Genomic DNA, 286,643 nt, shown 5'->3' with positions numbered 1-286,643 from the left:
ACCACTGACTAAAATAATGACGAATCGCACTTGAGATTACTTGATTTTCTCCGGCGCAACGTTGAACGACGGCGGCACTTCTCTCAACGAGACTTCGGCATATTTTCGAGAAGGAAGAAACCTAGAGAAATAAATTTAAATAAGAGAGAGATTACCACAAAGAAAACATCGATATCGTGATAGGTTTAGGAGTATTTTAGGCACACGTAACAATTACACGCTGTAGTTATCTCGGAAATGCATGTATGCATGTAGAGTATTATTTTTAATTTATTTAAAAAAAAACAGCATTAATATTTCATGAGACGTTATATTATATAATGAACGACGGGTACTTTTGGAGCTTTCTCTTTAACTGTGATCATTACTTGGAAAAATGCTTGGATAAAAGCCTAAACTCTAATCAACATTTTGTATCATCACTCGAGGTTTATGTACTGAGTCTTTAATAATTGTTAAAAACCCAGCGGCCAATAAGTCAGAATTTTATGACTCATTGAATTAATGCACCTTACTGTACATGCATGCACACATTGGATTGTAATCGAGTTGGAACCGATCGTACCTTCTCAACATCGGCGAAATATGATCAGGATCTACGCTCTCGAGATCCACGCCAAAGACATAACTCGCGATAGTGCCGACGACGACAACGATCACCGCTCCTATCATATTATAATATATGAAGGATATTTGAAAGAGTATCATAGGTTCCTCGTTCGGGTCCACCCAAGTAGGCGTTGTCGCGGTCAGAAGGGTTTGGTTCAACGGATACGAACAACCAACTGTCGATGTAGGTAACGAATTGTATTTAATTCTGTCATGTATGGTGTGCCATTGAGCGCCTCCCACCAGCCAAAGCATGCTGATTAGACCGACGTAACCGCCGAACAACGCGCCTTTCGCGTTCGCCCAAGGTACCAGCATTCCTAGCATAAAGAGGCCCAGCGAGGGTCCATCGGTCACGCCACGCATACTTACGGCTATTTGAAAGACCGATCCTAGCCGCTCGACCAGGAACACCAAACCAACCGAAATCGCGCCGGCTATCACGACGATGCCCTGAGGGGAAGGTCGATTATATTGTAATTGATAAATTAATCAATCTTAAATCGATTATATTATAATTGATAAATTAATCAACCTTAAATCGAATCTCTCGAAAAAAAGGAGTTTCTTAAAAAAGATTTGCCTCTTAAAAGAGCATGAAAAATTATATATTAACCGATACGTATCTCACGTAGCTCACCTTCATAATGTTGGCGGCCATAGCTTCTTTCTCAGGGCTATCCGGGATCCGCAAATTTATGAAATCCTCGTAAATGGTACCGGACACGGTGTTGAAGCTGGCGCTCATAGTCGCGAGCGCGGCACTCACTAGGCCCGCTAGGAATAATCCCGGAAGTCCCGGTAGATGCCCAGCAACGTCCATCACGTAAAAGGGTAGAGTCTGATCGGTGCGACTTATCGACTGCTCGAATGAGAAGATTTATAATTTTCTGCGATTGAAATATCATAAGTAATTGCGTGTAACGAAAAAATAGAAAGTCGACAAACGCGCTTCCCCCTCCACCCTCCCGTCTTTTCAACGTTTAAATATTTTCTTATACGGACAATTTGTAAATAATGTAAATCATACATTGTACCTTGGTCAGAAAAGGATCACAGTCATGATATTTGGCAAACATGATTAATCCGGTGAACACGCAGATCAGTTTGACGAGTATCAGTCCTACTGCAGTAATCACAATGCTGCTGTGTATGCGATAAAGAGGAAGAGAGCGATTAAATATGTTATTCTTAAATTTTCAGAGTCCTACTATAAAGCGCGCTTTAAAACTTGGAGCTTAGGACACCGGAGCAGCAGGGCAGCTGATAAAATCAGCGAATAAGCGAAGCTTGTGTTGTAACGAGTATGGATTGCAAATTGTAAGTCGCGTCCAGAGTGAGATTGAAAAAGGCTTACCGTTTGGCGTCGATCTCTCTAGGCACCGACAGGAATCGCTGCACCGTACCCGGATGAATACCGATGTTTCCGAGCCATATTACCGTCATACCTATAGCCATACCCCAAAAAGTGTTCCTCGCGAACGGACTTGGATCCATACTAATAAAAGGAGTAAAGGGAGCGTTCAATTAAATGGTAGTATAGAAAAATGTAGTATACTAATAATATATAAAATAATATATAAAAAGAAAATCGCGTGAGATCCTTGTTTTTATCTTACTCAAAGAAAACGAGACGACCGCCTGTGCCGGAAATGCTCCACACTTGCTCAATGCCACCAACGGACAGTGTACCGAGCACGAGAACCGCAAAGAGTCCGCCGACGGTCACGGAAAATTGTATAGTGTCCGACCATACTACCGCCTTTAGGCCACCCTACGAATGTGAATTCATCGGAAGTAAAGCAGAGTGAAAAGCAATTGAAAGAAGAGAAAATCTAAAAAACTTGAAAACTCAAAACTTGTCACTGTACGAAGAGCTTCAAATTCTACATAAATCTCAAAGTTTTCGTAGATACTTGGGATACGGTGATAAATAACTCGAGTTGTAAAATTTTATTTTATAACTCCATCCTGAAAATCCATCTTTCGCGGTCACGGCATTTACGGCTCGCATCGTTACTTGGTTTATCCATGTTTAAATACGGCAAAACCGATAACGACTCTTGACTTGATGTAATTCAGGAACGTTAAACTAGAGTTAAACGTTAAGACTTAAGGCCGGATCTGCGTCCTTCACTTACAATGCTGGTGTAAATGATGCATACGATGCAGAGCACTGGCGTTATCGCGTGAACGCTTAGGTTGCTGACTTGCGCGAAGGCGAGGGCAGGTACGTAGATGACAATGGGCAAGTACGTGAAGAGCGAGATGGTGAATAGCACCGAAGAGAGGATCCTGACCGGTCTGGTAAACCTGAGCTCTAGATATTCAAAGGTGCTGGGTAGCTGCAGCTTGTAGAGCACAGGCAGGAAGAGGTAAGAGGTGATGACGGCAGTCAGGATCGACGTGATCACGCACGCGGCATATTGGCTCCCATATTGGAAAACCTCCGTGGGTATGCCCAGCAAGCTGATACCCGAGATGTGGCTGAAGGGTATGCAAGTTCACGTTATTAGTTATTCGCGAGGATAAAGGAAAAAAATCTGGAAAAATGTTGCAGATTAAAAGAAAGCGAGTTGGGTCGAGTTGGTCATGCGGGCAGAGGATGTCAATCAATGTTCCGTCAATCTCTTTCAATCGTTTATCAAAATGGAGCCAAGAGTCACTGACCTAGCGACGATGCTCATCGCGACGGGAAAGCATCCCATTCGTTTACCGCCCAGGAGATACTCCGTTGTGCTGTCTTGCTTGCTGAAGAAACCAAAGTACACGCCGATGAGAAGGCTGACGAGCAGCAGCAGGCTGAAGAGCGCGTAGTCTAGCCATCCGAACACGAAGCGATCCAAATTCTCCGTTTGGTCAAACGGGATGCCAGTAGTGGTGGCGAGGAGATTCTCCATCGCTCTATCTCCTCGTCTTGTCAATTATCGAGAGTGAATCAACGGTCGATCCTTTTCCTACGTAGAGTAGGGAGTATCGTCCGGATAGCGCGACGCGCGATACATATAATGCGCCAAGCTCCTCTTCTCGCTCTACTTCTCGTGCCCGTCACCCCTGGCCCATTTCATCTGGCGTAAGAAACGAGGGACAAAACGCAATTCTGACGTTGCTGACTTGCAAATATGTCGACGCGTGTTATAATTCCACCGTAAGAGATTAATTTATAACCAGCACGTATCTGATAACGTACGTATCTGCACGGGATCCGAATGACGAAACATGGTATCTTGATTAATGGTTCTGGAGTAATCGACTGGAGTGTGAGACAGAGATGTTATGAACTCTACTCTCTTGCCAGTCATATAACGTCGGATTTATTATGCTAAACCCGACGCGGAATCGAAAGGAAGGAAGAGACAATCGGTGCGAAGGATCGATAGGATTTGGCTCGAATCTGTTATAAGACTACTTATTGTCAACGTAGCGGCTTGATTAAATTTATTAAATTTATTAAATTACAATTAATCGCAGATATGTATCTCAATTTTAATACAGAGTAGCGAAAGAGTAGGGTAAGCTTATACGATATGTCATCGTAATCATCGCGTAATAATGGCCATCTTCATCCACGAATTATTATTACGCGCTCTTTTAAAGTCGATCGATGATACTTTTGCATAACGAAACGGGTAATTAATTTAATTGCGCCACTCTCTACCGGAATTACTGCCGTGATCTTTCGATTTTCAATTCTATTTACACATATACAAACTTACGCGCGCGATCCTACGGAATTTTCCAAGAGAAGACGAAAGGGGAGAATGTCTTGGAATGTTTAAACTCCATATATATTTCATCAAATCTCTTTCTCAAATTCCGAATTCAAACGCTCCTCGACGAAGATAACGACTCGGACGTCTAATATCACCGTACAAGATAATACACGGAGCATTGCAAGATTCGCGATAAGAGGAGCCAAGCGGAGATTCCAAAGATTCGGCTCGACGACGCTGAGGAGAGCAGTCCGAATCGAAGACCGACGCTTCTTCGGAGATGCGCTCGTAGAACAGAATTGCGAGGTGGAATCTGCGCGCATTGCCGCAGAGGAGCCTCCCAGGCATTGTCATCTCGCGAGCCCAACAGCAGGATGTACTGACCGTTCCAGTTGACGTCCAGCTTAGCCCGCAGTCCCAACGTCGAGGGCGCCTCGATGGCGCGAGGAATGCACGTTCTCGGCCAGGTGGTGAGCGGCACGCCGAGCCGCCGATCGGCACTACAACGAGCGGATACCGTGGCGTCTCCGGGAATCAAAATGCTCTCGGCAATGTGCAGATCTAGCTCCGTGGTACCGGAAAGGGTGCTCCAGGTGGGAAAAGGCTTTCTGGTAGCGGTCTCATATATCCGATCATCTCGCAGCATTGCCGCGAATCTCGATCGAACTATGGGATTCTCGTCGCGCAAGAGCCGATGAACGCCATCAGTCAACGATCTTTCCTGTCTTTGTACCTTTTTATCTATTGTAACAGACCATTTCTCATCTTTTGGCCCGTTCGCAACGTACAAGTTGTTACGTCGATGGAGATCTATGCTTCGTAGAGGATGAATAGTTGACGGATTGGTGACACTCCTTTTGAACAAGGGTCTCGTGGAGACATTGAGCAAGCGGCCGAGGAAAGTTTCTTGATCGACTTCTTCGTGACGTCTCTGTCTTCCAGCTCGCTGAATGTAACTTCCGGCTGCTGTAATCGCGTACAGAAACGTTGAACATTGCGGATCGTCGTAGTAGTCCCATCGACCGGTCCACAATCTGTCTCCCGAATGTATTTGAAGTTGACGTTTGGACCAGATACCGCCCTCGGAGCTCTCGCACCTCTCACTATGCCAATAACCTCCGATCAATGCGGGTAGAGCCGCCGTTTGGTGGAGAAGAGGTGGGCTGAACTCGGTGCTCCGAGATACGCCACTGCATATCGGGCAATCGCTCGCCTGTAACGGTGTCGGCATTAATAACGCTCTCGATCCATTCTCTTGGTTTGTTATCCTTGTACATAGCAATCATGCGTATCGTTTATCGCGAGAATAATCTGTGCTTTTCTCATCGTAAAAATAGGATTACTCTTTAGATATACATATAGATATAGATATTTCGCAGCAAAAGAACATTATTTGAGATGCGTGATAATTTGGAGCATTATATCTACGTAGGACGATACGAATGACAAGATTTAAAAGGGTCTGGGCAAGCGTACCGTGTCAGCGCGGACCATGGCTGTAGGCTGCAAGGAGGTAGGTTTGTAATTCCAACGAGAGTGAATGTTGGGTGTGGAACTGGCCAAAAAAAGTTGGAATTGTGGAAGCTTATGGTATCGATTGTTGCTGGACAAGCTTCCGAACGGCTTCTTTTGCACTCTCAGCAGCCTCAATTCAGTGAATTCGATCCCGAAAGGCTCTAAACAGTTTATACCGAGCCGCCTCTTCGTAAATGAGTGAGCTTGCAGAGAATTGTAGATCGGACCTTGCCACAGCGGCGTCGCCGAGCGCTGCCGCGGCTGCTCGTAAACCACTTCAGCAACGTAAGGTCGCCATTTCGGCTGGGGACCGCAAGTCAGATTCAATCTGTGTCCAAACTTGTGAGCCACCTGTAAAATCAATTTTCAGTAGACAATCACACAAATATTGATTTTGCTTCTCGCACATTTTAACATTTCTATCACTTGGACATCATCTTTCCAACTAATTGATTTGGAGAAATACCTGTCGATTCAAAGGTACAATATTAATGGCATCTATGTGAAATCTCGTTTTGGTAGCGCCAGAAACAACGGTCGAAGATCCCAGCAACTTGATGGAACCCCGAATTGTGACAGTATGCGTCGCTATGCTGCACGACTCCTCGGCATAATAATAACGTAGCAGGAGAAACGTGCCGTTCTTGAAAAATGTGTATTTTCTGATTATATACTCCGGGCCGGCTCGCACTTCGCATCTGCAACGAAAAAAAATCTCATTATACAATTTCTATTTGTAAATTCAAATTATCTATAACGATACATTCTGCGCGGGGGAAAAAACCACAATTAGTCAATTACTCTTGAGACAGCCATGTGGAATACAATCTGGAGGTTCTGTCGTCCACGATTGTCGCACGATCCTCCTGTTCGATCGCTTTGATGGCCCTATCGCAGTGCGCCAACGAATTTACGGATTCTGGATCTCTGGCCAAAGCGTGACTCGTTCTCACTATAAGACAGATGTAACACAATTCAGCCGTACGACGAGGATGAAAGATGAAGAGATATATCTCTTCGTGGGAATATCTCATTATAATAGAGAGAGGGATGAACGGCCGAAGAATGCTTCGGTCAGAACTGGCTGTACGAGAGGAGACGAGTCGTCAGATAAAAAGAAGACCACCCGCCGAGAGTGATGCTCAATATTTAGAAGCCAAACAGGCATTGGAGGAAGGACGAATGTGTTTTCACCTATATGTTGCATTATATTCAGGTAATGTGTTTATCGATAAAAAAGGATCTTCTCCCTGATCTTCTACGATCGAGCATCGGATACAAAGCTTTTCGCCAATCACGACGACGAGGGAGCCAATCTTTGCGATCTTTGCCTCCGCGGAATCTTTAATAGGTATATGACAATTTTATAACTAACGCGAAAAATTCGGATAGACGTCTTAGATATCCGGATCTCCAAGCACCTTATATATATTAAAAAAAAGAAAACGCTGCATCCGTTTAGAGGTCTCACGCTACAAAAAGAGAATATGCAAACGCGAAATTTAAATATACATTTTATTGTTAGATGTAAATTTTGGATTTTTACAATTTTATAATAGCGAATTTGTCAAAAAGAAGATTTCCTCTTCGCCATGCAATTTGATGCCTATACACGATTCTTGGACTAGTAAAAAGGAAGAACAAATAGATTGATTAATTTATTATTGGTACGCTGATAAAATTTCAACTTGTTGGAACGTGCGAGGCGTGTCAAGGGTTGATTCGTACGCGCAATCGGCAGGCGTAATACAGTCAAGTGCCATCGCGTGCCGAGCGAAGTCGACACGTAGTTTGCAACAGGGGAGTGTTAATTGTAAGAAGAAATGATGCACGAAAGAATATGCTCGGTACGCTCTCAGGACTATTTAACATTCGATCGACGTACAGCGTTTCTCGCGCCATCGTCATTCTCCTCTTCGCCATCGTTTCTCTGCGATTGTTGGCAATTGATATTCTATCTCTGTGCGTTGGAACTTGGACAGCGATTGATAATGATGCAACGATGGATCGGTTGGTGACAACGACGACGGCGACGCGAATTTGCGACATTAGATTTGCTCTTGTCAAAAAATTTCAAGAGTAAAAAAATTAAGCAACGCGTATATACGAGGGTCGGTGCGAAAGTAGTGCCTTCTAATTTGTTTTCTTTTAAATCTGGTGCCATAGAAAATTTTCACTGCGTTTCACTGAGATGTTACCTAAAGTCTCTAGTTGCATTTTGTTGAGTCGCGTAAACTCGGTGAAACGTAAAATCTTTTATGGCGCCAGACTCGAAAAAAAAATTAGGAGGCATTACTTACTTTCGTGTAGTTTCGCGCGCGCGTGCCATTAGTCTTGTCTCGTTTCTCTATTAAATTAATTTTCGCTTTAAATGAAATTACAAATTGAATATATTTTGTCACGTAATTTGGAAGCAACTTTATTAGCTGCTATCAAACATCCTTTTCAATATGAAATAATTTTACTCTCCACATCTGCTGCGTTATATCGTGCACATTCTTTAGTGGCGCACACGTGTGTCTCGTGTGCTCCTGTGTCTCAAGCACATGTGCCACTTGTCTTTTTCAAATACTCCAATGTGTCCCACGTTTCCCTTTCCTCTGTAACAATTAAACTTTCTGTATATAATAATTACCGCAATATTATATTATATTCTTTACAAGGCTGCTTTATTCATTCGTCGAGTAGCGAATATAGGGAGAACGATAGTTACGATTATATTTAAAGTTAATTATATTTCAAATACAAGACATCGCAGAAATGCTCTTATAGCGTATTCATGATGAGTGCTCGCTCGAGTATTTTTGTTTTCTCTCTCTCTCTCTCTCTCTCTCTCTTTCCGCTCCTCTCCTTTTCGCACATTTCACATGCAAGTCACATCTCATGTACAGGTACTTACTCATTGACAGAATAGCGATGACAATAGATAACACCATTGTAAAATCCATTTTTCTCTCGTCTTGGCGATCGTCGATCAACGATGAGCGAAAATACGCGTATTTACGCGAGCATTATCTTCCCTCGGGGGTTTTTTGGTAAAACCGAATGACTGTTATCCACGACGCAATTTGCCGCCCTCGCGTTGCATTCAACCGCACGCGCGTCTTTCTCGGAGGATTCGCTTCCTCGGCGACCAACCCCAAGGTTATATAGCTTCATCCCCACTCTAGCGATTCTCGTGGCTCAATCCGGCCAAGTCTCAATCGTATCCAGCGGGGGACCGATGTGCGAGGGAGAAACTAAACACATTATTCTCATCTTTCTCCCTGCCTCCTGAGAATCGGGCCGAATCCCGAACCCTGCTGCGAGGGTTTCATGCTTCGTAGATTTATACATCGCTCTGACTCGGTCTACAGTCTACAGTCTACATTCTACATCGTACATCGGTCTCGGTGGTATTGGTGGTAGTACACCCCATTGAGCTCTGCCCTGCCCTGCCTGAATCTAGCGCCAGACGCCAATGCACCACCATCAGGCACCAGGATGAATCAAACTCTTGGGAACATCTGCAGTATACATATAAACTACGCTGGTTTGCGTCACGAATCTCTCGACGGCAGAGCAGGTTGTCCCGGCTGAAAAAGTGGCGAGGGTTGAGAAATAGCCACGCGAACCGCAACCGCCCAATTTAAAAGTTGAGCAAAATTTGACATTAAAGTGATGTGATGCAAGCTAGAGTTTATAAAGATTCATCTTTACTTAAAGTTTCTTAAATTTTGCTAGGAGAATCGAGAGAAATAAAAACGATTAGGGAAATGGAAACATTTAACTATTCCCCTGAGCTTTCATCACAGCTGATGCTAAAGATCATGTGCGAAAGAACGAAAGACGAATAATAGATGCCGCTGCCTATTATCTCACCTCTGTCAATATCCTGCAGACAGATAAGAACGTGGCCAAATAACTTGATCGTTTCAAAGATTAACTCGGTAATCGCTGCAGTAATCAGTTTTTGATAGATGCCGATAATGTACATTCATTGGTTCGTAATCGGAAGAGAAATGTGCAGCGGCCATGACCTTTTTCGGCTTCTTTTCTTGATAGATGGCCCGAACCTAGTTCGATGTGGCCAATTGTAAGGGCGATCAGCGAATGAATACATACGCATAAAAAATGAGGATGATCGTGCAGAAATCGTCCAGCAATCGGCTAAAATTGAAACGCGAATCAGAGGTCAGAAGAGTCGTACGTGTTATTATAGTGTTTATTATACACATACATAATATAACGTTATCATATACGACGCCTATCAGTCTCGTTTGGTCTTGCTTTCCAGTGGGCCCGTCTTTTATAAGAGACGAGAACTCGCTTGTATATATTATACAGTATATATAAAAGAGACCTCGCAACTCGCGATTCTTGCATTTCGGCAGAGCGAAGCGAGCCGCGGTTCCATAATAATATAAATATAGCACAAGGCACAATGTGCCCTTCGCCCTTACCTTCGCCCGGTTCGTCACTTTATCGACTTTATTTTCGCCGAAATGATCGGAGGATGTCGAGGATAAAGGAGCCCCGTTCCTTTACACTCTTTACATTGTCCGCTGGCTCTGGCTTTCCCGATTTTGATTTCTTCATCGATCGTTGTGTGCGGCACGCAGTCACGTATAGGGATCATCGTCGTCGCGCGCGTCTCAAATCGGTGCGGTGCCGGGTAACACAATACAACACAATACGCGGTGGGTGGTCGCCCGGTCGCTGGTCGCTGGTCCCGTGGACAATGGACATCTGCAAAACTCGAATCGCATCATTTGCCATCTCAGCCATCTGCCACCCCCGAATCTTGAATGCGACAATCGACTGAATCGACACCAATTATTATTAACGCTCGAGGCTTGAGGCTCGCGTTTGTTGATATAGAGTAGTGACTTTATCGGTCTATCTTCGTTTTCCATTTCGACCATTTCTCTTCGCGTCCTTCCGCCTTTTATTTTCAAAATGCTAATTGATATCATCTACTTTATTTTCAATTTTTATTTGCGCGAAAGACATACATTGTACAACTTGATTGTTGCAGCTAAAAATTAAAGAGAACAATTTTCATTTCATCTTTCTTCCTTTCAACAAAGCCATGAAATGAGATATCTGCGTGTACCAATCCCAAAAGAAATTACGACACGATGCGTATGTTCATTAATTCATTCCTTATCATACGATACTGACGAGTAGACACGTAGACGCGTACTCCCGCCTCCCGCGACAATGGGCGCGTTCAGCAGACCAAGCCGCTGAGTAGCAGTCAAACGTGATTGGCTCTTACTTTTAGAACCAACCAATCAACGCAGAGCGTTGATAAGACGAACTCAACAGTTGTGTCTGCTGAACGCGGCCAATAATCTCGCGAAACTTAATTACGAGTTATCGACTGACGATATTTAACATCCACATCACATCCGCGGCGTGGTATGTATGTACACACGTACAGTTGAGAATGTAGAAAACGGAATTACGAACGAATGATGCGTATACTTATCGACGAAATTCCTTTTTATTTTCATCTTCATCTGCAGTTTCCCTATACATAACAGTCATACAAGTAGTACATATGTTATAGATGCTTCATATCTAAAGTTGGTCGCTTTTTGTGTCGAATGACTCATATCATTCATATGCCTCGTGTGCATTGTAACCCGAAAATTCCCAACTTCAGACACGCATGCATATATGACGTCGCGGCGTCGTGACGCCAAGTGTAATGCAAGTTTAGTTTATTAACCTTAAATCGAGGGGCGAGTTTGACGTTTGACGTTGCAGTGTTGACGTTCGACATTGAACAGCGTCGAACGCATGACATCATAGTCGTATGACCAAGTCGGATATATATTCTTTTATATTTTCTTATACGCACAAGTGAAGAGAGAGAGAGAGAGAGAGAGTGTGTATGTTGGTGAATGATATCATTCCGAAAACTTACTCCAACTTTTTGCGTAAGTGTATTTTATATCCAATCGATCGTCAATTTAACTCCATTTAGTCCGAATGCAACGCCTCTTTATATATACAGTTACTACGTGTTGTTGATAAGCATTGCAACTTTGCAACATATAAATTTTTCATATATCCGAAGAACGATCTTTTTACGTATTAAATTTATTATATCTATGTTCTATGTAACGTTGAAATTTTTTATCCAGCACGTTTAAGATGATTGCATCGGAAGTTGGTTCCACAAACACAGAACCTGTCCACATCAGGATCACAAGTGAGAAAGCTCCTTTGATCAACGGCAGGAGTGTGCTTCAACGACTAAGTAATATTTTTAAGATTGGAAGGACGGCACACTCGGAGGGAGATGGCTATGTCGAGTTTGGTACTCTTGGTGTGGACAACACCCGTACATTGGGAACTTTTGCCGGTGTATTTAGCCCAGTTACACTGTCTATGTTCAGTGCCTTAGTTTTTATACGAATGGGTAAGTCATACGTCATAAAAGTTTTATATTTATCTAGAGTACGAGTATCTGTTAATTATATCAACTATATTCGTTTTTACAGGATACATTGTGGGCAATGCAGGGTTATTTGTGACTTTAGTTCAGTTCATTATAGCATATGGTATTTTATTATTCACAGTCGCGTCTGTCTGCGCTATATCGACCAACGGCGCTGTAGAGGGTGGTGGCGCTTACTGTATCCTTTTGTTCCTGTTTTGAGCTATACGCTAATTCTATTTATTCTCTATCTTTATCTTTATTTATCTGACAGAGATAGATCAACTATGCCAACTCATCCATTTCAAGATAGCTTATCAGCAGCGTGGCTTACTTCATCGCGCTTATATTTGATAATGATTATAATAGGCTGCTTTGATTGTTAAAACTACGTTCTCGGTTTATTATAAAATATTGCTACGTTTAACACGCAGAACATTAAGTTTAAAAGATATGAAAAATATTTTCCTATTAATCCTATATGCAGTTATGATCAGTCGTACATTAGGACCTGAATTTGGTGGCTCTATTGGCACTCTGTTTTTTATGGCCAATGTAGTATCCAGTGCGCTTTGTATCTCTGGATGTGCTGAGGGTTTGGTTGAAAATTTTGGCCCTTCCGGTTATTTGAGCGGTAAAACTGGACTTATACCAGATGGCCGATGGTGGCGATTTTTATATTGTTCCATACTAAATACTGCCAATCTTGTGGTTTGTCTTATCGGAGCCGCAATGTTCGCGAAAACCAGTGTTGCGATCTTGGCGGTTGTCTGTATCTGTCTATGTAGCGTTTTTATTAGTTTTTTGACTCAGGGTGCAATAGAGGTAAATAATTTTCTGATTTGAATGTAAGAAAATATTACTGTATATTCAATATTAACTTGGCTGACTGACTTTTGATAAATAATTATTTATCATACCTTTAGATACCAATACCAGATGCAAATACATTGGTACAAAATATAACAGAGCACGTAAATGGAAGTTACACGGGTCTTTTGTCTTCTACGCTTTCCAGCAATCTCTATTCGAATTACAGTGCCGATTACTCAAGCGGAGGAACTATGACGGATTTTGCGAGCGTCTTTGGTGTACTGTTCAGTGGTGTAACTGGGATAATGGCCGGTGCAAATATGAGCGGTAAATAAAACTATTTATTTATATTTGATATAATGTACATTGTACATACTGACCATATGACACGTATAATAGGCGAGCTGAAAAATCCCGGCCGAAATATTCCTCGTGGGACATTATCAGCGGTATCATTTACGTTCATATGCTACATTTTGTTGTCTGTCTTAACGGCTGCCACTACTAGCCGTTTTTTACTGCAAAACAACTTTATGTACATGATGCCGATTAATATTTGGCCGCCATTTGTCGCCGTTGGCATTCTCACTGCTACATTTAGCGCTGGTTTAAGCAATTTGATAGGTTCTAGCAGAGTATTAGAAGCGTTGGCCAAAGACAACGTATTTGGTAAGTAATTACAATGACAATAAGAATTTAATTCAATTTAATTGTGTAATTAAATATCTTTGCTTTATTCCTTGTCTAGGTTCGGGATTAAATTTCATCATACAAGGCACATGGCGCGGCAATCCAATAGCAGCGGTATTAACTTCGTGGATTTTGGTTCAGACAATCTTGCTTATCGGCTCGTTGAATACCATTGCTCAAATTAATTCGGTATTGTTTCTTCTAAGTTATCTCGCTACCAATCTCGCGTGTCTTGGATTGGAACTTGCTAGTGCACCAAACTTTAGGTATACTGTTTTCAGTACATGCACTAAATTACGTTATAGTTACGATTAATATATAACTTGTCCTTCACACAAGTATCTAAATCTTTCCTCTTTTCAGGCCAACATTCACGTACTTCACGTGGCACACCGCGACTATAGGTCTTCTTGGAACATTGATAATGATGTTTATAATCAACAGCATTTATGCTTCCAGTAGCATAATTTTATGCTTAATATTGATCATTGTGCTACATTTATTCTCGCCGAGTAAAAACGCACCGTGGGGCAGTATATCTCAAGCACTGATATTCCATCAAGTCAGAAAATACTTGTTGATGTTGGATTCGCGCAAGGATCACGTTAAATTTTGGCGTCCACAAATGTTACTGATGGTCGCGTCTCCGCGCTCCGCCTGTCCTCTTATCGATTTCGTGAATGACTTGAAGAAAGGAGGACTGTATGTTATCGGACACGTGAAGGTTGGTGAATTTACTGGTCAGAGTAGCGATCCTACGATAGAGGAATATCCGCACTGGTTGAGTTTAGTTGACCATATGAGAGTTAAAGCCTTCATCGAATTGACCGTGACGAAAACGGTGCGCGAAGGCATGCAACATTTAATAAGACTGTCTGGCATGGGTGCGATGAAACCGAATACGATCGTTCTTGGTTTTTATGATGAAGAAACGCCAAGGGACTTTTTCTTGGATTCTCAATACGCGACGACGATGTTTGAAAATAGTACAACACTTCCGAATAACACTGTGTTCCCTCTAAGACAAGCAACAGGCGAAAAGAATCTAGATCCGGTTCAATATGTCGGAATGTGCTCGGATGTTCTGAGGATGAAGAAGAACTTGTGTCTATGCAGAAACTTTCATCTGTTAAATAAAGCGCAATTAACGAAGTAAGTAGAAATTCATCATCGCGAAAATATTTGAAATAACATTTCTATTATTACACGGTAATGTGTATTTGAAACTTTTAGAAACTCAAATTTGAAATATATCGATGTATGGCCGGTCAACTTTTTCCAACCAACCGATCAAGATCCATTCGATACAACGTCGTTATTCATGCTTCAACTCGCGTGTATTATCAACATGGTACCCAGTTGGAAAAACCTACATCTCAGAGTGTTCCATTGCGAAACTGCGGATGGCAGTGAAAGCCTAAGTATCTCAGATTCTCCTAATTCGATGAGTGAATACCCGAGAATCTCGAACGAGCACAGAATTCGGAAATCATTAAATCTACTAAGAATCTCTGCATCGATTAAAAAAATTCCGGAATGGGGAGAGCAAATCCGAGGGTTAAAGGGTAGGCCTCTGCTTGAGCCAAAAAATCAATATGAATCAAGTACAGAGTCCAATAATGTTTTGAGTAACGTGTCCCGGGCTTATATATTGGGGTAAGCATTTAACTGATTCTTTGACTACAACTTTTTACAAACAAAAAGATGTTTTTTTAATTAATTAATTTTACTTCTCAGCGTTAATCAACTGATAAGGCAATATTCTTCTCAAACTGCGACAACATTTATATATTTGCCCGGACCGCCAGCCTCGAACACTTGGGATGAGGATGATATGTATCGACAGTATCTACAATCTTTGACAGAATTAACTGTCGACTTACCACCGACAGTTTTAGTACATGGTGTTAGTGCTGTTACGTCGACCACCTTATAACAAAGTGTATAAATAGATATGGAAATGTTTAATACATTCTCCATTGGTAAGAAGAGAAGATAAATTCAGAGAAGATAAACTTAAATATTATATGATTATATTTAAACTATGATTTCTTATAATACTACTATTAATAATTTAAAAAACAAATTATATTACATGCATAAAGCTCGGATAAAACTATAATTTATTTTATCTCTTGTTAATTATTAACATGGTAATTATTTTACAAAATATAATGATAGTATAGTATCGCAAAGCAATAAGCATTCCTTTAAGATTGGTTTAAGATAACAGAAAATTTTTTGTCACGTCCAAAAGAAAGTTTAATATTGTAAGTACTAAAATTTATTACTGTGATAACAAAAGTATTGTATAAGAAATTCTTGGGACAGAAATATTTAAAAAAAATGACTACTAGACAGACTTAAACTGTAAATATATTAACAGATCATAACTATATAATGATATATCGTAATATACTTCGTATAATAAAATACTATTACGGCATCACTTTTATATCGCATTTCATATTATCATGAATATTATTTAGTAATAATTATGAATATGAATATCTAAATAAATAAAAATTTATTCCCAATAAAAGGATCAATCATGTATTTTTTGCCTTGTTTTATAATTTAGAATAATATGTTATTATATAAAATGTGCGTACCAAAACTCATGAAATAAGATATATTTTTATCTTTCTGCTATCGAGTATCGAGGGGACAATCGCCAATCGCTTCAATTCGAGATATAACCATAACCTATACGGCAAATTTTTCTCCAAAATTGTCTCATCGAATGTCAACGAACGTCATCGTGGCTCGATATAGGTTTACTATGTTTGCAAGCAAATTATCTTTGTCAATCTCACAATCAGTTAAAAGTAATTTGACAAATATTCGGCAAATGAGTGCTGCAATTAATACCGACTGCGTAAAATCTCTATTCTACAAAGAATACGGCGAACCTGTTGAGGTTCTTCAAGTAACGACGCAAACGATAGAACAACCAGCGGGCGATCAAGTAATTGTTATTGCAATTATAAAGTTCATCTGCTTTCACCCATCAATTTTTAGTATTCTACAATAGTATACTTAATAGTTAAATCAATCTTTATGATGCAGGTATCTGTAAAATGGTTACTATCCCCGGTGAATCCAGCCGATATAAATACGATACAAGGAAAATATCCTAGCAGGCCTCCTCTACCAGCGGTACCGGGAAATGAAGGAGTTGGAGAAATAGTTGCGGTTGGCTCTAATGTTCAAGATTTGCATGTTGGAGACAGGGTGGTGCCAAATGGTCCTAATTTTGGAATATGGAGAACGCAAGCCAATTACAATTTCAAGGATGTTATGAAAGTACATCTATGTATATTATTATTATTACATCATCTTGGAATAATGCATTTGTTGCGCTTGTTATCCCTTGGTCTCGTTTTATAGATACCAAACGATGTTGATCTAGTCATAGCCAGTATGATGAACGTGAATCCATGTACAGCTTATAGAATGTTGAAGGATTTTGTTTCATTAAAGCCTGGAGACACTGTGATACAAAATGGTGGCAATTCCGCGGTTGGTCAGCTGGTCATTCAGTTATGCAAAATATGGAGTTATAAGTCTGTCAGTGTTATTAGAGATAGGCCAAACATACAGGAATTAAAGGTATAATATTAATTGATAGCTATCTATGTAAAGTCTCTATAATTTAAAAACATTAAAATTTGCCTGTATCAAATTTTAATAATATTAATTGTTTTATTATTTTTATTATATTATAAATATTATAATATGTACATGTAATATTATGAATTATTTAGAATCAATTGGCAACCTTAGGAGCGGATCAAGTATTAACCGAAGAGGAGGTCCGAAATACACAATTGTTCAAAAATAAGAAATTACTTGCACCGAAGTTAGCTCTTAACTGCATCGGAGGGCAGAATGCGCACGAAGTAATGAGACATCTTGCTCATGGTGGTACAATGGTGACTTACGGCGGGATGTCCAGAGAACCACTAACTGTACCAATATCCGCACTTATCTTTAAGGTAATTCCGAATTATATTTATTATTGAAAATTGCAAAAAATATTTGTCAAATCTAATTTGTGCAATATATTCCCAGGATATATCGTTAAAAGGATTTTGGATGACAGCTTGGACGAAAACAAATATGGAATCTCAGGAGAGAGTGGATATGTTTAAAAATTTAGCAGGTTTCTTTAGGGATAAGAAATTGCAACCGCCGCCATATAAACTGGTGCCTTTCGGCGAATATCAAGAAGCTATTGCTAAGGCGCTCAGTTTCAACGGCCGGACGGGCGTCAAGTATATTTTAGATTTAACGAAATCTTAAAAAAGTTTTTATATATTTTTGCGTGCAGAGAATCTATTTTCTACTTTTCCGTAATTACAGTCAGTGCATTTGTGTAATAGCCTGTAAAGTTACCATCTTAGGATTTTGCAATATATACGTACTGTTTTTCTTATGCTTTGGATAAGATCGAAGCAAACTGAAATATGTTTTGTAAAATAGGAGAATAATGTTTTTCACATGGGAACGTATTTATTTCTAATAGAAATAATAGAAATATTGGTGTATAAATAGGCAAGGAAATATAAGAAAAATAATTGCATCGCGTTATGTTTTATCGGTTAAAATCCTAAATTATTCGATCTCGTCGAGAAGATCGAGCAAATCCATGCTGCGTTTCAAACCTTCGTGCTCGTCCTCGAAAAAATCCGCATATACAGTATCAAGTTTGGCTTTATAGTCCTCGTTCAATTTCGGCTTTTCGTTTCCCGCGTTGCTTCGTTTAGCGTTATTTCCCTCAGTATCAATTTCCCTATTCGCATTATTCACATTCTCCTCGTCCATGTTTGATAGTAAATTAAGCGTGAACGGTCTCTCGTAATTGGTTTCCTCAGTCCCCAGTTGAACAGCCAGCATACCTAATTCTGCTTTTGCACCGCAATCTCTTAATAACTGTTGGCTGTCTCTCCTTGCACTTTCCGTTATGCCATATGTTGGCAAATATCTATATAACAAAATAAGTAATTATTACTGTGTATTTATACTGTGATCTCGGCATTGCGTATTTTTTGTCTTACATATTTTTGCCCAATAATGTTTTTCTGTCACCAAAGGTATCGAGGGATCCTCCACAGCACGTTTCAGGGCTCACGTCTTTAATCCTCATGGTGGCTAGAGTATTTCTATGCTCTCCGTATTTCTCATCGTATTTCTGAGGTGTTACATTGAAGCTGGCGTCATCGTTTTGCAGACCGCGTCGCAGAAGAATCGAGACTCGCACATTGTACGGCTCTAATTCCTTCAGACAACTCTGCCGTGCATTCCAGACCTCGTCAAAGGTCAGGCAGCCATAAAACTGCGTTTTGGAAAGTGGACAAAAATCCTTGGTTGAATTAAATATTGCTAAATTGATTATACTGACAATGAGTTGTACTCACGTTAACGATCATCTGATGCACCATGCTGACACACTTTTGCGCACTTACATCGCTGACCATGTCGCGCATTGCGTCTATGTGATTCAGAATGATAAGAATAACTTCTCGTGGCCCAGTAGCTGCCTTCAATTGATATTTCACCATCATGATCATCAGATCGAACAGTTTGTCCATACTGCTCTTGTCCAGCTTCATGATGGATGAAAGAGCGACGCTCTCTAAAGTAGCGCGTAATTGTGATACCCCGATCATCGGCGATTCTTCGAAAATCGGCGACAGTATCTTAGGATTGAGCAAAGCTGTTGTTACGTCGTCCAATACTGTAATTAAACTATTGTATTAACTAGTCTTGCCACATGTGCGTAACATTATTAACGCGCTTTTAAATATCTAAAAAAAAATTCTTTTATTTTTTAGTGCTGCTATACATCTTACTTTGAGAGTATAACAAAATTAATCAATTTTTATCAATTTTTATCTTAATATTATATATATATATGAGGTCTTTCCAGCAAATAATGATATACAATATTTTATCGTAATATAATAATTGACAATCGGATTGAATGATAGAACTTGTGTTTGAGATATTTAAAAATTGTCAGAATATAATACTATAATTGTGTAAAAGATTGCTATAAAATCGTTATAAAAGATCATCAGTGGAATTATAAATCATATTATATTTGTAGAAAAATATTAGCAAAATATTTATAAAATATTTTCGAGGTACTCGAAATTTCGAGTGTACATACTCTCACCTTGTATTGTCTTGTCGACGTCGATTTTTTGCGCCTTCAGCCTCTGTCGCAAAACATACAACATTTCGCCGCCCATATTCAAATATAGGATGGGTGTCGAATGTAAAGTCATATTTGCAGACGCAATCTTTTGTTCGACGATTATTGTCAGCGATACATGTATCGAACAAGTATACACGTATGTACTGCAGCGAGGGAGTCGATACGTCGTCTTGACGACGTAAGTGTATACATAACGCTTCTGATTATTGCGATCGGTACCGACGGTACCGAGACTGCGCAAAGAAATTTATGTGCAGATACGCGGAGAATACGTTCCTTTTTGTGTGTTAGTAGAGATATTAAAAATATTAGGATTTCTGAAACTTGAGGAATCTTTACTTATTGATGCCATGCAATGAAACAAAAAAATCACTGTTTAATCTAATAGAAATTTTATCTTGCTATTATTTTGCTATTACAACACTTCGCAATTATTTCATAACAAATTAATACAATTTATATTATATTATATACATCTGTTATGTTAATTATACATTACCTTTTAATTAAATCAAATTTTCCGCGTTATATATATATAGGCATTTAAATGTCACCAAATTATCGTTACTATCGTTAGTTACTTAAAATAATTACTATGTTATTGTTTGTTACCAAAAAAAGCTTGAGAGATGCCATCCCGGTCTTTTTCATGGCGAGATATATGCCGCGTAAATGAATGTCACGCACGTGGCACACCACGTGCCACGTGCCGCGCCGACGCGCGGCGGGCGGCGAGAGCGGCCGAACGTGATTCGGCCGGATTTGGTGGTGGCTCCCGGCATGTATACATAGCACGGACATGAACCAAATTCATCGACAGTATCGAAAAGTGGATGTGACTCGTAGTTCCAATTCCTGAAAGTGGATGTGTGGCGCTACTGTACGGCCTAGCAAAAGCGTCCCAAGAAAATCGCCGTCATTGCGCCTCTCATTCTTCTCTTTGGTTAGACAGTTTCGACAGTCTCGTGAAAAAGGCCGGGAATGCCGGGATCAAGGATGGCCTCTCTCAGGCTTCTCTTCGTTTGTTATTAAATTTTGGCTGGCGTCCAAGAATGTGTCCAAGAACTCCAAGAATATCCCAGAAGGCCTGAATATCCTAGGATCCTAGCCGAATCCAGATCTACATGGCAGCAGTTCGGTATACGGAGCATACAGAGAAAGAAGTGGTTTTTTTGTTCTATCGGCAATTCAGCCGGGTAAGTTTCCCTATTGTCTTCTCGATAAACGTGGATAAACTCGTGGATCAGACTACGATCGTAAAATAAAGATCGTTGTAGGAACGAAATTGTTTTCGGAGTCACATTTCACATTCAACAAGTTGAATCATTTATCGTTGGTTTAGCGTCTAGCTATTCTGTTGATCATAGACTATACTTTTGTTTATGAATATACCGATGAACTGTAATAAAACAAAGAAAATGTTGCAAATTTCGAGATAGTGTGTGTATATACTATAATACACACACACACACACATGTAATATAATAGTTAATATTGGATACCTTATAGAAGTACGTTTAATAAAAAATGTAAATGTCTATGATGCAAATATCGCATTCGATATCAAATTATCTTTGATCCAAATATTTTGGAAACAGTAATAATAAAATTGAATATATACTTAATATACTGTTTTACAATGTTGATTATCAGATTGTCAGAAAATGGATGGTTTCTTTTTCTAGATTCTGTCCTACGTGCAGGCATACATAAAAATATTAGAATAATATAGTGTCAGTGAAATATTTCCAAGAAAACGAAATGGATAAGATACAGGATACATTAAATACCAGATTGATTGTAGCAGGCAAGCATCATGAGCTGACAGATCGATATAAGAAACTAAAGACTGATCAGGAACGTGTAGTATTTACTCTGAATGTAATGCAAGAATATGATATAGTTCCTACTACAACTGGTATGCCAAAAAATGCCAAAGAATCGGAAAAATTGCGGGAACAAGGCAATCAAGTTTTTGTCAAAGGTATCTTCAATAATACGACGTGCATCGATGCGCTGAAATTATATACAAAGAGTATAGCCTTTGCGCCTTATCCGTCTGAGCAACTTGCTCTTGGTTATGCCAATAGATCAGCAGTGTTGTTTCACGTAGGCTTGTATTTGGAATGCATTCAGGACATCGACAGAGCCCTAGCCCTAAGTTATCCTGATAATTTAAAAGCTAAGCTTTATTTGCGTAAGACAGAATGCTTAATAATTTTGAGAAATTATTCTGTAGAAGATATACTTAAAGAGGCGCAGTATTGGCTAGATAAGATGTCTTCTAATGATACAAGTCGAGAAAAATTAAAAGCAAAGCTTGACAATTTACGCGATAAGACTGTACAGACGGAGCTACGTACTATGAATACAGATGCAAAGATATCGGAACCTCCTCCTCTCCCTGCTACTCAGTCTCACAATAATGAAGTTCCTTGTGCGTCAGATGCAGTAGCCATAAAATATAATAATCGCTACGGCAGACACATTGTTGCTACTCGTGATATTGATCCAGGGGAAGTGATTGCTGTAGAAAAACCTTACTCGTTAATATTAATGCAAGAAAATATGCAGACGCATTGCTCAAATTGTTTAAGAGTATGTTGGGCGAACGTACCATGTAACTATTGCACTTACGCGATGTATTGTTCGGAAGAATGCAGAATTATCGAATGGAAGAAATGTCATGATATAGAATGCGCTGTCTTCCCTCCTTTGATCGAATATGCCTTCTATAATCTTGATTTATTTAGTATAAGGCTTGCCGTGCTCGCTCTAAGAGAAGCGGGTGGTATTACGGAATTGAGGACAATGCTAAAAGAAGTTGACGAACATGATGGTATTTAATATTTATAGTTTTTTTTTGTTTTAAATAATAGAGTACGTCACAATATACAATATACCATTGTTTTTCAGATCCACGGACGAAAGGTTTTTCTCGAGATGGGAAATTACATAGCGACAGATACATTAGCGTGTATAGTCTTGTAACGAATACTGAAAAAAGATCCGTCTCTGATCTCTTCAAGAGGTCTTTGGATACTTGCTTTATTTTATACTTTTTAGCGACGCGCACTGTGATATTTGGTGCTAAATTACCAGAGGATTTAAGCGCATTGGCGAAAAACAACGACGTTACATTTTTTGGCGGCCTTATTTTAAGACATCAGCAAATAATCCCCAGCAATATGCACACTGTATGATATCGGCTGTGTATGCTAGTATATTTTATCGATATTTTTTTATATTTGCAATTTATTTATTTTCACATATTTTTCAGATGTGTCAATGATCTTTTATTATTCGTTTCTTTTACAATTTTATTTTATCAATTTGTCAATTAAATTTTATATTTGCAGTTTGGTGAAACGCAAGGTTTAGACTGTGTAGAACGCGGCATAGCCGCTATGCCATTTTTTAGCTTATTTAATCATAGCTGCGATCCAAATATATTAAGGCACTCGAGACCTAAGCACATAGTGATATATGTCATGTATCCTATTCGAAAGGGCGAGCAGGTATTAAACTATTAATTTTTATTGTATGTAAACTATATTGTATATAAAAATCAAGTTATTATTCACAATATATATTATCTTATTACAGTTATTAGACAATTATGGCAAACACTATGCTATTACGCCAAGAGCAACGAGACAACAGAAGCTACTAAAACAGTATTATTTCACCTGTGATTGCATACCTTGCCAGGAAGATTGGCCTTTATATCACGAATTACAGTCGTGCAATGTATAGTAAAAAATAAATTCAATTAATAACGATCAACGTGTACGTTTTAATGATAATATAATATTTGATTTGTTTTGTTTTGGGTACAGACTTTAGTGAAGAAACCAGAGGATAAGGTTAAAATAAAAAAGGCATTAAGGAAATTTAATATATATGTTGATTTAGCAACAAAGGGCAAGGTGCATGATAAGTCTTACATAATTGAAGACTTACTGAAAATGGTACGAGTACTGCACAATTGCGCGCCGATGCCTTGCCATGAAATGAGTAACGTTATCGAGACTTTAAAACGGGTATATGACTTGTACGGGAATATATACGAAATACCACAAGTACGGACACATAGGAAGTAAAGGGGCTATATTTTTTGACTGATGAAACAACGTTATTATTACCATCCTTATTCGTGTACGATTAATAGCATTAAGAAGCCCATATTACAAAAACTTCTTGAGAGAAAAAATCAATACTTTTTACATATGACGTACATAAGAATTTTTTTCACAAAAAATATTTTTTTAAAAAGATATATTAAAAAGGTTTACATACATAATGTTATATTTATTAAGTGTAACTTTTTGATATGTTTAATATTTTTAAAAGATTAAAATTATGGTGAACAATACTGTGTGTTAAATTCGTATCAGCCATTTTTCCTGTTGTCCTATATATCTTTTTTTTATACGTTTTCACTCACTGTTACACGCGCACTAATGAAGAAGGATATAAAAACTGTGTAAATTGTAGATAATATTGAGGTAGTGTAAAATGGTAAAATATACAGCTGTCAAAGAATTCAATATGCATAATTCGCTTATTATTTAGAATCATTTAAGTATTTTAAGTCTTTAAGTAGATAGTGTTCTCATTATGTCAATGACAACCAAGTAATGATTGATAGCAGAATTGTCATTCCAACGGATTGATGCGTTGTCCCAAGATTACTAAAATTTTCATTGTTTCCGCTATCTTTGTACAAGATTCGCCATTCTACGCCTGGGTGCACCGGACTATGTTTTTTAAAATACTGTTCTAATACCTCTGATGTAGTGACACCTGTTAAAATTTAACGATTATATTGAAAAAATATTCAATGAATGATGAAAGAAAGTGAAAGCTTAAAGATACCGTGTGTAATGGATGCTGTAATAATAATGTAAACATACTGAGGGGAGTTGTTTTAAGACCTTCCAGCATGTGAAAACCATCTCCGCCTTTTGCGAGGAAATTATTCACGAGGACATTGTAGGTAACATTCTTCTGGAGTTGACTGTATGCCGGTACTCGGCAAGCTGCGCATTGAACTTGAACCGAAACTACCCTTGAGTTCGGTGGTTGACTCACGTCATAGACCACCTGTAAATTATGCAAATTTTTCTCTAAGGAAATAATGCGCAAACCATCGTGAAAACCATCAATCAATGTTTAAAAGACTGGACTTAATTTTCTTTTGGGCTAGATAGATTTAGGTTTAAACAAATTGCCTGCAATCCCGAATATTGTAGATAAGCGCCGAATAAATTCCCGGTAGAAGTTAAGTTGTCGATATTATGAACGCTCCACTCCAGCATCGAGAGAAGCTGTTGGCCTGTCATGGAAGCTTTGACGATGACGTTTCCGAAGGGCAAAACACTTAGAATGTCTCCTCGAGTGACCTGTAAACAATTTTACTAATATTATATAAGGTTTGCCAGTGCAAATTAACAAGAATTAAAATTGTAGAGCGCATATTAATTAAACCTGGTCGTCTCTGGCTCTGGTGATGGACGACCTGATGCTGCCGCTATTCTGCACCGCGATGGCAGCGTCCGTCCATCCATCCTTGTTTAGATATTCCCCGGCGTACTACGAGCAAAAGGAAAGCACATCAATCATCTTTCTCAAGATTATTTCGCAACATATTTCGATAACGAGAAAGTGTTTATTACATCGATTGAAGATGTCTTACATAATCGAGTAAAGCATCGCAGATCAAGTTGCCCATGTTGCATTCTCGTCGTCTACAGTTTTTGCTGTCTCCGTCCAGGAGCACTCGCGTTTTTCCGATAACTTGTTGTTGTAATTGGTCGATGGGTCCTCTTTTCTCGTTTATCATTTTTAGAACATCTTCCGCCTGCGGTAAGAAACGATAATGAATATCATACTTAATAAATAAATATATTGAGCTTTCATATTTTTGGGAAAATATGTATTAAGTGTTTTCGGCTATTTCTATATATATATAATTGTACATACGTATGTATGTACATAAATGTCATGCAGTTTTTGTTCTCTTCTAAGTGATATGTATAACGTGGATTATATATTTTTGTCATTCGCAAGTAACTCTTTGGCGCTTTTTCGCAAATTTACCTCCTCCACGTTGGTGTCCACAAGAATCGGGTTTCCTTCTATATGCGTTACCTCTCCTTTAATATCGAAACTCACGGAGAAATTACCCAGGTATTTAGTATATGCGTATGCCTGTACGACATAAACTTTTCTGCCGCTCTTCTGCACTACTTCCGTAGGATAAAATCCCTCTGGTACCTCAACGTCCGGCGGTAGACCGCGATATAGAAAGGTATTCGTATGACCCCCGATCACCAGATCGATGTCCTCGACCTCCCGTGCTATCTTCTTATCGACCTCGAAGCCCGAGTGACCCAGAGCGATGAGAATGTCGACACCCTTCTCCTTTAACTTCTTAACTTCTTCCCTGATAGACTCCACCTCATCTTTGAAAATTACTTTTTCGGTAGTCGACAAGATTTTCGTTTCCGGCGTCAGATAACCGATTACGCCGATCTTTTTGCCGCTCACTTCGAGAATTGTGCTATTCTTTAGATTCGTGGCGGCCAGGTCCGGCTGCTCGCTAAGATCCAGATTTGTCGTCAAGATGGGATATGAGGCATTTTGTATAAAAGGTATCAAACCTTCGACACCGTCATCGAACTCGTGGTTGCCCAAACTCTGTCAGAATTCATTTAATGCAATGACGAACGGAGCTCTAGCTCTTATTTTATTTAAATATATTGCTGTGATTTGACAAATTATTTATATTTATTTATTATTATTTCATAAAATAAATTGCAATATTTAAAGCAAATATTTAATGCAGAAACTCTATTTAAAATTTAATAACTTATAATTAGCAAAAAATTTTTAGTTATTTAAATATTTTTCTAGTTTCGGGGTCTTGCTTAGAAATATGATAGAAGATAATATTTACTATAGCGTCTGGCGCCAAAAGGTTCATGAACCAAGTAACCGCCTTCCACTTGTACACGTTGTACCATGCAGTTCCTTGATAAGTATCGCCAGCATTTAGGAAGATCGTCGAAGGCGACTCCGATTTCGCTTGACGGACTAAAGTGGCGATTCTGGCAAAACCTCCGTAACATTTCCCAGCTTTGGAGTCCGCTGGCGTACACGTTGTCGATAATTGCGACGTCTCTTCGAATCTAAAAATTATATTACATAACGAAACTCTCAAGGTGATATCCCAGAACTAGATGACTTAATCACATAAATTATAACGTCAGAGAAACAAGGAAATTGTCTCGACAAATAGCACCACGCGTGCAATGCAATGTCTAATTGACACATGGGTGTGGAAGGTAATTAACTGTCTTAACATTTTTGATTAGCTCGATGGCGATAATTATCGTTAGCGTGAATATATTGAATTAAACTGTAATATACGAACTGTACAAAGAGCAAACATAATTTAAATAATGCAATTATATATATTTAAAAAGAACAATTAACTTCCTTGTTTTGTAGAAAAAAACCCAATCAAATTTGTACAATTGTTCTGTTTTACAATGAAAATAAGAAATATTTTTAATATCTTTTTATTTCAAAAATGAAAAATAAGATCACCTCGCGTGCATGTCATTCGTGTGAACGATTCGAACAGTGAATTCTTCATCCTTTCGTAAAGTGGGATTTGCGAAGCTCTCGTTTGCGATTATCAGTAACACGGTAATGCAGCAATTTACAAGCCAAATGATTGACATCTTGTATTGTTATTGATTCCACACGTTACGATTCGGTTAGGCTTTTCAGTTAGGCAATTTCTTCTTTGTCGTTCTTATCTCTTTTTTGTATTTAACATGTCGATAGCACGTTCTCGTTTCAGCCACTCGCACTATTGCATTGTTTCGATTTTTTTCACGATTGAATTATTACGTTGTGTTTCCCAATCTGCATGGCATCTGGAGAAACACAAAATGTTTTAAAGCGTATTTTCCATATATATATATATATATATATCTTTCATGTTATAATTCGATTTACTTTATGGCATAAAATTTATTTTACATAATGGCACTCTTTTGCTTTTATTCTTTTAATAATTACGTTTGTGAACAGGGTAGTTATACTAAAAATACAAAGTTTTATTTTCACTTTTTGCGTGTTGCATTTATAAAATACGAGAATCTAAGTTCATTGACTATATTACGATCTATTGCAAAACACATTGGGACTTGCCAAGAATTGCAACGGCTCGTAAAAGTCTAATTGTAAGAACGTTGGGACAATAATGAATTCGATTTAATAGTTGGCGTCGTGCCTGACTAATTTACGGAAAGAGATGACGAAATTGGACGAAATGGAATTTTTTTCTTTGACTTTTACGATATATTTTTTTATGAGATATAAAAAAGTATTAATATGAATTATCTGCGAAATCACAAACCTTCCATTTTTAAGGGAAGAAAAAGTATATAACAGACATAATTTATCTGCATTAACTAATATATTAATATAATAATTATGAGATATTATTGTATATATTGTATATATTACGTTGTATATATGACAATATTTTTTTGTCTAGGATGCTTATAAAATAAGAAGCTGTAAAAGTTTATCTACTTATTTCACAGATTAAAGAATATATTGTGTATCGTTCGAAAGTGCTTCAGTACCGAAAATAAAGGTTCGAACTGAGATCTTAAGCAGTAAATATAATTCTAATTTATTTGAACATCGATGGTTAATTTTAACATTACGACATGTCATTATTCTAAAATGGCACAGATGTTTTATATACAAATAATAAATGTTTTGTATATGTATAAATGATAAATAGGAATAACAGAGCATAGTGGCTTTGTTCGGGCAAAAGATGTTCAGGAAAATATCTACAGAAAACCATTTCGATTATTTTTTTTAAATGCAAAATTACGAACGGTACTCGTAATAATCTGATCGTATCCAAACGTATTTAAAATATAAGATCGAACTACGAATACTTGAAAGATTGTAACTCGGTACTGAAGCATTTGCGAACATATGTTTATATAATATCATTTGCTAAGGAAGGTTAAACGGCCAAAATACGAGCAAAGAAATTTTAGATGTTAGTTTAAAATTAAAATTTAATAAACATATGTATATATAACATTTACGTTTCGACCTATTTGGTCTTCTTCAGAACGTTCTACTAATCGATAAAATTACATTAATATATTACGCAAAATAGATATAAAAGATGTAATAGAGTACGCTCCCGAAATATATGATCATTTATTTTAGAAACATTTTAGAATACCTTAATACGAGATTTATTATAAATGATGATCGGCGAGAGAGGTTGAACAACACCGTATGTTGATCGTGAACGCTGACATGCAGTGCACTACTGTGCACTAAGTAATATTCTGTACACGTGTACCACGTGCAACGTAGCGCAACTTTAGAGAAAGCGGTGTAACGTAAAATCGAGTTTTCCGAAACGATTGCATCAGTATCGATCTATCAAAATAATTGATTAGAATCTCTTTAAATTTTGTAGAACAATATTCGACACAAAGAATGAAGAAGGAACAACGTAGTCGAGTTGTCACGATAGTGCCACAACTGCCACAACTTTAATGATATGAAAGGCGCTGTTAAATACCGTTGTATAACGGAAGAGCTGAGAATCTATACGGGTATTTATCACTTTTTCACATTATCGCGGCGGTCTCTTCTGAGCGATGAGAGACACGAGCCGATTTTCTCGAGTGACCAGCGTCGACTGAATATCCACGATCCACGTCGTCGTGCGGGCCGCGGGCCCCTTCCCGATCTCTGCTGGAATTCCTGTTTAAACTTTAGCATTTATTGTGGATTTACTTAGCTTTTTTAAAAGGTAAGATTGAAAGCTTATGCTTTTGCAGATATCATTAGAGAATCATTATTTAAAAAATTTAAATTTATTGCTTTTGTATGTTATTAAGATTTTTATTTTATTAATGTTGCACATAAAGTAATCTCTATGTAAAAGTAATATAAACTGAGATAATTTTTCAGAAAAATATTTGAGCAAAAAAAAAACAATCTTACAATTAGTACGATAAAAGCGTTATTTTCAATAACGGTAGTCGATGCTTTTATCTATTTAGTATTGCAAGTTCATTAATAGTGTCAAAGATTTATCGATGTTTCATCGCGCGTAAATTATTTACGACCGTTTAATCGCGCAAGAGCAACGATTTCTTTGTTGTTTATTTGACCTAAAACGGTAACTACTAATAGATTTCTGAAAAAGCAAGCCAAGTGCAGAAAAAAAAAACATTTAGGAATATTCGAAAATTATATAATTTATTTGTGCGAAATGTTAATTTTGATTGATATCTTATCGTAATTGTGTTTTTTAAACTTTAATTTAAACGACTTGTATCCTCAATATTAATAGTGACGTCAGTACACTTATGAATGAGCTAATTGTCTTAAGATTGAAATCTAGAAATACGTTTATCATTTGTTTGTGACAGAAATTTTTATGAAATGTTGCAGATTAATGCAGATACCGACAAGAAACCAACGTAATAAGTATATTTTGTGAAAAATATCTTGCATATCTTAAAACATTTTCCCTCTATTATCATCTACTTATCTTATTAAACTTTTTATCATCTTTTTATTACTTGATTGTTGATTTAATTTAAGATTTTCGCTTTGATTAACGATAAGAAGTGCGAATTAATTTGTAAACTTGAGTGGTTGATAAATATTACGGAATTAAATAATGCTTTTTAATGAGATAGTAAATTCCCAAATGTGAGTTTTATTTTTATTTGCGATTATTAACTGCTCGAACTTCCTTTAAGTACCCATTTTAATCTTTATAAATTTCCGGGCAACTTATGTAACACGAATGAGCAACAGTTAATTTTATTTTAAATAGTATGTGTGTTTATGTAAATATGATATTTAAATTAATGCATATTCGATTGGGTTATTAAATTATTTTTAGGCTTAACCTTTTTAGATTTAAATTGTCTATCAGAGTTACAAAGTTAATATTACATTATTGATAATGAGTATAATGGGTTTGAGAATCTCTTTCTGAATAAAATAGACCTTTCGCTTAGGTTCACAAAAGTTTACTATTGTATCCTCGACAATCTTAGAATGGTGAAATCTACATGTACGCTTATTTGGATCGCACGATTGGTATCAATTATATGCCGTTTATTAAAACGCTATCGCGGCCAAAATATGTAGAACGGAACTATCTTTCTGCCAGAGAACCAGAATGCTGGCTAAATTATTCAACAGTCTCCTTGGCTTGGCATCGTGTCCTTTCTCATCTGTTACGCTCGCCATTCGTTCTCCCATTCGTCTATATTACCGGTTACGTGTTTTGTTTGTCAGACAGAAATAAATAATCGCGCGCATCATAAATTGACATGACGCGAAGCAAATTATTTACTGACAGACCTCAAACTGTTTTCGTCACGCGTTATGATCACGTTTGCGTAATACGAGTGATTCTAATTTTGTTTAAGTCAGAACGTATCACGTGAGAATGCGGAGAGATAGATATGATATCTTCGTCATGCACGATTTGCTACCATATAATGTTATCAATATCGTTATCAATATCGATACAGGATAACAAAGCCGCGTACTAATTCGAGCTAATTAATGCTTTGTAGTTTTTCTTTTTTTTTAAATGAAATTTAACCTTGCGGAAACTTTTATCATTGTCAGTGCATTTTCCAATTGAGCATAAATTTGTATACATAAGTAGATTAATGACAAGACGTATTGGTTTTCTATACCAGTTTACCGCATAGAATTGTTAGATATTCTGTTTTAATTATTCATACCAGTTCGAATGCGTGTTAGATATTTTTTTAATTATATGCATCTCTTTATGCAAAATAATGATAATAGAAATTTTTTTTAATTAGTAATTCTTTCAATTTATATTCTATATCTTCTGAATTCTTTTTAGTCATTAGAAATCATAATCAACGTTATATAAAACTCCATCTTAAGTATTTACAAAAAAATTAAATTATTTATAGATATTAAAGAATTTTATTAGAGGTTCCAAGAAAGTTATCCGGAGTGGATGTTCTTGAAACATATGTATGCTTATATTTAAATAATTAATTTCTTTCCTCTATTTAATTCAGACTTTATTTTCTTAATAATTACATTATTTTTGTTGAAAGTCAATGTATTAAAGTTACAGTTTAATATACTAAAATTACAGTTTCAGTAACGCGTGCTGAACAAAAGATAGAATATATCTAAAAATCAACATCATGCATATAGTAGGTACTTGAAAGAATTGACGATAACGATAAGCATTTTACGCAACACTTATTTCTGTAAGATGTTGCAATGTGTCAACTAGTTAAAAATATGCATATATAAATAACATCTTACTTGAATCAATAAAAAAATGTTAAAAAACGAGTGCAGTATATTTTTGCAATTTTGCAATTTACATATTTATTTTGAAACAAAAGATGTAAATAAAAAAATATATTTAAACATATTATGAAGATTAATCTATATATATTTTTATGATTGCGTAAAACGTATAGATTATATAATTTTATATGTTATTTTTAAGAAAATTTTAAATTCAAATCTAAGATATCGCATGTAATTAGCACGAAATGATTTCGTTATATAAAAGTATACTCACAAAGGAAATCAATATCTTATTATCTGGATATATCGAGATTCGAAAATGTGTTTTAGATATCACAACACGAGCTGCCGAGATTCCCTGATATATATATTTTATAATCACTCGTGAGGTAGGGGATTTGTGATAATCAACAGTCTTTCACGGAAGAAGCGAAGACATTGTGGTGAACACGAGCAACACAGTTCTTTACGAATATTCGACACGCGAGTTACTGGTTTACTAGGAGACAATAAGGTATTTTACACTCATTAGTAAACAAAGTGCGTTATAATTCGGCCACGTGTACTTACGTATCGTTATCCGTCGTTTCGTAACTTTTAGTTATCTGCTGTAAATTGTATGCTCATTTACCTAAAGATAACTCCACCTTTATAAAAAAATATTATTTGGTGAGCGATTAAAGCGATTATGTATGTATATCGCGATTGTTAATTATGTCAGACTATTTGCGTTTTATTAATTGACGTTTTATTCTCAATGTTTGCATTATAGTTGACTTTGCATTATTCACGTTGTACAATTATTTCATCTTTGTCGACTTACGAACCCGTAATACCTGTTTTATATACCTGTTCGCGTTATAATTAGTGGGAATGGAAAAGCAAGAAATTGAGTGCGTTTTTATATCGCATATTAATGGTCGCTCAAACTGTACTTAAAAGCATTTTGATATCTGATAAGACTTGCTTCGCGAACTTCTTCTTCTCGCGAAATCGTTTCATGATGAGGCACCATAAGAAGAAACTTGAGTAAATTGGAATAGATATAATATATCAAATAGGAATCACACACACACACACGTATGCATATAAAATTACAGCGGAATTTAATAACAAAGTTAGTTGAATAGACATTAATATTATTATATGTATAGAAATGTGTTGGAGATAAAAATTAAAAGACTAACTTTAAAGCTATCGAATATACATGTAAAAATAATTACATATAGCTTGCTGTAATTTAACGAATAAATTGTATAATTTGATATATTTCTTAACTTACTGAATTTAAAATAAAAATGACACATTTAAAGATAAAAATATCGAAATAATATTTGAAAGAATAATATTTGAAAGGTAATTATTTGCTAATTTAAGGATTATTATGTCGCTCATCAATATATATCAATGTATCGATGGCGATCGCTTAAATTCAAGGCTATTCCGTCTTCGACTTTTGCAAGTTGCATAATTCCCCGCATTATCTATCTTCGCAATCATCTTTCAAACAGTAGAACGGCACGTCGTAAAAAAGTGTAATTATCATTTCCGTGTTGACAAAGAATTCAACGTACATTCGTAACGTGCCGTTAAGAAAGACATTTTAAGCTGTGTTCCGATATTCACTGCAAGTACTGAAAATCTATAGTTTACATAACGTACATTACAGATTTTGAGTACTGACAGTGAATATCGGAACGCGCGCAGCCTTAGTAAGTATAAGTATAGTGTTTTTTTTTCGTTGCGTCTATCTCATCATTTTGAAAGTAGGCCTGTTCATTTTAGCTGGAACTCGCACGGTTCATCTTTTCTCTTTTTCTCGCCAAAAGAAAAAAGAAAAAGAAAAAGAGTAAAGATTTATGAATTGTGCAAGAAGTTCAGCTGAAACGAACAAGCTTATAGTGTGACGTTCTCAATTATCAGATTTAAATATTTTTTATAAGCAGATATAAAAGATTACGATATACACAGTTCTGTACTTTGTTTCAATCTCATTGCATTTAATTACATATGAATCAGAAAAAATAGGCAATTATTTACAAATTACTTAATAATATCTTTCTCGACAGGTGCGACATGTACGCGCTACTGTTGGTTTCATTGTTATTCCAAGTTTGTTTGGGATTCACCGGGCGAGGACTCTTTTATCCTGGTAGATCAGACCTGTTCGAGTTATCGATAATTCATTTAAATGACTTTCATGCCAGGTGAGCAACTGTATTTAATTCTATCTAATTGTCGCATTCAATTCGTATAGCTTGGAATATCTTTTTATTAAGGACTAAATAAAGACTTTTATATAAATTTATTGTCAAAGGTTTGTAAAAAAATTACTAATCGGTGTTAAGAAACATTAATTCTTAGTAACCGTTAAAAGATCTTAACATCGTGCGCTTAATCAATGTCGAAATTGATTGTAATTCTGGACCCAGAGAGAATTTGCGAGGTCAAGGATAAAGTTATTATAATATTTCCGATGTGGCCTTAGCCTCTTTTTCTTGCCCTTCGTTTAACTTTTGCATGCCTTTTTTGATCGCATTGTTCGTTGGAGCGTCAAAGCGTGACTTTTGGAAAATAGAAATTACGTTGGAACAGATTCGAACAGACGAGCTCCTCTTCTGGGTCCTGCCAAGAAGGTCACGAAAAGGACTGCGTGGGAGGTATTGCTAGAGTCTACACTGCAGTCAATCAGCTTGTGAAGGAACGACCGAATGCGATTTTCCTGAATGCTGGTGATCATTTTCAGGGGACACTTTGGTATAATATCCATCGTTGGAACGTCACTGCCTTATTCTTGAATATGTTGCCGCACGATGCTATGGTAATTATACGTATATGTGCAATGGATTACGCGTGATATTTTTGTTAGATATACATATAAAATAATAATAATTAACGAAAATATAAATAAAATCTAAATATCAAAAATGTATTTAGGAATGAATTGAAGTAATATTAGGAATTTTTATTTGCGCACCACGCGTACCGCGCCAGAGTCGTATTTGCCGTAATTACTCTTTAAATTTAATGATGAGTAACTTGCTTTTCTTTACAAATTTTAGTTTTTCATATTTATGATATAATATCTTATAATATTTTTATAGACGATCGGCAACCATGAGTTCGACAATAAAATTGAAGGCGTTGTTCCCTTTCTTAAAAATGTCAATGCACCAGTTGTAGTAACAAATATCGATGACAGCGAGGAGCCAACTATACAGGTTCATAATATTTATTGATTTATTTACTTATTTATAAGAGTTTAAATTAATATTAAATATTCATATTCTATAGGGTTTATATAAGAATAGTACAATTATCGAAAGAAATGGTACCAAAATCGGTGTCATTGGCGTCATTTTATCGACTACGAACGTGAGTAATCCGTTACATTCGTCTCATAAACAGTTAGAAACATATTTTATTTAACTTTATAAATTATGATTTTTTTATCGATCTAATTCATACATTCACAAAACACAATTATTTTCTCTCACAAGATATTGCAAACACGACTTTATAAAAGTATTTGATTTTTCCAGTTACTCTCGAATACGGAGAAATTAAAATTTTTGGATGAGGTAGAGACAGTCAATGACGAAGCTAAGCGACTGAAGGAAAAGGGAGTAGACATTATTATAGTTCTAAGCCATTGTGGATTAAATGTGGACAAGATCATGGCTGCGAATTGTCCCTTGATCGATGTAATCGTCGGTGGTCATTCACATACATTTCTTTATAGTGGTCTGAAAGCAAAATCTTTTGTATTGATTTAAATATGATCGAATTAAATTTATATGAAATTTTTTTATTAAGGATAAATGCATAAGCTATTAAATTTATTATTGGATAATATATACCTCTATTAATGTAACATAATTAAATATAGCGTTGATTCTTTTTATTATATATATGTATATATTGCAGGACCTCCGCCTTCTATCGATGCACCAGCGGATGAATATCCCGTGGTCGTGACACAAAATGAAACAGATAGAACGGTCCTTATTGTTCAGGCAGCTGCTTTTACAAAGTACGCTATTCAGCTGGCATGATGATATAGTAAGAGAATCGTTAAGAAAGGTCAATTGCTATCTGATGTCACGAGGTCGGGTCTGATTAATTTGTTTTTATCGCAATGATTTAACAGATAAATTTACTTCAAATTTCTCGAAAGAATTTATGTTTAGAGTCCGTATTATATATCCGTATTATCATATACACGTGTACGTGCGATAAAACTTTATTTAGTTTTTTTTATTCGTTTTTTAAAAGGTATTTAGGTAATCTAACAGTATGGTTCGACGACCAAGGCGAGGTCGTCGATTGGGACGGAAATCCACTTCTTCTGGACCAATCCGTCGAAGAAGGTAAAATTTTTGACATTTTAAGAATTAAATTTGTATTATTATTTATGAGTTTTATGATCATTATCATTTATGAGAAACATAAATGCAATACAATACTAAAAATAGCTTTAAAACAATACGTAAAATAACTTTATATATAATATATATTTAGACCCGGAAATCTTGGAAGCTTTGAAGCCATGGAAAGAGGAAGTGGATGGAACGGCGTTAAAAAAAATTGGCAAGACGAGAGTTTTACTTGACCGCAATTGTCGTTATAAAGAATGCAATATGGGAAATCTTATAACTGACGCCATGGTGGATGCGGTGCGAAAGACACTCTTTGCTTTGTTAATATTCTAATATTCGAAATATGGAAATACGTAAGTTACAAATTGTCTTAATTTTAGGTTGTTGATGATGCTAAAAATAAAACTCACTGGACGTATGCCGCAGTGGCCTGCTCGAATTCAGGAGGAATTCGTACTTCCATTGAGGAATCTGAGATTACCTACGGTGATCTGATAATGGTTCACCCTTTTGAAAACACTTGGGACACTGTTGAACTAACTGGAGAATCCATTAAAAAAGTTAGTTAAATTTCTTGCTATAATTTTCCGATGCTTTATAAGAGAAATGAAAGTTTTACAGCTTTAATGATACATACTAGATTTTAAATTCTTTGTCCTAACTTAAAATAAATTGTATGACACAATCATGCATCATGAAATGGCATTATGCAAAACGTAAATATGTCAAGTGGCTTTTCTTCAAGAATACAGAAATAATGAATGGAACAATGAAATCAATTTTACTTTTCTTTGTAGATTCTAGAAATGAAAGAAATTCTAGTCTGGTCCGGGCTAAAAGTTACTTACAAAAAAGTTAATGAAACGCGAACTGTGGTCGATGTTAAAATTAGGTAAGATCTTTTATTATCAGAATTTAAATTTGTTTTGTTCGTAAAGTTGGAAGTACGAAATACATTCAATATCATTATTCTATGCCATGCCACGTCTAAAATTAATACGTGGAAAATTAATTTTGATTTCTCTTAACGTATCTACAGATGCCAGGCTTGCGAGTATCCGGTATTCGAAGATTTGGTGCACGATCAATGGTATAGAATAGTGGTACCAAGTTTCTTAATAAACGGCGGAGATGGCTATCACATTTTTAAAGATAAGAGTCGTAATCACAAAATTGGGACGCTCGATATAGACCACTTTATGAAATACGTAACAAAGATGAGTCCTATATTTATTGGAACCGAAAGACGAATCACTTTTGTAAAGTAGAATCTTTTTCTAATGTAGATTAATTTTTATAATAATAAACGTATATATGAAAAACTTACATGAAAACGTGCATTTAAAGTAAAGTTATTTATTCTTAATTATATATAATTATAGAAATAATTTTAAACTTGAAATATTATATATACGTATAAGCATTAAAAATAATTATATATCTACTAAAATGCATAAATATATCTGACAAAACAATAATTAATAAAAATCAAATATAGATACAGATACATGATGTAACATGGTTTGATTTACATGGATATACATATGTATATCACTTTGTTGTATCACTTTGTGATTTAGAAGTATGATTCATGTTCGTACGCGATGTTTTTAAATAACATGTGTTTCGTTGCGTTTTATTGTATTATTTTCTTGCACTTTTCCTGAATATTATCCTCGATCTCCTCGATTTCCTCGATCTCTTTGATATCTTGAATATTTTTATATAATACGTGAAAACGTCAATAAATCAAAAATCGTGAGATGGATTTACAGACTTAAAAAAGATTTGTGAAGATCTCGCGTGAGAGCCGTAAGAAAGCAGGAAACGCCGGTCGCTTATCTTGCGGTATCTCGAGATTGAGGCAGATGAAGCATTTAAATAATGTATCGAACAGGTGAAATAGCAGCTGTTCGTCCGTGTTCCTGCCCTTAACCAGAATGCGCAAACCGCTTTGTGAACACCGGCAAGGAACGCTCGTTTTTAGCAACGAAAGATAGAAAAGATGCTCTGCAATTTTTAAGTAAACACCATACTGTTCCATTATTGTATCTATATCTATATTATTTGGTATATTTATATTTCTCTAAAACTCATAATTTTTACGACATACGTTATGTATGTATTCCTCTCTTTTTATAAAATATCATAACCATTATGTTATACGTATATGATGCACTTTATATTACAATTTTTAATATTTATTAATAATAAAGTACGTGTTAATTCATTAAAATTTTTACACGAGATAGAACGTTGACGCTTATTTCGACAAAGATATATCAGGATTGGGCGACACTTTTTAGACAGGTGCAAATTCAAATTCGAGGCGTCGTATCAGCGCACTAAGCATTAAATGACGAGGATCAAGCGCAAACGCTTTCGAGCACGTAACATTCATTACGTCGCGTGGAGCAATGTAATAATAATGCTCGTGACGATCTGCATATCTCTGACGATTTACATTTACATAACACGAGACGCGAAACGTGCCATACGCGTAAATATGCGTTATCGGATTTTATAATGCCGTCGTAGAACGGTAGAAGAGACGACAAGGATGTTCGGTGCGTTGTCGTATTAAGGCATTGACAACTCTAACAATGCCTTAATAAAATTTATGATCCAAAATAAAATTAATAATTATTATCTTATATCATGTTACCTTTATATGTATGCACAATATTCTTTATTGTAAGAGAATTTAAATTGAGAATATAAATATCTAGCTGTATGAATAAAGCAAGTTAACGAAATAATTTTCTTTCCGAGCGATTTAGAAAAGTGAAGAAGCTAGGTAATCAGATTAAAAAAATATGATTAAAATTAAAGATGGTTGAAACATTAAGTCTGGTCGTTAATAGTTTTACATTTTTGTCCTTTTTCTCCGTTTATATGTAAAATCTGCATCTGAAAAAACATGAAGTAAAGAAACGAAATTGAGAGAAAGCATAAAACAAACAATCCTGTTTCTCGCTGGTTCATGAGTAGGATTTTCATTAGTAAAAACAAATCTCTCCCTCTCAGAGATAAATTGCGAGAATCTCGATGAATTGTGAAGACGCGTTTTTGTCGTACGATTGCATGCAGCATGCGTAAGTAGGTACGACTTGCTGGATGTTTCGCGCGCGTCGCGACGACAATAATGAGGATGCTGCGAGAAAGCGATGGCGCGACGCAACGTCCAGCAAGGAAGTTTGCGTGGAGAACGACCAGGAACCGGGAGCCGGGAACCGAGAGGCAGCTCAGACCCTCAGACTCAATAATTTTTTTATCAATAAATAAAGACTCGTCCAAGAAAATCCAAGTTGCACAGGGCAGCGAAGTATCTTTGCAACTTTTCGACACGCGAGAACCAGCACTACCAGCAGATCGTCGTTTCGATCCCGGCGACGATGGAGTCCTGTACCTGTTGATTCCCCGTCGGAGAGAAAGAAAGAGAGAGAGAGAGAGAGAGAGAGAGAGAGAGAGAGAGAGAGAGAGAGAGAGAGAGATCCTCTTTACCGCCCCATGTATGGCCCGGGGCGTGCGAGACGGAGGAGGCTGTGAAGTTGGCCCCACAGCCCGCTACTGAAAATCCGTTTGGTGGTGTTTGATACTCCATTTCCGATGATTAGTAGTCAAAACTGTAATTGACAATACGAGAAAAAAAGACATACGCGCGTCAAGTTAGCCCCCTGATCTCTTATAAAATTCGGCTACATAAAGAAATCGTATATACACTATATACATATTCGCGGAACGCGCCGTATTTCTTTTTTCTATTTGCCGTTGCGTTCGTCGCCAGGGGGGGGAGGAAGCTTTTCTCGGAATTCAAACGCTCGTCGCTCGAGCCTCACCTCATTATTTTGACCAATCGCGTGTTTTCGTTATTTCGGCAAGTACGCCGCGCGAAGGAATGTAAAAGGGGTGGAGGGTGGTGGTGGTGGAGGACAGTTCCCATCAGGACATCGCGCGATATAGCCGCGACGCGACGCGGGGTGGATCCTTCGGATCAGCTTCGATCGTAAATCGTAATCGTAATCGTATTCGGCCGCGAGCAAGCGTGATGTGTGTAATGTGGTGTGATGTGTGATGTGCGAGCCGGTGTTGGCGAGTATCGGTACGTTGGACGATCTCTCGCAATCAGAATAACCGACATGACCGTTTATCGCGAAAAATGCGAGTTAATCGTGTCGTTCAGCGCCCGAGCGTGGTGTACGCGATGCTTGCGGAGCTGCGTCTTCTCGTCGCCAAATCTCGCGCATATTGAACTGACGGTTGACAGACAGACGGTGGAATCGACCCACGATCGAGGCCGACGCGGCGTTCCAGACAATTCTACATCCAAGTGCACATCGGAGCAGGCACATCGGAGTACCGTGCCTCGCCTCGCCTCGCCTCTCCTGTAACCTGTAAGTACGCAACGCTTCATATTTGTTTCACGCGAGTACGCACTACGCGCGCTCGTCATTGTCGTTCCCGCGTCCCGTCGAGAAGATCGCGCGGTTTCGCCATATCCGCCATGTTTCTCGTCGCCGGCGCCGTCGTCGGTACCGTTTAGCGTTTTCCTGGAAGACGCAAGACGCTCGTCGCGGGCTCGTTTTTTTTTCGGACGACGTAGTACGGATGAGTCTGATATGGACGACGTACGCGCGGTCGCGCGTATTATCATCGCTTTTTTGAATGGAGCGTATCGGGGAGTTTCGCGTGAGATATGCGAGCTACGATCGGCGTTTGAGCAAACGTAGACAACGTCTCATATAACGTTTTCGCTGTACGTTAACTACGTTACGACCGTTACGTGCGCCGAGTTAGATAACATAGACGCACGTTATTTGTATCGCGTAATTAACACGATAACACATTTACCGGATTTTTATATCATTTTTACACGTATGTACATCAATCCCTGCCTGCGAAACGTACTATCTTTGTTGTCTGCATGTTTTCACCACCCCCCTCCTCCCTCGTCTTTTATTATTGCGTCTATTGCTCCGATACGATTCGGATAAATGTAATTTCCTGTTCACGAATCTTAGATCCGCTTTGGATTCTAAGCTCCTCTCTCGCTTGGCATCTACTTACTTATTTATCTCTCGACTCCAATCTTCTCGCGCCGCGAGTCATCTCGCCGCGAGTTTTCTCGCTTAAAATTCTATCGGAACGACTCTGGGGCGACGTAGAATTTCAAATTGAATCCTATTGCGCGAAGGATGCGCCCTTTTCTGCAGTTAACTGCATTCTCGATGTCCGTACTTCTTCGAAACTTGGAGAGAAAGAAAACGTCTTCTTCGAGAAGCGCGATCTTGCATGAAATGTAGTAGTCACTCTCGGTCTGCTTCGCGTCTCGTTTCTTCGCAGTTTCAACTTTGTATATACTGCACCAGCGAAAGAAATCTCGACGTCGTTCCAATAATCCTCCGGAACTTGGATTATCTTTGAACGTTTGTCATCTTTTTATCTTTCTTCTCGCAGCATTTCTCGTTGAATCTCGTTCACGTTAACGTTTTTTTTAATCAATCTTCTTGAAAATGAGAATAACAAACTGAACTAGATTTGTTTTCACAAAGACCAGACATATATATATATATATATATATATTTTATTTAATAGGATTAATAAGATTGCTACCCTAAACTTTTTCATCTGAAACATTAGAACGTAGAAAGTATACAAGCAATAAGTTATCAGTTGTATATAATCAAACACGCTTTCTCAGCTTTATAAAAATATGTTTTTACACGTGGCATTATGTATATCTATGGTATACGTGATCTTGTCAATGGTACATCCTTGCATTTTAACTATTATATACCTATCTATTATAATACTCAAGAATTAACTCAACTCGCGTATGGATCCGATTTACGTTCTTTACAAAATAAGCGCGTTGTTTTGATTCTCGGTTAAATCTCGAGATATTTTCCTATAGAAAAATCTCTCATTTTCTTAAGACTACCCATTTTCACTAGCAGCGTTTTTTGCATTCGGAATATTATTTATCTGTTATCATACATATTATCTATGACATTTCATGCCTTTATATCCGTCTGCCTGGCAACTAATAAAGAGACGACTGCATCGAAGTAGTCAAACGTGTCCTTTTGCTGTGTGCTATACTTACTCGCCTTCATAAATTCTGTCTGCGTTCTATTTATATCTGCAAGTTTCTTGATAAAGACGAGACTGAAAATACGTCTTGTCACTTTTTGTAAGAAACGCTTTGCGTTTCAACAGAATCGAAAGAATTCCGAGAGCGTGGTTTTTCTTTAAAACTGCGCTTTGTGATTTTCACCACGCGTCTCCAATTATTATGGTTAATCTATCTTTGGTCAGGATCGCGAAAAAAGACTTAATGAAATTTAATTATGTCCTTTTTTTCCAAACATTTAATTTTTACGTTGTTATCGCATCTCGATGTCCTTGAAGGATATTTTAGTAACCTGATGTGCGGCTTGTTACGGATTTTTGCAGACGATAGTCACACATTCTTGATCACTTAGGGCCAGTTTCACAAGTGTCGGTTAACTTTTAATCTTAGATTAACTCACTCTTCGTCTTTTTCTAAGGGGGACGTTAGAAAGAGACGAAGAGTGAGTTAATCTAAGATTAAAAGTTAACCGACATTTGTGAAACTGGGCCTTAGGGCCGATATCACAGTCTCCGATTAACGTGATCCTCCGCGTAAACTCACTCTTCGTCTCTTTCTAGGAAGACAGTTAGAAAGAGATGCAGAATGAGTTTACGCGGAGGATCACGTTAATCGGAGACTGTGATATCGGCCCTTATATCTGCACCAACATGTAATTTTATTTACCAACTTTTATTTCTACCGCGTGTCGCGTACTATTTTGTGATGTGATATAATTAAACGAGTTGGCAGCTGTGCGAAACAAAGCTGGTTCGATGAATCTTTTGTAAAAGAAAAATACGTATAAGTAGCTATTTACTTCGAGCGTTGCATACTATTTTCAAAGAACAATTTAAACGAGACAAAAATCGTTTCAACATGGGAGGACGAGAAAATCAATTTACATTTATTAATTTATCTAATCGAATCGAATCGCATTTCCATTTATTGTTCTGCCTGAATAAAAAATGCCTCGATACTTGATACGGTATCATTCGATTTGTGATTTGCATTGGGCCGCATAGATAGGATCCGTTTTTAATATTTTGTGACAGATATTAAAAATATAAAAATAAATTCTCTTCTTGTTTTACACATATCTTTATACATATCTTTATTAAAAGTTTATTTAAAAGTAAAAAAAAATTAGATATAAAGCAAATAAATATTGTAAGATTTTAGTGGTAAAAACTGAAAAATGACGCAAAAAATATTAAGATATGCGAGGACCGATTTCGTTTTACCTTGCGCGTGCTAATTATCGCCATTATGGAAAATAGCCTTAATGAGTTGTGATCATAGCCAGAATCGATACATTCGCAGTCTCTCGCCACTACGTGCCTTGGTATGGAAATGTATTGAATTAAAACGGGCATGATACGTTCGATCGCGCGACTGATCTTCACAGCTTCACACACAATATTCGTTTTCGCTAAATTAGGAGCGAGCCCGATTGCGATTGCGATGTAGACCGATAAATGCAAACGAGAGATTATTGTAAATTTCCGTCGTTGAGAATATATACGCTTCTTACGGATCGTCGATCGGAAGATCGACGGAACTAAATTTCATAAAGGAAGGTTAAAATGTAGCAAACGCGAAAACTGATAGTATATCTTGTCGTTGATATTTTTTTCTGTTTAAACTACTGACGTAAAAAATGCAATAAACGCATGCAAATTCGTGTTCGACTCTTCGCATTCGTATCATTCTCTGCATAATCGAGGCGACTGAAACGCCAAGTACGCCCTAATCGATACACGAAGGAGCGAAAATAGATTTCGGGACCGGCTTCTCTGATGCAGTTCTGAGTTTTCGCCTCGGAAAGGTGAATGGACCGCTTCGAGTACAAGGTACAGTTGTGATGCAAGTTGTCGGCTACCTCGATATACCGAGTCGAATCATTCAGCCACAATATATATGCAAACCTTGCTCTTACAATTTGAAATAAAATTTATATTTTTGGCTGGATTAGTTGTGGATGATAACGTCATCACAGCGAGAAACGAGGATGTGCTTAAATACGATTGATATACACGCAAGCGAGAGCGCGCAACGGTCTTTCGTGGCGATTATTATAGATAAAGATCGTAATCTCGTTATAAATTTATCATTATGTCGGCAGAAGTTATTTATGATCCATATTTTTACTAGCAATCACCGTTTATATTCCTTTCTTTTTTATTTCGATGCAATTTTTGTTCTATAAATTCTCGTCATGACCGACGGCATGATCATTTCAACTCATTCACGAACTTTCTCCGCGTTCTCGCTTTCACCGATCCAAGAGAATTCGTTTTGGCGACATCGCGTGGCAAGTTTGTTTTTTACCACTCACCAGAAGAATCTTTTTAACTATTTCCTTTTTTTCTTCGAACCATTTTATATAATTTTAATATCTTATAAATTTTATTTCAAACTAATGTCTCTAAAATCTTGGTGGATAGCAGAGACGTTTCTACTTTCCCACATTTTCAACCAAAAAGTACAATAGAACTAGTTGCAATACAATTAGTTGTCTCTCTGCGTTCTTCTTTTGTCTTTTATTTATTGCCAGTTATTGTGTTACTTGTGAAATATGGTTTGCCTGTCTGCCGGAACTGACTAATAGCTCTTCGTGCTGCAGCCTGCAGGAGACAAATTTTTAAAATTTTACAAACAAAATTACTCGCAAATCTGACTATTTCTTTTTGGCCATTCGGTAGCAAAATCTTTAAGAAAAGATTGAATATTGTTATTATAATCGGACGACAAAATTTTTATTATGTGTACATATGTATACATGTCATACAAAACAGAGGTAAAAGTATATATTTTCTACTATTAATCCATTTACAATTATTCTCAGTTTGTACTGACGCGTTTTTTGGCTTTAATGGCCAGAACCATTTGTTTAAACTATCAGGACTAGAACTATTGAAAAGGAAGTCAGAACTCTCAATTGTTTGTGAGTTTCCGCAGCAAAATAAGACGCTGGCTTCACATACACCTCAAATAAAGATATTAAATCTTTAGTATTTGTTCTAATGTCTTTGCTCAAATTGTCAAAAACAATACTTATCATGGTGATCGATAATACGCAATGTTGAAGTTTCAAATAAATATAATCCATTTTATTAAATTAATTCTTTTACAGTTTGTTCCTAGAGTTTAAAACATTATTTATCTCTGGATCATTCAATTACACAATCGTCTTAATACGTTATAATACTTCAGAATTAGCGATAATTGTTTTACGTTTAATCATAATTATTAGCTTCAGCCTCTTGCATATTATTTTGTCCTTATATATGTACATATAGCGAGTGTTGCTCGCGCTGACAAGATTGAGCATAGCCAATGTCGCATGAATTCATGTGGTAGATTACAGCGATTACAGATACGCCTTCCGTCGTCTATCGCGTTGATAGCAACGTCGTAATCGTCACCGTTGTCATAATTGCCTTATTAAACGATCTATCCTATTCTTTCACGATTTAGTATGCACACGTTGACTAGTAATACACAGTTTGGCATCGTTAATCGTATTTCAATCTATGATTGCATTAATCAGTGGCGTAGAAACGCGGCGCACTCGTTTGCGTTAACTCATTATTCGCTATTATTATTATGACGTATACATAACCATTCATAAATGTCGATAAAATCTTTTTTTTTAAAGAGTAAACGATTGCTACATTTTTATCTAGCACATAAGAAATTTTCCAAGCTCGTCAATGTTAATAATTAACTAGTACGTTTGTCAAAATTTTATCTCGAAAGCATTTAATGTGTCTGCCTCGCGGTGCGTGTACATTCGCTGTTATTACATAATTTTATTTTATTTTTACTCGAAAATGTCGCATATATCGGAATAATGTTTGATTTGTTAATACAATTTGCACTTGAGCGTTAATGACATGTGCGTATACCTTATATCTTATATTCGACTTTAAGAATCGCTTGTTTGGAATTTTCCAAAGGCACGTATATAACGATACTTGCTTTATGTATGTATAAACTTATAAAAGCATTCGTCTCTCGGAACTATTAAACTCCCCTCATGTGGATCTAAAAATAGTGCGCTCGACATCGAACTACATATAATACACAGCCACGTTAACCGCGTCAAAACTGCGCTCTTACATCCTATTCTCGACGTCGTCGCATAGCAATCTCATTGTCAGTACATAAAAAAAATACCCACTAGTACTTGAATATACGTATTATAACTTCATAATAACATCTACCTACAGATGACAAGTGACGCAAGTGTCAATTTACTATTTACTATTTACTATTTAACTAATAAATATTAATTTTTTAGCGATAACTAATTAGATCAATAATCACTGTTTTCTAATGTGTTTGTAGCAATAATTAATTCTTTATAAAAATTTATCAAGTAATAATATATTCCATATTATTTTATCTTAGAAAGAAGTAATATAAATATAATTTTTATTTTCATGGAAAATTTCGCCTACTTGTACGTAGGTTCATATTCAAACGGTACTACTATGTTGCGACTCGCGAATTCTACGCCACTACGCGAAAGCGATTTGATACTGGCTGGGACTTTGGTATAGGAATGGGCGAGAGGTTTCCACTCGCGTCCGATCGATTCGCCGATCAATGAGTAACGTAGACTAGATCGCTACCGCGAAAGATCGTCTCGATCACGGACTTTCGGTTGAATTCACCACCCCGGGACTCCATCGCGGCCACTAGTCGCTGATATCGGTTCCAGGCGGTCACCGACGCCACTTCCTTTTCCGGCCGGTCCTTAATCTTCTCGTCGCCGCCGCTGGTGACCGCAGCCTCGGAAGTCTGACACACAGCCTCTGCATCCGGTATCATCTACGAAGTTGCGATCGAATGATTCGATATTGTCATTGGAATTCTCCATGATCGACGGCGCAGGAAATTATCGCGCGCATTGTTTTATCAAGAGACACGGTAGATTTTGACACCCGAGATTTTGAGAGCTCAATAACGAGTGATTATAATTACGGAAAATTCCCAAAGGTGCTTGCAGGATTTTTATTATATTTTTTTATGATTTTTTATCTATATCTCATGTGTAAAATGCAACGTAAATTTCTAAGACATCAAATAAGAAATGATATGCTATTACCGACAAATTAAAATCGGATAGTTTCAAATAGAATTATCAAGGAATGCTGCAGTTTTATCTTCTCTTGACTTTGTATTTATTTCAACGGCATCCGTTCCGTTTTGATTGTATCAGATTGGCCGGCAATCGAGCGGAAGGAAGTCCTAGAAGGTTTATACGAAACGAGCATGACCAATGTTTGCTGAATGCATCGTAGACGCGTGTAACGCTACCCTAAACCCCGAGTCTGAAATCAATACTCGAACGGCATATTACACTGTTACTAAGGATGCCCATCCCCATCCCCATCCCCATCCTCATCCCCATTGCCAGATTTTGCGTCACCCCTGCGCCACTTTAACCAACTTGGAGTTCAACGACCAACGCGAGCCCGTGCCAATTGCCGTGATATCACGGTACCGCAATCATTATTTTTTTATTATTATTCACTTAACTTTTAATTATCGATATCGACAGATCATTTGGCTTTATAACGGTCAATTACAACCATTTACAACAATTAATTTCATAAATAATTAGGCAACGGTAATACACGCGATTGTTACTATTAATAAACAAATATGATTAATATGAATTATAACAAGATAATAATTACAAAAACTACTCCCTTGGTTTATTCACGTGTAAAATTCATGCGAATAGCAAAATCACTTTATACGTTTCATGTAAACCTATAATATCTCGATGATCAATCGACAATGCAGAAGAGATCCATTATCCATTATTACTAAACCCGTTATCTAATTATTGTCCCGTTAGTTAATTAACAGAGAATCAAATATTCGCTTTGCGTGCCTTCGACTTCGCGTTCGGACCTCTAATCATTTCTCGCTGCTCACCTTCGCGTGGTTTGGTTTCCGCCGGTTCTCGCGCGACCTCGCGATTCAAGGGTCAAGGTTGCCCTACTCCTCCGCAGCCTGAATTTCCGTTCTTCTGGAACAATTTATATCGGAACCGGATTTATCTAGCGAGACGCGTAGACCAGACCTGCGTGCGGTCCAACAGTAACTGAGGAAGCTCGACCAATGCGTCGACCATCAGCTGGATCTCCGCGATGACTTTTCCCCCCTCTGATGGTGCCCAGAACCTACATGTGGCTACCATATGGGAGGGGAACGACGGAGGGGGTGCCGTTGAGAAACAATGCCGGATACGTGGAGGGATCACCTCGTTCTCTCACCCCTCTAGTCTCACCCTAGACGAGACGAGGCTGGCTGGGGTTCGTTTCCGGTTTTTCGCTTGCCACTCGCGTGTCGCGGATTTTTTTCAGCGACGCCTCAAATCCGACAAGAGATGAGATTGCTTCCAATCGATACGCACGCGAGTTTATGTTTTACGAGCCGTTTTATGCGCGTTTACTGGTTACCTGATTAACTGGTGTTATAATCACGAAGCTCTTCGCGTTTCAGTGAAGAGGTATCATTGTACTCGATTGTGTAACTATTCATTCTACATTGATCCTCACGACAGTTTCCCGTAATTGTAAATGAACAAATTAATTAATAACTATCTACTTTTAACAAATTGTCTTTATTCTTCTTACATAAAATTTTTAAATTAATTAGTTTTAACTTGTTTTAATTTCTTAATTAATAAACAAACGACAAAAAAGTATTATCATTCTTTTTATGTGACATATTAATTTGTGTGTGTATATATACAATATATATATATATATATATATATATATATATATATATATGCATAAGAATTTTTATATTTAGTGACGAATCTTCATCAAGATCCACGAGCCAGGATCCACAAGCCCTCGATTTAGAGACGAAAGGTGTTCAGCACGAGCCACGATCGTTTCTTCCGGGCAGCTGCCGCTATTTTTCGAAAATAAAGGTGGGCCCCGCCGTCTGTCCGCGGACCCGCCACGTGTAAAGATCTTTATCTCATTCCGTCGGTTTTTTTCCAATTTTAATTAACCGTCTTGATTATTCGTCTCGACGTAAGGAACGCGGTTTATTTGCCGTGTCAACGTTACACGTCTTCACGATTACACAAAATTACAAAGCGACGCGAGTGCAATATAGCGACTTAGCCGAGGACTCGGCCCAATCTCCTCCACACGGTTAGTAGATTCTGCGTTAGCAGATGTATACTTCCGGCAGCTGTAAAAGTGGTGTTGTACTTCTTTTATAGGTGCACGCGCCCTCGACACGCACGCGGCGAGACAATGAACACAGATTGGCCATTAGATCCGCATCTGGCGGATTTCGTGAAAGATCAATTTTCTATACCGAGGTACCACGTCAACGCTCGATTCGATCAGATCAAATAAATTGAACGTTTATGTAATTTTTCCGCAATGTCTTTTTGCAGACCCATTAAGGAGTTGATTAAGTTTGTCATCTGTAGAATTCAACGCACAGTCTATTGAATACTCGTAGGTATCTTTTTCATCAGCAGATGGATGCACAAAATAACGACCGTTCATTATATGAATTTTTTAAATATCTTCCATCTTCTTGATGCACAGCATGCTGCTACCATCTGCGCAGTGGTATGCACGAGCTTCTTTCCGCTACTTTAGTTTCTAAAACAATTTTTTGCACAGCCCGACCAAACTCTTCGAGTTGTCTCTCTCACAAATAAATTTTATCATACACATTCCATTAAATTCCATTGCGACGTTAGCTTTATTATGCGAGACGCATTATCAATAATTTTATTTCTTCTTTGTTTAAAATTCTTCGTCTTTGGTTATCAACCGTATACAAAAATATAAATGTAAATCGAAACTTATTAATACTCTTACGTATAGATATCATATCATATCGAAACATCATGATATAATTTTCTTCTTCTTTTCTCCATTAAGAAATTCTAAAATTGGAGAGGTAAAACTTAGATAAGTTTTATAATTTTGCGTTTTACAAATACCGTTTGAATAATCCGTTTGAGAGTTTTCGGGTAAAGATGGCCTGCGGGCTTTATATTACGCAATACGGGATCTATCGCATATCTGCATCTGCGTACGCTGGGTCGCTCTGTACCGGTTCACGGACGGGCCAATTCAGCCAATTTACTTGATTTCCCCGTTGCTGTCACAATGGACATGGCCCCTATGGCCTACGGTATGGCCGTGCTCGCCACGGTGGCCTGGCGTCTTTCGTCTTCGACATGGGACCGCTGCGCCGCGCCGCGGAATGCAGACGTCTCGAATTAAATACGCGTCACTTAAGGCAAGCCTGTCTGCCCACCCGCGCCTATTATTGTCACAATTCGTTTTTGGCGTTGATATTCCCACAGCACCTCCATGTAGCAAGGAGATTAAGGCGACATTTGTTTTTCTAAAGTCGCCCGTATTCTCGAGTCGAGCGACAAGAAAGATTAATTTTTTTTTATAAAGAAAGAGCTGAGATGTCACACACATTCAACTGTAATTTTTATTTATTTATTTTTTAATAACGATGATTATTTTTTATTCTATTTTTCTATTCATATCTTTTAATTATTGCAGCCTTTGTAATAAAATTAAGCATTTCTCGTAGTCATATGTTAATTTTATATTGCAATCTGAAATAGAACATAGGATTATACATCTATACAGTTTGGTTTTCACGCTCAAACTTGTGATATGTATGTCGCTTATTTCTACAATTAAAAGGTTGACTTCTAAAATATTTAGGTCGTTATGTTGGGGGATTATAACAGTAAAATCGACACGTCGATTTTTTTCCAATATAATCAATATGATCCGCGGAATGCAACGTCAACGGCCGTCGCCCGAGCGCAATGTCCTCTCAACCCTTTTTTCGTATTCTCACCCCCGCAGCTGACGACGAGCTGACGGGATACCACCTGACGGTTACCACCCGGGACAGCTGTTCTCTCCCCTTCGCGAGGCTCGCGTACATCATCTCCTTCCTCCGTCGTCTCTCGCGCTGGCCCAATGCGTTCAAAAAACCGAAACGATTTCATATGGCAAAAAAGTCAAAAAAACCGCATGCTTTATCTCGGATAGCAGGATGTTCCGCGGTAGGAACGAAAGGGGAGAAATTATCGACAGTATATACAGTGGGATCACATAGTGTAGCAACATATGTATATTCAATATTTATTACGATTGTAATGAAACTAAAGTTTGAATATTTTAATTGAAAGATAAATTATAGCATGTTTATACAGCAAAAGATAGAATGAAATTACAATGTCTCTTGACAACATATCCGTCGGTATATCTATTATCCCCTATCGTCAGGTCTCTTCTTCGGGTACCAAGTCCTTCTGTCTCCCTCGAACAAACCCAGCAGCGATCATAGAATCGCGAAATGGCCAGGAGGTCGGCGAACGCGTTTCGAGGATTGCGAGACGGTAAGAAAGAAAGCACATAGATTCTCCTGGTAACAGTAGTCGGCGAACTGCTGCCCTGGCTTATTTTCGCTGGACGCGAACGTCGAAGACAACAAAAGTACCTCGACGGAGCAGATGCATGGCATGTGCTACGAACCGACACCAGATGCCCCATTGGCGTAGAGAGATCCCTCCTCGACGGACGACCCCGATAAAGGTGGACGGCGCGCGATTCCTTTCAAGCTAGTCGCGTGCCAGATCCACAACCGTTTCTTCGTTCGCGTATGTTCCCTTCCACAAGTCCCATTACATATCACATCGCATCGCGGGCCGTTGTTACGTTATTATACATTGGAAACGTCCAATGGGCCCTCAAACAGCTAACTTTGCTAGTCGAGTCTAGTTTTCTTTACTACAAATACTGATTAACATTTATAAACATATTTCAAAACATGTATGTCATGTACATACACATATATATATCGTATTGCATTTATGACAAATTAAAATTAAAAACAAAATTTTCCTGACAAATCAACAACTGAGAAAAAAGTCAAATATATTGATTTAGCTCAGTAAATACGTTGTTAAAAACTTTCCATTTTATTATAAAAGTGTTACATTTATATCACCACGTAAACGCGACGTACACATAACGTTTGGTATAAGAATATTTCAGAGATAAAATTACGATTTTACGAGTTGTGCCCCTGATTTGATTTATTAGAATCCGATTGTGATTAAATGTAATTAAAATCAAATTTCTAAGAATTATCTAAAAATACAGTTTTTGCAGCGGATTGAATGGTTAGATTGAACACTTCGGCCAAGTTTAAGTTTAAGGACTGGGAAGACGAGAACGAGACGACGGGCTTAATTAATTTATCGGTCGTTTATTTACTGGTCAATGTTATCTACAGAGCTTTATTGTAAAAGTAACAATAGTTGTGTATAAGTTAAAACGATATTATACATATGTACAGCTTGCTATTCGGTCGCGTGGGAAGAACGTCGCGCGTCGACTACTTCCCATAAAAAAATTGTGGGGAAAAAAAAACTTAAAAATTTCTCCGCAATTCACTCACAGTCGTAATTTTTCGATCCTTTGCACGCAATCAATCGCGATATAAAGTCTCTTTGATTTTTTGACAAGTGACGCACGATCGAAGTCGATCGTCGATCCTGAGTCACTGACGATCAAGTTTCATTTATCTCGTTTGCTTTTACTCTTTTTATTAACGCATCAGGATCGATTCAACGCTGCAATTGACGTACGATCCTGATCAATTTCCCGTACATGAGGAATGATGATCGTACGATCTAAATAACGATTAAGATGTGGAAATGTCTGAGGTTTCACGATGAGCTTTTTGTAGATGGTTGAGACGTGTTAAGGCGGCCGACGTGCACCCTTTCGCACGCATCGTTGTTTAAGCAACATTACTCTAAACAAAACCACCCTTTTATTATACTACTAGTGTCATTAAGAAGACACACATTTCAGGCCATCCGAATTGGACTCCTCGTGAGATCTCGTTATTGCCATATGTTGTAATTTCTTTTACAAATAAAGATTCGCTGATCTATGACCGAATAAGTTCCTATCTAAGTCTCGGAGCTCTCGTCGTCTCTCGCCTAATCCAAATTATATACAATATTTTCGGGGGCTAAACGTTTCTCATTTCTATTGTCGACACTGCTGTATAGCCAATTTCTTCGTATACGATCTGACTGAAAAATGTTTCGTGCATATAATCGCCGACAAAATGGCACAATTCAAAAAAGATATCTTTAAATTCTTTAAATTATTTGAGAGAAAAATGTCATTTGCAGATATAATTTATAAATAATTATTTTTATTTTTATATTATTTGTATAAACGTAATTTCTTGATTTGTAAAAAATTACTTCTTATTATAACAATCGAAAACATTCTGCAATATTCTGTCGGCGATCACCGATGCTTATCTCACTTCTTTCTCGTATCAAGTACGTAACGTTCTTTTTTTTTCTTTTCTCTGTCATCCCGTTTATTGTATTTTAATTCTTTCGACCTTTTTATTTATGACAGACTAAACTAGGAATTTGTTTTAAGAATAATTTTAATTGTGATTCGCCGGTCGTTTCTCTACAGTTTGATGATTCTAACTGCTAGAAATATTTTCTTTTATGATACCCGAAGCCATCTTCTCGGGAAATATTATCAGGAATTAACTATCACCACTTTTTGAAAACGAAAATGGAAAAAAAGATCTTAATCCTTGATTGAGACGTTCAAGAAACTTGAAGGTTTTCAATAACTCGTTACGAAAAAGAAACGGCGTTCATATCGATCCAGCGTATGAACGCTTATAATTCGAAATTATAATCGTCGAAAGCTAAAATTATTCGAATATTCGAATCGAATTATTTATTATATTAAATAAATCGTTATGGCTCAAGAAAATTGAAATTTTTCTTCAAAAGAGGACGAAATATGTAAGAAAGCAAAGAGTCTTGTGCAAACGATTTCACAACACGCCACGTCCTTATGCTCGTTTTATTTAAATAACAAGATTAATTTTTTTATCTTAGATTTCTCTCTCGAAAATTCTTTAATGAGACACGTCGCAAGAAATAAATTTAATCGCTCGCTACCTTAATGCTGAAGCCTCATCAATCCAGAAGCAGACTCATGTCCTGCGACTTGGTGTCCGTATACCCGGTGTGTTGAGTGAACGCTCTCTCCCTCTGCAGATCTAGGTAATTTTTCATGGCGATAACCGTAGGATGATGAAGCGGTAGGCCCTCGTCTTCGACGAGATACCGGAGAGCCTCGGTGGCGCAAGCATCCCATCCTGCTGTCCAGGAATCGGGATTCTGCTCCTGCTGGCTGCTGAAGGACTTTTCAGTCTGCTGGATCGTGACTGCTGGATTGTCCGTCCACAGGCGATGATCTAAGTTCGAAGAATCAAAGGCTCGACCGTGTTCCTGACGGAGGTTCCCGAAATTTGTAAACTTTGTGAAGTTCGCGTTTTGTTCATTGAGATCGTTGAAATAATCAAGATCGTTGTGATCGAAACCGTTTTGACAAACAGATGTTTTTGAATGGTCCACTTGATTTTGAAGGCAACCGCGACCGAGATAACTCGTATCCTGCAGCATCTCCACATTACGTATCACACTTTGATCTTGATACGTCACTCTGCTGCTCGAAGATTGTTTTTGAGAGTATTTGAGTTCCTGGGCTAGGGATGCAGCGAGTTGATGCAGCAATTTGGCATTATCCGTTTCCTCGTCGTCTTCCTCGAGCTCATCGATGTCTACCTCAACACCCTCATCCTCCGACGATGACAGAAGGTCTTCGTCGTCTTCGCCCATTCCTAACAAGGTCAGTAACCGTTCGGCGGCATCTACGCAGGTTGCAAATGGCCTAAATTATCTGTTAATGCGAGAAGATTGACTCGAAAAAATAAAACCCGAAGAAGTGAAAAATTCTTTTAACAAACAAAGACTGATCACATGAAGATATCTGTAGATAAAATAATGGCAAAATCAATTATTCTAGAATCAAAATTTGCATGGCATGTGAAATAAAATAGAAAGTTAAGATTAATACTATAACAGACTGTTATATGTATATCAATAATGTAACAATAAGATAGATAAGAATACAACAATAAAACAAAAGTTGATTCTGAGAATGGTATAATCCACTGTGTAAAGCAATATTTTACGACATCATATTATAATACTTGCAAGAGAAGTTCTCATGCTCTAGAAAAGAAGCGATCTTTATTTGCACTTTGTTGTAAAACGTCACCGGTATTTCCTATAATAACGTTGGATCCGTGCTGTTTTTTTAAATGTTGGATTGGCCTATTTCTTAAATACTAGAGTTAGCGTGCAAATATTCCGCGAATAAGATTATTGTAATAAACTTGTAATAAAAGGGCTTGTAAACGTTTTTTATTTTAATTTTGTTGAACATTAAATTAACTGTTGTAGCAATATATAAATAATAAAATATTAATAGCAATTTTTCAAAATAAAGTATAAATTTATTTCCACTTTCTTTTAAGCTTTAACATTTTATATTTTTTATTTTTATATTTAAAAAAGCTTGTTTCCATATTTGTATAACAGCCATCTAATTAGTTTGCTAAATTGAAAGATTTTCAAGGCGATAAAATATGATTCGCCAGAAAGCGCAATGGGAGCGCAATATCCAAGTCGCCTCGATTAAAACTTTTAATAAGGTGCAAATGACGTAGATACCTTCTATAGTAGCGTAACAGTGCGAAACTTTGTACCCATATTTATTCGTAAAGCGGTAACGCACGAGTAAGCCATTAAAATTTATTAGGTCGACGTCATTAATCACAGAATATAAGTCGGATACTGCTCGCTAGGAGAATAGCTTTGCGTTGCCGCTTATACTGTAGTTCGGCCGATTTTCTCCTGAAATATGAGTTCTCTATGCTAATGTCGGCTTTCTGTGTACGTACAGCTACAAAAATTTCTATTCGCCGACAAGAATTATGGTCCTCCTTCGTCGGAGCAATTTCAAGCGATGTCACTAAACGATATAGATTATAATACGACTTTAAAATGCGCGTAAACAAATTTACGGTCACGATGACGCCGATATTGATTGACCGTGATAAAAGTCGATCTGAGTATAACTTAAGTCACAATATGTTACATCATTATTGATGATCGAGTATAATTTTATGACTGTGTTATCGTAAATCGCACTTGCTTAATTGCGTCAAGAATACACAAATAATTCTGTTATTCAGAGGTAATTTCATACGTCAAAAATAATTAATATTTTATATAGTTAACACACGATACATTTTATAAATATTTTATAAATTATAAATTGAGTACGATAGGTACATAAGTTTCTCTTGCACATGCGACAAATTATTACAATAATCGGTGCACTTTCTTGGCATATAACGTCATGGTAGTACTATAATTTTCTATCTTTATTTCCTACAGTCCGCACACATATTTTTTGAGTAGAAACAAACAGTTCGTTCGTTAAGTACCTTTCAGTCCTTTTAAATCGTCACTTAACCTAACCCAACCCAATCCAAACTTTGCTACGTCTCGTAGACTATAGGAACGGGACACGGGACATTTAAATGCGGGTATCCCTGTGGGAACGTTCGGCACGGAGAGTCGCATTGATGCCTCCTGAAGAGGGAGAGAGAAAGAGATGTCTGATGAAAAAAAGAAGAATCAACGAACTTGCTCTCGCGACTGGTCCAGACTTTTCTATTATCGTTAAGAAAAAAAAGAACAAGTACAACGCGGGTAATATACGTTCGGGCCTGTTTGAAAAACGTTGATCGACTACCTTTGTGACGTCGAGAAAAGATGGTAATAATGAGGAGATAGATAATTTGTCTCTAAACACGTATACTCTTTTCCAATTTTTTTCGATTGTCGTTTACGTTAATTTGAATTACTATATTAATTTATGTATATTGGAATTAGACTATTATTTTTTTTTTACATAAAATTTTTGCATGCTCGCATTTCAAGTATGTCTTTTTATTATTTTAATTTTTAATTTGGCATTGATGTATATCTGAACTTAATCATATTATTTAAATATATTTAAAAATTGGACTGATCTTTTCTAAATATATTTCTTCATTTGTGTTGATTCGTTTATTAGATGATTTCTATAATTGTAACGTTAATCACACACACAACTCATTAAATTCTTCTATCCGAATCCCGCGACCAAACGCATTTAATCGCCGCAATCGCCACTTTTCGATCGAAATCGTTCCCGTTCCCAGGAACAGGTATCTTAAAGTTACCCTCGCCGAATAAACGACCTTACCGCTCTCGCGATGGTGTGTGAACGGGCGAGTAGCACACATGTACGGTACCGATGCATCGAATCACATTATGACACACCACACAAGGACGAGGGAGATGAGAAAGAGGAGAGGACTCGTGCGAAATGCGGCGATTCGCAGAGCGGATGCGACAGGGTGTGGGTTTCGAGCGACAGGTAGTTCCCGTGGGACGTTTATGGGGCAGGATTCCCACAGGACCGCAAAACCGGGCCGTCGCGTCGGCCTCATTGCGGCGGACTTACTCATCGAATCGCGGTCCGGTTGTTACAATAATGCATTCTCCCGGTTATTGTCGTCGATTCAACGCGAGAGTCCACCGCGCCTTTATTCGCAGATGCAATGCTTTACTTCACATTTGTGTCTTAAAAAGAGGTTAAATTTATCGTGTTCACTGGTCAATTCAAACTTTCAAATTTTCAAAATTGTTTTATATCTCAGAAAACAATAAAATGTTACAAAAATAGGAAACAAAGTCATAAAAATAACGGAAACGGAAAAATAACGAAAGTATTGAATAATAATGTAATTAGAAACAATCACATTGAACAATTGACACAATACACAAACATAATTATTATCACGTTCTCACTTCAAGCTCGCATTTTATAAGTATTTTATAAGATCTACTGTATTTCGTATATTATACGGATTACTGATGTCATTCACATATAAATCCAACGCCAACAAAGAAATAAAAATATCTACTCTTTCAAATCCTGAATTTTAAAAATAATATAGATTTTTAATGGTTTATTTATAATTGTGCAATTATCTAGGCATGGATATTTGTAACGCACAAATAATATTTAGATGTAAAAGTATACATATAAATAAATACAATAGAAGTATACAATAAATAAATTACCTCGTATTGTACGTGAATTATCCGTGATGTCAGTGGCTAAGTCAACAAAGTCCTCCAAACCTCCACTATCTTCTCCGCTATCTCCTCCGCAATCCATCATTGTGTCCTGCACAAAATAATATAAAGAAAAAGAAAAATCCATTCTTTGAAATATATTACAAATGTCAAGCTCAAGACTAAATAAAATAAAAATTAAATTAATAAAATCTTGATAATTGTTACTTATTTGATTACGTCAATTGAGAGGTAATTAATCACGAAATCAATTTAATTGTGCAGTTATATTACTAAAGCAAAATTGACAATGTAGTAAAAAGCTATGCGTAGATTGTCCAATACCACTGATCGCTAAAACATGTCTATTTAACGCAGTATATCGCAATTAAATCATGGGCGCATGGAATTTAATTAAAGTCCGTGTGAACTACGCTCATATTAAGTAGCATGATAAAATGTTACACAACTGTGAAATAAACAATCAAAATAAATACATGACAGGATGTAATAATTAATCGTAGCAAATTTATCAAAATTTTATTTAAAAACTTTCAAAAGGTGTATGTGAAGCTAGCGTCTTATTTTGCGGAAACTCACAAACAATTGAGCTGAGACGCTATAGGTTCACGCAGCGTCTCACTTTGGTCCTACACGAGTTCCGCCACTATACATATCTTAGCAGATTTCGCGAAATCTATAGTTTTATAACAGTTCTATAAAGAGTTCTGCCATATAAAAGCAAAAAAAATTAATTATAAGGTACTAAAAACAAAATTACAATGTAATGAGTATACCGAGTTAAGACGTCAGTTGAAATCTTGGAGTTCCGGTTTATGTAAATATTTTTCGAGTAGTTCTGAGCATATTGAAAAATTTTTTTTAAAGAGTTCCGAGCGTTAGGATCTTTGTGTTATATTTAAAAAAATTAATATTATCCGAAAAGTAATCATTATGACAGAACAAGGTGAGACGCTGGTCTAAATATCGGAGTTCTGGCTTTTATAAAATAGTTCTAGTATAGTTCTGAACATATTTGTGCATTTTCTAAAGAGTTCCCGGCACTAGCAATGTTGTATGATTTTTTAATAAATTAATATCGCTCGTGCACCGAGTACTTAGAGAGAATAGTGTGAGAGGCTTTATTAAAAAATTATACAACACTGCTAGTGCCGGGAACTCTTTAGAAAATGCATAAATACGTTGAGAATTATGCGAGAACTATTTTAAAAAAGCCAGTACTCTGATATTTAAGCTAGCGTCTTACCTTGTTCCGTCATAATGATTACTTTTTGGATAATATTTTTTAAATATAACACAAAGGTCTTAACGCTAACGGGAACTCTTTAGAAAGCGCTTCAGTATACTTAGAACTACTCGAAAAATATTTTACATGAACCGGAACTCCGAGATTTCAACTGGCGTCTCAACTCGGTATATATACTCATTATACATTGTAAGTTTGATTTTAGTATCTTATTATAATTAATTTTTTTGCTTTTATATGGCAGAACTCTTTATAGAACTGTTATAGAACTATAGATCTCGCAAAATCTGATAAGATATAGTGGCGGAACTCGTGTAGGACAAAGTGAAACGCTGCATGAACATGAACCTACACGACAAATTGACAATATTTCCTATACCTGACGAAGGTATCGAGAAGTATTATTATTCATGGCATCTTTGCAATCTATCGTCATGTATCGTCTTCGTGATTAAGTATCAAATGTAAAAACTCTAGTAAAATTTTTTCCAATTATGATTTATTAAAAAATTACAGTCGGTTTTTAATATTCTTTCAGCGAGAAGGATTCGATATCAAATTAAGTAATCGTGAGAATCCGTGAGAATAATGAAAGAAACATCCGGTTTGGTTAGTACTTGGTGGCACTGCCAATCGCCTTATTCTTCGGACCGATTTAAGTACGCCGCAATATCACTTAGTTCCGGAGATTTAACGCGACGACACGAGACACGAGACACGAGTTTGTTCTCGCAGAGCGGAAACGCACGGCACATTAATCTAAATTTCTAAAAGTTTGCGCGAAAGCGAGAACGCACGGCGTGACGCGGTGCGGCGGATCGATTTATGTATAATTATATGTATTATGTATACATACATGTATCGGTTGTTAGTGTTGTTACGTACCTCTGACAGGGCGTCCTCCATCATATCGCTCGTGTCTCTCATGACTCCCGATGGAAACTAGAAACTAGCACCGACAACAATCACTCAACGCCCACGTTCTCCACCGCTCTTCCACGTCTCTCCTCTTCGCTCTATGCTCTATCTATCTATTTTCTTACTTTCCTGCCTCACTTCTGCCTGACGTTTCTCTCGCTCCGTTTCTCTTACACCGTCGTTATACCGATATGCGCGCGCTCCTTCTCTCTCGTTCTCCTGCTCCCCCGAGGCTTCTCCTTTTCTCTCGCAAGTATCCGCGAGTATCAGCTACGCGAGAACAAGAAGGCACGATGACAAGTGCTCGCGGCCGTTTACTCCAGCAGCAGCAGCAGCACCGAGGAGGAATTCCGTGACGTCACGAGCAGCACATTTCCTCCATCGCCAGCGGGCGGGCGGTCTCTCGCGCGTTCGCCGCCGCTTGGGTTGCGTTGCGTGCCGCTACTGCACGGCTTTTGACGGATCGATCGTATCGCGATGTGTCGCTCTCCTTGCGCCTCTTCGCCTCCTTTCGCACCGTCTGCGTCGTCTTCGTCGTCGTCGTCGCGCGAGTCTCCGAAATGTAACTGACCGCGAATTCACGCCTCACGCCAATTTACGCGACGCTCGCCGCGATTCTACCGACACAGCGCGATATACGCGCACGCTGCACTTGGCGGCTGGCGCGTCCCCGCCGCCGTGCAGCGAATCGCTCTCGTTCGCGACGCGTGCTGTGCTCCGTAATCCGTTTTTTGTGGTACCGAACTTCTGAGTTCTGATATCACTCACCACGCGCTACTGCTCGTATAAGCTCCACGATCCATCGGAGTCCGCGACTTCGAAGACACTGATGACTGACACTGGCCGCCTTAGCGCCTCACTTCAGCCGCCTGCCAACGTGCTCGCGCGCTGGGCCGCTGGCAGGTAATGCCGACTGCCGAGAAGAGAATGCCGAGTGCAGCAGGCAGCAGGTCGAGTCGCGTCGCGTCGGTCGAAACCCTCCTGCCACTCCTGCCACTCCTGCCAGAAGGCAGATCTGCCTCCATGACAGTCCCCGTCGTCCCCGACAGCCTCGGCGCACGCTCGTTCTCTTTACTCTCCAGTCTCCAGTCTTCTCTCTGTCTTTCGACCGCCGCGCCGCCTCTGATGACCCTTTTTCTTACTCACTTTGTTTGCTTTTTCTATCTCGCTAGTGTTGAAGATATACCTACGTTGATTCATCCGATTCTTTCTCACTCGCCCCTGCACGTTATTCAGCCTCTTTTGGATAATTTTTGCAATTTTAATTTTCTCATCTCTCGTTACTCAGTCGCCAAAAGCTCAGAAATCTATATCGAGCTGATCTATATCCAAAAATATACAACTTATAAAAGTGAATAATCTTATATTATAAATCTCTATACTTTTTAATTAAATATTTTATATCTTTTATTTATTATTACGTATCTACTATCTTATCTTATCTTATACATATTTTTTTCATTTTCTTATTTTTGACAGCGGGTTTTCTTGACAGGAAGCGTTCTAATTATTTTAATTATAAAATCACACGTATTAGGTGCACATCGCATCTTTCATTCATTTTTAGCTTTCTAGAATCTGAGCCATCAAGGAACTTATCTATAATTTTTTTTGTTTTCTAATTGTCCTAATATAAATTTTAAAGGAAGAAAATGATAAAATCAATAGTTTGGAAATAGAAACATTATGTTGTAGCTCTCTCTTTTTTCTCTCGGCACGTAAGTGTAATACTTGATAAGATATCTTTTTATATATTGTTTTTTCTGTCGATGACAGTGTCGAAACAGTGACGTGTATGTGAAGCTAGCGTCTTATTTTGCGGAAACTCACAAACAATTGAGAGTTCTGGCTTCCTTTTCAATAGTTCTAGAGTTCCTGATAGTTTAAACAAATGGTTCTGGCCATTAAAGCCAAAAAACGCGTCAGTACAAACTGAGACGCTATAGGATCACGCAGCGTCTCACCTTGTTCTGTCATAATGATTACTTTTCGGATAATATTAATTTTTTTAAGTATAACACAAAGATCCTAACGCTCGGAACTCTTTAAAAAAATTTTTCAATATGCTCAGAATTACTCGAAAAATATTTTACATAAACCGGAACTCCGAGATTTCAACTGACGTCTTAACTCGGTATACTCATTACATTGTAATTTTGTTTTTAGTACCTTATACATATATAATTAATTTTTTTGCTTTTATATGGCAGAACTTTTTATAGAACTATTTGTTTAAACTACTAGGAACTCTAGAACTATTGAATGAAAAGGAAACCAGAACTCTTAATTGTTTGTAAGTTTCCGCAAAATGAGACGCTAGCTTCACATACACTTATTTGAGCTTATTTTAAGGATTACATAAGTATTTTAATGGAAAAATAATGGAAATTTGAGACCAAGTTTTTACTTTGTACTAAAGTAACTTTAGTTTTACCACGAAGCGATATGTAAAGACAATCACTGATATTTTCCTTACAAACCCAGAGGTAAAATATATTTATGATTAATTTATACAATCCGCTCGTCATTTCTCCATGTCAATTAAATGAATAGATTAATTGTGGAACCACGCGTAATTGTATACATGTACATAATCGCTATATTAAATATTGTGATACAAATATACAAAATATTTACAAGTAACGTTTACAAAATCAACTCCCCGTCCTAGATAAATTATCGCTACGTATCGTAAAATATTTTACAGTATTTTTACAAAAATAGGCACGATGCTGCGTGAACGTCTACAATAATTGCATGTACGTTCATCCGATGCTTATTGATCGCAACTTACGATTAATAACAAGTTCGGAGATGCGACATAATTAAAAAAATGCTTATATAAAAAATATAGATTTCGCATTATTTAAACAACAGGACAACATGAGAAATCGTTTCTCATGCCTTGAGAATATGCGCAATGTGCGATAGCTGATGTAAATATTTATGTCAATAATCATTTTTATTCTATTAATGAATTAAGATTGTCATAAATCTAAATGCTCTAATTTATGTACTTTTTTTGAATTTTACTATCAACATGATCTTTTAAAAACGAAAGAATTTTCACACATTCTGTCCCAAGAAGAATGTTCTCCGTCTGTATCAAATTTATCTATGCCACTGCTACATTGCAAGGATGAATACAGTCTTTCCACGTTTATGAACAGTTTGTATAATAGTGTCGTGGATTTTATATGAACTCGGTGACAAAGATCTTCTTAAAGTCCGGTGCCGAGCCGCCGATGTCGTGTTTGCATACGTCGCCATTGTCGAGATAACTCACGTCAGAGTTCTTCAGGATGCTTTTCAAATTCTCCATCGAGAGATTCGGCAACTTTTTACTGATAATCAGCTTATCTAGGTCATTCATCGAATAACCGGGCGCGATCCTTTTAGTTTTCAAATGATAGGACTGTATGCTAGGCTTCGTATCGGATAGCTTCGTATTGCTACCGCACATCTTGTCCTCCCGATCCTCGGGAGTACCGTTCTCTATGATACGCGGCGTGAAAGATCGCATGCTGACCTTTACCTCGCCGGTTCGCTTCGAGGGCAGCAACTCCACCTGTAAAACAGGACGTTCTCACGATGCGAGATTACGTAAGTGTGCGCGCGCCTTTATCGCCGCGAAAAGGCCGATGAAACGTTCCGTCAGCAGCAAGCATTTTTTTTCTACTCGAACGATGCATTTTCTCGCATCGTGAAAGTGCCTCTGGCACGTATTGCATTCTCTTGCGTTTAACATTAAAATCTAGAAACTAGTCATTAACTGCTATCGGTGAATGGATTTATTTATTTATTTATAAAAAGCAAATAAAAAGCAAATAAATCATATTTAAACGAATAAAAATGAGAAAAAATTATTTGACGTGATAAATAATAACGTTCATTAATTTAGCGCGATTTGCTTTAGGATAACGTGCAAAGTGCCAAAAAAATTATTAAAAATTTACAGAAATGGCGAGATTTAATTATATGAAATTACCTTGGTTTCCTTACGTTGGAAATATTCGAAATCATCATTGGCAACCGTAGTGACGGAACAGCAGCTTCTGCTTCTGCTCCTGCAGGAGCTCATCGTGTCGAAGTCACCGTTTTCTAGATCGCAACTCTCATCATCGGAGCTATCATATCCATCGCAGTGACTATCCCGTCTATGGAGATTTAAATGAAGATTTTGTTGAAGATTCTCTTTTACAAGATCATCTTTCTTCAAATTGTAGGTCCTCGTGTCGAGCATAGGTCGATATCTACGTGTGAGAGAGAAAAGCGTTATGATTTAACAATAATTTACGAAAATTATATGATATATTTATATTTTTAACAGAGATATGTTATACCGAAATATTAAATAATGTGTTATAAATAATATTAATATACGTATGAATTTACAAATATATTTTTTAACGCACTTTATATTAAAATTCGTGAGATAGAAAGATCAGTTGATGAATGTAGGTCATCATATACGTATGATGTACGTAGAAACATGCATTTTGAATAATTTATAGGAAACTTTGCGTCTCACTTTCCAGTTGCCGTATATCGTGACGGCGGCTTAATGGCACAGGTAAAAGTGAAGGTACGCTAAAAGATACGCGAGAGCGTACCGGGCGAACCGACAAGTAAGTAGCACCTGGCATGGTCGAAGCTTTGATTTCTGCGCAAAACGTTTCTAGAATAGTGCTGCTGTTGGAGGTTGTTTTCCAGCCCTAGAATTAGCTTCTCCAGACCGAGAACGCTCCTAGCGTGTCGCCTCGATGGTTCTTCGCGAATCTCGTCCAGATTCTTGATTTGGAATTTTCGATTGCTCGCAGGATCCTCCAGTTGCACCAAGTTTTCCATGTTCTGCCCGAAGACATCGGTGCTGCCGATCTTTCTGCGATTACTAACTAACTCGTGCAAGCTCTCGTTTAGTCTCAGTCCTCTGCTGTACCCCGACTGTTGTTGTTCCACTGAGTTTTTCTTTGGCGGTTCGGGGATTCTATCCTGACGTGGTTCGAAGGTCGAACTCGTGAAGGACGATAGTTCCGCTGGTAAAGACGCATAGTTGCCGTCCTCGTTCATGGATTGCGTCTTGGGATAGTGTTGCTGAATTCCCATAGTAATCGTGCCGGTTTTCGCTGCAATGTGTGAACATAAGAAGAGTTATTGAGTAAATAAAAATGATTATTCAATTAAAATGCTTATATTATAAACATCTAAAATTACATCAATTTTAGAATTACCAGAATCCTTGGGGTGACGATTTGTCACGACGTTTCCACGATTATAATCATTGCCAGTATAGTCGAGATTAAAGTCTCAATTAGGTTAAAAATGATTATATTGGAAAAATCAACAATTGTCATTTGTGGTTTAAAATATCATCGGATTGAACTGATAGTAAAAAGGAGACCGGATTCGTGAAAGCATCACTATCGAAAATATCGAAATATTCAGCTTTTCACGTTACAGTAACCTGTATATAATGTCTGATACATCTGGAATAGTAGTTGTGGTGGTATGGTGGAACACGCGGAGGCGAGAGATGAGAGGTTTCGTCTCTCGGACTTTCTAACGTGATCGCGTCAAGGTGTTCGATGGGTGCATTAACAAAGCTGCACGAAACGTCGCAATTAACAATATATAGGCCGGGAGAGAGAACCATCAGGTGATCGAAATATTTTCGCATCGTTAAATCTCGCTCACTCACCTCTGTTCTGATGGCTGTGCAACCGTCCGTAGAGGCTTCCGTTAGTCAGAGGAAACTTTAACCCGTGATTTAAGTTCAACTGCAGCTTGTATTCGGTATCTTGTTCGAAGTGTCGAAATTTACCGTCTATACCGCCTGAAAGAGAAATTTTCCAGAGAAATTTTATTACATCGACAAATTTCGCTTTAAGTCCTATGTCATAAAAATGTTTTCTTTAATTGCAATAAATGTAATAATGATATCAATTATTTAAATCGGTATTCCTCCTTTGGAAAAATAAAAAGTTAACTCTTCTAAACTTTAATTTAGAAACAGAGTAATACTTAGAGTCGTTCAACGATATATTTTTATATATGTATATACATTTAAATTTTATTTTCAAAATCTTATTAATTTACATTGAACAAAAATGTGTAGAATGCAAAAAATGAATAATTTAATAAAAAAAATCCTTCAACGGCTGCCAATCGTGGGAATACACGTGAAACTGTACATACAAATAGTTACGTATGTTGCAAAATGAAAATATGGTCGAGCAAATCATTCAAATGTCGTTAACGAAAAAAATTGCCGGTTGTCGCGCGGAATATCGCTGTGCGGGCAGGTATCACGATTATTACACGGTAGGCGTCTTACTTTCCCACGCACGGCGAACAGGTCAGTGTGTTTTTGCTTAACGAAAGAATGGAAATCACGTAGTGTCTCCGTTTGTGTTATGAAATGCGACAAAATTTCCGTGAAACCTATTTTTGCGATAGAAAAAAAAGACGCACCGTGCGATAGTCTCCTTGCGTGATCCTGCTTTGTATACACCTTGGCCACGTATCGACAGAACATCTTGTCGAAGAGAGCCAGGAAAACTGGAAGCAGCGTATCCTTCACCAGTGGCAGCCACGTCGCCAAATTTTGGGGTGTGCAAAAGTTCTTTAGAAGGCTCGGTCTAATGGAGATGATCTATAGGAAATTGTGTTTAATTAATTTAAAAAGATTTATCATGCTTCAAAATAATATTATTTAACTTGTATAGTATAAAGATATCCATAAATTTTGCAACAGAACATATAGCACAACACTGTAATATATATAACGTAATAATAGGGAGATATACAGTTATTGCTATTATACTATATATAATATTTTTATGAGGGCGCGCGGAGTATGTTCAATATTTTTAATAACACTTATAAATGCGATAATCATTAATCGAATGTGATCATTACGGTTGAATGTATATAGAAAACGGTATCCCTGCAATCTGTTGCGCCTAATGCAACGTAAGTAATGTAATCTAGGCATTCTAGATCATGGCGGGCTTTTCTTCGCGCTAATAAATTTCACCAGAAATCGTGTCAAGAAGATTCTATATTCAGAAATTGGGTCCAGCTTTCGCTGCGAGGAATCCACCATGTACGTCGGACATTTGGATCGCGTCAATTACACGTGGCTAATTATTCGACGGATGTCTGTGTGTCATACCTAATCATGCGATATCTAGCATCTTCGACTCTACGAAAGGGTCGATCTCGTAGATAGAAAGACACATTGAAAATATTCGAACAGGCCTCTTACGGAGGGATTACGACAAAAAAACTTTCGTTTATAACCGTGGATTCGCGCAAGAATTTGCGGTGAAAACTCCGCGGTCGCGCTTTCAAAAGTACGCGCAAAAGTGTACGATGCAATGCGATGTGATGCGATGTGCGAGCAGGTACGCAATTTTACGTACGTTGTGAACACACATGTATACGATACGTGAATCGTTTTGTCGATTATTACAATGTTGTTCAAAAATATAATAGCGATGGTGGATAATCCTGTAGAATTTTTTTTTTGTAAATGACACGATAGATAAATGAAATCTCTTTGTCATAAAATTGAAATCCTTGGTTTTACATTAATATAGCCATGGAATTTATTTTGACAAAAAGTTCAATATATTGGTTAATATGTTAAACCATTGGTTTGTTCGCGTTGCTTGCAATTCCCAAACATTTTTGCACTTGAAATGAGATAAATATATATTCGGCCGTTGGAGAGAGAGAAAGCAAAGATGCTGAGTGCAAGCAACGCGAACAGACCCCATATATTTGCTTAAATAGAAAGTTGATTTAAATTACGAATTAATTCAATTTTGTTTATTCCTAACAAGTTAAAAAATATTTTGTTTGTTGTGTAAACCTTAAATTTACGTAATTGTAAAATTATACATTTATACATTTTCGGAATATATATAATATAATTCTACGTGAAGGTTATGTAGAATGCATATTTTTACAAATTTAAAAGAAGTGTGTTTCTTTTTCAAGATAATTTGTTCGTGTAAATAATTTTACACGCTTTCACACTTACTGCTGCTTTATGTAAATTTTTAATCGCGACAAGATAATCAAATTATCGTTAATTTACGAGTAACAAGGCCTTCCTTTCAGTCGGTGTACTTTTGTACTCGCACTGTATGTTCTATCACGATCACGAACGGTATATCGTGCGGTAGTACCGCTGCTGGTTACGTGAGTAACGGCTGGTCTAGTCCGAGGTATGAAATCGAAACTAGTTGTACCTTAATTAGAGAATAGAGCGGCACTATGTACGCGTGTGTGTATAAAGTGCACGCGCAATTCTCGACCCCGTCTCTCTCTCTTTTTCTCGAACACGTATCGCTCCGGTTGGCGCGATGGTTGCCACAATCATAAATTTTCTGTTATATTGCATCTCTTATTAACTCTTTTGGAATGTTACGACATGTGCGTAAAATTATTTTTTGCAAAATTATATTTCATACTTATACATTACACAATAGTATTTTAATAGATTTTGAAATACGTGGAAGTGATATATATAGCGAAAAAATTAAATTTCCTTCTCTTTTCTTGTATTATTTTACATTGTGAAGTTGATACACGATTATGTCGGTATCTTTATAATTTTTTATTAAATATTTTATTTTAATATTTTGTATTTTAATCTTTTTAATATTAATTTAAACTAATATTCCGCTTATAATCTCTAATTTTTTTATTATCTCGAATACATCGCTCCGATTGCTACAATAAATGGAGAACCGCGTCATGCTTCTCTTCCTTTTCCCATATGTATTTTCTCAGCTGTTTTACAATTTATTCTCCATCTGATTGTTTCTCCAGCGTTGGTTTTAGCCTCATCAACCTGTACTGATCCCGCGCGGATTGATGTTTTACTTTAATTGCCGCTGGTAAATGCGAGCGTAACGCCTGCCGCGGACACGCTCTTCGCGTTTGTTAAAAATGCGTTCAGAACGATCGAAGCTCCGATAATAATTGCCTAATATGCGAGAAACCATCGCATTGGTTCAAAGTTTTTCAAGAATTACGAATTTCGAGGTAAATGTAACGTAGATTATTTGCGTTAAAAATAATCAGTATATATAGATGCCGAAAAAGAATATAGAAGCTTGTTGATCTTACCAATGCGTATTTTAATGCGGTTGTCGATATATTTTTGTTCGAGCTTGTAATTAAAATTTATACCGGTGATTTAGTTTAATCGTTAGACAAAAAACACGAGTGTAACGGCCGTCACGCTGTTTGCGCGTGTGTAAGCGGAGAACGGTGTTTACTTCGACGAACGGTGCTCCGACTATTATTTTTCAACGAACTAATACGTGCGAATCTCGAGCATGGATTTACGTGTATCGAGCGGCGAATCGTTTCATTTCGTAACTGCTTAGATACCGCGTCAATTATAAAAACGATGATTCATAAAATATCATTCGTTAAGAGAGGTAGTTAGTAGCGACGAGTGAATAACGTACCATGAGTTTCACTTCCACTTCGCATTTTGCGATCGCGCGCGTATTATGACGATTGAAATAATATATAAGAACAATCTTTTAACATTCGTTCCGCGACTTTTTACGCGAGATACGCCTACCTGGCGATAACCTAATTGGTCGCGCGTTGTCCCTATACGATGTAAATAATATGCGTCACGCATGTAATAGCCGCGATCATTAATATTAATGAGGAAGGTCATGGGAGTTTCTCCACGAGACGACTTTTGCGGAACGTCGAACCGGTGCCGTCGCGCGAATTCTTAATTTAGTTCGCCGATTAAGGTCGTCGTTCGAATTAAGATCGCGCTTTCGAATTTCGCTTTATGTCGAGCCGACCCTTTTTCCATCTCGAGTCCCCTTTGTTTCTCTTGTCCACTTTCTCGGAGGAGTGGCGTTTACGTGCAAAGGGTCTGTCTCGCTTCCGGATGACAGTGATGGCAGTGATGGTATATATATGCTCGAAACCAAGTTCGCGTCCGGCTCGCGCTCGGTCGTATGAAAATCCTCTCGACTGATGTAATTGTACTGATGTAATTGCTGTGACGGCGATCGGACAATTCAACCGACCACCGTATCGGATTTGTTGTGAGATACGATGAAATTTTCAGGGGCGTGACTAATTGTAACAATTCGACTCATGGCAAATAAAAAAATTGTAAAATCTCAACCTTTTTTAGATATGTGATATTTGGAATATGTATAATAGAATTTTTTGCAATTACGTTATTTCTCTACGTCACCATTCTTCTTCTTATCAAAAAAGTATCTGGCATTTTGTTTTAAGGGAGACGAAATGATTTAAAGTTTCCTGAACCTTGAGTATTATGCGTGATTAATGAGAAATTCTATGTTGCTCGAAAAACACATGTTAATGACAGACTGCAGTTCAGTTTAAAAAACTTGCAGAATATCCTCTATTATTCGCTATTGAAAAGCATAATCAAGGACGTACCATAAATTAGGCCGGCCACTTTTAACTACGTAACGTTGCTACGGTCGACTTGGCACGCGCAATTTCGAGGATATTGCAAAATATTTCTTATATCGAGATGCTCGCGTATAAAAAATGATTCCACTACCGAGCAAAGAAACGTTTAGATTAGCCGCGATCGAGGAACGATTTAATAAATCACGTGTCCTTTAATAAATCTCAACTGCGAGTCGACAATTAGCGTTACCAGTTCGTTGGAGTTCCAATTCGAAAGTAATAATAATTAAACCAATCGTGTGGAAAAACGCGCCGATCTCGATAGCATTGGATTACATTTTATACTTTTACATAAATTAGAAACGGATTTTGCAATTCAGATCTTTAACGTAACGAGATTATGCTAACGATCAAAATGATTTTCCGCAAACGAGTTTCCTGTTTCGTCGAATTAACTTTCGACTCGTAGGAAAAGTAAGCAGCTATTCGCATATAGGCTCTTTTTATAATTGGTAAATTTATAATGAAATTTTTTCTTTAGGAAACTATCTCGGCGTTTATAAGTATTAAATTGTAAATTATGAGCATTATTAAAGAAAGAATTTGCTAAAGGAAATAATATGGAAAGAATTTCGCGACATTCTGTATAATAGTTGACTCTGTTATTTTTTGAAGACAATCAGTTAATGACATGCTAAGTTTACGAGCATTTTAGATTATTTTACTGTGTTTAATTTATCGTCAATTTAATAGCGTAAAAATCAGTCTTATGCGCTATGATACATAGCAATTATGTTTATCAAATCTATTATAGATTATCTCACGAAATATAAAGGTATAATAATAATAAAGTTGCAATGATATTTAATTTAAGTAATTGAATAAAACAATAAAGAAGATAAATGTAAAATGTAAGAATAAATCGTAAATTAATAAAATATATAATTACCAAGATAGGTAAATGCTCGAAGACGTAGCAGACAAAAAGTATGCTGTAAACGGTAGATCTGCCGCTGGCCTCGTCCACCTGTACCCTCTTCTTCCTCAAACACGCCCTGCTGTTAGTTGAACCGCTGGTGCACGATCCGCTTGAGGGATCCCAATGTTGTGGGTGACAATCGAATGCTCCTGAAGAGTTCTTCGAGCTCGCCTCGGACAGATCTGAGACCGACTTGAGCAGCTCAGAAGTCGGTGGACGGCAGAGGTTTTTAAAGAGTGCGACCATCACGCCGAAAAGAGACGTGAGAGCCAATAGACCCCTTAGAGAGTTGACGAAGACTCCGTATTTATGGGAGATCTCGTGGGCCAGAAAAACGCAGGTCTCCGGCTCGAAGTTGAGAACGCCAGTGACACCGATGCAGGCGCTGATGACGCTCAAGCTCACCAAATGGTACTTGAGGTGATTCTTCGTGAGATTGATAACATCATCGCGACTGCTGATCGCCGCGAACACTGCGATCGACGTCAAGGTTAGTTCCTGAAGGATACTCGACGAGTTCAGCACCCAGACCAAAGTTGAGCATAACTCTGTGACAAAGAAAAGTTGTTTAACTTTCTCAATCTGAAGAATTGTACGGCTTGATTGGCGTAATATTTTTCGAGCGCCAGGCTAATCTGTTCCGCCGAATTAATTTACATATGATATAATCGTTGGAAATTGGTTGGCACTTCCATGAATTCCAAAGAGGAGAATGATCTCGCAGTCACGTTATACAGGGAGATTGTGACTAAATTAAAGTACCAAATTTTATATGATTAATAATAGGATATGTTATTGCATTTTTAGTTTTAACAGAAATAAAATGCAATACTCGCAGAGTATTTATATATTGTACTAAAAGATCAGCAAAGCAATATAATTACAGTTACCTCCAAAATGGTTCGCTGGACGGATCAAAGTGAGAATGGCGTATAGCAGCAATCCTAATTGATGCGTGAGACTTTGAGAGAGAATTGCGACTGTCAGCACATCAATTTTTCTTTTCGCGGATGAAGATTGATTCTGGTAGATCAATAGGGACCATGACAGCAGCAGGATGCATATTGGCGAACCTACGCACGTGGCCAGCCATTCGCCCACTTCGCTTCGCATCTCTGCGGAGGAAGAATAAAGGCCGTCAACGTTTATTCATTTAATGATTAATTATACTGCGTAATTCATGAATAATTGTATCCTACCACTATACCGACGATTTTGTGGTATAGTGTCACAATCTGTCATTGTGTTAACTTGAATTTTTATTGCATTAAATTTCTTTTTGAACAGTAATATATCTAGCATATTAGTCAGGTATATCAGCATCTCCACAGCAAATAATGTTATATGTGCGACCAATGGAGACAAGATGGTTTGTTTGGAATTTCTCTCGCGTTCGTCCTCCACCGCGCCTGCGGAATGAAGCATGCAGGACTGTTCCCGGTGAGAGTAGCGATATCCTAATCTCGATGAAAGCCTGCGTTGTGGCAATTAACGCGCCGTGTCGAATTATATTTGCGCGCGAGGAAGAGCGGCGAATTATTCCTAATCAACGGCAGTGGCGGTTACAGTTAAGTTATTAACGCGATGGAAGTGGCAACGGGGTGTATAAATGTCACGGAGAATGGCGCGGAGGGGATGCGACATTTTCACATGACACGTATCTCCTTTCCCTATCCTCATTTCTTTGTGACTCTCTTTTTCTCCAGCTACTAGAATCTGTTTTATAGAGTATAAAGAGATAATATCTTTTTAAAAATATATAAAGATACTAATGTGTGACATATAGAAAGTCATTTTTAGAAAGTAAAAGCAATTATTTGATTAAAAGTTTTTATCACGATTGTGTCCTTGAATACGTTAAAAGACTGTTATTATTTACTTGTTTGCATATTTTAAGATTTTTAGGAAAATATTTGTAAATGTTTGCTGTGTGCTTAAAGGATTATCTTTTTAGCGTAAAGTAATATAAGAAGATTTGTTTTCATTCTTTTCCTTATTAATTCCTTCTTTTTTTGTACAAAGTCAGGACACGTTTTCCATCTCTCTTTACTCAACGCTTCTCACACTATACCGTCGCGTCGAGGCAACTTTCTATTCCGCAGCGTACCAGCGTCGCGGTCTAATTTGTCGTTCAAGTCGACTCTTGCCCATGTTGAGCAGCGAATTTCCCCTCCGTCTGAATCGCGAGGAATGGTCCCCTCGTGCGTCGATGTCGGGCCCTTTCCTGTTACCGGAGTTACGTGCAAGATGCGGATACACATAGGAAGAGGAAGATACATTTCCGATCGCGTAACGGCACATTCATTTCTCGAGGTGCCTTTCGAATGTTGCATCCAAGTTCTTTTCACCTCGCAAATGATTATGAATATCATGACAAAAATTTATTATATTGAAAATGATATTATAAATATTGTAATAAAAATTGATCACGCAGCGTATTATCGTACATTATAAATGTAAAAATTTTTTACTTTTTATTTTTTTCTGCCATTTACATTTATATGAGGAAATACCGTTTGTTTCCTATAAAACATTGGCAAATATGGCGAGCGAGTAATTGTACTTTCACGCGGATGCTTATCGAAAACGCATCGAATTTTCTGCTCAAGGAATAGTAAATATGATATGTATCTTTTATCTCATAATGTGTACATACTTCCGAATGCCTGAGAGTCTTTTTCTTTTTTACAATATGATGCGCGCACTTTCACGTGCAAACATAAATAAATATTCTTATTCCGCTTCGCCGATAAAAACGATTATGTGTTTTTCTCTGGCAAATTGGATAATCAATTGCTGCAGCCTTAAAAATGCCATGTAAAAATAATCTAGTATAACAATGGAAAAATATATTTCAGTACTTGAATTTTAAAGCACAGCGAGTACGGAGTAGTTTTCAGATTTTTAACAATTAACATATAAGCGGTAGTTAGTAACAGGCGGTAATAGAATTAAAAAACGAATAGAAGTGGATGTGTTTAGTTTAAGATTGCATAATCGATTGTTATATTATGAAAAGTTATCAAACCATATTACTCGATAACATACATTAAAATTATGAAAGACAGCGATAATAAAAAATACAATGTTTAGGAGATTCTTTACTTTTATTTGTATACGTTTTAATTATTTGAGGCAATCACCAGCAATATTGATTAAATAGAAAATTATCTCTCGCTTGTCTATACGCTTCAACTATTTAACCAATCAGTGTCTAAACTTGTCGGACTTTCCTCGGTTTCATTCCCTATTTACTGTCACTGACATGACGCTCGGATAAATATACAGACAAAAAGTGGTTAAACTACTGGTAACCGCGCGATCTATTCGTAATACACTGTCCCACATCCACGCAATGCATCCAACAGTAAATGCTGCTATGCTATCTTTTCATTCGAAAGTTAAAGAATTTTCAAATATTTTATTGATAATACATTTTAAAATGATATGAATTGTAATATATTATTTAATATTCTAGTAAAAAACTCAATTTTGCAAATTATGACAATTTATATGATATAATAATAAAGTCCGCTCTTAAGCTAAATTGGATACCGAATTTTACTATTATCTAAGTTCTACAACTGCGCTGAGAGTTAAATATACGAAGAAAATGCGGGTCAATTTCTGTCCTAGTCATTTTAAACCGCACTTGTAACAGTGAATCTTGGACTCCTCAGGATTTTACACATCTTTCCAGGGATCATTCTTTTCTGTGGCGATATTATCGGTGAAACTGGTCCGATACCTGGCTCCACCAAAACAAGGTCGGGCGCCGGTCCACAGGATCGGCAGCATCCCTTCTGACGATTCAGGTTCATCTCCACGAGTTGTTTTTCTGACCTTGGTCGCTTCTACACCTCTCGACATTCCAATCTAATCGAGAGAGATACGCCTCCCGCTGACAAGTCAGACCTTGCAAACCTATACCTATATACCCATGTCGAAATGCATTCCGATGGACGCACCTTGATGCATATACCCACCTTTAACCCCACACTGCGTAGAACACTTGACGCAAAACCATGGAAAGCATACATTTTGTAAACTGTTTATGAGTACAAATTGTTTAAAAAAATAAAAAATGATATTAGCTTATTGCATATGAAGCTTAATTAATTATGTATAAAAAGTATATTTAATTACATATTATAAGTTATATGTATGAAATATTAAGTTCTACTGGAGGGAATTGCATTACATATAAAAAATAAATGACATTTCAAAAATACATTATTGTTATTTTAGTTACATAATTGTATTTTATTATATATAAATAATATTTCTTTTTATAATTAATTCTAATACAATTTCACAATAAATTCTGTGTAATTTTATTTCTTATGTAAATAGCGCAAGTTCAAAGGAAGCTCTCTAAGAGTCCGTTTTATATAGTATGAAATTAAATCGCCATTCGTCTTCGTTTAAGCTACAATACAAAAGAGACACTTTAAAAGCGGTACGGATTGCGGAAGTAGAATCGACTTCCTACTAATGCACCGAACATGTCGCCTCGCTCACGAAGGAATTTCAACCCGGTTGAATAACGGTAACACCAGTCAAATCGTGTAAACCATTCTCGACTCACATTTCTAATTTTAACGTATGTTTAAAGAACGAATAATTGGGTCGACTTTTATAGTGGCTCGTAAAATTCAATGTCGAGAGATTCTTCGCGTAACTCTTCTTGTCTTCTTTCGCAAAGTTTATCGTAGGCAAAACTTAAATGCAAATTTTCTCCTCAAAATAGCCCACTCCTTCACGTAAAAGTGTAATAACGAACAAGGACGAGTCAATTATATGAGCTGAATATAATAGCGACGCGAGATTACTATCGGTCCAGTTTCCTCGGGGCGACATTGTTATCACTCGCGGGAAAATTAACCCGGTTTCTTCCGCTTGCGCAACCAGTTTAGCATAGCATAATAACGATAGCCATGATTCTGTTCCAATACTAACAAGTGCACGAAATTGAAAAAGTACAATATCTGAATATTGGATTATTTAACCAAAAAATCGAATCAATTTTTGTTAAATAAAAATCCAGAAACTTTATAGTTATTTCAATTGAAACAATTGAAAATAAGTGTTTATGAATCAAGTATCTAAAATTTAATTGCGCGATTAAGTAACGATTTCTTTATTGTTTATTTAAATCGAATTTGCTTTTCTAGAATTTTAATTTTAAAATTGAAAAATCTATGCTTCAAATATCTCCCTCTTTTTTTTCTCTTTGAATATATCTTATATATGTATATAATTATAATACATATAACTCAATTTTTGTAAAGTTTAAGCCAGATACATTCATATCAAGCTTAAACGAGACTGAAATGATTACGAAACGGTGCGAATGATTATTACTGGTCTGTCGTATAATTCATATATTTTTAAGTATTTGAAAATAAAGTTATCTTGTTGTTTTAGCAAAGTTTAGTTGGAATTTTTCAAAGAATCTATCTTTAAAATATCAACAGATATTCAGAGATTACGTGAAATGCTTGACGGGATATCTGAGCGTGTTGATGCGGAAGAGCAGGGCGGTCAAATGCCGGTAAGTGCCGTGACTTGAATGCGCGCAATAGCACGAGTGCGCACGAATGGCGATGATCGTCGCGTGTACATTACGCGAAATATTACGGACGAACGATGGAATTACGTTTATGATTATGACCTTCGTATCCAATTAATACGTGCTGGGACGTGCAACGTACATCCAACGTGGCGCCCACGTGAAAATGATCCCTCGTATCATAGTCATTGTCGCAGAGTAGACTCGGGCTCTAACTCGGTCATGTGAAACTTTTACGATAAACCACCTACTACTCGTGTTTCCTCCTTTCTCTAGTTTGCTTCTCGCTTGATTTCTTTCTCTCTCTCGCACACACATACACACACATTCTTAAGAACTGATTCCAAAAGAATGCCTAACGACCTCCGCCTTGGGATTATGTTTCACGGTTGTCCAAACCAAGTGTCGGGACCACCTTTCGAGCAGGTAACAAAAACAGGCAAACCAGAAAGTAAACTCTTCTGTAAAGTACTTCATCACCAGATTAGAAATTCTATTTGCTGCAACGAAACGAGTTTTCGTCGATCTCTTTGTATTTGCTTTGCTTTTCTAGATAAGTGCTCGAGCGATTCGAAAAGGTTTTGCCGAGACTTTCTTCAAGAGTAATTATATTTTTATATTTTAAGGAATAAGGAAAATGCTGTTTATATTCTTTAATTATTATTTAAACAATTTAAAAATTTTAATACCAGAGTTTGGTTTCCTATATAAAAAAATGTTTTTCTATTTATTTCAAAAGACATGGCATATTTTCATATTAATTCCTAAATTAAAAATTAGAAAATTTATTTTGCAAATTTTATCAATTTCTAAGTAATTTGTAGAATAATTGTAGAATACGCTAGGGCAATGCGAAAGAGATACAGAATCCTATAGCTAAAGCGAATTAGATCTTTCTAATTCGAGTCTTGGCACGAACATCGGTCTGCTGTTTGCACCCGGTTAGTGCATCGCCGTTTAAAGTAGGTTACGAATACGATCGTGCTTTGAGAAAGTAACCAATACCGTTGATCTCGTCGTTTCGCTCCCCATGATTAGCTACGTACATTCACTAGAATAAGATCAAAATTCTGTTTCAAATATAGACATGACTATGTGTAAAATATATTTTCTGCGGTCAAAAAATAAAATTGCATGCGGAGGATAATTTTAAAAAACTGCATTATCGGTACTATCAAAAACGCTTTCTTTAAAGATAAAACATTTTGAAAATCCGTTAAAAAAAAAATAGAAAAAAGTGTTAAAAGTCTATTGGAATTAATGTTTTTATATTATTTACAAGTTTTACTAATGAAGATAGAGAGACGTGTTCTCTCTATCTTCTTTTTCTTTTTCAAACGTTTCAGTAAAATAAATGTTTCTAACTATAATATATGTATGTACACTCGGCACGTGCCAAATTCCTAAACTCAACCCGGTCAAGTGATCTGCGCGGTTTTGAGGCCAGAGAGGAACGGGTTTTACGCGAATTGTGAAGGGTTCCGTTGCCGATGCTCGATATAGCGTTACGAGAGTCGATTTACAATACGAGGAACAGGCCCGAGAAGAATGCAAACGTACGTACTCTATTATTATTCATTCGCATACAGTTATTCTTCGTTCTGTTTGCGCGAGACGATTACGCGCGCATTCGCTATTGACATCGTAATGACGCGACTGATTAAAGATTCAATGTTTAACGAACTCTTGCTAACTCGTGAGACGCAAATTATGCGAAACCGCGTGCGCGTACGCGCGCGTTGTGCAAGAGAACGAGTTCACGTTACGCAGATTGGATTCCGATGCAAATGCGGATTACGTGCTTACAAAATTGCACATCTGCCGTGATCGTGTAGAAACGCACGCGCTATACATATTCAAAATCCGTGCCGTGTACCGTGGAACAATCGCAGATATGATATTTTGCGAAGGTGGAGCGGATATTACCGTGAAATTGCGGTACTTGAGCGGAGTAGCGATCTTGGGCGGTCTATCTGATTGAGGACTGCATTTACATTGTTACGCTCATTGAGCGAATTAATGCACCGTCCATAAGCCGACGCAAGGACGCGAGGAAGACACGTCCTTGACGTTCCGCCATGCCCGAGTCAAAGAGTTGGAAATTTAAATTAGGCAAAACAAGACTAATTCGACTATCCGAGCGATCTGCTTTTCATTTTGAGGCATTGCGATAATGCAATGTGATTTGACGAAAAATATAAAAAATTACATTAGTAGAACAACGGTGTGTTACGGTGTAATGTCTACATAGTTTGTATTTGCATAACTGGAATGCATGCACCGGAATTGAGAGACAATTTTAGTGGGTCAAAGCATAATCTCATACTTTCTCTACTATATTTACTTATTTTTGATTTGCTTACTGCCAATTGTCAATGATTACGCGGGACCAGCGTGGAATGTCGCATTGCTAGGACGAGCCTGCGGGATGCGTGCGTTTTGGACAGATGTTTGGTCCCCTGGTAATGTCCTGCGATTTCTTCGCTTGGGCATCAGCTCTCTTTACATTATGCACGAAATGCCACTCCTTCTTCTTGCTCCACTATCCACGATGTATATTTCCAGATCAACTCGCGTCTATCCGTGCCTTTAACTTTGACGAGTGGCAGCTGTAATCGCAAACCGGGAGTGCCTTCACTTATAGAAGAGTAGGGGCACCGTTTTAACACGCACGATACACCAGTCACGAGAAATTTGTTTTCGTTGATTTTTGGACCAAGCATCGATCAATCGGCAGAAACGCACTGCGACCGAAATGGATCATCAACATCCAGTGCGCAAACTTGAAAAACTAACGTTTAAATTTAATTTGTCGATTAAAATTAAATTAATAGTAATTAACACTAGTGGTTTTTTTTTTTTTTTTTTTTAAGAAACAATCACTTTGTTGAGAGATAGAAGAAGAATCACTGTGTGGTCACGATAGAAGAAGAATTAGGACGAAACGATGTTTGCAAAAGAATTTTGATACTCGTGCGTTTCGATCGCTAGGTATTAAAAAAATTGACAATTAATGCAATGGATTCGAATGTAACCGAGAATGCGACCGAGCGACCAATATTGCCGCGAACGCGAAGAAGCCCGGAGCGGGACTGACTGGCGACTCGGCGACTGGCGGCATGCAGTGGCGGCCAGTAGGATTCATTTGGGTCAGCAGCACAACGTAGTATACCAAAGATTGCCTCTCGACTATACTATCTGTTACAACTACGGAGTGAAGGTGCTATGCTATGTGCGTTATAACGGAGCTATCTTCGCCGTGTGGTTCGATTTTTCTTCCGGGTATCCCGCGCGTTTGAGATTTTTTTCAGATCATTCACATGCTAAAAATGTCTGAAAACGTAAATTTTTTAAGTGCGTTTTTCAGTTCATCGAAATTTCAAAATATAATAAAAATTTGTAGCATGCTTTTTTGTATTTTAAGCAAAGAGAAAGATACATTCTTGTCTTTCTTCTTATAACAATTCCTTTTTTTTGTACGTTGTTTTTTATTTATAATCTCATTATTACAATTACGATAACATGTATGATCATATTACGATGGATATGCGATCTTAATAAGTACCTACAATCGATATTAAAGTGGAGAATTATTGTCCAATATGCGTATTACGAAATGCTCGTTATTTTATAAGAAATTTATTTAAATTTGAAAGATGTGTTTTTTTAATAGTTATACAAATATAAATAGTGCTTGATGTTGGCACACATGTCTTATGTCATATAGCAGGTAAATGAACACATATGTGATTAAATATAGTACTTATATGTATATTCGAAACTATTCGCGTCGTCAAAAATCGAGCATATCGATATAAGTGCGTAATAATATTAAATATCGGAAAATTATCACAAGTATGTATATCATTGTGAAATGAGGCTTTATCTTATTTTTCGTTCATTCTTATTAGTCAACTTAACAACTGCTTTTCTTATTATGAAATTTAGCAAGTATAATATTACGAATATGCACACTGCATCTTGTTAATTGTGGCAATATAAATTATGTTTTAAGAGATTCCTATGCTAAAACAAAGATTGATTTTTTTTAATTAAACAAAAAATAAATCTAAATTTTATAATATCGGGAATATTGTGTGCCTCTTAAAATATTTTAATGCCCCTTCACAATTTGCACATATAAGGCTAATCTTGATAAACTTTTACAAGTTTGGAATATTAATATTTAATATTCAACTTGAAGAATAACCTGCGTTTTATATTATAAAAATATATGTATATATATATTTTTCATATAGATAATACTTCTGTTTTAAGAAAAATAGGCTTTTATAGTCTCTCACGAGGTATGCCATATTCTCTTGAGGAAATTTTTACTTATTTTTGGAAACGTAGAACTCTAGAATTTTAGAACTGATAATGCAATGGCATAGAAGTCTTTGGTTTAAATTCTACGTAATGCGAATAATCCAGCTGCAACACAACGTAGTTATTGTTAACGAACGCTCTTCTGAACGGATACGCGTTTCCTTTGAATAAAAGTGGACATAGAGGCTGTTTGTCCACCGCTTTCGCCGTTCCATTATCAGTCATGTCCCATAAATCGATCATTTGACATCCTTGCGGGCTGAAGAAATAAAAGAATTCGATGTTACGCAATTGTTGTCGTACTTATGCTTTTCTCATACTTACATGTTTGCAAATCCAAGGCACCATGGTTCCTCTAATACAACATAACTAACTTTCATGTTTCTTAAAGAGGTATACACAGAGGCAGCATCTTTCCGACTGAAAATCTCATAAACTTTCATAGTTCTATCCCTACAATATCATAAAAATAAAATATATAAATTATATATATATAGATATAACTCTACAAGTAGTATCATAGTAATGTTAATTCCTGATCTAAATTATACCTCATTTCTTTGCTCTCGTAGTAAGGATTATTGACGATCGGTCTCCTAGTGGACAGCATTAAGTTTGCCATCAATGACATTTTTCCCGCAAATACGGCGTGTTTCGGTGTATTACTTTTTATCCATTCAAATAACTCTTCTTGTTCAATATTACTATATTCACCTGTATAAAAATAACATGCAATTAAAAGCTGCAGAAAGTCAATTAATTTGATAATATAATCACCTATGAATCCGCGTTCCTCTTGGAATCTGTCGATGCCATGATACGACATGCCACCTAGTAAAAGAATAACAATGGCGAGCCGCATAAATTCACTTTTTAAACCGATTTTTTCGAGATATCGTTTACTACACACGGCACCAGCTATTATGCAGAGATGTGGTGTCATAAATAGCTTTAATCTCATAATAAAAATGGCCATGATGATGAAGGCGCCGGTCTGTAGGCCGTTATATGCCATATCAGCCTCTATGCAAAATGGATAATTGCTCGTCTTAAAGTTCCTGTACCAGTAATAAAGCGCGAGCATTCCAACGAGTATTGCTGTTGGTAATAATAAGGTCTTAATAATCGCTTCGTAAGTTTTGTACTGTAGAAAGTTGAATTCTGCGGAACACGTGTAAAGCATAGTATGGAAATCTCTATAGTTCGTTAACTTGGATTTCAATATATTAAACACGTGGGCGTCGTCTTGAGAATATAGAACGTAGGATTTTATCCACTTTGTAAAAGTTATCGTTATGGCAATTTCAAGAATAATTTCTCGTTTGATGTTTTGAAATCGAGACAGTTTCATTATAAAACTGGCCACATTACTACTGATTATGATGCACGTGTAAAGTGAACAGATTATAAGAGTGCCGTTTGTTATTTTAGTTGCTGCTGCGATTGCTAAAGCGTGTGCCATACAAAAATTTTTATAGAACTCGTACGGAACGATCCTCAGCCATTTCAATATAAGAATGGCTACAATTTGCGTAGTAAAAACGAAATGTGAGAATTGCCAAGTGCACAAGCTACAAATTGTTGAGCCAAATATATCCTGGAAAAAAAATACCGTTATTTGTAATAAAAGCAATTTTATACATTATATACTTAATAAATAATTATACTTGTTTTATATCTCACCATGAATAGTCCTTGCCTAGTTCTGTTCCTCAACGAAGCTGGCTCTTTTGCCGTATCATGTTTTGTATATTTTCTGATAGCCATAGTAACGCTGTACATTTGAAAAAGCAACATAGGATACGCAAAGGTTTCTCGTAACGGCGGTGTCCATTGAACGCGAGTACATTCGTTATGATTAAAAAAGAAGAACAGAATTGTTATAAATCCACCGTAAATGGAATTACTCAAGTACGTTGCATAGTAAAAGAGTACTGCTGCTGTGATAACTGTGGTGAACCAAACTATTTCTAAATAGAAGTATACAGGTACACCCAGGCCTTCACAGCTGGTTACAGGTGGCAAACCATCTCCTCTTTCTATCTGAAAGTAATCAACTTGTGAGTATTTCGTAAAATTTGTACGTTTCACAAAGAAATTCTTCAAGTCTTACCTGCCAGCATTGTTCCTGAGATATAACACCAAGATTCCTTGCAATATGATAAAGGAAACCTGCTAGAATCTATGTAATAAATAATAGTATAAAATCTATCATTATATTCAGATTCGGATAATTGAGAAGAAATTTTGTCGAGAAGAATTACCTCAGGTAAAAGACTATATTTTCTGCTGGCATCAATGACATTGCTGTACTCTGACAGATTGTCGTGACTGAGCCTGTCCATTCCGTCGAAAAAATCCCTGGATTCAGCAATGGTTTTATAATAGGAATAATACATCCCCTAAAAAAGAAAACAGCTGTATTTAACATACAATTTAGATATTTTACTTATCACCTCCTCGATCACGAGTAATTAAATTTCTCATTTAAACATTCTTAGATAAAAATTGTAATTGTCAGATAACTGTATTGTTTTAAGAGCTAACAATAAGTTAAATTAGGCATTTCCCATATATAGCCAACATCGAACATTTCCTCAAGCTTTCAACACTTAGTATTCACTAAAATACAATATTAATAAATGGATATTCTAACAATAGTTTTGAATTATTATTGGCGCATAAACAATGCATGAAAATATCTTTGAAGATAAAACACTTTTGAATAGGAATCAACGAATGTCGAACGAGCATGCTTTCGAACACTGAAGAAAATGATAGTCTTATTCTTTTGTTAGTTATATTACCACTATTCTGGTGAAATCGTTGTAAATTAATGTAAAATAGCACACCAGTTTGTTTGCCAGCAATATAACAAAAAATTGTGAGTATGAATCTTTTTCTAATGGGTCCGACCCCCATCATTATTCTATACATCATTTTCACAAAGAAATTTTTGGTCACTTCAGGTATCTGGACTTAACGAGTCGTCTCCCTTACAATCCCGACCTAGCACTATTTTTTCTTCTCCAAGACAGGATAAAACGTGTGAATGATTCAGCACTGTAGAAGCAGCGATTGACATTTTCCAATAAATTGACGTCAGAATAGTGACCCCAACGCTATGACGATTATTTATTAAAGGGATAAGAGTACAACTTTCAATATTTTATCAAACATTTCGAGGAATAATAAATCCACAATAATTTGTTGTTTTATTTATGCGTTTGTGGAGATCTTCGGTGTTGCCTACATACTTATAGCTCTGTATGATTGCATTTGACAACGTTTGATTTGAAGATGGACAAAAGCGTTTCGACTTTCGATTTGGTCGATATAAATTTCTACACGATCGATTTACGCAAATGTCATGTATGATTATAAAATATCATCACTTATTATCCATACCATCTCAGTCCTGAAGGACATTTCTCGTTCGATTTCCGAGAGATAAGAGAAGTGTCGGTCATTTTCGAACAGCGTGGATACATGCCAGCGATGCAAACAACCAAAACCGAGACCTGCCGTTGGAACAAAGAATATTTCACTTTTAAACAATCTCTCGATCGCAGATCACGCCGGAAGCTCAACTTTTTATGCGGGAAAGCGAATATTATTACCCAAAAGATTTATAGCCCAATGATAAAAAGCGGTGCTCTCGTGTGCCGGTTTCTCGGCTACTCTACGTTTCCTGTCACTCCTCGTTGCCATCTTCGACATTGTGGGTCACATGACTACTATCTGTCCACAAAGAACGGCGCCAAGTTTTAAATTCTTCAAAATCTTACTGTCTTTTTTTTTTTACAAAAAAACAGAAATTTAGGCTACGTTCGGGGGCCACGCTATTAGCGCTATTGCATTATTCTATCTTTATCGCTAATCAGGTATAAATCAAGGATAGAATAAGCAAATAGCGCTAATAGCGCGCTCTCCGAACGCAGCCTTAGTCGAAAAAACTTACCTGCACAATTTACGTTAATATTACTTTAATGTACAATTTTTTATTTATAAATGCTTAACTTTATAAATAAAATCTACTTTGAAGCTTACTAATTGTAAGATTAAAAATATAATAATTGTCATTCCATATTTTGAATTTTTGTTCCGCTTTTATTTTAATTAAAATTTCTTTTCTTTCCGTTTGATTATTTCTAATCTAATATGTCAGCATTTTCAAGGGTGATAGTTTTTACGTTCCTGGAAGTGCGCATGTATAGCGAAGCGTGGTCAACGTGGTGTGTGCATCGGCATCGGCACGGCACTCCCTCCTGTTATCGATCAGTCGCGTGGTAGCGGTTAGCAGTTGTAGCCCGTCGTGTCATGGAGGATCTCCTGCTGCAGATCATAAGGGAGTCGAACAATGCGAGGTTACAACATTTACGGAAATCGGCGCAAGAAGCGCACGGTGAGCGCAGGATTTTTATTTTGATTCGATTTTTTATTAAAGATTTATTCCACGAAAGCCGCTCTTATTCGAGGGTTCTTCATTCGGATTCAGACATGCAGATGTCAAGCAGACTTGACACTCGCATCTCTCCCGTGATGAATATATAATGGCATACATATACATTATTATAAATATTTCTAATTTAACTTGATTATATTTAAGTATCTTTGCGTTCATTACAAATGCAAAATTATTTTTTAAGTTTATGTCAATTTGAATACGTGTCATAATGGCGCAGTATGATTGATAATATTATATAGTCATCGAAAACAAATGTTTCTCAAACATATTAGGACTTTCGGACTTACTTTTCTTGTGTTGAGGATGATCTTTTTCCTTGCAGATTTTCTGGAGAAGCAGCAAGGCTTACTACGAGATCCACCGCACGAACTGCGTGCAAAATGCTTACATACGTTTCAGCTAGCACTGGAAAGTAATAGAAGCAAATTTATTGCTTTCGGACTTGCGGGATTGCACGTAAATAACATAATAAAAATAATTTTTTGTGCGAAAAAATAAATTTTCTATGCATAAAAATGCAAATGTGATTTTAAAATGTTCGTACCAAAGAATGCTTTTGTGTTTTATCTTTGGACTATTTTTCTTTCCGCGTATGTTGGCCAGCATTGATGTAACCGCTTGTGGAAATGTATGTTCCGGAACTGTACGCGATAAAACGATAGATACCGACGAACAGCTGCGACAGTTTAAGTAAAGTCACGTCGCTGCGGCAGATGACATTTAATTAGCTTTGATCGGAGTAGTTTTTTTTTAGGCTTTTTTAGGAATTTTATAATAAAGATTAAATAATTTGGATAGATTAATTCGAGAATTAATTATTGCAATTAATTAAATATAATTTATTTAGGTGGATTTGATTTATAATTGCAATTTTTATTAAACATTATTGATTAAAGTATAAATACAATGGTCAAATTAATGTCACAAAATTAAACTAAAAATTAAAATAACATTTGTAGAAAATGTTAAGAGACGACAGATTCCAATCACCTTACGAGCCAGAAGATGATTCGTTATGGTTGCCTGCACAAATGTTGCACGCCATGAGCTCCATCGTCTCGCAATCTGATGACACACAAACGGATATGCTCAAAGTGAGTTTTACTGTAATTGTAAAAATATTTCTATATCGAGTATTGAAAATAATACAAGAAAATTAAACAGAATCTAAAAAAAAAATTAACATGTTTCTTGTTTTTAATACTTGCTTTAAAATCATAAATTTAATCGCAGGTAATGTCTCATCGTTTTTTTTCTAGGTTTTGCTACAAGTTGCTTGCTCTCCTTATTGGACTATGAACGGCCGTTTGATTATCGCTATATTGACTACTTGTTGCGAGGCGTTCGAGAATGGCAATCAAGCTGTGCGTACAGCTGCACAGGCTGCAACTAGTCAAACGTTGCGATCGTTTTGTCTTTTTTTAGGTAACATGGAAATTTGAGCGAAAAAAATACAAAATTAACGCAACATTGCTGATGATGCATTTTGCCTTAAAAAGTGATAATAGCTTCCAGACATAGCACTTTCGAACACAGTTGTTTGGTCGATAAATTACAAGATCGCGTGCCGATGGCATGCGGGTTGAAGAATGCTTGACGATACCGTACTGTTAATACTTGCAAATGCATCGCCAGCGTGGCATTTCGATATTCATTATTATGCGTTATTGTATTTATTTGCAGACGAGGAGTGTCAGGAGATGGACGAGAATGCTAAACGGAATAAAAATGTACGCGAGCGAGGTGTTTCATGTTTTAACGAGGCTTTGCCGATTTTGCAGTACATGTGCAGCAAACTGGACGAGGCTCAGAAGTAAAAATGCATTTTAGAAAATTAATGGTGTAAAAGTCATTATGTTTAATACTATAATAATATTTAGGAAATCCTGTTCCAGCAATGGCAGAAACGGCAGCACTGTAGTCTTCCTATTGGAATGCTTGCATACGCTCATATCGTCACTACCGCAAAAGATTCATACTAACACACACTTTACGACTTTCCTATGGCAGAAGTTCTGTCCAGCCTTGATAGCCTTTTTAGGTACTCCTCGAGTAGATAAAACCTTTACCTCTCGAGAGGGAAAGGAGAACGAGGTTGGTAGAGGTTCCGGATACTTGGCTACATCGTTGAGTTTCGACAGTCATCAGGCTAAAACTGTTTACAGGTAAAAATATAGAACGTTTAGAATATATCATTGTCATGTCATAAACATTACTTGACGATAATTTTTTGTGTAAAACATGTGTAATATTTTGTAAGTGATATAATATTGTACAAAACATGTAAATATATATTTTTCAGCATTGGCACGGAATTAGTAAGATTAGTAGGATGTGTTGGCCCGTTGCGACCAGTTTTGGAATCTGTGTTCCACAGAATGTTGCTATATCCACCACCACAGCAGCGTCTAGAACCCTTAAAAGCATTGAAGGAATTATTGCGTAGTCCCAGTCGCATGGTTGATTTTGCTGGACCATTGCTGGTTGAAGAAGATCGATCGAGCCATATACAAAGTGACATGGCATTGATGAGATTGTAAGTATTTCTTGCAACACAATCTTTGATGTGTATATATATATAATATATAATAAATAAAAAAGCTTAAATAAAATTTTGTTTAATTAAGATGGTTGAATTTTTTTTCAAATTTTTATACATTGTGTTCTAGAGCCATGGATTCGATAGAGGAATCAACAACGGGTGGACTGGCTATATTGCACGCGAGTGTCTCCTGCGTTGTCGCCATGCTGTCAGCGCTTCAAGAATTATGCGAGGGCAAGGCCATTAATCATAATTATACTTGCACGATTAATAGTTTGTACGAAGATTTAGAATCCTGTGATTATCGCGGACCTCTGACTTACCAAAGCATGGCACGATTGCCAAAAACATATAGGTAAATGCAACGATAATGAGTCATTTAATAATTTTGCTAAATTATTTAAAAAATTCAATTAATAAAAAATATATGTTATTAATATTGATTTATAAAAATACAATATAAATTTTTTTAACGATTTTGTTGTATCTCATATTTCTCATATTATATGTATATATATTATATATGTAGACATATAGTTTATGATAATATTTATTTCTCAGGGAACAATTGGAATTAATGAAGAAAGGTATAGGCTCAGATTCCGACTCATCTGGGCATGGACCATCAGAAGATGGCGATTCAACGGACACTGAAGGTCCGCAAAATGAATCGGATGAGGTTCAGGAAGAAAATAGTCTTGACGATAATGATTGCGCAACGGAGAATGAATACGAGAGACTGAGATTGAAAAAATTACCCAAATGTCTTCATGTTGGTCGACAAGTGGCCGACGAATGCAATGTGGACGTAGAGAGACACAATGCCAGGCGATTCGTAAGAATACTTAGATCTGATCTCATACCCATGGTCCTCACTTTGCGAAGTAATATAGAGGTGGACGAGGCGTTGCAGAACTTTGCTTCTGAGTATTGTCAAGGTATATAACCGCCATTGAGATAAAGCTTATAAAATAATGCGCAGAATTTACATTATTGTAATATTGAGATAATAATGATATTTTTTGTTGATAACAAATTTATATATTTGATATATTTTAGGGGTGTTTGTAGCTCAACAAAAGATACAGGAACAAACTGACATTAGTACAGATTCATGTGCGTTAATCACGATCATGAACGCTGATGGAATTTACCTAGCGACGTATGCGGCATTGCTTCTCAATCTGAAATTAATCCAAATAAATTATTATCACGAGGAAGCTCGGCAAATACCAATTAGCGAGGTATGTCTAATTGCAAATAATTCTTTTCTTAATTTTTCTCAAATTTGTTGTGTTCATTTTCCTTAATTTTATTTTTAAGGAACGATTTGTGGAAGAGGTGCACGGATCGGGTGTATTAGTTTATCTTTCAGCCACATGGCTCTCGGAATTGTATCAACAAGTTCTCGCATGTAATTTACTCGAGAAGTGTGGTTACAATCCTAGTTCCACGGAAAATAATGCATTGGTCAATGTTCTCACGGGTACGAAGTATTAAGTTTTAGTAAAATAAATATGTTAATAAAAAATTATATTTTGTAATATCTAACTAAATCGCAATTTTTTAATAAATGTAACTATTAAAATTTATTATGCAATTTATAGACGTGGATGGAATACCCGGCAGTCACAGAGGCGGACAATTGCTTTCTGATTACATAAGATTAGAACGAGCCCAACTTTCTCGAAGTGAACCAACCCCGGAAGCGGAGGCTGGCGCAAAACTCTCCCGAAGAGTGTTGACTTGTTGCTGGGGCAGTATGATGACGGTTCTCACAACGGGACTGAATCCTCCCAAGGAAGAAACTAATAAAGGCATCCTAAACAGAGACGGTGGTAGACGAGGAGTTAGAGACACGGTTGTCTTGGCGCTTGAAGGCCTTCACAAGGCTGCTACATTAAGCAACGTGCTTGGTATATATATATTTTTTCTTTTAAATAGGATTTTTATATATTTATCTTCTTATCATATCTTATACTCCTCTATTACAGGTTTACAGAATCGCTGCGGCTCCATTTTTGCCCTTCTCGCAAAAGCTGCTTGCACGGAACAATCCATTTCGAAGATTACTCGCAAGAAGGACGTTCTTCGACTTAAATTGCAGAATAAAGCGACTAATCTTCATACATCTCACGCGCTCAGTATGGATGTGCTTCTGGGAAGAGGTCTGGAACTAGGCAGTCATGGTAGCGATTGCTGGCCGCATGTTTTCACGTAAGTGACGCTCCAAAACACAGCAACGTGTTTTTTCTTACATATAATATATTAAAGAGATTATGCATTTGGAAAAAGGTGTTGCCTCTACGTGAGTAAACTGGAACATGACTTCTTCGGACGGAATCAAAATCCGTCACTGCCTAAAGTCTCTCAGAAGAAGGAAAAAAAAGATGCTGTAAATGGCGACGCTAAGAATGGTCAAGACAGACTTCGATTAAATTTCAACATTGTCGATGATGAGGAATCTTGGTACAATTCTATATTACAACATTCTAATTATTTGATATTATTTCTTTTAAAAATTCTCTCAGGTTCTTATTCTCTAATTAATTAGTATGCCGATTGATGATTAATAAGTATTTTACAAGATTTTATTTTACAAGATAAATATTTTACATAATTCTAACATCTTGTATTTAATTTTATTTTTAATTTTTTGATTATTTCTTTTATATAGCGTGGACGTTTATAGCTTCCTTTCGAGTCCTTACACGCAAAATCCCAGTTCAGACACGATTCCGGAGATTATCCAAGAATCGAATGCTGACAGCCAATTTAATGGCATTTTGCCAGCGGATTATGCTGCCAAGATTATTTGCGTGCTGTCGCAGCAAGTCGATAGACTTTTCGAGGATGCGGCACTTAAACTGAATCTCAGGGCTCTCTGCTCATTTCTCATGGCTCTCTGTAAGGCCAGCAAGGCGCAATTATTCAAGACCACCGATGGCTGTAAAGACAATAAGAAATTTTGGTGGAGACGAAGTAAGCCGAGGGAAAACGAGATGAATGTGTTGCTTCTAGCTCGTTTAGGTGAAGTTATGCTGAAGTGTGTAAAGAGTGGCAGACCTTTAATACATATAATGGGGGTAAGAGAGCAGTATATAAATGTATGCAACTTAATAATTTACAATCGTAATTTGTACGATTTAAAAATTAAATAATTTTTCAGGTATGGACTATTTTGGGACCACACTTCATGGAGGCGGCTTGCCACGAGGACCGTAGCATTTCGAAGAAAGCCGTTCAATGCATTCACGATTCCATGGCGGCCTTGTTAAACGAACAGATAGAACTTCCGCATTTTCACTTTAACGAGGCGCTCTTCAAACCTTTTGAAAACCTTTTGTGTCTTGAGCTTTGCGATAGCGATGTACAGGATCAAGTAAGGATTAGCCATTCACAATTATGTGTAAAGCACAAACTTAAAAAATTGGGATTGCAAACTATAAATTTTTCAGATTGTTAGTTGCATCTGTGAGTTCGTTGAAACAAATCGTACTGAGATACGTTCAGGTTGGCGTCCACTTTTCGGCGCTCTCCGAGTGGCGTCGGTTAACAATTCAGATTCGGTGGAATCGGCGCCTTTGTTAGAAGTTTTCAGAGTCTTCCTCTCAACAGACAACACGTTGGTTTTTGCTAACGCCGCTTTGGACTGTATCTTATGCCTGCTAAAACACGTGAGAGGTATCGGTGATAACGAAGCTCAAGCTGAGGAGACTGAGAATATCGATAGCGCAGAATCGAGAAGAATGAGACTCTGTGTTGAAAGTTTGAAGTATCTGCTGAGTTGCAGCGATATTCTGTCGTCGATGTATCGGATGCCGGCCTGCCCGATCTTTCATTCAGCCCAGAGAATTCAAGTCTCTACGATTCCGCAATACGTGGATCCGATTATTCCGAATCTCGAGCTGACTAGGTTCGACAAGCATATCGAGTCGATGCAGGAAGTTATTCCGGAAAAATCATACGACGCGCTGACTCCATTAATTGACAAGGACGCTCATCCTATCGCCACGTTGCAGAGTATGGACAAGCCTAGTGGTATCCTCAGGGTCTGGTACATCCTTATCGAAGGCTTGGCAAGCGCAACTATGATCTGTCCAAAGCGTTATCAACCGCATACTCTAGAGACTCTATTCCATCTCTTGCGCGATATTTTGAATGTACCCGGGCCAGCGTTTGGACTCTACTGCGTTAATCATCTATTATTGCCCATGGTGCAAAATTGGCTAAGGAAAACGTCGAAGATCTTTCGTGGATGGGACAACTTTGCGCCCAATTTCAAACAGTGTTGCGGTCTCACAACAGATCTCGTGGTTGATTATTTGACACATTTACAAGGTAATATGAAAAACACTAATCTAGATAATAAAAATAAGAAGAAATTATGCGAAAGACTGCGATTGCTACTCTGTTCGTTTGTGTTTATCTTTAATTACTGTTTAGGTCCAGAGATTGTTAGAAACGATGCCTATTTACCTGCCACGACGCTAATGTTGAAACAGCTTTTGTTAGTGATGGCGGAATGCGTTGTACAGCCTACGGAGAGTATAGCTCGTCTTGGCTGCGCTTGCATCAGGTAAGTCAAAAGCGCGGAGGACATTTCCAGCTCGCGACATAAAAGCCAGCCGAAGCGAGCCGAAGTAATTTGCTTGTCCGCTCGTTCGCTCTTTTTATTGCGATTCGCGCGAGCTTCGTTAATATTTACGTGGTTTAACGCGCGATGGTTGTCTGTGCATAGAAAATCGATGCTTGATGGCATTAACAACAATACGATATTGCAGTAAAAATGAGAGAAAACCGGAATATAATGGCGATGGTACTAAAGGTGGTTCTTTAATGGCTGATTGAAACGACGTGTTGTCGTTGGTTATTTCGTAAATTCAATTAGGAAAGCTGGATCATAAAATTAATACTGGAGAATAAAGCGTAGTACTGTTTCTTACATAATTTTGTATTGTGTGTGATTACAGTAACGCTGTATTTATTTATATATTAGCGTATCGATTTTTTATCGCGTCGATTTTCAGTTTTTCGGGGTGAATCGGTGTATCGACTAAGTTTGATGGAATGTATCTCGTGGTGGACAGATAAGATAGGTATATCGTTGTTACGGCGGCGCGGAGCGTGCGTGTAAGACGATAATGAAGCTTGACAAGCTGTCCGGTGGGATAAAGTAGCCACCGACACTCGACACCCTCGGAGCGTCATGCTAACGACTGCACACGTTGCATGTTGCATCCACCTGGAGAGTCATCGGCGCATTTTCTCTATATTAACGTGCACGGTAGACATATACATCCAACCGGACCGAGACATGAGCGATCCGTAACATGATCCCGCGAATCGGTGCCGATCCCGAGGTATCGATGTACACGTGTTGTATGTACGCCGGAATTTAAAAACGGAGCAGGTTCGTGTACGCGAATGACGAACCGAACGGTATCCTGATCTGAAATCTTAGCGTCACTTAGTGTAGGTAGGTAGACAACCCATTTCCACAACATTCAGCGGATCGGATGATTCTCGCTTGATCGCCATAGCTATGAAAGAGCGCGTGCTTGAGAGACCGCGCGGAAGGGGTTGGCCAACTTTATCGTTGACACGGTAGCACGAGAAATCCGATTACCGTTCACCGATCATTGCTCGTGTCCTTGTGAGATTTATTACGGAACAACGCGATAGCAATGTAGACTGTAGACTGTAGAGACGTTGAAAGGCTCTTTCGTGTTTTAATTATTATAAAAAATTAAAGAAATCCGTAGAAAAAAATTTAAATCTTTCTACTTGATATTATCGTTGCTATTATTTATCATTCTATTTAGAAATCATAAGTGATATTAAGCGGTTTAACAAATTATAAAAATAATTTAATATATTTTTGTCAGGCACATTTTGGTGAGCAGCGGACCACTCCTTACTCCGGAACAATGGGAAGTCTGCGGTGTCGCGTGTTACCGCGCCTGTTCGAATTCGTTGCAGGAGTTGCACCAGCTGACCATGGCTTTCTCACCCAGATCGGAATCTTTTTACGGGGACGTCGCCCAAGTGAAGGTCGCAGCGCGCCGAGACGCGACACCGGAAGAAACGGAAAGGCTGCGACAACTTGCTGCTCAAGTAAGTAATCCGAGATTTATTTTCGAGAGGTGTCATACGCGAGGGAGAGTACCGATATTCTCCGTCGTTTCTAATTGTTGTACGTTCAATGTGCTTTATCGATGTGCTCCTCGCAGCCACGAGACGAAACATTCGGAATATATAGATTCTGCTCTAACTCGAGGACAGAAGTTCATTTTTACATTTATCATACACATGTGACGATGTTAAAATTGTTCTTGGCTTATATCTCGTGCTAAGTACGATTAATTCTCAGTCAAAATAATAACATTACATAAAACAGATAAAAATCGAAATTGATTGTGACAATTAGTGCCAAATATCATATCGAAAATATTATATGTTTAAAATTCACAGTTATCACGAAAACTTTTACGATCGGCCGCTACCATCTATTTGATAATAGATGATGAGTTTTCTTCTGTATAGACATCTTGTCACCCAATAAACTTCTAGTATCGCGTTATTCATGTGTGTTGTGTTGCGACGAAGTAACGAGTGCGAGAATGTCAGGTGTGTGTGTGTGAGGGAGAGAAAGGTAGAAAAAGAAAGATAAAGATACAGGGACACAGGTGGTTCCCTCCTGACCTGACTTGCTCCCAGGTGAGCCAGCTGCGTGAGGTATTGACTGCCGTCAAGAGGCAGAGCGCGGCGTCACTGCCGACGACGCCTTTCCAGGATTTGACGACCATTGAGACGACACTGATCGATCAGCACACTACTTCCTACCCCATCGGTTGTAGGCAGCACACGACACCCCCCGATTACACTAACACTACGACGAACACAGGCCCCCAATGGCTCTAGCCGACCACGGTAACTCACGTCATGGATTTTAAGAACAATCAAACCCAGAGAAAAAAAATTATGTTATTGTATCGTATCGAGATTCACCATACTGACCGGCAGAATAACGTGGATAAATGTTTGACATCCACGCCGAGTGATTCACAGAGTCGTGGAGGCGTTCCATCACGTTGTCGTCGACAGGCCGAGTTTTAGCATTCACGTCTTACAATTTGAATCAAGAGCAATTCCAGAAGCTACTTTCAGCTAACAAATAATTTCGTATACCGAGTAATATACTTCACCTATGTATACATTGAACACGAGTATTTTATATGTACGTTGAGTATAATGGCGCAAGCATAATCGACTGATCGCTTTCGATGTATTCCAAGCTTGTTCGATGTGGCTGATATTGACGACGTGACAGAGTCAAAATGTTTCCTATGTATTTTTGTACCGCTGAATGACTGTGTTCAACAAATATAAAGCTTTCTATTATAAGCTGATTGACTGTTCACTCACCCTTTACCTTGAACAAAAGATCATTTATTTGGAATACGCCTGTCGACGAGAAAACGTCATTCGATCTGGATCACCATGTTTTTTTTTTAACATTTGCACATGCTGGTAGAAGGCACGGGTTGGGCTGCAGAGGCGCTTCAACGAGATCCTTTTCAAGTAATGAAGATATAGATATCGTCAAATAAATTGCACATAAGTCCTTGAAAAGAAAAAAGTTTAATGATGTAATGTTGTTTTTTTATAAACCAAATTTTTATTTTAAACAGAAATTTTTTGTTTTGTTGATATCTATTAAAACAAATTGCTAAAAAATGCTTTTTGTAATTTCTTTTCTTTTCATCTCGTAAAATTTATGAAAAAGGATCTCGTCGTGTTGATTGAAACATCATTTCAATTTTATTTGGCACGATCTTGCGAATCACTATTAAAATCCATGGCTTGGGTCCATGGCTAGAATTTCACTGTCACAGCAACATGTAGGTAACGGTACACGACACCGTATTATAGAAGCTGCAGCTTTCGTAGTTTGCGCACATTATCTTGATCGGAAACAATTGTGGAGTCGTGTTAGGCTGAGCATACCGTTACTATTACTGTAATTAAGATTATTTTCTCACAATCAATTAAAAATTATTAGAAACGATTTATTGCACATATTGTATGATAATGTATTCTTAATTGAAAAACTTTTTTGCATAAAATTTTTAAATGCATTATTATGAGAACTGATAATGATATACATAATCTTACTTGCAACCAAACTTAACGGTTGCTTTATTGTAGCAAAGTGTAGCAAATTTTCACAAAATTTCACCAGATCTTCAAGAACTGCGTCATAGTCATATCATACATTCAGAATTCTGCTTGAAACTAGTTTAGACTTAATAATTCACGTACTTGTGTCTTTAGGTGTTCCTCCTGGAGGAACAAACACGAGTCGAAGATGCTTCGCGATCATCCGATGAAAGGTCGTACGTGTTCCTTTTGTATCCTCCTGCCGTAGGCGCTACTCTCAATCCCGACCTTTACATCGTTAGAGTCCAGTTGCGTGCGTTGGTAGTCGGACTTTTGGTACATCAGATGCTGCTTCATTGCATCGCGAGTGTTCTTCTTCAAGGTGCCGGCTCTTCGATTTCAAGGTTAGTCTATGATTATTTCTTGCATTTATTAATCCATAATAATGTAGCAAATATATTTTATTAACACATATTTGATATATCATTATAATATATCGATTACTTATTACGCGGAATTTGGTTATCGGCAGTTTAATTTACGTTAATAACTTTGATTAAAACTTGGTAAAAATCAATGTAGAATTATAATTGCGTGATAACTTGATGTTCGACTTTTCCATAGTTTATCTCACGTCATCCCGCATTCAACGCCATGCAGTTCACCTAATCCTAACGTCAAACGGAGTTACTTGTCTCATCTGAGTCCGCATCACGTGGAGATTTTCCTTTCTGCTCTGGACTTCTCATACGTCGCCGCACTAAAGTTTGATTGCCGACCTGGCCTGAAATTCTTGGTGCAAAAGGTGGCAAATCTCGAGCAACCAGCTAATCTATATCGTCAAGCGGCCGCTGCTTGGACCATTAAAATCATCACGCTGTTCGAGCTATGTTTACGCGAGATAGAGGAGCTTCACGCGACTCTGGAACTGGTAAAGACCATTCTGGGCACAGGGCTGGGCGACAGAGAATGTGTTTACGACATCAAGCACCGAAAACTTAATAAATATCTGCGGCAACTCCGTACAATTTTTGATGAGCTTTGCGAGACTTACGTCGAAGTAGTTCTTGACGAGGATGGCAAGTATACCAAGGTCGACAGTTTTGCAGAGAGGAAGATATTCTTGTTGGTGGCGCAACCCGATGATTATCCCGAGATTACTAGAAAGGAGCCTATTGACGATCGGCTTGTTTCTAGTACGCCAGCCCTCGTTGAGTCGTCGGAGAAAGAAGATCCTGGTATTTGTCAAAATCAACCGGATGGTGACGAAGAGGACGATCAAGATTATCCAGATGACGTATACAATCCGAACTTGGATGACGAGAGTGGCCTGGAAGAGCTTGGAGCTGAGAGCGAAAACGACCCGAGACCTTTCAGGTTGTCGGATCTGGCCGCAGAATATTCAACTGATTCCGGCCCACAGTCCGAACCGGAAACCGACGACTCTAGACCGATGTCCAGATTAGGATCGGTCACAGAGAAGATTGTTTACCTCGATCGTTCCGGCGGAACTTCCAGTGAAGGTTACATCGATGCCAAGTATAATGCTGTGACTCCGGCACCTCCCAAGATGATGTACAGTCGTGACGATATCTCTTATAATTTGGATTCGCGTTGGAAAATGGAGTCAATCTCTATGAGAACGTCCATGGCTGATATGAAGACGCTAAATCGAAATTCGTTTTCCGATGAAGGCTTTTTACATAAAAAATCATATTTGGAAAGACGTGGTAGCGACGTGGGTCCATTATCCAGGCGGAAATCTTTGACATTCGTCATGGCTGCAGAACTTGAAGATAAAGATAAGTCATTGCTGGTCGATTCTGTGGATCCTCGACCAAAGTCGGTGATGGAACTGCGTAGAACACCTGCTTGGACAATGTCCGATGGTCCTTCCAGCGAGTCTCGCGAACCTGAAGAAAGTATCAAAGAGGAGGACAAAAAGAATTCTAAATCTTCACAGATCCTTGACAATATAGATGAATTACTGCGCGATTATGAACGTAGCAAGCGTGGCTTTAGAACAAATCCCTTTTTGCGGGACGAAGAAGAATCATCTACGGTTGAGAGCCAGTCGATCGTTAACCAGGAAGTGCAAATTCAAAGGCGAAACGTTAATAAAGACAGCGAGGCTCATAGGAAAGCTTGGGCAGACACTCTGGGCATTGCATTGGAATGGGCTTTAGCTTTACCAGTGAGTTTTTTCAATCTTTCTCTTTATCTAATACATATATTATGTCATTGTCATTGTAATATATCGTAATAAGTTCTAATATCAACGTCAAAATTGAAGGTAAGAACTTGTTTCGGGAAATAATTTTAATTTTTTAAATGTTACTTATTCGGTTTAATTTTTTAAATAAGAATTGTTGAATTTATGATTTATAATTGTTATCAATTTGAATTATTTTTACATGAATTTTGGCGGATCTTTTTACAGGATGAACGATTGGAACCGTTGCTTCCAGTTTTCGTACGCGGCGTACGAATATTGACCAGGCATGCCATAGATCAGAGCTTGAAGCAACGTCTTTCAGCTCTCTTTCACCGTATCGCTGTGCTTTATGGATTGACAAATAATTAATAGCGATCGAGTTTAGCTATGTACGCGATCGCGGCCTCAGTTACTAAGACTTTTCGAGAAACGAAGAAATAATTAATTAACATGCTTGACTTATTTTTCAAGTTCTTTATTATTATTACTGTGATAGATACGCAAAATTGAAAGGAGAAATGGGAAGATGTAAAATCTGTCGATATATTTTATTTGGAATTGTCGATCAAATTGATATATCAATCGATACAAGTAAATTGAATTGGAAAAAATACGATGTTTCCGTTATCACGCGGGTCTCTATTTTTTCCGTATATGCCGACACGTCGACACGTCGGAGACAAGAATTTTATTTACGATCCATTCCGCATGCACATCTCTCGATTCTCATTTTATGCTCTTTGCGCTTAACTGTAGTTTGCGGTCCGGTCATAGTGCCGGGTGTATCGGATTTTTGCTTCCAATGTAAAGCTTTGAAAACACGAGCGACGAATGAAAAGTGTCTCGTGGCAAATGCGACACAAGTGATATTGGCACTCCTCTATTCTTTTATCAAGATGATCTCTTGATAAACAACGGAATATATTATCATTTTTGTTGCGCAGGTTTTTTTGCTAGTATAAATAGCGATTATCTTTTTTGTAGAAGAAAAGAGCGAAAGATTTTAACGTTTGAAAAGGATTATTATATATATATATATATATATATTCCTTGCAAGTATTCTATTTTATTGTATATAACGTAACATTGTTGGCGTAAATTTAATTAAGATAATAGTAATGTAATAATATTTTATATTACACATTGCGTAAGCGTAATTGATTATATTTGTTGATTAATTTATTTTCCTCGTTTTGCAATTGATGTAGAGAATATATAATTGAACGTTGATGTATACATCAGATATTATCCCCGATGTTTCTCTACGTATGGTATATTCCATAAATGTTGTAAATGTTGTTGAATATCAGATGGTTTAAATGGAAGGGTTGATAATTGATAATAAAATGTGCCTATGTATCCTCTGTTTTTCTCCAAAATGCATCTAGATGTATGTACGAAAACGAGTGACTGGGAATTACGAGAAATCGTTATGGATCTCAATGCAGCTAAAGCGCGTCCATGAAATATATATACGATATATGGTATGAAACGTGTATCTCTAACAAGATGTATGAACGTTAAAATAAATGAATTCTAATATCTGAATACTATTTTAGATTGTTGCGCGATTTGTTTAGGAATATAATATTTGTTTTTAATGTATATTGTATTAAATATTTTCAATCTTTTCTTTATTGTCAGGTTTGTTTTACTAAAGCTGGATGTGTAAGATCCTCGAGCAATATTTTATCAAGTATTTAAAGACTGTTTTGATCGGAGGTCGCGAGTACTTCGCGATTTATTCTCATCAACCATGCTCGGCTGGTACCAAAGATGTCGACCATTTCCTGCGAAACGAAATGTATTTCAGTTCGTTTTAACGGACGTAGAAAAGGGCGGGAGACTCTCGTCTGCGGTTGACTACGAGTCGAGTCATCCTCGTAAAGAGAGAAGCTTACGAGCGACGGCCGCCTTAGCTTATTCCGTGGTTTTATTCGTGGCGTCCCATTCGCAGGACGCGTCGAGGCTGTAAACATCGCGGCAAGAGAAGTGGGAGAAGAGTGAAGAGATCTCTCCGAAGTGTGAAGTCATTGAAGTAGGAAGAATTTTTCGTCCGGTTTTTCGCAGCCATTAACGCGCAGCACTTCTGATTGTACCAACGTATTTTTTCTCTCGCTTCATCTATCGTCAAGAAAAAAAAGGAATAAAAATACGCGGATACCATAATTTACATATTCTCTTTAACGATATTTAACTTTTTGATGAATGCGAAGAAGCAATGGAGTGTAGATTTACTTCATAAATGTAATTACTCATGACAATTACTTTTAATTAATTTTAATGGGATAGTAAGGTTTCTTTTTGTTTTAGGCGCTTTCCGAATACTTGTAGCAGTCTTAGTTATTTATAGAAACAAATAATGTGGTTATATATTAAAGAAGGAGACAAGGGGAAATTACTTATAACTGGGAAGTAGACATTTAGTATTTCCAGTCTATTATTATACTTTGATTCCAGTTACTTATGAAGATTACTTCGTCGTCGTATATATATTGTCAAACGGCAAAATTGCCAAGACGCTTATTAAGTTCTTAGCCACGTAGTAATTTCACTCCAACGTATGTTTAGACAATCTTCTATTATTTTCTATTATTTCCTATGCGATGGTATATCTTTGTGCTGTCTTCAACGGTTCTTTCTAATTTAAGATTTATGTATTGCGTGCAAATCTGATAAATTGCAAAAAACTGTGGAACAAAAATGAAAAATTTGAGTGAAAATCAATTAATTTTTTCACGTTTAATTAGCACATAACCGTATAATTTTAAAAGAGTTATTCTGAATTATTATTTGACGATGTGATCTGATGTGATCCGACTATAAATTTAGCCGTGCTTTTTATCGGTAAATAAATTAGCTATTGCGCAAAATTTGCTATGGGTTAATTTAGGTGAGGCAAGTTTAAAGATTTAACTGACACGAAACGGCATGGGGTGACTCGCTAATAAAGGGACGCAAGAACGACGAACCGACGATGTCGCGACCAGCCAGACCGCAACTATCCATCCGTTCGTCATTTCCAACGTGCTTTAAATATTAAATAGAGCTTGCTGCGCTCGTAAAAAGGGTTATCCGTCCCCCCATGACGAAAGAGACAACAGCGTTGCTATAGTCTGTTAATTCCCATACGAATGAAGATTTTTCTATCGTATATATGTGTAAAGACCACGTCGAAACGAATTATCCATTCATTATCTCTGAAATTAATCTTAAATTTGCGAAAAAATTTAAAAAAGTTTATTCACAAGATATATTTTAGACCTAGATATAAAAGAAATAATTTCAAATGTATTTATCTTTACTCGTATAGGAACGTTTCCCACGACACGTCAAGCGGTCAAGAGAAAGGATGTAGAAACCTATCGGACAAATTTATTTCATTTCTGAAAATATGTGTATATATTTACAACGTTACAGGGTTTGACTAACTTCTCAAGAATCAACCGATATTTTCGTGATCTGATTCTTAACTCGTTTTAAGAAACAATCGAATGAAGATGAATCTCTTTTTGTGCGCACAAAACGATTCTCCAGTCATTGATTAGTTTCATCAATTTTGTTTAACGAGATCTCATAGATGCTCGTTGATCTTTTAAGTAAATTCTTTTTAGTAAAGTTTGTGTTTCACTTGATCTCATGTTCAACATGAATGAATCAATAATTTCATAGACGCGATCACTACGAAACACCAAGAGGCTTTCCACTTTTGTGCGCACAATGATGATTCTTCACTCATTGATTAGTTTCGTTATTATTATAGTTTCGTTTAATGAAATTTTCCATTAATGGTTGATTTTTCATAAATTGAAGAATTTTTTAAGTAAAGTTTGTTTCACTTCGTGTTAACGTTCGTGAAACGTTCATCCACTCAACGTGAATGAGTCAATTATTTTCACTTTCATATACGCGATCACTACGAAACACCGGATATCATTCACCAACTGGGTTCTTACAGACGCGATAGTTCGCGTAACCCGTGGATGACCCGAAGAAATATTGCTATTCATACAGCAATTGTCTTATGCACGTCCTTCTTCTGTAACTTGGTACTTGGTACAGATCCTGCTGTCTTTGTTATATGTTACACTAATTAGAGCACTAATTAGAAATTACATTGCCACACTTGGAAATTCGCGCATTGTTCGTATATGATATGCCGCTCTGGCAATTTTAATTATATTAACAGAGATCTCTTCTTTTTAATACGGTCTCCACACATCGTTTCTCTGCTCGCTCTCCTCGCCGAGTACGCCGATCTCTCGGATGCTACTGATGGTAAGATTGCCACCTGCTATGGTGACTTGTTCCTCGCTCAAATCGCCATGCAGATGCAGATGAATCTGGTTTTGATTGACGGTGCTGTAGAGCTGAGGATAGAGGACCATTGGTGCCGGACCCGTAATGTAATTCTGACCCGGATTGTTGTAGTAGCCTTGATAATTGGGGTTGTAATTGTGAGAAGCCACTGGGACCGGGGTCGCCGGGCCAGGTGTCCAGGAACTGTAATGGTAACCCGGGCTACCCGCACTGCCCGTGCCACCACCGGCAAAGATGTCAGGGTCGCTGGGTCTGGTCGGCACCAAGGGCAAGGACGTGGTCGGCGAAGTGCCGTGTCCTGAGTACATGGAAACGCAATTCGGCGTGTAGGTGTCCTGTTGAGTTTCCGAAGGAAGTACTGCAAGCAGAAAATAATATCGTTTTGACTTGCAAATTGCAAACTGTTCAAAAATCGTGAAAACAGCTACAGAGTTCTTACAATAAAATTTCATGCGCTAGACAGAAAATTTGTAACGAGCAAACTGTGCAAATAACGACAGTCATAAAAAAAGTTGTAATATTCGTGGTAGATCTTTGAAAAATTTTAATTAGTCCGATGTGCAAACTCTCTAAGACACAATTTAACAATTCTAGGTTTTATTACAAAAGATATTTCTGCGTTTATAAATAATTGTTGGCAAAGCAATTTATATTCTGTGAGTTTCTATATTTAAAAAATCAACTGTAATATAATTTCTAAAATAGATATAAATGAAACACCTTCAAGATAGCGTGTTACGAAACTTTTTCCTGGTACGAGTTATGCGTCAGAATGTTATTAAACCGTCGTAGGTGTTTCTTAATTAGCAGTGCGTCGGCGAATCACATTGCTGGATCAGCAACGTAAATTAATTCAAGTTTTTTGATTGCCTGTATTAATTAATCGTACCAGTTGGTAATGGCACCGGTTCCGTCGTTGGATGATGCGACAGTGATTCCCCCGGATATGAAAATGCACCGCCGGGTAAAGGGGAATAGGAACCACCGCTGCTGACCGGAGGAGCTGGATAAGACGGTGCTGTGGATGGATAGGTCCATTCTGTGGAACCTATACCCGTATCTATAACAGAAAATGTTATTTTTCTTTATAATTATTTGATTCATTTTCTATATATGCGGATAAGACTTACGACATAAATATTTTGCAAGACAAGCAATTTATATTTTATTCATTAGGCTTTAATTGAATATCATTTTAATAGAATACAAATTTTTAGCGTGTAATCCATCAGAAGCCAAAGAACTGAATCTTACAGCCATGTACCGTAAAACGTGCTTCTTAAAATGCGCAGCAAATCGTATGAGTCGGTAACGGAGTTTCGAGTGAGTAACATAGGCAGATTAATTGACATGAGTCACGACTCACGAGTCGAAGTAGGCGCGACGGAAACTTAAACGCTGGAAGTGAACGTATTGGAACGTATGTGCCTCGTGCGTGCATCTCGTACGATACAGATGAGTCGCATCGCATCGTGAGACCGAGATCATTAAGTAAAGCGGCGATTGCGCAACAATCGTGCTGATAAAAGTGTAAATATATACGATCAAACGATTCGCAACTTTCAAATCGTACTATCCTCCCATTCCTCCCGCATCTTGTTCTGCATAAGTAATTTCCTCGTTGCGTGAACCAAGTATAACAGTATTATTCATCGGACAATATCACTTTATCAAGTTTTATAATTGCAATCTCATATATTGTACTTTCACTTTGCGAAGAGCTCGCTTCCACGAAAGAAATCAAATCATTGTTCTTCGCAGCTGGCAGCTCTATACGTGTCGGAAGTATTAGTAATATTATTTCTCTTATACCTATTACTGGGATATATCATCATAAGTACTGGGATTTCTAAAGCATTATACGTCCCTATCTGGGATTACGTATAGAATCCTTCTTAATATGGAGAAAGACAAGGAGAGAAAAATGATAATGCGATGATTCATATACGATTCGGAGAAATTTTTCGGTGTCATTGTCCCATATATATATATATATATAAAGTGGTGGAACATTCGTTTAATTAAAATATACACGTATTGCACGCGAGCCTATTTTTTTCTTATACTTAGAGGAAGACGTAAGATTATAAAATATTAAAATAAAATTTTTATAAAAATATTTTTTTTAGATTTTTTTATATTCAACATTATATAAAATCTAGTTTTATGTATAGTTGTCTAGCGTGTATTTTATATATTTTTTTGGTATTATATTATTTTATGATAATAAACTCTTAATTATTTTACGTTTTTTTTATTCTTAAAAAATCATTAATTAATTCACGTGAACGGTGATCTTTTTTATCCGATGTTAACGTGCAATAGTGCATGTAAATGACAAAAGCGTTTCTCAAATAGAAAAAAATCGGTGGAAAATCCGTGAAAACATTGATGATTATCGCCGGACAAATAGAGATCGGTTAGTGATAAAACTCGGTTTTCAAGAGCTTATTGATCATTCGCTTTGTTCTGGGAATTCCTTTATCGTAATCATTGTCGAGTTTCGAAATGCACTAGTCTTTCTTAAAGTAAGCTTGAAAGTAAGCACTTTAAATTTTTAGAGAAATTAAAAAAAAGAAATAATATATAGTAAAAATTTTTCGGAAACTTTTAACCTAAAGACTTCTTCAATAGAAAAATGTAAATTTAATCTTTTATTTTGTAGAAATCATTATCTCAATAAGATTTTGAGATAATATAAATTCCGTATCGTGGAATTTTTAATAAAATCTCTGTTAATAGCATTATATAATTATCATTCTCCAACGATAATTATATCTCAGCGCTGCTAAACGTTTTCTTCACAGCTTCGAGGAAAATTAACACGAAACTTGTCGGAATTACCTCTTTCGCGTGCAAGCCTTCACGCGTGGGGAATACCTCTGTCTTTTTATGTGGAAAATTTTATATGTAAAATACTATTCTCGCGAATTCGTTACAATCTTTTCCAAGTTTTCCCTATTTAGCAATACTAACTGGAATCTGTCGTTATTAGTTACATTATACTTGTGACGCTTAGTCGTCGATGGTAGATTGGGATTTCCACATTTAATACTTCTTAGTTTAATGTTCTATTTTTTAGATAGAAATGTATAGAATTCACCAAGTTCAAGCCATTGATACATGCGACAGGTACAAATAATTTCGAATATCGTTTAAATCGGCCAAGTTCTATCATGAGGTGAGGTCGAGGTCGGTACCGATCGGTTTTGACCGGTCGGGCAAAACTGTCGTTACGCCTACTAAGCAGAAGGTCGAGGTCGTTTCGAAATTCTCAAAGAGGACCGCCGTGCAGGGCGATCAGGCAAGGTGCAGAAGGGGATGATTACCGAAAATGGCCGTGTATTTGCCGCAATTACCGGAACAACGGTAACAAAACAAAGGCACTAACACAACACTCTACTCGGATTGGTGTCGGCAGGACCATCTGTTAGATAATAGTCCGTTTCTCCCGAATGATTCTCTATGAGCGGACGAGTGAGAAAAGAAAAATTACGTCCTATTCCATTCAGAACGAAGGATCGTTTTTTATCCTCCTCTTCTTCTTCTTTCCTTCTTCCCTTTTTGCTTAACAATGCTTTATTAGTACGGTGACCATACGTCCCCGGTTTTTTAGTGACATTTCCGAATTTGTCGTTCCAGTTAACGCTATAATATTCTATGTATAATGCATTTAATCATTTTCTTTTACAGACTTTATTATCCTTGCATTACAATCGTCTTTATAATATAATGGATAACAGATCAGACAAATAAACATTATCCCGAATTTGAACTTGAGAAATATAATAACAGCATTTTCCAACCACTAGATTTCGCAACCTAGATAGATACAGATCATTAATTACAATGATAAAAAAATATTGCGTATTATGGTAAAGTTAAATGTGGATTGGTTTACTTATTGTATAGTATTAAGCGATAAATAATTAAATGTAAATTAGCTACGTCATTTACATCTTTAGCACTCTTCTACGCATAGGAAAACCCACTCTTTCATCTATACGTAATGAAGAGCGTAAAATCCGAAACTAATTGTAAGCTTTAAACGGATTTTCCATCGTTATTAATTAATAATTTAACGATCAACGTCACAGTCCATGCTCTATTTCGCTCGTACGCTCGTAGTCAACGTCGTTGATTCCATCGACATTTATCGCACAGCTGACCATTGTCGTTACGCTAATGCTCGCGTTGTGATGATGATCGATTCTCAGAAGGCGACTTTTGCGTCAAAGATCGCAGTGTTGTCGTCGTCTCTCCCGGCCGAAAGAACACACGAGTCCTGACCAAAGGAACTCCGAGTTGTTTACTGCTGCCCTATATCTTTTTCTTTCTTTCTCTTGCCCTTCCATCTCTCTCCTTCTCTCTCTTTCACTCCGCGGGTGTGAAACCACAGTGAGGTGGTTTTGGTGCTTAGTCCTCCGACCAGCCATCTACTTAACGAACCATCCATCGACCGCCGTCATTTCGCCGTTTCTCGGTTTCCCTCCCATCTAGCCGCCGCCCCCGTTGTTCTTCCATTTCGATCCCCCATCTCTTCTCCCGTGCTACCGCTATCCGGTACACGGTGGTTCGATCGACCTCATCTTCTCGCTACTGACTTAAGATTGTTCAGAGATTTCTTCTCCGCACCGAGAAAAGAGATCCAACCTAGGCGATCGTGATTGTCGTCAACCTTGATATTCGCGAGTAACATAGAAGTTGCATAGTAGTCACTTTGTTATCAGAATGACGTTGCAATTTAAAAATCGAATCTTTTCTCGTCTCGAATTATTAAATTCTCACAAGTTGGTTTGAGCTAATTAGAAGTATTGTGCATTTGATCGCACGTACGATGCGCCGATAATTGCATAATTCAGAATTGCTGAGAAATACGTAAATTTACCGTGAAAATGTATTCCGTATTTTTTTCCTTATTAGCTAGATATAGACGTTTTCCTGTAAATGAAACTTTTCCTTGAAGTGGTTCGAGACGAGAGAGAGAGAGAGAGAGAGAGAGAGAGAGAGAAAAAAGGGAAAAAATAGGCGAGAAAAAGAGAAAGAAATGCGTTGTCGCGAGTTCGACGTGCTTTCTGTGAGCGCCGGTTCCACCTCGTCGATCTCATCCTTCGGCGGCATAGCGATCGACGTGGCATGCACAGGATTCAGAATCTCGGACGAACCGAGAGATCATAGCCGTTAGCCGTTAAGAAGAACTCAAGAAGCTCGTGGGGCTTCGGTTCCCACCGAGATAGATGCTCGTTCGGTCGTGTAATGTAAGTCGATATTGTCGCGTCGTCTTGATATAACGTCGGGCCGAGAGCTCCGTCTATATGCGATCGATATATCGGTCGATATGTCGGCTGCACATAAACCAGGCATAACGTAGCGAAGAGAGAAGTCTTATGGATACGCGCGCTCAGGAAACTCGCGCGTATCGCTTACCATCAACGATTTCTTCTTATACCGAGTATCCTGTCTCGAGGATAATGTTTCTTCTCGGAGACGACGAGATCTCACGGCGAGTTGCTGTTTTGATCTCTGGCAATATGTCTGATTGAGAGAAAATATTTAACGATCGAAACTAATAAATCGAAAATTTTCTGAATAAATTCTCACTGTGAAAAATCGCGTTAGATGTGTAAAATTTGATCGTTTTATCTCTGTAATATCTATTTCATTGTCCTATAAAGAAGATACGTAAAATTTGTGCTATGTCAAGTTTATGAAAAAGGCATCAAATGCATTTATATATTGTCCAATGGTACACGTGAAGCAAAATGTTTGCTTCAAGGGAAGGAGTACGAAAAGTATCAGACATTTTTTCCCACCTCGGAATAATTTGATTGAGCGCCGTTCCTTCAGATCGACAAATCGACTCCTATGGGAGTCAGTAACCTGAAGATTCAATCTGCGAGAAACCGAGATCGACAATGCCGTTGCTTCACGCGCTGCTCGACTTCAATGACCATCGCCAGTAATTTCGTTCGCTCTCGGTTTGTGTTCTCCCGTGCCTCTTCTCCCTCTCTTTCACCTCTTCTTCACAATCCGTTCTCATTCACATCGCCATTCATCCCCCGTGCATTCCTTTATCTCGCCGTTCCTGGACGCTCCATTCAATTCGCCGGTTCCGAAATTGTAAGAGGAGGAAATCTGTTTAGCGTAACGTTGCGCTGGCCGCAGAAGACTTGGGACCCTGTGTTTCGCACGCATGCATCGTGCTGTAATTTGTCCTGGTCCAGACAATGGGACCACAAGCTTAGGTGCCGAGAAAAAGAACTAATTGACAAATTTGCCTCTTCCTCTCTCGCTCTTTCTCAGTTCCTTGCTTTATCTCTTTCTTCTTCTAACGCTCGAATCTTGGGTGTTTGCACCTTTCTCAATATGATCTCTTGGCCAGGATTATCTCTCTTGTGCATCCTTCTCTTCCTCGCTCGTTCCCGCGCAATTTTCAAGATGAATGAAGAACGAAGCATGAATGGCGAGCTCCATCGATGCGCCCGGAAATACCGAGATCTTAGGCTTCAACCGCATAGCATCGTAATAATTGCTGGTCAAGATTACATAAAGATTCGATCGCGATCAACGAAAAAGTTGTTTACAAGAGAGTTAAAATAAAGATAGAAATAGAATGTTTAAAATAAAAATAAAATTATATTGAATTATTTGATAAAAATAAATACGATTGATATATTTTCGTATGCTCCAAGCAATTTGTACATTTCACAATTTTGTTACACACACACACACACATACACACCATATATTTACTATTTATTATACTTTTAAAAAACTTTTATAAAATTGTAATAACAATTAAATAACTGTTTTATTTTCATGTAAAAATATCGCCCCGCGCTGGTAATTGTTGGTGTGAGATTTTGGGAACGAGTTTCCGTAGTTTACTTGTAATTTTGTACACTAAACGTTTTCACAGGACCGCCTCAAAAGTGGGCGCTGAAAGGAAGCGACTTTCAATTACGCCTTTTTGGCTTCTGAAAGGCCGGTTATTTATTGTGTCTTCGAAAAGCGACGGAAAGGATAATTGAGGTAACAGTACGCTTCGTGTATACATACGTACGTGTATTCAGCGATCCTTTCTTCACGTAATTTTAGGATCATTTTTTCCCCTGAGACGTTTCGATGACGATCGTCTGTCATACACGTGTTTTTTAACTCAAACGAATATATAGTGCTTTCTAAATAAAGCAAGAAAACATTTCACGATTTTTTCAAACTATTCTATAATCGCGTTCAGCTCGATTGCGATTGTTAAATGAATCTAGAGCGCATCGGAACACGCAGCAAGAAAGTAGTGCAGTAAAGATAGAAGAATCAGATAAATCGGATCGGGAAGACCTTTCATTCAATGACATTGCTACTTCCAAGAATAACTTCTTGTCTGCTGGAGACTCTACAATTTTTCAGCTCGAGCTTGACTTCATCCGGATTCGTTTAAATCAGTATACTCAAATTCCTTGTATTGAAGCATGGCAGGGTCACGGAAGGCCTTTCATTAGGATCCGGGCCGACGGACTCGCGTAGGTGGCCTTGCCCTTCTTCAGATATAGTGACGACGAGTTTTCTTTCTCATTTCCAGACTTTTCTGGTAAACATCATAATTCCAATACGATATTATTGTTATATCTTTATTATCTGGTGGTCTTGTAAACATTTTATGTAAGATTTAAATTTTAAATGTTACAAAAGTAAAACTTTTAACATTATTTATTTATAATTGCAATTGAAATTTATTATGTAGCTTATGCAATTCCAATATAGTTATTCTATATATTGCTTTGCATTTGGAAAGTACACAAAAGTATTGTTTCCTCGACGATGATAATTCTGCGTTTTTACGGCGAATTACTCCAGTAGTTGCCGGTATAGCGGAATAGCAGCGAAAGCGGTAGTAGATCGTTAATCAATTGACCACGCTCAAGTCGTATCGTTGATTGGCTATCAATTAATCCAGAGTAAGAAAAAAGTATAGCTGAAGAGGGTCTCGAAGTATTCTTGCCACTCGACTGCGCTGGGTCGGCGTTTCGGATGGGTCGTTGGCGATTGGTCTTTGATTCCGTTATTGTTTATCGGTTGAATTCTGTCACGACAATGCTCGCTTACTTTTTTGCCGGTGGATTGCCGTCGTCCGCAACCGCTTTTTTCGCGAGCCATCACGCACGTACGAATCCGTTTTCACGTTTCAAGCCATCCAGTAGCCCGTACGAGTCTATTAGACAGCTCACTGAATCTCTAGACGTTTTCCAGTTTTATAAAATAAATAATAAAAATTGCATTTCCCCCTTTTCTTTCTTTCAAATCAAAGTTATTGCATTTGCCATTCCGATAGAAGAAAGTCAATTATTAATAGTTAAAGCAAAAAAGTATTGGCAGATATCTGCAAAATTCCTCACTGACATGTATTGCCGATATTAAAAAATAAATAAGAACAGGTGAGACCTGTAACATTGTGAGGCAAAATGGTACGATCAAAAGGAAGCAGCCGTGCCTTCTCGAGCGTGGATCACGTAACTACCTCCTCCACCTTCTCTTGTCTTGTCTCTCGTTCCTTTTCTTATCTCGTTTCTCCAAGAGAGGTACTCTCTTCTTCCCTCCACGTATCCATTCTATTCTTCAGTCTCTCTCTCCTTTCCCTCTCTTTCTCTCTTGTTCTCTCGTCTTTCTTCTCCTTTCTTCCGTCGACACGATCGAGTCAGTGTACCGGCGATGCTACGAGTACAAGAATTTCGTACAGGAAAAAAAGACTGGGAGCATGGGCTTCCTCCCGATCCTAATTCGTCTACCTCACCTCGGTACTTCCGTTCACCCGTTTTAGTACTCTTTCTTCCCACAAAGAGCCTCTTGTTTTTTTCAATTATAGGTAGGTGCCCCCCGATCATCTTTAGACGCATGAAATTTGCCGACGGTACACGGCGTCCACGGCGGGGCTACACGAATGTATATTTTTCGGAAATACCGAATTTCATAATCAGCTATTTCACCTGATTATTCGTCGATCTTGCAGTTACAAGATCTTTTACCGAGATTATGAGCTACGTATCGGGGTCGAGGTAACTCGACGGGGTCACGTGACGACATTGGGATTTGTGGAATTTCCGGCATAGATGCGAGATCGTGTAAAAAAAGGATCGACACGCATGGAATCTGCTTGCTGAGCATTAAGATTAAATGCCGAATTTACATTGTGGAATTTATGATAAAATTAAGTATACTTCAAAAGACCAAACACACATTCGAGATACATGACTCAATAGTAACCATGAACTTATCCGGTCAATTTAATATCTTCAATATGATTCATAAAATCAAACTCGTTAAGATGGGAAGAAAGTTTCCTGTAGCGGCCTGAATAAGAGTATGCTAATTCATTGTGAATATTTTCTGCGAATGGCAACGATTACGAGGAACGTGGTGGAACTTTAAATCCGCCGGCAAAGGTCGGGATTATTTATGATTTAGAGAAGTAACGAAAAGGAACGCGACATGAATCGCGAATGACGTTAAGAAGTTCTTTTATCATTATAAATTAAAAAAGTGAAAAATGTAACATTTTCAAAATGACTCATGTTAATTAAAGAAATAGTTCATTATTATAAAATAAAAAGCTTAGTTTTTATTCAGATACTTTTAAGGCGTTTTTGTCTGTGTGTACGAATGTTTCGGTAAAATGAAGATCCCGATCTCCGTGAATCACTTTCTCGCTTCACTCGTCCGACATGATTCTTTCTACGATTTCAGTCGGCGAATCAACCTTGGATCGATTTGCCCGAGATCGTTCCTCGATCAACTCAAATCGATTCGAATCAGTATTCTTGATTGAGGGACGTCTCGATTTTTGGCATTGAACACTCACCCTTATACATAATCCGCATCATCTTCCAATGGTTTCGCGTGCATTTTTCCATTTTGCCTACAGAGATTTCAATGATTGTCTAAAAGAAAATTTTGATGCTAGAATCATATATTATTATTGAACTTTGATGTACTTTTAACGCTTTTAGAAATCTCGGAAATATTTGGAAAAGTAGAAGACAATGAGAAAAATTGTTGAAAATTGTTATTTAATAAAAAATTCTTACGTTAGAGTTTCGGAGAATGCCATTTAAGGCTCTCTTGCTCAACGTGAAATTCATGACGGATTTTTTTATCTAAATACCGGAAGTTAAATTGGCAATAGAGACGACGATCAGAAAAGCGTGGGCAGAAGAAACGCGGGATGTAGCAATAGTCTGTCTCCAGTGGTCTGGAACTCGCGTCGATCGCGTGGGAAAACGGTGGGTGCATCGGAGCAAAAGGGTTTGATTCATTCGAATTTGCCCTTTCTACAAAGCAACGTTTTATCGTGTCGCATATTTTTGGTGATGCATTTTTTAAATCGTCGTATTCGAAGATGTATTTTTACCCACATATCTAATATTATATTTAAATTTATAACTAAAAGTTATTTTAATTTTTAATAATAAACAATGATTATTATCAATAGGAGTATAAAACCAACGCAAATTTCGTAAGAATTAATTTCTCATAGTGTTATTCGTGTGACAGAAAAATAAAGATATTCTAGGATTAAAGAGAAAGGACCACCTCCTCGCGCCGATTGTTCGACCTTTCGCTGCAGGTGGGCGAGAATGATCGTCGAATCCAGGATGAATATACAATATATTTCATTGGCAGAACTAATTAAGGGGCTTCTCTAGTCGGACACGCTCGTTGACTTTATCGCCGTCGAGAGATACGGCGATCCTTCGGGGATTCGATGTAAGGAAGAGAGGAAAGGACTCGCCCGTGCTTCCGCCTATCTGCGGCTAAGTCTTTCGCTCGGTCCCCTGTCGTGTGACGAAGAATACGTGGAAACGGAACGGCACGACTGCTCCGTTTATTATCGCGGTTGGGCTAAGCGGTCGCCACACGGGTTTCCTTAAGCCGTCCGCCAAGTGCGCGCCTGATTGGACGGACACGAAGGATGTTGTACCACCAGGATACGCGATAAACCGGCAGGCGATAAAGTTCCACCGAGTACTGCCGCAGAGGAGGAGGATTTCGGAAATTCCACTTTGCGGAAGGCGTCTTGTAAGATTTAAGAAGTAGATTCGAGGGCGTCCGGAATCCTCAGCGATTAGCAAATATTTTATAATAGAATCCGTAAAAAGAAACTCTTTCTTAGATTTCCTAAAGAAATATGTTTTTAAGCGCAAATAAATAGCAAGACTTTCCATTTTACAATTTCCAATTAATTATCTTTCAATAGAATTTTGATATAAAATTCTTTAACTGTAGAGGTGTACAAGAATGTTAATGATTTTGTTTAAAAAAATCGTTTGCATTTGACTGAAGGTTTCTTGAATAAAAAAATTGCGAGAAATCTAGAAACGCTTTTTACAACTGTGTGGTTGCAGAGAGTTTATAAAAATGTCATTATCAAATCATTATGCAGTCCTATTAGCATTAACTTGTTTAATGCAAAGTAGCAGTCTAAGAGTCAGTCATGAACATGGTTCGCGCAGGTACACGTTGCAGCCAACGTTTCTAATTGGCCAGGACGCCATTTATACGAGTAGAATGTATTGCGAGGTAAATAAGTACTAGAAGACTGAACAACTGTCGTGGAAGTCTACGATGGTGCCAACGGATTTACGAGTTTAATTAAGTTCTGCGGTCGCGTTTGTCATTTTAGTAGGCATCGAAGGCTCGTTGGCCAAGGTTCGAACTTCGCTTTCTTACGAGAAGTACAAATTGCAAAGAAGAAAAGTTTACGTCGTCGTTTCTCAAATTGTGCAGCAGCGATAATCTCATTTTCTTCACGAGTCTTTTTCATGAAAATTTTCGATGTCATTAAGGTGTAACTCGATATAATTTAACGTGTAAGAATTCGTCTAAAATTATTTTGAGAACATTTTAAAAAAAGGTAAATAAATGCACTGACGTGCTAAACGCTGCTTCTTAATGTGTTATAGATCCTTTCACATCCCACAAACGATTTAGTGCGTGTTAATAACCTCGTGATAGAGCATGATAGGGGTCGCCATGTTGCGAGGGTGAGTCGTGATAGGAGTGTGTGTGACACTTTCCTAATTGCCTCGCAACTTCCTGCCCTTTCCCCTGTTTAAGAAAAGCAACCCTTATCCGCCTGTTTCTCGCGGGGCTGGTAGACTTCGGATCGGGAAACTTACGAACAACTGGACGTAATCCTTTGCTTTCTACTGTGCTATAAAGATAATCATTTTATACAAGAAGCTCTAGCTTTAAAAAACATAAATAACTTTATAAACGCGTTACAGTAAATATAAACTTTTACATTTTTTTACAGAAATATATTATTATATGATAATATGATAATCACACACACATGAAAAAAGAAGCTAAATTATTTTTCTATATATTTGAGTTTTTAATAATTTCGATGGTGAGACAAAATTGTGATTGTGCCTATTGGATTTACGGCAGTCGGATGTCGGTTAAAATGAGATATTGGAATTGGACTCGCCATATAATGCGTACATGGATAAGATCGTGCCGTTCTCAAGAACATCGAAATAACGTTTAAGTAAGAGTGCCAGCTGCAGCAAGTAGCAGCAAGGAGGCGTAATAATCTCGTACAAGCACGCACTAGGCTTCCATTAAGCCGCGTCGGCAGCATTCTAAGTACTAACGAGTAAAGTGCATCAAGGCCGAAGGAGTTGGGTACTGAGATTCACGGTAGGACAATCAGTAGGTGGAAAAAATGCGTGGAACAGCCAGAAAGGTAGCCGCATTCTTGGTAGCTGCAGAGGCACGTGGGAACCGCGAGATCGGGCCTCCTCTCTCAATGCTCTCTTCACAAGGTCCTTTTCTGTGGATCTCGGTCCCGGCGCGGCGCGCGGCGCGGCGGTGTAACGCTGCTCTCTCGCGTGACTCGTCGTCTTTTTGGATATCTTCTAGGTAAAGTACGAGCATCCCGGTAAATAGGTAAAGAGTCGAGAGATGCGCCGGTCGTCGGGTGCAGCTGCGCGGCCTCTTTGTCTCTTTCTCGCCGGCGAGTAATATGCCGGCAAAGAGGATATGAGAGAGATGATTTCCTTCTTGCTAACTCGCGACAAGCTGCTCCTGGATTCTTCGCGCGCACCTCCCGGGGACGAAGCTCGCAACGCGAATTACACGCTTCTTAACCTTAACCACCCGGTAACTGGCCGCACGTAAAAATCGTCAATCGTTTGCGCGGCCGAAAAATACGCCGGCGAATTGTGATCATGAAAGAGAGAAAAAGAGAGAGATTGTTTCTCTTATCGAGAATCATTGATATTTTTCTTTCATTCCTTCCTCTCACAATATTTTTTTCGTCATATTGAAAAAAATTTACGACATTTTAGTTGGAAAACTTTTTATCTATTATCTCGTACCTGGCGGATTTTTCTAATTTTACTCGACTGCTCATTTATCTTAGCCGGATAAATAACTTCCTTCTCGTAAACCACTGTGACGCGTCTTTAGAAACGTAGTTTTCGTCCCTTTCTCCAACAGCGAACCTGTTAGAAGGCATGTCCGACAATCTTTCTCTCTTTCTACATAGTCTGTTCTCGCCGAAGAGAAGAGAGGAAGAGAATGACTACGCGACGACGACGAGAACGAAGAAGGAAGACGCGAAGACGGGAAACAAGAGTTTGCTTGCAACCTATACGAGTAGACGTGGAGGCAGACAGAAGGAGCAGAAGGAGTCAGCACAGAATATACAATCAGCATGATTGTTTGACACCCCATAATCAGCGTCCTTACCCCTACTATGCTGGCAGCATCGTGGCTTCACCGTTCGTTTTACCCCTTCCCGCCCGCGCGTTTCTCCTTTTCCTGGTGCCCAAGCAGGCACTCCTCTCCGTTCCTTTCACGTTGATATCACTTGAGATCCGCTCCTCTCCTCTCTTCTCTCGCCTCTCATTCCTCTCGCATCATCTCTTCGGGTACCTACTCGGTCCGTTGCCACTGCGCGCGGGGCCTCATTACCCCGATCATGACTCGAAATGAGACTCGGCGGGGCAAGGAAGAAACGGACACGGTTATATTATAAGAGACAGAAATAATGCTCGCTTCTCTTTTTTCTTTACTTAGGGACCTCCCGACCGACGCGACGCGACGTGGCGCTTACTCTTTCAGTCAAGACAATATATGCGGCAGTATTTATATTTTGAAATTTACACATGGAATTGCGAAACGCACAGAAAACAATCGTATATAGAATTTATTTTGTCATATTCAAGAAAAAAATTGGATACAAATGTTTAACTTTTTTCTTATTTCTTTTTCCAAGTTACCGAACCGTAAATCTTATCAATTTCATGTAGTTACCTGTTATTACATTTTTACTCTTATGATAGAATTTTTAATGATTTCACTTTTTCTTAGAACTTTCCGACACGTACGTGAGATTTAGAAAGCAATCACGAGATGACGAAAGAAGATCACGGAGAGACGAGACGAAGAAGAGGAGGAGGCGAATAGGTTCGATTCAGTAACGTCGCAAGCGAAGCGAACAGAAGATAAAAGGAAGAATCATGCGAGCGAAGGGCAAAAACAACATGGATCCAGCTCCGGATCGATCGAGAAGCGACCGATCGATCCCTGGTATTACGCAGACGTGCACGTGAGTTGTACGTGAGTGCACGAGCATGTCGGGTGTGCCGATGCCGTCGTCAGAAAGGTCCGAATCGAGTGAAAAGAATTATCCGAGGATGGAAGGGCTGCTAAAGACAAAACGGATAGCTCTCTACCTTTTTCTTCTCCCTTGAATCTGACGGGAGGAAGAAGATTACATCCACCGACGCGCTTAGTCATTTTGCACCAAGCGCAAGCATGAGAATCCGGCGCGTATCGAAATTGGGAACTGCTCATTAGAGACGCGAAGAAGGGAAGAAGTGTCGAATGAATGAGCGGTAAATGGAATATCTGCTGAGATTGCATTCATTCAAGCTAAGGTAGTGAAAGTGAAATACATCGTTGATCTAATCTGACTGATTTGGCGTTTGACGGTCTTTCAGATTCTGACAGCGGCTAACGAGTCAGTTTGCGTTCTTTCGGGCACGCAATGATAAGCTTTGCGCGGATAAACGAGCTAATTACGATGGTCGATCCATAGAAGTGTCTCGGGTGACGAGAAGTCTCAGTCCGGAAGGTGACGGAGGACCTGATCGCAGGGCGAGAAGAGGCGAGGAAGCCGGGGTTGCGGAGGAGGAGATTAGGGCAAAGAGAAACCGCAACGTAGCTTCAAAGAGGTCTCACCAGCCAGAGGCGCGTCTACTTAACTTTGATCAGGTCGAGACCGCTGATGCGAGACGAGCCGCGCAGAAATAAAGTGCCTTGCCTCGACCTTCCCGCCTTTTTGCATCCTAAATTATCTCGATAGTTCGAAATATCGAAGCTATCCGACAGGCGCGGAGCTCGCGCGTCGAATAGTTTCTGTCGTCATCGCGCAAAAGAGAAATGATCACTTTTTTACTAGCTACGACGAATTTCAACCATAGTTGAACGATTTAAAGCCACTGGCACTGCGGTAATTTTCCGACGATTCTTTGTCTTTTTGTTAAAGGAAAATTTTTGTTGAGTGGAAAAATTTTTACGGAGGAAAATATCTTCGTAGATCTCAAGTAGCTTATTCGTGACCGATGACGTTCTTCCATGAGGAGGAGGACACTTTTTCCTTGTGCTACGGCGACGCAACGGTGCATCGAGAGAGATCGGCAAGGAGGGAGATGGAAATGGCAGGTTGAATGTCGTTATTACGTTGAATTAGAGGGTGCAGAGCCGGAACGAGGTATGAAACTATTACCTCGCGAAACGGCAGAGATCTCCTCTCTTTCCCTCCCAATCCGGGATCTCCCTCCTCGATTCCTACCTCTTCACCCTCTTGCGACAAAGGGTTGGGTGGGGTAGAGTGCGTATCGAGTCACTCTTCACGAGGCATGTTGCGCGAAGAGAGCGCGAGATGATGATAGCGGCATCACGGATATTCATCACGAGCCAAAGAAGCAAATAAACTAGAAGATGTTGTTTCAGCTTAACACTTAGACAAGTGGCGTGTAAATTTCCACTGAGATATAAACAAGCCAATCTTTATATATGATAACATACGTAAAGACTATCCTTCGAAAAATTTATCCACAATAAATAAAATAAAATATCTCTTAAAACTATTCTTGTTATAATAAATTTAAAATTTTTCTTCTTCTTCAAGAAGAAATGGGTATATTAAAATTGCGCGACGTCGAAGCAAGTGTGATAATTGTTTTCGATTTTTAAAAGATCTCCCAGAGATTCGCACTCATTTGTATCGTAATGAGGATCTACTTGCTGCTTGCTTAAGCATTAAATAGAAAGAACATCTCTATTTCATTTATTTAATTTTTAACGTGTAAATGCTAATGAGATTATATAGGTACATATGCATTAGAGCTTCGCGTAAAACAAATTAGGTTGACTTAGAACAATCGGATCGCACTAAAAATATGCAACAATAAGATCAGAACTCACCGCCGTGTTGAGGACTGCGCTTGTAGCAATCCTGATGAACAGAAGAGCCACCGGTAGCCCCGAGGTGTGTACTGGAAGCCGGTGATGCGGTCGGGTCGGTGTTGTTGGGGTTGGTGCAGGCACCGCTAACCGAATTCGTGGTGACGTTGTTGCCAGTCTGCTGGTCGTGTAAGTGACTGCTGCTGTGATGATGGTGATGCTTATTCCTCCCGAAGGATTCGAGTTCCCGCAGGTGGGACCTGAACGAGGTCGGCGCGTCGAGGAAAGGTCTTTGTCCTAGACCGAGCGCACGGAATTGCTGATGTTGCTGCCCTAAAAAAAATGATTTACCACACACACATATGTATATACACATACATCATACTACTTGTTCGTAATCTTGAGAGTCGTTTAAATTTATTATCTACAATCGAAATCGATATTAACATTTGAATTGACAAAAAGGTCCTAATATTTTTTCGATTACAAATTGCTTCGTAAAGAATTCCGAAATATATTTTAGACATTTCCTTTAGAGGCCATCTGGATTTTTATGTCGCTTTGACACGATTCGGACACGATTGGAATCTCTAAATCGGGGAGATCGACCAGCGCGCGTCTACGTCATTAGCCCAATAGAACGGGATAATGAAGAAACTCGACCTCTCTTCCCTTGATAGACTTCAATAGCATTCCTCGCATATCCGGGACCTCACGGATAGACAGAATCTCTTGCGAGCCAAGTATCGCAACGTACACATAACGCGGGTATTCCGATTCCCTATTACGTTGGATCCTAATACACGCTTGATACATATTGTTACACGACAATGCACATGACTCGGCACGTGCATAAGCCCGGACGTTTACATAATAATCGGAGATGCATAGATGAAATGTATTAAATGTAAAATAATAACGTTAACTTTTAAAAAGTTACAAGGCCGGATGGAAAATGGCAGACAAGAATTAAGTGTGATTAAGTGACATATATTTTTCGACGTGTCGAGAATTAATTTTTATAATTTCAGATTTTCAATATTTGCATATTGATGTCTGTAGAGAGACAACAGAAACATTGAGGCCTACTCATTAATTATCGATAGGCAACAGAAGTAGCACGTTTGCCTTGCCCGTTTTTCTCATGCTTCTCCCAACCTCTTCTTTCTCTCTTTCAATGGTTTCAGCACGAAGGAGAAGCGAAGAATGGGAGCCTAGGCGCAAATTGTTATTCTTCGAGAGTAGAAGGGGAAGAAAGAAAGAAAGAAAGAAAGAAAAAAAAGAAGAGAGAAAAGGAAGGAAAGACAGTGAGGAGAGAAAGACGAAGATGGGAAAACGAAGATAAAGAAGGAGAGAGAAACACCTCCGGCCACGAGGGCGAACGACAAATAAAGTTCGACCACAAACTGCACGAAATTGTCGGCGAGCCCAGATGGTCAGCTTCAGTGCTCTGACCGATGCCTACAAGATTATTCCTTGCTACCGACTACCACGATCGGCCCGCGCCAGGAGATACTACAAGCAAGAGGCTCGTGTATAGGGCTCCGCGCGGATCCCACGACTTCTCACGTACCGGACACCGATAATGCTTCAAACGTACGGAACGTTACGCAGCGATGGGCCCGCCGATGTACTCCTTGCTCGGTTCGGGCTCGCTCTCGCGAAAGATTAAACGGTAGGCATGAACTTTATCCGCAAAAACCTTATGCCCGAGAAATTTGAGAAATATAGATGATTTCGTGGTAAATAAAATGTTGCAGGATTTTTAAACACATTAAATACGGATTCTCTTTGCACAAAGAACCATATAATCGCGAATGCAATTTGGCGATAGTCAAGATATAAGAATGCGAAGAAGAATATGGTCGTTAATAGGCACATGAAAAAATTTAATTACAATAAATAAGAATGATGGTGATATAACACCTTCATCAATCGCCCCTCTAACTCGTGAAGCATGGATAAGCAGAGAGAACAAGGAAGAGAGAGAGAGAGAAGGTAGGACGGAGAGAGCAATAATTCCAATCTCCACAGCACGAGTGGTGGACTTATCTAATCAAAGTGTGGCGGCTCCGGGAGGACGGAAATAGCGCGGCTTTTTCCTCCTCTCTAATAACGGAGCCTCTCTCTCTCTCTCTCTCTCCGCCCGTCTTACGTTCTCCTTGACGCCAGTGCCCAGGCCAACGCAGCGTTTCCTAGATTTCATTCTCCTTTGCTCTTTTTTCATTTTCTAACGAACGCACTTGGCATATCCATGTACATCCGCTCTCGATTTCAGATCGTTGTAACGATAACTGCGAATAATTTTTCCAGAGACTACAATTTACGATTAGACGCTCGAGCGGAAGCTTCGCTAGATCCGTCACTTTTCGACGTCGCTTTATCAGGAGGTGGTCTTTAATCAGACTTTTCGGTCGCCGATAGAGCCTTCCTCTGACCGGTATCAGGATCAAGAGTTGGCCACGAGGGAATCCAATCGCGAAGTAGCCCGGTCCAATTTTAACATTTTGATTGACGGCCACCGACTGCCGAAATTGCTTCGTATGATTCCTTTCGTCGCTATCGGTTTTCTCGAAAACAATATTTAAGAGAATGTCGATTGACGAACGTACGATTTTGTAGAGATAAAACGGAATATTGATTGACCTGGTAGTAAGAAATCGACGAATCGGTACCTCTCGCGTATTTTACGATTCAAAATCCGGGTCTCGTGAGTTTCTCAAAAAGAAATACCACGTCACGTTCTGTCGCTCGTTATTAAGCAAAAATATCGAGAGCGGAAAATTCACCGTCGGCGACGCGACGTACCAAAGGCGATACGTCGTTGTTCGTATTAAAACGGAAAATCATTTCGCGAATCTATGGCATCCTACTAATAGACGACATTTCAAATATGGATCAATTACGGAGCGAAGCAAATTCAATTTCGACCTTTGACTGACAGCACCCATCCATGGCATCGATATCGTTTCACTCACTTGCATTTCGATGATTTTGGGCCACGGTGACGGGCAGCGGCCACTTTGTTTCGCGGACGCCTCTCTCGTTCTCGATTTATCCGTACCGCGCTCGATTCGTCCTGCGTAACGCTACTGCTACTGCTGCTGCCGTTTCAGTTATTGGCAACTGACAAATTACTCGGACACTACTTCGCCGTCATTGATCCGTCTATCACGAAAGGTCAAAGCTATCACCTTGTGCTTTAATTTTTAGAGAACAATCTCTTCTCTCTTTCTATCGTTGTTATCAGAAATATATATCTTTTCTTCTCAACGGAATGTATTATATTATAATGTATTATAATTTATCTTGTGTGTGGATTAAATGTGAGAGAAAGAAAGGACATTTCTCCTGTCAAATTCGCCTCTCTTCCTGGAGGACAGGAAGGACTATTCTAAACTCTTTCGCTGCCAGTGTTGCGAAGCGGTGAATTACGAAAATTGCCCGATTATTGGCCACATTGGTCTATGGCCTATGGCACACGAAGCGCGGCGCGGAGGGATGATTTCCGATAACAAAAAGCTTGCGATTATGCACGCAATAATGAGAGTCGGCAGGTGTCTGCGGGGCATCGAGCGTCGCGCATTGTTGGCAGCACAATGAAAGCGCTGCCGGTTGTTTTGCTCGACGGCGTTCGTACGCCGCGCCGCGCCGCGCCGGTTGCTGCATAGATTGTCTCCCTGGTGCGTGCCAGCCGATGAAGCACGCCATCGGGGATGCCAAACCCGTGTATGCAATATGTCGTCATGCGTGTTCTATTCCGCGACGCCGACGGTCCGTGCCACGCGACACGCGTTCGTTCGCGTTGTCTCTTTCGGTTCGGAAAAGGCCAGTAGGTCGGCGATGCGACGTCCGGTCGTCCGGTCTGCCATGCTTGAACCGACGCGACAGCTTAAACGACGTAAACAAGCTTCTCGTTTAAAGCGGGTTCCACCTACCACACACTCTTGTGGATTATCGGAATTAATATATATAAAGTCTACAAATTATTTCTAAACTTATAATGATTTTATTTTTTCACAGATCTACTGAGACTCATTATTAGATTAATTATTAAATATCAAATTTTCCTCAGTGGTAAATAAATGGATCTTGGTGGATTTAAATTGTCTCGGTAAACATTTTGTCAAATTTCTTCCTTTAGGACTATATAAGCTTTTTCGAGAATTAGTAATCTGTTGATGATGAAATCAAATGATGGACTGTATCGGAGTACTCGAATCGGAATCAAACATCTTTGGGACGTTGAAGCGTTGCCACAAAGGTATAAAAGTCCACGGGCGCGACTTATTGAAACTTTAACTCCGTCGTTAAGTGCACTTTATGCTGGCTGGAAAATTGACGAGATTCACGCATTTTTGCACCTGGTCCCGCCCGACACGCGGCCTGAGTCAAGCAGTAAAAACAACAGTAAAATCAATCACGCTCGACCATTTCGAAAAAAATAGTAGAGCCAGCGGGTGTACGCGGCGCCCTGCTTCTATCAATACTTTATACAACAAATGCGAAACGCCCGCAAAAAACTGCCGTTTTCGCGGTTAACTCCGCAACGGCTATTAATCTGATATCGAAATAACGACCATTTTTTTGCTCGCCGCGAATGCATCCGAAAATAGGTGTCGGCTGAATCGTCGGGCGCACAAGCGCGCGATATCTCCTTCTGATCCGACGCGACGCGACGCGACGCGGAGGGACGGAGGACGGACCCACAGTTATAAAACTGGAGGGTCGGGGCAGCCACTCCCGATCGACTTTTACTGCGTTTCGCGTGATTCTATCAATTTTGGCCGACCAATAATGAATCCGCCAACAGAATGTTTTAGTAATTTTTCGGGTGTTTTCGCGGCAAATTAGCGTAAGTGAGTTAGCGTATCCGGCGCGCACAAACGCGCGCGCGCGCACGCGCTTGTAAAAGCATTGTCTCCCGCGTGTATGCGTGTATACCCATGCATGTGTATAGGTACGCGAATAGCCCGACCCGAAACACGCACCAAACGCGATACGCACGTCGACCACTGCATCATCGCGCACCATCTGCTCGGTAATGACTCCCCATTACCGCGTACAGGGACTTTCGTTGAATTATCGGTACATTTTCAGGGAATCCCCGGGACGGTGCAGAACCGCGTCGAATAGAAATTCGAACTCGCGATCGAACCGTTGCATAAAGTGTCGCATGTTCCACTTACTCGTTTTCGATCGTGGCTCCCGTGGTCCATCGACGGTCACCTTAATCGCCCTCGTGTAGGTTGCTACTTGGGGTGGCGACGTCGACACAGTAATGGTGATGCTGAAGCTCTTTCCTGTCACACAGAGAATACGATATATTTATGTATAAATTGCCTGTATACTGAAGGATTTGAGCTTTCATCGTTTAATTTACTTTACTCTTTTGTATTGTTCAATTAATTTATAAATGGATATAAATAAATTAGATAAGATATCTCGGTTCGCAATTTCTTCGTAAAATCACTACACATAGCCTAATAAAAATGTGTTATTTTTATATACAAAATTATTTTTCTCGAAAAATACGCACGTGATTTAAAAGGAACGTTTGATTTATTACATATTCTGCATCATAGTTATATATATTACAAGTAGTTTTTGTTTATTTATTTTATCAATTATAAAAATTAATAAACATATTTCTATCTTTGAATATGACGAAAGTGAGGCCCAATTTATAATTTGCAACTTTGCAATTACATCCGTGTCTATTAGATCTTAACTCGGAGTCTCGGTATTCTTAAGCACGTTAAAAGATAATAGAAGAGGAGTGGATACTCAGGGGTGGAGCGTCGTGTACATATATCATCAGTGAAGGTCTGGAAGTTGAAGGCTCGGTATATTAATTCCTTCTCCATAAACGTCCGTCGGAGAGATTGACTACGCGCTCTTAAACGACCCATCGCGCGCTAATATGCATTCGGTAATTCGCCGCTCTTTCGCAACTCTTCCGTAGAAGCAGCCAGTTGTCCCTTTTGACCACGTGTCCCTCTCGGACTGCTCGGACAGAGGATCCGTTCGCGCGGCGAGAAATTTACACCGAACTTAGCCTCTCGTTATTTACGTTCTCCGGAATTAGAAACAGACAAGTTCGGTATGTTTTAGCTAAACGAGTTGCCTACGTAATAGCCGACCCGACGTAGCAGGCGATAACTTAACGAAAACAATTCGTACGATGCCATTTATTTCGCGAGAACCGTTCGCCAAAACACTCGGTGTCAACTTGTCCAATATGACGAAACGAAACACGACCAAGACTGCTGTTTACGCCCAAAAGAGACGATACCTAACGCGTCGCGGACATGCAATCGTTTGTGTTGGCGTAAATGTCAACGATTTGTAATTGTCTCCCCTTGGTACACCCAGTTCCACCTCGCTGTGTCTGTCAACATGATAACCGGCATCAAACACCGCCAACCCCCGCACTACCCCCGGGAACTGCAACTGACTGCAGAGCTACATGGCGTTATATCCCAGTTATATCGCGCTCTCTCCGCTCTTCCGCGATAGAATCACCCCCGTTGCACCCTCCGCCCGGTCCCAGGATACCTCCCGCGGCCGTCATTGCCATCGTCATCGTTCATCTGTCGCGTGCAAAGAGCATCGTTCCGGGATGTCGATTCAAATTTTTGCGTCAAAAGGCGATTTCTCTCTAACGTGATGTTTTTTTTTTTTTTGCAATGCAAAAATAGACGGTCGTTGGAGGATAATAGACGGTAATATGTAGATAATTTTTATAAGTTCTCTTGATAGGGCTTAACTTTTTGGAAAATACTGGGTCAACGAAATTAGAGTCAATCGTAAGATTGATAAGATCATTAAAAAATTTTTAAAATCAAAGATTTAAGATGAAAAGATTTTAATTGGAAAATCGCGGGAAATCCGAGGATTACCAAAGTCGGAAAAGTGGAAGGGGGGAAGGTGGCGACCGATCGGAGGAAGGGTCGCGCGTTGAACTAGACCCCCTCTTCCCCGGCCGAGTCCATCGCATTTGGGGCTAATAATGCCGCACAGCCGACTCCCCTCTCCGGCGCCCGAACCTGCGGTTAATACTCGATGATGGGAACGGTCATCTGCAGAGACAGGACCCAGCCTGTGCATTCGCGAACGACGGACGGTCGGTCGGACGAACGGACGGATGGACGGACGGACGGACGGGCGATCGGACGGACGGACGGACGGACAAAACCGGGCCACGCGTATGTGGCACCTATATAACGTGCAGCATCACAGCTTGACTACTCACGATCTCCCGTGTGTCTCTCTCCCTGCGCACGTGTACATGTGTATGTGTATGCGTGTGTGTCGGTGCGTTGGCAATACACCGACGATGAGATGAGCGCGCCAACCCAAACCGCCCACACACAACCGCCCGAAACCACTCGAAACCGTCCGTTAATACTCGTGGCGACGAGGCGAACGGAGGGGAGGAGATCGCGTAGGGCTAAGCGTATACGGGGTAGAAAGGCTAAGGGGGTGTGGGTGGGCGAAGGGGACGAGCGGACGCACGTTGGTGGTAGGGACGGAGCGGAGGTCCCAGAGTCTCCCAACAGGATGTCTCTGCAATTGTCAAATAATTACTATCGGTGGTAATTTCAGCCGTGTCGATATAGACTGCGGTATATTACTAATTATAGGCACGGGCCGCTTTCGACCCCAGCGATGATGATGGAACGGCCGTCGTCGTTTCAGCCTCCGGTCTTCTTTGATTCGGCGCTACCATATCCCGTTTCTTTCCGACGCGACGCGGCGACGGTGCGTTTTTGCAATTATTTGCTCGTAAGTACAAGAGTATATATATAAGTGTACGAGAGGCGATAATAACCGGAATCATAGAATCTTCTAAACGCGTGGAGCGCTCACACTCTTTTGAAACAGCGGTCAATGTTTCGTCAGTTTATGATAGTTTTAAATAAAAAGAAAAATGATCGTCGAGACCGGCTTGCGGTTATTTCGCGTTATCTCCTTTTTAACGTAGACTGACTTTAATAGTCGGCTGATTAGAGGTAATAAACCGTGAGGTGTGATCGGTTGTAATCTCTTACATGACACACAGAAGACACGTGTAAAAGCAATTTCAATCAGATATATACTGCCGGAGAAAATTGTGCGGTGAGAAAAATTGTCAGAGGAATATCAATTCGCCTCGATTCGCGAAGTCGCCGAAAAATAATCTCGTCGCGTTGGTACGAGCCGCGCGATCGCTCTTTTTAATCGAGGAGGCAGCGGCCGATTTTTCGTGGCCTCGTCGTTTTAAAATCCTCGCTGCAATTTCTTGAATCAGTTTGCCGGCCGATGCGATGCAATTCAATCAAATTAATAAGTCGCGGAAACAAAACCTCGATGATAGGAGGGCCGGGTCGCCCGATGGTGGTGGCCAGTATCAACACACCGAGAGCGGTTTGGTCAATCGCCGAAATTGAGTATTATGGATTATCGGGGAGAGATTGAAACGACAAAAAAAAAAACATATAACAACGAGCCGAAAAATGGACAAAGGGATCGAAGGATTTTGGGCGAGGGAAGTGTCTCTTTCGCTAATTGACTCCGGGGACCGATGCACCTGTGCGTCAGGAGAACGAAATCGCTGACCCTGCACTTCATGATCAAATCAAATGAAACATAGATGACGCGCTACGGGACGAATATCCCGCCGTATACGAGCAGTCCGACCCGTTAATTCATAAACGCGCCCTCCGGATCATGGGGTGCAAAATGCATTTGTAGGCTTTGACAAAGCTGCCTGCTGATCCGTGAATAATTATTATAGGCTGGCAAATCGATATTTCGCGAGAACGCAAATGAGGTCGAATGTGCAACTATGAAGATTTCGTAAGAAAAAACAATTAAGGACTTAATATTTTTACCTTGTATCGCGTACAGGAGATGCATCTTCTTATTATATTTATTATATTATATTTTATTATATTATAATTATTAGAGAGAACGTAGTTGTGTTAACATTGTTTTTCATTACGATTTAGTTGATGTTGCTTTGATATTTTTATCAATTAATATTTGTACGAAAGGACCGCGAGAGATAAGAAAAGGGATACAAAATTAAGGTCGAAAATTAAACAAATCAAGAGCATTGATCGACAGCGTTGGTTGATTTTGGCAAGTCATCCTCTCCGTCTATATCTGTTTATATCCGTTGGATGATTTCTGATTAACGGCCAGTTGTTTCGAATGCTCGGTTGGGGCTTGTGGCAGACATCGAGTAATGACTCTGGGGGTGGCAGGAGAGCGGGAACTCGCGAATGGGGACACGGGGATGGACGAGGGTGGCACGATGATGATGATTACAATAACCGTGATTTTAGAGGGCTGGAAATCGCGGCACGCGCTTTTGCTCAGTGCTGCAGCGTTCTCTTGTGAACTTCAATATGATCAAAGGTGTAGTAAATTGTTTTCGGAAAGATAATTGGAATATGAATATAGACTTGTTTTACAATCGCACGATGTCTTTTGTAAACGTAACACATCACTAAACACGAAATACTTTTTTGCTGAACAGAAGAATGAATTTAAAGAGAAAGACAAAAAATGTAACAATCAGGACTTACCCCTGCCGCTCCTGCCGACGAATCTAAGGTCGTTAAATTTAGCGACTTGATTCTTCATCAACGCGGTAGAGTTTCGCAATTCGGCGCAACAGTTCTCGTCGTTACCAGCGCGAACTGTCACCAGAGTCCCATCGCCAACCTCGCCGAGGGCAACTACTTTAAATGCCACTGGAAGCGTTTTGTTGGATCGCCAGTGCGTCGGTAGTTGACTGCACAGAAAGTACGGCGACCCTGAAACAAAGATTTTTATCATATGTAGAATCGCTCGATCTAATTTAATATCTAATTTAAAATATTTAAATGTAGTTTCAATCAGGGTTGTGCGGTACATTTCAAGATTACGTCTACGTGGATTGTTTACGTATTTTTTATATTATGTGTATTATACACGAACCTTTTTCATGTAGATAATATAAGCAATGTAAATTATTATAAATTAACTGATTGATTAATTATTTGATTTTTTAACTATACTTTCACAAACAATCCTAAAAGAATAAAAAATAGTTTTAGAGATTAGGGGTTGAATTATAGATATATTTCAGTTATAATTTATTAATTAATTAACTTTACCATTATATTAAACGATACATGGTACTATATAGAAATATTATTATTTATATCTCGCTGATTTGTTAATTTTTCGTGGCATGCTAAAAATTGTGCCCAAACTCATTAGTAGTACTGAAAATAAAATTGTGCGAACATAAATTCCCGATATTTCTAACGAAATACGAATGTTCGATGATCGATAGATTACTCATTGTTTACATGACACGTCAAACATAATTTACATTGTGCACATGTAGATGTAGATTATTATATTTTACGCGTAAACAACCAACCCTGACTGTCAATAGAAGCGTATAATGCCTAGATGAGAATATGAGAATATTTTAATATTAATATTTTAATATTTGCTTGATCTAATTAAAATAATGAGAAGAGTATGCGAAAAAATCGGTCTTTCTTTCACTTCTCTTCTCAATAATATTTTTAATATTTCTTCGCAATAATTTAATTGATATCGTTGACACCAACCTGTCCTGACCAGTTCTCCAGGATGTTCGGCTTGCGCTTCGCCGACGAGCCTTTCGGTCCACCATAGTTCGCCGACGGCGGCACTTTCGCTCATTTCGCCGCCTCCACCTCCGGTGTCGGCGTCGTCTACTTGGTGGTACCTGCTGTTTACACCTTGCAGCGGCGCCAGGGAGGGACCACACGGGCCGGCGCCTTCGTGAGATCCAACGGTGCCGTAATTCTCCCCGCAGCCCACGGAACCCACCGGTAGATGCATCCCATCGGCCAGTAGCCGCCCCTCGTCGCCCAAGCACGCACCCCCCGGCTGGGACGTCGTGATTTCACTTACTTCGCAGACGGAGGCGACTTGGTCGTGCCTCGCTACCAGCCTCCGCAGCAGGTCTTTCGCCGTCGATAAGTCGTTTCGTAATCAATAAGTCGTTCCTTCTTCTCGATTGCATCGATTTTCATGATCGGTCGCGAGATCATCACTACAGGCTTAACACGGCGAAATTGCGTTCCGGTCTTGATCCATGGATCGATGCAGCAGCTGTTTTCAACTGAGTCTTGCGATGTACCGTTGCACTTCTTGCGCGAAGCGCGATCAGAGAGACCGGTAATTTGAAATACATTGTCACTGTGTCTATCGTCAATTTATTAACATTTAATATCTTAAATTGTCACCAACATTCTTGTTACCACATTGAAATCTCTCTCTCTCTCCCTCTCCCTCCCTATCTCTTTAGAAACACTATCGCCGATGACACTAGTTAAATCATCTGTCGAGATTTCTATTCCTACAGGTAGTCGCAACGAGATGACGTAGGTGACGATTTCTCGAATCCGATATAACGTCACGGCGTTACACTTGGATAAACAGCGCACTTTTCCTACATAACGCCTCTTGACATTTCCTTCTGGCAACGAACCGAGTCATGATCGCGATTGTCGGTGTAGCGGCCGGTTGACGATCCTCTCGCGCGAACGTCAGTCGCGGTCGACGGTGCGCGACGTAATGCCGCGCGGAGCGGCTCGGTGGACCGCGTGTTCCGCGCGTAAGCGGCCCGGGACGGCCTAAGCCCCGCGATTCTGGACCCCCGCCTCCACTTCTGCCCCCGAACTGACGCCCCTCGGTGGCAGGAACAAGCTACGCTCCAGCGCTCCCACCACGCAAACCGCCCGCCCCACGTCGCGCCACTTTTCGCACCGTGATCTCCGCGGCGGAATCTCCAACGTGATAGTGCCCCTCGTCGACGATGACGTTCTTTCTTCAGAGTTTCCGTCGTCCGGCCGACGACCGTTACCGTTACTTTCATTGACGTTTGCAAATTTCCCAGATCACAAGCTGACACACGCGATATACATCGGGATATACGTTGGGATATACTCGTGGGATTCCCTGTGTGTCAGCACAAACATTTATATTTCCTATACACTGATTAGCGATTTCGCGCAATCGTGTTTATATGTTCAAGCACTTAAGTCTCGAGACTAAAGGTCGACGATAGAAATTTACTTATTAAAGTATATTATAGATTTTCATACATTTCTATTCAAAGTGCATCGGTCGTAGAACGTAGTCTGGTCAACGACGATCAGTCGCCGTTCAGACCACCTCTCTTGGCGAAGGGGGAAGTACCGATAAAATTATCGATGTTATCGCATAATTTCTCAGGACGGCCCAGCCTCCCAGTGGCCACGATATGATGAGTCCAGCCTTCGAGTGATTCTTCCCCTCCTTTCTTTGCAAAGTGGAAATGCGCGATGTGGGGATAGAACGCGTTTTGCTGCAGTATAATACAAGCTAGCGAATCTCCCATTAAGCTTATTCACTGTAATATAAATTAAATTAAGAACATGTTCAAATAATTCATTTATATATAATATGACTTTAGAAGTAGTATTATTATTTTATTCTTTACTTCATAAAAGTATATAAATGTGATCTTTTTATATTTTATTTTCCGTAATTTTTTATATAATACATTCATTTAATTATGCATAAATAAATTATATACTTGATTAGAAGAATTTTCTAGATAAAAAATGATCAAATTATGATCGAAGGATGAACAAATATTTTGAGGAAGAAATACTTCTTCGGTGCATAGATATATCGGTGTAGAGTGACTGGTTAGGTTTCTTTTTGATTTATGCAAAATCTCAACGATACAGCATCCCATCAAGCAACGGCAAGGCGTAACAAGTGTCTGTGTGACGTCATTCGGCTTTCTGGAGGCGGAGCCTCTCGTTGGGGAAGCAGGTAGAGGGGTCGAACTCTCCCGCATCATGCATCGCTTGCCCCACCCCCGCGATTTTGTTCCTTTGCGCTTCTACCGCTTTCCACCTCCTGCCTCTCTTGACCCCTTTTCCTTTCTCGAGGAAGCTTGGATCTCAATGCTTCTTGTTGGAATATTAAAATAATGATGACAAAGAACGATATTCTTTATAGTAATCGACTACTGCGTTTATTAAATAATTCTCGATTATTTTTGAAGAACTTATTGGCTTGACTCTTTCGAGATCGTTCGATCCAATTTTAACATCAGATTATATAGTTTTACAATTTGTTGTTCAAATAAAAAATAATGGATATAAATTATCTTGTTATTTGTAATTACATTACGTAATCTCAAATAATGATAATTTTATAAATTGTCAATTTTATACAAGTTTTCCAAAGAAATTATATATATAAAGAAATTTATCTATTATCTATAACTAATCATTAGACAACAAGAAACGTCAAAGGTGCTATCATTTTTATGTGATTTGTTAGAAAGTTCTTTGGACCGTCATATTTTCAGGCTCACCAAAAATTCTGAATCGCGGTCGCAAGATGCTACTGTTCATTGCACTGTGGTCTGTGCTCAAGCGTAATCGAGAAGGTAGATGCGGTTTGCCGTGTTCGCAAGAATATAGGTGATTAACCCCTTGGATGTGCTCCTTGTGTATGGGGATAAATTTATCAATCGCTCGCCTATCCGCGTCGCGAAATGTTCGGAATCGCCGCAAAAATCGGCACTACGATCAATCGCGAAACCGCAACCGCCGCGACCGCATTATTTGTATGTTACACAAGTAACAACGTATACGAGCACAAATTAAGACATTAACTTTTTTGAATTTTTTCTCGTTAGTAGCAATTCGGTAGATAAGAAGCGTCTATGTTTATATGTATATGAAGCACATGTACAAAGAATTAGTACGTTCAGTATGAACTAAATATATTGTAGATGTAAAATATCAGAATATTGTTATTTGATACGTTAAATAATGATCTTGATTCTTTTGAATTAAATACATTTAGCAAATAATATTGCAATAAGAAAGACTATCAAGAATAATAATTAATCTTTAGATGATAAATTCAATCATTTGTTTTACGGCCAACATCCGATTGAAAAGAGATTTAGTAAAACATTTTTCAACAGCGACAAGATTATGTCCGACGGCTGCATTAGGCAGTACGAGATAATAGATTAACAGCGGGTAGCCAAAATAAATAGAAAGATCTTTTGACGCATTTTTATCAGTGCGACGATATCGCTCTGAGCCACTTCCAGCGCCACCGGAAAAGCTTACAAGACCGCCTTATCGTTGATTGTTTTCTCAGAAAAGTGTTGGCTTACACAAAGTATATTATTCTCTGTGATGTGTGCTTTACGACTCGTTTAACAATTACAAAATTAAATTTCTTCTTGTTAGGAAATTTACTTTGGTAGAGAGATTCAAATTTTTAAAGCCATTTGATTGTTAAAATAAAATAATTCTTTTCGTTTCTTACTGATTCTATCTCTCGCTAAAAATTTCCATTAAATAATTGAATTATAATCTTAAATAAATGCTATATTTTTATAGGAAATATAAGTTTTACAATGTTATGGTTTAATATAATAAAAATTATATTACAAAATCTCAAAGGACATATTTATGTTTTATAATATATTTACCTCTTTTTCATTGCAAGCTTTAACGGTGAAAGGGAGAAATTCTTGTTCTTTCGGTGGATAGAGGCGGTGTATCGTTAGGCATAAGTTAATTTGCCTTCTACGCGAAAGCCGAGCTAATGAACTATAAATAAGGGAGGAATACTTGTGCCAAGTGGACAGCCGCACTTACTGACCCTTCGTAATTAAAATCCCGTCCTAAATCAGGACTAGGGATGCGATTAGACGAGGATCGTTCCTGTTCCGTCAGCTTACCAGCAAATCCGCCGCGGCCCTTACGCATTTGAGCGTTCATTTCCCTTGGTTCTTACACGCGTGTGTATATCTGTAAGTAGCAGATAACTTTATTACAAATATAAAGCTTCTCCAAAAATTAATTTAAAGAAACATGACTAATATGAAAAAAAATGCAAGTTAATACAAGTTTTAATGTATATGATAATTGAAATCATACATTGAAACCATTTTGTAGTTAAATAATTTGAAGTTATAATGGCCTAACGGCAAATATGTCATGATACCAGAAAGTATTATTGTTAGAAACGAAAAATAAGAACGTGGTTTGTTCGTGACCATACGGAGTGATTCTTTTCGTTTCCGTTTCCGATATAATTTGTCTTTCGTTAATTCAGCTACGAAGCGTGCAGTTAATAATCCTTTTGTGCAGAACACGCGATAAAACGAGGGCGGGCGAATCGAGAAAAAAATTTGTCGAAAAGATGGTAGGCGAGGGTTGCTACATAAAAAAATATATATTATTTTTACATCTTTAAAATACAAATAAACAAACATGTTCAAATGAATGTGGATAGTGCTACGAGAAAGAACAAACACAAAAAGATTGCCTTAAAATGCATAGAAGATTAAGATCAATATTTAATCCTAGATATAGAATTATTCGTTAATTTACTGTCTGTACGAATGTTACTTATACAGAGCTCATAAAATAGAGCTTATTTTATCGATGTATCAATTATTGGCACACTTTTCACTTTTATTTTATACAACAGAATAATAATTACGAGGTATACCAGTTGTTTGAAATAACACTATTTTACCGTGAAATATTAATGGTTAATTAAGATTGTTCTCGAAACGCTTCTCTTTCATTTTATTCTACCGTGTCGTTCGAAGGATAAGTGGCAGAGGCGATAAAAATGGAAACAGAAAGAGAGAAAGAGAAAGAGAGACGCTACGATATTATAATAGATACGACAAATAGAGGTCTCGAATGCGCCACGATTAAATGAGTTGAAATACAGCTTTCCCGTCACCATTACCTTCCATCCGCACGTCCCTCTCGGCGGTTATATTTTCCCCGACCACCGCGACGTAGATACGTCCACCCTTGTATGTTCCGTTAATAAGCTTAATAAAGCCCCGCTGCGACTGTCTCCCTGTATTGTCCAGTACACTCCAGATTCCAAAGGTACAGGGATGGCACTCGAGTCTCACGTAACTTGGGAAAGCAGCACCTGACAATGCCATCGATCACTGAAAAATTACGTTTTCATGAAACTTTTAGACGTCATTGAGAAATGTAACTTATTAGTTATATGAGATTAATACACAGATTGTGGACGTTATAAGATACATTAAAAATTTGGTGCATTCGTTATTAACTTGGACATTTTTAATGATTTAAATCATTATTCGAAAAACTGACATGTGTGTTTCTTTGTATATATCGTCAATTATATTTTGCTCGTTATTTTTTTCAGATATTTTGCTTTGCATGATTATTTTGAATGTATAAATAATATATTTCACTATTTTGTAACATAGATGTCAAGAATATACACGTAATAATGCACTTTAGAAAATGATAACAATCACGCGAGCGACGCATCTGCTCGGTTGCCAAAATTTATAGCTTCTACCTCCCTGTACTTACAACAGCGAGGAATGTAAGCTCGACAAGGTCCGGCTTTGAGAAGGACATCAAAAGGATAATAATACACAGACGTGAGATTTGCTCCACCTCTCTCTCTCGCGTTCGGATCCTATTTGGTCGCGCACGAGCTTTAAAGTACGAGCTTGCTCGTTCGTTTGGCTTGGATTGCAAAGCGTAAATTGACTGAAGTATTAAATGGAAGCGTTCAAGTAAAAACTATCCCATATAAAAATGTTATAACTCGTAAATCAGGATTAAAACAGCAAAATCTCTTTTATCGAAGAGCTTCTCGTATAATTTGATTATCTTGAAAAACTTCTTTCAATGTTACAAATTTTAAATCTCACAATAACATTATCACCAAAATAATTAAATTGCTTTAGTTTTTCAGAACTTTTTATTTTCTTGCATAAAAAGTAAATAGCGAAATAAACTAAATAATGCATTTTATTCGTTCACTTAAAATACATCGAGATGTACTGAATTTTTATCATTCTTATTACGTTTACAGTAATTACCGTAAGCACCATAATGTATTGTTCGTAATCGTAATTTTAGCTTTATTTAGCCTTATTTGTTTTATTCGGAATAATTAATCAAAATTTTCATCAAAAATGCTCACGAAAAATCGAGTCCATTTGTGTTACCGATTTCTATAAACGTTAAGAAATAATAATAATTCGAAACTAATTCCTTCTTCTCTTTTAAACGGAAAACATAAATTTTAAGGCAGTTGTACCAACATTGATCAATTTATATTTATATAATTTAATTTTTGATTTTTGTTCCTTTTTTATCATTGTAGTATCGTTGAGTAATTACATGTTCGTTATTACGTGCAACAACGTTTATTATATATAAAACGACGGCCTGTGTGATTTTTTTCCAGGTAAAAACTAGTAAAGATTAGATTCAATAAACGTTAACGTTACCGCGGCGCGGGCGCGCGGGCCCGTAGGCAAAATTACGCGGGCATGCGCGGCCATCTTAGTTCGCGCCGTCCTTCTCGCTCCTTCTCCATTGTCGACGGTGCGTTGCTCCGGAGCGGTGCGGCTGCGGTTTCTCTCTCGCTGAAAGCGAGTCTCGCGTGCGCGAATAAAGTGTCGAAAGCATTCGAGGATGATCGCGAGTGCCGAGACTGCCGAGGGAAAACGAGCAACCTCGGTGTCGCGATATTTATCTGCCAGTGCGAGCAAACGTGCCAATTCGTGACGAAAGGTTACACTTTTGGCTACTTGGCGAATGTGCCGAAAACGCTTTCGGATTCCTGTGCTCTGCTCCGTCGTACTTCCAGTCGTTACTTACCGAAGTGATCGTCGCGCATATCGCGTAATTTGTGCGTTTCCAAGCGTCATCGCGGTCATCGGGAGTGCGGGATCGATCGTGTAGTGTCGAGCTGTGGCTGTGGATCGTCTAGCGCGATGCGCGGGAATTGGCGGGAATCGCGGGATGTGTCCGACAATTGTCCGTTCGCGAAAGTTTGATTCAATAAGAATGTGTCGTGATTCGCGAATCGCGTCGCGAGTCGCGCATGTGCAGTCGTTGCACTTGCGCTGCGTGCCGCGTCGCGTCGTGTTGTTCAAAATCGGAGCGGATTTTGGAAGCGGTCGGGACTGTCGGGAGTGCTCGGGCTCGGGAGTGAATAAACGCGTACTAGAACTCTGTGACATTTTGAACTTATCTTGGATGGACCACGTAACCAGAATTTCGGAGCAGGAGTGAAGGAAATGGAAGACGTTCTCGAAGCTGCGGTCGGCATTCCTGACGATGGCGATGCGGTGACACCGGTGACACAACGACCGGTGAGTTTACGTATTTATTGCATCCTCGTATCTGTAATTATCTGTCTTTTACTCTTTTTCAAAACGAATTGACATCACGCAATGCTATTGTGCTTTAATGGAAACGTCGTTATATTCTTCACAACGTGTGCAAGACCGACGATAGATAAGCGGAAAATATAATTCGTAATCGTGCTTCGTTCGATCATTTATTTTATATTATATATACTGCGTGATCGTCATATATCGACAACTTGGCAAACTTTCTTATTTGTAGTAGATAAAAAAGAGGTCGGTAAAGTAGATCTCTGAAATCGCACGCGACATCAGTTATGTTATCCGTTGCGATGGTTGCGATGCGCTGGTAATTTCATGTTTTACTGCCGATGGCGCCACTTCGCTATGCCACGGCCACGTGTATTTTCTGCGATTTCGCAGGGGTTAGGGATGATTGCTCCGCGCAGTCATTTGAGCCATTTATGTACACTGACCGGCAGGAATACCTAGACATTTTGATATGTATATGACATATATGTACATGTATATGCATATGTATTATGTCCAGGCATTTCTGCCGGTAGAGTGTACATGTTTTTACGAGCGATAGTGCAATAACATAGTGCATAAACATTTGAGGAAAAGTGGTAGATTTCAGCTGAAAAATAAATAAAAACAATAAGAATAACAAGACTCATATGTATGGAGCATGATAAAAAATTGAAGCTAAATTTTTATTTACACCTTTTAATAAAAAAATATTTGATGAGTGCCCGATAGTATATTGTGAGATAAAATTATTTCTGGTTTTTATAGTGTGCCTTTTATTATCTCTTGGTTGTATTCTATTATACAGTTTAATTTTCTTTCGAAAAATCAAATAATTTTAAACTACATTTAATTAAAAATAATATACTAGACTACTAGAGAAAATAAAAATATTAAACTTGCTACATTGCATACATATGTAGGATAATTATTACATTTTTAATGATTATGAATTATTGATTTTTAAAAAGGCAAAACTCGCAAAATTTGTATCTTTCGAAGTTAAAGCTTGACCCATTTTTACTTGTTCTTTAAAATTACGCGTTATCAAGTTTCTTATAGAATTATATTTTTAACAAAAAATCCTATTAATTTTTTTTAAATTAAACTATTCGTGGGAAATCGGTCCTCTTACAATTCTACAGGAAGATACGTTTACGGATTACACTTGGCAAAAAAAGTCTATACAGAATATTTATCCGCCTGGCCGCTACAACTACCTCCCCCTTCTCTCTCTCTCTCTCTCTCTCTCTCTCGGTATCCTAAATCGCTGAATCTCGCTGCATTATCCATTATCCCCCTCCTATCATCCCCCCGCTAGGCGTAAGCCACATTATACGACACCCGAGAAAATCGGGAGCACATCCTGTGCACCAAATGCACCCCGGTCGACAACAATGGGCCGGGTTTTGCACCATTATGTTACTGGGGGATCGCATTACTGGCCGATACGATCTGGCGCGCTTTCAGCGCAGCTCTCAGATTGTATCGCGTACGCGCATGAATGGCCGGTCTTTTTCCTTTTCGGCGATCGCCGCACACAACGCTCGCGGAACGGCGGAACTACCGAATTTCGCGTCAGTCCGGCGGCCGGCCCCAGAATTACGTAGGGTAATTACACAGTTGCGTAGGTCTTTTTTTCCATGCTTATCTCGCGTGCAAACCATCGGTTAGGGAAGCTATCGGACATAGGCGATTCGCTCTCACCATGTTCGCCACTGACTGAGGTCGGTTGAAATCGTTGAAATTATCCGTGCGTTTCGTTCTCTCTTTGCGGAAAAATAATTGTAACAAGAATAGCACGTTTAGGTAACTAAAACCCTTCGAATCTGTTTTGTTTCTCGCGTATTCGCAATGCAAGCATCCGGATGGACTCATGGTAAAAGCGATACGGCGAACATCCGCCGCACCGCGCCGCGGCCGCCCGTACCTATCGCTGTAAAAGCTACGTTATGATACGATCTCGCGTTTTCGACAGCGACCAGATTTTATCGATTGCCTCGAATGAATGGTCGATTTTTTTTATGCCTGGAATAAGGGAGCCGCCGATTTGTAAAACTGCAGCGAGGAAAAACTTGCGCGAGCCTTATCTCTCACTTCTTTCTTCCACGATCTGCTGCGTTTACTTTTCTCCGATATCGTTCGTTACCATCAGACATTCGTATTGATATTGATTGGAATTGCGAGAATCTCAGCAGAGACTCATTTATACCAGTTGCACGTGCGCCGTATATCCTCGCCAAGTCTGTCTTCGAAGCGTTGCGAAGCGCCGCATATATCGAGGCAGTTTCATTAGGACGCGCGGTGAAATATCTCTACTCCGTTAGACAGTAAATATGCGCGAATTAGAATTTCAAGTGTCGCACCACGGGGTCCACGGGGCGGATCGTGTCCCCCGAAAGAAAAAGGATATCGACGAGATGGCGCGAAACAGCGGCGGCGGCAGTGGAGGCGACGCGATGGTGGGACGCAAAAAACGCAGATATATACCACGGAGAATATTATTTTTTAATCGAGTGATATATGACCGAACGACAATTTACAGAGTTACAATGCCGACTGACGATTGCTTCGTTTTTACGGTTGCTGAAAAAAAAAATATTCCGAAAGAAAACTTCTCACACGTTCTTTTGTTCGTACCGCTTGCCACATCTTTCTATACGCAGTGACCACGACGTAAGAATTTTTTTTTATAACGTTCATCAAGTCCGCATTTTTACCATTAAGGTTCGATTTTTTTTGGTGCAAAAAAAAAAGAGGAAATAGAGGAAGGCACGAAAGGAAACGGTGGAGCCGCATGGGACAATGATACGCCGACAACGGTAAACCTTGCTTTTAATTTTTATGAGGTTTTTGGGTTAAAAAGGCAAGCGTGCGCGCACTATATATGTATACTGAACGAGCAGAATTTTCCTTTCGTGGGATTTTTATTAGGATTGTAAAATCCCTGTGGCTCACCGCCGGAAAGAGACAAAAAAAAAAAAAAACAGCGGAAAAACTTTCGAGTGAGACGTGTCGAGCAAGCATCGGCCCAGGTTGCAATCTAGCTCTTAATAATGGACACGTGCTTTTCGATTGAAAAACTTGCGAAAAAACTCGCTGACAAGTGCGCGTTAGAGAAGACTCCTGCAAAAAAGAGCATAACGAGCAACGATGTTGCGAACCACATCGAGTATCTCTCCCGTGGACTACGTTTAAGACCAATTATCAGCGGTTAACACGAATTCCAGTTTACAAATTCGGGAACAAGCAGCAAGAAAAAGGCTTTTTACGTATAGAATCAGAATAGAATTGCGTAATTTATTAAGTCCCATAGTGCTTTATTAGATTTGCGACATACATACATACGTTGCGGAAAAACACACAGAGAATTCTCCAGAATGTTATTCTAAAGTGAAATCCATTGGAAGTTTTTGCCGCGAATTTCTTCGAAATTTAACTTATTAAATAATTTAAAACACGCAACGACAAGCCCGTTCGCGATCGATGTATTCTTCAGCGTCGACGTTGTCTCGGTTCGTTTGCTCCTTTCCTGTCTGACAAGCATAAATCGATCGGGCGCGGTGTTTCAAGGTAGCGTACAGATATCCGTGCGTGGCGCGCGGCCGCGCGTGTTCAGAAACGTACGAGGAGGAACCGGGTGATCTACTGCTTTTAGGTTGTGTTTACGCGACGATCACCGCCGCCAATATCCTCCTCTCTCTCTCTCTCTCTCCCTCTCTCTCTCTCTCCCCCGTCTATCTCTATCTTTCTCTTTCTCTTTTCCCCGTGGAGTTTCCACGGAGAAAGCTCCGAAATGGACGTGCAACAGCTGTTACCGTCACTCCCGATGGAAACTGGCACGCGTTGCCCGCCTGTATAACGTTCGCGAGCACGTACGACTTATGCCAGTTACGAACGACAGATATTGATTGTTCTTCGGGCTTTTCGACCAGCTTCGAGTAATTCGTCACGGCCTTTCGTACGTTTCGGTTATCGGATGATGCTAGTATTCCCATTTGAAAGAATCGCGTCAGATTTTATTTGATATGTACACATGATGTGTCTCGTATCTAGATGTCGGCTAGATAAGTATATAGAACATCCTAAAATTGTTGTACACAACTTTCTTTCGAGCATAGTTTCTTTGACAAACTTTTAAAATCAATATTTGTTTAATCGAAACGTTTTACGAAACGATCAGTTATGAAAATTGTTAGAATATTGTTAGAACATTTGATAATTCGAAAGTATAGTTTAATCAAAATTATAAATAGAATAGTAAGAACTTTGTTTTTGATAATAATAATTTAATTAAAACTGTAGCTGCGCCTTAAATTTGTCCAGGAATTTGTGTTGCGCACGTACAAGAGAATTATTCTTTGTTTCCGCAAATGAGTTTCTCTATTATTGGAAGAAAGAAATCATGGATAGATCGTAAGATGCCATAAGTAGCCGGCGACATATCGCTTAAAAGGCCGGATGTGTCGGCGCGAGATCTTACGTTGACAATTCGCAGACATTCTTGAGAGTGGAGCCAACTGTTTCGGAGCACGACAGTTGCAACAACAGGGGCACGCGCGTGTAATGCGAGCCGGAAGGGCCCCCTGCGATTTCTTCGTTTTATCGCTTGAGATTTTAGCTTAAAGAACCTGCCATTTATTTTCTAATTACGTCTACTCTAAAATAATTGTTGCATTAACTTGCTATTCTTTCCTTCGATCCCAAGATTTATAAGTACGTAGAAAATATTCTATCATCTGTTTTAATTTTTCATATTTAGGTTCAAAATTCTTCCAAAAATTACACATGTAGCGAAATTTATTTTCATAACATATGCGACATTTTTACACCGCCCAATTTATTTATATTTAACAATAAACCTGATTTTCCTATCGGTAAATTTAGAGAATTTAGAAAAGACCTAAAAAGAAGTGCTTTATCGCTTTCTCCGCGATTCGATTCGATGGTTTTACGACAGCTAGCTTCGGTGTATAGATATCGAAAGAATAATGCATTGTTGTCCTCGCGGCATGAGTAGCGATCGGGATGCGTCAACGGCAATGTTTGCAGACAAGACCCAAACGGGCCCCTCGACGGTGTCGCGATTCTTTATCTCGCTCTTCCTTTTCTTTCTCGCTCTCACGAGTGTGTCGGTAGCAACGTCGTTCTTTTTGACATACGGGGTGACAACATAAATATAATGTCACGCTTCCGCGCCCGCCAATGAAGGCCGCCGACATCTCCTCTTCTTCGGGACTCGCTGAAAGGTTCGGGGGCCCCATTCAGGCCGACCATACATGGACGACGATTTTTATGGGCCACATGAAAAATGAGGTTATCCTACTATTTATCGCTCTCCTTCTCGATGTTCCTTCTCTGCAAGTATCATGGAGAAACTGCCCCTCAATATTTTGGCACTCCATGGGGTTGCCATTGCTTTCGTGCAGAATTACGCGCGGCGTTATACAAGTTTGCTCGAAGCCAGCTCTTTGCTTTGCAAGTCTGACTTTTGTGCGTATGAGGGGGGACAGCGATTATCAATCCTAAACCGTCGCTCTGTATTTGCAAAGTCCAATGGAGCAACGAGTAGAAGATTTTTTTTATGAATATGATCGTTATCACTTCTTACCGTGTTTTTTTTACGTTACATTTTATGATAAAATTTTTACAATATCAGTGGTAGCCATATCTGGTGCCGGATAAAACGGAGATTCTTGTGCGCATATTGCAACATATGTCTTTGTTCGTTCCCATTGATCACGCGAGTACTCGACGCACGGTACGGGGGACGAAACTCGCGAGAACCTCTTTCAATAGGTCTGGGGCCCAATTATACGTCAGAGCTATTTAAAGTCGGGTGAGCGAAAAGCTCGGGTCCTTTTTCGAGAGCTTCGCCGATTTCATGTGGGGTTTCAATTTTGCTGACGGTACAATGGCGGTCATTTACGTCCGACCCCCGCGGCCCGCCACAGGCGAACGGGACCTATGTGGCACGGAGAAAAACCCGTGTACCTCGACGAGATATCTTCATTTATTGCGGCCACAAGGCCCCCCTTTCGCGTTTCAACATATAATTCATTTCGTTCGGCAAATCAATTTAACCGTCATTAATATTACAGTAAATTACAATAGTAAACCATTCATTAATGAAATGACAATTTTAAAAGGTTCGAAAGTATTTAAAATATTTCAAGATTACCATTTTTATTTATATTAAATGTATATGTGTCATACACTTCGAGAGACTTAATATCTTAAACCTTATAAAATTTTAATTAATATTATTTAATTAATAATATTAAATTCGTGATTGACTAGATTGAATTTAATAGGCAGAAAAATTTACGACAAATTTTTCACTCATTATCTTAAAAACATGCAATCTGTCTGCAAATTGATTTTCTCTTATAGAAAGTACATTCTATTTCCTTTATAGAAAGATATTTTCCGCGTCACGATATCTAGAATACTGCGGATGAATCAAGGGTTAAGTGGGAAACGAGAGAGGGTCGTAGGGTGATCGGCGTGGAAGATAGAGCTCACCGGAACGAGGGAGAAAGATACAGAGAGCGTGGAGAGAGAGAGAGAGTTAAAGGCGACACGGAAGGTTCGTGGTGTGGCGCCTTAGTGGCCACGGGTGCGGTACGAGTCCCTCCGTAACGAGGGCTAGCCTTTATGGCCCGTAAAGATACGTACCGTCCAGTTTACGTTCCCAATCCCCTCTCGCCGCGACCGTACGCCGCTCCCCACGTGGGGAGCCATTGTCTCGGACAACGTGCTTCGCCATCACCATACGTAGTTACGTCGCGTTCATGTACGACGCAGGCACATTCTGGACCCCTTCGAGATGGTGAAATGTGAAATCTCCAACGGAGGAGTTGCCGCGATCTAACCTTCCGCCAATCGTACCCCGCATTTCCGCTTTCCAACCTCTCTTTTCCTCTCTTACCTCAATCACCGCATAGTGTTGAACATGAAAACTCTCCCTCGGGGACAGTTTTATAATGCGAGCCGTGATTACGCGTGATTGCTCAGGTAGTTCCTGCTGCGGAAAAGTTCCGCCGATCGCGGCTGGTGGTTCTTTTTGATCTCCCATTTTTAGATAGCCGCTAAAGAGAGAGAGAGGGAGAGAGAGAGAGAGAGAGATTGCGGCCTTTTTAAATAAGGTGTTTAAAAAGGAATTTTTTCAATGGTAAATAACTTTCAGGATATATCATGTTATGTATGTTTTAGAACAATTAAGTTAAGATGTGTAATGGTATATTATTATATATTTTATCTCACATTGCGTAAAAGTCAACAGAATTAATCACTTTTTCATTCGGTCGACATCATATAACGATGTTGTCAGTCTGTGATATGTCGAGATTTTAACATATCATTTCCGTGTGATCTCGTTTCCAGATCATCGCGCTTGAAATTGGTCGTTGAAAAAGGATACACGTGTCAGAAGAAAATAGACTTCTTCTTTTTCTTTTTATAAACATTGTATACGATTAGGTTGTGCCAAAATTATTCTCTCACTTTTATCTTGCAGCATGACGTAAAAAGTAAATAATGTTGCCGAAGTAAAACTTATCGTTAGTTTCGAGAATTGACAAAAATATTTTTCATGAGTCAATTTAGACATTCCAAACTTTATAATACGTGTTCCTCGGTTAAGAACGAGTGAATGCTAAAAAATTCTAAAATGTCGAAAAATGGTTGCGTAATTAAATTATGCTTCATGCCGTTCAATTGGCGACACGAAAGCGAAAGAAAATCTTTTCGACACGCAGTCGCGACACGCAGAAACGAAGCCGAGCGTTAAGGTGAGAGGATATTAATTGGAGGATATCACGCGCGCGCGTCGTGTCTTCTGAAATCCCATGGCATTCTCACTCGTGTATATGCTACATCGTGCTTCCTGTTGTGTAGAAACGCATCCCTTTTTTCCGTCCGGCGCCCTTCTCGCCTGCCGGCCTCTCTATATCCCTCCGGCGTCAAATACATCCGTGTCGTTGTACGCGCACACGCACGTCACGAGCGAAACAATTCACCCCGACCCGCACGCAAGCCTCGTCTCTGTCGCGCTCGTAACACACACTCTCGCACTCATATGTATATACACAAGGCGAGGCGGCTTGGAGGCTGGGGCTCGGACTGCTCGGAGACCACGTACATACACGAACGTATTCGGTGTGGACGTGAGGGTGGCAGGGAGGTATTGAAATTAGCCGACCGGTCGGCCGGTGCTCTACGTGTATGCTTCGAGCGCGACCGATGGAGTAGGGGTAGAGATTGGTTCGGCGGGGCTTGCATATATTCACACCGAATTAAGTCACCAACACACCGTGGACTGGCCTGGCCGCACTCTTTGTACAGCCACGAGCCCTTTCACGCATACCGCTCGCAACCGTGCGCCCGCTCGACTCGCACGTGTATAAGAGCGCGAGCGGGAAGAAGGGATGTTTGAATTTGGATGGCGGTAGACCCGTGATGAGAGCGAGTGAGCGAAAGAGAGAGAGAAAGAGAGAGAGAGAGAGAGAGAGAAAAAGAGAGGAGATTGGGAAAGAAGTTAACGCGCGTTGCGTGGTGTATTCTAAAGCGTGCATTAGGTGCGAGATTTTTTGCAAAACGGTAGTCGAAAATGCCGATGCGAGAAACTGGCATCCACAGTGTGTGCCACTCGATATGTCCTTTTAATTGCATTTAACATTCACAATATTGAAATGAAATTCATGTATTTTAAAGTCTTTACTCTGTTACTGTACAAGGCAACTGAACAAATTTATATTTATACATCTTTCCTTGTATATAAAATGTACATATATTTTTTAATGAAGAAGATGCATATCAAATTTTATTAATGAAATTTTTTTCTTAATGGTATTAGTAGATAAAAATTCGACTTACTCGCATGTTACGGTAGACGCAACATGCATTTATGCGTTCCGTACCTATGTACGCTTGTATCTCCGGTTCGGTTGAAACGCGTCGTTGGCTCGCACGTACGATATCTCCGCTTTAAATGGGAGCATTAGGGCCGATACGACATGTTTGACTTTGGTCGGCAGTGCGCTGGCCTCGAAGAGGTTAACGTCGACTACAGACAGCTGTCGGCGCGATGCAACATGCATCACGCCGTGAATCTTAAAATGCGCATTAGGGGAGATTATTTCTCTCGATTTAAAATCGGGGTTGTCGTTACTCTTTGGGTTATATCTTCTAGACTAAGCGATATGATTTATTCGAAGATCTACATGATAAATCATGTGAAAATTGTAATATATATTTTCAAATCAAACGTATCTTTATTTCTTTTACGTAATCTTTTTTTTTTAAATATTTTTTTGAAATCTTGAGTAGGGACAATTAGATTCTAAGAAAACTTTTCTAAACTCTAAGCACGTCTAATCAGAGAGACAGAAATTATCCGTTTAATCGTAAATTTTTTGATTGTAAATTATTGTGGAGTGTATCGAGTTGATCATTTTACTGCTTATTGATTGTGAGAGAAAACTGTTACATATTCGATGACCCCGCGGTCCTTAAAAAATGCCCCGCATTGCTTTGACAGTTTCTTTACTATGCGCCATTAAAAAAATGTCCTCGATTTTGCAAGGCCAGACCTAAAAAAAAAAACAACACTATAGTGTTCCGGCTAAAAATTAATGCGGCATGCTACCCGAAGGCATAAACACGTAAAAAACCTGGGTGTTGCGTAGTTGAAATAGAGAGGCAGAAAAAATGGTGCGTCCTATAAAAATATACGACATTGTTGTAAAAATAGTCGAAGACGAAAGTCCCAGTCGAGAATTGCACGAAACGGGATCTCCCAATTCTGGCATGCCGTTTTTTGACCTCATGGATACTGTTGTCTTTTAAAAGCTAAAAAAACTCAGCATATTTTTTGGCGTTAATTGTATCTGGGGCATTGCTTTTTCTGTGCGATTTTTTTAACGCAAAAAATGACTTTAAGAAGAAAGTGGTGTCCCTAAAAATTCGACCAAGCTTTTTTGCTACCTGCTGTGGAAAAAATTGATCTATTACATCTTGTTTGAGAGTATTTGCAAGTAAATTACCTCTTAAATATATTTTTTCTTATTTTTTTCTCGTTTAGGTAATATAATAAATAACACATGTAGATACTGTTTTTTTTTTAAATTGATAATATAACACTTATCAACTTTACATCTCTTACTCATATTTTAAATTTATTTTTATTTTTAAGTGATTAAAGTGCGTATATATATATAAGTGAATGATGACATGAATAAGAATAAGATTTATTTTTTCGTATTCTATCCTTGCTTATACTTGTCAGCAATATCCTTGTATAAAGCTAAATAAAGGGCAAGAAACGGTGAAAATATTTTTTCTGTTATATATGGACTGACCCATATAATATAAAAAGTGATGGCTTTCTCAGTTTTCTTTGAAGAATCATAAAATGAGAAAGGGTTCAAGATTCCTACGCATATTCTTTTCATTTTTGAAATAACAGATCGTCCATACGTAAAAGAGTTGATTTTATGCCGTTAACCCTTTCTTTGTAATAAAGTTATTCTTTATTCTTTCGTTTCATCGAAGAAAGTGAAAAAAGGAACGGAAAAAGGCAATAAAAATCGTACGAGTTCACCGATATCGACTGGACCACTGCAATATAAGTTAACCCTTAAAGTTAAAACCGAGGAAACGGGTTGCCGTATGGTAAACGGTCCTGGGAAAGCAACTTCGCTAAATTCATAAAGAATCTCACTACGCGGCAGAGTAAGCCGGCGCTCGTAAAATGTACTTTGCTATTTTTACTCGCTGACGTCCATGTAAAAAAATAATATTTCGGTACGGTACATGCAAACGGTAAAAATTTACGCAAAAACAACGCTTGGAAAAAGAGGCTAAAAAAAATTAACGGTACCGCGGCCGAAAGTCTTTCTCCGCATCGAGAAACTGTTTTTCCAAGAGAATCGTAAATTTTATTCGACTTTGGGAAAAAAAAATTTGGTATAATTTTCGCTTACTGCAAACAAGCGTATCATTTGCTATACTATGCCAAACAATTTTTCGACCAAATCTATGTTTTCCGTTATGCTTTCAAAGCTAAATTCCGCTCCCGCTACAAGAGTACAAGAGCAAAAAATTCTTTTCTGAGTATATATTATTGAGATATTTTGGGCTCATTAAATATGTCTTTTTGATGCAGATTTATAAAATATATGTTTTTTAGACATTTTCGATTTTATGCTCTGTTAAATATACAATACTGTGCTATTATATTAATGCGTATACATATATGTATAGAATACTATATTTTTTTTATACATTTGAATTGTCGTTAAGACTAAAAGCATCAATAGATATTCTTCTACACATATACCAATGTCCTTAGCGATAAATCATGTTAAATTCTCAATAAAACAGGTGCTTACTGACATTGTGCAAATTTTTCATCATCAGATCAGTGTAGTAAGTAGTTTAAATATTTCGTCAGAGTCCCGCGATCATCGTTCTCCGACTTCTAAATTGGATCGGGGGCTGCGAATATCCGTCGGATGGTTTTATTTGAAGTCAGGTTAAATTACGAGACCGATGGACGACGCAGCCGGCGGGCGTGAGCGGCAAGGTGAAAAGCACGGCTCGAAGGAGATTTAATACGATCACCGCGCGAATATCACACCCCGACCGAACCCCACCCCTAGAGAGCATCCCCGACTTCATCGGCCAGGTGCTCGTTGTCATGCACTCCCGTGTACGATATTGCCGTGGAGTGGGTGGTGGCTGTGAGAGGGGGAGGGACGGGGGTGGTGGTTGTCGCAGCTCGCGGGCGTTCATTAGCGGCTGCACAGGGTGGATCTCGGAATTCGCGTAGCAAGGCTTTCCTCGCGGGGAAGCGGTGATAGAAGCGTGGACGAGGAAGGAACGAGAGGAAGCCAGAGGACGAGGAGGAAGGAGGTAAAGCGCACTCCACTCGCCGGAGAGTTAATCCACGTGTGAAATTCGAGTGACCCCTGACCCCTGACAAAGTGCCTGCCTTTCTCCCCTCTGTCCTCTCCGCCACCGTGCCGTTTCTCGCATCTCACTCGTGCTGCGTGTATCGGGCTTCAGCTACCGTGATTCTATCGGGACGAAGGAATGCCACCGGACGAATGTCGTTTGTCGTATTGTTGTCATTTGTCGATCGAAAATTTCACATACACCGTTTTCTCGAAATATCATGAAATATGATAAATTCGTATAATATTTGATGAAATTTGTTATATTTGTGTGTGTGTAGCCATATAGCTTATATCAGTAAGATTTTATACCAGATTTAATTGGCTACGATATAAGTCGACATTATATCATATTATTATAGAAATAATGTAGTATGAACATATATCTTTATTCTTGGACGGTAGTAAAATATATACAGTTTAAAATTTGTAAGCATTCTCTCTTGAGAAGCTATATCGTGTCCCATTAGGTAGCAAAGTATTCTCGCTTACGTGAGGTTCTTTTTACGTCACTGACCATTGATTACATTCTTTCGAGGTTTGAACCATTTGAAATGCGTTGACAACAATCTTGGGTTAGGTTTTTCTTGGAGAAGGTTAGTGGTTATTCGTTCTGTCCATGATGCGTTTATAGTTATTCCGGGAAGTCCTGGCGCGCGCGGGAGGGGTCCGGATCTTGCCACGAAATAGTGTGCATTGTTAGCCCCATTGTGACCAATAAGCAGTTTTAAAACCATTGGAAAATTTACAGTTTTCAAGGAGAAAAGGCCTGTTTTTTGCCTCGAGAAAAATGAAAAGAAGACAAACGACCCACAAATTGTCTAAGGACTATTCTTATTATAAATGACAATTGTTTCATTTTCATGGACATATTAATTGTTTCTGATTTTAAGTTTTTTCGAATCAATTAACAAATTTATTATTTATTATGTCATTTAGTTAGTTTTGTTTCTTCTCTTTATTTTTGTTGTTGTTTTATTCACCCGCTTATAGGCACGTTCAAATACAAGTAATTCTTAACAAATCCTCTTTTTCTTCCTTCTTCTTTTCACATAAGGATCGCAGGATATTCGGAGAGGTTTTGGAAGGAAACCAGGACACGGATACCGCTGGTAGCCGGCGCGGAGCAGTCGGTTAGGTTATTGGGAAGCCGATATCTGGCCGCAGGGAGGATAGAGGAGGTCGGACGGAGAGCAGACTCGTTCGGTAGATTCGGAGGGGGAAGGGGGTTGGAGTATTGGCTCCCGAAACTGGGGAATACCGAGGAAACGAGTTGTGTCGTATACCGTGGAGCTCTCTTTCCGTCTTGCTCTTGCCCTCCACTCCAGCCACTCTTTCTCTTTTTCTCTCTTTGTCGTACGTTCGCGTCGGGCGGGGTGGTCCTTGCGTAGGATATGGGGTATTGTATCCGCTCCCTTTCTCTTTTTCTCGTGGCATCCCTTCCAGCCATCGCGTCCTGGGCCCATACCCCCCGATCCATATATTTAAAACAAATGCTATCTGATGCGGCGCCGCTTTGTGGAGGCAAGATGAGACCAAGCTCATCCCTCCGCTCTTTGCTCTCATCCTCCCGCGACCTCTCTCCACCCTTCCGCCTCCCTTTCTGTGTCGTTCTTTTTCCCTTTCACTCGCGCACGCTCTCTTCGGCGCTTTGCTCGCCGCTCTCTTTTGCCGCTGGGTGCCACGGAAGCAGGGGTGCTTCCACGTCGCTTCGAGAAGCTTCCTGTCCACGTTTTTTCCGATAGATACGAGAAACTAGTCTCGGATATGGTGTCCGGTGACGTTTTCCGAGCGTTTATCGAGATCATAGTTGATCTTTTATCTATAATACTTTGATGAACAGTCTGTTTTCCTATTTAAATTAATAGCTCGAGTGATCAAATCAATCAATCAATCTGCTGATTTACGTTAAATTTATTATTTCTCCTACTTAATTTTTTTTTGGAATTGTAAAATATCATCAGAAAGTAAAAAAAATAACATGATATATTTTATCCGATAGCGTGCAAGACTAATGTTATCGTTCTTTTAATTACGACGATTAAGTTTAAAATTGACAAATATTTTGAACCGTAATCAATCACGATTGGCAAACAGCAAGGTACTTGCGGAAAAGTTTGAGGATCGCTGAGAATTCGTGAGAGCGTAGGTGTCGCGAGTCTATCAGCCAATGCGCGGGAGTTCTCCTATCTCCGCCAGTAAATCCGGCCGTAAGTTAAACTATTGGGGAATCGAGGCGATTCTCCCAGCGCCTCCAGTGTACGTACTCTGTTCTTCCAGTAGGGTCGCGGAAGATCCTCCAGAATCAAGTTTACGTATATCTCGTTGCCTATCATCTCCATCACCATAGATTGCCCATAAAGAACCCCAGCAATCCGTGGTTATATGTGACGGAGCTACGGGTCGACTTCATCCTCTGTTGGATCCTTCAATCGAACCTCATCTTATATTTTTACTTTCTACTCGCGCTCGTATCTGCAACTTTGAACGAGAAATTAACAGTGATATACTCGAGAAATAAAAAATAAAATGTATGACAAATTTAACAACAAATTTTTGATTTTTTTTACGTTTTTTTATTTTTATAGCATTAGGCTGTTTATCATAATCAATGTAAAAATTGAAGCCTTGAAAGTTGAATCATCATTGCTGCACTGGAATGTGGATGAGCGAGCGCATGGTAAAATTTAGTCGTTCTCTGGGGAGGTCTGCATGAACAAAACCGACTCTTTAGGTCTCCTTAACACATCGAGCGAGCCTGTACCGTACGCAGTGGTGTGTGCCGGACGTGTTGCCATAAACGCGTTATAGCCGGAACGAATCCGTTCTGTTACCTCTGAAATTTAGGGAAACTGTCTTGTTCACGGTTGTGCGACCTCCGTCCGGTTCCCTTTCGTTCTTATTATCGTGAAAATGGAGAGAGTATATGGACGAAATTTGTGCGGACTATCATGCAGAAGGAAAAGATGTAAAACAAGAGTGACATATCAAAAGTGTGTGTGAGAGAAAGAGGGGGGGGAGGGAGGAAAGAGAGAAAAGGGATACAGTTGTTTAATTTACAGTAAATATGTAAAAGGAAAGACAGAGGAGAGATGTAGACTAGCAGATTAGCCAGATATTAGGATTTCTATGCAGACTCTTAGACAAATAATTTATATGAATTCATAAATAAGAACATAATTCTATTATTTGTAATATTTTCATATCAATTATATTTAGCAATAATTTGTGATGTTTCGTATGACGCAAAATTTACGATAATACTTACATTACAATGCATTTCTACCACACTGTCAGTAAGAGTCAAAGTCCTAAGAGAATACAATTGAGGTTTCGGACGATAGGTAAGAGGGATCAGAATGGGCGTGCTGTTGGCTCCATAAACACCCGCAAAACCCAACCTCTGTGCCGCATCGTGCAACCTCTCTATTGCGGATGACCGATAGTCCAGAATACACTCACGCGGAGGTTACTTCAAAGAATCACAACTAAATTGCATTAAAAGTTCAATAACGTGTGCTCTCTTTAAAATATCTGTACTTATTGTACTTGATATCTATAATAATAATTATTAATTTCATTTTATTAGAACATTTCGTTAATATAATCAGAGGAGGTAAACCAAGTGCAAGATTATGAGATGAATATACGTCTTTTTATATGTTAATAGAAAATTATTTCGTTAATTTTTTTATACGAAAAAAAAGCTCAAGTCTGATGTAATCTTAGCGAATCATAGACTCATGTTGACTCATGGTTTTATTACAAGACCCTGTTATAGGATTATTTAAAAATTATCAGAAAAGACTGTCGTAGAAATAGGCTAGCTAATTGAAGTTATTTCAAGTAAAACGCAACGTTTAGATTTAGAAAACGGAAACAAGAATATCCGATGAGAAGATTTTAAAACGATCTCCAGTGCGATTTTTAAGGTCAGTAACAGCGGGGGATTAGTATCCATAATGAGGGTAGTATTTTTTCTTTGTAATAAATAGTTTCTTTTTACCTTGCATTGCTACGCATATATACATGTGTGAGAGCGGAACAATTGGCAGAATCGATGAAACCGGAACCCCGTTGAGTCGATAACGCGTTCTTCTTTGTTTGCTGAGTTTGTATTTTTGAGAATTGATTCGTCGTTTGACAAGCAAGAGGTTTTCTATTACAATTCTTGAGGTTGCGTCTTGACTGAGATAGCTTTTGATGTGGGAATTCTTTTGGCCTCTCTTTTACGGCTTTGAAGACATGGTATAAGAGATAGCAATGCGGCGCGCTACATACTCTTTATCAAAACTTTCCGTTTTGATTAGATATGATTTGAGAGCATAAACAATGATTAGAATAAAGATTAGAATGTTAATTATTATAGACGTTAAATAATAAAAATATAGATTTTTACTTTAATAATTATTTTTTCTTATTATATTTATGAAAACATTATGTTATCCTTATCCTATGTAAAGAAACATGAAAAGCTAAATTGTTATTTGCACTGTAATCAATTAAGAGTTCTACATAGTATATATGCTATAAAGAGTTAATATTGCTAATATTTCGGAATATTAGCAACATTGAATTTTTGCTGATTTTTTATTGTTATCTTTGTTACTGATAGAAGGAGACATCAATGACGAATTAGATCACGATTACGTCTAAAAATATGAAGACTAGAATAGCTCTAACGGCATGGTATTCTGGTGGCGAACAAAGTTAACACGAAATTAATTTTTGTTGTATTGGTGAGACAGAAAGATTTATTTTTATGTGAAGAAATGGGTAAAATATATTAGTATAAATTTTTTTTCAAATTTATATGTTCTTTACAAAATTGCAATTTATTTTATTATTAATTCTTTTTTCAATATTAAATTTCTTAAGATATTATATTAAGATATTATAAACTTCTTAAGATACTTTAAGATACTTTATTTAATTTGTTTGCGTGAAAAAATCAGAAAATACTACATACTTTCTACGTTGATCCCCGCTAATACTATAATTTATCTAACAATAGCTCTCGCAGGTCAGTCTTCGGCCAGGTGCACTCATTCAACCGATCTGAGAATAATTTGTTCGGGGTTTTTGACAGGAAAGTTTCGATTTTTCTCCCACTCTTGGAATATAATATTTTGGAAGTTGCATAGGTAGCCTACTAAAGTAGTTTCTCTTGTATTCTGCTTCATGAATAAAAGTACGATCACCTTCTTTCCGTTTCGTTGACGTTTGATTTCTTATAGGGGCGTTCTCCGGAACAAATAATTGCGTCTGTAGATATCTCATCAATCTTACCAAATCTAAAAGCGTATCAAAAAGCATATATTTCAATTATTTTTTAAATTATCATACGTCGTAAGATGCAATATGTATTACTATGTAATATACTTAATCACAAAATCCAAACTCTAACAGTTTATTCTTTGATTCATTTAAATTGGATGTTCTTTAGCAGAGAGAGAGAGAGAGAGAGAGAGAGAATTTCGAAAAAATTAATCGCGATAAATGTTATATCTATGATATTTAGTGTTTATTGTTTTACACTTTTTGTATAAAAGCGCGGAATCGCTTAACTTGCATCGTGAGAGCAAAGTGCAGTCCCTCTGGGGGCGAACGATCGAGCAAACGGTGAGAGTGGAGGATGGCGGTGCGGTGGTGGCGATCGTGCCGGGCAGTGTCCATTTATCTCGCGTTTTGTCGAGTGCCAGAATACGTTCTTTATTTACAGGCGACTCGCGTTTTCCAGGACGCTGCATCGAGTGCTGACGAGAAACGTGTTTATTATGCGATCCGCCTCGAAGTTACGCGCTCAGAGGGCGGATCGCCATTGTCGATGAACCCGATGCGGGGAGGCGGGCCCGCCGCTGTTTGCGCCCGCGAGCATAAAGCAGATTTCCAGTGATTTACGTCGAGTCACCAAACATACCGCGCGCATCGCCGTGAAAACGCCTTCGGCCGCCGTGTTCCATTCATCCGCGCGGTTTTCATGCCCGAACCGATTTCATTCATGCCTAGCCAAAGTTGGGGAGACACATCTCTCGATGAAACCGAGAACGTTCGGCCCCCAAATATAGCTTCGCAATAGTTGAATATATTTCTGTTGAATTCAATAAAATATTTCAAAACGGTGATTTTCTTCTTATGAATCTATCAAATTTAAACGTTGCATCTATATGGTAGTATAGATATTGATTAATCAATTTATTTTATGCATATGTATTCATGTACATTATTGACATTTCTTACCATTGAAAAAATCATTACATAAGTAAAAATATTTTAAAAATATAATTGACAACGCAACATTTGACTTATCTTTTCCTGCTCCTATGGAAAGATGAGCCATGAATCTTTAGATCAATGACACCCACGCGTCCCGTGAGATCCTATGCTTACGCATCGCCCCTCGATGAATGTCCCGGAAGAGACGTTCTTTCTGGCCGCGCGGCGCGCACCAGGATGCTCGGTATTATACCGTCGAATTGTATTGTCCGCGGGAGGATCGTATAAAGTTTCGGATGATTGTACTTTCGCATCTTTGATGACATCTCCCGTTCGGGAATAGAGATGTCTCAATTACTTGATCTTACCTACTTTTACCTGATGATTTATGCGGGAAAACGTGCGAATGAAAGTTGGATGCATTTAGAAAAACGAACGATGACAGATTCAATGATATATCTACGAGATTGCAAAATTGATTTGAATATCGCAATTTTTGTTAAATTTATTATTAAAAATAATAAATAATTTACCACTTTAAATCAACGAATTTGAGAACAAACATACTTTTACTTTGAATATACCATCATATTTTCTAGAGAACTATTGTCGAAAAAAATGTTTCTCTGGGACATAATACTGTCGAAAGAAATGCATTCGAAAAATAAGAATATAATTCCAACATTTGATTAATGACCTTCACTTTTAGAAACATAATGGAGTCACCCTAGGATAGATACTATATTGTGGTCAAGGCCATGTAGGCAACATTGAAATTGTGGAACTTTCACTTAAGGCACCCGCTGGTTTTGGTTTAACGATATTTTTTAGATATATTATATTTCGCTCGTGCGGGCGTGCCCTACCCAGTGTGACAAAAACCTCTATGTCTCACCCAGACTATCTTATTACCCGAGCCACGCGCCATATATATACAATGAATAAAATTGAAACAATTTGTTGTGCCTTTAGGAGCTTTCTAACAATGTGGGATGACTCTGGGCGCATGGCTCGCCATAAATTTCATTGGCGTCGCATTAAGCTAAAATATATGGAGAAAAAAGAAAGACGCATTCGTTGCAGTGCGCGCGTGCGAGAGGAAGTGAGATATAGTCGTTAAATTTCCCAAAAATTTCATGAAGCGTAACCATTGCTTTCTCAATGTACTTTTTTTTAAGCATTTTGTCCTTTTCTCTAGTATGGAGAAAACTTTCATTTTTCAATCTTTAACAATGAGCAGATTTGTAGAAGGCACGAGCTGCCAATAAAAGTTTAAAGTTTATAGATGATCAATTAGGTCGTGTTTCTTTATTCCGTGCAATATTGTCGCATAAGTACTGCCTTAAAGATTTTGTTTTTAGGAAGAACCTGTGTTTTCCTTTCCCCTCCTTTCTTCTTTTGTTCTTCTTTTCACTTCTTAGTATAGAAATGGGAGCATACCGAATGAACCGGATCGCGATTCTTTCCGACTACCCTCTTACTCGCCTCACCCTTCGCTCTACGTTTCGATATAGTAGTGCGAGGGTTGCTTCAATCTTACAGAAAGAGAGGAATGCGATTTGGGATTTCCGTGTTGGCGTGGTTAGATTAAAGGGATCTTGTAAGACATTCGCTTGAGTCGTTAATAAAGTATCTCGTTTACAATCTGTTCTCGGTTGTTCTCTCCGTAACATTTTATGTATGTTTATACGAATTTAAACGAAAGTGACTAGACAAAAAACGCTAAATAATTTAAACGAATCAAGTGAGATTATTGACAAGCGTTACTGCAAGAGGATTTTATAAAGTTAATTAAAATATATTTTATAATAGGATTATTAGAGTCTATAACATTTCAATATTTCAGTTTTGTAATTTCAAATTTACGTAAATGGTAACTGGTTATTTAGATATTTATGGTCAAGAATTCAGTTCAATTTATATAATTCGATGCGGGTGGTTGACATTTTTCTTTTGCACGGTAGCAATTTTTCACGGTATAAAAGATAATTATTCACGTCAAATTAGTCAAAAGGAAAACATGACAAATGATCTAAAATTCAATTAAAATGGCTTTTTAGTTCAAGTTTCTGTCCATGTTCAAAGCCCATCATGTTTGTTCCACAATGGGCCAGCGATTTGAAAAAGTTTGTTTATGTCAAGTGAAAGTGAAAAGACGATACACATATACATTAATATGTCTGACTATTTTTTTCTTATTAATACGTCTGACTCGCTACTGCTTTTGTTTTATATTTATCAGAGCTTTGAAAAAGTATAATAGTTAAGAAATTATTACCCATTTAGCTGCAAACAGATATATTTTTTCAGTTACAATTTAGAAACTAAAAGAATTTATGCTTATAATATTTTTTTAAGTATAAATCTCTTCTTGAGACTAATTAAATTAGTTTTTGAAGATAAATAGCTATTTTATTTCGATATAACAATTTATAATATTTTATCTTCGTTACATTTATAATGCTTGCGGTTTACTCGGCTTTTATTTCGTATTGGAAAATGAACGAAAGCAATTAACAGATGACTCACAGTTTTATGGCGATAGGGTGTCGATTTTTCACGAAACACAACGATATTGTATTGCAGTTTTGAGACGAACGTGACAGGAGTTTTTAAGAATGGCACGATGCCGGGGAGAGGGGGAGAGGAGGAGAAGAGGAGGAGAGAGGAGGCACCACATATGGCCGTCGGGGAGTATTAGATAATGGTGTTAGCTGTCCCCAATATATTCAGTCACCCTATTTTTAGTGGTAGCCTCGATACAAAGAACTCCGGGTATGCAACACGCACGTAAGCAGAATGCGCGTATTGTCGTTGGTCTCGTTGTCGCATGCATGTTTCGTCAATAGTGTTATTCTGTTTGTTATGTCAAGAATTGTTAACGTTCTAACATTTTATAAAGAAAATCTGTTTTGAATATATTTATTTTAACTCATTTTAAGATAGAATCTGTTATTTGTAACATTCATATTATTATTATTATTATATAAGAAGAGGAAGAAGAAGAAAAGTTCTTAATAATTGATATAATAAAATAATTTTGTAAAATAATATAATTCTATATACATTTTTCTCACTGTATAATATTATTTCATAAATTTATAAAAAAATTTTACATATGACAGAGCTAAGAAGCTTTCTTATTTTTATCAACGGTTCCCAGATATCGCGTGCAATATCAATACCAGAGGCTTGATTAGCTTTCCAAATGAAAATCCGACATGGACGGATACCCACGAGATATTAACGTCTACAGAATGGATCAGGAGGTTTAGAAAGGAAGGAAGGCGGAGGTGCAGTTGAAAGGCGAAGGGGGGGAGTTTGGTTGATTTTGAGGGGTTGCTACGGGGGTTGTCGTGGCGTACCCCTGCGGGCTCCCGCTCTCGGCTCCTAGATGCCAGGGTGGTTTACCCCCGACGACCGTAATACGCTGTACGAGGGGTGAGAGTGCAGCGAGTGTATACGTGCACACATGTTAGAATGCGGTATTACGTACGTGGGTAGCCGCGTCTTTCGTGTATAGTTGACGACATTGATCATAAGTGCAAGAAAGAAAGTTTGCAATGTCTAAATATTTATATATGTTATTTGTAGAATTTTTAAGAAGTATTCTAGCCTATGTAATAATTTTTACTCCTTTTCTTAATTGCTCCAATTTTAAATGAGCAGAAACTTTTATGAATTATAGATACTAGCGATCATTATTTATCAATCAAGAAAAATATGTACGATTAATCGTACTCTTCTTTATTTGGCTTAAGCTACATTCTTAACTAATAAAATATTGTCAGTTTTGCTTGTATTAATAGATATTAATTTCGAAATAATGTCGTAAATGTTTAGAATGTTTGCTTCCGTAAACTTCATGCGCTATACCACGTATGACATTGAATAAGGCATGCTGTGTTCAACGAAAGGGGACCACTGGACCAAGAATAATCGATAAATCTGCTCTAGAAGGGCGAGCCCATCCCCTATAGTCTGCATCCAAGCGATCTTTAGGATCAGTAACGACACGCTTGCTCCTTGAAAAAGTGTGCCGCGGTGTCGCCTTTGAAATATGAACAATGTTCGTATAAGCAGGATTTCCCTCCATAATATTTTCACGATTTTTTTACAAAAGTGTATGTAAACAACAGAACGATTTATTTAATACTTATTTTATGTTAATATCGAATGCGATCTTGATATCGCACAAATAAAATGTAAAAATGTTTAAATGGTTTCAATTTTATACTCAAATAATTATGAAGATGATTAGATCATCACGCTTTTTTAAAATCACTAAAGAAATCTGTTTGTTTATGGAATGTGATAAGATCTATCATTCGAGCGAGCGAGTTTAAAATTGAAAACCAATGATACTTCTCGTTGTTCGTCAGGCTAGTGTCGGGAAAAAGGGCGAGAAGTTCGTAATCTATGTGAGAACCTCTGCGGGGTAAGTCTCACCCTATCCAGTCATGTGTGATGGACCTAAATGGATGAGACGCACCCCTGCAGCGGCTGCTGGCCTATCGGCTGTCCATAATTTTTGCAGCTATTCCAAAGGGTAATATCTGGAGGGTGGGTACACGGAGCTTTCTGCCTGCGAGAGGATAGGTACTAAGTACCTACTTGCTCGGGCATTAAAAATGCCGGGATGCTTTTGCCACGTACGTCTAGACCCCAATCTAGTTCAACCTTCTGCATCCTCTATTCTCTTTCCGTCGATAGCCAATATAAGATATAAAATATAGCTGTAAATATATTTTTGTCGAATATTTTATCAATTTAAACAAACTTTCTGCAAAATATGTATATGTTGCACTTTTATAACAAAATTTGATATCTCAAATTCTTAATATGTCTACATTAAAAAATATTTTGACGACAATAATTTTCAGATGAACTTAAAAGTCAATTTTCCTTTCACGAGAACGTAGAGGAAAATTTTCGTTTTAATTTTTCAATATTTTTATATTTTTATAATTCTTTTTGCTGGGTATAATTCCCATTTAAAAAAAAAGGTATAGCTATTTTTGTAAATCTTAGCAATGCTATCATAACACGATGCATTCGACTCTTGAGAATATGCACATTTCGCGTGTTGCAAGAAGAGGCCTACAAGCTTCTATACATTATTTAAAAGAGTACGAGAGAGAGAGAGAGAGAGAGGGAGAGAGAGAGAAGCTAACTGGAGATATTACGTAGGTTCATTTCGATGTGAATCGATTTGGCAAATTGGTCAATCGTTGAGGGGTCAGAATTTCAGTAGCGGCTGCGATGACGGGGTAGAAATGAGGCTGCTGGTCCGAGAGGGTGGTGTTGGGTTGTACCAGGACGGTGGAAGGAGAGACGGTGTAAGGAAATTGTTCCGACGTGTCCACTTCCTCCCGGACTGATGAGTTCCGTTCTGCCGTTGGATGGAAGCTGGGTGGACCCTCGCAAAAAGAAACCGAGGGTCCGGTCCGGTCCGAACGCTTCGAACTTACCTACGAATTTGATCGGGAAACCGATTTCGTGGATTTTGAAACAGGTCAGCGTAACGTGGTAAAATCGTGAAATTCGTATTCGAGCCGAGTAACTTAATTCTGAACGCATGTGAAAGTCATCGAGTGAAAGTTGCAACGAGTTGTAAATCAAGATATGGACTTGAATATATATATATATATATATATATTCATATATATGTATGCTTTTATTCTAGAATCTAGATAAAAGCCACAAATTCATTTTTCTTAATTTAGACCTGCAATCACTTTCTAATTTTTCTTTTCGCTGTTACCTTTACCTTTATTGCTTTTTTGGTTTTTCTTTTATGGACATCAATTCATCGAAAGACAGGTAGTGGTTGCAATTGATCTTTAACATATGTCATTTTCTGACATAGGTCCCAAGGACACATTCCATCATGACAGTTGAGAATAAATTATTTTCGTACAAGAAGAAAGGTTCGATCTTTTCTTTTCAATTGCATTTTAGTTGGTTAAATACTCTTTTACTTTAAGATTACTTAAAGCTATTTTTACAGATAGTCAAATTATTGTTAACACAATGTGTTCTGGCAAATACTTGGATGTGACTTTAAAAGTGGTAAATGTATAGTGTGGCAGAATTTTTCGATTTATTGCTTTTCCTAAGATCGATCTAATCTAAGGTCTCTTCGGTATCCGCAGTTTCGCGATATCGCTAATGAAAAAACATCGAAGAAAAGGAATTTTTGATTACATGGATGGTCGGAATGAGTGAAAAATTTCAACACGCAAAGGAACAAAAGGGCGGCGGGCCCGTTCTACGAGCGAAAAACAAGTTTCCTCTCGGAAACAAATGTAGAAAGATCGATCGCGTTCCGCGAAACGACGGCGTGGCGCGCCGCGCCGCGCCGATTTAGCGGCGAACACGGCCTGAAAATCGGTGGTTTCCGCGAAACAATTCGCCTTTTCAGCGGCTCTCGCTGTGCCAATCGACGATCAAACAGCGCCAGCGCCTCGACGAAACAGCCGTGTGTGTGTGTGTGTGTGTGTGTGTGTGTGTGAACGCACTACGTGACGTACACGTGCCTGTGGGGCAGGTACTCTTTAATCCGCGACAGCAGCCGCGAGCGGGTCGATAACCGATAACGAGGTCGGGGCATTGCGATGCAAAACAGCTCGTTAAACGTTTTTCCTAAGATCGCGCGATGCCGCGCTTTCGCTTTTACCTTCGTCCTCGAGCGGCCACGAGCAAAAGACGTTAAGTTCGAAGACGGGGCGCGTCTGTCGAAGACGATAGCGATTCTGTGTTTCGTCCAGAGAGGAAGGAAGAGAATCGTCTTCACTGTCGTTGCGAATTCCTCTCGAAAGAAGCTTATTATTTCCTCGATTCCCCGCCGTACATCCCGCCCTCCGGACTTTTACGAAACGCCGTGTAATCCTCGACACGTTTCACAAGAACAATTAGTCGCAACAATGAATCGCAAAATCAATAAAAATCCTTTGAATAACTTTGCAGAGAAAGTCTTTTGTTTATTTCGGTTTATTTTTATTTTATTATACTGCTATGTTCCACTGCTCTCAGCATCTTTCGGAAAGATCTCTCACAATCAGTATTGCTTGATCTGAAAATTCGATTATTATTTATGAAAAAGCTACAAGCAAATTGAGAAACTAAAACTATCTATATTAACATTAAAATTGTTAATAGATTTACTCTTTTCCATTATTGCAATTTCTGCTATTTCTATAAATATATATCATTTTCTGTAATATAAATATATTTCACGTTTTCGTGGCAACGACTTAGTAAGTTTTTTGTCAACGTTAACCGGTAAACGTGGACCGGTCTCGGTTCGCCGATTTGGCTCGACCGATCGCGTTGACACTGCCTCCGCAAGCGTGAAGAGACCTTTACGAGCGCGTAATCCAGTGCGTACAACGCGATCTACGTACGTAAACGAAGCGTCCCAACCCTGCGTCCAGCAGCCTCTTTCGCATGCGTAGCGCCTGCGGTCGGTGCGTTGTTGGGCAGGTGAACCGGGGCGAGAGCGACACACACAGGAGAGAGTGGGCGGGGTACTTACTAATTGTCCGAGCCCTTCGCCCCTCGACCTGACCCCCTCATCAACGCTGATTGCCTAACTCTAGGACCCTCAAACCAGGGTCCTCACGATTCTAGACTAGCGAAGAGGATCGACGTCCTCTGGCGTGTCGACGAAGCGAATCAACCGCTCCTTCCGCGTCGCATTATACTTGAATTGTTCCAAAGTCCTCGTTGATCCTCTATCGATCTCCGTTTGACTAATTGGAATAGTTAAAATAATTTTATTTATTTCGCCTTTCGACTTTCACTTATTACATAGACTGATTGAAATAAATTTGATTTTGTGCTTGAAATAAAATTTTTATTTCGTTGTTGCGAATCTTTTACATATATTCGATAAAGTACACGAGATGTGAACCATTATATAACTAAACTTTTGCGAATATATGTAAATTTTGTTGCTGCAATTAACGTAGTTATCTCGAAAAATATTCATTTTCCCTCGGTTTATACTTTATACTAATTGTGAGATCGCTAGGTTAAACGCGATAGCTCGCACGTTGCAACGCGTAAAATACCAAACGGTTCGCCTAATAAGAGCGGCTTGTTTCGAAATCGCAAGTGGAAGTCTGTATACACCGAAAGTCGATTATTCAGCTCGGGGATCCGCACGTCCGCGTTCGCCCGTTGATTTTTTCCATCCCATGCCGCGGCTGACTCAATTATACATGACGATTCTTTGAGCAAACATTAGTTAGCGCCGGCTGGCTCGCGCGTCGGATTGGCTTGGATCGGCTCGCCTCGGTTGATGTGGTGACCCTTCATGGTTGCTTGGTTCCGTTGTCTACTCGTCAACGAACAGCCCCACCGTTACGGGGTGTCAACGCGGTTCTCATTTTCTCGCCGGGGATTAATCCCATTAAGCGTGGCGCAAAGCTGCAAGATCGCCAAGCTATACGCGATCGATCGATCAGTCACTTTCGAAATATCAGCGCAGTCCGCAGATTCGATCGCGATTTTTAATCAAGGCGATCTGATCAAGATTTTACATCGCGCCTGTATGTTACGTGCCACGATGCCACGTATCGAATTTTCGCTGCAGCGTTTTCGATCCAAAGGCATATATCGGAGGCGCGTACACGTCGCACCTGCAACCGGAATGCGAGAATTGAGTTATTCGACGTCACCGAGATTAACTGCGCTCGTACTCTGTGCACCAGTTGACAAACACGACCGGAACAATTCAGAAAAAAAACTATCCCTTACCCCAGGTCGTGTTTCAGCGTGATGCAGCACAGTCCCGACGGACATTCCGCGTCATCCGACATCTCGTCGAATGAACTGAACGTTATCGAACCGCGGTTGCGTTATGTTCGTGTTTTTACGTGGAGTGAAAATAAGTGCGCGTAATTTTTGGCGAAAAATCACATCTCTACAAAATAATCCATCTCTTTCGTGGTTCTGCCGATCTCAGATTGGCAAAGAACCACTGACCCGCCAGATTTATTCGAGAGACCTGAGAACCGCTGATGTCCCCGAACCTATAGGTACTAATACAGATCTCACGCACTCCCCTCGATATAAACCATTCTCCACCCTTGTGTTCGCCGTATGGGATCCCTTACGCACACACGAAAGAGACGGAACGATTGCGCGACGGTACGACCATTCAGATTTAAATCGCGACAAAAAAATATGGATTCCCCTTGCAGCAGCACGGAGTGCGACGTTCCGCTCTCTTTCATATTCTTCTTTTCTATTCGCGACGCCTCGACTGTTCGACGACACTTCCTTGACACTTTTGAGAATAGATCTCGCGCGCGACGATATCGATCATTCTTAGGATATAATGGTGATCGATCGTTAAATTTAACTTTAAAGGTGCTGAGAAGGATGTGATTAAATACGACAGATTGTTTAAATGTTCTTATGCGGATTCCGATTTTATTCATTCTCGTTGCATTTCTACCATCTATTTACATTAAAACTCTGGCTTATAAATAATATCAATATCTCTGTGTTTTGGTCTCTCTCTCTCTCTCTCTCTGTCTCTCTCTCTCGCTCTCGCTCTCCCTCCCTTCTTCACTCATTCACTTATATGTGTACTTCCATGAACACACAAAATGTAAATAAATCTTTATCTCTCTGTAACTATTTTATTGTCCACGAACTATATACACAGTACATATACAATTCGTTTCCATATATACATATGTTCAAATTTATAAAATTCATCGGGAATTTTATAATTTTGATTTAATAAAATTTATAAAATTCATCAAATGAATTTGTAAAACTTGAAACATGTGTCCGCAATGGTAGATAAAACGTCTTCGATGCGTCTCGGAATATCTGAAAGCTGAGTTATTCAAAAAATTGATGATTAATTTTATAAATGTATAAAATTTTTGAAATTTTTGAAATTTATCGCGTGTTTGATATAATTTTATATTTATTCATAAAACTTATCAAGTTTGTAAACTCTATTCATTCGTAAAATTAATCATTAATTTTTTCGTCTACCATCACGGCGATACGTTTTCACTAGCCTTCGCCCAAGATATTCGGGATCTTGTTCTTGTTACTTGGATCTACGATTTTGAATACGGCCTCCATACTTTCGCAGACGGCGGCGAGAGTTTCGTCGACGGAGACGGACTCCTCTGTGAGGGTGATAATCTCTGGGAAATAAGCGCGGTGGGCGCTTTCAATTCGTTTCTCGTGCCCTCGGTTGATTTTTTGGCGTTTCTATCTGGCGACGACGACGAGGATGTGCTCGGTGGTAAGGTGTTGTGTCGAAGAGGCACGAAGGCACTTCGAACCTCTTCGGTTGCGGACTCACTACCCGATTCGCTAGAGCTGGGCGGCGTTCTGGACGGACTCGGCGCGAGCGTCAGAACCGATGTCATCGCGTTCGTCGTCGACACATTGGTTGTCGTCAATGCCGCGTAATCGGGATAATTATTGACGTATTCAAACGGATACGTCAAAATTGGTGAGAAGGCCGAATTGAATAAATCGGGGGGTGATGGTACCGCTCCTGAGGAAGAAAGAATCGGTTAATCTCGACCGTTCGTTCGCGGGGGCGAACGTAGTAGTAAGTCACATTGTTGTTTCAACGACGAAAGGGATGTACGTGGCTACGGGACGGGAAAGCGGGGCGAGGGAACCGTAGAGGGGTCCGCTGTGGGAAAAGAGAGCTCAGACTCACCCCTCGGTCCAGCTCACGGAGTATGAATCATCGGCAGGCGTCGCGAACTCGACGAAATCGATAACGCGGATTCTCTTTTAAGACTTTTTTCACGTTCACGATACATAAAAAAGTGTGAAATATTTTTCCCGCTCAATCAATTTTTTTTCCTTTCTTTTCTGAATGCGGTAAATAACGGGATGCCAGGATCCAAAGTACGCGCGGGATCCAGCCAGGGATTGAATAAGTCACCAAGTCCATGAAAATCGGGGCTATACTGATAATCCGTAAAATACATCGGAGATGCTTGATTACCTTTAACTAAAGCAGGATGCGGCAAATAACAGGATCCAAAGTACGCGGGATCCAGCCAGGGATTGAATAAGCCAAGTCCATGAAAACCGGCGCTATACTGATAATCTGTAAAATAAATGACGGGGATGCTTGATTATATATACATACGCTAACGACCAGCTACGAGCGTTGAAAATAGATTTCATCGTTTCTTTCAGTCTACGCGTTCGACTAACGTTTAACGTTTAAAGTTTTACGATCCACCAGATTCTCTCGCAGTCTATATTGCGGTTGTGCGTTGCGTTCTTAAATTTGCGATAAGTTAAGAGACATATAAAGCCGTTACAAAAAATTTTACTCAAAGAACGAAATATTCGTGAGAGACACGACTAACGAACTGACAAACGCCGCGAAAAAAGGAACTCGGCCACCCAAGATCTATAAAAGCGAAGATTAACGGCGCATCCCCGGGCGATCTGGAGGAGCAGCTAGTGTATCTCTGTTTATACGAGCGTGGCATAAAATCCGTTATTACGACGTGGCGCGAGTTTTCGTGGCGCGGCACATGCTACCGCCATATGCGGTGCGATAAACAAACGCATAAACGCGGCTTCTTTTGCAGGCGGCTATCTTTCCCCGTCCCCGTCGCCTTCGCTGCCGCTGGTTACCGTCTTCCGCGTCTCTCCTGACTTCTTTCCCCGGGTGCCGACTGCCGACCAATAAACAGTTTGACTTAGTGGGCCACGACGACCAACCGGCGGCGCGGCGGCGTTTCGGGGAAAATAAACGCGGCAGCCGGCAGCTAAAGAGCGTACCGCCGACGAAGACCTCGTTCTCGCGGCTTGACACGATGCCAGATCTCGCTGTGTCCGTGTACGTCGGCTGCGTGTGCGTGTGTATGCTGCATGTGCTGATGTGCTCTTGCGCGGCGTGCATGTGCGCGCGCTCGCTCGTGCACGTGCGAGCCGACGCTCGGTGTCGAGAGCTCGGCACCGTTCAGCGGCAGCGGCACCGCCACCACCTCGCGGTTTGAGGTCCACCAGATATACGCCGGATTATTAAACGCCCGCGAGGCTCCGACGCCCGTTTGCGGATTCCGCGGTGGTCACGGAGCTTCCGACGACTTTCGGACCCGTCGCGTCGACCGTCGGTTGAATACCACCCCTCTTCTAACAATGTCGTATCCAAGCCCCCCTCCTCCCCCTCATCGGATTGTCGGACTGAGTTTCGTGATTACTGTATTTTTTCGCGCGACGTTAATTTACGCAAAGAATGGAATTTAAAATTTGTCTTGAATCTACGTACTCTACCCACTTTTACACCAACTCCGAAACTTCCTAAATCAATCTCTAAATTGCTTTATTATAAACTTGAATTCTGGAATATTACGTATTATTATTAAATGCCAATCTCTCGCGCGAAATACTTTTGTATTTGACCTTATTTTTCGAAGAGAATAACAGTCGCAAGCCACTATAATAATTACCATTACGACAAAGTCAAATATATGTTATTATTTGTATTTGTATATCGACTTACTCGACTTAGATCTCGGTTCGCGTGGTCCGTCTACTGTAACCTTGATAGCTTTGGCGTACGTGGCTACTTGGTACGGCATCGTGTTGATCTGGATCGTTAGAGTAAATGATTTTCCTGTAAACGAAAGTGAAGTCTGTTTCTTAAAGTTTTGTGGATACTTGGAGGAGCTCGTACATTCGTACATATAAATGCAGATTCTTAGCTCACCTCTTCCACTACGACCGACGAATCTGAGATCGTTGAACTTGGCGACCTGATTCTTCATGACCGCCGTGCAATTCCTCAATTCGCCGCAACAGTTTTCGTCATTGCCAGCCTTGATGGTAACTTGCGTGCCATCCATGACATCGTCGAGAGCGATGACCTTGAATGCTACCGGAAGAGACTTGTTCGATCTCCAATGAGATGGTAATGAACTGCACATGATGGTGGGACTTCCTGTCGTTACCAAATCGCCATGACATCTTCTAAGGGAATCGTGGAGTGTTCTAAGGGTGTCCACCCCCAAGGGATCCCGTAAATGCATTCTTTTAATTCCAGCGGAAAATCCAATAGGGAAAAGTTCGATTATTTTTCAACTCAATTCAAACTCCTGCGCGCAACCACTGTTTTGGTGAACACGATCGATCACTGTTCTTTTCGTTATATTCACTATCACACTCGTACAAATAATAGTAGACACATGTTACTTCTTTTTGCCCCTATCTCTCAGCGAAGAAACTCCACTGTGTGCTCCTGATTTGAATTTCTGTTTCAATTGCACCTTTGTACCGCGAACTGGTAAAATGTTGAAGCAATCCGACGCGCACTCGATGCCGGCTGAGCGGATTCTAGTTTTTCGCAGCCGTAGCCGCAGCTATTTAGGGGGGATTTTTCTCCCCTCCAATTTTTCCGGAGCCCCACCCAGAGCAAGCGCGTCGACCAATGAGGACGGCGGTCGTGTTGTGGCCTCCGCGGCTCGCCGCCTTCGCCCCTAACCAGGCTTAGGGGGTGCTTTGCGAAAGGGGCTGCCTGCCTGCTGCCTGGCTCGCGCGAAGGGTGGCTTGGCGCCTCCGCTCTTCCTTAACGTATCCACTCGACCTCTCTCTTTCTCTCTCTCCTCTCTCTCTCTCTCTCTCTCTCTCTCTCTCTCTCTCTCTCCATCTCTCCATCTCTCTTCCTTTCTCTTGCTCCTCACTCGGTCTCTCTATCATCTCTGTCTATCCTACTTCCTTTCTCGGTCTCTCTGCCTTCACGTTCTGTTCTCCTCGTCATGCTGGCCTCGTCACTACCTTTCCACCAACCGAGCCACCTACGCCACGCTTACGTGACGACGTAAATTCTCACGCGCACGTGTTCAAACTACCCCACCACGCACGAGTGATCTGGTCCGGCAGCTGCACGCGTTTCTTGACCTCCAAGGCTAATGCGTCTTGTCCAAGCGGTGAACCGAATGACATTTCGCGCGCACTACGATTTATTTATAATTTTCTAAATATGGAGGGTATTTTCCAAATATGATGCAATGTATATATAATTTAAACAAAATATAAGAAATGTCCTAGATTATATTTTTGGCAGTGGGATTATATTATGGGCAACATTTTTCTGTTTCATCATTAACTTATTTTTAAAAATTTCCATTTCTTTTAGATTTTGTGAAAAATAAAGGGAGATTGATCTCTCATTGCTTATATTTTATTGTTAGTATACGAGAGTATATTAAATGTGTTCTTACATTATATGTAAGAAATATAAATATTTAGCATCCTAATAATTTCATTGTTAATTATATATTATTTCATATATTATCGTATCTACTTTAAATAGCAATGAATTTTTATAAAGATCTATAGTTTGCAATAAAATAATTTTAAAGTAAATTCTATAAAATTACGATAAATTATTTTACGAAAGTTATTTTAACAAATAATGTATAATATAAATTATACATATAGATATATATAATTATATTTATTTTATATATTATATTTATAATATATAATTTGTATAAAATAATTAGATTATTCTATAAAGTTAACAATTTTTTGAACTTGCATTAAGATTTCTTTATTTGAAAATCTTATGTATTAAACATCGAATATGATTTATAATTGCATATATTTAACGTCTCGTTTTGTTGAGGAAAAATTGATCCCAAATTGTAGCCCAGAAATTGAGAATTAGTATATTAAGATTTTTTATTTGTGATTGAAAGTGCAGATTAACGACATACAATGGGGAATAACATTTGAAATTTATAAAATAAGTATAAATTTTTATAAACAATCTATCTTTCCTTGACTACTCGATCACGATCAATGGATACATTGAAGAAATGTATACATAGACAAATTACATACATATAAATTCCAGCAAAAGGTTATTATTAAGAGAGACGTTCCTGCTCTAAAATTATATATCGATTAAAGTTTCTTGTGAAGGCAAAAAGGAGGCAAGTGAAGGGTACAATTGGGTCCGTGCAACACCGGTAATGGGGGTAATGCCGTTAACATTGGATAACGTACGGAACACTGAGGGGTAGCTACGGAAGATTTATTACAGAGAGAGGTCTTTCAGTTGCTCTTTTGACCTACTTTTACATAAAATAATGCTTACTTTTAATCTTTTTTAAGTTAATTTTACTCTTTTCTGGATTAATTTAAATGAACAAATTATAAAAGTGAAATTTCTATCATCTCGAACACAGATGAATACTTTAAGTCAATAAGTGCTGATTATGTACTACACGAGATTTATGACAACAATCATTATTCTTTTCGGTTCCTATTCCTAGAAGGATTTATTTTCTATATCGTGATTTATTTAAGCGTAGCGATAGTGTCCTTATTTCTGATCAGTTATATTATCAATAAGTGTCTGATCGAGTCTCGATGCCGACGATATAAATTAGATTTCAAAACAGATAATTTCAACGAATTTTGATTTTGTTATTATGGACACGCGAAAACAGAAATGTAGCAAGAAGTTGGCAAATTAGGCGACAGAAAATGCGTAGAAAATATTTTATTTCAGCTTTGATAAAACAATATCTATATTTATTAACAACAATGAAAAGTATTTTTTTATAGCATTAAATATTTATTTTATTAAACTTAATACTTAATGTTTCAATGCTTTAATCTCTAGTATTCAGTCTTACAATTAGTATCGGCCAAACTTTGGTTTGAGTGTCTAATGAGCAGCTCTTTGGACATGAAGTCATTTTAAAACGCGCAGTACATTGAGGACAACGCGTATAATGCAAGCGCGCTAATTTGAAGTCCATTAAAATGGATATATTTTGCGAGAGATAATAAATGAACAGCGTGTTTTATACGCGTTGCGTTTGCGAACGTATGTGAAAATGTTTATTTTACGCACTTTACACGATTGTTCTGGGAAAACCAAATCGTTTATCTTTTTTTCTGCTTTTGAATTTGCATTGTCACTTTGACTAAAGTATTGTTATTGTAACTTCTTTGGTGAAATCGAAACTAAACTATTCAATATTGTCTGCAAAACGATCTTCCAGAGATAATGCAAATGTATTGGCTAGAATTTTACCTCTTTCATTTTAATGTCACTATACTTAAGTTTGTCTTTGAGTTTGTTAGGCAAAGCTTCCATAAAGGTTGCGGCGTCTGTGTAGTGAAAAATTAGCATTTGACTAAAGCATTGTCATTGTAACTTCTTTGGTGAAATAGAAACTAAACTATTCACATATTATCTGCAAAACGATCTTCCAGAGATAATGCAAATGTATTGGCTAGAAATTTACCTCATTCATTTTAATGTCATTATACTTAAGTTTGTCCTTGAGTTTGTACATTAAGCAATGCTTCCATGCGGCGCGGCGAATGATGTGTAGTGAAAAATTAGCATCAGGTAATTCTTATTTTTTCCATTTTTAGATGTGCTCACGGACTTCCTGCCATTTTCTCATCCTGTGTCAGAATTGTTTGGAAAATCTGGATAAAGTAATGCGTGAGTATTGCCATCGGTATTGTTCTATCTAAATAATGGATTTAGTTTGAATAATGGATGGTCATATCCTTCGATTTTATTAGATTATTTTATTAGATAATTAAAATTAAACTTAGAACAAATTTATTCGCGCGGTAAAGGGTTAACACAATATTATTTTATCGCGCGGTAGGGTCTCGGCTCTAACGATACGAAGTAATTAATAACGCCACTCTCGACGAGAAAGTCAAACGAAGCTGTAAGATCGCGTCATTCTGCGATTCATAACAACGAGAACTAATTTCTTAAAACATCTCTCTGCATGTTAGGCTTCCGTTTCCTTGCCAGTGCCCAGCAAAAGCTCCGGTTTAATATCGTCTAGTGCCTGCCGTGTCAAAGACACTATAGAGACTCGCGTCAAATGTCATATAATGCCGTAGCTTGGATTTTCTGAAAGGTTCATACGACGTCGGTCAATGTCGATAGAGACTTGTTAATACCGAAATCGTCAGCGTCGATTATCTTGGACGTTTCTAAGATTACAATTACGCGACAGACATGATTATGTATCTCAATTCTTTATTTTGCACGAGATAAAATAATAAGGTAACTTATTACTTGTCACTTGAGAAAAATAACAAGATCAAAATTATCCATTAGAAGTGCATTAATGAGAATTCAGGATACTTAACGTATCGCTCGTTTGTTGCGTGAAGGTAACAAGAAGCGCGACTTCGGCTTTTCGACTCTTAACAGCGACTCACGTAACACGTTGGAGTCGCATATCAGAGTCGCGGAATTTTCGCGGGGATGGATACCTTTCGCCGAGAGGATAGGTGAGAGATACGATGCGCGAGAGATGCAAGGATGGTGGGGAAGGTGGCGTGCGGCGAGAAGAGAGAACGGGGCACAGAAGTTAACACGAGAGAGTGCATTGTGTGCGGTGAGCGAACCGGAAGCGTCGCCATACTGCCGTATCTCCCCGCGTCGCTTTTGTTTCCGTTTTCGTTGCTCCCGATCATTTTCTGCCCCTGCGCTCACCCCCGTCCGCCCGCCACCGCTATGTCCTTTTGTTTCGTCCGGTTCTCTTTCGCTAGTTCTCTTCTCGTCAGGAGCGCACTCGTACGTTAAGTTCGGTACGGCGCGACAAAGGGGAGTTATGTACGATCTTACGGGATGCGACGCATTCCTATCGCGCTTTCTCTCTCTCTCTTTTTATCTCTCTCTCTTTCTCTTCACAAAACTAGCGAGTCAGGAAAAATCGCGGTGTACGAGCTCGCACATTCTTCTTTTCCGCACAGTGCATATTCGAACGTTCGACATTGCAGTCTGATTGGTGCAGGATGGTTAGTAGATTTGCAACCTTTCTCTCTCTCATGGCACTTTACTTGTCTATAGTAAGCTTTAAATTTTACTCGACGATGTTACACGTTTTTCATGGATTTACGTTCAACCGTGCTGATGGAAGTTCTCGGCGCTCCGTCCGAAAAACGCAAACACGCATTAGGGACGCGTGGATCCGGATTGCGTCAGGTTAATGGCATTATTCCATATTTTTCCATAAAACGCGGCAAGTAAAAGCCATCGGGTTCGCGTCCCATCGGGCCGCATCGCTCTGCGATACCCTGTCCTTTGATACCCATTATCACCGTCCGGTTACCTGCCATTAATACGCTATATCGGTACCTATTAGCCGGCGCACCTAATAACCTACAACCCGACTATAATGCCCTCAACACGAGACAGTCCGGATTCCAGTATACCCGTAGCGCATTCTCGGACCGAATGCCAGACTCGCTTACCAATAAACGTATCTCCATCTATACCTCTCTCTCTCCCCCGCTCTTCTCACCCTCTTACCCTCTCACCGTGCTGTTCCATCCCTCTCCTCCTGTCCTTAATTCGAGTCAAGATTACAAATTGATTCCGTAGCAGTCTGTGTATGAATCAGGCGTCACGTGTTCGAGACGCACCCCTCGGACGCAACGCAGTCTACGCACCCTCATACACGTACACATATTACCGGCATATATATATGTACAAACGGATTCATTTGTGCTCAGCATAGCTCACTGATATACATCTTCATATAGTGTACATCGACGGCAGAGAGACGTAACTTGTATCTATTATCTCGTTTCGCGTGTATAGTTACAACACAGAACTTAGATAGTTAGTGTCACTTTATCTCATAGTGGATAATTTTTGTATAAAGATCTTTTTTTCTTTCGATAATAAATGTGATTGCGAGCGTACATGTATACGAAGATTTGTTTCGCGTGATTCTGTGACACGCGGCCCGAGTTTCCGACAACGCGACCCCTTAAATTTGCGTCGTTTAATATTCAAAAATACGTTGCTATAAAATTCTGGACGACATCGAATAGAATCCAGTATGTAAAGTCCTATACATCCCGATAGATGGAGATAGGATTTTTATTTCAATCTACCTGGATTTGCGTGGATTTCCATCAGTTTGATTTCGTATGGGTATAGAGTTTTTCTCGTGGCAGCTTTAAAAATTTGGATATACCCACTTTTATTCGAATTTGTCGGACTTACATTTGCATTCCGCACGGTTTATCTTTTCATTGATTAGCAACATCTGTTAAGATAAGTTAAGATAAAGTAGTTGTATATTGTTAAATTATATTATGATAAATATATATGCTATGTTAAAGGAAAAAAACATTCGACTGTAGATTGTATCGAAGAGTTTTAGACTCAACTTGAAGACAATACTAGGTCTTGTTTTTGAAATACTATATACCAACGCACGCTTGCATTCGTGCTCCATGATCGATGCTCCGGGGCATTATTACTTGCAGCCCCTTATCTAGTATTGTTACGAACCCTATGACGAGTGGATGTAGGGCGAAAGCAGTGGATTGAAGAAAGAGAGAGAAAGAGAAAGAGAAGATGGCAGAGAGGGAGAGAGAGAATGCAATATGTGTGGAAAATCGGTACTACGTGACAAATCTTGATTGAACAATTTTAGTATGACGCACGTGGTACTAATGAAGCTTAGAAATCCGATAGTCATCGTCGCGAGCTGAGATGTCAAATATATATTTTTGCTTATTGTCGTTATATCATTGCAGTGCGATTTACGGTGCGTTTTATTTAATAAAACGCGCGAAAATTACGCCAAGTAATTAAAAGTTAATTAAAAGTTTGTAACAATAGAGAGAGAGATTATTGTACGTATAATAAATTTTTAATGTGTTTTATCTGAATTTTTTAACGAATCTTTTTCAAATTAAATGATGGTTTATATACATATACGCGTAGTATATAGTAGTATTACGAGAATTATATCAGAGACTATCTCATAATCAAGTAAGACCGAAGACAATGTAATCCGGGATGGCTCATCGAGTCGGGATGGAACGGAGTTAGATTCTCTCTCGGTATTGCCTCATTAATGCTCGTGCCCTCCTCGAGCCTTGGGCGATGCGATAACCCTTCGACGGTCTTCCGTCCCTTTAAGTTCTAGCGCTAACTCCTAAGTAAGGTCACCCAGCAATTTCCGGTAGCCATCTTCACCATGACCCATCGTATACCTCAACTGTGATAGTCGAGAATTTGCGAGGGACGCGAACACACGTGTGACAGGGGTAGAAGCGAGATTTCGAAAACGCGGGGATTGAGAACGCGGGGGCTTGCTTGAATTAGGGACGATGTGTCTGAGCAGGTTGTTCGGTACCATCTAGTTAGATTAGAGGCAGTCAAAGTATGGGGCATTTATCGATTAACACACACACATTGCGGCAGAATGAAAATTTCCTTTATACAATAGAAAGAGATACGTTTTTCACACACATATTTCCTATTTTTCTCAACTGTTTTTAATTTGATAACGTGACTGTCATTCAACATTTTTTATATATCTCTTTTTATCGTATTGTCAGGAGAATGCTATATTCTATCCTATCCCATGTCTGGTCGTTTATCATTGTAAAAAAACATGATATGTGTTTCTCGAAAGTGTATAGCAAATTCTTTAAAAACATAAAAACGCTTGAAAAATACAAATCTAATCTTGCGCAACGATATGCGAAATTCGTTTTCAAGAGAAAGAGAATACGGGTGATCTAAAATTTTGTGATTTGTTTGGACCAACGGAGTGTTTTTACAAAAAGTAATGACGGTAGCAACGATAATAATCCGTTTAATTGGCGCCCCGACCAAATCCAGGCACAATGGGATTAATTTGAACCAGCAGCGCTGTTCGCAGCACCGGTCTCCCTCCACACCGCGCATGATTTATTTTATTAGAGTAGCTGCGCTTCGGTCCAACAAGCTGGCCATCATTAGAATCGTAAAATGCGGCGCGGACTGGCGTTCGCGTAAAACACTAATGAGACGCGGCTTAGCGGTTATGGATTTAAAGCGATTTCAGCCGAAGGAGAGCTCGACTCGAAATCATTTTATCCTCTCGGCATAAATATACACAGTCTACGTAAATAATAACGAGTTCAAGATGTAATCCGTACGTAGTAGTCCGCGCGAATTATCAATCTCTAGTACAATTACGTTTATTATCGAAGGACACGGAAAGGCGCTCGAAGGATATGTCAATCTCTTCTGAACGTGAACGTGAGAGGACATCCGGTCGAATGATCGCCGCGAATAGTTTAGGGCGAATTCTCACCCGGGACTTTTGGGCGGACGGGGGTGTTAATTCCATTTTAACGCTCGTTCTCTCCCCGCCGCGCCGGATCGAAACTACCCTCTAAGACCGTTGCATATTTCATGGCGCTTCGGGGAAACCCAAAGTCTGAAGACTCGGCCCGATTTATAATTCACCTTCGTTCTCGACTAATATCGATTGGCGAGAGTGGCTTTGACGAACTTACTTAGGTTCTTGGGGGATATGCACCCTTTATTTGCTCCTTGTCTTCGTCTCGCATATCCTATTCGATCTGAAATGAAAAGTGAGTGGCCAAATATTTGCTGAAATAGTTATTCCCACAGAATTCTTTTACACACTACAAGGAGATTACTCTTTTTACCTAGAAGATCCGATTTGGTAGGTTGAATAAAATATTTAGTTTTGAGTTAAACTCTTTTCTTGGATCAAGCGAGACGTAGTGCGATGCGAAGTGGATGACAAAATAATCGGGTAAGATTATATCACAAGCGCCATTGTGGTCTCCACCGGTTTCAAGTGGATCACTATGGAGTATGGACTCTTGAAGAAGCGCAAACATTTGCCGAATCTCTTTCAACTATTCTCGATGCCTTTTCTAAAATGAAAAACGGTCTGTCGTAACGATGGGGCGCGCGGTGTATCATGGTACCCCACAGACAAACGTGTCATGTGTGCAAACATAATCGGAGGGGTCCGCTTATCCCCGGTGCAGTATGTAACAAAAAAAGAAAATAATTCCCATGACACATCCCAAGACCGCTTTTGTGTCATTTTGACGTGTTAATCGTATAGATCGTGTTTAGCTGCAATTCTTTCTCTCTCTTTCTCTCTCTTTCTCTCGTTCAGTGATGAATTCTTCAAAATAAAAATAGGAATAGAGAAAGAAAGAAGAGGAGCAGATGCACGTCGACTTTGGAGCGCGTCACTAAATGTGTACACGCGCATGAATTTTTTACATGATCGACTACGATAGCCATTCGATCAATCTGGTTATGCATCGTATTCTACGAGATGAATTAAATCATGTACAATATTTCATCTCGACAGCGTGCATCTGTTACCTAAAAAAATTAGCTAATCTTTGCCGCGTCTAACGAAAAAATCAGAATTATTTCGCAATTATGAAACGCCGGAAAGTCCGATTGAATTTCACGGAGATTGGACGAAAATGATCAGAGAAACGATATTTTCGTATTTAACACGATCTCGCAGGAATTTCTTTAGATTTGATTTATCGTAAATCCGTGTTGCCAGTTGTAAACGATAATTCTAGCGGCTTAATTAACTGCAATTTTTCGTACGCAATATCTGATAAAAAATATATGTATATATAACAGATAAAAGTAACGTCGCGGAAAAATTGTGTCAGGAAAAAGTTGGCGGATTTTTGCGATTCAGCTAAAAGCTCGATGATTGTTTTGCAAGTGTAAACGGCGTTGAAATAAACGTCGGAAAAAATCCATCCCGTATTTTTCACGAAGTCAGTGCCGGTGATCAAATCGGATTAAGCTATAGCTTACATTAAATTAGAAAGCATAACCACTGTAAAATCGAAACTTTCGTATTTTAAGATCTTTGTATGTCTTTATTCTAAGTTTTGCTTCTCGAGATGGTCTGTCAGTGAAAGACGAGTTTAAGACGAGTCTCACAGCAAGGGGCATCAATTACATATGGGAATGTGCTTTAAGTATACCAAAGAGAAACTAGTCATCGTAAATCATTCATTGTTAAAATAAAACGTATGTTTTCAAATAAAGGATGTTTTCGAAGATTTATTGCTGTAAAAGAAATGTTTTGAATACATATAGATCTTTCAAAAAGAACTCAATTAGTGGAGTAAATATTACATTGTATAATATATTGTTATAAATTATATGGTCGCTAAAAAATATTTTTAAATACTAAAATTTTTTTTAAACGCAATTACTTTTTAAAGTACGTAAAACTTTCTACTGTGGTGTATATTTTTGCATCGTTTTATAATTTTATCTTTTATCATAACTTTTTAATTAGGCTCTGTAACAAAGAATATCTAACATAACATATTGTTTGCTCTTTGTTTCTTAATATATTCTACGTATAAAAGAAAGCTTTTATTAACAAAGAAAAATTAGCATTATTCTTGAATGTTTCTTGCTTGATGGCGTAGATGACAGAAAGAAAAGCACAAAGAAAGAACATTTCCGCGACGATGCACTTTTGCGGAGTACTCGAGAGGGGAGCGCGTCGTCGTCCTTTGTGCGAATCGCTCACCTGATTTAACGCGGACACAGTGGTACTGAGAGGAGTGATACCTGACAGATGTTTTGGGATTTCTTAGGTTCCGCGAGACCGCACCCCGCCTCGGGCCGGTGAGACTTTGAAGTAGCCGTTCCCGCTGCAGCACCCTTCGTCGTGTTACGGCTGTCGAACGCTCTTCTTCGTAGACCTCTTCAAGCTCTGCGATCGATCAACCGAGGCATGTCTAAGTCTCTGTTACCCTCGATTCTCGATCCCTGGGCTACCGCGAGAAAAACCGATCGCGTGGCTCGTAATCTGAAAGAGATGGTGCTTAACTAATGCCAGATGGAGCATTTTTCCATATGGATATCTATAATTATGCTTTAATACTAGCTTCCTTTTTCATTGACATCTTGATTATACATATTTATGTCTCCGTTTTATGCTACATCATACTTTTCTTTTTTCTGTTATATTTACAATATTTTACTGGAAAGTTTTCGCTGTACTAATTTCTGCTGCTTGCAGTATAAATTGCAATTGATAAAAAACTAAGCCAAAGAGATTATTTTAATATAATAGGAATATAATAAGAATCTTATTTTCGCACACACTTTGTTTCGTAATCCTCTTTCGTGATGTAATATATCGGCATTCGTATGCGACACTGGCGGTAGCAGCGGCGTGTGTAAACCAGTAATTCCATTGCGTATGAATCGCAAAAGCCGGACTCGGCTGAGAGCCGTTGCAACTGCATCATTTCCCTCCCTCCTCACTTCCTATCTCGGTCGTGCGAAAGTTATCGAGTAATCAGTCGCGTATTGTTTTACGAGCCGCTGAATCGGAACGCCGATTGGACTGGCGATCACATGTGCGACACCGATGATGGTTGCCGACTAATTTGGCGGCCAGAGAGAGGTAAAAAAAAAAAAGAATAAAAGAGAAGAAGCCACACGAGACATTTTTACTCATGGTGACTGTCCGTTCCAAGTGGCTGGCCACCGGCCAAATCGGTGGGACTCTCGGTCACGATTTTATGCCGCGAATAAAATCGCTCGGTGATTTCTCGTTTGAAAAATGTTTCTAACGTGTATGGCACAGAGGTGACTCTCGGACGTATTCGGAACGACACTGCGGCAGCCGAAGACCTTCAACAGGTGGTGTTTAAGTTTCCTGAATTTAATAAGCTACTCTTGCGAGGGTGCCTTTTCTCTTATGAAAATAGCGATATTGAAAGCGGTAGCCGCGGGCGTTTTTCGCTGCCAATTATTATATTCATCTGGAATATGTTTAATCGAACCACTCATCTGCTTTTTTTAATAGCAAAATTAATCTAATTGGACATTTTTACAGCTATATGTATTTTAAAACCAATAACTCAATAACAAATTAATAACGTTAATTAGTAGTAGTGATTAAAATATTGTTCTCATGTTGGTTGTGTCTAGTATTTCTAGGGCACTGTTCTTGTACAAGTAGGGCGTCGCGCGAGTAATAGACACAGTGATCTATATAACATTTTCAGATGGTTTCGAGGATATTTGTCGGATTGTTGGGGAGAAAACTACTCGCCGTGCCGTTGATTAGCGGTCGAATCAGTCGTAATTGTCCGTAACCGAAATAGAATTATCGATCGATTCTTTTGTCCGACTGTCGTGTGTGGTTCGCAAGTCGCGACTCACCGAGCTACAGATTGATAAAAAAGTCATAGCTTTAATACACAAGTTGTTGTTAAAATGTACAGGCCGGTATTCATAAAAGCCGATGTAAGGAATATTAAAATATCATTGATAAAATAAATCTCTCTTGGATGCTCTTGTAATAAGGAAGCTTATAAAATAATATAAAACAATTTTCAATCGTTAAATTATTAAGCAGTGTGCTCTTGTTTCTTTACTTAATTCGAACGATGAGCTATTTTAAATTTTTGCAGGAGTTTTTTAATTGTAATATTTTATCTTATTCTTATACCATTAGAGAAAAGTCATTCTCTTCGTATAATTTTTCTTCCGTGCGAAAATTCTATCCGCGATTTTTGGTTTTCCTCGTAAGGAACAATTGATTCATTCATCGGTCCATCAGTATCAGTTGCGTGAAACTTATAATCACCCTGTACAGAATCGCGGAGAGGTATTGCGAGGGTGCCTGAGGGGAGGAAGAGAGCTTGGTCGAGGGATCGGGCGGACGGGCTCGCGGAATGGAAGAAGGGTGCGGGGTATGCGAGGGGGTGGACTGAACTGACCGGGGGCGGTGGGGACGCGGACATATATACCTACCCGTGTTAGCAACCCCATTGATCTGGCGGTGGACGCGGCAAAAACGAGCTCGAATAGAGGAAGGGTCGGGGGTTAGCGGGTAGGAGGAAGTGAGGCTCGGAGGATGAGACGAGGTGGAGTGGGTGGTGGTCGAGTGGGTGGTGGTTGAAAATTTGCGGAGTGCCGAGCTGCACTGCCAGTATCGCGCGCTTTCTCTCTTCTCTCTTTCCTCCCCCGGTCTCTCTCTCTCTCTCTCTCTCTCCGTCTCGACTCTCTCGCGCGCACACTCTTTATATTTCTCTCTATCGCTCTTTGCGGGATGAAGCTTTCGTTGCTCGTAGCCGGTGTGACGCGGTGCGTCGGTGTGCCGCGCGCGCGTTACGAGAGAAATCGTATAGTACCGGCGAGCGTCCGCACGCGCGCATATATACACCGGGGGGTGAGTACAGCGTGTCTCTCGCTCTCTCATCGATGCCGTGGCGCGGTGGTGGCCGCGTGTGCGGAGTGGCGACGGTGAAAACGCGCGGCCTACCCATCCGTCCTGTCGAGATTCGGTCGGTTTGTTGGCCCCACGATATATGGACGAATTCGGTCAGGCTGTACTCCTGCTACGTGTAGATCCGTACGCGCACTCGGTCCTGCCGGACGCCTCGCGCTCTTTCACGTGCCTTCTCTCACGCTCCCTCGCTTCAATCCCTTTTCCCCGCTCCTCTCCTGCGCTCTCTTTCTCCGTGATGCCCATCGCGGTATCAACCAGAAATGGTTATCTATTTTACTGGGTTAGCGTTACATCGTTGAGTAAAAGGGTAACTACGCGCTAGAATCGTCTCCGAGAGTTCGTCCAGCGACCTTGCCCCGGTAAACATGTAGAAAGCGATGAAATCCAGCTTGCCGCCGAGCGTGCTCTCGACAAGGGTTTCGATACGTTCAAAATGATTCGGCCCGTACACGCGCGTACGCGCCTCTTTGAATCTAGTACATTTCAAGTGGTGAAATCGGAGCCGCCGCCAAGCGTGCTCGACGGAGGTTTTGATAGGTTAAAATTATTTTCCTGCACACGGTTTGATGCGTGAAGCCACCGTTTATCGCTTATCGAGATAGCGCGTGAAATCGGTAAAGACCGAGCTGTTGCTCAGTATTTCTTGATAACTTACCATTATTCGCATTTTAAATTTCAATACCAGATGCAAGGATAAATTATTTCTAATCATATCACGAAGTGGCAACATTATTACTTTCACCGGTTTGTAATTTTGTGCGAAGCATCCAACTGCCAAGCACTTGTTGCCAGGAAGAAATAACAATTCGGTTCTACGCGAGAGACGTCGAGAGGTAATGTTAATTACCGGCGTTTCCGCAAGGATACGCGAGGGGCAAGTCAAACGGCAAGAGGGAAGCTCGCTTCCTTTCGAAATATTTCATTCTGTAAGACCAGAAATTCGAAAAGCGTGAAAACAGACTCATTTATATCTGTTTTCTGTGAACGCAACGTATTCTAGTTAATGAGAGATTGAGTAGTGAGAAATTCGATTAAATAGCCGATTTAAACGGTCGCGATAAAAACCAGTTTGAAGCCTCTAACTCTATCGATAAACTTTGTGGCCGAGTGGAGCGATAATAACGGTAGGTACATATATTCGACAAACGATATGCAATCACTGATTAAAAAAAAATTATCTTTCCACGAGCTTTACTGTAATTATAACTCTATCGCACGGGACGATCGATCGAATTACAGTTTAATAGGGAATTATTAATTCCGTGCGATTTCAGCTGCAAAATTTCAAATGGCTCGAAAGAGAGGTAGGAACGAAAGAAGAGAAAGAAGAGAAGAGGGGACTATTTTGTGAAAGAAAAACTACTGTTTCGGGAAATTGATGATAGTTTGCAAAAGGTCAACAGGAGAAAAGATAGAGAAAGAAAAAGAAAAAGAGAAAGGGAGGGGGAGAGAGAGAGAGAAAGAGAGAGAGAAGGAGGGAGAAAAGAGATAGAAAGACGAAGAGAGAGGAGGGACCCAGCCAGTCGTATTATAAAAATCCACAAAATAACCGACGCGGTAGCCATTAGCGATGCTCTTTTAACCCTCGCCATTCAGCTTCGCCCTCGTGATGCGTGTAAATTTTCCAGCGGCGGTCGCTCTCTGGCTACATTTTTCGTCGAGTGCCACTGTGTGTGCCGCTCGCGCGCGGACCCACGCCATACCGCGCCGCGCCGCGCCGCGCCGCACCAGCCACCCACCCAGCCTCCTCGCCTCGCCTCGCCACGCCGCCGTCCATACCCCATCCCAACCGAACGCGGCCACCCCAACGAGAGCACCCCCCTCGAATCACCCTCCCGGTGGTAATCCGACTGGCTAGCCACTCGCGCCAACAAATACCCTCACCGTCAGCCACCCACTGCCACCACCACTGCCACTTCGCTCCTTCCGCGCACCCCCGCGATACCCCCCTCGGCACTCACCGCTCGGAGCGCTCTGCTTCGCTTACCCCCGCGTTGCCCTCACCTTGCCCCGGTATCCCTGCACACCACTCCCTTGCCTCACCGCGCGCTCGGGTCCAACACCGCTGAGGACTCATCCCACCGTGACCCAACCCGCGGTACACTCTCTGGTGAACCACCCCCGACACCCCGAACACCGCGAAATGCGCGGTCCTGGCCTCGTACACGGGCCACCACACGTCGACGGGAAAATTTTTCACGGCTACTTCCGGCTTTCGAGAGGAGTGAGTGAACGAGTGAGTGAGCGAGCGAGCGAACGAGCGAGCGAGCGTATCCCCTGGAGCGGATCGACCGGGATTCCGCGGATCCAACGATCGCTCGCCCCTGCACACGCTGGCCACCGACGGCGCATGATTTTCGTCTCTCGTTGTCAGATGCTGTATACGAGTGAATCGCGTGAGGCTGGGCGGGTTTCCTGTTCCCTTTTTTTTTTGCCCCCGAATATGCGGTCGGCAGCGCTTGGTCGGTATTTAGTTTTCCGGCCGGTAATTTATCGTTTATTCTGTGGCGGGGATTTTCATAGCGTTATTTCGTGGAGATATTGTCCGCATAAAAATAGGTCAGTGTTAGGCATAAATGGATTTTGAGGCCTGGATGCAGGTCAGAGATTTACGTGTGTAGGATTATAAGATATATCGGTTGTCAGATACAGAAAGAGAGAAAGAAAGTTTGTCTCGAATTATTCTGAGATTTATTCTGTTTTCACAAATTATATACAAGATAAAACAATAAGCGATATAATAAAATTGAAATTGGAATTGATCTCTATACAAGCTGATATTTCAGAGCATTTTTTATTATAGGAAGCACCTAGTGACGAATAAAATGACATTAATTTTTGAGCCTGGAACTGTAGCATTTATTTTTTCACATTAATTATAACAGGTTACGCACAACGCACAATCTCGATAAATCTATATGAAATTCTATTTCCATATTACAATAATTCAATTTCAAGAATAAATGTAGCTAAACGTTCGGCTTATAAAACGATAGAGGAGACACTACTGACTATCGTTGATAGCCATGAGGGACGATGAACGTAGCGATCGGCATTTTCCAGCATCGAGCGATGTGTGTTCGAGCTGGGTACACGTACACAACGTGCGCTCGGTGCGCTGCAACGAGGTCCAGAGCGCGATGCCTGTCATGGCCCTCCAGCATCCTTCCCCCGTTATCCCTCCCCTGATGGTCTATCGCTCTCGTAGTTCCATCGCATCGCGGCCACGCCGGGCGAACCGTTCGGTTCGGTTTTTAGTTAATGCCTCGAACCCGTCGCCTAGCCAGTCACGCCGATGGACTTTAACCCATTAAGGTTTATGCCTGTATCAGGGCCTGTGCGCAAAAAATTTCCCGCCCATGAAATTTGGCTGAGCGAGAGGTTCCGAAATCAAAGGGAAAACCGTACCCAACGATGGCCACGGGGAATCGACGTCCATTAGAGCGTGCGGGATAAAATGCATTGGATCGCGCATCGACCATCGCGCGATAGTCGCGCGCGAGAACATAAGCGAGCGCGAGGACGAACGAACGAGGCATTAGTACGAGACGGGCCGGGTGAATAACGGTGAAAACGCTGGAAATAAATGAGCCGATGAATCGGGCACGACATCACACTCGCGGACGTGATAATTGGCCTTTTGCTTTTGTTTTCGACCCCGGCGCGGCGGGCGGGCGAAATTAAAGTTTCATCTTCCTAAAGCGCAGGACCGGGGAGAATTAGAGACGAATAGCAAGTGACAGAGCGACTCGTTTACCGACGATAACACATTGCGGCGGCGAGTCGGTCCAGCGGCGCCTGTATCACGGTTTACGTTTTGGTGGTCTTTACGGGCTCCATATCACACGGTTGTTTGTCTTCTCCTATCTGACCCCGCGCTTTCGAGCGCAAACGAGCACGGGGAAATTAAAGTTAAACGAAGGGCCGTTTTGCGCGTACAAAGAGGATGAAAGGAAACGATATACTTTCGAAAGTTTAGTTGATTCAGGGGAAAAGCCGTCGACGGATATCGAGATATGTAAAAGCTCGGTAAATATAGGTAAAAGAATTCGCGATTTTTCGTCACCGGCTGCTGGAAGTTATTTACATTTTTTTTTGCACAATTTAGAAAACGCCAAACTTACGTTTCCGAAAGGATTGTTCAAAAGATTGACCGATGATTTCGTACGTTTGATAAAAGCGTTGATTGATTTCGCTTCGTGTTCAGTGAACGGAAGTTTACGTCGGGGTAAGTGTAGGAAAATAATGGCTAGTAATTAATGTCCGTGCCCTTTATGCGCGCCCTTTCGTTCTCACGGAGAACAACGGTTACATTGGAAGGGAACAAACTGCAGCCAGGTATTCGCCGCGCTCGGCCAACCGGTTAACCGGCAATTAGCCGATCTCGCTCGTAAATGTAAATTAGCGCCGAGCGGTCGAATCGACAACCGAAAAAACAGTAAATTATCGCCAACTGAGAGCAGGTGAGCGGATGCTCGCTGGCCAGAGGAGTGTTGGGAAGAAATTTTGTCTGCTTTCTGACGGCGCGTACGCGGCGGAAATGGTCGGTTATCGAACGATACCGCTGATTTAGATTTCAGAATTGTTAAGCTGCGATGTTTCATACCAAGTAGAGCCGTCAATTAATTTAATCAAGTCCAGTTAATATTGGATTTGATATTACAGTTCTTTTTTTAATGAGACATTTTTTATTTGCAAACATTTCACAGAATTCTATTTTGGAAAAGTGGGAATTATTTATAATAATATAATAGATTATCGAAATATGAGAGCAACTCAATGTAAGCGGAAATAAATCAGTGAGTGAGCTTTTAATGCAAGATCCGATTTACCATCCAATTCCATTCACTCATCATTATTGTATAATGGCGAATCAATCGATTTCATTGCATTTTTAATGAAATAATTTTATACCCGCGTTTCTCATTAGGACCAGAAATCAAATCAGTTTGCAATGTACTAGTTTATGCGTATGGGTTCAACTAACACGAAAATTTTTAGTTTAGATAGCTTCTGGTCGAGCTGTTCTTTCTTTCGCTTCATTTAGTCGTGAATCTCTACATGTAGGTAGTCGAATTGTTGTCGAGCTGACGGCACAGATTTCGAGGCGCTGATAGGAAGCTTCCGGACTTCCGGTGCTGACCCCGTCTCTCGTAGCCATCTCCGGAGACCTTCCTCCGTCGGAAAATCGTTAGCGCTTCCGATCGTCGGCATTTTTCTTTTCGAATGTATATCTATCTAACCGCCCGCGCCGCAGTCGTATTCCTCGTTATCTTTCGCGTCTCTGGTAAACTCGCACGTTTTACCGTCCAAGAGATGTCGGACGACACTTATTGTATTGGTGATTTCGTGATAACATGTACGTAATAATAATGATGATGCCGTTTCTTATCATTAGGAATCTGAGAGAATATTACTCTGTAAATAAGTGATCTCTCGCATATAAGATGTGAAAAATGCATATAATTACAAAGGCGTCTCGTTGCATTAAGCAATGCCATCTTATCGACACAAAGATTAATGAGGCATAATGAGAGACGAAGGTAAGTCTAGAGTCTAGACCGTCTGCGTATTCGTCAGCCTTATGTCGTTTCCACGACCCGGTTAGTAATTCCGAGTATCGCTGCAATTCCACGGCAGCTGTATGGTGGGATACCTTTCTTAATTAGCACGCGTCTTAAAGGCCGGTTACAAGGTACAAAGCGAATCGAAATTCACGGGGTCAGGATGTGGGGTCACGCGAATTCGAACAGGTGCGTTGAGAGTCCGGGATCAATTAGGGCTTGATCGATCGATCCACCGACTCGGTGGTTCGACTCCACCGCGGTCATAGTGGGAGAGAGCACGCGGCCAATTTCCACTTTCCAGAAAAACCTACTTCTCGTAATCAAACGTGTCGAGCAGCTCGTGAAAATCTAAAAATGTCAGTAACCGTATGAATAAAATTCTCGAACGTATAAAAAAGTAGCAGAAGAAGTTCTTTACGAGATTATTTTTTTTCACTGATATTTTCAAATTCTATGCGTATTATTTTAGGTTTTAAAGTATTATGAAAAATTTTGAAGTAATGGCACATTGATTGATTTACTATTTTGAAAAAAAGATACAATATTTTATTAATTTTTATATTAAAATATTGTTATTTATAATAATATAACTTTTAGTAAAAGAGTAGTTAATTTCTCTCAATAATTTTGCAATTAAAATTATTAAAAAGTTTTTTCTAAGCTGGATGTTTTTCATAATCAGTACATAAATTAGAAGGAGAGTATTGAGATATTAATCCGCATAGACATTTTAATATCAGCCATCAACGATCAACAATTAGACTGTTATACCGAGTGCCATCACTCGCGAACTTCTTCTGATGACATGGATACAATAATATCAATGAAAATTATGCTCTCCCTAAAAAAATATGACACACATCAATCTGCCTGGACATTTTCATCGTTGTGGAAAAAACGGACACGAAGTTTCCGTGCTTTCGTTTTCTGTCACCTCGCGACTTTGCCGCTAACGGCGGTCGAAAAAGGTAACGAGCAATAAAACTTCCAGCGAGCGACGAAGAGATAGAGTAAGAGAGAAAGAGAAAGATAGAGAAAGAGAATAGGGAAGAGAGAGAAGAGAAGAGGAGGTGGGGGAGAGAGAGAGAGAGAATGAGAGAGAAGAGAAAAAGATAACACGATAGCGAAGGATGAAGAGAGAAAGAGAGAGAGAGAGAGAGAGGGAGAGAGAAAACTCGCCTGACGTCACACACTGGTAACGGCGCTTTATCGAACTCTCATTACCACCGGGAGGAGGCGACGGGAGGAGGGTGCAGAAAGGGGTAGGTTTGGTGGAGAGTGTGTTTTTCGGCCTCGTGTGGTCGGCCGCCACTCCCTCGTTGAACGCTAGCGCGTTCCCCTCTATCCCATACCTTTCTCTTTCTCTCTCTCTCGTGTCCTTCCGCCCTTCGATTCCCTCTACAGCGTTGCCTAACCCTTTTGACTCCCCCTGTCCGCCCCCCGCCCGCCACCGTCCGCCGCTCCCCCGCGGGCCCCGCACCCTTTCCTCCCGTAAACCGCCCTGTACCACCCTACGACCGCTGGACGCAATAATAAACAACCGCCGGTCGCTATGGCGACGCGTCCATCGCGCGCGAACAAAACACTGGACTCTCTCTCTCGCCTTGTCACTCTCTCTTTCCCTCGCTTTTCCTCGCACCCTTTCACGCTCCTCTCTTTCGGCTACCCTGCCGACGTGGTCCCGTTAATCGTCCTCTCTTTCTCCACGCACGGTAGTCGCTCGGGTTTGTCGCTTGCGCTGTTACACGCGTGCTGGGGCCGAACGACAAAGTCGTACGTATACCGGTGACGTTAAAGCGGGACCATTGGCTCGGTCCAGATTGCATCGGATGTACTCTTGGTCGGATTGTTGAGGTTTTGGGGTGTACCTGACCGCCGGATGCGCGCCCCGCCCGGTAATCCGCGGAGAAGTAAACCTTTCGCAGGCGTTTAAGTTTCGATGGTTTAGCCATCGAGAGTCTAGATTATCTGTCATGATTATTTGAGCGTTACAAACTCGCGGAGCATTGCGTAGCTCTGCCCTAAAGCTGATACAAATATATCTTAATCTTCTGTTTTCAGTTTGATAGTAATTTGTAATATTTACTGAGTTTATCAGCATAGTCTCACTTGCGTTTTTCAAGAATTACGTACAAGCTTAACGAGTTTAGTTTAATAAATAAAACAGAATTAAAAGTTATATATGTCGATGGATATTTTATATTGAATTTCGTTGATAAAAAATTGGTTTCCGTATGACTTACAATTAGAGATTTACTATTTCTTAAAATGTAATTAGCAGGCTTTTTACAAATTTTTTTTACAAAATTTTGTTTTTCTCTCTGTGATATTTCGGAGTTTTGGTTTGATTGATTTTATGACAAATATTAGCGGCGACTTATCAATTAATATTTCGATAGACATATTTATGCGAATTCAGTGGATTATGTGTCCATCTGTTTATTAAAGTGGCGTGAGAGACCACCTCTTTCCGTAATGGCGCGTGTCGGATGCAGCCTTGTACGAATACTCGTATACTCGTATAACCCGTATCAGGATGGATGGAAAAGTGCCTCCGTGTCGCCATCTCTGTACCTAGGTTTGAACGAAAGCGTCATTTCCTGCGTTCTATACCGGGAATGCATCTGGATGCAAAAAAATTTATTTATACCAAATATAAAATTAAATAGAAAATGACATAATGTGCAATTGTATAGATATTATTAAACACGTATCATATTAATTATCGTAAGATGCTATCATCTAATTGTGCGATGGGGCACACAATGAAAAATCTCTCAACACATGTTTAGCACGTTCAATATACCTACAAATAGATTAAAAAAGATACCGGACATATATTTTTACACAATTACGTATATGCCATGACGTTAAATATATGCTATATTAGCCAATATAAAATTTTGCTATTAGTTTCTTTAGTTCATATATATGAGACTCTTGTTTTTATATCCGTTTTTTACGATAGTTCCCTATATACAAGTTTTATTCATTGAATACATTGCAACATTACGTTCGTGTTCGTAAAGAATTGGATATTTGTTCTAACGAAGAATAACACCTTTTTCCTCTTCTCTCTCTCTCTCTCTCTCTCTTTCTTTCTCTATCTGCCGAGCTTTTAGTAACTACTTTTAGTTGTTCGAGAAGCCGTCTTCTTCTACCGCGCGTGCACCACCCACTCTACAATTCTCTTGCTCACTCTTCGGGAGTCTGCAACCATCCCCGCTGAAACCGCAAGCCCCCTTTACCCGCCCTTCGCTCTCACACCATGCAGCTACTAACCATTCAGGAAATGTTTATTCTGGCCTTTTACGAAGTGTTCCAAAGGATTTTTGGATTTTGTTCGTCCCCGCAATTTGGAAGTCAATGACTTCTTCTCCCTCGAGGTCCTACGACTTCCTTGATATCGAATTCGTTCGCTCTTCCAGACTATCTCAATTCTTTTTGTTAGCTGTAAGATTATTTTCGACTCCCCTCGATTATACTATCAATCGATCTGACTGTATCTCAATATCATGATCAAAATTCTCTGAGATTAACCCGATAGCAATAGATGAAGATGAGAAAGATGAGAATTACTTAAATTAGAATTTAAATCATCCATTTCCAGAAACGAAAGAGATCGTAGTTCAATTTTGCGTTTTATATAGAAATTTGTGTTGTTTACATATTCCTTTCTCACACGCGTGATTATGAAATTGTAGTTGTGATATGAAGTAGTATACGTATGAATGAGTTAAAAGCCGTCTGGTGTCTTCGAGAATGGGAGTTCTCCGGCGATCTTAGCTCTTACAGGGAGAAGAGAACGCGGATGCCGCCAGTGGGCTGGTCAGGCCACAGCACCGCCCCTTGACTCTCGACTTACTTTTGCCATCTTGCCTCCGATTCTGCGGTTAGCCCCACTTCGACCAGAAACCAGGGAAGCCGGCTTGTATCCGACGGTCGCAAATCGGACCCACGGATCGGACATAATACATGATCGGCGTTCATGTCGGAAAATGTCATTTTTGTAAAGCCAAGTTATAATTTCGGAAGTCTCAAGCCGATCTTATAAACAATATTGTAGAAAATTGCATGCCAGTTATAGCTTTTTAAAATTGTTCTTTCGTTCAATGTAAATCGTGTAAACATCATATATTGTTAGTTTTGAAAGATCTTGAAAAACATATTATTTTAATACAATTAATAATAATATTATATATGTACATGAGATATAATTGTACATATAACGATAAGCTACGATTATTTCTACGAGGTAGAGATGAGTGGCTGCCGCTTTGATTCGCTGACACGGAATGCTATGTAATGATATTTTTCCTTCCACCCAATGACCAGGAATCGATGTGGGTATGTCGTGTGTATGCGTTTATTCAACGACGTTGTTTCACCAAGCTTTCGATCAATGATGCATTTTCATTACGCGATTCGAGCTATCCGCCGAGTATTATACGCAATAATAGGGATGTTTTTAGCTTCATACGTAAATTATGTATTCAGTTATAGTTCACGCGATGAGCAAATTATTTCTTCCAGACTTTGCATTAATATTATGCACGAAGTTGCATAAATATTATTTGAATATTATAACAAAATATATTTAATACAATAATATATTTTTATTGTGCGCCTACATATATGTATCATAATTTCTCGTAGAATTAGCCTATTTTAATCTCTTACTCTAATCTCTTATTCTAATCACGAGAAATGTATCCCATGTATCAACGCGATCACGATTAACTGTAAAATGTTCAGTTAGGGAACAAAACTAGGAAGAATTAATTTTGTTTCAAAGAATTTTTTGCAACTCGAATCATAGGATTAATATTATTAGAAAAATGTTGGACGCTTTTTAGCGTATCCGATCTATCAACCCGCTTGAATGCTACGACGAAAAGAGAATCAAGGGTAACGAGGGCGCGGAAAATCAGCCGTCCGGCTGTGCCCCGTCATTCGGTCGGTGCAGTGCGGCGTGGAACGCTGCGCGCGGCCATAATAATAATTTTTACAAGCCCGCGTGTAATCAAGGCTGCGCGTTACACATGTTCTGTCCGTGGGCGCCCCCTACTCACGGCACGTACGACCCCCCTCGACGGCAGCGTAGGGGTGGCTACGGCACGTAGTAGGGGCGGCCATTCGCGAGAGGGGGCGAAGAGGAGAAATGGGGAGGGGAACGAGTTAGAGAGTGCCAGTGGGGTATTCGTGGATGGCGAGGAGAGGAGATCGACGTGGAACCGAGACGGAATACATTCAGGGCGGATGCGGCGTATAGGTGGGAAAGGGGGTTGGCAGGGATGACGCGGAGGGGTTCGGCAAGGGGGTGGTGTAGTATTCACGCGGCACGATCGCTGGTGCTGCTGCTGTTGTTGCTGCTTCTGCTAGCGCCCCGGTCTGCCGTTCTTCGTGTATTGTTGTCCAATCGAGCGTACCGACGAACCGGTTTTCAAGCCGGACCACACGCGCCAATATCGCTCGTACGGTATGGCACGAGCTTTTTTTGGGTGGGCGGTCATTGAACAGCGGGATGTTATTGGTCGATCGCCGTGACACATGCTCGCGTGCATTGGGATCGGAGATCTGGTGACGCTGCTATTTATTGCAGCGATTTTATCGACGATTCGCGGTATCCGCACGTGATCGTAGGTTATCGAATTCGCGCCGATCAGCAATGGTGCTAGATCCTTAGCTAGTGTATTTATTTTTATTATAGACCGCGGCGAACGCATGAGAGTCTGATTCTTCGAACGTTGTTCTAATACGTGTGGTGCGTTGGATTTTATTTGGTGATCCGTTTGTCATTTTTATGGTGCTCAAGAGTGAACGATAATTGTAACTTTTCTACGACTGTTACACATACGATTGTCTGATCGAATCTGCAATAATTCTTCGCAATGTCCGCGCAATAATTGTTCGTTTTCGCTACCACGTGTTCGTGCTTGGGTTCGAAGATCAGCGTGGACCAGCAGTGTTATCATCGATTGATTGTGGTCTCCTGTAAAACCCATCAAGCTTTGATGGGGTTGTCACGTGTCGGTGGGACGTTTGTGAGCTCGAGAGTCATCGAGGAACGAAGAGTGTCGTGCTGGAATTGACTAGTCAGGATCTGCGGTGAATGATGGTTCTTTCGATCGATTGCAACTCGTGGCACTGTGCCGAAAGATTGTATTCGATTTACGAGGAGAGAGGAAAGGAATTTTTTATTTCAAAATATAAAAGATTAAGTGAGTATAACGTTGCCTTAGAAGATTTTATTAATTTTTGTGCTTGATAATATTAACGGAAATTTGATGAAAAAATATTGGAGTTGCTATTATTGCAGCGATTATTAAAGACTACTTTATTTCGTGACATAAGATGTTCTAGTCTCTAGTCAGACAGTCATGTTATAATGTTATATCATTGTATCCCATAATAAATTCTTATTCAGTTAAGTTGTCATTAAGTACGGCTATGAGATTGTAAAAATACTTACCATTTGACGCAGGCAAATAGAGATATTCATATTTAATTTCCTAAACACGTTAGACATTATAGTAACTCGAGGCAATTATGTTGATAGCGCGACTCATTAATTATCCCTTAATGAATCGCCATATCGGCGATTGTATCCTACAATGACATCATCTAGAAACAGAAATATGTAAAATAATTCATCATCTCTTTTAATATATCAGTAAAATATCCAAGTATTATGGAGCAATTGGATTAATTCAATATTGTGAATAAATAAATAAAAACCATCTAAGATCTTAAATAAAATAGCTATGATATTTGAAATATTCTCAGAGACGCTTGTATAAAACTATTATTGCGTCTACGATATTGAGAACCGCGATTGTCTCGTATCCTTCTGCAAGCTCAGACTTGGCTGTAAAACGGAAGACAGATTCGCGGATTTGAGTGCGCGGCTAAAGAAACCGTACTCGTGGAATAGCGGAGTACCTGGTTTGCCGTGCCCGGCAGTTGATCGGAGCGTGACGAGCGGTAATTGAATGTAGGTATGGCATTTGCATTGACAAGCTCCAACAGAGATAATTCGAATCTCGTCGAACGCAACGGTCCACACGGGCGTTAGGTCGTTTGTCAATACGACGGCGGCCGTCCAGTTTCCACGTTTCCAGCGGTATCGCTGTTTGTCACCGTCTCGTCGGTGATCGTTCGCCACTGAATACACCCGGTGCATACTTCTGTAGCGTGAGCGCGTTTCGTTTTGTTTCGCGAGCCATGGTGTACTGTTAAACGTCGAACACACAGCAAACCGTCCGAAGAATATTACGGCTGATCGTCATCAGTAAATTATTGTTCGCCTTTCTTTTGCAAGAAAGAAAGAAAAGACAGAAAACATTTTTGAGATAAGATTTTGGTCTGAATTCAACTTTACACCTTTCAGTATACACAGGTTGAATTTAATCAGCTGCGTTATAGACATTTTTATAATAGAATGATATAATAGAAAATAAAAAAATATAAAAATACGTCAAAGAAAAATTGGAGTAATAATCTACTCAGCATTTTTTTTAATAAAAATAAAAAAGTAGCATTTTTTCTGAATTTTTATCTGATTAATTTCAATTATTAAGATATTTCAATATGCACAAAAGCACTAAACTGAAGCGAAAAAAATCTTGAATTTGTGTGGATTTTCTATAAGTGGATCCGTACATATCCGTAGAACCTCGAGTGTTTGCCTGCCGGCAGGTCCGCGACCGGTTGGATATCGTCAGGATATATTCGCGCAGGAAATGGGTAGTTCCATTGTTTGCACATTCGTACAAACAGTGCAACTGCGAGGATGCGCTGGGACCTCTGTTTGATTTTCGAAAGTGAAGCTTCATTGTACGAGATACTGTTGTACGAATGTTCCGTTGCATATGAAACAACGATGCGTTTCGAGGAAAAAACGCAGATCTCGATTGAAAGGAATGATCGATCCGGAACGAGCGTGTGCCGATTGTTGAAATCACACAAATGATATTTTCACTTGTACGTTGTTGTTGGATGCCGGAAATTTCGCACGCACGCAAAATCAAACATCGGGTTTGACGTGATTAATTCCGTGGAAACTTTTGCTCGGGGAACCTAATTGGAAGTATCGAGGTGTTGCAACGCAGATCGCGAGTTACGCACGCGAAAGAAGAGAAAAATGTACACGCGCGCATACAAGCCGTAACGGAGAAAACCGATCAAATCAGGGTTCGATAGATCGATCGAAGGCTCCCGGCTCCCCACCGATGTCCAGCACGCGAGCCATACCGCAAAAGGGTCGAGGGGAAAGAGAGCATGCGAGAGAGCGAGAGTGTCGAGAGAAAGAGAGTCGCCGTCGCGAGAGGGAGAGGTCGGGTCCGGTGGGAGATAAAGCGATAAAGAGCGGCGTGCGCGCGAGAGAAAGAGGTTACGCCAGGCGGAATGAGGGACGGAAAGAGAGAGGGCGAGGAAGAGAGCGAGGGAGGGAGGGAGGGAGAGAGAGAGAGAGAGAGCCAAATAGGGAAGGAAGGTTGGAAGGAGTGGGGTGGCAGAGGGGTATGAGAGAGGAACCTGGTAAGGGGAAAGGGATGCTGCGTGTGTTGGCATGGACCAGTGCGTCAACGGCTGTTGCCTCACACGAACCGCCGAAATTATAGTTAGTGACCCCCAACGGATACTTCGAATATACTCTCGACTACCGAGAACGCTATACCGAGGTGGAACTGCCACTTTCATACTACACGCGGAAGATGAACATGATTCGAGGGTGCCGCTAACGAACCGCCAAAGGGATCCCTTTGGGATCACCTAAGGGGGACCATCCAAGACCATCTTTCGAGCACGGCCGAGCGATTTTGATGAGACGCGTTTCGAGAGATTAGATTATTCTACCGATTATTGATAAATTGTTTCAGTGAAGTGTTTGAAAAGGCTGACGAATATTTGTTCTTATTTCGATAGAATTATATTTGTACATTAAAGTGCGTGATTATGCGAGAGTTTCAGTGTCGAATAACGACGAATGTGATGTCATGTAATTGATCGGTAACTGCAGTCGCTCGGTTAGGCGGATAATCGACTGTTTGAGACGCGAGTAAGTGAAATATTCGGAAAGAGTTATTTTTCGTTACTCGCGCGATTAATCCAAAAGTGTGTTTTTGGGGGTACCTTTCAGCATCGATACACTGATACATTTTGATTAAGACAAACGCTTTAATAAAACTGTTAAATAATCAGTTATAATTTTGTTTCAATTAATATTTTTTATCAAACTTGTTAGTTTCTTTCTCTGGAATGCTTGAAGAGATAATATCGCAATATAATTTTTTTTCTCTTTAAAAGATTTTTGAAAGTGATTAATAATACGGTGATCGGTATTTTAATTCCTCCGGAAGACGGTAAACAGAATGAGTTTCGTAAGAGATTTGAATGCGAAGTTAAGCGGGAATCTTAGTCGTCGCAACGTCGTTGAGCGTTCTTACAAAAGAATTATAAGAAAATCAACGCAGTCATTATTATTGCTGTTCTTAGCCGTAGAAACATTTTGCATTGTTTTCATACATACTCCGTCAACTTTCGGTCTTGCCTTTAAACAAATGTTGAAAACGTAGCAGGCGCTTTTTTCATTGCAGTATTTTGAGTGACATTTAACAATATGAATATCCGTTTATATACTCACGAGTTGAAGTAATTAATTGTCATTTGTATGTCATATAGAATTATTGTAGTAAAATTATTTCGAACGTTGTTTTATGAAGCTCTTCATGTGCGACCGAATATAATTATCGATCTTGATTACTAACCAGCATGTTCGCCATATAATAGACTGTGTCCGTAATTGCTTTGATTACAGTTATCTCCATCTTAGCAATTTAATATGAGCTGATTCGTAATTTTGAAATTACGAGACCGTCATTGACAGGAAGCAACGTGGTAAACGTAGCCACGTGCAGTTTGACACGCGGTCGTACGTGCGTAGGGGTTGGGCATTCGTGTGGGGGGGTGCCTACCGGCGGGCGTTCTTTTTCCCCTATTTTTTCCGTCCCCACCACCATGCCAGTCTGCCCCTCCTGGAACCACCTGGATCTGGCGTGTCAGCCCCGGTGACGTGCGCAAAAATTACTGAATGAACGGTGACGTCACGAGCCAGCCGCGTGAAAAGTGTGCGAGTCGTTCCTGTTCGTGTCAACCGTTTTCACCCCCTTTCGTTTCTCTTCGCGCGTTACCTGCCGTTCGATCACTCCATCCGCTTTTCTCGATCGTCCCCGAGTCGTTACGAGGGTCAGAGACAATTTGGTTAAAGCATTGCAGTTTTAAGATAACAGCACGTAAAAGATTTCATTAAATGGGTTAAGGATGGCTAAAGCGTCGCTGATCACCGACGGCCGCGAGGATACTATCGCGCGGCAAGAACTCTCTTTGCTAAATCAGTCTTTCGGTTTCTTGATAATCTAACATTTCGACTATTCTAAAGCATTACATTTCTAGATTAATGTATTAGAAATGAATAAATAATTGTAGAATTAATAATTTTTTATAATTTTATTTAAAAACCTGCGATAAATGATAGCAGAAACTTTACGTATCGTTACATATAGATTGTTTTGTGTTTTATTTCAGATATTTGCAATACAACTGTGCATTAGAAGATAAAATTTCCGAAGAATAAAATTGCCTTGGTTCGTCCCATCGAAAAGTTTAACTTCTACAAAAGTTGACGCTAAACAGAAATAATAATCTTCATAAGTCTACTACGAAAGATTAACAGAATAAACAATCCGCTGCCAGATTTATACAACAATGCATACTTATATGAAACAACTAGAAAAAAATTATGAATTGAGTATTCACCTCATTGCCAAAATTATAAAGGAGACTTGCTAAAATTAATGACGTCTCGAAAGTAAACTACGCTTCAGAACATTGGAAAAGAGACTGAACTTTTATGCAGAGAAATGTCAGGCCGTTGAGCCTGGTTCAAAAGGTCATGCGTTCTTGAAGAATGCTCGCGAGATTCTCCTGGTTCAGCGACTGAACCGAATGGAAGGATGTTTCATCCGGCGTTCTGACTGCCTATGGATATATTCGGCCGTTGCAACGGCGGCGGCAGCGGAAGCACGGTAGCCGGAAACGGTGCTGGCTCAGTAAGAACGTCCAGCAACGAATCCGCGGGTGGCGGCGGAACCTCGAGCGGTACCAGTGAGAGCGGCAGTAGCGCAAGCGGCAGGATGCAGTTGACAGGAGCCTCGGCTCCTGGCGCGGCTGCCTCGCCGGAGTCAGGCGTCTCTCCGTTGACCGACGCTTACACCAAGATGACCAGCGATATCCTCGCTGAAAGAACCCTGGGTGACTTCGTTAGCGAACATCCTGGCGAACTAGTTAGAACAGGTAATTGAATGACGATAATGCTTTTATAACTAGAGATTATCGAGGATTATAAAGATTGTAGAAACCTTAATACATTATTCTAACCTATAGATAAAATAATGTATTAAGCATAAATAATATTAGCCACGTTGCAGCTAATGAGATCATAAACATTTTGGTTATAGGCTCGCCGCATTTGGTCTGTACCGTTCTGCCCGCACACTGGAGGTCCAATAAAACTCTTCCGGTAGCTTTCAAAGTTGTAGCTCTCGGCGAGGTAGGCGACGGTACCTTAGTGACTGTTCGCGCTGGCAATGACGAGAACTGTTGCGCCGAGCTTAGAAATTCGACAGCTTTGATGAAGAATCAAGTTGCCAAGTTCAACGACTTAAGGTTCGTCGGCAGAAGCGGAAGAGGTGAGTCGTGTGTCTTCTATTATTATTATTATTATTAATATTGTTTTGGTTAAAAATTCGGCCCACGGGTGAGCATCCGTAGCATTCGAAATAATTTATCGCAACGAAATGAGTGATAAAAGTCTAAGTGTCGGGTGACATTTTCTTGTCCTACTTTCCTCTCCATTCATAAAACTCCAAAGTTTCTTGGTCTTTGCTTGAAGCGTGTCGCCCTTTGCCTTTTATACCGGAAGAAAATGCCGGAGGGGTGAAGCACCGACGGTGGAAACCCCTTCAAAGAATTGGTGTATACCGCGTAGTAAGGGTAGGTCGTGGACGTCTTGAGACAACCCTCGTTTTTCCTTGGCTCTTCGAGGAAAAGTCTTGCATCTCCGCTTAGCTCTGAGGGTTGGTTCCTCGCGTCGAAAAGACCTTGGGGTGGGTAATGGCTTTTATTTGTCCGCATCACCGTGCGACCTTCTCACTTTGCCGCCCAGCCTCGTCGAGGAAAGGGCGAAACGGGAGGGACCGAGCATCGTAGAAGCCGCCGGCGTTGACTAGACGCACAGGGGCGGGTGATATTAATTGAGGTTTCAGTTGAGTTTTAATTAACGTTATTAGAGTCGGTATTTCGTCTAACTGCGTCTTTTGAACTTACACTAAAGTTCCTCGATTGAACGCAACTTAAAGTAGCTGTATGTGCATCCGACCTACTTCTAACGATTTCGACAACCAAAGTTGTTTGGTTTATTAAACAACTTAAGGTGCAATTTATTTTATATTATATTAATTTTTTAATATCAATATTAAAATTAGCATTAACATAGAAATATAGGGGGAAAAAACTATAACTTATTTTTCTAAATTATTTTTCTAAAACTATAACTTAGTTTTAACGTGATAATTATTGGAAATATGCTATTATAATAATTATCAGTATGCTATTGTTGTCATATTTTTGATATAGTATTGGTATAGTATAAGGGAAGGCTAATCGCCTGAAAATCAGAAACTCGCAGATTCTCTAGCTGGGAAGCAGGGAACTCTCTTCCAAGTTCACGGGAACGCGTCAGTCATTTGTCTGGGATTAGCTCTCAATTGTTTTCGCCGAGCACGGAATTAACATAAGCTAGGATGAAGAATGTAAGAGAAGTGTCTCTCTCTCGTCAGGATTTCTAACGGTTCCCTGGCTTCTTGAATATTCCCTGAAAACCGATGTGCACCGAACTCTCGGGAATTCTTAATGATCCTCTTGTTTGTCGAGCTTGGAAATATTCTCATGTATGAATTTGTGAGGATTTTGTCCTTTCGAGATTCGCGGAAGAAAATTTCTAGAGATTCTCTTTAGTTACATTTTTTGCCTTATTTATGCATGTAATTAATACATTTATATTTTTATAAAAACTTTTTACATTTAGAATATGTAGAAAGATAAAGATTTTGCAATCGTGATGCGTTTACGCAATCTACGAAAATAAGAATATCGCTGCTACTTTTGCATTTCGTTATATTGCTATTGCAATAAATTTAAGGAATCATTAAATACAACGCCGGCACCATGCTTTTGTCTTCGCCTAAAACCGCTTTTAGCCCGGACAAGATTGAGCGTACTGCCACGATAGTCGAGAGCTTTGCAATATCGATGATAAGCCGTAACCCCCTTCCCGCACGTTCGACCGTAATGCCTGCTCCATCACTGCAAAGTCTACCCTGAAGGTACTGGATTGTTTCCACCCCTTCGGCCCTAAGCCCTTTAACGAGATAGATCATTTGCACGCTTATAGTTCCAACCCATAGCAGGCAAGATATCCTTCGACTTTGCTGCCGCGAATAAACTTCGTCACGGGAACGTCGACAATCTAACCAAGTTGCTCTAATTCTACAACACACTTTCTCTTAAACCTATTAATCATCTTGTGATATGTAACATGAAGAAGAAGAAAAAATAATAATTGAAGGCATTAACTGCCTGTAATAAAAATTTCATGTGGTTTAATTTATTAATAAACATCAGAGATACAGATCTATATATATAAAAATTATTTCATAATAACTCGAAAGAGTGCGCGTGCAATGTTTAAACAAGATATATTTGGGTAATTTATTGACTTTTTGAATGTAAAAATGTATGAGATATATTGAATTGGTGAAACGTATTTATTCGCGAAATGTTGATTTATCGACCACAACACGAGACTCGTTTCACTCCGAAAAGAAAAACGGCATTCACTCGCGGTGACGGCGGCAGTTTCAGACCGTAATCAATTCGTTATCAGACTGCAATTGCGCATTTGCGTTTCGTTCCGGGAAAATTGAAATTAATTAATTGGCCCGACAGTACACCGACAGCGTACAATGCCGAGACATGTGTACGCACGCGTAGTTCCACACATGCTTGCAGAGGACTATATGCTAACGAGCATAATCAGCGAATGGTCGAGGATGAGCTTATCTATGTTGCGTTTATTCTAAATTTGACGATGAATATTCTTATGCGTGATATTCTACAAATTCTTAACGTGTAATTATATTATTTTATCGTTGCTTGCGTATAAACAATTCTTCGAGATCAAATCTATTTTTATCGATTCCGCGATGAGTGAAATCAGAATTCGCGGGATCGAAAGAAATTTTGTAATGTCGGAATTTCGTTCGGATAAGTTAACAAGTCGAGCGTTTAAAATATACCTACGTAAGGATGGCGGGCGTTCAAGCTCGGGCGGTCGCGAACGGCCTTTAATGGCTGTACGGCGACTGGCACCGAGGGTGATACCCGTGTACCTACGCGTACCTACCTAACTGGGACCATCGACTCCGAGGCAGCAGAAGTGAAAAGGTTGGTTGGCAGGGTGAGGGCATGGCGAGAATGGCGTGACTCGCAGCCAAAACCAAGGGGAATCCCCGCTAGAAAACGAAAAGCTCGCGTGGCGAACCACCGTGTGGCCACGCTCGACACTCGCCATTATTTCTCCGATGCTCTACCTTCCACCTCCATTCGGTTTTTTCCCGCCATCGATCATCTTACGTCATAGCACGACGCGGACTTTACCGTCTCTATCGACGTCGCCGCCGCAGCCGCCGCCACCGCGCCGGTGAGTTCAAGTCGACGGTGAACTCTGACCCGATCGATTATCGCATTCGCCACGTACGGAAACGTATCTAATGGATCTGATAGAAAAATACGATAATGGCTGTTTGAAAGGGTAACGCGACCGTTGTAATGCATTAGTGAAAAGGACTCGTTTAGGGGCAAATATAAACAACATAATGTGTTATTCTTCATTTTGTAAACCGGTAGCGGATAAAAGCACGGTACCTTTGTAGCATTATCGTATCTAATTTCAAGAAAATATGTTTTGAAGGATACATCTGTCGCACGAAGAGCGGTATGTGGGTTAGTAAGATGATTATTACATCTCTGTCTCATGTAAAGTATATAATATAAAGTAGTATACTACTGATGTTGTAAATACCCATCCTTGTATCGTGAATAAAATTTATACGACGGAGAAGGAAAAGTGTATTTGACTGGGTATGCACAGCTGTGATGAAAAAGAGGAAGGGTTAAAATTGCGGTAAACCTCTTGCGCGTGCAATTTTTGTTGCGGTGACTTTTCGCATTGGGACGCTCCTCGTAATTCTCGTGTGCTTTATCGCGTGTTTTTGCATGTTGAATCGATAGCGATCGCGCGAGCGAGTTTTCGCGGCAGAGTTTTGGCGCTTAATGCTCGCGGGATGAAATTGCGGTGTACCGTTGCACGCGCGTTTTCACCCGATGGTCCGCCCCGCTTTTTCCACGACATTATTTCACGCTCAACCGAGGCTTTTTAGCATCACGCGACTTCCTCCCTCACCGCCCAATCCTCCCCCACGAACGACCACCCTCTATTCCCTTAACTCGGCCGCGCTGGCTGGCCACTGTCACCGTCGACGACGCCCTCGATACATTACCGACGTATAATTCGGTTACCACGGAGTTTCGCCCGGCTAACCGCGTTTGCGAACTTTCGACGTCGGCTGAATAGGCGCGTCCACGAATCGACGCGTCGCGGGGCAGAAACCGACGCTAAAAACCGGCACCTGACGTATACCTGACGTCGCGTTCGCCTCGTTTTTAGAAGCCAAATTTCCAGCATTTCCATTCCACACCTGCGTCGGCGTCGCGGTGCGTTAAAGTTAAAGTTGCATGCTTTCAGATGTAGAACATCGTAGATCAGTCACGTAACAGGTATATTCTCTGTTTCAGGCAAAAGTTTCACCTTAACGATAACAGTGTCGACGACGCCGCCTCAAGTCGCCACTTATACCAAAGCGATTAAGGTGACAGTAGACGGGCCGCGCGAGCCGCGATCCAAGACCAGTGAGTATCACTGTAAGCATTGCTGTTCTTATACATATTTATTATATTTTATTTTTGCTACTAGTCAATAGGAGTAGCGTTTTATCAAGTATATTGTATAAGCGGGACGTCCTCGTCCATAATCACGTATCTTTCGTAATGATAATCAAGACTCTCGACGTCTCAACGATAACGCGATCGCGCGATTTACAATTTGATGGGGGAATTCGGTGAACGGGTAAAATACACATGAAAACGAGTTTTACCGGGACTCTCGCAACACGATCGTAATGCCTAACGAACGAGCGGCGTGGCACCGGAGGCAGTAAAAGCCGCAAGTTCGAAATGGCTCCAGCGTGCGGCTTCGCTCTGGTCGGCCGTTACCCCTCCAAGGCTAAGTTTCGTGCAATTGTCATTATTTATAACCGCGGGGCACCGTGTCCCGCCATAACATTGACAAAGCTGCGGGCGTTGCCCGCGGAGGTGTGTATCGCGGCGCTTTCGCCAAAACGCAGAGCGACGCCTACAAACTTCACGGATATCCGGTCGCGAGAACTCCTCCGCGAGAGCTAGTGCCGAGACATACAATTACCGAGAATTCTCCCCGTTATTTCGGTAGGTCGCTGTCGAGCCTGTCTGCAGGGGGTTCCCTCCTTAAGGGTGAAGAGAAAGGGACGTTTCTCATTCTCCATTTGTTACCTACCATGTAACCTACCACGTATAACGCATTGTACGTTTTGTGCTTCCGAGAGTCCCGAGCATGTCAATTTGTGGCGTTGCAAGGCCAAAGATTTCCTTGAAAAGATTTAGTCCAAGGTTGGATATTTGACAAAGAACAAACATTTTGTTATTGGTCTGGCAATTTCAACCTAATAGACGCGTCGGAAAATTTCTGACAGGTAACGCTTTTACTTCGAATCGATTATAAAATCAATTGTATTTTCTTAAGAGACTTTATTTGCGATACAATCCCATTCCTGCTCTGTTACCTCAAATATTAGAGCGCTAATACGCGTAATGTCGTCCCTGAAGACGTACCAAAAATATCCGATAGCTTTAATATATCGAGGCGGTCGCTCTGGGTAGCACGGCATAAGTTTGGTACCTTGGGAAATTGCGACCACATCCGCCGGCTTGGCCGCATCTGCGGACCACCCACGAAACTTCCGTCATAAATCCAAAATATGAAAACGCGAAATTTCGGTGTACCGCTCGGAGACGCGCATCCAAGCAAAACACTACGTAACGTTTCAGAGAAGTAATTTCTCTTGCGATATTAATGCTACTAACTGTGTTCGTTATTTTATCCAGAATTAAAAACGGGATATTTTATTACGAGATACGAATTACGGATTACTATGAAGATCGCTTTTTTAAACACATTGATAGTTTATTTTAATTAAAATTAATTAAAGTCACTCCGGTCTGAGAATATGTTTTGCAGAGCATCACGTTTTTGAAAGCGAACAGCGGATATGAATTTTTAGAGATCGTTAAGATAGCGTAAGGATGTCGGAAATAGATATTCGTCATGTCGGCGCTTTGAATCTTCTATGAAAACAAACCGTTTACTGAATCAGGGACAATTTCAAGGATGGCGGCGCGAGATGAAAGAGATTCGGCTTTCTGGGTGGTCCTCTTCTTTCGAGGCCACGTTCCACGTGTCTCATCTTGTCTTTGAATAGGCTGTAAGGGCTTCTAATTATTATATTTCAGTACGTGACAGGTTTATTTTTATACAATTTATTGAAATGTTTCTTTTTTGTACTTTAATTGGTAATCCTGATGTATTTTTTGTAACGAAAATTATCGCAATTTTATATATACATATGTATGAGCGGATGTGCATTCAGAGAAATGCTACAAATTGTGCATTCGTGCATTCGACGATCAAACGCGAGAATGAACGAATGAACCTTATCTAAGACAATACCGAGCGAATGCCTCCGAAGGGTTGTAATTAATTAAACAAGCAATTCATTACACATTCTACCCTCGTCTGGTAGCCGAAGGTGGCCGTTGCCGCGGAAAGGCTGCGGGGCCAAGGAAATTGATTGAGGGAGGTTTAGCCTGGGTTTCGATGCTGCTCGCGAGGACTCGCCCATTCGAAACCGGGATTCGAATGGGTTCGCGGGATGCATCTTCGGCGAATGAGAGAGAAACGATTCTCGGCGGCAATGGGAAAGATCGAAAATGGGCTTACTCGTCGCGCTTACCAGCATCAGCACCAGCTCACATCGAGAGAAGCTGATTTCGGGACGCGGGTTGAGCGGGGCGGGAGAGAGGCGGGAATTGGCGACGGGACGAAATGAGGATCTGTCGTTGCCAGCTGCTAACTCTCGAGAAATTCCCTGGCAGTCACGACGCGCAAAGAGGGTGTCCAATGAAATCGATAGCCGCGACTTGCCGAGGACTTACGACGTCGTCCAATTGCCAAACATTTTCCATTTTGCGAAAGAATAAATCTGAAAATACGGTGAAAGATCGTCCGCTGCCATAAACCAGAATGAGCATAATCTGTAACTGATCGAGATACTTGAAAGATCGTGTAAAAATACGTGCTCGTGTATCTATAGAGTAATATCGGGATAGTTACGTGAAAGATTGACCACTGATTATTTGTTACTTTGTTTAAACGGGAAAGCATCGGGGGGGGGGGGGGAGATTTAGAAGAGCGAACGATCGCACGTATGTCTATTCGGAGGGTCGCACGAGTGCTCGACGCCTAATGAAATACTGCGAAGAACGGCGGGGCGGTGCGCCGAATTCAAAGGGTTAGGGTGGCGTGATAAATGCGTGGGTCGAGCGGCATAATTTATTAAATCTATCAAGCCGCCAACGTAGGAAACTGCCGGTATCTCAAAACAAATCCTCGTTCAAAGTTGCCGCTTTCCGATCGCGTTCCGGTCGCGTGGCGGGTGCCCATTTCTCATCCCGTAAAGGTAACGTTGAAAATCGATTTTATAGTTATATAAACTTATGACGCAACAAATTATTTACTTCTTAAAAGGAAATAAAAAGGTGCCTTACCTAAGAAATTCGGCACGAGCCATAGAATTTTCTGCCGAGTTTCTCCTTCGCTCGGGTCCTGCAGCGTGCACGAATCGCCGGTCGTTTAACAGGATCTCGTTAGTCTCGGTACCCGTCGGTATTCCGCCGTCGCGCCCCCATTGTGTCCCCGGATCGAGCGTACCCTATTCAGCAAACCGGCGGGAATTTCGGGTTGCCGAGTTAGAATTAGGGCTTCGATTGGATTATCAGGACGGCGGGAGTCCGCCACCTCCCTTCCGCTCAGCGACCCTTCGCGCTTCGTGTCGGTCTCTCTGGCCTCCGGTGCCTTCCACGTTGAATCGTTGCCTTTAGGGGAAGAGAACGAACCTGTATGGTATGGCACGGCACACGGCTGTCCTGTGCGGCGACCTCTAGCCAGGGACAGCCGGATAGGACGTCCGCCTGTTGGGACGTCTTTAATTGGGTTGGCGACACCGTCGCGTTGCAGGGAAATAAAATGTATCGATGCCTCTCTCGTGTCTCCCTCGTTCGTTTCCCGGCTTCCGAAGGGACGGCCTTGGCGTTTACCCGTATCGTTCCGTTTGTCGTTTTGGTTAATGAAAGATGCGCCTTGCACCAATTGTCGGACTAGATAACGTACGAATTTATTTTCTCGTGTTTATCAGAAAAATTATACCATTTTTAAATTTTGCAAGAATTATTCCTATTACATTCGTATGTGTAAATAAAGTGTTGAGTCGGTGTTGAAACGTTCGCTTTCGAATCGAATGTAATAAAAAGAAAATTATACATAGATAAAAAAATACGATTGACACATGTATCGGAGGTCCAGTGGACAGGCGCACGGTTGATCGCAGTGCTGTCTCTTTTAGGGCAGCAACAACAGTTTCATGCCTTCGCGTTCGCTTCGCAACGAGGCGGTCCATTCTTCGCCTCGCCCTTAGTGGATCCGCTGCAACCTTTGCCAAACCCGTTGCAACCATTACCAAATCCGCTCCAGCCAAGGGATCCGTTGTCTTCTTTCAGACACGCGATGCCTGGCAATTGTCAGAGTAAGTAATTGACCGCGTTTGCGCATGATCGTAATCTCGTCTTCAATTATACGGCTTAGCTTTAAATTTATCGTCAATTACTTATTCTCTGTGTATGCATGTATCATATATTCTTTTTGCAATGTAGCCGACTTGTGTATGAGCACTTGTTGTTAGTGTTAAAACTTTCTTAAATGTACTACTTTAGTAGCCTGTATATGTGTAGCAAAAGCATATATAAAAAGTAAGATATGCAAAAAATTGAATAGATACGCAAAGAAGTATCTTTTTATAATTTTATTTTATAACAATTTTTCGCTTAGTGGCGTTATGAAATTTAGATAATTTTTGTCATCGAGTAGGTGGCTTCTGTCGAGTTTGGGAATATTTTCAGCCAGACTGCTACTGGTCTGAGTACAGAAGCACTGCTTTTGGGTAGGCTCGGCAGCAAGCTTCTCGGCTTCAGAGGCGGAAACCGCAAGCCTGTTCAAAGCTAGATTAAATATTATATTAAAGGGGTTGCCACGGAAGCGCGCGTCCCAGTCGGTTGGCTCCCTGTTTTGGGGGCGCAGCCTCACCTTCTCTCCGCGTTTATAACGTAGATTCGCGAGTTTGCGCGTAAAATGCATTGGCAAAGTAATGTCGAGAGAATGTTGCTCTTTGATTTTGATTATTTAAAAAAAGAAGCTGTTGCTCGTTGATTAAAATTATGCAGTTGGTCAAATCTAGCCGCCGAACGTGCGAACGATGTATATATGTATAATGTAATCTATACGATACTATAATAATCCGTAATATACATATATAATCTATACGATAAAATTTTTAATACTTCTCTCGGGCGCGTATATCGATAAACGGTTCTGGGTTCCGGTAGTACGCAAGAAGAGACGAGAAAAAAAAGCTTAAACAATAATTCGAGATCAGCCGTTTTAATGAGTTACCTCAGACATGAGGGCCGACTGCTCCGTTACTAGCAAATTTCCCGATAAAATATGAAGCACGCCGAATATTTCCTTTATTAACTTTTTTCCCTCATCGGGCATCTGGTCGTCCGATATAATATGCGTACGTGGCTATATTATTCTCACGCTATACGCTTGGCGGATTCGATTTCGAGAGACACTTGCGTACACGGTGTTACTTCTCTGTAATAAAATTACCGAAACTTAGATTGTGGTTCATTGTGTTGCGATATAATTGTCTTTTTTTCAACATAATTAATATATAACTAAAGTAAAAGTTTTGTTTAAAAAATGTGACAACGCAACTTGATAAACTTTTCTATAAATGACGAATTGGGGTTGAAGCGTGGATTCAGTCAGGTATTTAAATCCCGCAGCGAATCTCCGAATACTTTGGACAGATTCGTGCGCAACTTTCGGTGATTTTCCATAAAAAGGGAAGCTCCTTTTCGGATCGCAAGGAATCCGGTAATGCCGAAGGATGTGAAAGCAGCGGGCGGATAGCAGTATTTAGGGTTAGCTCTCGTGACGACGGTCCGGTGGCGCTCGCCGAGGCGGGCTCGGTTATTTGAGTTGGCCCCAGCTACGTGGGGGATGACCAACCCTTTGATCTCGATGTACTCTTCCGTTCCCCTCACTTTCCGCCGTGTCCGCCCGTGTCCCTCTCGCGAACGTTTGTGCTAGTCCTTTCTGCATTCAACCCCCGTGACTCATTGGAAAATCTATCGGGGATGCTGCCTATACCCCGCAAAAATACATCCGCCAAGGGGCGCACAGAACCGCCGCTGCCGCCGCCGTCGCCGTCGCCGATGCATCTCGCCAAGTGATTCGAATTGGCATATAATCCGGCGAAAATTTGCCTTTTGCCGTGCCTTTTCAGCCTTCTGTGTTGTTTTATTTGATTGTTGCAATTATTATTTATCTTTTCCACCGATGTGACCGCCGAAACCATCCGGCATTGCTATCGATGTTTTTATATTAGCACGCTTTTCTTATACGTGTTTGTTTGCGCTGCTTGTCTCGTCGTCTATTGATTTTTCGCAGTGGACATCTCGACCACGTTAACGCTTCCGCAATTTAATTTTTACCAAGACTTTCGTCGCTTTCTCTTTGTGTGATTATCGATTCTTCGCATTTCATATTTTTGGCGAGACGTACAATCGATGGTTTCTCTAGATATGTCCCAGTTTGGCCTGACAGCGAGCAACTCTTGGGGATACGGTAGCACGGCCGGCTATGCCGGCTACCTTCCGGGTCCCCTTTCGTCGTGCGCTGCACAGGCCTCGTTTCCACCTCCGCCACCACCCCCTCCGCCACCACCGCCGTCGTCCACGTTGGCGTCTTTCGCCGGCACGGCTTCCATGACTACGCCGACAGCACCGGACTCGACGGCGGGTTCGACTGTCACATCCGGCACCGGTAATACCGGCACCACGCCGCAGCAGGATGCTTTTTCCGCGGTCTCCTCTCGTAAGTTTACCTCGTTCTACGTCGAATTTTGCCATGATTTTGACGTATGAACAACCATGAGGTATCGCTTAACTGTCTGTTCACTATGTAGTTTGTTCACTACGTGTTTTGTTTATTTGAACTTTGACTGTCCAAAAGTGTGATAATTTTATGATTGAAATCAAGTTTAAGAGTGATTTAAGAGCAACGAGATTATACAGACTGAAAAATAATTTGTCAAATTTTTTACTTGTGTGAAAACCAATTGAGAAATAAATCGGAAGTTCCGATTACATGAGTGATGGGCTATGCCTCACGGTTGAAAATCTAATCATTCGGAAGATGAGTAGAATCTTAGTTCTCAAAAAGTTAGATCGGTCGTCCTGTTTGTCTTTGGCAAACTGAAATAGCGTAGCTTCTCCTTCCTCGAATGTCACAGTCGTACCGGACACCACGACACCGGGTCAGTCCGATCCGTTGGATCCGCTGAGCAGCCTCATGTCCGGTAGCTCTTCCACCCAGAGATACCAGGACTACGTGTCACCCAGATCATTGTCCACTGACTCTAGCACAACCGAGAGTCCGGTTCACGAGGAGCAGGGCTTTGGACAGAATTACGGCAACTACTTTCCAACGCCCGGTGTGCTTCCCAGCATTCTCTACTCGCAGCTCTATGGGAATCAGTTCCAGAATCCCGAGAGCGCCGAACAGAGAGCCGTCGCGGATAGTTGCAGCGTGAGGCAAGAGGAAGTCAGACCGGATAACAACGTGTGGAGACCGTACTGAGAGGCAGAAGCGAGCGATTTCTTATCGAACAATTCGACTATCGAGAAATTGGGGAATTCCTGGAAGGCAAGAGGGAAGTAACGCTTAACGGATTGCTTTTGAGGCTATCAACTATTGTGACGAGATCGATAATTATAATGTGTGACGTGGTGATTCTCTCTTTGAGAACTATCCAAGTGTCGAGGACGAGTCTCGATGGCGAATTAGCACTAGTGGGCATTAAAACTTGATCCGGAAAGAACTCGGGGCGAGAGTCCGTTCACCGAGGGACATTTTTCCGGGAAGCTTCGAGACATAATAATTGTTTTATCGGTTGTGTCTCACGCCAATGAATCTTATAATTAGAGGTGCAAATGAACGAAGGGAGATTTGTAATTAAGTGAGAACGAATTGCGTACGAAAGAGCGAGCACGGATGTGATGTGTGATGACGACTACAATAATGATATCCACAGGATGTATATACGTGTACATAAAGCTAGAACATTGTCGTTTCATCGAATTATTATTCGCCGTTTTGAGCGATGCGATTTAGTTTCATCGATTACGTTTTCATAGTATATAATTGCGAACGATTGCTGCGGGATCGTGCAATATCGTCGAGACTGGCGTCGGCGATTAGCTTCCTTTTTTTTGTAAATACATATATCTTCCACGTTACGCGTTCAGTTTCCCTTCGACCCGCGTTTTCCTCAAAATCCATCGTTTTGGACTGAAGAAATCCGGCTCCACGCTTTCGGCGAGATATTTGCAGCGACCCTGACTTATCTTGAGAAATCGACTGATTCGCGAAAGGCTATCACGTGCGGTCACGTTCGGGTCAAGCCAACGATAAAATCGAATGGGATTTAATTCGCGTGAAGTGAAAAAGTTCCCTGTCGCATGAAAATGTCGCCGCGGAGAGCGCGCGAGCGGCAAAATGTTCGCAAGTATTCAACGAACGAATGAACGAACGTGCCGGCATCGAAGATCTTACATCGAAATTTCTGCCAAAGAAACGAAAGCTCTCGAGGAACAACTCGCGAAATAGTTTTGCGAGAAGCACCGCGCCGCGCCGACAAGAAGCTTATCCGTTTTTGTAAACCGGCGACGGGCACTCTGCGTTTCCGAAAATGATTTCCGATATACATATCTACCAACCTATTGTTATCGTAGTTTTTGACCGAGTCGAAGTAAAAGTGTATTTCAAAATATAATTCACACATGACTTTTCTCTTTAATCTCCTGCGCTGTTTCCAACCGTCCTCGATTTATTATTCTAGAATTTTCACATTCCTGTTCAATTTAGAAGATGTCTTTTTTATTACATCAAATTTTTATATACGTTTTTAAAACTTGTTCTTTTTCTGGCGTAATATTCACATTTCAATTTTTCTTTTTCTTTTTAGTGTCTTATTTTTTGGACGGTATCCTTCCTCTTGAAGTCGTCTTCGCTCAGATTATCATCATCATCTCGGAGGACTAGTGGCAGATCTACATAACAGGTAGGTAGGGAAACGAATCTCTACAGGGGTCTCTCGGTAACGCCAAGGGTTCTAAAGGATTCTCACTGACGGAAGTGCGTATATGCAAATTTGCAAAAGATTTAATTAAACCTGGTCTCGGGAGGGGAATTTGTGTCTGCCTCGTAGCTTTAGCCAAGTCATATGTTCGTATATGATGAAGGCGTGTTTCATATTTAGTACACCAAGTTAAGTTTATTACCGTGAATGTGGTACATTTCGGTAATACAGCGACATACATATTTTTTAAGGAGTGGAACTTCATCCTTTTTCGCGAATATCAATATTATCAATTTTAACTATGTATTGTTATAACATTACTAATGCAGATATGCTGATAATAAAAATTACATATAATATTCTTGGAAGAAGAATGGAGTAATCGCTATTCGTCGCAAATTATAATTTTTGTAGAGCAATTTTTATCTCGTCCAAACTTTTAATAATTAATACCAAACAACACTCGACATTAATTATATCTGAATATCGCAAACAAAAAGTTGACTTGAAATTGGTCAAAGGATACACTCTGGCGAAGTTTGATGCGGATTATGAAGCGGTCTGCATAAAGCAACGTACTTTTCTCATTCGATAACCGAGCTACCGCGCACGGGCTAGTGTTTATCGCTGTTGCACACAGCGAGGACGACGAGTAACCTGATGGACATATGGCGGTTCGCGTCGGGGTCGGGGTCGGGATCGGAGGCGGGGGCGGGAGTGGGAACGACTCGTCGTTTATACGCGGTGCCGGCATAATGGAGTAGAGTGGAGTAGAGCACGGATAATGGAGTATGAAGAATAGCGTGTGGTGAATGTCGGGATTGTCCCTCTCACCCTTCCGCTTCCCGCGGCGACTCTTCGTTTCCCTGTCCCTTTTCCTCCTCGCGAGAACTCGCGTTCACCGAGCCACTCTCTGGTGAGGGGTAGCAAACTGGACACGGCTCGTTGACTCGAGCAGTTGGCCATACCGATTTATCGTCCCGCAGCCACGCCACGCTGCCGATTCCGCGCTAAATCCACGATTCTGTCGACGTTGCTTGGTGCTCATCTTTTTCCGTGCGATTCTCTCACGTTTTTTTTTTGTCTTACTCTTTTATCTCACGGGCATCCTTGCGGCATGAGAATATATCATACATCGTACAAAGAGAAACGGTGAAGAAGGGAGAATCTCGAATATCGAAACTTTTTTCTCACAACTTGCGCACGCAACTGCGCATACTTCCTGAGTAATAAAGAATAGCAATAATTACTCGCTGTAATGTAATTTATGACGTGGTCGACCCTAGATGAAAAAAGTTAAACTTGAAGAGACTATAAAAGAATGGCTCGAATGTACAATAAATTATGCAATAAGAAATTTTTGTAAGAAATTTTTTTGAAGTCAATTGATAGTAATATTATTGATATATCAATACTATAGTAATATTTCATTACAATTTTCATAATTATACTATTAATATAAATAATAGCATCTGTACGTACAATATCGCATAATTTCTGATATAATTTTTTTAAAATTACATTAATTATGTCGGATGACATCAATTTTGTGTAACTGAGTCAATCATTCAATCAACGCTATTTAGTTATTACATTAATGAGACAATTGTCCCAGCATTCACTGATTTTCTTTTGAAAGAAACTGGAGATGAAAAGGCACGTATAAAAAATGCCCCAGAACCCTACATACCAACACATAATCGAACTAAACGCGTTGTACACACGTACGCATACCTCCCACATCTTTTCCACGCATAGGGCGCACGTGGCGTTCCCCGTAAACGTTCTCTCTGGTCGGCAGCGGCGGTGGCCGCGGCGGTACGGGGGTGGTTTTGGAGGTGGCAGCGAGGGAATCGCGGTGACGAGGCGGCAGGGGAGAATGGTCGTTACACGCACCGGTCACTGCCACCCCCTGGCTATCGCCGACACGACTCCCCCTCCTCCATGCAAAATCACCCTTTGTCGCACTCGATGGGAAATTACTTTTTGTCCGTCGATTACGGGGTGAATTTTCGGACGAGACCCGATCATTTCGAACGAGATACGACTCGGATTCGAGACGTCTCGGGGAAAGGGTGTCGTATGAATATCGTGATAAACCACGTTCCATTCTTTGTTACGAGCTGTTTGGTTCAGTAATAATTAAGCAAATAATAATTAGTTGATCCAAGAAATTAATCCTTTTTATTGTATTTTATTTTTACCGCAGTTACTAAAATAGACTTATCATAGAATTTCCTTTATTTTACTACGTTGAGGTCAGTTATTAGATGATGTTAAAAAGTAGACGAGAGATCGTTATTATATTTTTTATATTTTATAAATTAGACCCTTAATTTCCTACATTTTTATTCAAATTTTTATTCAACATATGTGAACATAATTCTCATATTTTAAGATCGCATTAAATTCTTAGTAGACAGCATCGTATTAAATTCCACGCTGATTCGTGCATTGCATGACGATGCCTGGAAATAAGAGAGACTTGACGAAGTGTGCCCGCGGGGCCACCAGCCCTTGATTACCAAGATCTTCATCTACATGCTAAACATCGCTCCACGGCACCGTCTTGAATACTCTTGTACTTACGTATGTATCTAGATCCATGGCCCGCGGATCCCCGTTCCCCGTCTCCGTTCGTTTGCAGCACCCGAGGTATTCCACCCTTCTCGATCTCCCTGACACCCCCTGAAACGCATTGCCGTACCATCTGTATGATGTTTGCTTAGATTAAATTAACCGACCGTGAAGCCGTCCTTTGTTCTTCGTGCAGCGTGGCGAAAATGCCGACACGCCGAAAGGAATGGGAAAAGAGGGAACGTCGGGGAAAAAAGCTTCGCTTGTACGGTGATCCTGGGATTTTTCGCGTGTTCGGATTGTGAAGTGAAATTAGACCTGTTACAATTTATCAACGGTACAAAATATTTATAGCGTTGAAATATAAGCAATGTTGCAACAATTCACAACCGGGAAAGATACGTACGGTTTTTTCTTGTATTTTACAGCAATAGAAAAGGAAAAGAACTTGGATAAGATGTAAAAAGTATAATTTATTGTATTAATAAGATTCTTTAAAGAAGGCGCCATCTTTCTTAGTGGTGACTAAGCGTACTGGTGGCTTCTTAAAAGACGCTTGCCGGCGGTGCACCTTCTTTAAGAAAATATCCTTATTCTTTCTTTCTTACCGACTCGTTTTGCTCCAAGTTTAATAGCTATTCACCCGCTAATCTTACGTCGATTCAGCAGCAAATGTACAAGTTATGAAAGTCAAGTCTTCGAAATGAGGGACTTTATACTGTCTTTCTTAATTCTTAAATATTTTTCTGAATTAAGAAAACCAAGTTTCCGTGAGAAAAAATATTTCTGAATCTCTGAAAAATAAAAAATTGGAAGGTTGGCCTGTTAAGGATGTTAAGTTAACGAATTAACTAATGAATTATATTACGTTAGTGATAAATGCTTCTTGCATTTTTAAAAACTCGTTTTTTACCGACCTTTTGGCGAGCTGCCTTACCACGAGGGTGACGTTTTCTTAGAGCTAAAGAAGGCTGCGAGAAGGAGGAGGGTGAGTCTTCTTAAAAGTCTTCACCATCTTCCTCGTACGAGGGCGACACCAGTATCGCCTTAGGAAAAAAGATTGATAAGACAATGAGATTATCTTAATCTCATTATGTATACTTTGCATTTCCTCAAATTTGGACTTCAGTTTTTTGTCATTAATACGAGTTTGCAAAGTTTAATTCTCGGTGAGTTGCAGCGAGAACTTTTTCTCCTATAATGAGCGCTGATTATCTCAAATTAATTTATTTAAAAGAGATTGCAAAATAAAGTTTATAATTATTTTATTCCACCGCGAATAATTTTTCTATCCTTTTATTTCTCGCCATTGTGACATCTGAATAACTTTACTAGAAAGAAACTTTTTTACGAGAAGATATTTATCCAAGGAAATATTTAAAAATATCTGCTATTTGTAAAGTACATAAAAAAATGCGTCTCTAAGATTGTTTTTCAAAAAGAAAATACAAGAAATGTTCCTTTACTTTCTGAATATAAATATATTTTAATATTATACATTAATTTTGACGTGCAAGAGTATTAGTATTACTTGTTCTGAATGCGACATTCAACAATATTTGATCCGCCGAGTTTTCGTGTGAATCATGAGCATCCGCGCATCGGGTCATCGTCAAGTTGGTCGGTTAGCCATTTCTCAGCGTTCGATTCTCCGACTCCGAAGAACCTGGTCAAACGCGCCAGAGAAATATGCGAGAGCCTGACCTGAAGCAGTAGAGAGAGATCTCGGAGTATCTTGGCCGGGTCTCGCCGGTAGCTAGGCAACCCACCCCCAGGGCCCACCGTCTCCTCCTTCTCCTCATCTCTACTCTCGCTCTCTACCCCTTGCCACCTTTTCCTCCACGAGACTGTGCCTTCTCCTTCTCCTCGTCCTCCTCCTTCTCCTTCTCCTCTTCCTCCTCCTCTTTCTCTCCTCCAACTACCTTTACCACTACCACCTCGACCACCGACCCTCTTTCAAAATCCTCCCCCCCCTCCTCTGCTTTCTCGACCATCCATCCGGCACCCCCCTACGGCCGCGCACTCACCTCCCTCACCGCGGGTGCGCGGGTTCCCCCAGTCGCTGCCGCAACGGCCACGCTGGGGTACCTCAGAACCCCCAGGCTGCAACCTGCCAGGTTGCCCACCTCCGCGAGGTGTCAAGACTCGTGAGAACTCTCATGGAAAAATTCTAGTCGATCGCCGTAACTTGACGACGGCTATTCAGAACGGGCATCACCGGGGAGATGAAACAGAGACGCGACATGATTTCTACGTGAACGCACTCTACATTGTCATGACGGATGTCCTATTGCCCTTCTTTTCAAGATAAAAATAAAATTAGAATAAAAAGATAAATCTTTTTTGAACTTATGTTAAATTGGTATTATGCTGACCGATATATGTATTAGATGAATATTAAAATTTTAACAGTCTATTATGTAAAGCAAGTTAATGCATAACGTAGGCATTCACTTCTGTTGACCATGTAGACTAGGTAGAGTATGGTATTAATAAGAAATGTGGGTGACGTGATTAATTATGAGCGATAAAAAGTTTTGTCAAGATTTCTTTAAAAGATGGTCTGCTCAATAAGTCTTTTTCGTTTATAATATTCGAAATTATCGCGTTTAATTCAAATTCCTCGGAGAATCGCCTTGAATGCCGACCTACCGTTGAAAATCTTAACAGTTTCCTGGGCTCCATTTTGTTTTGCGGTTGGAATGCGCGGTGCGTGCATGAACGAGGCGGTTCTGCGCATCGTCTTGCGGTTGGTTTGTGGTTCTGGGGGTGGCTAGGCCCGATCATTGGCCGCGGGGGTGTCAGGGGTGGTTTTTGGGGGTGTGGTGGCACCTTGCGGTTTGCGGGCTGATCTGCCACCAGAAGGGGGCGGCCCTCTTATCGACCTTCCATTGGTTCTCCTTACGATGGTTAGGAATTGACTTTAGAGTGAAGGATTCAATCAACATGCTGACTGATGTCCTGTAGTCTCCCTATACTAATTTTCTTTTTTTTTTTATTATTTACTGACTATTATATACAGGGGAAGAAAAACTGTATACAATTATTTTATAATTAAAATACACAGTCAGCGATCATAAAGTAACGAAGTATTTTTTATTTTTCTAATACATTTTAATACGAAATACTAAATAATATAAATTAGAAACATTTAAAAAACATTCCTTTTTTCCTTGGATAAGTTCTAGATGTACCTATACTGAGATATAATGCACATAAATACGAGGTTTTATATAACAAGTTGCCGCAATCTTTTGCGTGTTATAGAATACAATGATTGGCTCAGTGATACGCTCAACGCGCGTACCGTATGTCTAACATGAGCAAGTGGGTAGAAATTAAACGATCTTTTCAAATTCGTAGGCTTGTATATTACTTGGCTCACTCAGCCAGCATTGAAACAACCCTCGCCTGGGGAAGCTACTCCCGACGTTTAATTACGCGTCCCTCCGTGAAGCGACGAAGGCTCCCTTTCATTAAGGCAATAATTTTAATAATTTTTATCTTTCTGTATAATCTGCCTAATTAAAATTACGCTTTGATCGCGCCGCAGTGCCCGCCCCTACTTAATACCGTTTCCCCGACGGCATTTTGCACCGTCTGCCGTCTTAATATATGGTATCATTCAGAGAGTCCTTATCTTTCCCCGTGATACCAAATCTATGAAGTATTATACTTAAATTTAATATACATTAATATAAATTGCTTTTCGATTATTATAAATAATTTTGGATTGTAAGAGTTAAGGAAAATAAAATTAAAAAGGAGCGTAATATCTTTTCAAAGTAAAACCAGAAATCCATGGAAAGTGAAGAGAGCATCGTATCGAACCGAGTATCTTTTAGAAAACTACGAGGTTTACGTTATCAGAGCGTGTTCCTTTAACGCTTTTCGTTTCAACCAACACTTTTGAAAACTTCCCAACCCGCTCGTCCCTTCTCATTCATTTTGCTTTTCTCAGCTCTTTTCGCTAGCTGGCCGTCTACGCAAAAAGATCCAAAGGGCTGGAGGTTGTTTAGGTAGATCTGGAAAAGTGGTGAGAGAGAGAAGGGGGAAGGGAGGGAAGGAGAAGGAGGAAGAAGAAACACGAGAGAAAGGGAAAGAAAGATAGATCGATTCGCAGAGGAAAAGGAGGCACGTATTCAAATGTTGATGAAATTGACCAGACGCACTTTGATCTGGCCTCTTCAAATATTCGCCAAGAGATTGGAGTGAACATCTGAGGAGAGCGAGAATTATCTTTGCCGGTTGGAGAAAAAGGAAATCTGACGAGCACGCTTCACTGCGCATGCATCATCCAAATTATTCGCTCGCGATCACTGATTACTGCGTGCGTGAATTTTTACGCCGAGACTAAAGCAATTTTAAATTAAAGTATAACATATACCGTAATTAAAAAAGGTATTACATAATCAGGTATCTCCATAATTCAATGATTTACTTATGACAGTTAAATTTATTTTATGCAAATAGGAAATAAGTGCTATTTTTCTTTTTCTTTCTTATTAAACTAAAGAAGTTAGGCGCACGCGCACGCACACACACACACACACACACCACGAACTATAGGTACAACCAAGTATTTCCTATCGTAATAAACGAGCCGTCGTTTTTCCGAGCAACGGAAGTCGCAGACTTTCTACAAGTTTGCACATGTCGGTGTGTAGCATTTGTTCCTCGTTCAACTGAGCGGGCTGCGCATTAGTGTGCTTTATGTGAGGAACGGCTGCCGCGAAACGAAGGTAGGGCATGCACCCTCCGTTGGATTTAATATTTAAAAGCGCATCTGAAATATGTCGATTCTGGCACCATAAACACGAGGGCACCCTGCACCGACTCGCCTTTTAGTCGCTCGGAGTGTCTCGCATGATTTATTCGTCGCGTTACTACCCGGACTGTGAGGTTTACCCGAGACGGAATTTGCATTCTCACGTACATCCTCAGTCAGTGAACTATTTAAACGAGCGGTTCGGCAGGCTTTGAAATCATTTCAGCAGCGAATTATTCGCACTCAAAAATGTAATGATTTTCTTTCCTATCAGCAAAAATTTTCTGTAGTTAGATTCTCAATGCTTTTCTTCTAATGTTTTAGTTATGAAAATAATTTTCTACTATTGAGCGATTTTTTTACAGTTACAAACGAAAGAATCGTTTCACGTTACCGATAGCTAACGCTCTCTCAGATATCTCATCAGAGTTGTACGTAACTAGAAACTCATTTTATAACCGGTATTACGGTCGCGAAGGGCATGTACCTAGAAATTCCTCGGCAGACTGCAGGGTCCAATAAGAACTCCCTCATCTCCTTCGAAAGTTATGCGCAACGTTTGGCGTACCCTACAACACTGTAAATCCCCACGTAATGTACACACATGAGACGCGACCCACCCCTAGGTAGCATTGTAGCCTTTGCAGCCCTCTCCACGGTGGCACCATCGACTCCCTTAAACGCGAATTTGATATTCGTAAATCTGCCGGCCGGTCTCCATAAATCAAAACTACCCTCCCTTGGTCTGGTCCGCGGAGAGAGATCCACGCGGTGATGAGAGAGGAGAAGCAAAGTACCCTCTTGGTAGAGTCTGCAACATCCGCTCGACATCTTTCGTTCTCTTAAAAATTGATTTCTTGCGCGCGCTTTGATGCCGCGCGGGAACCTGGAATTCTTTTAGACGACTTAACGTGCACTTTATTCGTCGATGAACTTGACTCTCATCATTTTAATATTTTATCGTTAGAATGTCAGCGCTACGGCTATAAGATATTGTTGTTGTCAAAACCTGCTCATACTTTCCTCGCTTAGACAGCGTTTATAATTTTCACAATATGTGCGTATGTAACGTATATAACAAACGTAACGTTATATACGTTACTTTTATGCTTTCTATTTAAACATTTAAAGCATCACGTTTGTCGATAGCAATACAAGTTAACACAAATGATTAAATAACGCTGCGTTCAAGTCGAAGCGCATCGCGAGAAGGGGTAAGCGCTGCTTCGGTGGGCGGAGGGAGGTTTTTCGACGAAATACCTCGCGCGATACCGCGCATTCTTGCCATGGGAGTCACCACCGCGCCCTTAATTAAAAATCCAACGAACCCCCAAAAATGAGCCCCCGCGGTAGCGCGCGAAAGAGAGACGCGCTCAGAGAGAAAGGGCACTCTCTCTCCCCGCGAAAGAGAGAAGGAGAAGGGGCCAGAGGGCCACGGTTAAGGGTGGGTAGGTTGTACGTCGAGGCAGACCGCATTCTTTCGTTTAATTCCCGCGAATTTATAGGAGCGAGAGACGACAAACCGTGCCGCAATACCCGTTGCGCGGCCTTTTCCGTGTTCCTCCTCGTTGCAGACTCACCCTTAAAAAGTATTGCCATCCCACGTGCCCGTAATTGGATCCGACGCTGTCGTAGGAGGACCACGCGCCTTTATTGCCACTCTCCTCGCCCGTATCTTTGTATATATATAATCCTGCGTTTTAACAATATTTTATTTAAATTTTCAGTAGAGATACATTGCAATAGTTGTACGCAGTTACGAGTGTGCTATATAAACAAAAACTATTCGTGAGCAATTGCTGTTACGTAAGGGATTAATCGAGCGATTGTATTCAGACATATACTAGGCATCGAGAAATCAGTGCACGTAGTGATATCGTCGAGATGATGTTCGATAATCGAGAGAAAATCTATACCGCATGTCGTCGACGTCGTTTAGTTTTGAGGGAAACCGAGACCGAGGCTCGTGAACGAGGGTAACCGAGCAAGGCGGCCAAGGAGGGAGCCAGCTGAAATAATTAAACCGACGCAAGTTTTTACGACAAGGTGTTCATTACCGTGGGTAATTAAGACGCCCCTTAACTAGACCCGCTAACCACCCCCGGGGGTGGTAAACCAACTTCTCGGTCGGCACTGCGTGGGGGACGTTACCGCCTTGGAGAAAGTGGGAAGTCGACTCGGCGGCAGGAGACTCAACGAAGAAAAGTTTTCCCGTTTTTATAAGCGTAGCCGGACTATTATCGGCGATTATGTTAACATCGGCTTTCCTGCTATCGTCGAAAACTACGACGAATTGTTTTTATATGAAATGCTTCTTCGTATATTTTTAAATCTTTTCGTTGTCGAAGTGATTAATCTTTTACCATTAGAATGTATTTTTTTCAAGTTTCAATGATTAATCCGACCGAGTTGTTACGAACGATAATACTTAAACTTAATTCAATTTATTCTGGATATCAGATTCACAAATTTTCGCGAATGGCTGCAAGAACTGAATAGAACCGCTGCTGTTTTGAAAGACAAGCAGGCCCCAAGTACGTCGAGTCGGGTATTAGCAAGGATCCAAATATCGGCTAAGTCCTTTCTAAGCTGTGCTCTGGCTAGGGAATTAGCTTGGCCCTGCGCCCGCATTAATAAGTGACCGTCCTGGGCAAACAACGTCAGTGATCCCTTGATTTCAAGGCTAGCAGGATTCTCTATGTTAGCGCTAAACTTTATAGGAGATCACGATGCTTTTGAGACGTTTCGGCACATTTTCTCATTTGTCAGTTTATTCATATGATAATCTTATTTGATTAGTGTTATTATAATGTAAATTAAAAATATCTAATTAATTTATCGAGAATATGAATGGATATTTGATAAATATATATATATTTTTTTAATTTATACTTTTAATAATTTCTATATTACCAATCGTAAATATCTATATCGAGGATGGCTAATTTCCTGCGTGCTTTACATTGGCGAGACTTAATCGGGGAATCGATCCTAATCTTATCCGAGACACTGGAATACTTGTGGGCAAAGGTAAGGCAGTCAGGGTCAACAAATCTTCGACCGGCAAACCTCAGACAGATCTTGATATATATATCGAAAACAGCGGCATGTATCCAGACCTCGCAGACAGAGGATAGAGAGCGCGAGATAGTCAGAGTCTGCTGGGGTGTAGGTAGTAGGTACGAGGTAGGATCGTGCGCTTGAGGGGGGCATAACTCATCCCCCGGAGCCAGTGTCGGTGATGTACGGCGGTTGTGGGACAGTCCGGAGGATGAGGTCTATCGGTAGGAGACGATGGCGAGGGCGAATCAGCCCTTAATAAGGCAGAGTGCACGCGAGCCGAGTGCAAAAGAGAGTGGACAGAGATAGAATCGAATGCTTTCCCAGCTGCAGGTTTAAACGCGAGAATCTTGGGCCTTGATCGTCATTTAATGCCGAAAACTACTCTTAAGATAAACCGTTCTTGAAATAAAAAGTGATATTGCACAATTCTTTTAGATTTTATACGTCACGAAATTGAGCATATAAATTACAGACTTGTATTGTAATTAAGAATCGTCAAAGCGATATATCGGATATTATGGTTAGCATATCTTAAACAAAAATTGTTTAAGATATCATGAAATATTTATTGCTTGATGTCCGAAGAATGAAGAACAATTTATTTTTATCAGAGTATAAATTGTAAATAAACGTGTATAAGTATCTCATTGAATTTGCTATCAAATTTGTTGATGTATATGTTTGAGAACGAAGTGGACTCTTAAAACAAAATACGCGGTGAATCATGAGTGCGAAACAAACCGGAGCGTAGATATACCTACCGATCGTCGTCGAAGAGGACGGAGGGGAGAGGGAGGTGTCTGTATGCCGAAGCGTAGAACACAGAGGCACCGACCACCACCGCCACCACCTCACGAAAGGGGAAATTCCATGTGGCAGAGTTATGGCCCTTGGAGGTGTCGCTGGAGAGCTTGTCTCCAGGCTGGCTCTCGAAGAGCCCTCTCTTTTTTGCATCCGGCGCCCGGTGACAAAAAAAAAAAGAAGAAAGGGACAGAGGAGAAGAACGGCCGAAGAAGAGGAGAGCGCCCGCACCATCGGCTTCTCCAGTCTCGTTTAAAAGTGATAAATGCGCAGTTGGGAATATGACTGAGAAAAATAACGCCGAGGGCTTGGCGGAAGAGAGCGGGTTGCCGAAGGGGCTGAAGAGAAGCGGGACAGGGAGGGGGTCGCCGATTGGGGCTCGAGAAATCGAAAAACTAATATCCGCCCCCGGAGGCCGTTTGTTTCGTATTGTTTCGGACGCCAGACTCCCAGGCGGTTGTCTTTGGCGTGATTGAGTATCGCCATTCTTCATGAATTTCGCGCTTTCTTTTTATCGCGTCTCGAGTTTCCCGATGACGACCGGTGTAACGAAGGGCAGAAACGCGAAGGAAGGAGCTGATTGAAGTGCCAACAACATGGTCTCGCATAATCTATATGCGAGATTTTCAAGTTAATGTGAAATCATTTCTTGTATATATAGTATATACGCAATAGCTTACAATGAGATTAATTATAATTTTGAAAAGGTAGACTCGATAAATGACAATCTGTTATTTACAGTATAAGATAGAATTAATATCCATGTAATAGGTAATCTGCGAATTACTCCTACAAACATAAGGGATACTGAAGTTTGCCCCTTTCTACTTAGTTGGTCAACAAACTCAAGGGCATCGTGCTTTAAGGGAGGTTAATACGAATACCCTAAAGGGTGTAAATACGAGACCATCCAATATCTCTAGTTCTCGTATAAGCCCCATCATCCTTAATTATCGTATACCGAGATGAACCACAATGAAACCGATTAGGAGGTTTAATATGTGAACAATATAATATCTCCGTCAGTTTTTTGGAAATGTCGGAGAAATAAAAAGAAAAATTTAGGAGAAATGTATGTCGTGTTTTGCTTAAAATTGGCGCGATACATTTCGAGAAGAGACAGCACAAAGCAGCGGCTCGGTGCACAGTGCTACAGCAGTTTGTTCTGCAAGGCAGGTAATGACCATTTAAATGCATGGAATTAATGTAATGTGGAGGAAATGTTCTCGTCGCGTCTACGGAAGCAGCCACTATAGCCGAATAAAATTCGCGGTGTTGTACCCACGTGCCTCGTTCGTCCCTCCACAGGCCGCTTCGATTCAACTAACTGGAAAGTCATCCCAGATTTTAACCGCGAGAGCTTAACCGAAAAAAATAACTTTGGACTGTCCAATTGACACTTTTGCAGATTTTTGTCGATCGATGAATCCGCAAAGCGATTTGCGATTATATTTTAGGGTGCGTGCGATGCGATTATTTGTTTAAATGATGACGACAAATCCTATTTTTTATTCTCGGTGAAACTGATTATTATTCGGATTTCTTTAAATCATAGGAATCTCCTTCCTGTTATTTGGCAAAATAATTTCTCTTTGCTTCTTGACGACGTGACTTTTTAATTCGACGGATTTTTCAACTTGATTGGCCAGACTTCGCTGCAATTGCGTGGGGTTGCGCGAAATAAAACGACGGGCGGCGTCTGCGTAACCGAATTTAGCGATTTTTAATTCCCAGGATCGGGCGCTTGGAGCCAATACAAGGGGCGGCCCACCCTAAATCACTAATAAGGCTTCGCAAGCCTCCGTACATCCCGCCGACAGGGATTTTCCTACTCGGTTCTCATCCCGAATGCTACACGCGGCCATCCGATTAATCCAGAGACGAATCCCGATAAGAGTTATCGCAAGGGAGAGCAAATTTTGGCGACTCAATTTTGAAACGCTTTTTTCGCGTTAATGTATTACAAAAAAGTTTTTTAGAGATACGTACGTTTTAAAATTACTTTTCACAAAATTACATAAAAAATGTGTATTCTTTTTTTGTAAATTTTAATCGCAATTTTTAGTAATTATTGAAATTTTGTTGCTCTTGCGCCAACTTGAAACAAATCTCTGTTGTATAAATGTTCCGAGAAAATTGGTTTATATCAGCCGTAATTCGCAGCCGCAGCAGCTCGATGCAATTAATTTTCTTGCTGCAGCTGCATCCGTAGACTTTCTATGCTTTAGATACGTTCTTGCTGCAAGAAACAATCTGCTTACTCGGCAGTCGAGTTTCTCGCATACACATCGCCGATCGATCCTGTTCCTAATTTATACTGTGCAAAATATTGCTTCCAGCTGTCAATTGATTAGATTATGTAATTACAGCAAGCGCAAATATGTGTCTTTGTTACAGAGAGAGCTCTTCTTGACATTTTACCATAAAAGAAATTTTGTGAGATTTCTTTTACTAAGAAAGAAATATTGTGAGATTTTTTTAAAGTTGATAATTACAAAATTATGTATATAATTGTGTACGTACTATATATAATTATTTTTTATCTTTATTATATACACTTGCATCTTCTTTTGAGATAGCATAGTTGACTTGTACAGATGTGCAGATTATTTAATGTTTAGCTTTTTCGAAAGATCTGAGAACCGCTGGGTATTGATGCTCGATCAGGCAGCCCCTGGAGGTTTAATTAAATACAACCCCCCCACTCCGACGTGGCTCGGCTTCTACCGCCTGTAAAACGAGCAATATTTTTCACGAAAACCGCCTCAACGGATGAGCTCATATCTGGCCTCAGTGTCAGAAGTCAGACATGATAAATATCGTTAAACGTTAAAATATCTTAATTAAAATGTACAGTATTTTGTATTCTAATATTTGAATTACGTTTTTGTTTTTTCTTTTTACATCCTTTGACGTCTCTCGCATGTCTGAATTTAATTATTTATGGATAGATAACTGGCAATTACTGGTTCTTCGATATTTGCTATTGAATAGTAATGAGAAACGATTGGTTATCTCCGTTTATTTTTAAGCTGATTGCCAGAGGTTTATCATTCGCAGATACACACAGCAGCCACTATATATATAATATATATATGTACATATACATATATACATATATCATGGAGGAAAGGGCGTTATCCTACATTAGGTTGATCGCGTCAGCGTACGATCCTATCGTACCGATCGGCGCGTGACGTTGGCAGTAATGCTGCTGGGGATATGACAGGCGCGCATGGCACGGGGTGTTGCAACACCCCCCGCGTCAAGAATTCATGCAGGCCCGATGGGGGACCATAATTAACCGAATACCGATACTCACCCGCTTACCCGACTCCATCTGCGACATACGCGACGCATATATAGCCACCAGCGCGTAATTCTACGCACACCTGTCCATGCGAGAGTATATTATGTGTCATATGCATTTTTCATAAAAAAAAGGCAGATCCTTTTATAGAACTTTCATTTAATGCGATAACAGAAGAATATTTGCAAATGAATAAGATATATACGTAGAAGTTTGGTAACTAAACTATCTTGTTAAATGTTATAAAGATAAAGATAAAAGGAAGATTGTTTCTCTATGTTGGATGTATATTGATTAAACATGGATATCATTTCAAGTTGTTGTCGAACCAACTTACGATTTTATCATTATCTGTTTAACATAAAACAATCTTGCAGCGTATAGGTTTTACGAAAAGTGTTTCATATTCGATATCGTTTCTGCGCGTATTCTCGTCTGATATTAATTGGACGGCCGAAAATCCGTGGGTGAAAAGTGTAACGTTAATGCCGTCTCGAACCGAGTTTTTCTCGGTCAGCGATAACGGCAACGGAATGGCAAGGGCAGAAGAAGATCGGACGGTAGAAGGCCGATTAAAAATTCCGTCTATCCTGTACCGAAAAGGCAGTCGACGCACTCTTATCCACGTCCGTCGGTGTAACATCTGCGCCGCCTGTGCAAAAAGGAGGCGACGAAGCGAGGAAGGAGGAAGACCTTGCCGAGTGTCTCCGTCGTACTTCTTGCGAAGGAGCGAGGTTGCGTCTCTGCCCCCACCTCACACGAAACCCCGCTTTTCCTGTGTCGTCTCTACCCTGGTGAGGCAAGCTGCCCCGTTAACCCCTCGCCACCCATTCGGAGAGAGAGAGAACCCCCGCCCCTTTACGGGTCTGCTGGCGGTGGCGGCGGTGTCGTATCTTGGCCTCCGTGGCGCGCCGCTCTATCGACGTACAGCCACCCTCGGCTCACCTCCTCACCTTCTCCACTCCGTTTCCTATTCTCTCTCTTTCCGACTTGGCCTCACGCTCCCTCGCGGTCTTCCTCTTTCCGATATACTCTCGTGTTCTCCGTCCTTTTCTCTCCTAGACATGCTTCCCGCGTCCGTCTATCCGGATTTCTCTCCGACACATTCGCTTCACCGACCTCTGTAACTCGCGATTGCCGAGATAGCGAGAATATAGATGCAGTCGGAGGACTGCCTCGGCTGCTTGCCTTCTGCGAGGCCTAGCCTACGAACGAGCGAAATCAACACATTATTGAGACGTCTGTCGGCGAATTAGGGCTTTCCGTGTCTTATCATTTTAGACGTAGTATTAGACGTAGATTATGCCGACTACAGACCAGATCTAATAATTTAGCAAGATGAAAGTCTTGCGGAAAATAATCTATTAATCCGATTATGAAACGAGTTTTTCGTTGAATACACACACGAGAACGGAATAAGAAAGATTATCGCGAAATTATTTATTTGAAATTCGTATAAATTAACGATATAATAGAATTTGTTGCTTTAATATTATATACAATCTACAATGTCATTAAGGATCGTAATTATATTTCATTCGTATATAGTATTCAAGTTTATTTATTATATAGATATTGCTACTGGAATTGCTATTGAGAATAAGTAACACTTACGATATTAATAGTATAAGAAATTAGTATAAGATCAGTCTAACTCAAACTAATATTAATATTTATGAAATACCTTTAAGTACGAGCGATGTTAGCGATTAAGTTGATGGGCGCGACATTTCGTCGAAGAGAATAACGCGGATCCGCAAAATACTGAAAGATCAGACTGGTCAGGCAGTACTCGCGGTGTACTTGGGGAATACGCGTGGCCCTAAATCAGGGTTGATATCCTCGAAACAATTCGACCCTCCGAGGATGGTGTCCGGCAGCAGGCACTGGCCCGGGCGGGTAGCACGGAAGAAGATTTAATTAAGCCGGGACCGATTTATCTCTCTGACAGCTAACCCCGTCCTTTCTAGACCCCCTCTTTCCTCTTTCCCTCCTCCTTTGGATTTTCGGTCCCTCAAACCTCGCGACACTAGATTCTAGACTCGCCGAAAGGGCAAAACCCTTTTGCGTATAAACGACAGAGTAGGTATCCCATCGGCATCCACCTTCTATCGATACTTTCTATCGGTACCACAAAATCTCAAAACATTCTATGAATTGAATCTAATCAGTCTTTAATGATCTTATAATTACTAAGGTAGAAAAGATACAAACGAGTCTTGATAAAATTAGCATTTCCTTATCTTAAGAGCTTCGCTTTTTTAAAGATTATTATCACGATTATTGTTTTCAATCTGAAAATGAAAATATCGTTTGCAAATCAAAGTATACTTACATTTTCTGCTAATTTGAAAAATGCAATTTATCGAGATTGCAAGGGTAAGGCAAGAACGCGATAGCGCGGGTGAATGCACTTTGCTCCGAATTATCGGCGAGCCTTTCGCGCCAACCGATGGATGCACTTTGTAACGAGATAAAGACGCGACTCGAGAAAAGAAAGGTGAACGTACTTTGTTGACGACGATCGATGATCTCTACTTGCTGTTAGCTGCACGTATGGTCCTCTGGCTCTCACCTCTCGGTCTTCCTCTTTCTCTTCTCTCTTCTCCTTTCTCTCTCCCGTCTCTTTCTCTCTCTCTCTTTCTCTCTCTCGAGGGACTGGTGGCACCCTCCTGCAATTATTAATTAACGCTCCCCTCTCAAGGCATTAACGCGGCTAAGAGCAACCCCTCTTACGTCTCCGCCAACCCGTACGACCTCCTCCAACTCCTTGCCACTGACTCAAAGCACCATGAAGTAACGATACACCTTGGCTAGGGAGACGACTCGACGTAGAAGGAAGGAGGAAGTCGGAAGAGGTCCGACCTGGCGACCTCATCGACTTTGCTCCACAAAGAGAAAGACCCTTGTTATGGGGTGAGCGTTCAGATACGCACGGCGTGAAAACGGCGTTCAATGGGAAGGGTTAACTCGTTCGCGGGGAAGGCCGCTATATTTTCTCATCTTTGTTCGTTCGCGTCTTCTCTTTTCAGTATATATACGCAGATAATATATCTCAAAATTGTGCATGTGCGCGTATTTATTTATGTTATTGTTATACGCTATTAGGTATATACACAATGAAAGAAAATTATAAAATTAATTGATTTTTTTCTGATATTTAAGAAAATGGTATTATAATTATTAAATAATAAATAAATGTGCTTGGAACTGTAAAGAATAAACAATTGTGCGAGTTTTAGATAGATTAACCTAATTGATACCTAATTGATTTTTATAAAATGAAACAGCCGCGCGTAACATAAATCCAGTCTGCTCATATAAGCATCAGTTCGTTACCGCGGTTCGGTAGTCGGAAGGAGACCGTGGTGAGCGGACAAAGGGCGCGTGAATCCAGCATAACGCGAATCCTGCGACAGAGGACAAGATCCTCGACGTGCACACGGAGTCGGAGGGTTCTGGCGGTCCGCGCGAAGCGGGATAAGGATTTATAGTTTAATATCTCGGGCGGCCGGGCCGTCGTCACATTTTCAACCCCCGAGAGAAACTATACACACGAACCCGCCACCATCCGCCACTGCCCCCCCTTCTCTTGGCTCCCTTTATGCCGCTACTCCATCCGCGGAGATCGTCCTAGGTTTCGCTGTAGCTGGTTTTCGCTTTTGTGTCTCTCCGTTAGTTCGGGCGGTAGGAGATCACCGGGCAAGGATTCCAAGGAAGATTTGTTTCGGTTTGATGGGGCCGTTTAGACGTGTAGATGCGCTCGTTAGATTGGAAATGCGTGCCCGGGATCGATGTTAAACCCCGTGTAAGAGAAAACGGGAACGTGGACGGGGGTGGATGAGGGCGAATGGATAAAAAAGAAGGGTGGTAGCGGTTTATTGGAAACCCGGAGCTATAAAGCTCGCGCTAGATCGTACAACTAGAGGACGCGTAGAGCGTGCTTGCGAAATTGTCTAAAAAAATTTACTTCTTTCTTGATAGCGGCAAATTCATTAAGATGTTTTATATAGCGTCCTATTCGACTTTTATTTCTTAGATATGGAATAGACATGTGTTTTTGACTGTCATAGTATTATCCGTAATTTCGCGACATTGCTGTGATTAATTGTTTTGTGCGATAGACTTTAAAACATTTTAAATAAATAACAAATATGAAATTGAAGCAATACGGGAATTTGTGGGAATTGTTGCAATGGTTTAGTTGAAACGAAAGGACATCCCGCGTTTCCTTCTGGACCTTTTTTGGCTTAAATCTACGGCGCCATGCACCCTTTCGTTCCTTCTCTCTTCATTGGCCAAATCTCTCACAGCACACGCACGTCATTAGAGCATGCTCGGACTATCGATACCTAGCCTATGCTGGACGCTAGTGCGTGGATCGTGTTAAGCGAATAAAAAGCCTATTGCTCTCTTATATAACGACAATGATATAATGGTGTCTGGTAGTCGCCAGATAACCGAATATAGTTTTTGCATCGTGTCGATTGTCGAATAACAAATTATCTAGTAGAAAAAGATAAATTTACAATTCTTTTGCAATTTAATCCTTAAAACACATTTTTAATGTCGTTTTAATTTTATAAATTTACCGAGTTGTGCGGCATTGTATTATATATATTACTGACATTTTTCATTTATTAAACGCTATAAATGATATATTTATTATAATAAAAGTACAAGATATAAAATTATTTAACATTTCTTGATTGTGCAAATAATAATAGATTCTTTAATTTAAAATATAAGTTATATTTATAAGTTATATTATAATATAATTATAATATATTAATATCAGAAAGCATTGTTCAATATATAGCTTTTCAATGCTTGAATACTTTCTAGTTTATAAACTTTTTGAATTGGAATATGGGGAATTATGATTCTGTGTTAAAATAAAGCTTTGTGCGTAAGTATTTTTGCTGCCGTTTTTACCCTTCGTACGCAAGGTTCAAACATTTAGACGCCGGATGCGAGACGCCTGCCGGTGGCATGAACCCGCCGGAAGTTCCTAAGACTCGCGAGAGTACTGTAGGTCGCTGGGTACGGATTTCGATAGGGTGGCCACCTACGGATATTAAAGGAAATGGCGGTATGATTAGTCGAATACGTGCGCTGGTTTCGTTTTAAGTAAGCACGTATTCGAAGCTTCCGATTGGTTTTGACACGAGATTTGCGTTATTATAGATCAATATATCTATCTATTTCTATATATGAGCATTTCTACTTATCGTAACGTTATATAAATGCAATATCAAATAATCAAGCAATTTATTCGTTTAAATAAATTTTGTATAATTTGACAAAAACTTCGTATAAATATTATATTCAATGTCATAACGCTCGCGAGTAGATACAGAAAGAGGCAGTATTGCTGAATGACCGAAAAATCAGAGACATCGTAATTCTGGACATTGTCGGAACCGCAAATGACCAACCAGCTGCGTAACTGCTTGGTTCTCGTGTTTTTGGGGGTTGTTTGCTTGATTTAGGGGCTGAGGACCGCGTATCACGTCACGTGGGTAACCCTTTCTCGCGCACATCAATAGCTCATTATGCCTACCAAAGATATGTCTTCTAATCGGTTCAAATTTATCTTTGACATTTTATATCTATAATAATTTTGCTAATCGAAACTCTTTGAAACTTCGTCGATCTTCTAGAATATTTACTCTAGATCTTTTAGAAAATTTTATCAATGTATTTTATTGTGACAAAGACATATGTGCGTTTGCTTATTGCCATCTATATCCCATACAGAATTATTTTTAATCAGCTAGAATTTATGAATCTTTACGAGAATTTGAGCTCGTTGAATCATCAAATACAACGATCAGATATTCCTGGTTAAAATGGTCTGAAAATCAAGATGTTACAAACGCAATTAAAGTCCGAGTTCTCCAGAGTCCAGAGAGCCAGCCAGTTCGTACAAACATCCTGGTTATTTACATACGGGCGCATCTCTCTCTTCCGCGCCCTGGTGTTCTCCTGGTTTGTCTTATAATATTAATAAGGGTAGTTTCCGCCCTGGCGTGCCGCGGAATAGGGGCGGGGGAGGGTCTGGCAAGAGCTATGCTCGCAATGTCCGGCAAGGGTGGTATGTTGTAGATAGTCCTCGACGCAGCCCCCTGAGGGATGAAGTCTGGACCTTGTTAGAACGAGAATGCTAATTTATTAGGGAGCGCTGGTGGGATGGGAATACCAACTGGAGTCCGCGATTTCACGATTTTTCGTCGCATGTGATTACCTCAATTATAACCTAGGTTTAATTGACAATTTTTTACATATTAGCGTAATTGATAAGGATTGTGTTGCGGATTATAAGAATATCAAATATTAACGGCACATGATATTTTTATTAAGAAAAAAATCATGTATAAAATAACACATTGTAGATAAAAGCAAGCACGAGTAAGCCTGTCTAACAATATGTTACGTATATTAAAAGAGGTGAAAATAAAATTAATGTGAGTATTACGAAATAATCATCAGGAACACATTGTAGCACGCTACCTTTTCCGAGGTTCGTGCAACAGTAATGCGAAAATTTATAAGGTTCAAGGAAAAGTGAAATCCGTGATCAATGCCGATGGGGATAGATATCAGAAGTTATACTTTTAATAAAGAGATTCCTGAGTATCTCTACCGAGAAACGATATCCACTACCATCAGCAGCCTCGGTATTGCCGACACACCAATGTGCTGGTCGGATAGCGTCGACCGGCGGGGATAGGGGGTGGTTGGATGCGCGAGCGCCACACGTGTCTTGAGGGTGGTAATTACGCGGCATCTGCAGCCAGCCCACACTACCCTGCGTCCGCCACCTCCGCCTCTACCTCCGACTTGCCCCACAGCCTTAGATGGGATCGGAGGGGGAGGGGGAGGTGGGGGGGATTAGTAGGAAGGGGGAGGAGGGTTAGGGATGAGGCAAAGGGGTGTCGAGGGATGGGTGGCCACAGTATTGATTTTGTCCAAGACAGCCGACGCCGCCGCCGCCGACGCCGCGGCCAACCAGACCCACCTCTGGTGGTACCCACTCGGCTACAACACCAACCCCCACCCCACATTCCACCCCGACTCGTCTCTTACTCCTTCTCCTTCGAGCACCGTCACTCAACCCCTCGTCTCTCTCGCCTTCTCGCATGCGCTCTCTCTCTCTATCTCTGTCTCTCCTTTTCTCTTTCTATCCCTTTTCCACTTTGTCTCTCTTAGAATCTACGCTATCCTCTCGCCGTTCATGTTCGCAACGGGCGCTAGATAAGATGCCTCGCAAGCCCCGTGTCTGTGGAACACCCGCTTCGTCGGCCCGCTTTATCGACATCTACATATAGGATCAAACGAATCGTCCACTCTATAATCGTAGATCGTGTTTAAATCATGAAAATTATATTCGTAATTTTAATATAATAATAACGCACTGCTGATGAATTTGTCTCCAAAAAAATATCTACGGAAAATATTGCTTAATGCTTTATTGTTGTTTGAATTATCGTTAATGCTTAATTCTTCTTAATCATTTGCGGTGCTGCCAATTTGATAATTTTTTAAAACAAACATAATGCAAACTTAAAACTAGAATGTAATTTCTGATTTAAATTAGCCAAAAAAATTCTCAATGGAGATGGTTTCTTATTATTTGACGAGCTTCTAACGGGAATCGCTTTCGTGTTGAGTATAGCCAGGAGTTCAAAGTGGAGGCTGTCTTTAGGATTCAAGGCCCCACATCCTTGGCCCGAGTAACGATAGTTTAGAAACTTGACGATGCCTGGGCGACGGGACAGCGTGAGAGCCGCGGCATCTGGCCGGTAGTTAAAATGCATGTAGTCCTCCGAGAGTCCCGTATTCAAATACAGGATCAGTCCTTCTTCGACCTTACCCCGTAACTGATCCCGATCCCGATCTCGATCTCTCCCGCTGGCTGCTTCGGGAGAAGAACTTTTCGTCTTGTCGCATAGAGGGAGAAGGGGATGGAAAGGGCCTCGAGAATTCGCGACGTGCTCCGCGCGACTTGAATTTTCCCACACGAGTTTTTGGCCGACGGTTCGCGAGAACCAAGACGGAATGACCGACGATAAATCTCTCAGGATCTATATTTTTTATTCTTTGCTAGCGTTTGCGTTGTGATAAAACTGCACGTTCCTTTACGTATCGCCACAACGCGAGATTAGCACGTTAAAATAGTTGTTGCAACGGAGATTAAAAATATTGATATCTCTCGGATATGGCAGGAAACGAACGAAAGCGTCGAAGGCTGTTTCGCCTTGGCGTTTTTATCGCCAATTCTGACTTTATCCCATCCGGCACAGCCATCCCCGCTTCTTACCATTCGATATTGTATTCATAGCCGATGCTAAGAGACAGAGATATCAGAGTGATTCACGGCTGTGGAGCCGACGGAATTCATATTAGGAGAAAAATATCCCCCCGTTCTTCTAGGGTAAGCGAATTGGCTGGACATCCAGCAAGCTGATCTGATCATAACATTTGCATATTTTCTTTTATGATACATATATCGATTAGTTGATTTCTGCTCGCAGAGTGATTTAATTTTATACAGTATGTTAAGTAAAACGTTAAATTTTATTTGTTTTTCAATATCTATTTGTCATCTTTAAACAATTGCGTTAGATTGTGTCGCGTTCTAAAATTTTACTCGCAAAAATTTTTAGAATCTTTATTGCTTGTAACACAAAATCGATATCTCGACAATGAAGAATTTCTTTCATGAATCATTAAAATAATCTGTAAACGAAAGAAATAGAAAGACAACAATTTTATAAACGAATAAAATTTGAATAATGCAACATTTGATGAGTCGGAGTTTCTCATTCTCCGAATCGCCTCGGAAATTCTCGAAACGTCGGTCGTACTCGACTAATGCGCTCGCCAAATAAGCTAAACATAGGTTCCGGTCCAGTCTTGTGTCGTATCGAGAGAGTTGTTACGTGGCAGTTCGCGAAGAGCAAAGAGGATCACGGGGTCGAACAAAAGAGCGAGAGCTGGCGCAGGCCGCTTCGTGGGACCCTCGCATGTATCCAGCTTAGCCGCTACCGCAGTTTAAGGAGCTTTGGCTTTTGTTTAATCCCGAGTGAGTAAAAACGAAAGGAAGCGATCTAACCGGCCGCTCGGTGCCGCAGTCACTCCTCGGTCTCTCATTCGCGAGGAAATCCCCGCTATTCGCCGACGCGAAGGCAGTAGAATCAAGCCGGAAGCTGACAGCGTCATCAGTAGCGGTTGAGGAACAGTTTCCCTAAACTTTGAACTCGCATCGAACTGACAAGCATCCGATGATCTTTACTTTTATTTTTATACGTATTAATATGCAATACCGAAAACGTTTCACGCTTCTCGACGAATCTCTTTACGCGTTGCAATCTCAGTTATGGCTCGCCGCGCGCCGTGGCGCGCGAGATAATATCAATTTATATAATGATACTTGTCAAAGAACAAGAAAAATAAATAATAGCAAACATTATGGCACGCATATCATTAAAATATTTTTGTTTTCGAGAAAATTGAAATTATATGTCTATCACAATCTTTAATTAGCTGCCTTATATAGGTATATTTTTATTTAAAAGTTGAAATGTAATTGGTCATTTTAGAATAAAATTGCAAACGGTTTATGGGTAAATGTTTGTTGAGCACGAGCGCGAACGTAATTTTTTGAGTCGAACGGAATCACCATATGCACGAAAAGTTATTCGACCAAGGGTAAGCCGAAAGTTGATTAATCGCTGGTCAAAACGCTCGCGGAGGGAGGAGAGGGGGAAATGCGAGCTTTACTCGACTCTGCCGCGAAATGACGGTTTGCATCGTGTTTTCTCCTCAATTACGTCAATCCACTCACGACCCCCGCGTAACGGAGCGACTACTCGAATCGAAGCCCTCCGCTTTGGTCCTTAATCGGTCAAGTGATCGTAGACCCCACCCGATGACCGAAGTCCATGCTAGTCGCGGCAGGAAGAAGGGGAATGCAAGCAGGAGAAGTCCGAGCGCGAAGAAAGAGAGAGAGAGAGAGGGAGAGGGAGAGAGAGAGAGAGAGACAGAAGGAGGGACGATGAAGAAGAAGAGAGAGTGAGAGAGAGAAGCCAGGAGAAATGGCTAATTCCGGATATTTATGTGGGGGTAAAGTAGGGGTTGTTACGGGCCTTGAGATCGCCACTATAACCCTGGAGAGCCAGAAGCGACCAACTGACCAGAAAATTAACCCTCCCGTCGATCCAATGGAGCTAGACCATGAGAACCGGCCAAATCCTTGGTAACTTTTCGCGTAGAGTACTTTCAATCTTTTTTCATTTTATATCGAACCTTTTTAAATCTGGTTGATTGTCGCCGAGCGAGCAAGTAGCGTTTTCAATTGACGATGTTTGATGAAACAATAGTTACATTCCTATCAAAATTAATGTCGCTTAAATTCCGTTCGTTCGCTTCAATAAGAACAAAATAATCGTCACGTGAAACGTACGATGAGAATTATATCGCGTTGCAAAAAAGAGATGTCTTACTTTATTAATCACGGTCTCGCACCGTCGGATACCGGGAGCCACGTACCAACACAGGCGCGTCTGCCAGCATCCCCCAATAAAAGTCAACAAAAGACTAACGATTCATCCGGCTAATGGAAAAGTCCGAAAACAGAAGCATGCCCGCGCCAACTCGCCTCGGATATCCCCGCGCCACTACCGCTCATAATTAAGCAGACTTTTAGCAGATTACATGTTCGCGATTTCGCACACGCTGGTCCATTCTGTGCACTGTCGCGACAAATCGTCAAGGATTCTTTTTCGGACGCCGCGCCGTGTGCTCAGAAGAAGCGCAAGATTACGACTGTTTTCGAGTATTTTTCTCCTCTCTCCGTGATTTCAGATCTCGAATTCTCAGGAGAATTGGGAAAATTTACGCATTTGTTGCTTGCATCGCACGCAACGTCGTTATTTTACGAAACATTGAACGACGACGAGAGTACTTGAGAACATTTCCATTTTATTGTACGCGTGACCAAAAAAAAATACAAAAACAAATACTATACGTCTTCGTCAGTCTGGTAGAACCCTTTCGCGTTAAGCAGTTCGTCAAGTAGAGTCTCCTTTTTCACCAAATGATTTCGCCAAGTCTAGATTAGGTGGACTTAATCTGTTCGACGACTAAGTAAGAAGGAACAGGGCTGAGTGAAAAAATCCTTGCACCCTCTTAATCTGTCGTCGAGTTTCTTCTTAAGGCGGGTGTCGTAAGCTTCTTGTCGGCATATTGCGACGATTCGCGGCTATAAAAACTCACGAAGGCGGCGAGCGGGAGAAGAAAACGGAGACGCGCGAGGGAGCGAGAGAAGCGAAAGGGGTTGTTGGCTTGCCCGAGTGACAAATGGTTCGGAATAATACCACCCAGCCGAACGCCCGGCACCCAACATCCAACATCCGGCGCTGGTTCCCGTCAGCCACGGCTCGGAGGAACCATCTCTGGTCCCCCGAGGGGATTCCTGTGACAATATCGTTAAATGCTCGTCTTTGTTTTCGTTTCGAGCCCGATTCGGTACGAGACGTAAAACTGGCACTGATCGTCCTCTGTATCGCGCTTTGTAATATTCTCCTTGACTCACGACGAGGCAAATTTTCTGTGCTTGATCGAGATCAATATTCGAAAGAATAAGATTTATAATTGCTACGAAAATAAGCGATAAACGTGTATGTATGAAAAAATAGATCGATGTAAAAGATCTTGGTGTTTCTTGATTAAATTTATTGTCAAATTTTGTTCAAATTATTCATATAATTAACTATAAAACACGATTCTGTGTATAAGTTTCTTTTTCTTTTCTTAATTTTGCTGGTCATCCACATAGAAAAGCGGATTCGTGAGTCAAATCTATCTGTGATCCAGATCTAGATCCAAATCCATGGACCAGGGGGCAAGAAGAGGGTTTGGCAATCGCGAGGACACAAAGCTACTTTAAATAAAGGAGCGTTCCAACCATTGAACCTATTGTCAACCTTTGACATTGACTGAACGAACGGCAGGTTCGTCGAATCCATCATCTCCATAGAAAACCTTAATTATTTTTTGATGAAAGAAATCCCCTTCCCGACGTGGCTTGCTCTTTTTCCTGCTGCGTCTTTCGTCATTGTCATTCTTTTTTTTGCGTACTTTCCAATGTCCAAGATGTTCTCGGCAATCTCAAGAATCTCAAAAAGAGGTCAGGCTTAAATTTTCCTTGACTTCACCGTCGCTCATATAATTACTTTCACTAAAATTCAATCTCATTACGATTTTCAAGTTATAATTTTCGTAAAAACATTCAGTTATTATTAGTTCGCTTCTAATAATAATAAATTTATATATTGATCGTGCTTGAAATGGTATGCAATGGACATTGGAATGGCACAGTAAAGCCTTAGATGAAAGAGTACTTCTTTCCGGTGGCATTCAAATGTAGCCTTTTTAAACCATACAACCCCATGTTTCTCGCGTCTTTCTCCGCGAATGCACCACGAACTCTTTTTCACCCCCTCGAATCTCGAGAAGCCACGAGCCCATCCAGGCCGCCAAACAAATGACGCTTGAAACAAACGAAAGACGACGACAACGGCGTTTGTCTTTTGTCCGTGCTGGCACGCACGGAATTCAACCACCCTCCGGTCGCCCGCCTATCACGGGGAAGGGAATAGAAAAATATCGCTGGATTTTTGTCTCGGTTAGCCAAACGCTTCTGCTTAATGGTTCGCGCGACTCTTTCGAAGGGATGCCTTAAGCAAACCATGATGTGACACTCCGATGCGGAAGAATAAGTTTCTAGGAGATGCACGGAGATGGGGAGATTTTAATTTTAAAACGCTTTATTTTCTTCTGTGCCATTTACGTTTCCTAAGCAACTTGCATTTCGAATAATGGGCGATCGAAATATCAACGCAAAAATGTGCCTTATGTTGCGATATATTGATTGAAAATTTTCATTCAGGGGAAAGAAATAATCGAGCCTAGTAAAATTTTTCTTAATGTTAAAATATGAAAATCGAAACATATATTGCAAATGCAAAAAATAAGGGATCGAGCAGAGACACCGTTTAGTACACTCCACTCTTCTTCCTTTCAATATTTTAATGTTAGTCGGCGTTACGGGTCTTTGTCTTGGATTTGTCCCCCTCCTGCGCGTGGTGCAAAGGGGTTTTCACCCAAGTCGTACTCGAGGATGAAGCTTTATTTAGCAGATGATATTTACGACTTCCAATCCCGCGAGACCCTCCCAACTTTTATATTGTCTTTGGCAGAGTTACGCTTTTGGCGATGCTGCCACCTCCTGCTTCGCTTCCCCTTTCATCGACTCGTTCCGTTCGATTCGTTCGTCTCAACCATTGAAAAGATGCTGCCGACGATTTGGAAAGCGCACCTAAATGGAATTAAGGTCGTTGACGGTTTGCTGTACAGTTCGATTTTACCGCTGAATATCTAGAATAAAATAGGATTTCAAGATTTACCAACAATACTTAAGATTAAAATCACCGTTGAGATTTTGGTTAGTTTTATAATTTTTAGAAAAAAAAAAAAAAATATATATATATATAGAGATATGATATCCAGGATTAACATAATTCTTAATTGTTAGATTATTATATGTCGCATATCATTAAATATTTCGTGCGCCCAGGAAACAAATACAGATATATCCACCTTACCGAGCCACCCTTCATTCGAAATATCGTCATCCGGAGCACGGGGAGTCGCAAACACCAGAAGCAAACATAATATGACGAACGCTTCGGGCTACACGAGGAATAAACCTCTTCTCTTACAGTTATTTCTGCGTTGACATCTGATCCGCGGGAGAGTCACGATGGACTGATCCTTTGTAAAGCAATCCTCGAGTCAAAACTGATCATTGTAATATAAAAAGTGTGCACGCTAACATTACTTGAGAAGATTTAAAAGTAAAATTAATTTTGAAAATTTAATAAAATCTTAGAAATTTTGCGTTTATACAATCGCGTGTAACTAAGGTTCAATAAAAGATTAGTTTTAGTTTGCAAAAGAAATTGTACGACCGGCTGATCTCATTGCTGGGCTGTCGATAGTAGCGCTTCATTTTTCATCCGGCTAACCGAATTTGTCGAACTCGGACCTGCGCCAAGGGTAGGATCTAATTTCAGGGCCATTCCGATGGATACGAGCTTCCACCCTCGTCAACCGATAGTCGTGAACTATCATTTGTACGAATTACATCGCCATCCCTCCTTGCATCGTCGATCGTTTGTTATTATTAGCTTCAACGTGCAGCATGTAATAGTTTCGTTATATTTTCTACAAAAGAGGAAAAGAGATGGAAGCGGACGTCTTACATTGCACACAGTTTTGTTTATATGTTTGAAACGTTTCTGATATATATAATTTAATGCTGATATACTTGATAGTTGATACTAAGATACTTGCATAATAGAAAGAGATTACTATTTTCTATTTGCGTATAGATTTAATTTATTTCAAGATAAGTTACGTTTATCTAGCAATTAACATGCTGAATATTGAAAAGATGATAATGGCTGTGGCGAATCTAACTGGCCGAACCGCATCAAAAGAATCGACAGGATAATTACGTCAGGCGGTCGGCTATTCCTAATCTTTCTGGCTGAAGCTTTCATCTTCAGGAAGCATGAGGAGACTCTGATATCCGCTGATAGGGTTCGAGCTTGTCCCGATAGTAAGTGGGAGGCAAGGGGGTTGCGCGCGCGGTACGATGGAAATTATACATACATAAGAGGAACGGAAGGTGAGAGACTGGTACGTTAAAGAAATTAGAGAGATAATTCCTCGGACGAATACCCAATTTACCCTTTCGTCCGTAGCGAGCGCCCTGGCCTTATTATCTAAAGTGCTCGGCTGGCGAGAGAGGGTAGCGAAAAAATAAAAAAGAACACCCTCTCCTAACGGAAAAGGCGGAGGGTCGGGCGGAACCGGTGGCAGCTTGGAAGGACAAAAAGTACTAAAGTACACCTCTGACCTTCTCCTAGCGAACGTCGCGCTATCCGGAACTCGGAGCGGCAGCGGGATACGGGATGCCGCGCCGGTGTGCTGGGGAACTTTTTTCGGCTCTTATAATTTATTTATGGCTGAGATATTTTTCTCTGAGCTTCAACACCTTCGCCAACGTGGAAAAAGAAATAAACGAGCATCCCTTAAGCGATCTGCCTTTCTTATTCGATCCGTGATTGCTTCTTTCTTCTTTTTTCTATTCTATTGATATGCACATGTTTATTCTTATCTCTTCTTCCTCAGTGTTTGTTTTACGAACGTACTTAATTTTGATAGATATTTGATTCTGTGTGTTGAACTTTTTTTTTGGTCAATGTTTATTATTCGTCAAATAGAAAGCGTACATTATTCTCATAAACTTTTATTTAAAAAGTTAATTAATTAAGAACTACACAAATACAAATTTTATGTTTGAGATTTAAGAGTAACATAAATGACCTAAATGACCAATTCGGTTAATGTGTTAAACAAAGTTGTACTTCCTCTGCATTTAAAATAGCTGTCAGGATTTGTGAAAGGCACACAAAGCTCCGTTCGTTATCGTGATCGAAAGAATCAGCCAATCAGCCTACGAGCTGTCGCGAAATGCATTTTCCTATATCCGGCGACTTGCTGGCGGCGGTTTTAGTGTCGCGAGCCTGTATACGAACTACGCGCCATGAGAGGACTAGTCTTTGTCGCTATTTTGGGGAATGGACGCAGGGACGACGCGAATACGTTCGATCGATGAATCACTCAGTATACCGTGACGTTGACGCGGCGCGTTGGCGCGAGGGAGACGAGGGCCACGAGTTCCATGCCGGAACCGGCCGGAAAGGGAGAATGAGGGGGATATCGCTCGCGTAGAGGGGTTGGATGCACCCCGTCACGTATATATGTATATATATGGTATGGCAGCTCACCGGTTGCGGGTGCAGCCTATGCAGGTGCGGGTGTATTAAAAAGCGGGGGTGGCTGCGGTCGCGTACCAATCACCCAACAGGGACGAGGGGGTGGCGGAGCCGTGGGACGAGAGACGGGCTACGGGGATCGGATAGAACGGCAACCGGACGATCGGGGGCAGTCACGGCGCAGAGAGGGATCATATAGAAACGGTTTGTTGAGAGAAAGAGAGAGAGAGAGAGAGAGAGAGAGAGAGAGAGAGAGAGAAAGGAGAAGAGAGAGAGAGAGAGAGAGAGAGAGAGAGAAAGGAGAAGAGAGCAAGAGAAAGTGAGAGAGCGCGTTCGAGCTCATGCAGCTTGCCGTGAAATTTTAATCGTGTCGTCATTGGGGTAGTTTGTTGCGATAACCCGACCAGTATAGACATATACGGATTTCGGGGAAAAAAGAGAACGAAGGGTGGAAAACCGTGCCGTCGCCGAACATAACCGTCCTTTTTTTTATACGTTTTTTCGTGCTCTTCTGGGGGACAGTACATCGACCACGTACTAAGCACGACACGCGTTACCCGTTGCATTCATTAACGGTACGAAAGTAAAAGTTGACTAAAATTTATTTGTATGGCGGAAATTCGAATATTTCTCGACAATTTATGCAAATCGCACAAACTGATTCAGTTTCCGTTTACGGATTTCGTACAAATATTTATAATTAGATAAATGTAGACAGTTATCCTGTAACAAAAATAATTGTGATATAAAGATGTCACGAGTGATCGCAGGACGGAGATAGATTGACTCGTTGAAAAATTTGAAACAAAGAGAGATTCGTGGAGGCGACGTGTTGGCATTATTGCTCATTTGATCCGGCGCGCATCGGAAAATAATGTAGAAAATTGTTTTGCGGTCTTTTTATCTCGATTTCAGGGACGCTGGTCAGCGCGCGGGGCCGACGGGTGCTTTGTCTGTTTTCCATCAATCACGCGGACCTTTTCACCGTGCGGATATCGAGCCTGCCCGTTTTTGCGTGCGGTGCATCCCGCTCGATTGCAATCGTGGCGAATTATTGAATCTGCTGCATCTCGTCCGACCGGATTAGGTTGCACGCGTGGGTCGTTCGATACACGATTGCAATTTGTTCACTTTATCGCGAAGCGCTGTAAGAATATTTCAAGTGTAATGCATTTTTAAGAAGTAATGGAAGTAAGATTGTTCAAACGTGTATATACCTATATATGTATGTATGTATATATGTATGAACATGTATATGTATATATGTATTCAAACAAGAGTATATTAATGTCAGTTATTTGATGTATAGTGATTTAACTAATTATCGCGCAAAGCGTATCAAAAGAATATGAGATGTTTTATTTTAGAAATAATTATTGTTTTCATGAAAAGATAACGCTTTGACAAATAATTATCCTATGATATATAATTAAACAATATTGCACTTACCAATTTGAATTGCATGACACGTCTTCAGCGCAATTCTACTCTGATCACATAAGAGAGTAAATCGATATCATGGAAACGGATGATATTACTTTATTTGATGATGTACTTAAACAATGAATGATTTTGATTAAAGCCAATACTCAGGAATACATATAGCGTCGTCGAAACGACTTGTAGATCATGTAAATGATAATTGTATAATGACATTTTTCTGGATATCGATATCTCTGTACCTCAAAAATGACGTTGTTTTATAAAAAGAAGACAATGGCTTAATAAAGGATGTGACTCGGCCAGGATTTGAAATTTTTAATATAGTGATATTTACAACGTAGGCTGCTCGTAATTTCGCTTATACCAGAAAACCCCCTAAATGTCATCTGCCACACGAGTATTTTTTTTTCTGAAATCGACAATATTTCATAGAAGTAAAATAAATACGATCACGGAAAAAGATATATTCTAATTTAAGAAATTCGTTCTTCAGGATTAAAATACACATGTATGCGCGCCGCGCGCCGCTTCAATAGCATATTCGTGTAGTCGATAAGACATTCAGAAAGTTGAAGTATTCTTAATTGGAATGACAAGAGGGTAGTGTGCTTAACGTTTACTGGAAACATTAACTTATATAATAATCGGACGTCATTGTATATATGTACATACTATATGCGAACGTAAACCCTGGTTAGTCCTCGAGTCCATGACAGTTCTTAGACGATACCGCAACGGGCACACGAATAGATAAATAACTTTGACAAAAAAGTTCGTCCGAAAGTTCTGATAATTAATTTCCAAGCAGACGATTACCGCATTACGCGCGAGATGTTCGAGCACCCAACGGGTATGTTCCGTTTATCTCTCGACAACTTGACGATGATGATATATCGCTTAGCATTGCTAAACTACTCTACAACATCGTGCAAGTTCCACTTTTGGGATTAGTCTCAGATTTATCGACGGGATTAATCAATATTCGTTGATTTCTCAATGAAACAAAGTTTTTTCTGAAAAAAAAAAACACATGATAAAATTTGCCTAGATCATACTAAATTTATTCCGACTTGTTCGACAATCAAATTCCTCGTCTTGATTATCGAATTCGTTAAAATCATCGCGCTTGAAGAATTCTCGCAGAACAATATACTGATTTTAATTCTTAATAAGGTCTCCACACCTGTCTAGGCTTAGGACTTCTTTCTCTTCGTGATCTAATGGGTTCTCTTTCGACATCTATCCCATCCTCCTTTCTTCGCGTCGTCAGATCTTGACCGACATTTTCCTTATCTTGACCCTTTTTCGTGCTAAGATCGACCGTACCTTCTAAACGAATTTTTACAGTGAGGTCACTGCGACGGGCGATCTGATCCTGATCGATTTGGAGGTCCGAGTCGTTTAAATTTTCTATGCTCTGCCGTAGGTGGATCGATGCTTCTTGGAAGGTGGCGTCTGTGGACGCGGCATCTTCCAGGTCGCTTCTGATCGGCGAAATTCTCGGGGAATCTTGTTCGGGTATAGATTCGTCGCTTCTAACGCGGTCTCTATTCAAATCTTGATCGTTCTTATCGTCCACTTCGATACTATCGTCAGGACTATCCAGTCCTGATCGACGTAAAGCGCCTTGATCGTCTCCTCTCCGTTCTTCGTCTTTCGTGCTGCTCTCGGGACTGTCGCTGCTGCTTCTGAGTTTCCTGAGTTCCTCCAATCGGGCCTGATCCGGCCTCTGCAATCGCTGTTGAGCCATTCTCAAGGCCAGAGCGTGCCATTCCGGCTCCAGGATGTACTGTTGCGTGTGATACAGGGGATTGTAGAGCCAAGAGGATTGTGGTAACAATGGCGCGAATATCGATCCGAAGATGGATCCCGTAGCACCCAGCAGATGAAGACCTGTGTTATAAACAAGATATTAGCTTCTTTGGGTCATGAAGAATATATGAAGAATCGGATCTTTAAGCAGATCTCGTGTTTGTGTGTCTTTTACCTTGAAAGTGCGAATGATGTCCAGACGGACTGGATGTCGTAGTAGTAGTGGTCGACTCGGCGGGAGGCGTCGGTGCCGTCACAGAAGCTGTCGTCAGCAAGCCCGGTCCGGGGTTTCCGGGTGACGTTGTCGGCGTTACTTCCCTCACCGACACACTGATAGGACCCAAGTCATTCCTCGAAGATTCTTATAAACATATGAAATTACACGTCTATTAATCGCCTGAGAAAATGCCGTCTTACTCAAATAAAGTGTTCTCTTGTTCGAATTAAACTTTCTCTGAAATTCTTATACTTTATAACGAGAATTTCGTATCTTTACCGGCGTTAGGTCCAGGTAGCCTCGGGGATCTCTGTTCGATGGCATGATGGAAAGGGTTGAAGGCCGATGCACCAACCGGCTGTGGATGTGTGTGTGGGTGATGACCGGGAGGCGGTGGAAGACAATGCGGTGGTAGAGATCCTCGAGGTAACCCACCCCATCCCTGGCCCGCGCCTTGCTCCAGACCCAGGTGTTGCAATCCTGTGCAATCAAAGAAATGCAGATTACACGTTTCCAAGGATTCTATTTGTTCAGCGTCTCCGCTGTCATCACGCCACTCCGCGGTGACCTCCATATCGTTTAGAAATATTTGCGATGAAAGACACATATAATATATGTGTAATTTATATACGTCTACACATTAAAATAATCTGAAGATGTTTAGATATCTTAATAATCATTTATATGAAAAATTAAATTATATATATATATATATATATATATATATATATATATACACACACACAATAGAATACGATTTTTCAGAACTGAGTAACGCAATGTAGACGACAGCATCTGAAAGTGACTGATACGATTGTTTTGTGACAAGACGTAACATATTTCTGGGCATCACGGTGGCGTTGTATAATTTTTGGCAGGTAAACGATGATCGACTGACAGTTGGAGTCGTAGAAACGCATCCCTTTGACGTAGAGGCGGTTTTGACGTGGATGGACAGTTAAATTTATCCAACAGAGAATGCAGAGACGATCGATCACCTTTTTTTCGATAATAGCCAATATCGCGCGGCCGCACAAGCATGTGTTTGAATGCAATTAAATTTATGACATCAAAAAGTTCGTTCAAGGGTGATCGGTTGGACAAACCAACTGACATAAGTCGCATCACTGCTCTTACTGCGTATTTATTTATAAAACAATAACTTAATTTTCATCATGTTTTTACAAGCAAAACGTATTTGTTTCACAAAGATTACCTGGATTATCGAAAGATTATGAAAAGAAAATTCCATTTCTTTTGATTTACATAATGAGTAAGTAACGCGTAACGTGATTGATTTTCGGCACGTCGCGGTGCAAGAAGAACGGTGCAAGAAGTAAGCACCGTGATCATCAACGTGGTATCGGTTTTTCGAAAGACCTTGATCAATAACAGATTATGCCGTCATCTGTGCGGGGCAGTTTAAAAATTCCGTGAAGGCTGCCGCGAAGCCACCGTGCACGACGGGGGTAGGAGTTCCGGCGGGGTGGCAAACAGGGGAAATTTGCTTCGACGGAGCGGGGAGAATTGTCCGGTCACTGGCACGAGGGCGTGACCATAAAGACGCGCAGATCGCCCCATTGGTTGCTCGTACGCTCCCACCAGTCGCGCTGCGACGGGTGGTGGGATGTGAAAAAGCTCGGTAGGGGTCGAAGGGGTGATTTTTAAGCTCTCTTTAAGCCGCGCGCGCTCGCCAGGGAGGACACCGCTATCTCGCGTTCTACCACACCGGCGTGGCACACTGAACGGACTAGCCGTGTGAGAGCTCGTAGCCCTCCTGCTTTATGAGGGGGATTAAGAAAACGATAAGAGACGCGCGAAAGCACCGCTGCCACCGAGCTTACGGAGGCCAACGGACGGCTTCTGTTGGCAGGTGCATGAATAAGAACCGCTTCGGTAAGCTCTCCAGACACCCGGATTCTTATTAGATGACGGAAGCATTGTGCGAACATTGTTCGATAACTGACAATCAGTTTCTTGTTTGTTAATCAGATTGTCACCTTAAAAATAAAATCTTTCACCAGTATCATCGATAAAGTTTGAATAAAGGTTGGATTTTATTGACTATATCGCAATGGTGAAACATTTGTGTGACAAAATTACACAAGGAGATATGATTTAATAATTGTAACAATTATGATGGGCTTTCTATAATTACTAAGATATAATACAAATTTTTTTCGAAAAAATGTTTGATATATAAAGGATATTTAGAAACTTCTTTTTCTCTCTCCCTTTTTACCGAAAACAGCTTTGTCAATTTTGCATGAAGTAAAAACATTTGACACGACATGCATCCTTTTTAGAACGGGTGTAACATATTTTCAATTTAATAAACCTCGAAAATGCCGTGCACCCTCTTTCGACGGAACTCGCGTGCCGGGTTGGGTTCGGCTGGCGGGCGATAATTCCGAAAACAAATGAAGACTAATGAGGGGTGGGACCCGGCGAGATCTGGGAAAGAGTGAGAGGAGCGAGGGAGACAGAGCGCGGGAGACGCGAGGCTGAAAGGGTTCAAGGAGCCGCTGCTACCCTTTAAGGGGTGAGAAATGTTAAGCTTAAACGTTACGGCCCTAGGGTTAGTTGCCTTTGCGTGTGCCTTCCATCGGGGGCTTTAAGGGATGATGTATTATCGAGCAGCGTGCTCAAAATGTGCTACGTACTTTGGTCGCGCCGTTCCCGAGATGCGGTAATGTGACGTCACGTGTAATATGAGCTTTTAAGCGTAGCTTTATATACGTTTCGCCGCCGAGCCACCCGCGGGGTGAATTAAATTTGGTCACGTCGATTACAGAACTCGTTGGCGCGACACGATTTCAAATTTCGACTACACTTTTCACTCGCTCACTAAATTACTATTATAATATCGTTTTTTCGAGCCTAAAATTAAATCGCGTAGATTATATCTTATAAACGGATCGTATCTTATAAACTGTCTTGAATGTTCGACGTCTTAACTTTTATGCGTGGGTTTGCAGCGATGAAACTTAAGAAATGTTTTAGAGACATTGATTTGAAAATTGTCACGCAGCTTGTGAACGAAGGGGGAAGTCCTTCAAGTTCTTCGCCTTAAACCTCCTTGATCTCACCACTCTGAGATACATAATAAATTAATTCGCGTATTTTCCTGTCTGTCTTATCTATTCAAATCTATGCAAAACAGGCGTTAAAAACGCCCTTCTTGCTGCTAAGGCGTTAACCCTTGCGGAGCTCGATCTCCTCCCCTTTCCACAACCTCTTCGTTTCCTCTCTGTTACTCTCTCCGACTCGTTCGTCGTTCCTCTTTCCACCCCGTGTTCTATCCTCTAGCTACTGCTGGTTGGATGTCTTTGCACACCCACCCTTTGCGCCCGTTCTCATTATCGCGTCGCAGCAACCCCTAAAATGCCACCCTGGAAAGGTCCCTGGCACCGATCTAAGCTCTACGAGGAGATATTTCGAGAAAGGACGAGAAAATTGCTATCTCTCTCTCTCCCTTCTACTCTATCTTTATCCTGCTGTCGCGAGATTTTCTCTTTGAAGTTGAGAAAGAGTGTAAAAATGACGAATCTTTTAAGAAATTGGCAATTCTCAGTGGTGCATAAATTTTCATTCTTATCATTTATTATGTTCCATGATTATATAAATAATTTTAATTTTAATGTTGATTTATCATCATTAATTGTGTAATAATTGATTCAATGGGTGCGCTAAAAAATTATATAATTTTATTTAGTTGCTGTTTTACAATTGATCATGTAAAATAAAAAGAATAATTTTATCAACACACATAGCACTTCTTTCATTTAATAATTAAAACTTTACTATAAATATACGTAAGTTTTTTATAATCATTATTAACAAAGCATTTTAAAAAAGTAAGTATTATAAGTTTAATAGCTGCGCGTATCAGCCTGTGTGGATGTGATCCCATGACATCACATAAATGTAGAATAGTGCTGAAGAGAAATCGGATTGAGATAGATCGATTTCGAGGATATATCGCGAGACGCTATCGGGTTTCTATCTCTTAGGCTCGGTGGATTTTCGACGATAGGAAAGGAGATGAGAGATGAGACTGAGGCTAGAGAGAGCGTCATTAGTTACCGTCGCTTCCAGAGAAAGGTCCCGGTAGCCGGACCTGATTAAAAGACGGAACACCCCGAGACGCCCTTGCAAGACGCACTGAGGGGGTGAAATGTGACGCGAATTTAAAGGATCCGCAGTGATTCGACACGGGGGTGGACAGGAACAACCCTTAAAAAGGTTCCCTTTAAGGACCGCACGCCCGAAGGGTTGCCGCCGCCGCGTACGGTTTTCCGTATACGTGAAAGAGCCCTTTAAACGCGTCGCATCGTAAATCAGGTACGATGGTACCCAAGTTTGGAAGAGGAATATAATCTGACGATCGTAGCAGACCGCGATAGAACTTGTCGCGATTAGGCCAATCTAGCAGTCAATAAGATTTACGTTATTTTCACATTTAGAGTTATAGCAGTAGTATTATAAGAATAGCGATATATATATGCATAAAATAAGTCTCAGTAATACAGTATATAGAATAAAATTTCTACATTTATCATAATTGTTGGTCGCAAATTATATGTTCGATAAGAAGAGAGATCCGCTTTAAAGAAAGTCGCGAATTTACTGCAAAACGATCCAGAAACGAAGCGACAGTTTTAAACTGAGCGTTCCTAACAATCTCCCCCAAATGAGGTAAAGGCCACCTTATTGAAACAGGGGTCGCGATTTTTCCGGTTCTCTCCTCAACTCCTCTACCACCCTGCCTCTCCCTCGTAGGCGGTTAATTGACACGGGAGAGCGGAAAGAGGGAGGGCAGATTGGGGCTGCACGAGCTGTTCTTGTTAACTCGAATCTTGGCACCTCGCGATTTTTCATCCCCTTAGCCAGACTGACAAAGACGACGGGCTCGGCCTCCCGGGACGCGCGCGATCGGGGTGTTTTCGTTCGTGGACAATCTCAGCGACGATCTACCGTGTGGTATCTGTCGCCGGATACATTAATTTTCCCTGAGCTTGCTAGTGATCGCTCCTGCATGTATTGTGAAGCTCTTAAATATTATTGTAGCAGAAAAGCCGGAAATAGTTCACCTTTCACAGCTTTTTGGAACATTACAAGATTTTTGCGATTTAGAATTCTTTTTTTAATACTTCACGCATCTATTATTATTAATGCAAGTGATTTTTAGTAAAAATAAAAAAAATATTATATGGACTATTGAAGAAAATATTTTTGTTATTAAAATTGTAAATGTTGCTTTTCTAAGCAAGACAAAGATACTTGTGCAATTTAAAATTAATTACATCGTAAAAGTGAGTAACATGTCATTTCGATATATTGAGATTGATGAAAAAGATGAAATTGAAAGCGATATCGGAGATCGAAAGGAAGAAAAGACGCATAGCCCGTCCGTCGGACCTCGGCGTTCTCACGAAGCCCTTGGGGAGATCATAAAATTCGTCCCTGCTGTCGAGGTAGGCCCAAACGAAATTTAATAACATCCCCCTAGTTACACCTCAATGGGCACCTTAACAACCCTGCACGGCCAGCCACTCGTCTCACACCCTCGATAGTGCTCTTCCCTTTCTCCTTATCAACCCTCCTGGCGCAGATATCTAATAAACCACCTCTTGAACACCCTTACCTAGTCAGCGATACCCAGCGGCTGGGCGGCTTTGAAAGTTTGAAAGGTGCTCGACTGACCGACCCTCTGCTGGACTGGATGGAGGCGCAACCTGTGAGCCGACCGGCGAACCCCGAGCGAAAGGGTTGAAAAAACTCGCAAGCACATCACTCGAAATAAACCGATCGATATTCGTTGAGTGCCGTTTGCACCCTAGCCGAAACAATGTAGGTGACCCAATTGTGCGAATACAATTAATCCGATGACGTGCTAAAACCGTACGTCAATAATTTGCATTATATCTCTAACGAATTGATATACTTTAATATTGACAAAGAACTCTGACATTCCAACGAAGTTGAGCTTGTGAAAATTTTCATAACGTAATTTTTTTTCTTTTTTTCATCCTATTAGTAGTTCCTGGGATTTATTTTAAAAATGTTGCATGATTTTTCTGATTATTTAGTCCGAGTGCCAATGATTTGTTGAGAAATCATGTTAGAACAATCCGTGGATCGAATCGCGATGGCAAGAGACGCAAAGAGAAGAAAAGTTAAAGCTCCGGCGTACTACCGGGCGCGGTAGTGGCTGATTCTTGATTGAGCAGACCGGGGTTGCGGGGTAGGACGGGAGTAGCAGCGAGAAATCGACGGCAGGACTGCCATCCCGTAGTACGCCTCGGGGATAGGAGGGAGCGAAGCTCCGTTAAGCCGCTTATCATGCCGAAACAATACACTGTCGGTGCACCAGTATCAGTACCCGACCCTCACTGCTCCGGGCTAGTCCCATCAAAATTTGGAGCTTCGAACGAGTTTCAATGGAATTCGTGCCACCCGACTGTCCTGTCGAACCGGCCGGATACCTGAAAACTTTTTCGAAAACGTTGGCGACGGTGAAATCGTTTAAACCATCATTTATATTACAGCGAACGCATTATCGACCCTCCGAGAAAAAGACTGATTGAGTACACGCTAAAAACAATCCGCAGCAATATTTCGTTATTTATTTATTTAATGAAATCTTTTATAAAAGAAAACATTTTTTACGAATAGTACTGCAAATATCAAAATTGTGATGTTAAAAGTAAAAAAGAAAAAAAATGCTTCAACTTGATCGTTTAAGTTGGTGAGGTATTTTACCGCGTCGTAAGCCACTCGATGGCAAAGTTAAGGGAGCTAAAGTTTATTCGTGACTTCTCCGTAAGCGGGGACCGAGCGGCTTCCTCGAAACGAAAAGGCAGAGTTCGCGCCCGGGGCTTAATCAGAGTCTTCTTCACTTAGAGGCCGGTGGCAAAACTCAATTTTGAGTCGGTGCCTGCCGACGCTCAATTTTGACACCCTTCGCAGCCACGAAGCTAGCGCGCGAGAAGAGGGCGTCGACCCTGGCCCGCCGAAGTTGCCGCAGTTGCTCTCCTCTCGGGAGGAGCACGGCACGGGGTTGTAAACTTAGTTATCTATCGACGGGGAGACGTGCCGAGAGGCTGAAGGTGAGCCTCATTGGAGCCAGGTATCCGCGCAAATTCGTCGCGACGAAGATGATGGAGGCCGCGCGTGTGTCTTTGATTAGAGAGTACTGACTTACCCGACAGTTTGAATCCCAACGGGTCCTGTGGGTGTCCGAAGGGGAATGGACGAGGTCCGAAGTGAAAGGGATGAAAGGCCTGGTGTCCTACAACGTGGGATGAATTCATGAATTGTCGTCGTGCGATTCGATGATAAATCGCGACAATGCGCGATCGTGCATTTTTTCCGTCGAATAATATTTGTCGGTTTGCTTACTTAATTAAGATTCTTAATTAACTTTTTCTACACACATATAGACATAGCTCGACTTTAGGAAAAAGTTATTATCCTCGGTAGATAACGTTGTACTCACTTGTCTTCGATCGCGGTTCCCTTGGACCGTCTACAGTTACCTTGATCGCCTTCGACAAGGTGGCCACTTGCGGCGGCGATGTCTGCAGCATGATCGTCAAGGTGAAGCTTTTCCCTGAAACAAAAATCAACACAGAGATGTTGGGAGAAAGAATGAGATAAGAAAGAATTATCCCCTGGCGGTAAAACGAGAGACGAGTTTTTCCCAATGGGACGATGTAGCATATCGTGCTTTGGCTCCGTTGCCAGATCAAAAACCATAAAGACACGGTTGATTCCGCGCTCCTTGGTTTTCGTAGACTCTATTATTCATATCCAATTCGCCGACCACGAAAAGAAATATTCTCAGGACGCACAATCTCATGAATTGCATTCGCTTTCGCGATTTATGTTCTGCATTGTTTAACGTTTAACCAAATACTCTATCTACATTTGCATATCGAAGTGAAACGAATGTATTTTACAAGCGTTTACGTAATGATGACCGCCACTTTATGTATTCATCGAATTAATACACGAACGGTTTGGGGCTGGCAGCTATCGCGATTGATTGAATTGAAATTTCTTGGCAGATTTAATCCGTTGCTATCGCGAAGGATATGTGCTCGACGGCATGCACGAGCAAAACGGCAATGCGCGCGCGGTGCGCTCGCTGGAAACAAAACACAAATGTGCCGGAAGTAAGGGGTGAACGAGTGACGCCAGTGCGTCGATGTTTGTTCCCGTATAGGCTGGAATATGTTAATGTTCCCGGCGCTAAACGCGACCCCCTAAAATACGCAGTCTCCCGTCACGCGCGATTTCGTTGTTTTATCTTTCAACAACATTCGGTAGTTCGATAGATGAGATATCCTCCCCTTCGAAATTTTGAGACGATAATTTGCCCGATCTTGAGAAATATTGCTTTTAACAACATATATTTACAATACTGTAATAATTGTACTGTCTTGTGAATTTTATGTTGTTATTTTTATTATTTCAATAGTTTTTAAGTATAATGTACATATTTGTATTTTATTTATTTTTTTTTCAACGATATACTTTCTCATGATTACATATTTCATCGGTCACATTGAAGTTACGATACATTGAAGTACAGATTCTGATTTTTATAATTTCAATATCTCGTATGCGTGTGTTAATATGTTTTTCGCACGTTAGCGTTTTTCGTTCTCCAAGTCCGTCGATGACCTGGAACAATATTGGCAAACGCGCAGATGAAGCGCGACTCGTAACTGGCCGGGCCGTTTACTAAATTTCGATGTTTTCGGCACAAATATTTCAATCGATGACGCGCGCGTCGCATGGAATTCGTCACGCGTTCGACGCATCGAACTCGGTCCCGGTAATCGCGCGTACGCGAAATAAAACACGGGGGCGGCCAGCCATCTCGTCGCGTCGCATTGCAATACCAAACGAAGAAAATAGCAGCGATGAAATATATGCAGGGCAAAGCGGGGCATTTAGGCGCTTTTCCGCGCTCCGCGACAATAAAGTTATACAGCTTATAATGGCGTCGCCAAGTGCGGCCGGTATGTAGTATGTACACGCGCGTGGTCGGGTAGTTTTATTTTATGGTGGCGCGGCTGGCCCCCGGTAAACGACCGCGTTTTTACGGTGAACCACGACATTTAACCGGCTTACCGCCCGTCGCTGGGCGAAATACCGGACTTAAACTTCGCCAAGGGAGCCGTGCCATTTCCAGCGCGTTCCCTTTTGCGTCGCGCGGTGATTGGCCGCTATTTTCGCGCTAATGTTGTTTCACGATGTCTATCCAAACATCCAAAGTCCTATCAGAACTGATTTTCTCGTATTCTATTTCATATCAAGATATTAGGTGATCTCGATTTTATATTTCTTTCGTTTCTCCTAAAAAATCAATTTTCCAAGTAATAAGTGATTTGTCATGCGTATTTAAATACTACACATCTTTAATGTGAAAACGATGTATCGAAACTCACGTGTCTCACGATGGGTGTGAAAGATTTCGTTGGAGAGATTTCGTGGCTGAGAGTTAACGAGACCGAAGTTTATTGCCAACGTGGTGTCAGGCGCGAGAGGGCGACGGCAATGTGATGGCAAGGGTGATGGCAGGCATTTTGAGGGTGTTTATGAGGCATTATGTGTAACTCGCTGGAAGAACGATCTACCCTTCGGGGTCTACAACACTCTCTCCTCTTCCTCTCTTCCCCGACTTATCTACGTCTAGCGAGATTCTAATTCATCGGTTGTACACAAATGATTCATGGTGGTCAATTGCACGTGAAAATGGCTTTCTCAGTCTTAGAAGTTTTGCAATAATCCGATTGCAACAAAATTGATTCTGATTTACCACGCGATTTATGAGATTGGAAAACATTGTGCAAAACTTTTTTGGCCGCTTTCTTGCTTTAAGCGCTTCTTTATGTACCGAGGATTTTACTCATTCTAGCATTCTTTGTACTCGCAAACAAGTTTGAAAAAATTACTAATCCACACGCACCGTACGTCACTTTTATCCAACAAAATATTGCCTGGTCGCAGACGCGATTGAGAGGATCCATAAAGATTATGATGTCCGAGTGGGATGTAGAATTTTTCGTCATACTGGACTTTTTCGAAAGATTACTGAAGGGCTCGCTATTTTTGCGCGGCAATATCCTGTATTAGCATTTCTTAAATCTAGAGTTTAAAATTTATTATCTAGAGTTGAAAGGATAAATGCGGGTATGCAATTCTTGCATAAGGCGATTGATTGTAACTGGGATGCGTCCAGTTTTAAGTTTTTGCAAGAACGCAAAATGTTCTCAGATATTCTTCGGATGAGTTCAAACGAATCGGCTGAGAAGTTAATTCGGGCAAAGTTGGCTCGCGTTCACTTACACGACAAAAATTGTCCTAGAAGACACGAGAATGCTGGCGTTTACCCTAAGTTTACTCAGGGATCATGCAGTGTTAAAAACTCCCCATGTTTGCCGGTGAAGCGAGTGCGAGTGTGAGGGTTGCTCGGATCGTTATTTCGGAGTGTTTGTCGTGTTTTAAGATTCTGACGTTTTGACTACCCGAATCATGGTAAACGAGGCTGAGCGTGTGCCGCCGTGACATGTTTGAAAGGAAATTCTTTTTTATCTTTATTTCACACGCGCATTCGTTCAGTCTTAAACAAATATTGGGAATTAGGATTAAAAATTGGTTATTATAAATTTGATTATAAATACTAATAATTTGTATTTTTATCAATTTTTTGACGGTACGGCGTTATTGTTGAAAATAGATTATTGATTGCAAGAAGAAAGCGTCATCGTATAAATATGTTTGGTGATTGTTCCGCGATGATTTCGCCGGAATCTTGCAGCAGAATAAATTTCTGTCAGGATCAATTCCCACTGGCAATAATCGCAACGTCGAGCATAACGACTTTTAGATGCGACGGCGCGACCGGGCGAGCGGTCATTGAAGCGTTTGCAAAAGCCTGCCTTGCTGTTGGCGCGACGGAATGAGGAGCGAAAAATATCGAGAAAATAAAGTAGGGAAACGTGGAATTAATATATGTGAAAGAAACGGATATGTACGTACGTATGCGACTCATACTACAGACCAGAGCGGAAAATAATGTTTAATCGGTAGAAAATCTCGGCGCAGTCATCCGCCATAGGACCGTGCGTTCCTCGACTCCCCTCGCGCCCTTGCAGTCCCTTCCGCGATCCCTTACTTGACCGAGGGATGGATTTTTTAATTTTTAATTGGCAAAAAACGTCGCCGCGAGATGGTCGCTGGCGAGATTTGCCAACCGCTCTCGCAGATTTAAAACTGGCGTATTCGGATTCTTGAAAAACGCTAAAATATCTTCTGACGTTGGAAGTTACAGTCTTTCTTTAGGGAATTGTTTGTCGTTGTCACCGGAAATTAATTTTCGTATTTCAAAATTAGATTTATTTTGAAACGTTGACGTCTGTTAAAGCTTCAAGTGAATCTATTAGAAAACTGGATGAAACCATAATTGTTTCACATCAATTATTATTTTTTGAAAAAAGACGCTTTTATTCGTTATTCAGCAGATTTTTTTAGGTGAAAGTTACTAATGAAGTGCCTGTGGCCTCGTTATAATTCGGGAGATTAGTAAATCGAGGGGAACTTTTTAGTGGATTGGACACGCTTCAAAGCAAAGTATTGCCGATGCAGGGGCAAATGATTGCAACAGCTGTTCGGTCGACCGAACACAGAGATCCGCTATTTTAAAAGGTCGATGAAAACGAACGTCGACCCTTTTCAACGACGACGGACCTTTACGACTTATTAAATCATTTTCGTCTCGTACGAAACTCTTCACGGCAGCTTCCACGAATAGCTTCTCGCAGTTCTGTTATCATGAAAGAATTTTGTGCTGTTTTACATAAAATAATAATTATTTGTTTATAGTTTTAATCAACTGAGAACATATTATTTTGTTTGGCAAGTAATATCGCTGCACGTAGTAAAATCTTGGCAATTTAGAAGCACTATAGTGTGATAATAATGATCAAAGGTTCGATATTTGAACCACGCGTTTTTCTTTCGACTCATAAAGGAGATATCGAAGATTCGGATCTGCATTCGTGACAGCGGCAGACTCGAGCTCGTATGTTGCAACGCTTGCCATGCGGTGGCGAATCTAAAACGAGTCCTCCTTCCACGAGAAGGGAGAAAAAGAGAGAACGGAGAACGGAGAGCGGAGGCGGCTCTACGGGCGAGACGGGGATCCATTGCGCCAGGACATCGGTCAGGATCTGGCTGTCGATAGTCGGAGCTTTCCCTCGGATTCTCGCGCTCTCTTCCTGCCTATACCTCGGCCGGACCGTCATAAAACACAGGTAACTCCGGTATTTATGCCCGTCGTTTTTACGCCCGTCGCCACCCTCTCCCGTCGCGCCGCACCGCGCCGCGCCGTGCCGTGCTCTCCGCTCATCCGCGCCCCAACACCAATGCATCGCAGAGAAACACGTATATATATAGCCGCGTCTCCGTACGGCCCGTGACTCCTAGCAGTCGGAGGTTGACGCTAATCCCTGTCGGGAGCGAAAGGGGTGGCCGAGTGATATACGCCCCTGCGCCGGTATGATAATATTCCGCCGTCACCCCCGTAACCCCTGACCGTAGTCGTTACACTCGCTAGCCGCACACATCGCACTAGAAGAGGTCCCTCTTTTGGGTCAGCGCGTAAGACCGAATGAAAGCGATTATAGTCGATTAAAAAGGGTCGGAGCGAATCGGCGAGTCAGGAAAAAACTTGTCGACTTGACACCGTCCAAGTTTTTCTCACATTCGACTTTATCCGTGTTTATCCGTAACAAAAATGACGATTTCTCGGGAAACAATCAACTAGCATCTGCGAGAGAAACTGGACAAATGGTATTTCGTCCAAAAACATGACGATATGCTAAAATCATCATCATCCGTTATTTTTATATAGAAAATTATTTTTATGCAGAATTATGTATTTAGAAATATTTCCAAGATTCCAAGAGCTCTGTTCCGTATAAATTGAGAGTTAAAAAAATTTATACGTTATTAAATTAATCTGCTGTTCGGCGAATATGACTGGCAATTTTGCACCGACACAAGAACTACGCAAGCAGATAAGCTCTACTCTTCGTTTTCTTCGTACGCGGATTTCGGCCGCCACCCCATCAACGTCGTCACGCATTTCGACCACGATCAATTCTCTACGTCCGCATTCGCAATATTAAATTGGCCTGACAAAGCCCGCGGGCGAGCATGAGACAAATATTTGCAGCCGAAAAAGTCGGTAGTGCGCGAGCACGGGATGCGTGCAAAACAACGAAGGCAAAAAAGCGGGTGGAACGCGTGAGGAATCTGTATATAAAATGCATCCGGGGCTCCTCGTCTCGTTGTGGTATTATGCAGCGCGATATGCGCGACGTGACTCGTTAACAAACATCATAAATTTTTGATTTATTTAACAGGATCTGTTTGCCCTTTCTTTTGCAGATAATAACGTTTCACCTCTTCTATAGTTGGTCTTTTACACAGCGCGCTTAATTTTCTTCCCCCTTTTTTCAAATATTCTTTTCTTTCATTGCATTTGTCGCGCGCGCGCGCGCGCGCATAATTTCCAACTGGTATATTTGAAACATATTGCGATGAACAGGATTCAAATTTATCTCAACACGGAAATTTGCTGGCGTCAGATATGCGGAAAGAAAAATCCAGCGGCGATTGTGATACGCGCGTGGAACGATCTTGCATCACTTTCATATAGGGAATCTAGAGGCAAATCGTTGCATACCGGCGGTAGTTAGGGGCTGCCCGTAATACAGTAATGAGGGCTTACTGCCATGGAAACCAAAGCCGCTTACAGCCAACCACTCTACCTCCATCTATCCCCCTCGCACTCCGTCCTTCTCGCTCGCGCTTCGCCATCCCATCCCACAATTTCCTATATATCCGCGATATCTTTATTCGCGAGTCCCGCTAAAAAATTCTGAAAACCGTTTCCCGGTCTCCATTGTTCTATAACGAGTATCTTGGATCTCTCCATTTTTGGAGTGGAAGAGGCCAATGTGGAATGAGACCAACGGTATCCTAACACGGCGCTGCGCCGTGTGGATGACGCTTCAAATTGATATCGCTCGTAAATAGGTTGATATGCAGACAGAAATACGACAACAAATAATAATAATTTATCATTCTGCGCCCCAAACGAATCGTCGAAATAAGTCAATGGGAGGGAGGAGAGTGCCGTCTACCGTTTAGGGTCTACCGTCGCGTCGGACAAAAGTAGTGCGGAACCCACCGATATTGCAAACCCCGCAATTTCCTTTTCCAATTTGCCATAAACAAGTCGACCACCCCCTCGTTAACCGGGTACGCCCGTGACTGCTCTCTCGAAAGTTCGACGTCGTCGGAAAAAGATGAGAAAAGGGAGAGCGACGGGAGAAGGCGGACGAAAAGAACGGTGGTGCAACTCGGTCGAATTAAAGGAATTAAAGGACGCCTCGTTATTCGTATCTTCCGATTCTCTACCTCGACTCCTATACGTGAAAAAAGGAGAGACAAGGGAGAGAAAAAAAAGGATGTTGGAAAGTTTGCTCCTTTCCTGCTGCGATCTAGGTTCTCTCATGCCGCTTCTTCCCTCCCCCCCTCTCCCTACTTCAGCTCCTCTTCAAGGAGCGAACGTTTGCATTAACCGTCCGTAATGGCTGCGATTATTAGGGAGCATTATTCAGAGACCTCGGACCCCAATTTTTTCTCCCCTCGTCGCCCTACGTTCCGCTTTCTCGGACGAAAGAAACGTTGAATTATTGAAACGCGGAGCCGGGAATTAAAAAATCTCCGCGTGCGCTCTCTTACCCCGGCATGGCATGGAGTGGGTGGCAGTCGTGAGGAGATACCGAGTCACGATATTTGTCGCGTGAATTAAAAATGAGGATGGAACGAGGGGCCAGGTGGTAGCCCGTGCTTGGCTTTCGACACGGGAAAAACGAGGCCATCAGTCGGGGCACCACCTTAATGTAGCGGGGTCTGAATGATTTAAGATAGGAAGAGAAGGTGAACCAGCAGAAAACTGATCAAGTTTTCGACGTCAATCAGTGAGAGTTATTTTTATAAAGCAAATATACAAAGATATCAAGAATGAGAAAAGAGAAAATATATTCTCTAGTGTTTTATCATATTAATATTTAAAGCGTAATTATATAGATTAAGGTAAGGATTACTTTAAAATAATTGTTATATAAGGAAATGTAGGTTGTGCGGTTGTAGGACTTACCTCTACCACTTCGACCGACGAACCTAAGATCATTAAATTTGGCGACCTGGTTCTTCATTAGAGCAGTAGAATTTCGTAGTTCCGCGCAGCAATTCTCATCGTTTCCAGCCCGAACGGTCACGAGGGTACCATCTCCGACCTCGCCGAGGGCTACTACTTTGAAGGCTACCGGCAAAGTCTTGTTCGATCTCCAATGTGACGGCAATACCGTGCACACCACATGTGGGGAACCTTATATTAACATAAAAATAAAACGCTATATTCTTTATCTACATTGACAAATTTGTTTTCATTAAGTCTATTAATCAATCATATAGTACCATCGGATTTATATTTCATATATTAGAAGATTATTTTCCGAAACTTAAGATTATTTAAAAAAAATAAAACGTTTCTATATATAGTTTTCTGAAGAAGTTAAAATTACATTTCTACTACATTTTTTATTTTTACTTTGTTTGTATACTATGATTATGATGAAAAAATAATAACGAATCTTTTATATATTCTATAAATGTTGTTTTTAAATATAATTTTACCTGTGCGAACAAGTTCGCCAGGATGCTCGGCGAGAAGTCCGTCCAATGTTCTCTCGGCAAGCAAATCGGCGGTGAGAGCATAATCGGGAAGATGATTTCCGCCGGCCGAACCTTGAGGAGGAACCTCGTTGGCCAAGTGCATTCTTCTCCTCGAGGACGAAGCCCGGGTCCTCCGTATTCTGGGCCCGCCGATTTGACTCACTGTTTGATGTGCCTGATGACTGCCGCGTACTGATCTAGGATCAGGATAGTCTAGGCCGGGAGGCCGTTCCTCGGGTCGAACATCTCGCGAAGGATTCGTCATGGGAACGATATCATTGATTCTCTTGATCGAGATGTTACCTTTCCCTGCAAGCTTTCCGAATGATTTCGGCTGCTCAATTGTTAACGTCTTGTCTTTCCCGAATTCTAGATGAAGTATCTGTACACGTGATCCCCGTGAGAAGATCGATCCTTGTAATCAATTTCGATATGATGCTTGGTCCTTTGATGATACGTCTGCGTTTGTGATATACTTTATTATGTAAGTAGTTACAATCCCTTATTCCACAAACTGAAGTTTTGTCATTAGAATTGATTGTTATATTCGACATGCGCGATCAGTCAATATATCGAGTTCGCTCGATAACAGTCTAAGAATCTTACGAGCACAAATTGGTCTCACCAATGGCGAGGAACACATTACGAATGTACGCCGATATCTTCTTCCGGCGAGAATTGGATTTGTTTTCTTCGGAATAGAGAGGCACGCGCGACTTTTCGGCGGCTTTCTCGGGCTTTCCCTCGCGGGCCTTAGGTTTCTTTGATCCTTATTTCATTATCCTGCTGCAGGGCGGAGGCAAGGGCATCCGTTTGCAAATTCTTCTTCGTCTCGATTGCCAACTCGCGGAGAAAATTCGTTTTATTGGAATCGTCGGCAATCTCGACGACCCTTGTTTTCCACGTATTCTCGATTCTTTGATCGAGTCCTCAGCCTGCCGTCTTCTTATCGAAGCCGAAGGAGCACTCGCGACTGTTTGAAACACTTAAATCTGATCATCGAATCGAAAGTCCAGTTTCGGAAACAGACTTAGAGAGATGGCTTTCTTACCGCGCGCTTAAAACACTGTTTCGCACCGGTGATCCTTATCATTGATGGCATCATGCTCACACACTTTCTTTTTTTCTGTATTTTCACTAAAATTGCGTTAGGATATATATCAGAAAGCTTTTCAAATCAAACCATATGTTTCCGTACGTGGCGCTCACCGCGCCAAGTTTCACCGAACTTTGGCGAGGACCGCGCACGTCACGTGTATCTCTCTCGTCGATCGAAGTCTTGATCAATCACGAAAATGTATTATCTGTACATATCAAATAACGATTAAAAATTCGTGAACACTGACGTTGGAATTTCAACTTGCAATCGAGGCGATGATCACAATCCGCGCGGTATATCTTCATTCGCGCACATCAACACCGATCCGAAATTTTTCTGCTTCAAGGATCGCAGATGTCTATCCCAAATGTCCTTCGCCGTCAGAATCGGTCGCCGTCGCGGCGATGGTGATTCTTCACCTGGCCGTTGCTTCAGCGGGTGGCAGGGCAGCTTCTACTCGGAGGAAGTAGGATAGGGTGTTTAACTCGCGCGGTCTCGTTTCGGTTCGGCGGTGGAAGATGGCGGCTTCTGCGGTGGAGCCGCGCGGTGTGGTTGCGGTGTATTTTTGAGGCTGCCGCCCCCAGCCACCACCGAGACCACCCTGGGTAACCCTCCTCGCCCCCTCTTTTCGTCGCCCCCGCAGCCCGCCGCGCGTCTCTTCCACGCCGCCGCCACCGCCGCCTGCCCCCACGGTACCCGGCTGGTGGGGGGTTGGTTTTTCCAAGCGGTGGGGAAAAATCTCGCTACCTCTCTCTCTGGAACTTGGGCTCTCTTTTTCTCTCTTTGTCCCGTCACTGCTGCGCGCACAACCTCCCGCAGGACTGCCGCCGCGTTCCTGACGATACTGCCGCCGATGACGACTCGCGGACTACTCAAACCTCGCGCTGTCTTCCGGACTCCGTCGTCGTTGCACCGGACGACGGGGGACCCGTGATGGGATGTTCAGGGGGAGATGATTTTCCGGAGATGAATCTCGGCACCGCGTATCACCGCGCCACATGATTGCGGTGCGAGATTGACACTCTAGTCGATGATTTTAACTATACACAGTCGTGAGACATTTTACGTGAAGCACGGATAGACAACGTCTTGGAGGATGTAGATCCAAACACGGTGCACGATAGCACGCACTACGCAACAAATTATTTTGCTTTGCCATTCAACAACAATAACATTCGAGAAAAATATTTTTTTGCACGTACGTTATATGTGAAACATATCACGAATTATTTATTGTGATATTTTTACTTATTGTTAGTATTTATGAAGCGTTGTAATTGCACTTTAAACATCATGATGTTTCACTTTTAGTGTCACTATTTAAACTTTTTAAATTATTCACAAATTAGATCCGATCACTTATTCATACATGATGATTAATAAATTAATTAATGAAATTTTTACCTTATATTAATATTGTATTAATATTCGCGAAGAAAGAAATTTAACTCTTTTTTCTTTTTAATCTACTTTAGTAGAGTGATTTGATTATGCAGATACCAAATAAAGACAATTAATTAACTCTGTGCAATATTTGAAGATCCATTTGTCAGAAGTAAACAATATTTTTGATGGTTCTTTCGCGCGATCGCTTGTCTGTCGGTCGGCTTTTTGCCCTTCTCGGTTGATTTCTTCCTGCTTCCGTCGTTCAACGATCACCCCGCGCGAGACTGCGAAACGACACTGGGAAGAAAGGGAAAACAAAGACTGCAGAAAGGCCCCTTGTGTAGTTGCGTTTAGCACCGAGGAATACGGGGGTTGTGCCACGCTTGGGGGTTCTTGGAGAGTGTGGGCCAGGAACGGAGTCGAAGACGAACGCCGCCAGTCAGGGTGAGAGAAAGAGAGGGACATGTTGTAACACACAAGTAGTCATTTCCAGACCAGATTCAGCAGACTAAATAAAGAAATATGGTATAAATTATGGTAAGACATATTATAAAAATTTTGTACGCAACATGACATAATGTTACTCATTATAGCAAAGATACAAACATTGCATTTACAAAAATTTTAATAATGTGAATTTTTTTACATTTGTGTTCTTTCTACGTTATTATTAATTTTTTGACAAAGATCATACGTTTAATTTCATCAATCATTGATCTTATATCATGAAACCAATTTTGTCATATTATAAGAGGCGGCCGACAGAATTTGAAGGATGGATTGTAGATTACTGAATAAAACGGAACGCGACGCGCGAATTGTAACACGTCACTCTTTCGAGAGACAACACGAGACTATCGATCATAACGTATCTGTACCGAGCCGAGAACCCCTAAACGAGACGAGCCCCCTATATAATCCTGCGCCCCTACGAGGAACAATGCGACGCCTCCGCGTCCCTAAATGCAGACCTTCCGAGATGCATTTCGTCATGCGTAGGTTCTTTCACTGTGCAATGATGTCCCCTTTCAATTACATCCGCTAGTATTCCGGACCTTGGTGTATGTATTTTACAAAAGATATAACATTGAGAGAAGAGCATTGTAACTTATTTATTATAGTTTAATAGACACGTTTCCAAGGACAAAATTTAAAAGAAATATCAATGTTGCGAATGTTGCATTTTTGTATAAATTTTACTTTGAAATAAAAGAGAGATGTTAGAAAAAGATGAGAAATATAGTTTCACCCTTCGAGAATGTCAAAAAATGTTTCGGAATTGCGTGACATTTTTAAATTTTTGTCTCGTAGGAGAAACGAGTTAGGGTGAGAATGTAGTGAGAGAGAATGCGATTGGTATGCCAAGAAAACTCTAGGGCAATTTAACCGTTGGCAGACAAATAGTGTCAAAAGATCGAACATAACGTGCGATATCAAGTATTGTAGATTTGATACATAATCTGAAAATCGTTATATAAAAAAAAGAATTTATATTTAATCATGCTGCGATATTAAATTATTTTTAATAAATATGACTTTATGCTGCTTATTTAAAAGAAAGAATTAAAAACAATTAAAAATATTACATTATTTTATATCTTTGATATCCTCGATGATAGCAAAATTTTTATTAACTATCATGTCTTTATACAAAAAAATACGTATGATATTATATTTATTTTATTTTATATGCGCTTAAAATCTAATAGTCTTCCAATATCTGTTGACGAGCATTGTAATCATACGATGTGAATAGCAACAAAATAAAAACTCAATAACTTCACTACCACGCGCAGCCAAAACGATTGGTTTCTGTTTGCGTTTCGGCTATTTTTTTCGCCGATGTCCTTTCGACGGTAACGATATTCTATAACCCGCATACGACACGGTTCACATAATCGGTGAATCGATGAATGCACGACGATTATCGACGCACTTTTCCGTTCAAATTAATTGGACCAATTATCGATGCCGAACAATTATCTGCTGGCGACCAATTAGATCGACAGGATTTGTCGATGACGTGTTGCCTAGCAAGGAATAATTGGAGCTTATACATTGTTGAAAAAAAAAGAACCAGTAAAAAGTTACGTTAATAGATAATCGGTTTAATCCAAATTTGCAAGATGATTTCGATAAATAATCGTGAATTAAAAAATATATTAATGCCTTGGAGAACATTTTAAGCGTGTTATTTTAACAATAGTTAAAAACTTATATTTGACATATTTTATAAAATTACCTTCATTTTTAGAGTAAACTTTTCGACAAAAAAATTATAAAAAATTGTGAAAAATATAAATTGCGATAAATTGACATCGTTGGCTTAAAAAGTATATAAAGTATTGGAACATTTTTTTCACGCACACAAAATTTCTTTTTTTTTTTTTTTTTTAATAAACTATTATATTCCCACAACACCCTGATGTTTAATCACAGTCACTGGTGGGTTCGCTAGGTCTCTAAACTATGTCTCTAACGTGAGTTCGGTTACTTCTTGGCGATTATCCGCTTGTACGACACAATATGCACCTGTTTACCGGCCCGAAAAAATTGTTAATCACAGTCTTTCTCGTTGCCGCGGCACTTTGATTTTTGCGGGCGCAAAAAAGGCAGACCGACGAGAAGGTGATAAAGCGATGATAGCGGGGCGAGCTAACGGGGGAGTGCGGATAGCGCGGGTGCGTCCGCGTTGTAGAGCGAAGGTAATCACACACGGTTAGCACATGTTACCCGGGGGGCAATTCTCGAAAAAGGTCGCGGATCGTTCCGGACGACGTCTTATGAGGGGCGAAGGGGTGCAGGGGTGGAAGAGATCTCGGGGCCCTCCATGGACCAGGGGCTCGAGGGGGGTCAGAGGGATGTCAGAGACGATAGAGGCGGCGCCGGAGGCGGGCCGCAGTTTTTCAGGAGTTTGCGCATGCGGGTACTTTTATTCCCCACCAGAGCGTCACCACCGCCTTGGCGTTCTTAGAAGCTTCTTAGGGTGAGTTTTGTCCCCTGCGAGGCGCCCTCCACCTACCCACCCACTCACACCGCCGCACGGTTGTCGCGGAGGAGTCGGCGGATGCTTCGACTCGTCTGACTCAAAAGGGTTGTATCTACTAGCTGCGGCGTTTGCGGACTTTATGATGAGTTTTGAATGGCTTTGTAAGCATTTTTTCGAGGTTACATTTTTGAATGTACCTTCAGAGTTACATCTATGATTAATAGAATCGAATGGACCAAATTGTTTGGAAGTATGAATTTATAGAATTGTCGTGGTTACAACTTTCTTGTTCGGGTGACGTTTTCTACGTGCAAACGATGCGAGGTTCCTAAGGCTGTCTAATGGAGGTAACGAGATTATCGAGAGAAACCAACGGAGTAGCGTTAAGGAGTTTTCGGTCTAGAGGTAGCTGAAATCGGATTAGCAATGAAACGAGTAATCGGTACCGGGGCTTCTCATCAGTCTTTCGCACTATCGGACATTGTGTCTTCATGAGGAGATCTAACACAATGACATTCGATGAAAACACATTTTAAGCTATTTTCAATAGTGCACCGCTATTTTAATGAAATAGGCAACATTTGCAAAAAATTATCTCAAAATTTCCAAGAGAGTGATATTATAAAAATTAAAATTTGAGAACAGTGACTTTTAATTATCGTTTTTATTTCACTGTGTCCTATTTTGATTATAAAGCTACACCTTGTATTTGTTCAGAAAAGTTGCAGAGAAAAGATCTCGGAATACAGTCAAAGTATTCCTTGAAGAATTCTTTCGAATAAGGATTCTCAAAGAATTTATTTCAAGGAAGGAATCCTTTCGGGTCAGTCGTGTCGTGATTTAATTCTCGCGCGTTTCTGTAGGCATCAGCTGTCTGCATCGAGAGGAAAATTGGCGAAGCAGGAGTCCGCGGGGTGCGAGAAATCGGGTTCTTAAGCAAGGGTAGCAACGCGACGAGCATTCAGCGAATGGTGAAAGCCAAGGAAAAGAGAGAGAGAGAGCGAGAGAGAAAAGAGAACACGGCAGGAGCTCCGTAACGGAGAAAATAAGAAAGCAAATTACCTAGCAGTCACCTACCCTCGGGGTGAGGTGTCGATATGACATGTAGGGAGAGGGAGAGGGGGACCCACTGGTGGCAACCCCTGGGGTTTATTACAAGGGTGGAATCAAATACACCGGGTGTCAAAAAATGAAATGCCACCCCTACTGCGTTCCTTGCCAACCCCCTTTTTGATGGGAGGATGGGATCATGGTGAGTTACGAAAGAGAGGAAAAGAAAAGCCGTAATAGGGTAAGATCGCCGCTCTTCGCAGATAAAAGATCGCAGATCGTTTTTTTCTTCGATGTCCGATGTGCTTCAGATATTTAATTAGATATTAAACAAGACAACTCTCATTCCCCATATTTTTCTATATTTTGCTCTTATGTTGCAACACCATAGTTATCTACTTATATAATATATTGAAATTTAAATTTTTTTCTACGTATCTTATTGCTGCTCCATAAATTTTTGTTTTATATAAATGTTTTATATAGGATCGTGACTTTAGTTGAACGATTGCTTTCCTTCGTGAAACAATCTCGAAGGGGTGGCACGAACCCGATGCGACATAGTCACCCCATTTGCCAGCTTCGCGCTCCTGTTTGTTTCGTAATCTTTAAGATCGGAAGGGTTCGAAGTATTCATGGTGATGTGAAAATATTGTCAAACTTGATCTTGTTAAATTTTTAACAATTTGGCATCAATGACATTTATTATTTTTCTTTCTTGTCATCGTTGATTTATTATCTTGGCGATAGTAATAAATAATAAAATGGTTTTATTTGTATAATTTTTTATATAATATTGCGATTATAGTTTCTTCAATTTGGACGATATATTTTCCGCTCGTAACGGAACTTCTTACAGAAACTGCCTTCAGAGGGAGAAGAAACGAGTAGTGATTAAATATTATGACCGGCTCAGTCTTCCGCGACGCGACGCCTGTGGGAGACGTTACTTAGCGTAATTAAAGGATCTCTTTGCCGAATATCTATGGGACAAACCGCGTGCCAATGAAAATCTCTTTCTTAAATCATGTCTTAAATTATAACTAACAATAAGACAAGGTCGAATATTGCACAAGCTTTTAGAAATTATATTACTGAATTGACGATCACCGATCATACATAAATATATGTGTGTGATAAATATTTTTTTTTATTAATTTTATTTTCATTATATGCTAAATATCTACGGTTCATTTTTAATAGTTACAATATAATGACGCGTAGACATTTGCTACTAAATCTTCAAGTAGCAGATGTCTCAAGCAAGACGGTTGTCTAGGATGATGTATGATGAAAATGTCTTGTAACTATCAAGTAATGTCTTGTCGGGTGCAAGTACGAGGAAACGACGAGGGTCCGTTAGCAGCGTCGCGAGATGACTCGTTGTCCGAAGGGTGAGCGTGCCGCGTGTTCCACCACTTTCAACACGCTATCTTCTAACTTCTTCATCGTTTCCAAGCAACCTCCGTAGCGTAGTTACATAAAATTTTCCATTTTCACGAAAAATTAATTGATATGATTTATATATGATTTGCATTATGTATGATTTATATATAATTTGCATCTTAAACTCTTCCATTTTATTGCATATACGGGTAATCACATGCAAACGAATAAGAATTTATTTATACCTATAAATTTTATAGCATTGATTATAAAAAATAAATAATATACAAAGATTATCAATTGAAATTTAATACTAAATTTATAATAATTTCAAAAATCATATTATTGCATATAAGTATTGACCGCAGACGGCGGGTTATAGCTGCTCGAGAAACAGAATCTCCTTAATCAGGATAGTTTCGTTATTCTGCCCTTCGCAATCGTCATCGCGTCTGACCAAGAACAACCCTAGAGAGCTAACGGTGCGGAGGCTGTCCCAGGGTCATTTCCATTTGCCCCTTGCAAAGTGGAATCATTTCCCAAGAGTCTACGTTCCCCCGACCTTCGGGTTCTCGTGGCACAGCTGTGTTGGCCAGTAGTTCCCTTCTCCATTCATTCAATCGATGAAGCTAGCCTAGTCATAAGGATCGATCATCGATTTTAGTTCTTTTATATATGAAGAAATATATTTTGAAATATCTTTTTAATTTCCTACATGCAGATAATTTAATATTTTTACAATTATTTTCATCAAATGACATTTATAATAAACAGAGAACCTATCATGAGTAAATCTAAATATCTTATCGATATGTGTAGATTTAAAAGCTGTCGTATAAAGCTATACTTCCTTACAATCTCTATTCTGGTTTATGCTCCGGTGGTTTCATCAAAGGCAGGCTTCCACCCGGAACTAACTACTAATGCAGCAATCTTTCTTAAGATCTTGTGTAGCCAACTTATGATCACGCAATTTACATGGAAATGGAAACGTAACGTTTGTTTTACCGGGTTATCCATTTGAACCTCGCATAAAGAGCCCCGCATAATTCTGCGTTCCACGAAAATTATATCTCATGATTTGACATATAAAACCGTGTTTCATCATACCCATGAAATTTTCAACGTTGGAAAACCAAAATGGGTATTGAACGAAGAAATTCAATAGTCAAGAAATTCTCTCAAGTTCTCGGCTAGTTTCGGATAACATGGTCGTACGCTCGTGACAGTTTATCAAATTGCAAGGCTGCCCTCGGTACCCGTAAAGGGATGTAAGGGTCGTAACGTGGAACGAGGTTTGAGGGGGTAGCTTATTAGAGCCGCGACAGCGACCCCGACTCCACCTTGAAACCTCCGGCCAACCGCCGCCCTGCCAGAGTCTTACCACCTTGCTTCCTTCCATCTATCCTCTCCTACCACCTGTCTTCGACGCTCCTTACACCCTCTTTCGTCGCGATCTTCTCATCTTACCAGTTCACGACCGTATAGTTCAAACACCATGAAAAAGATGGTCCGACATAAAGGGTCGCATGGAACTAAAATACTTGGTGTTCCTCTTTAATCTTCAAAGAGATCGAACTACGAGGGCCGTCTTCTAAGTGATCGGAAAGCAGCGTATATTTACGCATATGTATTTATTTACGCATATGTTGACGTATCACAAATATCTAGTTCTGAGAGAACTTCAATGTCAGTCTTCTGAATGACAACGAGGGATATACGCATATATCGATGCGCGATCCCGAGGGATATGTAGTTCCTTACGCAAGAACAGAACCGCACACAGTCTGATTTCAAAAGACGCAGAGCTTCCTGCTTCTCTCTGGAGGATAGTTTTAAAATTCAACCCCATGCGAAGGACTAGGGGGATGTGTGTTACACGGCACTCATATTAATCCCGAAGATCGATATGAAGCTGTGATAGTTCGTGGCGTGGTGGGAGATAAATATATTGGTTTCTAATATATTTTTTAATTATATCGCGCGATAAAAACGATATTGCCATTCTAAAATAATTACATTTATTAAGTAGTATAGTTTTATAATCTCACTAATGCTAGAATGAAATATAACAAACGCTCTGTTTCGATCTTCTACGTAACATAAAAAAACGTGATTGAAATACTAGCGATTCAGATCAATGTAGTCATCCGGAGTCAAATTGACAACATAATTCTTTTCACGAAACGTTTTTATTTCCCTGTTTTCCAATTAATCACCTCTATGCACGACAAAATCATGGATTCTAGGTTACGTTCGAATGCATGTTGTGCATATCAGAAGCGGCTGGCCACGTCGCGCTAATCGTATCGATCGAGCACTCTTAATCCATTAATGAACTTCCCAGGCTCGTTTTACCCTGGGTATCCGGGCTTTTCGCAGGCGCCGTCTGTATCTGTTACATCCCGCCGTTAAGTGTGTGTACGTGTATGTGAGAGTATGCGCCTTTACTTCACGTACGGTCATTGACAAAAGTTTAAATTAAAATTGCTTCAATTACTTTGATTTGTGGCTCTCTCTGTGTAGATAATTTTTAATATGTATCTCAATACATTTTTAAATATTTATTATATAGTACCACAGTAAAGAGAAATCGATTAATCATATGTAATGCGTTATTATTTAAAATATATTAAATGCTCATAAATGTTTAGACACAAGATGAATTTTTAAATGTACTTATATCTTTATTTGTACATTTCGCAAATTAAACTTTGCATATTTTTATTCTAGAAATGTTTCCAACGCGGCGATTATCGGCACTTTTGACTACGACTCTACAAGCGTGCGTATGTATGTATTTGTATAATGCGACACTTTACAGACTCTTGTTGGTTGACAGTGATTTTCCATGGGATACAAAACTGTCGTTAGACCCTTTTGCGAAAAGGTCTGTCTCCAACCCTCGTACGCAGTTCACCTAAAACTTTTCCTACGAACCGCACACGAGGGTGTAACGCTGTATATCGAAGGGTTAGAAATTTCTCATTGCTCCTCCGTCTGTTGTGTCTTTCTTCCATTCACGTCTGGCACTTTGCTAAAATTTAGCATTTCTTCCTCCTTGAACAATAAGTAATCAGATATTAATTGTAGCATACTTTAAGCACAAAGTAAAGCAAACATCACGCTCTTCACAAGATCTCACTTTTCTGACGATGATTGACAATATAAACTAAAATTTAAAAAATATATATATTCTTGGCAGTTTTTGGCATCTTCTATATGCAAAACTATAAAAGTCACTCCAAATTCCTTTTACAGAACCACCAAACAAGCGATGAGTCTCTTACGCCGCCTTCATCCGACAACAAATTCCTCAAATATTTATCTGTCTTGCACCCTCGAATCCCTCTAGTACGTCGCCCCAAACGCCACTTCCGTTTCGCACTCGGCGAATGTGTCAATTCTGACGCCTATCGACATATGACAAACACCCTTCTCGTCTCCCGCTAGTTGTCGTCTTGTCGTTTCTGACATCCCTGACAATCGGGACAAAAGAACGATGAGAAAGGGAGAAAGATTGAGGGCGAAGATACGACGATTTCGACATTTTTTCAAAGATCCATTTATGATTTAATTTTTAGAATTAAGTTTGATAATACAGTTTTCTTAAAAATCAATCAACCAGTATTTCAACACATTTCAATATACATGTTAATCTTATGTAAAGTTATAAACAACTAGATGATACAAGAGTATACGCATAAAAAAATATTTTAACCGCAAAGTAGGCAAAAGAAATCCTATTTATCTTCTATACCAGATAGAGGAATCTTCGTCGATTAGATCGAATGTTCGTGACATGTCTCGCGCGCCGGCTGTGTGCAATTAATTTATTTTTCCCCGCTCGAGCGTTAATTGTTAAACTTAGATGGGCGGTCGTCGACGATTCCGCAGTTAGACTACGAGATCGAAAGAAGAAGATGGCGAGCTATTAAGAAGAGAGAGGAGAAGAGACAAGGATGCGACCGGACGTCCAATGTGAATGGGACGAAGAAAGACGAAGAAGGATGATCGCCGCGTACGAAAGACGATGGCAACGACGGCGGAGAAGAGTCGAGGAGGGTTGCTGCTAGGCCGGCGCGGCGCGGCGGCAGACCGAGACGACGAGAGAATCGAGAAGTTCCGAAGGGAGGCGGGAAGCCAAGACACGGGGCGCGACGGATAGATTGGGTTACTGAGATAATTAGAACGATGAGCGATGCACGCCTCGTTGAACGATTCTTTTTAGCCGGCCGGCGGTCGGTTTCATGTTTTCGAGAGCGAAGCGATAAAGGAACAAAAGTGCCCACTGAGGGAAGATACGATCGCTGAGCGTGTTATTGCCCTGGAATCAAGACCAGGGAGCACGGCGTATTTCCTCGTCAATAAGTCTCAACAACGGAGATATTACGGCACCCTAGTGACATATTTTTATGCGCCGCAGCTACGACGTTGTGCGATTGGTCGTTGAAGTCGGCGCCCCGTGAGATCGCTTGACCGGAAATGTGTAGCTGTCGTAAAAACTTCCATGGCACATTTGTCCGACCGGAATATTCATCGCGATTCTCCGCGAGGACGATATCCCTCGGCAATCTTCTTCTTCATCGGCAGGATTTTTGGAAACGATCTGCCAGAGATACATACGTCGCAACGCTGTAAGAAGTCTATTATCAGAAGTGAAGATCTGTTTTCGTTTCGACCTCGCATTAGTTTTTAGATTACATGCGCTTCTGCGCTCGACGTCGCGCTTGACTTTACTCTATTTGCGTTGAGGGACATCTGAATATTTAATCGGCTCTTCAACCAACCCCGCCTCCTTCGTTCCTCCGCAAACCCCGCTTCTCGTCCGACTCTCAGTCCCAGTTGTGGTGAATTATTTAACGCCCACAGGGAGACCGGTTACCTATACGAACCGACGTGTCAGCGAGATTTTAGTATTCTTTGTTTATGTTTCCCTGTCACGTACGATATCAATGACTACGCAACTCTGAGCACCACTGTGTGCCATGAATTGCATCAATATGCAGTAATAATACTTGGAATGGGCCGCCGAACATGTGATAAATTCAATTTATCAAACGCACAGTTGAATGAATGATCAAATTAGGCAGACAATTACTTGGAGAAATAAAGACTGAGGAGAATAAAATAGAATATTATTTTTGTTTTATGCATTCTTTTAACATATATGATTATACATATTTAATATGTTTCACATAATTATCACGAAGTAAATTTATATTACGATTATACCAAAATTTATAATTATGAGAGAATGCAAAAATGATGATTCTATTCTGTATTTCGATATTAACTGAAGAGAAAAGTTGAGCTTAAAAATTCTGTCAGCGCGTATTTTTATCTCATTCACGTGCATAGAAATGCTAAAATATTCCGGTCCAAATAAGCCGAAGACGAGGTGGGAAGATATTTGCAGACGTTTCCCAGTTCCCCTTGTTGAAACCAAATCGGTAAATGCACACGGCGATTGTTCGACAAATAGAGGTCGGGAGTAAATAATGTGCAAATACAATTTCTGCTGTGTATTGAAAGACGTAGTCTTCAGCTATGCGTGTATTTTATTCAGTTATGCTTGTGTTTGATAGGAAAATCAAAGTACGATATTTCCACGATATAGAAATTTCATTATTGAATTAAATTTTCAGACATGTTTAAGTACGTATATATTTTCGTTTACAATATAAAATGTTGCTTAGTTTGAATATATAGTAGTTTATAATGAGTTCGAATGTAGCGCTTCTCGTGGAGGATGACGGTACTATGTAGGCAACCATATTCGAACGTGTATTGTTTAGCGAAATATCTTGTTTTTCTTCAATTGGTAACGCTTTTTCTCTACATTATTTTTTTATTATTGCAAAAAAACATGATAGAGATTGCATACTCAAATTATCTAATACAGCAGCAACTTTGCGAGAAAGACGTTATAGCGATTTTTTTCTGTCTGATTTATATTATTCAAATATGTCTTGATCGTGGACGTTACCTTCCATCACTATCTTCCTTTTCATTTTTATTCTTTGAATTTTTATCTTTCTAAACCTATTTTTATCTCAAATTACTGGCAAGATGTGACGATTTAAACATATTATACATATATAAATTAACTACATATATTATTATGCACATATATGTATATATTTTACACACTTCAATAATAATGTATCGTGTGAAGATTAGATATGACCTTAAGTAGAGTGCGCTAGGTTGCATTTCTCTGTTCGTTCTTTGTTGTACCAGAGAGAAACCTGAGAGAGGCCATCCCTTTGTTCTTATTACTGAGAACGCATTTTCCGATGCGTCTTCTGAGAAAGTGCGACTCAACTACGTCGTTTGGTTCGCGTCCGTGCTAATGGTTCGTGTTCGGTGGATGGCCGGTGGATTAAACGCAGACCGGTGGATGGCTGGTAGATGGCTCAGGTTTCTCTGGTTGTACGGAATAGCTTCGAATTATGAACGTAAATGCTCAAATGATAAGTGCGAGAATAAACTGTCATTTATCTTAAAATGACGCCGTCACAATGTTGAATACGTCATGCACCATCTGTTAATGTGATAAGCAGACGGTCATGTCTGATTTCAACAATTTAACGGATTCAAGGAGATAACGTAACTACTTAATCGTAACGTGGCGCAAAAGCAGATTCGATTTAGTGTTTGTTGGGTTGAATACAGTAACTCTATAATGGCGGAGGGGCCGGAATTAAGTTTCTTCGATTTACGAACGGTACACGATCATTTTGATCAAGCTCTCGTGGAAAATGATGATGTCGATCTAAAAGCATACTTAGAGGCCTACAATGAACTATACAAGTAAGTTAAATCGCTGATTTGTGTTATCTAACATTATCTAACATAACCTTACTATATCATGTATGGATTTCAAATGATTGGGTTTTTTGACTTATTACGGTTGACATTTGATAGCTAATCTACGACATCTTTGCGACATGTCAAAGTGAAATAAATAATTAAAAGCAAATAACCGCGTTATACTAAGTAATTATTTACATTACTGCATTAAAAATATTTGCTACATTATGTGTTATCTTAATATATGAATTACATATATTGTCTTTATCTTCTGTTTGCCTCGTTAACTCAGCAGAATAATTGTTATCTTTTATTAGTCTATATCAGATTTGAGATTACATCTATATAAGATATGTGTTTCGTAACATGCTACGTGCACACACAGATTTTTTCAGCTGATGGGCAGTGTCTTCAGCTTTGTCTCTTCTGATCTGAAGCAAAAGATAGACGTCTTGACTGACTTGATAAATAAAAACACTCAGAACTATACGACTATTAAATCTATGATTGAATATGAGAGAGAAAACAAACTTTTAGAGAAAGCCGATTTTGTCAATGGCTCACGTACTTTATTGCGACTACATAGAGGTTTAGGTACCTACTACATCGTTATCCCTTGATACTATTTAGAAATTTGCAGCCTGTCTTATGTTGTTTGGTCTTCTAGATTTTATTAGAGAATTTTTACAACAACTGAATGATCTCACAGACATTGATAAAACAGTTTGTTGTTGTCAAGACGCATATAACAAAACTCTGGCCAAGCATCATTCATGGGTGATCAGAAAAGCTGCAATAGTTGCGATGTACACTATGCCTACTAGAGAGGCTTTATTCAAAAAGGTAACCAGGTTAACTTATCTTACGGGTAATTTCTTGAATGATTTATTTCACTTGCACTCTCAGGTTTGTGGTGAAAATGTTCAGCGGAACATAGACATTTTGCCCAAAATGTTGGAGGTGACTGCCGACGTGTTCAACCGCACTGACAGCATTTATAAAACTTACCAATTGCATACTCTACCGTAAGCGATCACAGCAAATAAAAACAATATTTTATCTGATCTTTTGAGTTTTTGAAGCACGGCACGTGGCATTTCGCATATTCGAGATATTGTGATATTACTGCATTACGATATTATCAATTGTATAGTTAATTTTGAATAAATAAGTATGCTTATTTTTGGGATTATGTATTGCTTTATAATCGATATATGTACAATTATTATACTGACGACGTACAAATAATGGCACAAGCGTACAATAAGTATATCACTTATGTAATGTGACCTTGTCAATTTAACTTAGGATGTGTTATTGCGCTCGAAATTTATTTTACTAGGTTTAAGCATCGTTTCCGGTCAGACTCGATCTTGTGTGTGTGCTATTTATAAACTATATTTTGATGTTGTATAAAAACTTATTACTGATAAAAAGAATGTAACAAAATTTATTTATCTCTCCTTTTACTATCGTTAGTATCTGCAATATTATTTGCTTACAATTACTTCGCAAAAGCAATTCTTTGCGTACTGCTATTTCTTCTCAAAGTGAAAGATTTTAAAGATGAGATCAAAATATGAATTTTAATGCGATTATGTATATATCACTGTGATGCAGCTTCCTAATTTTAATGTATATATGTACTTTTTCAAATTATATCTAACGAAGTTAGTGTCGTTAAAGTGACATTTGGTATTGTCGTTGTAATGTTTGCGGAAGATAATGAAGCGTCATCGATTAACATACCTGAAATAATAAAATAAAATTCGATAATGTAATATTCGATGCAACTTAAAGGAAGCGGTATACAGTCATAAAATCAAATCGGGATTTCAACTTTACCGGCGACACTAGCTGTGAGAAAACAGACGGCGCTACCAGCAACAAAGGCTCGCACAACGACATTCGTTACTTGCTCTTTCTTTTCTGGCGCCAAAGACGAAAAAACTCCGACCTGAATGCCAATTGATCCTGGATTCGCGAAACCGCAGATCGCGAATGTGGCTATTGCTTCCGATCTTCCGTATAATAGGCCCTGCTCCTTGAATTCGCCCATCCTTTGGTATGCGACTAATTCATTGACCACTGTCTTCAAACCTATCAACGTCCCCACAACTTCGCAATGTTCCCAAGGAACGCCCATCAACCAACTTAGTGGCATAAAAACTTTCGCCAATATGATCTGCAAAACTACAATTATTAAATCTGCCCAAAAGAATATATTTTTAGAAGCTGGAAAAAGCAGCGTCGAAAAATTATTTTACCTCGAGACTTAATTCTAAACCAACCAGACCACCGAACCAAGAGAGAATTCCATTTAAAAATGCAACGAAGGATACAAAAGCTACGATATTTGCGATTATGCCCAAAACGATTGGGAGTGCTGCTAATGCACCGTTCGTTGCGGCATCCAAAATACCAGTGTCCGATCTAATTGTAAAAGTAATTGTAATTGTAAAAGTTTTAATAACAGCCATTATATTAATTGTATGACTAATGATTGGATGATGATCGATAAATAATAAGTGATTTATAAAGCACTTACGACTTTTCAAGTTTTATATTTTCGGATTTTGTGAGACTTTGCTCAGTTTCTGGATAAAATAGCTTGGAATAGGCTAAAGAAGTCGGTGCAGACATTATGGAAGCGGTTATTAAATGGACCGGTTTAGCACCAAATTCTATATAAGCGGCCAATACCGTACCTGCAAACACGGGTGGGCAAATACAATTATAAATTGAAATTTAAAATGCTATCAGTGACTTATACTTATGAAACGTGTGTGACAAACCAGAAACCGTAGAAAATCCTGAGCTCAATATAGCATGTAGTTCTGAAGAAGTCAATTGATTGATATATTGTTTAATCAGAAGGGGGGATTCGGACTAAAAGACAAAATAAGTTAGCAGCTTTAAACTGGAATTAAAAATATTATGTGAGAATACAAACGACTTATTTTTAAATTATTTAAACAATGTAATAATATTACCATCCCAATGAAAGGATTAGCAACGGCAGATAATGACTCACACAGCGTTGTACCCATTATGCTTTGCAAAATCCATCCTAATTTCACGATAATCCATTGCATTATACCGAGATAGCACATAATTTGTACCACGAAGCTGAAGAAAAAAATCACAGGCAGTACCTAATGGACCAATTTATACTAATAGTAGTAATAGTTTGCAACAATACAAAATTAAAAATTAAATAAAAGCAATTATAAAGATAAATGAAGCAATGAAAAAATTTCCTAATAATAAAATTAATTATTTTATATTTCTAAATACACGCAATAATGCAAATTAACTAACGGCAAAAGCGAAGACTCCCTCGCCAACTATTTCCTTTGAGAATACAAAGTTGGCGCCAGCTTTAGCATAATCCAAGAAAGTGACCACTTTGCCAGATACACAGTCGAAAATGCTATGACCAACAGACCATCGAAGCATAATAAGTCCAAATATAAATTGTAAAATCAAGCCCCAAATGACAGGTCTCCAATCGATCTACATTTAACAAAATTATTAAAATAATTAGAAGCCACAAAAAAATAAAAGGAACTATTTTACATTTTATTAAAAAGATTTAAGTTATTTTATATTTGTATTTCGATTTTTTTCTTTTCTCTTCTGAAAAGTAGAATACCTTGCTGAAGAATAGAATACTGAATTATGTGAATATGACGTATACTACACACACAAAATTTATAAACAAGAGATCTGCGTGCATTAAGTACATTAGACGATTTAATGAAGTGGGTTAATTCCAGCGGAATTGGCGACGCGGCTATCCACATGCCTTCAGCAATTTTCTCCGACACCACTCATGTATGTGTCATCATAATTGGAACGCGTTCGAGCCGATGCGACAGATGGGAATAATTATTACAGTAAAATATAAAATCCACGAATCAATTGATCTCTCGTAGATTTGCTTCAAGCAACAGCGAGAAGAAATCCATTTTCTATCAATGTAATAATTGATATAGATATGATCGGAGTCGGAGATTTATATAACTACATGACTTAAGCTTCAAGATACAATCTACTTGCCTGTCCCGGATGTTTGGAGAACATCCAACCTAATCCTAATATGACGATGACACAGAGAATACTAGTTAGCCTGTATCTTGATCCTGCGGTATCGATGATAAGAAAAGTAATGATGGCTATTAGTATAATTAAATAAAGAGTCGTCATTCCGATGCGCGTCCCATATCTAAAAATGTTCATGTCAGTATAAAAATAATTTCTATATATTATCGGATCAAATAATAATAATTTCTTACTTGGTATTTCGCAAGCGCTCCAAGGAATTCGTTGCTGGCTGACAGCATTGTAAGATGTACTTCCAAAAATATCGTTTTACAATCAAAAAATAAAATAAGCCAAGATAAGTTAGTCCTGCAAGTATGAGTAGTAAACCATAGCCTTTACACCATTGAAAATCGCAATCTTTTTCTAAAAGAAAAACGTATTGTTATGTCAATTCGCTATGTAAATTTAACTAATATTTTATCAATTAATTAATCAAAATTAAATTTTGCTGAAACAAATTAATACTCACGATTATTTTTCCAATATATACCAGCATAGATTACATAGGCTATGACAAGAAGGTTTAAAATTGTTACACTAAAAGTCTTAAAAACCCTTCGATGTTTTGAAAGATAAGCATTGATCGCATTGCTGGTAGTCGCCAAAGGCTTTTTTGCTTTACGATAAGAATTAGTATTCTGTGAAAATAACATAACTATATACTAATATTGCTTTGGATTATTCTTATATTTACTATGCAAAATTTTGAACGGCAGTAATGTAAAGTTTCTACGTCCTGTTTATTTTAATTTCTAGTTGAAGTGAATATGTAAATAACGTTACATTAGTAGTATTACTTATTTAACTGTAGCAAATTATATATTCTGCGTTTTGTTCATGTAAATTATCTTCAATTATTTACGCGCAGAAATACGTTAGAAACTATAGTTGGATGATTGAGCACTTATTCGAGCAAGTTTTTTTCCGCTATGATGATAAAATGAAAATATGCTTACCTGATGCATAGGTTCACTTTCCCGGCGACCATCTTCTAATATATCTAATCGATTGTCCTATTGATCGAAAGTATAACAAATATATTCTTGACAATAAAAAATTCTTGAATATGAACAATAAAAAATATATTCTTGAATATTTAGAAAATCTTACTGATTATACGTTTTATGAATTATTTGGTAAAAATTATTGATAGTAAAAGAGAAATTACTTCAAATGCCAGGTTTACTCTTCCAGACATATCACTTGCTTTTCACCACACTTTATTAAAATATGTGTATACATGTAGTTTCTTTTCAATGCTCTTTTCGCTATACTGACACAAAATGAAAGAATGTGTTTCGCGACATGCGAGGGAATCATAATTCTCGTATACTTTGTAATCTCATTGAAGTCGCACCAATAGATAACGTTGATAACAAAACGTTGCAAAACCTTGACCGTAGTTTGAATGTAGGTAATCGGCACACACTATTGTAATTTTCATGTATTAAATAACACAAAGTAATATAGTTTGATTAATTATCTGAAAATTTTTTCAAATTGATCCTTGTTAAATCGCTTTTCTAACTTGTAAACTGATAAAACTTTTGATAATAATTTTATCACAATTTCAATATCAATTAATCAGATTATCTGCTTCCGTTGACGTATTGATGTTTTGCGATAAATGCTTGAACTGCATTGCATGAAGAAAATTCTTCGATGGCAAATAAAAAACATGTACACTGTAAAAACGTTAGATATTGCTTTTTAACTACGTGCAACATGATAAGACGCCCGAAGAACTACTGAAAATCGGTGACAAGATATAGCCGTTGTGCAAGGCACAACGAGGTACGAGGAATACGAGTGGGGATACTCCCTTCTTACTGTGACATTTTGAATGAAAAAAGATAATGTGAATCCTCTTTTGCAATCGTGAAACTATGATGGATTTTGCTGAGGTATAGAACGTCTCAGATTCATCACATTTCCTTTCACTTATGAATTCTTGTGGTGATTATCTTGAAACCAGCTTTTTAAACCTTCAATTCTATTTTAATTATTATCTACAATATACTTATTATATTCATTTTTTTCCGATTTATATAAAATATAAATTTTTTGAAATAATTCACACATTTGGCAAAATATATATCTCTGAGGATTGCAAACTTGTCGCAGTTAATTAGATATATTTTATTAAAGAGCTTTATTTCAAATTTTATATCAAATTTTTTTTGGCCAATAAAAAAGTAAACATTATTTGATTTTGAACATCAATAAGCATTGTGTTATTTACGATACACGAAGATAGAAGAATGCTTGTTTGTAAAAAAATACATATACTACAAGACTTTTCTTACATATAATTGTAATTATAAATTTCATCGCTTGTTGTATTGTATATCTTAAAATATATGTATTTTATAGATATACCTCTAGTTTATTGGAAATATTCTTTTTTACATGTCTTGGAAAACGCGTTAGGAAACGTTTACACAATGTATAATTTATATGTATAATTTATGTAATTTCTTACATCATTCTTACGTAATATCCTTAAAATTTTCGGCCACTTACTGGCGTGATATAATAATTCTGTTTACTTCATGCAATGATACGGTGGCAACATTATCTTTTAAATTAACACTTGAAATATTTTGATGGAAATGACATTTGAATACATTTCCTCTATCTACACCTATCACACAATTTGTTAATGGAACCAGTAGGCTTATTCTGTAATTCTCAATGACAGTTTCGTTATCTTTATATTGTCGTTGTACAGCTTTTTATCATATACAATATCTGCGCAACGTAAATATAACGATAACGAAACTGTCGTTAAGAGTTACAGAATAGGCCTACAGGTCCTTTTCAAATTTATCTCATCGTTAATGAGAAACAAAGAGCGATTTGTTAGATTGATATCAAGAATCGAATAGAAAATATCGAAATGCATTTTGCTTCCTGTCATTCTCGCATGCATACACGTGCCACCATCACATAACGTGTCATAACGGATCGCTGCGAGGTCCGACGCGTGAAATGCAACCTAAACAGGTACATAAAAATTCCTACGTCGCCACGACTCAAATGTATGAGCGTGCAGTTGATCGGTATTGCCGATGAATTGGACGAGACGTGGAAACTGGAGAACTAAACCGGAAGACAAAGCTATACATCGCGCACAGTCCGTGACTGTAACAAAGGAAAAAATGTTTTGAAATAGACATTATGTATGATTGCGTAATATAATGACCGTGACATAATTGCAAGAAACGTTTTTGTTTCCTTAGACGATAAAAAAATATTGTTTTAACGGGCAGAAAATTACCTACGTTTTGACGATATTAAGAAAGCCAATGCGAGGCCATTTGGATACATTTAACGATAATGTTAAACGTATCACAATTGTTATTTATATCTAGATATAGTTATCTTGAGTTGTGCACAATTAAAAAATTCACAGTTTTCAGAAGAGAAAAAAAAACAAATTTAATTCAATTTTTTTGAATTGTGAGATGACTAACGCAATTACGATTATGATATTTTGTTATAATAAAACTTATACTGTTTCTTGAAGAGGTATGCTGTGATTTACTTGTCAATTCACTTATGATACTATATATCCAGGAAACCGCAACATAACCAGTTTAAAAGAATAACGACACTTCTGCTTCATGCAGCGGATTTCGCATATAGACCTGTAACACTTATTATAGGATATAGGTAACATCTTGGGCATACTTTTTATGGGCTTAATTCAAAATTGAAATGTTTTGATTTGTGAAAGTATTCTTCTCGGGGTGCAATATGTTAAAAAAATCAAACCTATAATTAATTAGGAAAATAAAGTATAATTATTTTTAATTATATAGATACGGAGAACATGGAAATTCGAAATACAAGAGAATATATATTTTATATAGTACATATAATTGCATTGCGTTCATAGTATTTGTAACGATCTAATTTTGGAAAATCGTATGCATTTGTTATTTAAAAATATGCAGTGAGTGATATGGTATATTTTGCGGTATATATTCGATAATACAATCAAGTAACTCATCCTAAATTAGTTGAAGAGTTTAACGTTAAAATATTATTTGCATGATCTATTTTTCGCGTGTGATACCCTACATATTTATTATCTTAAATCTATACAGAGCTATAGATTGTCCCGTAAATCACGGAGCAGGAAGTCCGAGTAATCGGAGGCTCTCAAGGCTAAACTGTCTGGCTGCTGGCGAGGAACAAAAAAATCGGGAAGATGAGCTTATCTCGTCGAGACGACGCGACGAGAGAACATTATTTTGCCGAGAATCATGTTCGAATTTTTGTTTGAAGCGATGCACGACGGATCGAGTTCTTCCTCGCTGTAAGCGTTCTCCCTTCCGTTTGATAAAGTCGAGTTACTTAATTCCATTTCTCGGGCGAGACTATTAGTAAGTTGTAAGAAGAGTGCTGTTCTGTAAAAATCATTTTTTTAAAGCCGCGCTACCTTCTCAATTGTTTTCGATTTA

General features: G+C 39.9%; 19 protein-coding genes across 43 annotated transcripts in view; 7 read left to right on the top strand and 12 right to left on the bottom strand.

The window, feature by feature from the left end:
* The window catches only part of LOC112458191 (sodium-coupled monocarboxylate transporter 1-like), a 4,475-nt gene extending 823 nt beyond the window's left edge, over positions 1 to 3,652 (bottom strand). The window contains exons 1-8 of one of the 2 annotated variants that reach the window (XM_025021647.1): positions 3,280 to 3,652; positions 2,751 to 3,096; positions 2,229 to 2,383; positions 1,967 to 2,107; positions 1,647 to 1,752; positions 1,250 to 1,471; positions 566 to 1,062; positions 1 to 121 (exon numbers count right to left, since the gene is read on the bottom strand). The exon at positions 1 to 121 is cut by the window's left edge and continues 823 nt beyond it. In XM_025021647.1, the coding sequence (XP_024877415.1) occupies positions 37 to 121; positions 566 to 1,062; positions 1,250 to 1,471; positions 1,647 to 1,752; positions 1,967 to 2,107; positions 2,229 to 2,383; positions 2,751 to 3,096; positions 3,280 to 3,509 (1,782 nt within the window). In that variant the 5' untranslated portion in view covers positions 3,510 to 3,652 and the 3' untranslated portion in view covers positions 1 to 36. Of the gene's footprint in view, positions 122 to 565; positions 1,063 to 1,249; positions 1,472 to 1,646; positions 1,756 to 1,966; positions 2,108 to 2,228; positions 2,384 to 2,750; positions 3,097 to 3,279 lie in introns of both variants that reach the window. The other variant, XM_025021646.1, reaches the window with a different exon arrangement.
* A 407-nt stretch (positions 3,653 to 4,059) lies between these two features.
* Positions 4,060 to 9,209, bottom strand: LOC112458190. Of its 2 annotated transcripts, XM_025021645.1 has the most exons (6): positions 8,737 to 9,209; positions 8,138 to 8,437; positions 6,639 to 6,789; positions 6,304 to 6,535; positions 5,799 to 6,188; positions 4,060 to 5,535 (listed from the first exon to the last, which is right to left on the bottom strand). In XM_025021645.1, coding segments are annotated over exons 2-6 (1,836 nt in total). In that variant the 5' UTR covers positions 8,139 to 8,437; positions 8,737 to 9,209; the 3' UTR covers positions 4,060 to 4,473. The 2 variants fall into 2 exon arrangements, with proteins under 2 accessions (XP_024877413.1, XP_024877412.1); XM_025021644.1 differs by lacking the exon at positions 8,138 to 8,437.
* Positions 9,210 to 11,344: 2,135 nt separating this feature from the next.
* Positions 11,345 to 15,860, top strand: LOC112458233 (solute carrier family 12 member 9). Of its 3 annotated transcripts, none has more exons than XM_025021735.1 (10): positions 11,345 to 11,534; positions 11,972 to 12,249; positions 12,332 to 12,466; positions 12,755 to 13,092; positions 13,194 to 13,407; positions 13,480 to 13,749; positions 13,829 to 14,036; positions 14,134 to 14,922; positions 15,004 to 15,426; positions 15,508 to 15,860. In XM_025021735.1, the coding sequence occupies exons 2-10, from the start codon at positions 11,982 to 11,984 to the stop codon at positions 15,704 to 15,706; spliced, it is 2,844 nt and encodes a 947-aa protein (XP_024877503.1). In that variant the 5' UTR covers positions 11,345 to 11,534; positions 11,972 to 11,981; the 3' UTR covers positions 15,707 to 15,860. The 3 variants fall into 3 exon arrangements, with proteins under 3 accessions (XP_024877503.1, XP_024877502.1, XP_024877501.1); XM_025021734.1 differs by having other exon boundaries at positions 11,345 to 11,638; XM_025021733.1 differs by having other exon boundaries at positions 11,345 to 11,764.
* A 613-nt stretch (positions 15,861 to 16,473) lies between these two features.
* LOC112458247 (enoyl-[acyl-carrier-protein] reductase, mitochondrial-like) lies at positions 16,474 to 18,293 on the top strand. Its single transcript, XM_025021778.1, has 5 exons — positions 16,474 to 16,738; positions 16,840 to 17,076; positions 17,161 to 17,382; positions 17,538 to 17,768; positions 17,845 to 18,293. The coding sequence occupies exons 1-5, from the start codon at positions 16,514 to 16,516 to the stop codon at positions 18,073 to 18,075; spliced, it is 1,146 nt and encodes a 381-aa protein (XP_024877546.1). The 5' UTR covers positions 16,474 to 16,513; the 3' UTR covers positions 18,076 to 18,293.
* Positions 18,294 to 18,307: 14 nt separating this feature from the next.
* On the bottom strand, positions 18,308 to 20,648 carry LOC112458249 (protein OSCP1). 5 transcript variants are annotated; one of them, XM_025021782.1, is made up of 5 exons: positions 20,606 to 20,648; positions 19,952 to 20,226; positions 19,191 to 19,510; positions 18,831 to 19,108; positions 18,308 to 18,757 (listed from the first exon to the last, which is right to left on the bottom strand). In XM_025021782.1, exons 2-5 carry the CDS (start codon positions 20,061 to 20,063, stop codon positions 18,388 to 18,390), a joined length of 1,080 nt encoding a protein of 359 aa, XP_024877550.1. In that variant the 5' UTR covers positions 20,064 to 20,226; positions 20,606 to 20,648; the 3' UTR covers positions 18,308 to 18,387. The 5 variants fall into 5 exon arrangements, with proteins under 5 accessions (XP_024877550.1, XP_024877549.1, XP_024877552.1 ...); XM_025021781.1 differs by having other exon boundaries at positions 19,952 to 20,316; positions 20,606 to 20,628; XM_025021784.1 differs by lacking the exon at positions 20,606 to 20,648 and adding an exon at positions 20,493 to 20,574.
* Positions 20,649 to 20,775: 127 nt separating this feature from the next.
* On the top strand, positions 20,776 to 24,280 carry LOC112458207 (SET and MYND domain-containing protein 4-like). Its single transcript, XM_025021681.1, has 6 exons — positions 20,776 to 21,189; positions 21,679 to 22,832; positions 22,910 to 23,190; positions 23,353 to 23,511; positions 23,600 to 23,743; positions 23,833 to 24,280. The coding sequence occupies exons 2-6, from the start codon at positions 21,755 to 21,757 to the stop codon at positions 24,094 to 24,096; spliced, it is 1,926 nt and encodes a 641-aa protein (XP_024877449.1). The 5' UTR covers positions 20,776 to 21,189; positions 21,679 to 21,754; the 3' UTR covers positions 24,097 to 24,280.
* A 3-nt stretch (positions 24,281 to 24,283) lies between these two features.
* On the bottom strand, positions 24,284 to 32,769 carry LOC112458208 (protein 5NUC-like). 4 transcript variants are annotated; one of them, XM_025021683.1, is made up of 10 exons: positions 29,634 to 29,741; positions 29,286 to 29,488; positions 27,608 to 27,942; positions 26,955 to 27,186; positions 26,096 to 26,695; positions 25,692 to 25,856; positions 25,484 to 25,588; positions 25,228 to 25,398; positions 24,910 to 25,099; positions 24,284 to 24,799 (listed from the first exon to the last, which is right to left on the bottom strand). In XM_025021683.1, the coding sequence occupies exons 3-10, from the start codon at positions 27,742 to 27,744 to the stop codon at positions 24,612 to 24,614; spliced, it is 1,788 nt and encodes a 595-aa protein (XP_024877451.1). In that variant the 5' UTR covers positions 27,745 to 27,942; positions 29,286 to 29,488; positions 29,634 to 29,741; the 3' UTR covers positions 24,284 to 24,611. The 4 variants fall into 4 exon arrangements, with proteins under 4 accessions (XP_024877451.1, XP_024877453.1, XP_024877450.1 ...); XM_025021685.1 differs by lacking the exons at positions 29,286 to 29,488; positions 29,634 to 29,741 and adding an exon at positions 32,667 to 32,769; XM_025021682.1 differs by having other exon boundaries at positions 29,286 to 29,742.
* A 35-nt stretch (positions 32,770 to 32,804) lies between these two features.
* Positions 32,805 to 38,134, top strand: LOC112458209 (apyrase). Of its 2 annotated transcripts, none has more exons than XM_025021686.1 (12): positions 32,805 to 32,906; positions 34,462 to 34,599; positions 34,988 to 35,213; positions 35,497 to 35,613; positions 35,687 to 35,767; positions 35,935 to 36,136; positions 36,320 to 36,425; positions 36,668 to 36,762; positions 36,914 to 37,068; positions 37,152 to 37,331; positions 37,569 to 37,663; positions 37,811 to 38,134. In XM_025021686.1, the coding sequence occupies exons 2-12, from the start codon at positions 34,469 to 34,471 to the stop codon at positions 38,037 to 38,039; spliced, it is 1,617 nt and encodes a 538-aa protein (XP_024877454.1). In that variant the 5' UTR covers positions 32,805 to 32,906; positions 34,462 to 34,468; the 3' UTR covers positions 38,040 to 38,134. The 2 variants fall into 2 exon arrangements, with proteins under 2 accessions (XP_024877454.1, XP_024877455.1); XM_025021687.1 differs by lacking the exon at positions 32,805 to 32,906 and adding an exon at positions 33,917 to 34,104.
* Positions 38,135 to 45,981: 7,847 nt separating this feature from the next.
* On the bottom strand, positions 45,982 to 49,465 carry LOC112458212. Its single transcript, XM_025021690.1, has 2 exons — positions 48,839 to 49,465; positions 45,982 to 47,722 (listed from the first exon to the last, which is right to left on the bottom strand). The coding sequence occupies exon 2, from the start codon at positions 47,720 to 47,722 to the stop codon at positions 47,495 to 47,497; it is 228 nt and encodes a 75-aa protein (XP_024877458.1). The 5' UTR covers positions 48,839 to 49,465; the 3' UTR covers positions 45,982 to 47,494.
* A 3,709-nt stretch (positions 49,466 to 53,174) lies between these two features.
* On the bottom strand, positions 53,175 to 62,263 carry LOC112458210. 2 transcript variants are annotated; one of them, XM_025021689.1, is made up of 4 exons: positions 61,332 to 62,263; positions 61,174 to 61,237; positions 59,028 to 59,133; positions 53,175 to 55,693 (listed from the first exon to the last, which is right to left on the bottom strand). In XM_025021689.1, exons 2-4 carry the CDS (start codon positions 61,213 to 61,215, stop codon positions 54,957 to 54,959), a joined length of 885 nt encoding a protein of 294 aa, XP_024877457.1. In that variant the 5' UTR covers positions 61,216 to 61,237; positions 61,332 to 62,263; the 3' UTR covers positions 53,175 to 54,956. The 2 variants fall into 2 exon arrangements, with proteins under 2 accessions (XP_024877457.1, XP_024877456.1); XM_025021688.1 differs by having other exon boundaries at positions 61,174 to 62,258.
* Positions 62,264 to 63,594: 1,331 nt separating this feature from the next.
* LOC112458206 lies at positions 63,595 to 81,309 on the bottom strand. 2 transcript variants are annotated; one of them, XM_025021680.1, is made up of 9 exons: positions 81,078 to 81,309; positions 80,558 to 80,985; positions 73,513 to 73,737; positions 72,593 to 73,170; positions 67,678 to 67,858; positions 66,905 to 67,039; positions 65,846 to 66,332; positions 65,195 to 65,459; positions 63,595 to 64,774 (listed from the first exon to the last, which is right to left on the bottom strand). In XM_025021680.1, exons 3-9 carry the CDS (start codon positions 73,733 to 73,735, stop codon positions 64,400 to 64,402), a joined length of 2,244 nt encoding a protein of 747 aa, XP_024877448.1. In that variant the 5' UTR covers positions 73,736 to 73,737; positions 80,558 to 80,985; positions 81,078 to 81,309; the 3' UTR covers positions 63,595 to 64,399. The 2 variants fall into 2 exon arrangements, with proteins under 2 accessions (XP_024877448.1, XP_024877446.1); XM_025021678.1 differs by having other exon boundaries at positions 80,558 to 81,309.
* A 508-nt stretch (positions 81,310 to 81,817) lies between these two features.
* Positions 81,818 to 86,264, bottom strand: LOC112458266 (probable C-mannosyltransferase DPY19L1). 2 transcript variants are annotated; one of them, XM_025021814.1, is made up of 9 exons: positions 86,144 to 86,264; positions 85,932 to 86,044; positions 84,788 to 84,925; positions 84,637 to 84,705; positions 84,207 to 84,566; positions 83,301 to 84,120; positions 83,075 to 83,237; positions 82,848 to 82,976; positions 81,818 to 82,782 (listed from the first exon to the last, which is right to left on the bottom strand). In XM_025021814.1, the coding sequence occupies exons 1-9, from the start codon at positions 86,241 to 86,243 to the stop codon at positions 82,563 to 82,565; spliced, it is 2,112 nt and encodes a 703-aa protein (XP_024877582.1). In that variant the 5' UTR covers positions 86,244 to 86,264; the 3' UTR covers positions 81,818 to 82,562. The 2 variants fall into 2 exon arrangements, with proteins under 2 accessions (XP_024877582.1, XP_024877583.1); XM_025021815.1 differs by lacking the exons at positions 85,932 to 86,044; positions 86,144 to 86,264 and having other exon boundaries at positions 84,207 to 84,562; positions 84,788 to 84,816.
* A 427-nt stretch (positions 86,265 to 86,691) lies between these two features.
* On the top strand, positions 86,692 to 101,003 carry LOC112458264 (brefeldin A-inhibited guanine nucleotide-exchange protein 3). Of its 2 annotated transcripts, none has more exons than XM_025021809.1 (22): positions 86,692 to 86,928; positions 87,314 to 87,447; positions 87,951 to 88,085; positions 88,251 to 88,416; positions 88,675 to 88,804; positions 88,887 to 89,156; positions 89,294 to 89,527; positions 89,661 to 89,888; positions 90,095 to 90,471; positions 90,593 to 90,777; positions 90,857 to 91,019; positions 91,141 to 91,449; positions 91,528 to 91,750; positions 91,829 to 92,002; positions 92,211 to 92,619; positions 92,703 to 92,915; positions 92,992 to 93,874; positions 93,980 to 94,112; positions 95,422 to 95,650; positions 97,871 to 98,100; positions 98,321 to 99,890; positions 100,137 to 101,003. In XM_025021809.1, exons 1-22 carry the CDS (start codon positions 86,844 to 86,846, stop codon positions 100,278 to 100,280), a joined length of 6,624 nt encoding a protein of 2,207 aa, XP_024877577.1. In that variant the 5' UTR covers positions 86,692 to 86,843; the 3' UTR covers positions 100,281 to 101,003. The 2 variants fall into 2 exon arrangements, with proteins under 2 accessions (XP_024877577.1, XP_024877576.1); XM_025021808.1 differs by having other exon boundaries at positions 86,844 to 86,928; positions 88,872 to 89,156.
* Positions 101,004 to 103,266: 2,263 nt separating this feature from the next.
* LOC112458270 (protein lozenge-like) lies at positions 103,267 to 138,629 on the bottom strand. Its single transcript, XM_025021819.1, has 10 exons — positions 138,452 to 138,629; positions 136,533 to 136,746; positions 135,429 to 135,577; positions 132,848 to 133,134; positions 131,324 to 132,701; positions 130,283 to 130,513; positions 125,897 to 126,010; positions 120,729 to 121,040; positions 105,121 to 105,291; positions 103,267 to 104,589 (listed from the first exon to the last, which is right to left on the bottom strand). The coding sequence occupies exons 5-10, from the start codon at positions 131,577 to 131,579 to the stop codon at positions 104,114 to 104,116; spliced, it is 1,560 nt and encodes a 519-aa protein (XP_024877587.1). The 5' UTR covers positions 131,580 to 132,701; positions 132,848 to 133,134; positions 135,429 to 135,577; positions 136,533 to 136,746; positions 138,452 to 138,629; the 3' UTR covers positions 103,267 to 104,113.
* Positions 138,630 to 138,873: 244 nt separating this feature from the next.
* On the top strand, positions 138,874 to 213,308 carry LOC112458271 (runt-related transcription factor 1-like). Of its 8 annotated transcripts, XM_025021822.1 has the most exons (8): positions 138,874 to 138,948; positions 173,559 to 173,631; positions 199,390 to 200,157; positions 200,322 to 200,552; positions 204,778 to 204,903; positions 208,740 to 208,934; positions 211,055 to 211,348; positions 211,767 to 213,308. In XM_025021822.1, the coding sequence occupies exons 3-8, from the start codon at positions 199,845 to 199,847 to the stop codon at positions 212,111 to 212,113; spliced, it is 1,506 nt and encodes a 501-aa protein (XP_024877590.1). In that variant the 5' UTR covers positions 138,874 to 138,948; positions 173,559 to 173,631; positions 199,390 to 199,844; the 3' UTR covers positions 212,114 to 213,308. The 8 variants fall into 8 exon arrangements, with proteins under 8 accessions (XP_024877590.1, XP_024877593.1, XP_024877592.1 ...); XM_025021825.1 differs by lacking the exons at positions 138,874 to 138,948; positions 173,559 to 173,631 and adding an exon at positions 194,172 to 194,284; XM_025021824.1 differs by lacking the exons at positions 138,874 to 138,948; positions 173,559 to 173,631 and adding an exon at positions 194,291 to 195,026.
* On the bottom strand, positions 166,565 to 170,478 carry LOC112458274 (segmentation protein Runt-like). Its single transcript, XM_025021841.1, has 4 exons — positions 169,873 to 170,478; positions 169,666 to 169,779; positions 168,148 to 168,252; positions 166,565 to 167,682 (listed from the first exon to the last, which is right to left on the bottom strand). The coding sequence occupies exons 1-4, from the start codon at positions 170,189 to 170,191 to the stop codon at positions 167,234 to 167,236; spliced, it is 987 nt and encodes a 328-aa protein (XP_024877609.1). The 5' UTR covers positions 170,192 to 170,478; the 3' UTR covers positions 166,565 to 167,233.
* A 32,479-nt stretch (positions 213,309 to 245,787) lies between the features above and the next one.
* Positions 245,788 to 265,733, bottom strand: LOC112458267. Of its 2 annotated transcripts, XM_025021816.1 has the most exons (8): positions 263,303 to 265,733; positions 262,764 to 262,994; positions 255,018 to 255,131; positions 254,724 to 254,810; positions 247,796 to 247,996; positions 247,475 to 247,660; positions 246,671 to 247,380; positions 245,788 to 246,500 (listed from the first exon to the last, which is right to left on the bottom strand). In XM_025021816.1, the coding sequence occupies exons 1-8, from the start codon at positions 263,604 to 263,606 to the stop codon at positions 246,459 to 246,461; spliced, it is 1,875 nt and encodes a 624-aa protein (XP_024877584.1). In that variant the 5' UTR covers positions 263,607 to 265,733; the 3' UTR covers positions 245,788 to 246,458. The 2 variants fall into 2 exon arrangements, with proteins under 2 accessions (XP_024877584.1, XP_024877585.1); XM_025021817.1 differs by having other exon boundaries at positions 245,788 to 247,380; positions 263,303 to 265,732.
* Positions 265,734 to 277,939: 12,206 nt separating this feature from the next.
* LOC112458275 (ceramide-1-phosphate transfer protein) lies at positions 277,940 to 279,520 on the top strand. The gene is made up of 4 exons (XM_025021842.1): positions 277,940 to 278,067; positions 278,453 to 278,661; positions 278,735 to 278,910; positions 278,974 to 279,520. Exons 1-4 carry the CDS (start codon positions 277,940 to 277,942, stop codon positions 279,094 to 279,096), a joined length of 636 nt encoding a protein of 211 aa, XP_024877610.1. The 3' UTR covers positions 279,097 to 279,520.
* Positions 279,248 to 283,911, bottom strand: LOC112458268 (solute carrier family 28 member 3). Its single transcript, XM_025021818.1, has 12 exons — positions 283,343 to 283,911; positions 283,131 to 283,187; positions 282,644 to 282,812; positions 282,366 to 282,537; positions 282,130 to 282,295; positions 281,389 to 281,583; positions 281,061 to 281,222; positions 280,863 to 280,956; positions 280,616 to 280,775; positions 280,335 to 280,500; positions 279,913 to 280,252; positions 279,248 to 279,816 (listed from the first exon to the last, which is right to left on the bottom strand). Exons 1-12 carry the CDS (start codon positions 283,370 to 283,372, stop codon positions 279,719 to 279,721), a joined length of 1,809 nt encoding a protein of 602 aa, XP_024877586.1. The 5' UTR covers positions 283,373 to 283,911; the 3' UTR covers positions 279,248 to 279,718.
* Positions 283,912 to 286,643: the final 2,732 nt, after the last annotated feature.

Source organism: Temnothorax curvispinosus, unplaced genomic scaffold, assembly GCF_003070985.1.
Source record: "Temnothorax curvispinosus isolate PA1 unplaced genomic scaffold, ASM307098v1 QBEX01008784.1, whole genome shotgun sequence".
Classification (NCBI taxonomy): domain Eukaryota; kingdom Metazoa; phylum Arthropoda; class Insecta; order Hymenoptera; family Formicidae; genus Temnothorax; species Temnothorax curvispinosus.
Note: the sequence above shows the minus strand (reverse complement) of the source record. Positions and strands in the feature narration are given on the sequence as shown.

Excerpts from the sequence above, each read along its gene's own strand:
- LOC112458190 (XM_025021644.1), bottom strand. The coding sequence starts at position 8,785 with ATGGATTTTACAATGGTGTTATCTATTGTCATCGCTATTCTGTCAATG. Across the intron at positions 6,790-8,736 it reads CATCGCTATTCTGTCAATGA|TGAGAACGAGTCACGCTTTG; the intron begins GTAAGTACCTGT and ends TCTGTCTTATAG. Across the intron at positions 6,189-6,303 it reads TTGTACCTTTGAATCGACAG|GTGGCTCACAAGTTTGGACA; the intron begins GTATTTCTCCAA and ends TTGATTTTACAG.
- LOC112458233 (XM_025021735.1), top strand. The coding sequence starts at position 11,982 with ATGATTGCATCGGAAGTTGGTTCCACAAACACAGAACCTGTCCACATC. Across the intron at positions 14,037-14,133 it reads GCTAGTGCACCAAACTTTAG|GCCAACATTCACGTACTTCA; the intron begins GTATACTGTTTT and ends TCCTCTTTTCAG. Across the intron at positions 14,923-15,003 it reads AATAAAGCGCAATTAACGAA|AAACTCAAATTTGAAATATA; the intron begins GTAAGTAGAAAT and ends TGAAACTTTTAG.
- LOC112458247 (XM_025021778.1), top strand. The coding sequence starts at position 16,514 with ATGTCAACGAACGTCATCGTGGCTCGATATAGGTTTACTATGTTTGCA. Across the intron at positions 17,077-17,160 it reads ATTTCAAGGATGTTATGAAA|ATACCAAACGATGTTGATCT; the intron begins GTACATCTATGT and ends CTCGTTTTATAG. Across the intron at positions 17,769-17,844 it reads TATCCGCACTTATCTTTAAG|GATATATCGTTAAAAGGATT; the intron begins GTAATTCCGAAT and ends ATATATTCCCAG.
- LOC112458249 (XM_025021782.1), bottom strand. The coding sequence starts at position 20,063 with ATGACTTTACATTCGACACCCATCCTATATTTGAATATGGGCGGCGAA. Across the intron at positions 19,511-19,951 it reads CGTCGACAAGACAATACAAG|TATTGGACGACGTAACAACA; the intron begins GTGAGAGTATGT and ends GTTTAATTACAG. Across the intron at positions 18,758-18,830 it reads ACATTATTGGGCAAAAATAT|ATATTTGCCAACATATGGCA; the intron begins GTAAGACAAAAA and ends TTTGTTATATAG.
- LOC112458207 (XM_025021681.1), top strand. The coding sequence starts at position 21,755 with ATGGATAAGATACAGGATACATTAAATACCAGATTGATTGTAGCAGGC. Across the intron at positions 22,833-22,909 it reads AGAAGTTGACGAACATGATG|ATCCACGGACGAAAGGTTTT; the intron begins GTATTTAATATT and ends ATTGTTTTTCAG. Across the intron at positions 23,191-23,352 it reads TCCCCAGCAATATGCACACT|TTTGGTGAAACGCAAGGTTT; the intron begins GTATGATATCGG and ends TTATATTTGCAG.
- LOC112458208 (XM_025021685.1), bottom strand. The coding sequence starts at position 27,744 with ATGTCAATCATTTGGCTTGTAAATTGCTGCATTACCGTGTTACTGATA. Across the intron at positions 25,100-25,227 it reads TACAATATTCGGGATTGCAG|GTGGTCTATGACGTGAGTCA; the intron begins GCAATTTGTTTA and ends CATAATTTACAG. Across the intron at positions 24,800-24,909 it reads TCTTAAAACAACTCCCCTCA|GTGTCACTACATCAGAGGTA; the intron begins GTATGTTTACAT and ends AAATTTTAACAG.
- LOC112458209 (XM_025021686.1), top strand. The coding sequence starts at position 34,469 with ATGTACGCGCTACTGTTGGTTTCATTGTTATTCCAAGTTTGTTTGGGA. Across the intron at positions 35,614-35,686 it reads GCGAGGAGCCAACTATACAG|GGTTTATATAAGAATAGTAC; the intron begins GTTCATAATATT and ends CATATTCTATAG. Across the intron at positions 35,768-35,934 it reads TCATTTTATCGACTACGAAC|TTACTCTCGAATACGGAGAA; the intron begins GTGAGTAATCCG and ends TGATTTTTCCAG.
- LOC112458212 (XM_025021690.1), bottom strand. The coding sequence starts at position 47,722 with ATGATACCGGATGCAGAGGCTGTGTGTCAGACTTCCGAGGCTGCGGTC.
- LOC112458210 (XM_025021689.1), bottom strand. The coding sequence starts at position 61,215 with ATGAGAGACACGAGCGATATGATGGAGGACGCCCTGTCAGAG. Across the intron at positions 59,134-61,173 it reads TGGAGGACGCCCTGTCAGAG|GACACAATGATGGATTGCGG; the intron begins GTACGTAACAAC and ends TATTTTGTGCAG. Across the intron at positions 55,694-59,027 it reads TAATTCACGTACAATACGAG|ATGCCGCCGAACGGTTACTG; the intron begins GTAATTTATTTA and ends CAACCTGCGTAG.
- LOC112458206 (XM_025021678.1), bottom strand. The coding sequence starts at position 73,735 with ATGCGAAGCGAAGTGGGCGAATGGCTGGCCACGTGCGTAGGTTCGCCA. Across the intron at positions 66,333-66,904 it reads GCACAGCCATCAGAACAGAG|CGAAAACCGGCACGATTACT; the intron begins GTGAGTGAGCGA and ends CACACATTGCAG. Across the intron at positions 65,460-65,845 it reads CAAAGCTTCGACCATGCCAG|ATATCGACCTATGCTCGACA; the intron begins GTGCTACTTACT and ends TCTCACACGTAG.
- LOC112458266 (XM_025021814.1), bottom strand. The coding sequence starts at position 86,243 with ATGTCGAAGATGGCAACGAGGAGTGACAGGAAACGTAGAGTAGCCGAG. Across the intron at positions 86,045-86,143 it reads TTGGGCTATAAATCTTTTGG|GTCTCGGTTTTGGTTGTTTG; the intron begins GTAATAATATTC and ends TTCCAACGGCAG. Across the intron at positions 84,706-84,787 it reads AATATAGTCTTTTACCTGAG|ATTCTAGCAGGTTTCCTTTA; the intron begins GTAATTCTTCTC and ends TTTATTACATAG.
- LOC112458264 (XM_025021808.1), top strand. The coding sequence starts at position 86,844 with ATGGAGGATCTCCTGCTGCAGATCATAAGGGAGTCGAACAATGCGAGG. Across the intron at positions 98,101-98,320 it reads GCCGGCTCTTCGATTTCAAG|TTTATCTCACGTCATCCCGC; the intron begins GTTAGTCTATGA and ends ACTTTTCCATAG. Across the intron at positions 99,891-100,136 it reads AATGGGCTTTAGCTTTACCA|GATGAACGATTGGAACCGTT; the intron begins GTGAGTTTTTTC and ends ATCTTTTTACAG.
- LOC112458270 (XM_025021819.1), bottom strand. The coding sequence starts at position 131,579 with ATGCATCTACCGGTGGGTTCCGTGGGCTGCGGGGAGAATTACGGCACC. Across the intron at positions 121,041-125,896 it reads GGAGCCACGATCGAAAACGA|GGCAGCAACATCAGCAATTC; the intron begins GTAAGTGGAACA and ends CATTTTTTTTAG. Across the intron at positions 105,292-120,728 it reads GCGCAGTCCTCAACACGGCG|ATACGGGTATAGGTTCCACA; the intron begins GTGAGTTCTGAT and ends TTTCTGTTATAG.
- LOC112458274 (XM_025021841.1), bottom strand. The coding sequence starts at position 170,191 with ATGCATTTACGGGATCCCTTGGGGGTGGACACCCTTAGAACACTCCAC. Across the intron at positions 169,780-169,872 it reads CGTCGGTCGTAGTGGAAGAG|GAAAATCATTTACTCTAACG; the intron begins GTGAGCTAAGAA and ends TTTCGTTTACAG. Across the intron at positions 167,683-168,147 it reads GCATCCTGCTTTAGTTAAAG|GAGCGGTACCATCACCCCCC; the intron begins GTAATCAAGCAT and ends TTTCTTCCTCAG.
- LOC112458271 (XM_025021822.1), top strand. The coding sequence starts at position 199,845 with ATGGATATATTCGGCCGTTGCAACGGCGGCGGCAGCGGAAGCACGGTA. Across the intron at positions 208,935-211,054 it reads GATGCCTGGCAATTGTCAGA|ATATGTCCCAGTTTGGCCTG; the intron begins GTAAGTAATTGA and ends TGGTTTCTCTAG. Across the intron at positions 211,349-211,766 it reads TTTTTCCGCGGTCTCCTCTC|TCGTACCGGACACCACGACA; the intron begins GTAAGTTTACCT and ends CGAATGTCACAG.
- LOC112458267 (XM_025021816.1), bottom strand. The coding sequence starts at position 263,606 with ATGACGAATCCTTCGCGAGATGTTCGACCCGAGGAACGGCCTCCCGGC. Across the intron at positions 254,811-255,017 it reads GGAACCGCGATCGAAGACAA|GACACCAGGCCTTTCATCCC; the intron begins GTGAGTACAACG and ends CCCACGTTGTAG. Across the intron at positions 247,997-254,723 it reads GTTGGGATTCAAACTGTCGG|GATTGCAACACCTGGGTCTG; the intron begins GTAAGTCAGTAC and ends TTGATTGCACAG.
- LOC112458275 (XM_025021842.1), top strand. The coding sequence starts at position 277,940 with ATGGCGGAGGGGCCGGAATTAAGTTTCTTCGATTTACGAACGGTACAC. Across the intron at positions 278,662-278,734 it reads GCGACTACATAGAGGTTTAG|ATTTTATTAGAGAATTTTTA; the intron begins GTACCTACTACA and ends TTGGTCTTCTAG. Across the intron at positions 278,911-278,973 it reads GAGAGGCTTTATTCAAAAAG|GTTTGTGGTGAAAATGTTCA; the intron begins GTAACCAGGTTA and ends TTGCACTCTCAG.
- LOC112458268 (XM_025021818.1), bottom strand. The coding sequence starts at position 283,372 with ATGTCTGGAAGAGTAAACCTGGCATTTGAA. Across the intron at positions 283,188-283,342 it reads GAGTAAACCTGGCATTTGAA|GACAATCGATTAGATATATT; the intron begins GTAATTTCTCTT and ends TTCGATCAATAG. Across the intron at positions 280,501-280,615 it reads AATATAAAACTTGAAAAGTC|ATCGGACACTGGTATTTTGG; the intron begins GTAAGTGCTTTA and ends TTTTACAATTAG.